The sequence below is a fragment of the Gambusia affinis genome, linkage group LG07 (assembly GCF_019740435.1).
Source record: "Gambusia affinis linkage group LG07, SWU_Gaff_1.0, whole genome shotgun sequence".
NCBI lineage: Eukaryota > Metazoa > Chordata > Actinopteri > Cyprinodontiformes > Poeciliidae > Gambusia > Gambusia affinis.
Genome location: NC_057874.1, coordinates 3,818,730 through 4,103,796, shown reverse-complemented (window position 1 = coordinate 4,103,796; position 285,067 = coordinate 3,818,730). Strand labels below are relative to the sequence as shown.

Here is a 285,067-nt window from a genome sequence, read left to right as displayed (position 1 = left end):
CCATCAAACACCCTATAGCTTCTTTGATGGGCGGCGGTAAGGGAGCCAGATGGGCGCTTGCCCAAAAATGGTTGAGAAACTCGGTTCTAGGGGAAATAAAATGAAGTTATTAGTAAAGGAGAACAGCTGGTGCATCAGGACGGCTGACTGATGAACTGATCATTGGACTTAAATCTAATTGAAGTTCTTTAATGTCTCAGTTTGGTTCCAGACAAGCCCAACAGGCTTTACAGTCTACTCATCCATGTTCAGATTTTTTTTTTTTATTTCTTTTTGTTTTTAGGCTAATTGCCACTGGTCACGGTTGTATAATGCCTGATTATAGCTGTCAATCCTCTCTACTCTTTTACAAGGCAGCCATAAAATTACTTCCAGTTCATGTGCCAGAAGTTTCTGATTGTTTTCACCGAGCTCCACGTCAGACTCGGGGAGGAAACGTCTCACTTAATTCCACAGTCACGTGAAGCACATCTGGGAGATTACTGTAGCTGTGTGTTCCAGTCAACAACCTCCCAGGGGCCCATGCTATTTTAATCCACATTGCATTATTCCAAATGACTGCAAACAATGGCAGCGGATTGGACCTACAACACAGGACTGGGCCCCCCTCTCCGCCCCAAACATTTGCAGAGAATTGGGGAAATGTGAGTTGTCATGTTTAGATTGTAGAGTTCGAGAATGCTTCTAATGTTCAGCAATGAGTTCTTCTGACATCTTGTACTGACGCGGTCTGAAACCTTTTAAAAAATGATTACAGCCACATCAGATCTTTGTTTTCTTCCTAAAGTTTTGTCTTTTCTAACAAACAGTTGAGAGATTGTTTGATGTAAGTAACTGAACACAGCTGGCGTCCAGTTTTCACGTTAGAAATAGTAAAAATGTTCTCTGTTTTTGATTGGAGAGCTCAGCAGAGGCAAAATGTTCTTCAGTTATTCCCCCACTTACCACCAAGCAAAACTGTATAACAGATTAAAAAAAGTTACATCGATTGTATCCTGGGCAGGACGTCACAGTCTCTCCGGTCATTAGAAGCGTTACATCACACCATTTCAAGTCCCCATCAGGGTTTTTGAACATTTACCTGCAAATACAAATAAAACTTGGATAATCTAATCCTCCACCAACGATCCAATATCCACAATGCTCCACAAAGAGATCACGGACAGTAAAGACACCTCTGGCAGAATCCTGTCTCTGCTTGTTGCTTGTGGTTTGATGCCATAACTTCCCCTTGAGGCTACTAGAGAAACCTCTTGTGCTTGTTCTAAACGCCACTGTTTGTGTCTGGACTCGAAGCCAGAGTCAGTCTGCATTGGATGAAGCATCTTCAACTCCTGCATGCAGGCCTCTGGCGCCCCTCAAGGTCGTGTGCTCAGTCCACTGCTGTTCACGCTCATAACACACAGCCGTGCCTCGCAACACAAGGAAAACCTCATCAGTAAACTTGCGGATGTCGCCGAGGTTGTGGGAACTTTTCAAAGAAAAGTTGAGTCAATGTACAGGAAAAAAGTCAAACAGTTAAAGAGCCGATGAGGAGATAACAACCTGGCGTTCAATGTGGACAAGACAATTAGACGATCTTTGACCCCGGTTGAAGAACACCAGGGTCCAGCGGAGACGGCCATTTCTGAGGAAAAGAAATCAAACATTTTCCTCAAAACATTGTTGAGCTGAGAACATGTTGACCACCTCAGTGTGGGACTGTGGTATGGCAGTCCAGACCCAGAGAAGGTAGTGTAGGGAGCTACAAGAATAATCGAGGCGTCCCCCAAAAACTTAGATACACAAGTGCACTCATGCACACACCCACACCCACACCCACACGCCCACCCATGCACACACACACATATTAGTATTAATTAGTACAATGCACTTTTCAGTGAATTTGTTTTTGAAATGCATGTTGTTTGTCGTTGTGGTTTCGCTGTTTTCCTCTTTTTCTGCATGTGTAAAAGCAGACTACAGGGTGTTTTCTTGTATTCTTTTTATCTTTCTTTCTTTCCTCCATCTCCTTTTTTACTATTTAACTTTTTGCCCCACCGCAGTCGTTGTGGGTAAAGTATCCAGCAATTTTACTGGATGCCGGCAAGTAAAAGTAGCGATGCATCATAATAATTGCTCAAGGAAAAGTAAAATGTATGGCGTAGTAAAAGTACTCAAAATTAATTTTTTCCCCAAAAAAAAAGTTATTTAAGAAAACTGAGTAAATGTAGTAATTTCAAGTTTTGGCTGCAGTAGTCAATCTTTTCAGTATTTGGGAACATTGGTTCCAAAAATGTGGGAACTAATGTGAAGGAAAGGCAGCCAGCTCCCTCGACTTTAGTATTTTCATTGGAGAAGAATATTACAGAAAAAGGTTCAGCAAGAAACTCTTCGACACTTAAGCTATTAAACATTTACTGAAGTAACATAATAAATGGCAAGCATAGCTGAAAGGAAGAGAGGTTAAACATTTGGTTGTGGAAACTCTGAAAAGGAGGTTTTAAAATAACAATCAAAATGTCTCAGTACTCTGCTGTGGCCATCTTGTAAGTCCAAATCTTTACCTAAAGTTTAATGGCCGACATGTCATGTCTTGATTGTATAAAGATTTCCGAAGTGGGATTGCCTTTCAAGAGGAAAGGCCGAGTTTGTGCTGTAATCGCTATATAATGAACATTTCGCTGACCTCCATCCACATCTTGGCCCTGTTTTTTTATTTACTCATCTTGCTAAAGGCAATAACTCATTTAAACAGATGGAAAAAGGAGAAGGTCTTTCCAGCTCCTGCAGGGTTTTTGATTTCTCCCAGCAGCTGTCTCGTTTTATAGAAGCATGAAGTCAAGGAATTGGCCATTTGAAATCAATCACACCGGCTGACATTTCCTGCAAACCGCTCTCGGAGCCGGGCGGGGGAGATGGACGGGTACTGTACTCTACAGTGAGACGTTGGTGGTGGACGAGCCGACAGGCTGATGTGCTCTTGTTTATGTCCTCTAATGCCTTCTCCCATTAGTTCCATTCGGACAGTTGTAAGGGGAGCCACAGGAAATTACCTGCAGAAGGAAACTTACTTTAGCAGAGCTCCATTACCTCTGAAATCTACCGTGACTGCATGTGTTCACGTGGCACTTTAGACCATGCTGGGTTTTTAGCATTGGGAATCCTTTAGTAACTTAACTATTAGGTTGAGTTTTCTGATGCATTTGTAAATCAACTGTCTCTCCTCTCTCCACTTAGAGGAGAGAGGATGACCATATCTTTTAGTCTGGTAAAAAAAAAAAAAAAAAAGCGTCTATCAATTATCTAACATGTTTATCCTTAGTGGAGTAGAGAGGGGTGCTGGTGCCTATCTCCAGTGGTCAGTTAGGGCAACCTCAAGTCAGACAGGACAAACAATCATGCATGCACACACACCCTCACACACACACACACACACACACACACGCACACACACATCCTCACACCTAAGAAGAAACCAGTCAACCTGACAGTCATGTTTTTGGACTGTGGGAGGAAGCCGGAGAACCCGGACAGAACCCACTCATGCACAGGGAGAACATGCAAAGACGAACCGGGTCAGGATTCAAACCCACAACCTTCTTGCTGCAAGGCAACAGTGCTACTAACACAATTAATTCAGTTTAATTCAGTTTACAGCCAGCCCATCACGTTGTGTTAAACAGAGGCTGTTTTTAAACGGTGTAAACATACATTTATGATGGCATTATAAACAACAGCAAGAGTTTGCTAAACATTGTAGTCTGAAAATGTTGAATAACTTACATTTATTGATAAATTCTTTCAATAACTTAAATTCTCCCCATAGTGCACTTTTAAACTGACAAAAAAACAACAAAAAAACAATCATTTTGCATATGTAACAGTAAACTCTGTTTAAAAGAAAAGACATGCGTCACTCACCTTGTCCTTGCTTCCCCGTCAGGTCTGTTCTTCTGTAACACAGGAAACACATATGAAAAAATCAGCATAAGCCTTGACACAAACAAAAACAACAACAACAACAAAAAAAGATGTAAAAATAACTTACCTGAACTACCGTCCATCCTCACTGTTTTCGTTTGGATCTGTCTCTGTGCTTCCAAATGTTCCTCCCACAGAGTGATTGTTAAAACCCTCCAACTTCTCCTTGCTTGGAACAAAAATCCTTGAAGCCCAAACTTTCCCTCTTCCGTCCATATTTTATGAGGAGTGTGTTGGTGAGTGTGTCCTTCCCCATTCCGTTCCTCGGTTTGGATTTGACCAGGTTCATTTGTTAGTACAACTACATCAGCGTTGCTTAAAGGCATTGCAAGCAGAGACAGGGTCAATAGGGCAAGTTCACCTAAAGCTTGCCATCTTTGCAATCGAGCACTTCAACCTCTGCCTGGGTGTTCTCCTTGTTTGTTTGTAGATGGTACGCCGCAGCCTGATACTTTGTGTGGAAATTGCCAGAAAAGATTTTCAGAAGTGACAGTAATCAGAGCTGTTGTTCTGCTTGTGACATAATGACAGTTGGACTGAACCCAGTCATAGATTTCCATATCTGGAGTGTTAGCTGGAAGCTTCTATTGGATTTGTCTCCATGCTTCCACCGAGAAGTCTCTGCGCCTGCTTTCCATCTTTCTCTCCGATGGACTTTCCATTTTTGCCTCCTCCGGTGCAATTGTGAAGGTGAGTCCATGACAAAATCACACTGACCGGTGATAAAACACTTTGGTCTGTTAAACTGGCTGCCAGCAGTTGTTCATCTGACGTGGGGATTTCATCAGGCCTCAACAAGCTGGAGATGAGGGAAAGAGAAGACGGCAACATTCCAGCGTGTTCAATGGATTTCTCTTGTTCTGCTGAAACAACATATTGATAATGTTGAATTCTGGCAGAAATGGCATTAGAAACATGAGCTGCACCTTGTTCATTGGATCACAGTACATCTGGTGTAGGATTTCAGCATCATAACATCTATTTTGATCTTTGCTTATTATTTACTTGTTAGACTTCTAGATCTGGGACCTGTTTTCAAATTTTGTACCAGAAGTAAGCAATAGGGAAATGGCATAACAATAAAAGTCCTTGAATCCTTGGAGAAAGTGAAGCTTGGATACGTCGTATACCTGACATATGTGTGAGCGTTTCAGGAACTTCCCTGGAACTGATCTGGCTTTTCCTGGAGCAGGTGTGTACACAGAATTTATTTTCCCCACCAAATGACACTGCGGCCATCTGTGCAAAATCCGAAACCTTTTCTTTGGTATCAGTCCAATGCTCTGTAGAAAACTGGTCAAGGTGGAGGCAACCGGCCTGGGCTGTTTCCCCGTCCAGAAAGGTCGACATGGTCTACAGAATAGCAAACACAGCTGCTTGACAGATGTGATATCTGCTTTCATCGATCACGAGAGAATACTGAGCATCTCCGATATCACTCATAAGGTTTTTGAGCACCAAGGAGCGATTGCAGGATTTATTAATGCAGCCCATTTTATTCGGTGTATGTTTATCTCACTGTCAGTCGATGTGGATCCAATGAGGTGCATATGTTTAGCTCTTTTCTTAGTTTTGTCTCATTTAGTTTTTGATGAATTGAAACCCAGGTTCAATAGCCTCATAGAAGAGAAGGGTGCTCTTGCTCGTTGAGCGCGTATTTCACACTTACAAAATCTGCAGAATGCCTGTGGTGCATCTCCGGTCTGAGAGCGGATCCCTTCCTTAAGTGCGCTCTCATTCTTCCACTCTACTACATTTTATATTTCCATATTTTACCCACTTACTGGAGTTCATTCTACTGCGGTCTTGTCACTTTGGGCTCTGACCGACTACTACGAGTGCTTGTTTGGGTGTGCGCCTGTTTGGGCGGGAACGACAAACAAGAAACGAGGACACTTCCTGTCAATCATCTCTTACTGTACGGAGCTGGGAGATAATCGATAAGTTTAACTCGGAAAGAAAGTCAAAACCGAATAAGCAACTTTAAGTTCAAAAGCAATCCCCAAAAACAGCATGACTTACAAATTTGCAACTGACTTTTTTTTTTTTTTCTAACAGCCTTAAAGTCGCTTGAACTAAGCGGACTTGACAACATTGTCCGTGGTGCTGCTGTTACATCTGTTACAAGTTGGACTAAACCATTGTTCCAATGACAGCGGGGGTGAAACTGAAGAGTTCACTCCTATTTTTCTCTTAGCTGAATGGCATATTCATTTCGGTCTTTGTTTCTTCTGACTTTTCATATCCATATTGCTTAAATACAAAGGTCCCTATTGGGATTTATCTGAGGGGGTCAAATCTATACTTTTCCAAAATCTATGCCCCACCTACTACATAGATTAAAAAAAGTTAGAGGAAACTGAAATGTTGAGAGATAAAAAAAAAAAAAAAAAAAAAAAAAACTCCAGGAATCTGATCTGTTTGGTGTGCATGTCTTCCCCGCTCTCATTACTCACTTCCCTGTCCAACAACTCTCAAATAAGAGCCGCTAGAGCTAATAAAACATGTAAACAACAAACAAAAAGACATGACAGTGAGAAGGATAAAACATCCAAAGGGGTATAAACTTTTTAATATGTACTGAGTTTTGGAATAATCCTGCTCCAAATATCGATGTTGTTGATATTCTTCTGTCAGATGCCTTCACAGTCCCTCGGCCACAAAGGGGCTGGGAAATGAAAACTGCTCCTTTTAAAACGTAAACAGCATCATTTCCTCTGGGAAAAAAAATCTGACCCCACTGGAGGAACATTAACTGGACAAGGTCGCCAGCACAAGCAGTTCGAGAGGGAAAAAAATAAAAATAAATCAAATCTTCATATAGTTTAAGAGTCTTTTAATTCTAACGAGCAGAGAGAGAGAAAAAAACCTGACAGCTTCTCAGATGGTGGATTAGAGGCAAACCAATTAAAGTCCCCATAAGTCACAGTAACGTTCAATTTAATACCACTTTGCTCAGCGACATGACCGAGTCTGATTCATCAGTCATGGAGTAACTGTCTTTAAGCTGCATGTGCTGTAAATAAGAAACAAATAGAAAAACCCTGATCCGTTTCCTCTGTAATTCTAAGCAGCTATTTTGGCAACGAGCTCTAGGTCACACATGATGTGTTCGCTGACATGCGGCTCTACAGAAAAGTCCAGTGCGACTCCCATTCATTAGAAGGCTGAGCTGTCAGCACTCGGAGGAAGGTGGGGCGGGGAGAGGGTTCTGAAGCAGACCACATGGCAGCGTTAGCAGTTTGGAGTGATGGGGAGAATAAAGTCCTCACTGTTCCAGTCTCAACAGTCAGAGAGGACAGAGCCATAAATCCTGCTTCTTGTGTCCACTCGGTTGCCAGAGTCACGTTTTCTGATCAACAATCCACCGACGGGTACTTTTCTGCTCGGCCCAGGAGATCAAATACCTTCTCCTGTGGATGTTCTTCGCAGAGTAACACTCAACACTCCTTTGTCGATCGTTATTTGTGGAGCTTGAGCAAATTTTCAGTTCTTTTAATCTTATGTTTCAAAAAAAGGGGCTTTCAGAAGGCTTTTAAAAGGTTTTGTTTAAAAACCTTGATCTGTTTAGTCCTTATGCCTGATAATGATAAGATGTACCGCTATGGCTTGAGCAGAAACTGCAAAAGACATATCAGATATAACTGAAAAAGCATTATTTTGAGTACAGAAGCACTTTTAGGCTTAATGACTCCCAGGTAAAAGAGTCTAGATGTATAGACTGACTGCAAAGCTACTTGAGTGTCTGAAGGTAAATTCCTAAAGTGTTTCAAGGATTTATATTCAGTTCCATTAGACATCCAAGTGGTAGAGGACAAAGTGCTCAACTCTAGTACTTACCGTAAGTAAAACTATTGATACTAAAGGTTGTTCACTCTGAAGTTTACAAAAATTAAAGTTCTTAAGTACTTGCTTTTGTAAACACTTACAAGCGGCTATACAGAAAGCTGGAGTCGCACAGTATTTTTCTTTACCATAAGAAAAGTAAAGGTACTCGGTCTACTGGGGAAAGTCTCTAAGAGTCGGGGTGATCAAAAGTTATAGGAAGTAAGCTAATGCTAGCTTAGCACCTGAGCAGACATCTCCCAGTAACAAGATACTCAGCAAAAACAGGTGTGCATTTACTGAAGATATGTTGTAACTATATGTGTCTGTAGATATAAACACATAGATGTTACCTTGACTTCTGCTGTTCATGAAAGAGACGCAACAACGCAGCTGCCATCTTCCCTCCTCAAACATGGCCGCCTTTAGCTGAGGGCTATCTGAAATACATTCATTCACACAGATTTCAGTCTACTTTTAAGCAGTTTAATTTGTTGTGAAGTTAGACATATTTCACATATATTACCAATAAGAACTGAGGGTAGAAAAAAAATATGTAGCCGCGTGTCCCCTGCCTATTTGAAATTACCTGAATTTCCAGAATGTCCCTATGTCAACAACAGTAAAAATTATTACTGTGTTCAATATTCTTCACAAGAATTAACAATTTTCTTTCCATATAATGTGGTTTACAGAAACAGCTTTTCACCTAGAAGGTTGCTCAGAAACAGTTTTTTTTTCTTTTCTTTCACTGTAGTCAACAGTACTAGCATGCACTTTGGGAGAGCAATGAACAGCTATCTCTATATTTCTATGACACATGCTGAGTTGGGTTGTTGTAAATTTGTTGTTTCAGTGCATTGTTTTCTTTTTTGGTGCTGTTTTTGTTTTCTAATTGAAACCACAGTAAAACTCACTTAGAGACTTTGTGTGCAGTCAAATCACTTCCACTTTGCATCAGGTTCTGAGTGAAAAATCTCTGCTCACCTTTCTACAGCAGAACTCTGCAAGCAGGGAACAGAAATCGGTTTTTCTGACATGCAAAATAGGATGTCTAACGTGAATCGCAGCAAATTGCTTTTTACTGTTTTCAAACAGAAAATATATTGCAGTTAATGTTTACCTGCAGATCTACAACAACACAACGCCATGTTGCTTGTCTTTAAAATGTTTGCCCTGTGTTGTTTGTTTGCCCACACCGGTCCATCAATGTCACCCTGAACACTGACATGTCATCTGATCATTATCAGTATCAGTCATGTATGAATATGTGTGCGGGCCTCGTGTGCAGCAGGTCTGTTGTCACTGAGCACACTGTGGGAAGAATGGCAGGCCTAATGTGGAGCTGGGCCTGCATAGAGTTGGATTTCAGGCTAATTGGGATCATGCGCCGCATGTGCAGTTTTGGCACATGTGCTAAATTAATCAGGGGCTCTTTAATGGTGGAAAAAAAATCCTCCTGTGTGCAGTTGGAGAAGTGGCTTGACACCCCGCACCCCCACCCCTCACTCTCCCCCCCAATTCCCTGACCGCCCAGGCCTGGGCTGTGTCTAAGCATGGACCTTTTGACTCAATAAACACCCGCTATTTAAAAATTAGGGTCAGAGTCCCAATGCTCACACCGACGCGCTATCAAGACCACCATAAAGGCTCCACCTAATGATTAAATTGTATGATTGTTCTAAATCTGCAGATTCCTGGCAGCTGACGCTTCCTCCTGATTGTAATTTATGTCGGAAGCCATTGCTGTCCGACTGTCTGCCAGGTCCAAAGCCCAGGAGAGGGGACTGCCTCGTGGATCGGACTTGTATCATCCCGCCTGCCGCGGCTCCCGAGCTCACCATGCAGCACGTCTTAAATCTGCTCCTGTTTTTCTTTTTGTTCAGCCTGCCTGAGCTCTGTTGTTTAGCTTAGCCTGTCATCTAGGTGAATATCATTAAGCCTTGACAGAAATTTGACATCCTTTAGGCAAGGACTGATTAGGCACTCTCTCTGATAAAGATGCTGGTGGAGGAGTGTGTACCATTTTGTGTGTGTGGGTGTGTGAGTGTGTTTGTTTCTAATACCTCGTGAGGACCATTTTCCTGACATATACTATTTTGTGGGGACCCGCTGCCCCTTGGACCGAAGCCTGGTCCCCACAAGGGGAAATGCTGTTTTTAGGTCAGGGGTCAGATTTAGGACTAAGGTGTGAATTGAGATTTGGTTAGGGTTAGGGTAAGGTTAAGGCTGTAGAAATGAATCTGGGTTTTTTCCTGACTATTGAGATGGCTGTGAAAATAAGTAAGTTAATAATAATATTAATAATAATAATGAATTTTATTAATAATGTGCTTTACATTTAATCGTTAATCCAAAAGTGATGTAATCAATAAAACAAAAATAAAAACATGAACCCTAAAATGCCGATTAATAATGAAAACAAGACAAATTGCTTACCAGGAAATGTTAAGGGTTTATTTTGTTGTTTTTTTTTTAAAGTTCTTTCCCCGTTCCACTGGTAATGATGAGCTCAACAGCGTGAATTATGATCCTCCTTTCCGCCCCCCCCCCCATTTATTCAGCATTTTAATGCTAATCTGTCATTAATGCAGGCCTGGGGTTAACTTTTTATTAAATACATGATAGATTATATCAGGTCAATATGAGAAAACTCTGGTTTGGACTGGTTATCACTTTTAACACTTTTGACAGTAAATCATCTCCTTTTGATTTACTGTTGGTGCTTCAATATATAATCTAACAGTATTAAATTACATAATTTACAAAGTAAATTGTTTCATTTTTAAAAAATTGAAATAAAAAATAGAATATATTACAGATGTTTTTATTGGACTTATGTAAATAATAAGGATGGAACTGGAATGTAAGAACCATAATTAATTTCAAATCTGTCTGTGTGATTGGACTGAATGGACTATGTATTTGTAAATTGTATGCATTTTCCATTTGATTGAGACATTTCTTAAGAAACAGTTTGGAAATAAAAAGACATTTCTTAAGTGTAACCCTGCAGAAAAAAAATTGGTCTTAATTGAAACATTACAGTTTTTGTGGAGACATGTGGCTGATGCTGTATGACTGAACTGATCCATCATGATGTCTTTTTACTCAGCTTACAGCTTCAAAACCTCTCACTACGGCGCCTCATGACCCTGACGTGTCTGAGAGATGGTAGATGTTGAGAGGTTTTTTCTGTGCGATTAAATGGCAAACAAGAAGAAAACCACAATAAATAAAATGTCATTTGTTTTTTTGTTTTATTTAGTTATTTCTTGGAGTCACAGGGAGATATTCTGACAATTCAAGTCGTGGTCAGGCCTATATGGTAATCCGCAGAATTATTATTATTATTATTATTATTATTATTATTATTATTATTATTATTATTATTATTATTATTATTATTATTATTATATTTTGAACCTGCTGCCATCAGGCAGTCTTTCTACAATAAGGGGCAAGTTCAACATTTTATTGGAAAAGACACCCATGATGGAATATATATATATATATATATATATATATATATATATATATATATATATATATATATATATATATATATATATATATATATATATATATATATATATATATATATATATATATATATATATATATATATATATATATATATATATATATATATATATATATATATATATATATATATATATATATATATAATTTTATTTATTTTTTAACAATTTTTCACAATGCACATTTTCATGTGTATCGGTTTCCTTTAAGGTACGTGATGACGTTCTGGCACTTTTCTATTGTTTACAGGACCCGGCGCTGGTGTTTGCCCCACCGTGACCCGGACCCCGTTTCAGAAAGCAGGGTTAACAAGTCCTGAGTAGAAGGCAGATACTCTGAGTTAACTTACCCAGCCCTGTGGTACTCACGGTTTTCCGTTTCAGAACGGGAGATATCAACTATTGGTAACTCAAGATACCCTCGAGTTAAGCGGGAGCCAAAGAAATGAGGAACTTATAATGATGTCATAAGGAGAATGACGTCAAAACATATAAAAAAGCAAGCAAGCAAATAAACAAAACAGCTATAGTATTGTTGCTACAAAATAGCCAGAGATAGCTTAGTGTGAGGGTGATTTATCAGAGAATTAGTAATATTCTTGACTCTACACTTATTTAACGTTCAAAAAGGAGGATAATTATACTGGTCTGTACAAAATATCAATATCTACTGTACTTTGGACACCCAAAAATATATTATGTTTGAATTGTCAAAATATGATACTACGTTTTTGCTGTGGAGTTGTTTTTATTTATTTTATTTAGCTAAACTGTACAACAGGGAGAGCGAGCTACTTCTAAATGTTAAAGTTACAACGATACAGTCCGACAGTGGGAGGGCTCTCTAAAAAGTTCCGTTCTAAAATAAAATGTGTCTAAAGCTAAGCTATTTGTGCTTGATACCGATAGCATAGAAGAGAAAAAGATTATATTTGATCGACTGGACCTGCCGGGGACTGAACCCAGAGTGTGTCTGACAGGTGGAAACACACACCACTCTGCTCACTGGGAGATTCACACACATTTCTTAAATTAAACATCTCTCAGAGGTGACCTTTGCTGTGAACAGTTTGGTTGCTATTGTAACATTTCTGACAGGAACCCAGTTAGCTCGCATTAAAACGAAGTTCATCACAAAGAATTGTCCTCCTTGTCATGTGAGTGATGTGCGGCCTGAAATTTCATTGAGAGAAATTGACTGTGACGAAAACACATCAATACAGAAATAAAACTGAATATTTGCTCTGCGACATCTACAGGCTCCCGCCACAAAAGGACATGCAATGTCTGTCTCATATTTGTGCCAGGTCTCAGCTAAAACAATAGGACAAACAATCCTACCGAGCAGGGCTGGTGCACGGAGTGGGTTGGCGGTAGAAAGTTGATTCAGGATAACAGCTATCTGGCTTTCTGAAATCGAAAACCGAGGATATGCGCAGTTATCCCCAGAATTTACCCAGGATTGTTGACTTATCCTGCTTTCTGAAACGGGGCCTCGGCGTCCCGCTAATCCAACACTCAACCCACTTCCACCCAGCCGCCACAGAGACAGAGAGAGAGAGAGAGAGAGAGAGAGAGAGCTTTGGACAGATTTAAGGGATTCTAAACGTGACGCAGTTACAGAAAGAAAAAAGTACAACTTCTTCTTCCTTTTTATTTTACAAAAACAGTGTAGCGTTCAACAGTTATGAATTTATTATAATCCCATACCAGTTTCGTGTAACTCTTCAGTTACCAGCCGGTTCAACATGTACTGCCATATGTTCAGCATCCCAATATTATTTGTTATTCTGTGTTTTACGTTTATCACTGCAGCGCCGCTCATATTTCTTATTGTTATAATGTTTGACAACCGCAGTATAAATAAAGCTGAGCCGAGTGGTGTTGAAAATTGGGACCGAGCCAGATCTTCATCATCTAATCCAGTGGTCCCCAACCTTTTTATTACAGCGGACCGGCCAAAGCCTTCGTAAATTTCCGCGGACCGGGGTGTGCATGCGCTTTGTGAGGATCGTCGAACGGGGTGCGCGCTGTGAGCTGGCGCAAGACTCAACCCTCGGCATCCGGTTGAGCTCCTCCAGACTCAATACATAGAACGGACATATTTTATTAGTTCTTGCGCGGCCCGGTACCAATTGGTCCACGGCCCGGTACCGGTCCGCGGCCCGGTGGTTGGGGACCACTGATCTAATCCACCGATTTCATCATCAGTTCAAACAAACAGTCATATTTATTCTTCATCTTGTGCGCTAAATGCTTATTAAAATAAACCGACCGGCTGATGACAAGCAATTCGCTGCATGCGCTTCAATGCTGTCAGGACAGGTCCGCTGACGGAAACCTAAGTGCGCATTTCTCCCAGTGAGACTGACTTCATTCTTAGCGCCCATTAAATGCCACATAATAAAAAGTGCTGAGGCTGCAAGTCTGTGTGTACAGAGGCGACGGAGGCCCAGTCGGTCCAACCTGAGAGCCGAGTTCCCAGTGGGTTTTTGTTTTGATGTGGTATAAAAATCCACAGCAGGCTGTTCTCTCTCAAAATATAGGCTCAGAAAATTCATAATATAAACTGACGCAACCATTTTAAAAGTAGACGACAAACTGTTTTTGTTTTGTTTTGTTTGTTTTTTAATTAATTTATTTATTTTTTTAGAATATCATATATAGCCTAATATAATTCAACACATTGCTCGTTTGGGGTGTTAAAAGAATTCCCAGGCTAATAAATTATAACGAATAAACTTATTCGTCCTGAAACATTGCCAATGAAACAAAATGAAGCGTTGAAGCGGTCACTCCACAAAATCATTAACTTTAGAAAGTAGTGGCCGCTGCTTCCAGGACTTTAAGATTTTTCAGACATGATGTTCAGATTGAACTATAATTTTATGCTTTTTGACTCCGCGAGGTATTGACGGAGCGGTTTAACGCATGATTTACACCAAGCTAATATTTGTTGATGCCAATAAGTTACGGAATGAGACATTACGCGTGTGCGCGCGAGTAGGAATAACTGATTTCACGTAAAGCGTCTTTGAGTGCCGTGAAAATTACTTTTCGTTCGTAGGTATTCTGAGGAAAAACAAATCTTGCAGCTGAAAAAATATTCAATAATAGCCTATCTTATTTAATCTTTCATTCAGTTGTGTGGATGATTCAGAGCAGCCCGCTTTGTTGATAAGACAGCTGCGTTTGAAATTTGTTTTTAGCGACTCTTTAGAAAGCGCCGGATCAGTCAGTTTTAATCTTGTTGAAGCTGATATCAGCCTATTTCTGTTTTTTATTTATTTTTTTATTTTATCTTTTTTTGGCGCATTTACATATATATTATTATGCTGCCGCGTCGGTTTTTGGTTGTAAAATATTATTGTCAAATAATATCCGTGTTCTTAGTTGGGTAACAGTTGGGCTCCGCCCTGCGGAGTGGGGGCCCACTTTCAGCCATATGTTCCAGTTTCAGCCGTAAACTGGGCGCAGTGGGATTATGACGACGTTTTCCTTCTTCAGCACACAATTAGAGTTAGAATGAAGCTCATCTAGATCCAGCAGATTCTGTAGAGCTGTCAGTATAAGAGCGTGCAGAGTTAGAGTTTAACATCACGTTAAGTAAACCGATTGGATTCAATTTCAGATATGTTGAATATTTGGGTTTTTTGCCTTCCATAGAGGCTTGTTTGTCTGATTAAAATAAGCTTTAACGCATAACTTTTATTTAACATATCTGTCATTTCTGTAGTAATTGTTTTCTTCCCATCTGCCTGGTGTATAATCTTGTATGACTTTGTGTATTTGATCAAATTGTGTGTTTCACTTTTTGGCAGAAATAAATAAATAATAATAAAAAAAACCTCTGTACTTTACAATTTACGGTAAAATACCGGCAGCTGTGGTTGGGAATTTTACTTTACAAATACGGTAAAAAACCGTATGCGGTATTTTACCATAAATTAGAGACATTTTTTACAGTGTGGAAAACATTAAATGTGTGAAATTATGTTTTATTTTTGTTTTTTGCTAAAAAAAAAATAAAAAAAAATAAAAAAAATTCAAATGACTTCTTAAATATATTTCTAATATCCAACATATAACATAAATTATCAGTTCTAACCTACTGAGACATGTAAAAACAATTATTATTATTATTATTATTATTATTATTATTATTATTATTATTATTATTATTATTATTATTATTATTATTATTTTAATTAAAACAAGTGACAGCTTCAGTTTTGAGTCTTACTTTTTTCCCCCCAATTTCTTAGGCTAATAAAGAAAAAATATTTCAGAAAAGTTTGAAAAAATCCAGTAACATAAAAACTCATTATAGGTTCCAACTAAAAAACAACAACAACATTTAAATGACCTGTTAGTCTAACTGAACTCTATTTGTTTCCTGACCCTTTATCACAATCACTCCTTTGAACAGCTAATTTAAATATATCCAGCATAACTTTAAAGCAAATATTTAACATAACTAAACATATTTACTAAATACCAAATATTTAACATAAGCAATATTTAATATTTAACATGAAGAGTGCTCGTTCAGTTGCCGGCCTGCTTTTTTGGCTGAGGGATTTAGGAATCTGCGGGGATTGGTCGGCTATTATCAACATTTTCCTGTCAAAGTAAAGCGGCGCGTGTTTTTCATTTCTGCGTCTGAGGACATCTGACATTTCCTGGTCCACATAAACCCGACTGCTGGCTGGACTCCGGTCACACGATCTTCTGGTAACCAGCACGTTGTTTGGAATGACAGGAGGAAAGCGTTACAGAAAATATATTTAATAATTAAACATAGCACAGGTACATAAAAAGGAATGCAAAACAGATGAGTAAAAGTGGGTCCTTAGAAGGTGAAAACAGACCTACTGCAAAGGTTTGAGTTCCTTCCTGAACAGCAGCAAGTTCATCATGAGGGAATGCGGAAAAAAAACAAAAACAAAAAAACACACACACGGCTCCTTCCTGGAGCATATCAGGTCTCTTGGAAGGGTTCTCCTAAAGGAGCGCTGAGCGTCCCAGCGGTTCCACGAGTCCAGCTGAATTTCTTCACTCTTCCTGTGTGTTCTCCAAGTGAGAGCTTGACCCCTCGGACTGATGGTCGGCGTCGGCAGCAGATCGTTCCTGCTCAGAGAACTGCTCACTGCTGGGGATGGAGTTCTTCTTCGGTCGGCCTTTTGGCTTGGTGGGGGACTCCAGCCCTCCTCCCTGTAGAACCTGCAGACGGGAAGAAGGAGAAGAAACTCAGGTTTGTGTCGATGGAAATGATCACCCACACCGCAAAAGCACAAACTTACCAAGCATTTCTGGTGTTGTTTTTAGTGCAAATATCTTAGAGCACATGAAATAAGAACTAACATGTAAGTACATTTTCAGCAAGATATAGAAGCTTGTTTTAAGTAAATAATTCCTTAATATTAATTTTTAAAAAGTATTAGCTCCATAACCAGATTATTTCACTTATAACAAGACATTTTTTCCTTGTTGTAAGTGAAATAATCAGCCAGTGGAACTAGAACTTTTACGTCAATATTACAGAATTATTGACTTTAATCAAGCCTCTAAATCTTGCTGAAACGTTACTTACAAGTTAGTTTTGTCTTATTTCAAGGGTACTAAGATATTTGCACTAGAAACTAGAACAAAAACATTTGGTTAGATTTTGTGTTTTTTTGCAGCGATAGATAGTTGCCAGAATGAGACAAGTCCTCTTTTATTTTCAATTTCCTCCCCAAAATCCTCAGTTGTCTGGTATTTCACCAAAAAACACACAGCTGCTGCTACCACTGATATGAGAATGGGAAATTTCAGCAATACAGAGCACCAATATCATCATCATCATCATCATCATCATCACCATCATCATCATCATTATCATCATCATCATCATCATCATCATCATCATCATCATCATCATCAGGGCACAACTTACAATTTTCTTCCATTTCATCCTCCTGTTCTGGTACCAGGTTTTCACTTGCAGCTGACTGAGGCCCAAAGACTCGGCCAAATCTATTCTGCAAGGAGCAAAACACACACGGACACTTTTCAGTACTCAATATTTAACATATTAATACAACATGTGCTTTAGAAGTCAAGTAATGACATGAATATTCTAAGAGTTTTTCTGTATTTCTAAACCCTGCAGAGTCCGTGTAAACAGGCAGCAGCAGCAGCAGCAGCTCAAACGTCAAGGCCTTCGTGTTTTCTTTTGCCCAGTTTGCTTTAAGAGTTTACGTTTGGCAATTAAAAACTGTACATAAAGTCAAACAATGCTCATATGTTACAAAACAAGCCTAACTAACTGCTAGAGGACATTTTGGACGTCAAGACCTAAATATCCCAAGGCAACACAGTTCAGTTGAATCGATCTAACATAGGAGCAACTACAACGTTCCCCCTTTGGATTGTTTGTCTGTGTTTCGAAATGTTACAGGGGAATAACATAAAACGGTAACAAATGCAGATTTAATCAAACTAAAGAGTGCAAATAGAAACGAGAACACAAGACGTTATGTTACAAACACCCTGTGTCCGGGTAAAAACTGGCCTGTTTGGTTCAAATCCGCCAAAAATAAATTCGATTTCAGCAGAGAGCCTTCGTTTACAAGAACATAACATCTAGGAAAAATCTGTTATTTTACAAAGTTCTGGATATTTTTTATTACATGTCCATAAGAAGAACTTGTCTTTAACTCTTTTTAAGACGATGTTTGCCTATTTTATGATTAAGGTGGCTGTCTGTGTGCCCGTCTTGACACGAACCGAACGGTGGGTATGAATAAAGGAACCGGATCCCGAGCCCGAACCTCACATTTCATTTTTCTAATGAGTTACTGATGAAAACATGTGACACCCTGAATAATATCAATTTACGCAAGGCGAAGTCTAAACATTAGGCTACACGTAAGTCATTTGTCCTATTCAAATTGCTTTATTAAAAAACAATTGCACTTCATCTTTGACGCTTATTTTTTCTCTCTCTTTTTTATTTTTACTGCTGACTGCAGCAAAAAAAAATATTTGGACGAGTTGAAAAACAGACGAAAGGTAAAACAACAGTCGCGCTGTTTATAGCTATGTCCAATTTAAATTTAAGAATTATTGGACTGGAAGGGAATGCTCTCTCTCTCCCTCCCTCTCTCCCTCTCTCTCTCTCTCTCTCTCTCTCTCTTTCTCTCTCTCTCTGGGGAACTAGAGGGCCAAAATGTCTGAGCGGAAGCCTACCGGCTTTGGGTGAAAGCCCAGGAATGGACGCACCTGTCCGGGGTGGAGAGGTATTTCTGCTTCTCGAAGCGCTTCTCCAGGCCCATGAGCTGCAGCTCGGTGAACACTGTGCGACTCCGGCGGCCCTTCTTGCTCTTCCCGCCGCCGTCGGCTCCGTGCTCCAGCTTCCCGCGCAGGTGCAGGTCAAGCGGCAGGTGGTGGCCGGCGGGTCCGACCTGCAGGCCCGGAGCGGCGGACAGAAGCGGGGAGCCGAGCGTGCAGGACAGAGGGGACAAGGGGAACTTGAGGAGGTTCGCCTGGTCGGCTTTTAGCACTGCGGCGGCGTGGGAGAGGAAACATTGAGGTCGAGTTTAAACAGCAGCTTCTTGAAGGTAAACTTTAGATTAACAGACGAGTTTTACACTGAACTGGAACTCAACAAACGGTCGTCCCTTCATAATGTATTGCTAGCACATAGTGCCGCTAACGTTCAAACGGCATCTTTGGACTTTTATGTTTTACTGACAGAGAAATGACAATTTAACCTTATTAATCTGTTTTGAATTGAGCTTATCAGAGACGTCAAGGAATCGCAGAACCTCAGAAACAAGGCAGATATCAAAACCTGCTTTTATTTTCCATCGCTTTGGTGTTTTTCAGAAAATAAAAGCACAGATTAACAAAGTCAGATCACAACAGCAGCGAGCCCCAATTTATCCTGCCTGTGCACGCGCTCACAGCTGGAACGGAAACTTTAGCTGAAAAATAAAAGATAAATACAAAGCTAAAAAATTCAAGCCGTCGTCACGTTGCTCGGACTAAATATTGGAGTAATTAATAAGCATAAACACCGAGGAGTTTAATATTATTTCTTTGAAAAAGCTAAACTGTTTACACAATGATAACCAAAATACGGGACCGTCGTAACTAAATAAGCCGCTCCTTTGAAAGCTGTTTAAGATAATCACAATTTTACAAAACTGAAAAAATAATAATTAGCAACATTTGCATTTTACTAATTAAAACCTTCTGAATTTCTGCATTTTATTTTAAAAAAACATCTAATTAGTTTTTGGAAATCTCGACTTTTTTTTTTTTTTTTTACACAATTTTGCGTATTGATTTGACAGATAAAGAAGCTGCATTAAAGACAACAATCCAAATTTCTATCCGAGTAACATCACACGCGATTAAGCTAAAACAATATAGGGAACAACATCTCTTGTAGTTGCTGATAAATGATAAAATTTGGAACATTGATTAAAAATCTACAAGTGAGTTATTCTTTTTTTTTTTTTTTTTTTTTTTTTAACCAGTCTACTGGGTGTAAGGCCGAGCTTATCTGTTCTCCATCTCACCCAGCTGACTGTGAAACGGCCGGGCGGACAGAAGAGCCTGCACCCCGAACTTGAGCAGCTCTCCGGCCGGCGCTGACGTTTTGTGCTCCGGGTGATCCGTCAGAATTTCCTCTATCATGAAACTCCTGTAGCGGTGAGTCCTGTGGTCCGGCTGGACGTCGGGCGGGTAGTAGTGGGCACCCATGTCCAGCGGGTGCTGCATGCTTCGGCCCGTGCCGGTCGACACTTAAAAAAAAAAAAAAAAAAAAAAAAGCTCGGACACGGATGATTGCTCCCTCAGAGGCCCGAGTCACAAGTCATTTTTCCTCCGCAGCATCGAGTCTGCAGCTCGCAGATGCCAAACACAGGCGGCCTAATAATCTCCAAAGTCCTCTGATGGAGATTTAATCTTCTTTTTTTTCCTCCCCCAGATGTTTTTTTTTTTTTTTTTTTTTTTTTTCCTTTTGCGGAGGAATCTTACAGCCGATGGCGATCACTTGGCCTGAGTCCGGAACCTGTGCATGGCCTGCTGGGGGTTGTTCCTGCGGACCGCGGAGCCCGGCACCTTGGTAGTGAGAGCGGGAATAAGCCTTTTGGAGTTAAGAGCTCCAGCGTGGCTCCGCCCTCCTTCCCTCTCTCCCGCCCGAGATTTGCCCTTGTAGCTTTCTGCCTGTGTCGCAGCTAAACCTCTATGCAAAGGCACACTTGTCCTGCGTGGACTTATTCAAAACAGAGGTAAATGAGGACTAGGAGCAAGGACACTTGAAGCAACTTCAACTAGGACCTCTTAGCCTGATGATTATAATGGTGGTGAGCAGACTGAGAATAGAGAAGCTGGTCCTAAATGATATATATATAAAATGTTTTTGAGTTGCAGTGCAACAGTCAGAATTAGTTGTGCGGTGTTAAAAATAAGCTCCTGTTTTGCTTTATTTATTTATTTACTTTTACCTCATAGGCCGAATACCTCAGTGGGTTTTGGAATCCATCTTGAATCCCTAAAATTTCAGTAAGACTTGTAGCTTGCTTGAAGTTGACAATCAGATTAGCTGCTTTAGATTTAGAAAACTCCCTCCATACGTGTAAAGTTGTTTCAAGGTTTCTATAAGCAGAATAAAACACAGACTACACTAAGTTAGAAGTCTAGAACATAGAAGAATGAAGGACAAAGGCCACATAAGAAATTGAGGATGAAATAAGAAATCTCATAGAAGTTGACGATTTTTTTTGCGGATTTCGTTTAAAAGATTTTGGTCGGTCACATATCAAAAAGTATTGTCGTGAAATCAGATTGAAGCACAAATGTGATCGGAAACGTATTTGGAAATTGAAGCAATGCTAAAATTGTAAGAGTAAAAATGTTTTTTGCTTCGTAGTCCTCTGAAATATGTCTCCCCCTGGTGGTTCTTCCAAGGATTACAAAAATAATCCCTCGGGATGTCTGCGAACATCAGCAAAGATATTCTCACTAATCTGGATGTTTGGTTAAAACACGACTCAAAAAAATATTTTGGTTGTTTCTCTGTTTGTTTTTTGTACACCGCAAATGCAAAAATTGATGGAAAAATTATTAGTCACTCAATCAAAACTTATTCTTTGTATTCAATTAGTAATGGTCACAATAAACTGCTATTTAAGTTATAAATGGAGCCACACATTGATACACATTCTCTAAGCTGAATTGATCAACTTACATTGCACAACAGATGGATGATACATTTTAAAAGGTGAGACATTAGACTAACAGAGATTATTCAGATAACATAATCATCGGAATAAAAGCAATTCATCAGAGAATTGGGTGTTAAAAAAGCTTACAGTTCCTGAAAACATGTCCTGAACATATCAATAAATTATTAGGCATTTTAACATTTAATATTATTAATATTAGTCCATGCTGGGACTCACATTGCCTCACAGGGGAAATAGACCATTTTCACAATTACATCACATAAATTCCCTATTCTTTCCTGTCTATCACTTAGCAAAATGACAGCAGGTGTAGACGATGCTGTTTGTACATTTCAGCTGCAGAAAAGATTTTTAGATGCTGACATTTGGTAGAGTTGGAATATAAACAGTGCATCATTAAAATAATTGCCAAGACGTTTAAAATTCCTTTATAAAATATTACTACGACCACATCCTGTTTTCTGGACGTTAATGACTGGTAGTGGGGGAACTGTCCACAAGGGGGCAGTAAAGAATCTGCTACTGGCTGGGTCATGATCCCAGCGGACTATGATTGATGCTGTGGATCTAGTCTAAAACAGATGAGGCACTACAGGTCATGGCAGCCATGTGTAATGACTAAATGTAACTGGCATAATTGTCAGACACCTAAAGCAACAATAGAAGATACCAAATAACTTAAATCTAAAAAAACTCGTCTTCTTTTGTCAAAAATACTTGGACGTATCTGGTTTTGAAGTGATCTTGCACTGAAAAAATGAACTTAGGGGGTTAACACATTAACAAAAGAATATTATGTACTTTTAACTAAATAATTTCACAAAAACATGATAGAATTATGTTGGATAAACAACAAATTCAACAACTTAACGTTTATAAATTTAATCATGTTGAGATAACAAGATTCATTATAGTCAGACTGATCTTGTGCTGAAGAAAACGAGTGAGATCACGGGATATCACGCGAGTTCACGTGAGACAATCGCTTTGTCTCAACTTGAATAACATATTCAAGTTGACACAACATGATTCAATTTAATCAGATTCATTTCCCTCCGAAGAGGGTCTAGTGGGATCAGGGGATCACGAGAGGTTATGCGACAACTGTTTTGCGCCTGGGAAAACTTCAAAGCGGTTTTAGTTACACATTAAACTATAGATATTTGTTTTTCTCTGCAGGGCAGGTGGAAATCCTTTCCATGATTTTTTTATGTTCATCCAAAGAGTTATTTTTTTCAGTGTAGTGAGCAGAGTGGTGTGTGTTTCCACCTGTCACACACACTCTGGGGTTCACACACAGGTCCACTCGATCAAATATAATCTTTTTCTCTTTTATGCTATTGGTATCAAGCACAAATAGCTTAGCTTTAGACACATTTTATTTTAGAACGGAACTTTTTAGACTAGAGCCCTCCCACTGTCGGACTGTATCGTTGTAACTTTAACATTTAGAAGTAGCTCGCTCTCCCTGTTGTACAGTTTAGCTAAATAAAATAAATAAAAACAACTCCACAGCAAAAACGTAGTATCATATTTTGACAATTCAAGCATAATATATTTTTGGGTGTCCAAAGTACAGTAGATATTGATATTTTGTACAGACCAGTATAATTATCCTCCTTTTTTGAACGTTAAATAAGTGTAGAGTCAAGAATATTACTGATTCTCTGCTAAATCACCCTCACACTGGCTAGCATAGAGTGAGGGCGATTTTGTTTTGTTTTTCCACACATTTTATGAAACGAAACCTGAGATTGCCTGTGTGTTTTGAAGGAAACCGTCAAACAGACGAAGGTACCCTGTGAATAAACTGCTGAGTTGAGACCGAGATCACGTGGTGTCTCTGGACCGTTATCCCCGTCAGGTTGCTAGGTAGGCTAGTTAGCTAGCTGACCAAATGATGTGGCCGCTAGGACGGAGCGCTTTGCAACCCGCCAGCGTTAACATAACGGCGGCTTCGGGGAGATGACGAGACTATGTCAGACACTGTGAAAACTTCCCCACTCAAGGACGACAGGCAAACGGTAATTCCGTCCCTTTTTTTCCTGGTATCCTCTTGGTTAGCCCGAGTCTGGGCTTCTAAAGTACAGTAAGCTAATTAGCTAACGCTAAGTCTTCAGCTTGCAGCATCAGCACCAGGACACAAACGGAGCTGCTGCTGCAGCACTGTCATGAAGATGTGCTCAAAAAGGGCCACCGAGTAAAGACTGGGCGTCGGTTATCTGCAGGGTTATTACACGGTGTTGTTAGAAACTGGTAAAAACAGCACTGGGGGTCCGGACAAGTTTACTGCCCGTTCCACACAGTGTTGAGTCGGTGACAGCTCAGGACGCTCATCAGTGGTTTCCTCTGAGGCGTACTGCATATCTTGCTGATTCCGATTTAATTTATTTCAGTAGTTGAGTTCAAAAAGCGAAACTCGTATTCTAAGTATTGTTTACAAACTGAGTCACGTATTTCAAAGGTTAATTTCTGTTGCTTTTGGGGATTCTAGCTAATGAAAACCCAAAAGATATAGTATCTGCTCTCAGTCCGGGCTTCTTTTCTTTAAATTACTGCATCAATGCAGCGTGGCTCAGAAGGAGATCTATCTGTGGTTCTGCTGAGGTGTTCCAGAAGTTCAGGTTGTATATTATTGGCCCTCATCAGGTATTAGAACCTGGAAACAAATACCGTATCACTATGAAGGTTGTCAGTAAAGAGAACCTGAAGGAGCCGTAATATGTCCTAGTAACAGTTGCTCTGACTTTGAAATAGGGTTGCACCAATTGCAGTTTTCTGGCCAATTACCAATTTTTAAAAAGCCTGACCTGCTGATTCCAATTTTGTTTTTGTTTGAAATGTCACTAAATATATCATGAAAATCACTGGATTGGCTATAGTGGGGTGAAATTGCGAACGTACAAACTTGATCTGGTGGGCCTGTTTGTCAGTCAAACCCCTCTCACGAGAGAGTAGAAGAGGACAGTGGTTAATTTGTAGGCTTTGCCAAAGTAGATGAGCTCAGGGGATGAAATCGGCTTCACATGTAGGTATCGGCTGATCACCAATCTCTCAAAATTAAGGCTAAATCGTCTGGTCAATAAATCAGAGGCAAGGTCATCACTCGCCGGGTGGAGAGCGGATCCAGCAAGGTGACCACATATCTGTTCCTTGTGTCATCAGAGGAAATCCCACGAAGAGCAAATTCAGTGGACAAACCATGAAGGTGCATTATGCAGCCACATATCTGGGATCTTAGCCCCAGAAAAAGAAACCAGGGGCGCCAGCAGAGGTTCCCCAGTAGCAGGCGTGCCCTGAGAGGAGCTGGCTTCACGATTAAACCTCGACCTGTTTGCCTTCAGAGGTCACCAAATGTGGAGGAGTGAAAAGGACGACACAGGAGGTAGGTTTGATCATCTCGCTTACTGGACCCCAACTGACCGTCACAGAATAATACTACGCAGAATAACGTACAGGAAAGGTGGTTCGCCCAGGGCGCCAAAGAGGCTAGCACCGTCTCTGGCCATTGAGACTCAAATCTATTGGTGAAGCTGTTGTCGAAACAAGAAAACTTACCCCGAGAGGATACGAGGGTCAACGCAATTAAAAATCTCATAATGGAAATGACGGGACTTGACGACCAGCTCTCCATCCTTCTCAAAGACGGGAGCATTTGATACCCTAGTATGATACCCCACTGGTATCATACTGACCTCTGTCCTAAGGTCAGAGGTTGTGATTCAATAATAAGAAAGAGAGACTGGGTAAAAATGCTCTCCATGGGAAACATGTCTGCCAGCAGCAGCTCAGTATGACACCCCACTGGGTATCATACTGAGCCAATGCTCCTTTTCTATCCTATGTGTGTCTTCCAGATAAGTAAGATTCAAACGCCAAATGCATTCATGTGTTCTTCTTCTTAATTTTATTAAATTTTTTATTGGCGGTTGGCAGGAGGCTGGTAACCACCCGCACAGTAGGTTGTTGCTCAGATGATGAACTGTTCCACGTCATTGTGCAGACTCTTTTCTCTGCCCAAGTCCTTTGTTGTCTGATCAGGTGCCCCTCCAGACACATTGGCATAAATTAAACATGGTGAGAGAAACATCATCTTGTTGGGCATATTTCTTTTGTAGCACTCACAGGAAATGACTCTCACATGCCGCGCTCATTAGGAGCGAGGCAGGAAACTCTCAGCTTTCGCACCGTCTCTCCTAAGTCCTCCCGGTGGACGTGAGGGTGTGGAGAAACAATGAATGTGAGCAGCATGTTCCCTACTAACAGTGCTGTAGAAAGTAATTGTTGCTGCATTGACTAAGTTCAGCGTTTTTAATCTGCTGTACGTGCGTCACATTTGTGAGGAAGAACGGCTTAATTGTCATCAGGAGCTGCACGTGAACAATGCCAGGTGATGTCAGGTCCTTCTGACCCATTGGAAACAGCTCAACCAGTCTTAGTCTTAGATCAGCCCTCAGTGCCATATCAGTTCTTAAGGGGAAGTGTGGATTACATCTTGAAAGAGAAAAAAAAGTGGAAAAACCCACCCCCACAGGCTCTAACTTTACATGGTCTATTATTTATAGAGTTCAGGAGCGTAACTCCAGGTACAGGTAGTGATGTAACACCAGCTGGATCTGAGGTTGGTAAAGATAGCTTTCAGTAGGAGTCCATCACCTCTTCACAATATAAAATGGTTAAAGCGGCAAACAAAATGTTCTGTTCATTTTGCTAACATCTATATAAGTTTCTGTAGCAATATTTAGTCCTCTTTATAGAACTTGTTAGAACTGGACAGAACTGGGTTTGATTATGTTTATTCTAGCTTTTATTCTGATTTCTGCACTTAAATACATTATTCAACCTCAGTTGTCAGTAGAGCCACTCAGATTATTAGTCACATAGCTGGTTGCGGAATCGGTCAAGCCCTAACTAGATCAAAAATATTTGGTAAGATTTCGTGTTTTTGCAGGGCTGTTAGTCATTTCCCAGGACAGGAGTCTTCAAATCCAGGCCTTGAGGGCCTGTACTGCAGGTACTGCCTCGTGGTTCAACAGACCCCAACCAAATGACTGAACGACCTCCTCAGTTTGGAGTGAAGTTCTCCAGAGTCTTGCTAATGATCTCATTACACGACTGCCTTATTCCGAGGCACAGAGGCTTCTGAAACATGCAGAACAGCGGCCCTCGAGAACTGGATTTAATGATCCCTGATCTCGGCAGATCTTCAGTTGGTTCATCCTCCAATTACAGGTGGCCTTTATTCAATAATCAGGTGAAAGTAATTGGCTGTACTAGATATCATTCATCATGTGCACTCAACAATTTTAGAATGAAAACATACTGGGGTCTTTTTGAGGTTGTTTTGTGCATTGTTCAAGGGGTGTGAATACGCTGCACATCTATCCTGCCACCGTGCTGCTTGACTAAATTCGTTTCATCGACTAAATCAAAGAGGAAAGAGGTGGCAGAGGTCAAGGAAATGTTTGTTATTTCCAACAGTCCAGCTCCATCCTTAACAGATCACTGGATCTGACAGGTGCTGAATTTCACTCATGCATCACTGAACATGCAGAGCCCTAATTGGAGTTTCACAGCATCATATGAAACATCTGTTCCCTCAAGCCAAACTGACGTCTAGAAACCTTGTGGTGACCAAACCTTTCCTACTGGAGTCGATGAATCTGTAGTGTGAGCGCAAAAGTCCTGCTTGCTTGCAACGCTGCTACAGCAAGTGGATGTGCTCAACTGAATAATTGATTAGAGCGCCATCAGCCTTGTATAGGAGAATCGATTCCCGTCATCACGCTGGAGCTGTAAATCAGTGAAGGGGAGGTTAAAACCAAGAGAGATCTCATGTCTGTGCTGTGCTGCAGGTGCAAACATCTGCCCAAAGTGGAGCTGAGGACATGAGATCTCAGAGCAAACATGGAGGCAGGTAGATGGTGCATTCCATGGCAACACTTGTTGGTACTACAGCTGCTCCCAGTGGTGCTGACTCCACTCCCAGCTGCTCCCTGTGCTTCTGTGGTCCGACTGACATGCGTCTCTCACTCTCTCCCCTGAGGTGTCCTGCCAGGCAACGCTGTTTACGGCGATCACAGCTCCGACGTGCGAGCGCCCAGTAACCGTCTGCGTAATTGGCACAGCCGGAGCTCCTGCCTGTTAGCTGCTTGGCTGTTCCGTTTTGTGTTTTTCCACCTTCTGACACAACATTTGTTCTCGTGTTTCAGCCCTGGCCATGGCAGCAGGTGTCAGCATACTAAGCGACCTGCCCCACTCCGTCAGGACTCCCCGTACAGAGGAGGTCGGCGCAGAGATGGAGGCAGGTAGGGAAAACTCTGCAGCACAATCGACCACACATGTATACTCTGCTGCTTTTGCTCTAGGCAGGACCATAGACCTACAGTCACGCCTCTGTATCCTGTTAAATTAGAGATTCTTCACAGGTTTGCTCTCACTTTGAGGCGGGATCTCTGTGTAACTCAGAAATGTGACGCATCCTGTTTCCTTTTGCAGATAATACACCTGATTGGATGTCACATGTGAGAAACTGATTGATTTATTTTAGATTTGGTGGGTTTCAGGTGTTTGTTTTTAGGTGACGTGATGTGAATTAGCACTGCATGAATAAAGTGAACTGAATGAAACCAAATTCTTAAATAGTTATTTATACTTATTCTGGTAATTGAAAAAAATAATAAAGTGTGTTCTTGGTAAGAATGTTTTAAAATAACAACAGTTAAAATTTTTACTGGGCAGTGATCTCAACAACAGCACAGAGTTAAGTGTAAAATAATTGCAAAGAAAAAAATAAATACTATTGTATGCTAAAGCCGGACAATATTATACATAAGCCCTTGTTTATCACGGGGGTTGAGTTCCAAAAATAACCTGCGATAATTTACATTTTTTACAATTATTATACAGTTCTATAGAACGAAACCAAAGACCAAAATCTGTTTTTAGGCCCAAGCATTTGTCTAAGAAATAAAAATAGAAAAGTTTTCTTACAAATAACTGACAGTTTTTAGAAATACTGTAAAATAATAATTTTAATAATCAACCAACGAGGTTGGACACATTGTGACTCGCGTATTTTACAGTTCCTCTGACTGGGCTTCTTGGTGCTGATTCCATCTGCTGTGGCGTCTTCTTCTGCTGAAGGCCAGGGTGTAGGTGTCTTGTTCCGAGACAAAAACATAGTTATGGGTAGTTGTTGGCGCTCTCTTTTTTTCTTCTGAGCAAGAAGATTCTTCTAAACAGACATGCGACCTTCGATTATATTAGAGTACTGTGATGAACGACAGAGCAGAGGGTCCCGTTCTTGTGCTGCTCGCTGACGTTTTTGCAAACATGTAAATTTGCCAAGTCAAACACATTCTGCACCAGACAGTGAGGAGATTGATTGACAGCCAAATCAGGACGCAGATCACAATGCGTGTTAATACAGTGTAAGACCAGAAACATCAGTGAAACCACGAGGCTGTGAAAGGTGAAGTGCATTATAGTGAGGGTTCATTGTATTGCTGATCTCATGCATTTTTTCCCCAGCTAATGCAAGAGTCCCCACAGCGAAGTACACCAAGATGGGGGAAAGACTGAGACACGTGATCCCTGGTCACATGCAGTGCTCCATGGCCTGTGGAGGGAAAGCCTGTAAATACGAGAACCCGTCTCGCTGGAGCGATGAGGAGCAAGCTATTAAAGGACTCTACTCATCTTGGTGTGTCTGCAGGTCTTTCTAAGCTCATAGCTGATTTGTCCATTCTGTTTTTTCCTCCTCATACATCATCTAATTTCCCGTTTGCAGGATCACTGACAACTTGCTAGCTATGGCGAGGCCTTCCTCTGAAGCTATAGAGAAATATAATATAATCCAGCAGTTTCAAAGGTACTGTATTATTCTGGAGCTTGCTATTTTTTTTTCTTTTTTAGCTTTGGTTATGTTTCCATTCCTTTACCCTGTTGACATGTGTAATGCTGTCCTCAGGTGTGGTGTGAAGACTGTTATTAACCTGCAGAGACCCGGAGAGCACGCCAGCTGCGGCTTCCCGCTGGAGCCGGAGAGCGGCTTCACCTATCGGCCCGAAACTTTCATGGAGGCAGGAAGTGAGTTCCACATCAAGCAGCACCGTACTGGTGAAAGCAAAGGCTGTATTGTCTGTAAAACAAATTGCTCATCATACACGTTCAGACCTGTTAGTACTGTTGAAGCTGGATCATGGTGAGGGCATTGACCATTTAGCCAACTATTTGAGGTTTTTTCATTTCGTTACCTGACTTTTTAGGGTCCATCACAGGACATTTCATTCCAATGGTGTGTCAGTTTGTACCTTCCAGCTAGGCGCTTCCTGTCTGCTTCAACAATCAAGCATGTAAAATAATGTTCAAAGGAGTATGTTATATATGGATGGATGTTGATGTTTCATTGTTTGTCTTTTGGTTGGTTGAGCTTGAAATTGCCAAAATCCCATAAAGGCTATTCTTGAGCTAATCTAAAGGCCACATGAAGTTTGTACCTCTGTAGCTCTTGACTCTGCCAATTCCAGCCGTCTGCTATCTTGGTGGCCAAACATTTGCACCAAGGACGGAACAACACCTATCGGTCAAACCCTTTTGTATGTTCTGCAGTGTTGGAACACTGGTCTATTTTTTGTAATTATCTCAATAACATAGCTGTACAGGGTGGGGACGATGTCGCTAGGTAACATGCTAACTTTTATTGAAGCATTGTCTGTTCATCTCTTCCTGGGTGAAAAAAAACATTTAAACAATAGATGTCCACAATAAGAGGAACAGAAGTGGATTATGTGTGAAGTATCAAAATGATCAGATCACATGAGGCGCACAATCAGCCAGTTGTTATTTGTTGTTTGACTTTCTTTCAGTCTACTACTACAACTTTGGATGGAAAGACTACGGTGTAGCGTCATTGACAACAGTGCTTGATATGGTGAAAGTTATGTCGTTTGCTGTTCAAGAAGGAAAAATAGCCGTCCACTGCCACGCTGGACTCGGAAGAACAGGTTTGTATGCCAACGCCGTCTTCAGAATGCCAGAGATTCTCACTTTTTCTTCTAAAAGTTTGAATTTCCTTTCACTCAGGTGTGTTATTGGCATGCTATTTGGTTTTCACCACCCGGATGAACGGTGATCAAGCCATCCTGTTTGTTCGAGCCAAAAGGCCCAACTCCATCCAGACCAGAGGCCAGCTGCTGTGTGTCAGGGAGTTTGCCCAGTTCCTGGTTCCTCTGCAAAGTGTGTTCTCATGCGCGGAACCCAAAGCAAGTGCCGTCACCCTGTCCCAGTACCTTACCCGGCAGCGTCACCTACTGCATGGCTACGAGGCCCGGGAGATGAAGAACGTGCCAAAGATTGTTCAGCTGGTGTGCAGGCTACTGGTGGACATTTCGGCCAACAGACAGGTGGTGATTGAAGAGGAGTGGCTGGAGATGCCCGACCTCACTGCCGAGGTGGAGAAGACCGTGTCCCAGCAGGCCCTTCAGCAGTTGGGGAAGGAAATGATGGGGAAAGGGATTCCGCTCCTGCCTTGTTCGTCAGACATGCTCAGCCCACCACCACAGCAGAGCAGAGCCTCAGGTGATCAACCACTCGCCAGTGACAATGAGTTGGACCCACTGTGGCGACAACAGAACCTAGGAAGTCCTCACAGATTTCTGTCTAACAACCGGAGTCTCAGCGACACTTTGCTCCACAAGCATGGACTGTACCAGGACCGCGTAGAAAATCTTAGTAAACCAATCAGCTGCCAGACGAGACTTTGCTCGTCTCACGGCAACCTAAAGACCTGCAACCAGTCCGGCTGCTGTTACCCCTGTACGCAAGACACGAACTCTCACACAAGAGCCAAACAAGACCTGGGCACGTGTGTTTTACATAAGAGGCACCGCAGTTTAAGCTCTCATTTGTCAGAGCTTGGAAAGAAATCCTGCTTTGACACCACGCTGCCTCCTTTTCCACTCCAGAGCAGCTCAGTCTCCAGTGTGGAGTGTGTGGATGGAGGAGCTGATCCAGGCGATTCCCCAGAAGTCCCTCACATCAGCCTCCAGTCTGAACTCTCCCCAGATAGCAGACGTCTGGTGGTGGCCAAAGCTCTGGCCACAGACCTGGTCGACGAGGAGGTTTCCTCCAGAGTTTTAATGTGGCAGGTAAAATCTTGTCTTGTTCTGCCCAATGCAAATGGCAGTCCAGGCTCAGTGAAGCCTTATTAACAGATAAATCCAGATTTGTCTTAGTGGACTGTCTGACGGACTGTACCTGCAGCAGTTCTTTCATAGATCAGTCAGTCAGCCTCTTCCTGTGTTTCAGTAAATTGATCCTCAGCGTTTCTTGATGCGAACAGACAGAGCTGAACTCCAGAGAGGGAACTTGGGAGAGGCTGTGTAATGAAAGAGACCCGGTGGTCCTCTCCAGCCTGATGTGGTCATGGCTGGAGCAACTCAAGGATCCAGTCATCAGCCATGACGATGTGCTGTCCCTCAGTGAGAAGAATGTGAACCCTCTGACTGCCATCAACTCTCTGGAAAAGGTAGCCGCGTCAGCACGTCTGTCTGATGCTCACAAAATCATTTAAACTGCTTAATTTAAACATCTTCAGGGTCCTCAAACATGTTTTCTCACAAACTTTGCAGTAAAAACCCCCCACTTTTTTTAAAACAATTTTTAGCAGTAAAAAAACTGGTTAAAAACAGTTTTTTACTGAATTTTACAGTAAAAAATACCAGAAAACCAGGTGTTGATGCAACTATTTTACATACTGCGCAGTCATGTGGAGGACTTTAGTTACACAGTAGAGTATTTCAGGGTGTTATCTTCTCACCTTTAAGAACCCCATACACCAGATAGTTGTTATTTTTAAAGATATCCTCAAACATAAATATTTTGAGGACAAAAGTATCTTTCAAGTATGCGTCTTCAGAGTATGTGAGAATGCATGCTTCCTTCTAAGTTACCAAGTCTGACTGACTTGCTGTAATCCAACCTCCAGGGTCACAGGCTCACGTTGCTGTGCATCCTGGAGTGTGCTGCTCATCTCCTGCCGGTGCCTGAAGATGTTCTGACGCGTTTCCTCAACAAGACAATCAAAGTGTTCACCAGGGTAAGTGTTGACACTGGGCGCTTTTCCACTGGCCTGCCTCTAACCGCTTCGGTCCCGGTCCACCTCTGTCGAGACCCATTAGCAGATCCGCCCGGCTGTTGTCAGATTTTCGTACCTACTTTATGGGTAGAACTAGCCGGGCCGAGCCAGATACGGCACCATAACGATTTGCTTACCAGCTGCACTGCAAAAAACACAAAAACGTGCCAAATAACTTTGGTCGAGTTTCTAGTGCAAATATCTTAGTACACTTGAAATAAGACAAAAGTAACTTATAAGTAACTTTTCAGCAAGATGAAGAAGCTTGTTTCGGGTCAGTAGTTCATATTGATAATATAACAAGACATTTTCCCCATGTTATAAGTGAAATTTGAAGCTGCAGTTAGCTTTTTGTCTAATCTGCAGTTTTGCGCCGACAACGTGAAACACTAGAACTACGTAACATTTTGGATTAAAAAAAAAAAGGTTTATGTTTGGCTATTGGGTTACATCTTTTGACTTCATTGCCTAAATCCAAAAGGTTGCACTTTTAAAAAATTAAATAAAGCACCAGAATGTAGTTTTATTTATATGTATCGTGGAATAATCAGCTGATCTGAGTCTTCATCATTGTGTTTGGGCAAGCAATGAAGTTCTGTAAGACTAAATGAAATATCTGGGTTCATTTGAGTCCATTCGAATGAGAACCAGAAGGTTCACCATTACTGAGCATCACTGCAAACATCAGGGAGAGTTGACCACCGCCGCTGCTCGCTCACCGCCCAAAGCGTACAATGGAGAAGCTCAATACCCGGTGTAGAATTGAATCGAACCGAACCGAACCACACATTAACCGGTCAGCGTGAGACCTGCTAGTGGAAAAGCGCCTGCTGTGTAGCACAACATTTGAAGATGTGAACTCTTAAGGGATGTGTTTTGCTCTCACCAGACTGATCCAGCCTCTGACAAGAATGAGTCACTGTACAAAACACTGAAAGCAATCCTGACTCCCATTCTTTACGAGCTGCATTCCAAAGCTGTGGATGTGACCGAAGACTCCTGATCAGCTTCATGTCTCCTGACAGGGTTCCATGCTTGTGTCATTAGCCAGCGCCGTGCACCACATCCTTTGGACTTTACCAGCCTGTAAAGTTTGAAGCGTTTTCAGAGGAGTGTATCGATATGTAGAGGATAACTACTGCCATTGTTGATGTTAACGTGCCACTGTGCTCAGCTTGAAACATTTGTCTGCGACTTCTTTTACTCCGTTTATGACAGACTACGTTCTGGTAGTGTCTGACTTTTATCTGCCTGTAAGAAGACTAAGAAAAAACGTTTCTTTTTTCTGCTAACAAATTCAAGAATACTTTATTGATCTCAAAGGGAAATTAAATGAATAAGTAATGACATTTAAGTGCAACACAAATCCAAAGATGTTTTACGCTATACAGATGGTGTACTATTACTTATTTATTCCCATTTTTTATTTTTATTTTAAACAACTGAACTAGAGTTCAGCTAGAGCTCAGTGAGTAATAAGATTACTTTACTTGATATAGAATATCAGGCCAGATAAGAAACTTTGACTGTGTCAGCAATTCATGTTCAACTGACCACTGTGCTTTTTGTTAATCTGTGCAACTTTGATGTCCTTAATATTATTTACAACATAAAACCTCTCATTGTGATGTTCTGCTGATGCAGAACTGCCTCTCTCGGCTGGACCCTTTACCATGGTTTGTGTGTGTGTGTGTGTTAGAAAGTGGGCGAGCTGTGATAAGTCTGAATACTGCCTCTCACCTTATGTGTCTCACATGTGGATGTATTGTTGCTTTGACCTGCTAACATGCTGAACGTGGAGCACTGATGGAAGACCTGACACGTTTCACTGTGGGGTTTGTTTTCAGTGTCCAATACTTTTAGTATACTTTCTAAAGGTTGCTTCATACAGAAATAAATGCCTGACTAATTGCACGTTGTGTGGACTAATTATTCCTAAGATTATTTCAGCTGAAAGGTGAAAAGAAAACAGTTACATAATGACCTGCCCATGTCCTGTAGCGGCCAGAGGTCCTTTTATTGAGGCGTTGGTGTCCTTCAACTTTGACATGAGTCCCTGGTCCAGCAGACCTGAATCAGCTCCTCAGTAGGCAGTCAGGCTCCCCAGAGTCACAGTGCTTTCTGCTAGTTACCTGATTATTTGACTCTTGAAGCTGAGGGGCAGGACACCGGCTCTTTCCTGCCGTCTTATGTATTAGTAAATTCCCGTAAATTTGCTAGTATTGCAATATTATATAGCAGCGGGAACAAACCAGGTGTTGAACCAAAAGGTCATAGCGTGAAAAAAGCTGAGTGAAGCACCCCATCTTTACTCAGGTGGTGAAGGTGGGGTGTGTGTATGTATATGTGTGTGTGTTGACATTTGATGTAACCGATTAAATGTCAAAAGCGTAACATTTAAACATTACAGAAACCGATGGGCCAAAATATGAAGTTGTGTGGAATTTTGGTATTTTAAAGCAACTCCTTTCTTTATTTTTCACTTGCTCAACAGTATTATCCATCCATCCATTTTCTGTTCACTCTTGTCCCTAATGGGGTCAGGAGGGTTGCTGGTTTCTATCCCCAGCTACGTTCCAGGCAAGAGGTGGGGTCACCCTGGACAGGTCACCAGTCTGTCCAGGGCAACACAGAGACATACAGAACACACAACCATGCACACACACACACCTAGGGAGAATTTAAAGTGACCAATTAACCTGACAGTCATGTTTTTGGACTGCGGGAGGAAGCCGGAGAACCCGGAGAGAACCCACCATGCACAGGGAGAACATGCAAACTCCATGCAGAAAGACCCCGGGCCGGGAATCGAACCCAGGACCGTCTTCCGGCAAGGCAACTGTGCTACCAACTGCAGTATTATCTTTTCTATTATTCTGTATGAATACTTGCATACGTCGACCAGAAGGTGGCAGCACTACGGCTGCGAGGGGACGAGGTGAGCAGAAGTAGGGACTCAAAGCAGTTGGACAGTGGAGGAGCATTTTTTCATGACAGTCAGCCAGGTGGGTGGACATAATCGTTTATACATGCAGTATTTAGGTCCGTATGGGCTTCTAGTTGGATTTTTAGCTTTGATATTCACCTTCATAGAAAACCAGGGGAGTGAAGGGGGCGTTCTGGCCGGACGAGTGGCTCCGGTTCTTTAATGCGAGCTTTGCTGTTCTGGACACCCATGCTGGACCGGGATGCTAGCTGTCAGGGATTGTTAGCTAGCTGGCTACCAGGGTGGCTAACGGAACTCGGCTGAGAATGTGGCGCTGCTGTAACTGCGGGTTACATCTCTTGGCCTTATGCTTTATGTTGAAGGTTAGCTAAACCAGAAATGAGACTCTCCCAGGTAAAATTCCGGCTCATCTTGTCTGTCACCGTGGCTGGTGGTGGGGATTAGCTTGCTAGCTTCATTCGCTGATCAAGGAGGAAGACAAGAGCTGCTCGGGTTCTGAAGAACTTATCAGTTAGGGGAACCGCCTTCCTCCTAATGGACACCAGCTACACGAGTTAAAGGAGAAAAACATCGAAATACAGTAAAAATTTTCCGGTATTGTTACCACAGTGGGAACATTCAGGTTAAAGTTTTTAGTTTTTGTTTTTTTTGTAAGAAATGTGTACAAGCAAAAAACAATCTTTTTCTCTCCACTTAAACTTTTAATTAAAAAAATAACATTGAAGGATACTGACATTCAGCAAGTTCCTGTTCATCATCAATCTAAATGTTTTTCTGTCCCGTGATAAGGCTTTCAAATTATTTCAAATATTTTTCTGGAGCTTTAATATTCCAGGCAGGGCTGCATAATACCAGGAAATGATGATGTTTTAGATGGGCAAATCCACATTTCTCACTGCTTCTTCTCTTAACTGTTGTGATGAACACCTGTGACCTCCAGCATCCGCTGCATTGAGACTCCATCCAACAGGCTGATTGGCATTATTATCTAGGGGACGACTCCAACCTGGAAACTCTTCGGTGGCATTAATTTTGCACATTGACAATATATTTATTTCGACTGACAATGTTGGAATAAAAACTCTAGCCATAATTATTTTATTTTTTTACCCATCAATTTTTCAAGTGATGACATATTTAAATCCACTATATTTTCATTCCATTTAGTCAACATTCAGTCCTAACAAGAGAATCCACATCCAACAAATGAAGGCATCTAACTTTTTTTTTTGTCCACAATGGCAAAAACCACTGACTGTCTCACAACGTCTTGCTGGACCACACAGTCCTGAATTCTGCAGCTGCTTATAGGAAATCAAATGTCTGAATTAAGGGTACCCCGATTTATCGACCAGCCAATTTTCTTAGTTTTGGGAGATCAATGATTGGCCGATACTTATTCTCCGATCTTATCTACATCAGTAATGGTCTAAAGAAAATCAGCCACTGTAAGGTTTGACTGGCCCACCAGGGCAGTTAACAGTATTCACCCCACTGTTACCAACTCGGTGACTTTCTTGCTATATTTAGTGACATTTTAGAACATAGAAATCTCTGCCAAAATAGGAATAGCAGGTCAGACAGAGATCAGAATCACAAAGGATATTTCTTTTCTTTTTTGATTGATTTTTATAAAAAAAAAAAAGACTCCATGCACTCGGAGGGTAAAGTAGAAAGTGTCTATGTGTCTGTACCAAGTCATAGAAAAACAGTGTCTTAAGTCGGAGGCTTGTTCAAATTGGTTGTAATACAGACTGCTACAGGAGCTCTTTCCTGCCCATAGCCATCACTAGCTACACTAACTCTTTACGTAAATGAGTTTCAACAACATTTCATTTCCCTTTGGAATCAATAAGGTTTTGGTTTTTTTTTAAGTGAATTTGGTCAGGAGTGTGAATTATAATCTGCCTAAAAGCCTTCTGATTTTTCCATCACTGTTTTGAAAATGTAACTAAAACGAAGGAATTTATGCTAATAACCTAAGAGAATTAGAAAAGCTTTGGATAGAGGGACAGATGAAGGGAATAAGGGCTAAATGAAGGGATGAATGGGGGGAGCTCATGCTGGCCCTGCCACATGATGCAGCCCTGGGCGGTTGCCCATATCAGAAACCGCCACTTCATGAAAATGCTTTTACTTTCACAGTTTTTTCATAAGAGTTGAAGAAATATACATTTATAACAGCTTACATCATTATTGTGATATTTTGTGATAATTTTACATTTGGATTTCATGAGGATTTTAAATAAGCAATCTTTAACGGTTCTCTAACGTCTCACTTGTGTAAATTGGGCGTATTTGCGTTGTGACATCTGACACGCCCCGTTCTGACTCCACTTCTCTGCTTTCCGTCTTTTTCTTTTCTTTTTTTTTTTCCACAGGAAGGCTCCTCTCCCAGATGTGATTTATTTATATTTTTTCACACTTTCAAGACGGAAAGCGAAGCGACATCCTTGTCGGCACGGTGGGATGAGGTAGTAGGTTGTATAGTTTTAGGGTCACACCCGCACTGGGAGATAACTATTCAACCTGCTGTCTTTCTCAAAGTGCTTCCCTCGTCAGTCTGAGCTGTGGACGAGTTCCTGCCGCTCTCCACCAGATGCTGCCGTCGCCATCAGCTGGTTCTTCAGCTGCTCACTCAGTGTGAGGTAGTTGATTGTATAGTTTTAGGGTTGTGATTGTTTGTCCTGCCTAGGAGATAACTATACAACCCATTGCCTCCTCCGGAGAGTGGGAAAACCCCAAAGAAAACCTGGTGACGTTTTAATTGGCACCGTGTGCATTACACTGACTTGACACTGTCATAAACATGACATAACACCTGTTATGAACATGAAGGAGTCTCCATGAATGTTTAGTACTGTCGTCATGAAGTGTCATTTGGTAAATAATGACACTTTTACTGCAAAGTTGCATTAAAAGTGAATTAAAAGCATCAACTTTGCAATAAAAGTGTGATTATTTACCAAATGAAACTTCAAGACAACAGTACTAAACATTCGTGTTCGTAACAGAGTCGTGTCAGTCGTATGCACACCTCTTCAAATAAAGTGTTACCAAAAGGTCCGACACCATATTTTAGGATATGTTCTGATGCCATCAGCGGTACCAGCTGGAAAACAGAACTACTGTCTGGTTTGTACTGAACCAGACAGTCGCTGCACCGACACCAAAACCAATACCTCTGCGGCTCTGAATTATTTATGAGGATTCTCTTTTTCTTTTTTTTTTTTCTAAACCTAAATTCATCTTTAAAGTCTCCATAAACATCAGAAGAGGACATCTGATGCAAATCTGTTCTCCAGTTTGGTGTAAACTGACCTATAAGTCACTGATGAGCAGCCGGTTGGAAAACATCAGTAGGAAGCACTTTACTTCCTCTTCCTACTTAATTATCAATGCACTCCCTAAACAATTTGATTTAAAGGAGCAGTATCATCTAAAATTTGCATGTTTTGAGCTTTTACATGATGTTATAATCTAGTTCCCTCATCAAAAACATACCTTTGCTGGTGTTTTGCACAATTGATTGGTTAGCATGGGAAATTAAAGTATTTCTTAAGCGTGCATGAAAGAATCAAAGCAACACTCCAGGCATGATTTTGATGAGGAAATTACATTATAATAGGATATAAAGCTCAAAAATGTTGATTTAACATAATACTGACCCTTTCAAAAAAAAAAAATATGCATGTTTTTACCACCGTAGTTCTAAGAGTGACCATTAGGTGGCGGCATTTATCTTTTACCGTTTTATCGGATGGGAGAGAATCTGTAAACCCCGTTCATTGGTTTATTTAACTGTTCTCTAAAAAGTAATGAAGTGTGAAGTGACTACTTTAAAGAGCAGTCCTGTGACTCTGCACCTGTAAATGAAGCGTTCCATCAGTAGAGCAGATGCTGCCTCTGAATTATTCTGTGCAAATAACTCAGATCAGTAAGAAGTGCATGTGTTATCAAAGGCAGGGAAATGGTGGGAGATTTATCCACAGCTGGTTAAATATGTTGCTGTTAGTCATTGTTGATGAACTGAAGGCTGACACGGGCCATCAGAGCAAGCATCATATTTTAAATGTGTTACCTGAACACAAGGTGTTGTTAATCAATATCCTGGTAGACCTTCCTCAGCTGGTGTTGTTGGGAACCAGTCCACTAATCGGAGCACTCCCATTACAACTCCAGACTTTTAATGTGTTTCAAAGGGAGTTTATGTCACAGACCTACACAAAGTGCTGATAAATGTTTCTGAACATTGTGTGTAATACTGACATCTGGAAAGTGTGGTGTGCACTTGCTTTCAGTCCCCTCTACTTCCCCAAATTAAAATTCTTCTGCAAATGACAAATGACTTTGTATTTTTGTTCTTTGAAAGTTTGGCCCATTCACTTTTGCGAGGAAAGTCAAGCTCAGTCGTATCGGATGGAAAGTGCATCAGATTCCTATTTGGATTTTATAAAGTGATGGGGAAAAAAATTTAAATCTTGGCCATAATTTGATATTTGGAGGGCCCAGCTCGGACCACACCCCCACACACACACTATTACCACAATGGGCATGGTGTCCTAGCAACATGGAGGCAGAGGCATGTCGGATGAAAATCGGTTCAGACATTTTTTGAAAAAAATTGGGGCATCGAGGATGAAACAGGCAGATGCTCCCTTCGCACCCCACTCTGCACGTGCCTATATATTGTATTATATTTATTATATGTGAGTTAAACTGATGACATTTTAATGGCTTGGTGTGCGACATTATTAGTGGCCTCGCGGCCGTCTTTTGTCAAACTTTCTGTTTTCTCCCTGTTGGGACGCTTTAAATAAAAGGCGTTACCAGCCTGGCCGCGCGACTCTACTGCTCCTCGGGTTAGAAGCGCGCGCGGCTCGGAGGCAGATCCTCGGCAGAACACGCCCTGATAGAAAAAGGTATCCCCACGCTGAGTGAAACCCAGACGGACGCGATTGTTGAGCCGGATCACACAGCGCAGCGGCCGGGATCAGCCGCTCCAATAATGCCCCCTCCGCAGGCTCCCACAACCGGACTCCCACGGAATCAGACCGGGACGGGTTCGCTGCCACTCACCGTGGACTCACTGTGGACCGACGGCTCGGAACACCTGGAGACCCTGAAGGAGTTTTCTGCTGCGGCAGAGGATTAAATCCCACCATGAGCAGGAAGACCCGGCGCTGGATTTTCCATTTTTTCATCTGCCTCGGAGTTGTTTACCTGAAAATCGGGTGAGTTGTGGATTTCCTGAAGCTTGGCTGTAATGATCCGACAGCGGGGGTTATGAGGTCAGGACCAGCCGGCAGGTGAGTTTTCCCATCAGCTCCGCAGAGAGAGAGAGGAGTTGGTGAACGCAGAAAGTCAGCTGTTGGCGTTTTTTTTTTCTTGCACACCTGTGGCTGTTGTTCTGCTGCTGCTGCTGCTGCTGGACGCATGTTCACCTGCATGTCCCTCTTCCTCCTCCTCTTCCTCCTCGTCGCAGGGGGCTGTCGTCGGTTGTCGCGCTGGGAGCCAGCATCATCTGCAACAAGATCCCGGGCTTGGCCCCCCGGCAGCGGACGATCTGTCAGAGCCGACCCGACGCCATCATCGTGGTGGGAGAGGGAGTCCAGGCGGGCATCAACGAGTGCCAGTTCCAGTTCAGGCACGGCCGCTGGAACTGCTCGGCCCTGGGGGAGAGGACCGTGTTTGGGAAGGAGCTCAAAGTGGGTAGGTAACCGGGAACCGTCCGTCCGTCTGTCTGCCCGCATTGCAGAAACAAAAAATATTATCAAGAATTTTTGGTTCAAATTTCTGGAGCAAATATATTGGTGAACTTGAAATGAGACAAAACGAATTGACAGGTAACACTTTAGCAAGATACAGGAGCTTGTTTTGAGTCGTCAATTTATTTAATGTTGATGAAGAAGTTCTAGTTCCATTGGTTGATCATTTCACTTAGAAGAAGACATTTTCCTCTAATTAGTGAAATAATTTGCCAATGGAACTAGTCCTTTTTCCATCAATATTAAATAATTCTTTACTTAAAACAAGCTCCTATATCTTGCTGAAAAGTTATTTGTGTCTGCACTAAGACATCTGCACTAGAAACTAGACAATACTTGGTCAGATTTTGTGTTTTTGCAATGCAGGCTGTTTGTTTTGTTTGACTCTGATGGCAAAACGACGTCTAAAAATATTTCTGATATGAATAAGACATGATGCAACAACAACCCCCACCAAAAAAATTCCAGAAAAGACCGAATTAGGAAACATGCTCATGTACATGAATCAAAACCATCTCTGTGATTGCACTGGCATGTTTTATTCTACATTAATAAGCCGGCAGCGCCTCCCTTAGCAGAAAGAGGAAAGGTGCCACCGCAGAGACGGATTGTTGAAACTTGCTATAATTTTTCAAAAAAAAAAAAAAAATTGGTCCAGAGGAAACATTCCTCTGAGGTACTTGACCCTCCGACCTTTGGACAGATGTCTGCGGGTCTGAAGCAGAGGCCGGTTTTGCATCTGCTCTGTGGGAAAGCGAGCCTCATGTCTGATGGTGTCTGTGGAACAAAGCCGCAGGCGATGCTTAGCTGCAGACGGCAGAGCACAAATATTTCCCAACAAGCCCGCACTCTGCCGTCTACGTCCCCCAACGTCCTGCCTGTCGTCTGGAGGGACGGACGGATGGACAGACTCAGGCTTCGGGTGTCTTTTTGCTCCCTAAGGATGTTCAATCCTTCATCGCAGCATATCTGTGTCTTGCTGCATCAGCCCCGGGGTTTTAACGCAGCTCCAACACTGCAAAAACACAAAATCTTACCAAGTAATTTTAAGTATCTTAGTACACTGAAGTAAGATGAAAATAACTTCTAAGTAACCTTTCCAGAAGATGTAGGAGCTTGTTTTAAATAAATAATAATTTAAAATTGATGAAAAAGTTCGGCTTCCATGGGCAGATTATTTTACTTATAACATGATAAAAATGTCTTGTTATACGTAAAATAATCTGCCAATGGAAGCCACACTTTTTCCATCAATGTTATTTTCTTAAAACAAACTCCTTTATCTTGCTGAAAAGTTACTTGTAAGTTAGTTTTGTCTTATTTCAAGTGTAATAAGACATTTGCACTAGAAACTTGAGAAAACTACTTGGTAAGAGTTTATGTTTTTGCAGTGCATATTTTTGGATGCAGTAGTATTAAAACGTAATTTGATGCACTAAAAAAACCCCACATACACAGAGATCTAAATGCTTTTCATCGTTGCTCAGCCAAGCCATGTATGTTCATTAGGACCCCCCCTCAACCCCCCACAATAAAACAACACTTCCCCTCTCCAAAAACTTCGAGTTCAGGCAGGCGCTTTGCTATAAGTTAACAAATTTCCCTCCAGGTTCTGCAGCTTTTTACCATCAAACGATTCCCGGTGCTTCGCTTCAGGAAGACTCTCCGTTACCGTGTGTGTTCACATCGCATCGAAGGGAGATGGGAGTCTCAGCGTTTCTGTGCTGCAGAGAACAGATTTTAGTCAGGAGTTCAGCTGAGCGCTGCTCAGGTCCAGCTGCCCTGCAGAGTGCGAATCCATTGTTTTGTGTTACTGGACTGGAACGCTGACGCCTGACAAGAATATATAAATTTGGGATTGTTGTTGGCGGTCACGCAGCAGTGGGTAGTGTTTTGGCATTAGGGTGAGGGATCTGTCCCACTGACAACTTAACTTCTTAAACCGACTTCTCCGTTTTTGAACCTGAAGCCAACTGGAGTACTGGAGTGTCTGCGGAGCGGGACAGCGCTGCGTCTGGGCCTGTGATTCGTCCGAGGACCAGATCTGTGTCAAGAAGTGCCTCCGCAGAAGTTTAGCTGTTAAAATCCAGCAACTTCATTGAGTGTTCCTGGACACGGTCCAAGTGCGCTCCACCAGGAGTTATCTCCAATTTAATTAATAAAAACTGCAGTTGGCCTGAAGTGGTCAGATTTATAGGGCTGGAAATCTCTCCGTGCTGGGAGGTTTGTGCATGCCTCTCAGATTCACCTCCGCAGGGTGGAGACCGGCATGGCGGCTGGCAGGGAACCGGGCCAAAAGTCATGCAAAAATATTTCTTTTGTCGTGTGTTAAACATTCATACAGGGTTTCCTCCAGTGTATTATGAGCCTGGTGGGCCACCAGGCTGTACTTGTGCCCCCACCAGGCTAAGCGTTGCTTATTTATTTGTACTTTTAAGACTCTATAGTTGAGGCTCAGGTGTTAATCATCCAAACTTCTGTGTGTGTGTGTGTGTGTGTGTGTGTGCGTGTGTATATATATTATAAAATCACTCAAGGACAGAGTGGCATGTTTGATTGGACATTTGATTAAGGACAATGTTTCTCCAAACTCCTTCTAGCTCATAAATTATGGAGTTATAAAAAGGAATTAGAGCAAACTTAGAATCTAGAGAAACTACTTCCAGAACAGGAACCTTTAGTTTAAATACTTCTGGAATTAGAACAAACTCAGAATCCAAAGAAACCCATCTAGAGAAACTACTCATTACCCTGGATCAACATTTAGGATCGTCTACTTTATAGAATCAAACATGGAGAACCAACACTTAGTTTTATCAAGTCATGAATCCAGAGAAACCCTTACTAGTTTATAAATTCTTACTCTTACTAAACCCGAGGAACCAATATGTAGATTTATACTGTTATTTTCTCTCGTTTTTCTTTTATTGTTTGTATTTCCTCTAATTCTTGTAAAGCCCTTCGAATGACCTGGTTGCTGAAAATGTGCTATATAAATAAAATGTGTTTCTTTCATCTGCGCTTTTCTCCCATCCGAAATATCGCATTTTACACTTTTCGTTTTAGATCTTCATCCTGACGTTTATCTGCTTTAAAGAGAGCCTGATTAATGAATTGCACTTGGCTTGCTTCGTGCATTTCATAATCATCTCTGAAGCAGTTATGCCAGGTATGTAAGGAGGCTTGACAGGGCCTGAAAGAGTGGATCCTGTTGTGTGCAATTGTCGTCCAAACTGCTTTTTTTCCCCTCTTCATCTTTCTGTCTCCGCAGGCAGTAAGGAGGCCGCATTCACCTACGCCATCATAGCGGCCGGCGTGGCCCACGCGGTCACCGCGGCCTGCACCCAGGGCACTCTGAGCGGCTGCGGCTGCGACAAGGAGAAGCAGGGCTTCTACAACCAGGAGGAGGGCTGGAAGTGGGGGGGCTGCTCTGCGGACGTCCACTACGGCCTGGGGTTCTCCAAAGTGTTCGTGGACGCACGCGAGATCAAGCAGAACGCCAGGACGCTCATGAATCTGCACAACAACGAAGTGGGCCGAAAGGTATGTTTGGGTTAAGGATTTCCATGACCCTAATGTCAAATCAGGGAACCTGTGCTGCTGTCGCTCTGCTTCACAGATGAGAGTGAGGTTCAGGTTGTGTCTGTGTGTGTCTGTGTGTGTGTTTGTTTGTGATGCCTTGTGGGGATGATTTTCCTGACACATAGTACATTGTGGGGACCCGCTGCTCCTTGAGGGGACCGAAGTCTGGTCCCCTCAAGGGGAAACGCTGTTTATGGGTCAGATTTGGGACTAAGGTGTGAAATGAGTTTCGGTTAGGATTAGGATTAGGATTAGGATTAGAGGATTAGGATAAGGGTAAGGTTTAGGCTGTAGAAATGAATGGAAGTCAATGGAAAGTCCCCACAAAGATAACCATGAAAACGTGTGCGTGTGTGTGTGTGTGTGTGTTTGCTTGTTGGGGAAAAAAAGAATTTTACTCACTTTTCAGGTTTCTGCTATTAGCACAAACCTGTGCTAATGATTTGTTCCAGTTTTGCATGTTTTGCTAATATGTTCATGAATACAGATTAGGGGTGCACCAATTTATCGGCCAGTTGATTTATTGGCACCAATTATCAGAATTTTAGGAGATCGACGATCGGCCAGTGCTTTTTATCTGGAGTTGGTCTTATCTACCTCAGCAAAGGTCTAAAGAAAATGTCCTCTTCTGCTCTCCCATCTGACAATAGTCAGTAACTTTCTTGATATATTTAGCGACATTTCAGATGAAACAATACATAATAAAATTAGCATTGGCCAAAATGGGAATCGGCAGGTCAGGCTTTGTAAAGATTGGTAATCGGCAGTCAACTAGAAAACTACAGTAGGTGCAGCCCTAACATGGGACCCTTTGAATAAATTAGAATATTGTTACAAAAGTTCATTTATTTGAGGAACTCTTATCACCAAGTGAAACACATTATATAGATTAGGGAAAAGCTTACGTTTCACAACTTAATTTCTGTTCATTAGATGATTTTCCACTTACAGTCAATGAAACCACAACATTTAAAATTAGAATAAAACATCAGACCAATAAAATAAAACTATTTTTAAAAACAGAAATTTGGGCTCAGTGAAAACCTGGTGTAAGATCTGCTTAGAAGTTATTTTACAAAAGGCTATCTGACTCTAATTTATTGAACATGACTTTAGGTTAACAGTGTCTCTATGTACAGATTTTCAACAAACCTCTGATATAACATTCAGAAAAATATGGACCATGACTTGGTGAGCCATGTCCAGATTAGAACATCTCAGAGCTTTGCTTTATTGTCAAAAGGTATTTAATAAAGAGCACAAATTCAACCATTGAGATTATTACTGTTACACACAAATGAATTTGTAGGCTATTTCTCATTTCGATACTGTATCAATGTTACATTTGTTGCATTTATTCATATTCTCATTTACCCAGTTGGGCCCCATCAAGACTCAAGGCTTCTTTTTAAACAAGCTATTTTTAGGCCATCGCAAAGTGTTAAAACAAGTTTTCTGTCAACTGTTGCCCAATGTTATACTAGATGTTTGAAATTCTACCCCGAACCTTCGGTGCAGTAACATCTGCAACAAATGTTCCTAACGGGATGTTTTACAATGTTTTAAACGGATACAAATGTCTCAGGCGGTGTCAAAGGTCAGAGTTTTAGGAAGGGATTTAAAAACTTGTCTGATTTGCAGAGGCGGGTTATTACTGCAGCCACAGAACCGAGGAGAAGCTGATCAGCTGGTCTGTGTGAACGAGAGAAAGGGTGTGAGAGGGTTGGGCAGCCGATGGATGGGACTTTAGAAACAGACAAAATGATTTTAAAATGAATTCTAACCTGCACCAGCCGCCAGTGGCGCTAGCGCTGATACTACAGGGAGTTTTGAATTAGCTGGTTACATTTACTCGGTTACATTAACTTGGTTAACTTTTTTTTGAAAAACTGTACTTTTAGGAGTATTTTTACTATGCTGTACTTTTTACTTTCACTTGAGTTACTTTATTGTGACGTATCGTTACTCTTGGTTGAGTAACGTTTCTGGATTCTTTACCCACTGAATGAAGACAAAACATCTTTTGAACAAAAAATCACCAGACACAGACACACCGCTGCAGTTTTTGTTAAAGTTTCAGAGGTTTTATATCAAAAGAAACAGATTTGGGGGAAAAAAAAATTTATTTTGTCTGATTTTGTTATTTTTTGTTTTATTTGAATTATTGTCATTTTCATCCTACTGATTTTCTAATCTGTTCATGTCACATTTGAGGATACGTTGGCTAATTTCTTTGAAGCAGGGTTGTTTGGGAACAGTAAATACCTGCGATAATTTTTTCTTTCTCTCTGACATCAGCAGATATTCAGTTGGGCCAAGATTTGTCTCATGATTAAAAAAAAAGCCTCCAGTTTCAGAAATGTTGGGGGAGTTCACTCAATGTTTTAAAAACATCAGTTTTCATGAGACCGACATAGAAAACTCTGGATCTTCGACTGAATCTGCTTTAGACCGAGGGCCAAAACAGTGACCTTCCATCTGGATCATGTTATAAAACAGAACATGTGAAGCATAACAGGACAGAGTATCTATGTGATGTAAAAGTCATCTAAATAATGCAATTTGTTTTTATGCACCAATATGAAAATTTGGGCCGATATCAGAATTATTTTTGTGATGGGCGATGAACGACACAGTATTGTACTACAAACTCACATGGGCCTGTCAGAGGTTGTCACAGTCTGGTGTAGACTGTAGCAGAGTGGATTGGGATTCAGCACTGATGGATGGTTGATGTTTACCACATCCCAGGAAAGGAAACTCTCTCTCCCCTTTGGACACATATCCATGGACAAAGGGGAGAGAGAGAAGGAGACCAGAGCGAATGTCAAAGCACAGTCAGGACACAGTAGCATCCAGTGTCCAGTGGTGAAGACCGGTGGTCTGGTGTGGCTATGGATGGCCTTTGGCCAAGCATTAAACCTGAGATGTTTTCCTGCACACTCCATAGGAATGGGGAAAGGGAATAGTCTCATGTCTTCTCTGGTTGGTGTCTTGTATCAGGTTTCTGCAGCATAGGTAAGAAGTCTGTGTGTTAAGGCTTATATCTGCATCACCAAGTGTAACTATTAGCTTCATAGGTAAACAAAATGACTTGGTAAGTCTTTCTTCTACCTGAATCTTATTATAAAATTACCTTATTTGTTGACATTCCTTAAATTTTAGTCTTTAAAATACCAGAATTTTTACGTAAAATTACATTTTTGTCTTCCCGATGTCATTGTTAAATATTAAATCTGATGCTCTGGTGATCAGTTATTCAGTGCTTGACTAGGCTTTTTATGAAATACCTTTTTACTCATTCTTGAGTAATTTCTCACAGGGTGACTTCATGCTCACATGCTTTGTACAGTCATGACAGATTTTGTTTTACTGAGGACAATTAATTAGGAGGAGAAAAGGCTGCAGGACTCTCACATCAAGTTAAATAATTAGTTTAGATGCTGAGACTGTAACAGCAAATCATTTTTGACAGATGCAACAGCCTGAACATGAGGTCGTAGTTTTTTCAGCTCTTTGTTGCTTTAACCTTGACCATTTTTCAAGCTTTTCATTTGTCAAAGCAATGTCTTTGCATGCTTTGTACATGCTAATTGCATGTGAAATTGTGCTCTTTTTTTTCTGTCTACAACAGTAAAACAATTTCAACCAATCATCCTGCTTCTCTCTCTCTTTGGTAGGGAAATTTAAACAGCGTCAGACAAACTTCAGAGTAATGTTTCACATGTTTTCAGTTAAATATATTGTCATTATGCTTGATTCCTTTGGTGGCCCCGACCCTGGCTGCTTTGTGCCTTATGTTCAGACGGTTGTTTGCGTGGGCGGAGCTACGGCCCAGGTTCAGTTTTTGCCACAGTTGCTTGAGGCCGGTTGTCATCGGGCCTCTTACCTCCAAGCCGGTGAACACAAATGGAAAGATCTCCCCAAGTCAGGGATGAGCTCTGTAATTTGCCGACTAACTTTCAGACTGAAGTCAAGATTATTTAAAGCAAAACCGCTGCAGCACAACAGAAACTGCAGCCTGGCCCAGTTTTTATTACTATGTTTTTGTTTAAATCAAAAGGAAATTGTAAATTAGATGAATGTCAGAAAGGAAGGACAGATCTGTGAGGAGTAGAACTGCAGTTTCTTGCTGTGGTATTGCACCATATGTGACTGCCCTGTGGATCTTATTTGATTGATTAATACGTGTTTCCTTGTTTCATCAACCACAGCTTATGTACTTTTGAGCTGTTGCGGTGCATTATGGGGGATATGTGGTATGATTGCTATGGGCATTATTCTGGTAGGCCATGAATTATAAATACTGCGTATGAAAATACAGCTCTGGAAAAAAATAATAGAACACTTAAAATGATCAGTTTCTCTGACTTAACTTTTAATAGGTAGATGTTTCAGTAAAATGAACATTATTCTTTAATTCTATGAATTACTGACATGTCTCTGAAAATCCAAGCAGCAATTTAGTATTAATTTGCATAAAATGAGAAATGGTCAAAATAACAAAAAAGATGCCATGCTTCTAGACCTCAAATAAAGCAAAGAAAACAAGTTCATATTCATTTAGAAACAACAATATTAATGCTTTAACTCAGGAATGGTGGTGATGACTGGCTTCCTTTCGAGTGTCTGAAATGACCTGCAGGTCTTGAGCTGGTCCAAACTGTCCTCGGCCAAAAGCACAGTCCTGCCGTCAGCATGTTCACAGTAGTAGCTAACTGTCAGTGAACTGTTAATTACTTGTTAATGTGAGTCTTTTGTATTACAGAAAATAAAAAAAACAAAACAACCCGATGTGCAATTCCTCCTGCTTCGGATTAGCTCAGCTTCCCAACTTTACATACAACCTCTGTTGTTTCTGTTTATCCCAGCTTCTCTAAACTGTGTGTTTAAATGAGGCTCCATGCTTCAGGTCTGACATTAATCACAGCATAATACTCTGTCAGGCGCATAGTATGTAGATACTATACTTATACCACTGTAATTATTGTAGAAAACCTTTCATATTTAACGGGAGATGATGTAAGCGTGTTTCAAGTGTTTCTCCCCGTCTTGAGAAGAATAAACAGCGGCGTAAAAGGTGCCACAGAAGGCTTACACGGGTTCTGTTAGGCAAACAGTGGCAGCTTCGACGGGATTTCACTTCAGTGAGCTCCATTATTTCAGTGTTTGCCAGGTCTGCAGGGGGTGGGGGGCACGACCACACTAAGCTTTGCGCGTCTCAGGCTTTTGACAATTACCCCAAGAGACTCCAGAAAGTCTGAGGCCACATCAGAGTGGAATAATTAAAAAGTAGGGAGAGGCTTTTCTATTGCCAGCCAGGGATCCCGCTCAGTGAGAAGGAAACACGCTAAGCTCATGTCATTCAGAGCAAGGAACACAGAGAATGTTCCCGCTGCTCTGCCTGACGTTTTGAAAGGTTCTTCGCCAACGCCATGAAAAGGCCTTTCTTTCCTTTCTATAAAGGTCCTCGTGTGTTGAGAAACCAAACTGTCTTCCGTCGCCATGGGAGCCTTTGAATTCATTTTGGAAGAGACATTTTGGGGTCTTGGGTTAGTTCTTGTTATTGATGGGAAGATTATGAGATTATGAAGTCAGCTGGTCTCAAACCAGCAACCCATCAATTACCGGACAATCTCCTACCACCTTTACCACCATCGCCCCATGGGCATGAACTATAATATCACAGAAAAACAAAAATGCATGTTTATCTTAAAAATTGTTCCAAATTGTTAAAAAACTGTTTTTATCTTCTCCTCTGTCTTGCCCATCTCATTCTAGAGATGTTCGCAAGTCATTTACTCCCCAAAGTCAGTCAGTTTCCTAGCATGTACAGGTTGTAGAAAATACTCCAAAGAAATCATACTGCAGTTTGTTACCATGACATTCAATCGTTGGCATAATGTCCTCAGAAGTAGGACTCAAACCAACTATAGCAAGTTACTTTCAACTCTTATTCTATGAGAAAAAGTTCATTTACAAGACTAAAGTAGAGTCCGAGGAGAGGCGCTGAGTTTCAAGGTTTGAGTGCAAGTCAAGTGCAAACTTCTTCTTTTGGTGACTCTGGAACATCTGATGTTCAAATCGCAGACTTCAAGCATTATTGCTTCCTCACTGGCACGCGTGAGGAAGAGCAAAAGTCTGTTTTAGAAATGCTGGGCAAAGTGGATATGTTTAACCCTCCCATAAGTTTACTTACGGACATCCCTGAAACGATCCAGAGGACTGCGGCAGATGTCACGGACCCCCTCGACAGGGCTGTCCTGTCAGTCTGTCAGTTCCCAAAAGCACAAAGAAGATAATAAATTGTAAAATCATACGCAGGGTCAATGCGACCCCACCGGTACTTCACACAGGGTAAAGAGCTCATGGTCTGGTCCCCGTCTTAGGACTGTGGGGTTGTTAAAAACATGATAATGCATGTGTGTACATTCGGCAGCATGGCTTCAGAATGACATCACAATATTTATTTAAAATGTCTACCGATATCAATCTGCAGGTTGGAGCAGCTGCTACCACCGTTGCCTTGAAGCATGAATGGACGGATGGATAGTTTTCTTTCCAAAATTATGAATCCCATCTGTGTGATTTATGTTAGACAAATGATCATTTGCAATCAAGCTCGTCAAGACACTAACGTTTCAAACTTGACAACAATATGGAGAAAAATCCTGAATGATGTTTTTGTGACTATGAAACAATATATTTTTGAAGACTAAGCTTTCTCTTAAGGGGATACTATCATTTACAACATAAAAGCATTTTTCATTGAATTAATACAAGCAAATCCGTTAAGTCTAAGGCAGGTTAGTAATTATTTAGACAAAACATAAAATGTAAGTATCAGTAAGGATCAGTTTATATTGATTTTTATGCAAATGAGTATGTTTGAATAGACCTCGGAGACAGGGCCAAGTCTCTAAGAACAAGCAGACCTTAAGGGCCTCCTGAGGTTGCTGACTAAAATCCCAAAGACAAAAATAACTACTTTCTTTAGTTTGTTTTTTAAATGTCCAACACCAGATTGGAAAGATGAAAAAACCCAAAGGAGTCTGAAAATCCTATTGATCATTCTAAGGCCTTTCACATCCACACAAATTCAGTGTGTGTGTCTGTGATTGGATGAATGACTGAATGTAGAGTAAAGCCCTTTGGAGTCCTGTAGAAGGTGCTGTACAAGTACAGGTCATGTACCTTTTTTTATTTAAGCAGTTCACATGTTGCTCTTTGAGTTAAAGAACAGCCCAGACTGAGTTATTAGCCATAGCAGCTCTGAGATCTCTGAATGCCAACATTCACTCTAAACGCCTGAAAACATTTGTCTGACCTTGTTGGATGATTGTTTCAAAATGTCTGTCTGGGATTTCTCCAGGACAACTTTGGAACACAAGTAAAATCCAGTGAAAAGCCAGGGAAATTATTGCCTGCTAGTTCTCTTTAAACTCATTTACTTTCTTTCGGCCCTTTCCTTTGCGTTGCAGGTCCTCGAGAAGGGGATTCGCCTGGAGTGCAAGTGCCACGGCGTTTCCGGATCCTGCACTACCAAGACGTGCTGGATGACGCTGCCTAAGTTCAGGCAGCTGGGATACATCCTGAAAGACAAGTACAACCAAGCGGTGCATGTGGAGCCCGTCCGCGCCAGCCGCAACAAGCGCCCCACCTTCCTCAAGGTCAAGAAACCCCACTCCTACCACAAGCCGAAAGACACGGAGCTGGTCTACATCGAAAGGTCGCCCAACTACTGCGAGGCCGACCAGCTCACCGGCAGCATGGGAACGCAGGGGCGCCTGTGCAATAAAACCGCTCTGCAGCCCAACAGCTGTGACCTGATGTGCTGTGGCCGTGGATACGACACTCACCAGTACTCTCACGTTTGGCAGTGCAACTGCAAGTTCCTGTGGTGCTGCTACGTCAAGTGCAACACCTGCAGCGAGAGGACAGAGGTGTACACCTGTAAATAGGAATATTTATTAGGGCACACACCTGGACTGTGCTGTGTGTGAATGCGTGCGTGCGCGTGCGTGTGTGTGTGTGTTTGGGTATGTGTGGCTTTTCTTTACAAAATCACATTACAACAGTTTTACCTGCCCTGTTCTGCTTCTGTTGATTATGATGACGCCAGTGGTCGTTGGATTCAGCTTGTAGGTCTATAATTGCTCCATTAATGTTTCAAGGTCAGAGCTTTTTCATATTGCAGACTACTTTTTAAAAAATGTTTTTTTGGCAGTCCATACATATCCATAGATGCAGTGGGACGAATGTCAAACGTTGTTTGCTTTTCATTTTGTAGAATAGTAATTTATTGACTTAGAAAACTACTGATCACATTGAAAACACAGCAAAAACATAAATCCTACAAGGTCATTTTTGTCCAGTTTATACTGCAATTATCTTAGTAAACTAACTTTCAAGTAATTTTTCAGCCACATGTAGGAGCTTGATTTAAGTCAATAATTTCTTAAAAGTTATAAAAAAATTACTACTTCCATTGGCAGATTATTTAACTAAGAGATTTTTCCCATAAGTGAAATAATGTACCAGTGAAACTTACACATTTTCATCAATTCTAAAGAATTATTTACTTAAAAAAAGCTCCTATGTCTTTCCAAAAACTTACTCAAGAGTTATTTTTGTCTTATTTTAAATATACTAAGACATTTGCACTAGAAGCTGGACAAAAATATTTGGTAAGATTTTGTGTTTTTGCTCTTAATACTCTCGCCACTACATCTCAAAGCAGATGGCGTGGATGTCTAAAAATAATATCTGCACTTCAAAGCAAAATGTTTTGCAACTGTTTCATTTTATTTGTGGTAACTTAAACACTGGGGCTAAAAAGTGAAATGATTCCCATGTAGGTTAACTTGACCCATCCTGTAGCCTACAATAAGAACTACTGACCATGTGTTTATGACAGTGTTGTTTTCTGCTTTCTGACCTTACTGGACTAACACTTAGCAGAAAACTGGCAGCAGCGATGTTTTATCTACATGCCCACATCTTCACAGTCAATTATTAAACCCATGAGAAGGAAACATTTCCCCAAGGTACTTGATTTATCTCAGGATAAGAACCACCAATGTGCAATTTTCCAAAATACATATACAGCTCCTGAAATAATTAAGAGTCCACTGCATTGAATCCGACTGAAAACCTCCTGGTTATTCCACCAAATATTGATTTCTGAACTCTTCCTGAGTTAAAGCATTAGTGTTGTTGTTTCTAAATGAATACAAACTTGTTTTCTTTGCATTATTTGAGGTCTGGAAGCGCTGCATCTTTTTTGCTATTTTGACCATTTCTCATTTTGTGCAAAAAAAAACAAACAAACAAAATCTTTGCTTGGAATTTCAGAGACATATTGCCAGTAGTTCATAGAATAAAAGAACAATGTTCATTTTACTCAGACATATACCTATAAAAATCAAATCAGTGAAACTGATCATTTTAAGTGGTCTCTTAATTTTTTCTAGAGCTGAATCTGCTCCTAAATTGGGTCAAAATTTAAGGAAATGCAAATGATGTAGAGGGTGGCAAAGCGTCATGTCTGTGGAAAATAGTCAAATATGACGTAAGTCACATTCATGAATTGCCAACTGAAAATCTGCTGTCTTATTGGACTTTCAGACTCTTTACACACGGGAATGTTTTTTTCTCAAAACAGGTTGTTGGTATCAAAAACGTCCATGTTCACACAACTCCGTTAGAAACGTTTTCATCCACATAGAAACACGGAGGACCGCCCAAAACGCTCTCCTGCTATCATACTCTCCCAGACCTGTAAGTGGTGCTAAACATGGAGTAGTGTGTGAAGCGTCCGGTGTGGTAATGCAGCATACAGAGAACTACCTGAAGTTGACTAATGGGGTTCTGTAGCAGCTGCAACACAACCACAGATGTGTAGTCCGCCATTGTCTTCGTTACGTCTGACATGTTGGGAGTTATGAGTCGGGTTAATGGTTGGGCTGATATGTCAGCGTTACCCAAGGGCAAGACTTCTGAAAACCTCTACGGTCCCCAAATACAGCAAAAAACGTATCAGTTTTAGAAAATAATATTTTTCTGTGCAATTGGTCCAAAACTGCCACTAGTTGTTTTTAGAGCCTGTTGAACTGTCTGCTGAGATCAATAGGAAAAAGTTGCTGAACTCGTCCAACCTGCTGAAATGTTTCAGGTCAATCCAGTCATAATTAATTTCTCTCCTCCCTGCCACCCACCTACTAAACCAGTTAATGGGATCAAGATATACAGAGAGGCATTTTTAAGTCATGAGGTCAAATCTGCTAAAAATATCTGCAAAATTGTAGTTTGGAATGGTTCAGAGTCCTTTTAGTGAGATGCAAGAGGACGTGACTGCAGTATTACACAGTTTAATGGAGCAAAAGTAACCGCTACTGGGTAGAAATTAAAGGAGCAACACGCATTACTGATAAGGCAACACCGATTTCAAACTAGAGCTATCAGCTTATAGCGTGACTACATAACTAGTTAATTAGCTTTTTTGTTCTGCTCTTTGTAGAGCAATCCTGGAAAGATAACCAGCTGATATTAGCTAGTTAAATAGTCATGCTATGAGCTGACGGCTCTAGTTTGAAATCTAGAGCTAATTAGCACAAGATTAGCACCTGTAGTACTACACCTTTGTGTTTGTGCTGCAACTGTTAGCTTTGCTACTGGCTCTAGTTTAGCTAGCTAAAAGTTAGACTAGAGCTAGACTAAACTAGAGCTATCAGCATATAGCATAACTATTTAACTCACTGATATCAGCTGGTTATACTTCCAGTATTGGCCTACAAAGAAGCATCAGGATTCTGTGCCTTAAGCAACACTATATATCAACTCAAGATTATGATTCGGTGAGAATCTCGCATCACTCCAGGTCTGCCCTTTTTCACCAACATGTATTAAAATCATTACTTGCTAGAACCCCAGTTGCACCATGATTGTGAAAATGATGTGCTACGAGCTGTGGATCAATGTGTGTAGCTACTGCAAAGTCTTTCTTGAGATTGTTTTTTTTTTTTTTTTTTTCCTGTAAATGTGCTGCTAGGTGTGTTGTTCTGTTTTAAGTTATGGTGTTTGTGACTGAGCAGCCATGTTGACTCTTCAAGCTAGCAGTGTGTAGGAAGTGTAAGACAAACATTCTATAAATTGGGTTGACATAATATATTTTTTAAGAAATTATATTTATATAGACTGTCTTTATTTGTATTTTTTTTGTATGTCTGTGTAATAGCTGTTCGCTAATGCACTCAAACAGCTAAGAGCGTAGCTTCAAACGGCTGCCATTAAAAATGCTAGTGCAGTGTGTGAGTGGTATTTCATCAGAAGTGGACAAAGAAACACTGGTGTTCACTTATGATGTTTTCCTTTTACCTCTAAAGTTTGAAATTAGATGCGAAATAAATGCAAACCTTTTTTATGCTAGCTTTAGCTAGTTTATCAATTACAGCCTAGCCTATTTGAAACCAGAATAAAACGACACAAACACGTTTTTTTTCTCACTGTGTGCGTTTAAATATGACCACACATCTCTTGTTTTAGGTCAGTTAAAGCAAATTGAAAAATTGTTTCTATAATCTACATGGCAGAAAACTGAACATATTTAGAGACGTTTTTGTAACTCTCCTTGAATTCAAAAGTTTACATACATTTGATCTTTTATATGACTTGAGTGAAACCTTTTGGGTTTTGGACCAAAAGATGTTTATCTCTGGAACACAGAACCTGTCTCCTTCCTGAGCATTATGATGGCTGGACATTCCCATGATGTTTAAATAATTGCATATAACTTTTTTGAACAGATGAATGTGGCACCTTCAAGCATCTTTAGAAACCACTCTGGTGTCTAAGAAAGTAGGGCAGTAACAATAACTCAAATGATTAGAGTACCTCGATTATTAAGATTCCTCAGGGGAAATTATCATTAAATTATATTTTGCTATTTAGTACCATATGTTCCGGCCGGAAAAGTATTTGTGTCGTGCAACACTCTCACCTCCACCAATGAGTTGTTGACAAATGCTAAGTGCTATTAGCACAAAATAGGATGATCAAACATCCTCTTTTCCCTGGACATCTGCAGGTTTTAATTGCTTTTTTGGGGGACTGATAGGCATCCTTAAATTGACTGGAATACAACAATCTTTCTCCCAGAACTTCTGCCTACTGGCTGATTTGGTACAAATGGCAGTGAAGAGCGTGGCGGGTGTATGCATGCAGGTGGAGCGGAGACTCATGCAGATAGATGGACCACAGCAGCTTTGAAGATGATACTTAGCTTTATGCAGTCGGACAAACCGGAAAATACGTTTCCTGCCCCCCCAAAAGCCATAAATGGCCATATTCATCCAGTAGATTAAAATGACTGAAAATGAATAAGTAAAATACAGACTGGAGAAAACATCTTTTTAAAAGTGTCTTTGTCAACCTGCTGCTTTACTATTTATACTATTAAATTTTATACAATTTCAGATCTCTGTCCAGGTTGACTAGAGAAGTCAACCTTTATTGTTACAGGTACATTTTCTAAGTTACATTAAAGTGCACATAAAATGCATGGGCCAGCATTATACTGTTGCTATGGCAGTGTTTCACCATATTTTATTCGATCAAGTATTTTAGTTGTTTAATCGTCAGAATAATCGATCAATTACTCCATTAGTAAAATAATGGAGTAACAACAGCAAAACATCAATGTGTTTCAGACGTGGCCCTAAAATACTTCCACATGTTCCTCCAGGTAACTCCAATCTGTCAGCTATCCTATCCGAGGCTATTAGAAGGAGACCCAAACGGTTTGACCCAAGTCGTACATTTTAAAAGACAGTTAACCCTGAAACTGACCAAGCTTTTGAATTCAAGGAAAGTTACAAAAACACGTAAAGTTTTCTGGGATTTGGAAAGTAGAAATAATTTGGGTTATTTTAACTGAACACAAGCAAGGAAGGTTTGGTCAGTGAGAAAAAAAAAAAAAAAGAAGAGTGTCTCTTTATCCAGCGTATGCAAATATCTGGTTTCAACTGGATTTCAAATCCGGAGAGACTCACACAGAGGAAAGGCAGCAGTTATTAAGTTTTATTTGACTATGACTCTTTTGGTGCTCGGAACCCGGCAGAAGACGTTTATGCTGAGAATCGAACCAAGTTTGGATGAACAGCTCGGGGGAGAGGATTAGGGTCGTCTTCCCCCACCCCAGGATCCGTACACTGGTGGTGGAAGCTCGAACGGGAAGCAGGTGAATCCTTGGCTGATGAGCCATGTAAAAGGATTATTGAGTGGCGATTGGCTGCGCCGGAGACGCAGCGATTTGAGATGATGCAGGTGAGGCTACAGAGAGTCCAGGCTTCATGTCCCATCTTACTAGATGCCTCTTCTGTCAGTGTTGTTGAAAAAATGTCTGTGAGGTTTGCACAGTCGGAAGCACCCTCTTCATTTTCTTAAGCTAGCCATTTCATTCCTTGCTGGTTTCTCCTAAACCTTTGGTATAGGAGGGCATTCAGTGAGCTTTTTAGGGATTATTTCAAGAGCCAAATGGCATCTCCCAACCTGCTGGTGCCGTCTCTTGAAGGGGAGCGTGCACTGCAAAAAAACACAAAACCTTACCGGGTAACTTTGTTCTAGTTTCTAGTTCTAGTTTTTAGTACTATTGAAAGAAGACAAAACTAACTCAGAAGTAATTTTGTAGCAAGATATAAAAGCGTGTTTTAAGTCAATAATTCCTTAATATTGATGAGAAAGTGCTAGTTCCATTGGCAGATTATTTGTCTTGTAACATGGGGGAAATGGTCTTATAAGTGAAGTAATCTGCCAATGGAATTAGAACTTTTTCCATTCTTTTCTGTGTTTAATAAATGTCCCTAAGTTAATACCAACTGCTTAGTTCCCATATTTCAAGCTCCATTTTTTTATTTTTTTATTTTTTTAATATGAGGACAGACGGCGTTCGGTTCAGAGTGGTGGTGCAGGATCGAGGCCGTCAAAGCGGCCTTCAGCAAACAGTGGGAGTGTGTAGCTGCCAGCTGATGGATTACCCTGACATCTGCTCCATTCACTCCTCGGCAGCGTTGCTACAACAACCACAGTCCGCCCCTCAAAAAATGCTCCTCGTTTCACCAAGAGGCCGGGCAGCCTTTTTGTAAAACAGTAACCCCCCCCAAAAGCCAGATACAATTCGGATGCTGTGAGTCTTTGGAAGTAACAAAAAAACGGGAAGGTGGGGAGAGGGCTTTTTACCACTGCTAAGAGATGACGACGTCCAAGAGGATTTCAATCAGAGTGATAGAATAGGACTTAGCACACAGAATATTTGACCCAAAGCATTCCTTCGCTAAACTTTGACTCAGTAGAATGACATTTTGAAAAAGCAGCCGGCCGGAAAGCTTTGGTTGGACTAATACAAAGCTTCGTTGCCAGAGCCGCAGGATTGTCTGACGGCCTCCTGCAGCGCTGGGTTGTTACAGTCAGAACAGAAAGAATACAAACCGTGTTTGTTTTCTTTTCTCTTTCACCCCGCATCAGACAAACGCCATGTTGGTCTTAAACAGTACTACTTGGTATGTAGGCCAAAAAGTTGTATTTTTTGTGAGATTAGAGCACCTGTCTGTCAGGTCGCTGCTGTGGGAGGCTGCAAACAGGACTTCTTCTGCATTTCTTTAAATACCAGCTCTCTGTCAGGGATCCTGGGTGAGTTCTAGCCGGGCGGTCGCCTTCCCGCGCTATTCTGTTTGAATCAAAGCTCACTTTACAGCTCAGTCTGGGCTTTCTCCCTTTTCCCTTGGATTCACTTGAATTTCTACTGGGTCAATCAGCAAGCAGAAGGAGACGTTGTGAACGATGATGTTGATTTTCTGCTGTTTGAGAATTATAGTCTGCTTGTAGTTTTTGCAACGGCAGCAGAAGAAGCAAGCAAAGCCGTTCAATCCTTGTTGGTAACACTTCTAAATATTTAATGCAGCATGTTGGAACTTTTCCATTTGCAGAGAAGGATGGTTGTTTACAGCGCAGGCAGTTTCCGGTAAGCTTCATAGCGCCGAACTGGCTCGTTACACACATCGCACACATCCAGGAAGCAATCAGTAAAATGCCTTCGGTTCCTGAAGCTAGGAAGGAAATTGTTCTTTATCCTACATACTGACAGATGCCCTAAAGTATTAAGCTTGACTTGCTAAAATAAACATGTTTTTCTCATATTATGCTTTATTAATCACCACTCATAAACCTATTCCATTAACACTCCAGTTCATACGCAGATCACTCACCGATAACCTTGTCTCCTCCCAAACGGCCAATGAACTCTTCACGAATTCTTCGTGGACTGGCACTAATCTGAAGATGCAACACAACAGTGAATACCAAGCAGTTAAAATGGGTTCACTGTGCCAACTTTGCAAAGATGTGCTGAAGCTATTAGTTGACTGTTTGTCATGTCATTTCAGCTTCAATTGAAGGGTAAAGCCAGTGGGCCAGGTCTACAAAGACTCCACCTAAGGAGTACTAATAAACATGGGAAAAAAATAAAGATCGCATGAACAGTAAGCAGGCGTCTTGCAAGCGATCGACAATGATTTTGCAAGTTGTCAACAGAAGGCTGTGATTGGACGGACTCCTCTATTGCTTTGAATTTTAAATGTTGCTGCGAAAGCGACTCTCAATCGATCGCACATTGAGCGCCGTGCAAATGTGTAACTTTACAGCATTAGTGTTAGCTACAAGACTGGCCCGCTGATCATGGTCCTTATCAATCAGAAACAACAGGAGGAGGAGATGACTCGTAATGCTCGAGGATCAGCTACTGCAGAGCAACAACACCTTGCTTGACGTGCGCCTGGGAAAACCTGGAACAGGTCGGTCCAACAGAGCAGGGACATCAAACTGAGCTTCATTTGGGGCCACATCAAGATTAGGAATCATAACTTAACTTCCTCAACATGTATCATGCTATGAACAACCCAACAACATCTCAGTCAGCTGGTCCTTCACTACTAAGAAAACTGATCGTTTATCCAATAGCAGCAAGACTGGAGAAACTGGAGTGTCCTGAACATCATGATGGCGAGTACTGGAGAAGACTGCGCGTTACTGATGACTGCAGTGAGTTGTTTTGCTGTTTAAACACGATCTTGATCTAAATAAAGTAGCAGAATGGTATTTGGCATCAGCACACTGGCTAAGATGAGACACCACCAGAAATCTTCTAATCATAGATTTTTGCCTTTAGGTTGAAAAGTTTTGTTCCATGAAACTTTCCACTGAATGGAAAGTTAGAAAAACTTTCCATTACATGCCTAATGATACATTTGTTTAATTTCACCACCATTTTTTTTAAAAGAATTAGATATTAAATTTCTTCGTTCCAGAGTGGCACTTCATTTGGTTCAGTAGAAGCAGAGATCCCGACTTATTCCCAACATGTCAAGTTATTGGAAATCGAATTGATCTGTTTCATGTTGTCGTGAAGGTCTGCCAGAGGTCTGGGGTGTTTGTCGGTGCCAGTGCACCTGTGAACACCTGCGTTACGGTGAAAAAGTTTGCCATGTGCCATTCTGAGCCAGCTCTTATCGCTGCAGCTGTCTATTTCCGTGACTCACACACACCATCAAATGCCCGAAGCAGCAATCACACTAAAATAGCTTTCTAAGGAATTTGGTTTGAAGTTTTATGTTCGATCATTTAGATAAGGAACTTCCAGCGTTGTGAGGCGGAGTCCAAATGGCACAGCGGCTCTGGAAACTGTGACGGCCGACTTTCTACAGAGAACAGTATTTGTCAGCAGGCTGAATATTTATTACTGAAGCCGCTTGATAAATGTTATTATTATATCTACTTTGACAGCAACATTCAGATTGTAATCTTATTTGCCAGCAATGATGTTGACTGAAGAACGAAGATGAAAGGGGCTTGGGGGAAGGAAGGTGTTTATGAAGACTGTCATTAAGGCGTGCATAAATCACACGTATCACAGTGTGCACCTGAAACGTCGCCTCCGATAAATCAGAACCCGGCTAATTAGTGATGACTGGAAAAAAAAGAAGAAAGAAAGATTTGTTATTGGTTGGTTAGAATAAGTCGTGGTTGCAACACGTTGGATAATGATAATGATAAATCTATAGAGCCAAACTGAAAAAAAAAATTATGTTTGCTCTCTGGAAAAAGGTTTTCTGTGGGTCAATTGGCCTCTTTGTTTGTGAGGTGCTGTGATCTTTTTTCAGGTTCGCAGTTCTGGCGCGTTGCAGTAAGAAGATCCTGGGATCAAATCTGGTCTTTGCAGAGGAGCAGCTCTTATCTTTGCTCCCTGCTTTCGGACATTTCTGCCTTTCACTACCCGTTGATCGTTGTTTTATGATCATTGCAAAATCTTGCCATGTAATTTTGGTCTAGCTTCTAGTGCGAATGTCTTATTACACTTGAAATAAGACAAGTGAAACAAAAGACAACCTGTCATACAAATCAAAGCTTTTATGTTTATTATTAATTATGGCAGTGATGGTTGTCAAGATTTTTTTTGACCTGACTATTTGACAACCTTTTAGATCATTGAAAACAGTAAAAACATCGACAAAAGCACAACAAAGGCAACAGAATGCTGATGTAAATGAGGCTCAACCAACCTGCAGACCTCGAAGAGCAAAGATCTGGGGAACTGCTAACACAGATAATGATGCTCTTAGATGAAACAACCCGACCAACATTGTGGAGAAATGTCTCAAGAAGAAAGCAAGAAGCAGACTGAACACAGAAACACAGAAAAGAGAGGCTTTTCAGTCAAAACAGGTAGCTGGTTAAATCTGCGTTAACATTTTCAGATTAGAAGCACGCTTTAACGTTGGCAACCCTAGTTTAGATATTAACTAAAATTTCTAATTCTACTGGTACTAGGCTTCAATTTCCTCCTGTTGCCATGGTGAACCATGTTGTCTGCCTTCACGTATGCTTTTACATTCTGATAATAGAGGACATAAAATTCAAACGTTTAGCAAAACCTTCAAATCTCATTGTTATTCCATTAAAGAAGATTGTGGGGTTTTCTTTTTGCGTCTGCTGGCCTCGTGTCGTCCTTAAGTGTTGACGCGTGAAGCCGACCGCCACAGTGTGTCCGTTTCCGTTCCAGGGATGGTTTATGGTTTTGTTTCCACACCAGTTGGATCACATGAATGAGCAAATGAAGGTAAATCATCCAGAACGGGAGTTCTTGAACTTGGCACATGAAAATTAAGGCAAACAAAAACAATTGAGATTGAATTTCATGTTCGTGTTTCTGAGATAGAAAATGAAAAGCCTTTCTTCCTGACATAATGCATCCTGCTTTCCCATGACTGCCTCATGTTGCTTTTTGCTGCCTCCCTCCTCCCCTCAATCACTGTTTAGACAGCTTGAGGCTCCTCAAGAACGGAAAGTTTATATTTATTCTGAGGCTTTGGAACTCATTCCAAGAGAAGCTAAGAGATCTGTTTCCTGCAGAAACAAACTTTCATCTTTGGTGCAGAAAGTCGTCTAATTGAGACAGCAACGTGTTCTTGTTACAGGTATCGATTTTTGATTCGAGTCTGTCACGGATAATGTAACCGGTATTGTTTACTGGTGTTCAAACTGATCAAAAGTGTCCAGAAATATGCATTGTCTTGTCTCCATTTCCACCTTGGACATATTCCAGCGGCATTTATCTGGAGCGATGATTGTCTGGGAGTTTAGTTTTTACTGAGCAGAAAAATACAGCTGGCCTGACCAGCGGTGGCAGATTTCAGTCTGCAGAAACAGGTGGTGAGCCACCAGAAGAGCCATCATCATCTGCTAGCATTACATTTTTTGGGCTCCCCTTTAGAGGGTTTTACCTTTCAAAGGGAAGCATGTATCTCTTTTTTTTTTTACTCTTACTTGAGTAATTTCTTGGACAGCTACTTTTTACTTCAAGATGGTTTTGGCGGGGCGTGCTCCGGTGGCGTAGAGGGTAGCGCGACCCACGTTTGGAGGCCTTCAGTCCTCGACGCGGCCATCGCGGGTTCGGATCCCGGACCCGACGACATTTGCCGCATGTCTTCCCCCCTCTCCTTCCCCCTTTCCTGTCAGCCTTCTGTGGTATAAGGGACACTAGAGCCCACAAAAAGACCCCCTGGTGGGGAAGAAAAAAAAAAAAAAGATGGTTTTGGCTTTAGAGGCCTTTATTTCAAAGTGTTAGGACAGGAAAGTAGGATAACGAAAGATTGGAGACATGCAGCAAATGTCACCAGGCAGGGATTTGAACCTGCGACGGCTGCTTCGAGGACTAGGGTCTCCTTATGTGGGCTGTGCATAACCTCTCCGCCACCACAGCACACCTACTCTTTACTTTTACCCGAGTAAAAATATGCTGACGTGGTGTCACTCTTAGTTGAGTACAATTTTTGGGTCCCCTGCCCACCTCTGAATGTAAACGTCAGGATTTGCTCGTCCCTAGTTGATCTGGTAATTCAACTTTTACCTGGGAGTCGGGTCTGGAGATCCGAACACAAAGTTCGAGAAACGCTGGTCTGTAAAAAAAAAAAGAGAGTAAGATTTGCAGGTTTGCCGTACTGCACACAGTTAAAAGTCACGGCATGTCATGTCATGAGGACAGGACTGAGCAAGAATTCCTGAGTTGTTCTCCGTCGGTAGTAAAAACACTCCATCCAGCCAGAACTCCCACACACAGTCAGGCCAGTGTAAAGTGGTCATGCATCCCAGCAAATCTGTCACCAGACGCTTAGCGTGTCCCCCCCGGCCGCTGACGGCCGCAGTCTGAGCCCTTTGTCCGCCTGGCTGTTGCACAACAGACGGGGATTCACATTCCCCTCAACCTAAAGGCTGCCAGGGAATACTTTTATGACACACATTTGATCTTCTCAGCTTGTCATCCAGTATAAAAATGCTCGTTAGCTGTGGACGGGGCGCTGTGCTCAGCTTGGTGATCAGAACCGGTTCGAACACACCACCACCTGCCCTGGGAGCGAGGAGCATGTAAATCACCGAGGGGCTTCCTGCTCTGATTCGCCGTTGTGTCAGACGATATCAGGACACGCCAACCCCTGACGAACGGAGAGCAAAACTGCCTGCTGACAAATATTTAAAGTAAATCGAATACTGAAAAAGCAAGCTCAATGGGCAAGCTCTGCGTCATGAAGAGACTCTGTGCATTACTAGGCTTTGAGAAATTTATTAGCCTAAAATTCCTTTGCAAAAGACATTCACATTCCTGAGCTGACTTGTTATTTACAGCATCAAGAGCTCACAGAGCCATGCAGACTGACCAAGGAACCCGGCGCTGTGGCGTAACGCGGCGAGTAATATTAAGAATTTGGAAACATCTTTCCAGAATTTGCAGCAAGTTGAAGGGACGGTTATTTTAAAGTTCAGTGACAATACATTGGAACGTATTGTCACCAAAAACATAAAAGAAACACATTCCATGTCTAGTTTTTTTTAATTAAAAAAATAAAAAAAAAAATAAAAAAATATTTTTCTTCCACTTTAAAGTGTGTGAATGTTGTAAAGTATCTTGAAATTTTTAGCTTGTGATGTGACCAAATCTTGAAGTGTTAAAGGGACACAAACACATGAGCACATAGAGTCTTAATTTCAATGTATTGTCATCAAACTTTAACAATAACTGTCCCTTCAACTTACTGCAAATTCTGAAAAGAAGCTGTGAAAATGAGCCATGTTTTTTTTAAAATGTTTCCTGATTGATTTATTGTGATACCCCTGTGTGTAATTTATGCTCAGTCAAAAATGTAGTTTTTAAAAATGTTTATTTTTCCTTTTTTAGTAAACATTAGAGAACAGCCAGCATCATGAAGATACTAAAAACAACAACAAATTATGGAGAAAAGTAACTGACAAAAAGATTTTCTAACTTCTGAAATTCTATTAGTATTTCAATACAGGAGTTTTGCACCAAACAAATTGTGCGGGTTGGGATTTTAGTAAATGTACCTAATAGCTGCGAGTGCAAAGTCTTATGAATACAAATCTAATTTCTACAGTTACAAAGTTATCCCTGCAGGAGATAAATTCACTTGAGTAAAGAAGCGTTGAAATGACGTCACAGGGGAAAGTAATCAAACCCGATCATACGAAACACGACCTTCTCCAAATTCAAAGATGGCTGACGACAGTGGACCGGTCGGGTGGAGCTGCCAGCTCAGCTGAAGGGACCACTTGGGGAAATAAGTTTGTTTTTTTTCTTTCTGTGTATGTGAGAGATAATTTCCTAATCACCATCTAAATCAGCATTTTGATAATCGGAAATAATTTCATACATTCACATGCAAACAGGTCTCTCCAGTGATGCCACAATAAAACTATTCCTGAATCTGCCAACAACGGGAAAACAGCAGAATATGATGGAATCAAGTAAAAACATAAAATATGACCACTTTTCTTTCAAATGAAATGCTGACATTATTAATAAAACATTTAAACTGTAATTACAGTTACATTAAAACATGTGGTTTTAATGAAAGTCAATACAATAGCTTTGTAATAGCTTCAATAGCTTCAATACAATGAAGGTCAGCAGGGGGAGTATTTGATACAACATAAAAACATATAGATGATATCAAATAAATTTTGGTGGTAATGGGTAACAACCCAGTTAGTATTTATTTTACAAAAATATTGAATGAAATAATAACGAAACTAGTCAAGTCAAATTACAAAACAACATCAGGTCCTAGCAAGTTCAAATGATTATCATGTATTCTGACTATGTCACACATGTGGGTAAAAAAGAAGAGAAAAGAAACTTGAACAAACCCGATCTCAGTAAGGTACTACCGACTTCTGACACGTCCCACTTCTGCTCTTTAACAAAGTGACAAGTTTACGATGCGTGACTTTCTACTGGTTCTACTGGTTTTAAATACGTTGTGCAAAAGACACCAGAAATAACCGACGTAAGACAAAAAGTGGAAGCTGTTGTCACCACAGCAAACCCATCCTCTGCTGTAAAACCAGCAGTCTGGAAAGATAAGCAGAGAGAAAATCCCAGCGCCTCAGGGCCGAGACAGAGCTGATAATAGCTCCACTGCACCCACTGTGGTATGCAGAGAGTAATTACTGAACGACCTGTACTTTCTTGCTGCCGTACAAAAATGTTTCAGCACCTCTGAAGATTAAGACGGAAAGACTTTTTAAAAAAAATTTTATTTATTTGCACTTTTGTTGTTTTTTATTCACACAACACCCACTTCATTACAACAAGTTTATTAATCATTCAAAGTTGAGCTCAGAAGTATTTATAACTCCGTCACATTTAGGTATAAATTAATAATTTAATCTGACCAGCTTGTAGCCCTGGTGGCCTTGATTCACAGGTAGCTTGAACAAAGACACCTGTGTTTCAAGCCAAAGACAAATGCGTTGACGACTCTTACCTCTGTTTATGTGGCGCCTCCTTTCATTCAGAAACAGTCAAATGAAAATAACTTTATCTTGAACAGTTCCAGGGGAATAACGTATAGGTTTGAGCTCAACTGTGAGAACTTCAGTGGTGGCAATAAAAACTGACACTTTGTTAAAAAGGACAAACCTTCAAAAGGGTCAAACATAAAGGCACAGATGTGGAGTTCCAAATAAAATATTAGCTTGTAAAATGTTATTTAAAGGGGCAGAATAATCTAAAATCACCTTTTTTGAACTTTATATCATGTTATAAAGTTACTCCCTTATCATAAACCTACCTGGAGTGTTGACTCCCCCACTCAGATCCTTCAAACTAGCTAGCAATAATTAGCAAACATCTGGCAAACAGCTTCTGCTGAGTTGATTATAAGAGCTGCATCTCAATGCAACGCAGGTAAAAATGTTCTTTAAGGGTTAATAGAGGCGTGACGTTGTGACGACTTCCTGAAGACGAAGTTTTAGAAAGAGCAGGAGCTTTTAAAGTGGAACTAGACCCCTGGGAAAAATCACAACTCCATCTCTTAACTCGCCCCCGGGAACGCGGGGCTGTGACGAAGTTCTACGAAACTGTACCGCTACAACCAATAACAGAATACAACTGCCTAAAGCACTGTCTGACCGGAGGAGATGGTTCTAGGGTAAGTTAAAGAATCGCACGAAAATGTCAAAATTTGCACAGAAACAAAGATAGAACCATAAATATCTTTTTTTTAAATGTTGATTTGGGGGTGAGTTTAATTTTAAAGAGACAGAGGCCCAGTTTCAAGGTACTAAACTACAAAGTCAAATTTCTTTTCAGTCATATTTAATATACATATAATTTTTTTGAAATTACTTGATCCTGCCATTAAATGGGACTATATGTGACTTCATCAGAGCGTCCAAGCCGTCACTTAGACCCCCTCCCCACACAACCTCTTACAGTTTCGGCTATCATCTACTTTTCTCTCACCACAGGAACTCTCTCTTCATCCCTCCAAACTGCTGCCATTACACCAACCCTGAAATTTGTTTTTACTGCAGACCCCTCTTACTTCATTAACTACCGTCATATATATCTACATTTCTTCTCCAAAATAAAATAGTTACCTTCCAATTCACTCCCATCCATTCTGCAATAATCATTGTGAACATTTTCAGTCTGGTTTTCGCTCTGAAACAGCGCTCACTGAAATCCCAAGCGGTCTCCTCGTGGCAGCTGATTCCGGACTTCTCGCCATCCTCATCCTCCTTGACTTGTGTGTTGTGTTTTCTTTTAATTGATTTTATGTATTTTTTGTTCCATGTCCTTGAGTGTCAAGAAGTGTCAAGAGGGAGGATGCTTTAGATACAAAAAGAGATTTTAAAAGGAGATAAAATGAATGAAGTATCTAATTCTATAATTCAATTATATTTCTTCAAGTTTTCAATTTGAAAAAGCTAAGAAAAGCTCAAGGGGTTTGACAATTTCTTATATAATGCCTGTTAAATGATGGTAAGTGCCTCCATCTAAATAGCTACTGATAACGATATATAGCAAAACAGATAACCCTGTGTATGTGTAGTCTTCAGGTGGAAATTTGTGACCTTGTCTTTCTTTGTAGAGATATAGACGCTTTGAGCTTCATAATCGTTGCCCTTCTCTGACTTTTGGGTGATGCAGCTGACCGGAGGATCAAAGGCGGCCATTGTACCTGTGCGAGCATCAATTGTTGAGTACAAAGGCCTCTACAGTCCGCAGACCTTTAGCGTGGTTGACCTGTGGCATCTGAGCCGGCTCTGAGGCAAACCCACCCAGCCTCGACAAACACACTGCTGGATGACTTCAAACGCCGCACTCATTTCTGAACTTCATTAGCTCACATGAAAGACGAGCAGTTTTCCTTTGAGGCAGACCGTTTTGTTTGATCCAATGCGGTGACTTATATGGAAACGGCGCAGATTTAGGCTTTTTCTCGTCTCACCGCTGTGCATGTCGGCCTCGGTGGATACACAATTCCTAGTAATTCAGGTTAAGCTTTCCGTGGAGATGTTGTTCGCTGAAACTATCATTTGACTAGCTGAAAAACAAATATGCCACATCACTCGCTTTAAACTTCTCCACAACTTGCTTCCCGACCTCTCTGCTGTGTTCAGAAAGACTTGTAATTAGGATTCCTTCAAGGAAAACCACGAGTAATATTATCTACTGCCATGCCCTGTATGTGTAAACGCAGTTTTAAATGGTTCAGGTTAAATCCTGCACAAATGCACCATCTGCTGGTCAAACGTTATACTGCAGGGGCGTAGGGAACAGCGCAACCTACATTTGGAGGCCTCTAGTCCTCGATGCGGCCGTCGCGGGTTCGATTCCCGGACCCTGCCGACATTTGCCGCTTTTCTTCCCCGCTCTCCTTCCCCCTTCCTGTCAGCCTACTGTCATATAAGGGACAGCAGAGCCCACAAAAGACCCCCTGGTGGGAAAAAAAAAAAAAGTTATACTGCAGTCACCCTTAGGAAACAAGGTATTATGGGTAATCCTCAGAGCCACGAGGATCACTGACAAGGTACGGTAGTATGTTTCTGTTATGTCTGACAAGGATGATTACAAAGTATGTTTATGGTTCTCATTTATGCATATTATTAAACTATGTTCATTGTAGGTCACGATGGTTCTCCTGTCGTGTTTAGGTCATGAAAGTATGTCAAAATATGTGAAAATACCACGTAATACCAGTCTGTTTCTATCAGACTGACCTTACCTTCGTTCTTATTGTGTGAAAAAGCAGGTATGTTTTACCTAGTAGGACTTTGTTATTGTAACAGATGGTTAGAGTGAGTTGTATGTAAATATATATATATATATATATATTGTTTTATTACGACAGTAGAATGACTGAGTTTTAGAAAAGACTTTGAAACTGTTCAATTGTTCAGGAATGTATGTACAAGTTCTGCGTTAAAGCAGTTTTTTTTTCTCTCTCCTCTTGTATGTCAGGTACAGCTGAAATCTACCTTTGTTGAAATGATAGCTCTACATACGAAAATGTTTTATTCTTTCAACATTTTCTCTAAATGTTAATTGGATTTCAAGCTTTGTTAGGCGGTGGAAAATTGTGGTTAAACCAAAAAGGGACAGCATTGGTTTACAGGAGACATTTTGGTGGGTTTAGAACGTGAGAAACTGAGGAGAGAAGGTTTCAACCATGTCTTCACCTCTTCAAATGGAGTAACACAGCTGAAGTCACACTGGCTGGTTTTTGATGATTCTCTGTCAAAATGGTTGAATTATGTCCAAAATGTCAGACTTGATTCTTTTGCAATAATTCAAAAAAATATTTTCACCTATAGGAGAGTAGACTGATGTTGCAGTCTGTTTACTCAAGTTTATCTGTGATGTATAAACTTGAGTTTATTCAACTTATCTTATCCTTATTAACAATAAGATTAAGATATCCTTATTGTTCTGATGTTTGGTGAATAAAAATAACTAAATTCTTGCTGAGCTAGAACAGAAAATAAGTTTGAGTGTTTAGATGTGGAAGCAGTGGAAGGGTTAGTAAATAAAAACATCACCAAAAGTTCAGTTCTTTAGTGACTTGAAGTAATTTTAGTAACCAATGTCTAGTCTGACATGTTGAGGACCACCGAGCCGCAGGACAGGTTGGCCCTTGAAATAACAGCGTTACCCACACCGGTATCAGTCCGGCTGTTTATTTAGTGACGTGTGAGAAAACTCCCCTCCCTAGTTTCCAGTTGATACACCATCTATTGGGATACATTATTAGGCTGGGTAGCGCAGGACAAACCAACACTTTCCGGGTGGTGACACCAAAAGGGTGGAGCACACACCCCTCACTGATAACAACAGGGAGAAAAACAGGCCAGTGTGTGAAGCATTTTATTCCATTAATAGGGTCAAAGACTGGCATCACGTCAAGAACATAAGAATTCGTAACGTTTGTTCCAACCATGCATCGGCGGTGAAGGACAAGTCTGCAGTGGAGATGTTGGCCCGTTCTGAATTAAGTCAAATTGCTTTATTGAATATAATAGAAACAGCCTTTATTGTTCCGCAGAGATGAAATTAATTATTTTAGGTGTTATGTGGAAAATCTAGTCTGCATACGATAGAAGGAATTGATTGTTTAGACTCTTCTATTCACACGGGAAACTTTCTTCTTCAAAAAGGGGAGGACACGGAGATGATCAGAAATGTCGAGGCAAAAATAAGACGGAACATCATCGTCATCAGAGGGAATATTTTGGGAACCTGGATGACAAAATTTGATCCAATTACACTTGGGGAGTGTACAGAACAAAACCTCTTCAACCACAGCTGGCAGGATTTAATCTCACAGGAAGAGCAGGTGATTACATATAGAATCAGAACCAGTACTAAAATTACAAACATATACAGCACTAGAAATAGCTGATTTTAATACATAAAAATTACTAAATGTATGAATAACCTGGTGAAAGTATGACTGAAAAATTTACTCTAATTTTTCCCCTTTATGACTAACTAAATAAACCAGAAATATTGCTGTTAACTTAAGTCTGTATGTGAACAGCACCACAAAAAGTCTATTTTATATCAGTCAAGTTTATTTGTATAGCACATTCCAGGACATTCCATAAAAACACAAAAACAGTAAAAACAAACACAAACCAGGAACAAACGTTACATTTTGATGAGCGCCATCATCAAAATCATCGGCAATATTTCATTTATTACGTTTCAGAAGCAACTCTTAAGCCGGTGTTTTTTTAGCCCTGATTTGAAGGAACTCAGTGTTTCAGCTGTTTTGCAGTTTTCTGGACGTTTGTTCCAGATTTGTGGCAGATAGAAGCTGAATGCTGAGTCTCCATGTTTGGTTCTATTAGCTCTCTAATCCTAACCCAGAAGACGGTTGATACAACAACAGCAAATCTTTAATGTACTTTAGTTCCTTCACAACATATCACACTAAATTTTCATTTTGGTCCAATTGTTCTTCCGTCCATCGCATCTACAAATATAGTATGTTTGAAATATTCAAGGATTACCATGCGCTGCTATGTGACCAGCCATAGATCAGTCAAATTGAACTACCGTATTGCAGTTTAATTGAGATTTCTTAGAAAATACGACTAACCGCCCTGGTGAGTCTTCAGGGACGTCCTGCCACATCCTGGTGCCACTCTTGAAAAGCCAGATATTTTTTAAGTCTCAAAAAGATAAGTATTTAGCACCTTATGAGTTATTTATTCTTCTGTCTTTGGTGTCACATCTTATTGGATGTAATGAAAACGTAAAGTCGGGACAGGAAAGACGTAAACGTTCCCTTCCTCAACAACTTCATCTCCACATCTATCAGGAAGTCCTTGGGGTCGCCAACTTTCCTCTGCAAATAAACGGCACCTGTGAAACTGTTCAGCTTGCGGGCGCTGAAGTAGCCCCCTTCGTTGCCTTTGACGATGCTGATGACAATGTTGTCACCAGGGTAGACAGGTGACGGTCCAATGCGGAAGATCTGAGCCGGAGTGATGGCGTTGGTCTTGAAGGTCAGCTGATGGTACGTGATCCGCAAGGGAGAGTTCTGACAGTCTATGGAGTTGGGAGGACAACCGATCCGCTCGCAGTGTCTAAAAATAATACAATATGAGAAAAGAAATGTAGAAGCAACTGTTGTAGTGTATGTGTGTTTTATTCAGAATGGCCTTTGTTGGAGTAAGCAAAACAAGAAATGATCAAATTTAATGTTCACTCAATTCATGCCTTAAAATGTTGTTATAAATCAACCTAAGAAAAAAAAAAGATCCAGTTTGGAGATAAACATTTTCAGAAAGGATTTGAAGAAAAGCTTGGATGATGAGACTCACGTGTCCGACACCTTCTTGTAGTTTTGAGGACAATCAAAGGAGAGACACTTAAAGCTGCCCTGCAGGTTATAGCAGGTCTGAGAGAAGGAACAGTTGTGAGATCCAGTCATGCATTCATCAATATCTGTAAACAGAACCAGCAGATGTCAGAAAAAAAGAATAAAAAAACCTGACAATTAGAGGTTCATTAAATAACTTTGTAAGTAGTTTATATCATGGGAGAAAGGATACTGATTTTATGGGTTTATACATTCTTATGGGCAAATTGTCGTACTTTTCCAAACGTATCCTTCCAGAGCTCTTTTTTCTTTTAACCCTTTATATTTAATACAGTAAAAAAAAAAAAAAAGGTCTACTTTCCTCTGACTTTATGGCAGACATTTCCACAGTAGTCCAATTTTAAATTTGAAACTAACAAATGGATCAATGAACTCGCCATACATGCATTTACTTTTTCCTTATTTGCAAAAATAAATAAATCAAATTGTAGACTTTGGATTAAATATTAAAACTGAATTATGATCCCAGATGTTTGCTCAGTGTACTAAGTATGAGAACTGAAGAACGTAGTTTCTGTTCTGCTCAGCTCCGAAACATCTTAAAACTCTGAGGTTTGGATAACATTCCTCTAGCAACTATAAACCTTGACTCAAGGTTTTCAGTTAAGTCGCATGAAAACTAATCTCTTAATTTAACTACAATGTACCAAACAAATACTTTAGATCAGCTTGATTACTTCTGCTGACGCTACTTTACAAAGAAGAACAATAAATTTATTTCTGTTGATGCAAGCAGTGCTTCCTCTGCTGTTGACCTGGGTCTTCCACTGCCTCAGAACAAAAACACTCGTGCACCGTCCGTCACATCAGCCTCCCAGACAGGAGGCCGCAGTGAGACTAACCTTTACAGGAGCGTCCATTGGCTGCTGTAACATACCCATGAGGAGGACAGGCACATCGATAGCTGCCTACAACATTAACGCACTGGAAGACGCAGAGGTTCCCGATGGTCTGGGAACACTCGTCAATATCTGTGGAAACACACAAGTCGGTTTTTGTTCAAGTTTAAGACGCCTGGAGCAACCTGAAAAATATTTAAGGTGTCGGGCTTTTGTACTTCTTCTTAACTATGTTGACATTTAATGTTGTTATTAGCAGATATGTCAGTCTTCACACATAAAGTATAGAAAAAGAATGGCCTTCATTTGGTATTCTGACACCAAAGGAACTGCAGTGATCTGTTTGTCACCAGCATGTACAATTAAAGCACATTGAATAGAAAGGAAGGGGAACAGGAAGCTGTGTTTTGATGCAATTCAGGTTTAGTCATCTTTACTAGAGTCACTGCACCTTAAAACACAAAATCTTACAAAAGTATTTTTGGTCTCGCTTGTAGTGTAATTATCTTAGTGCACTTGAAGCAGGACAAAACTAACTTACAAGTACTTTTTCAGCAAGACATACGAGCTTGTTTTGAGTAAATTATCCCTCAACACTGATGAAAACGTTCTAGTTCCATTGGCAGATCATTTCTTGTTATAAGTGAAAAAATCTGCCAATGGAACTAGAACTTTTTCATCAATATTAAAAGGTATTATTGACTTAAAGCAAGCTCATATATCTTGCTGAAAAATTACTTTGAAGTTGGTACACATGAAATAACACAAAACTAAGATATTTGAAACTAGAAACAGGACCGAAAATTACTTTGTAAGAGTTTGTGTTTTTACAGTGTGGCCCTTCTTCCAGACATTGGTGCTTGGGATAAAGAGATGTTTAATGCTACAGTATTTCATAGTAAAATTGGAGCATTTTATGCACAATGTCACTACTCAATGCCAAGAACAGGATCAGCTAGCGCCCGTGATGCAAGCCCACCATTGACAGGGTCATTACTGCCGTTGGATGAGTGGCAGCTGAGGGCCGGCATTTCAGACAAAGACTCACCTGACCAGCAGAAATCAATCTTGATCTGGTGTATGAGGATGAGCAGCAGCAACTGGATTTAGTTGGAGTGTCTTCTACAAACCCAGCATGGTGGAAACGTTACCTTCACAGGTATGCCGGTCCTCTTTCAGGAAATAGCCTTCACGGCAGTAGCACTGGTAGGAGCCGTATATGTTGACGCACTCCTGGCTGCAGGGGTTGCTGTCGCACTCATTAACATCTGGAGAAACACAGTGAAGTTTATTTACATTTCTACACTTGTCGAGACGTCAGATTAACTAGAATCCAAAATGCGTCACAGATGCTTCCAGCATCTATTTCCTGTTGGAAGAAGGAAGCCAGTGGCACAGAATTCCTGTTTACTGTTTGTATGTATATTTGTTCAAATAAATAAACTTTTTCCTGTCAGTTTTCTGTTCAGTAAAGGCCACCAGTGCCAAAAAGCCATTTAAAAAAGGAAAAAAAATATTTCAATGGTAAAACATCAAGCATGGCGATAGTCCACAATGAACAAAACCAACAAGCACCAAATGCTTTCAGAGTGTCTTGTGCTCATTCAGGAAGCTTTTAATAGAACCCCGCTAATCATTAATGAACCCAAGCATCCAGTTTGCTTCACCTCCTTCAGTAGCTGCTGTAATAGCCAAGATTTTTCGCTCTGTGAAGCGCATCCCTGTAAAAACACACAAAACCTCAGCAGGAACACGTCATGTAAGCATATTGTCTGACGCTCCTGGAAGATTTCCAAATTAAATCCGACTCGAGCGAAAAAAGCAACTTACAGAAGACATGATAAAAACCATCAAAGCTCGTACAGAGCATTTGGCTTTTCATGCAACCAATTTACGAGTTACTTCTGTGCCTTGCACACACTCATTCAGACTCATTCTCCATACACGATGTGGTGAAATAAAAGCATGGAGCATGTCTTGCCTTCACAGTTGTTTCCATCCAAAGCGAGAGAGAATCCAGTTGTGCATGAGCAGCGATACGAGCCTTTGGTGTTTTCACAGGTCTGGGCGCACAGCCTCCCAGGAAACCGCCAGCATTCGTTTATATCTGCAGGTACGTGAGAAGGAGTTCAGACGGCCATTCACATCAGTTTGCAGATTGGTGATTCTTTTTATTTTATTTTATTTTTTTCACAATTTTAACTTCAGCAGGAATTATCACAGGTTCCCCGGTTGGTTATCCGCGAGTTTAGCTTGTGGTGCTACTATTTTACAGAACTACTAGTTTGTTTTGAACATGTTGGAGGAAACATTTTAAAACATATTTGGTTTTTATTCAGTGGGTGAAGAATCTAGAAATTTTACTCAAGTAAAAGTAGCGATACTTCATAGTAAAATTACTCTAGTAAAAGTAAACAGTGCAGTAAAAATACTCTTAAACGTACATTTAAAAAAAGAAATAAATTTACTCAATGTAAATGTGACTAGTTACTGCCTGACTCTGTCAACATCCCCACCAAACATCCACATGTGCTGCCCCTGCAGTCTCCACTCAGTGGCTCCTACCTGTGCAGACTTTGCGGAAGGCATCGTACTGGTAACCAGTCTGGCAGTCACAGCGGTAGCTGCCGGGAAGGTTCTGACAGATCTGTCCCGCTCCACAACGATGGGTCCCCATCTGACATTCATCCGTGTCTAAACGCGCACAGAGAAACGGAAAGCAGCTCATCTGTAGGCCACCTTAACAATACCACAATAATCTATCAATAACCTGTCGACGCCTTAACTGTCACCCACAAAACATTTACGAATAAACATCTGGGTGTGTGACAGTTAAGGTGTCTGGTAGGAAATTGATGAATCTTTTCAGCGAGAGTGAATTTCAGAGACATGTTGCCAGCAGTTCATAGAATAAAAGAACAATGTTCATTTTACTCAAACATACACCTGCAAAAAGTCAAATCAGAGAACCTGGTCATCTTAAGTGGGTTTCTTAATTTTGTCCAGCGCTGTACAGAGCTGTATTTAACCAGCAGAACTCACCGACACACTTGGTTCCGTCGGAGCTGGAGTGGTAGCCCTGGTTGCACATCAGTATCTTCTGCCGACACGTGTAGGAGCCCACTGTGTTGATGCAGGCAGAACCGGCGGAGCACGGCTCCCTGAGGCTGCTGCACTCATTGATGTCTGCAGAAACACAAGGACAGAGGGAAACGCAGAGCAGTGACTGAGAAGAATCAGTCAGGGATTATTTCTGACTGTCACACACACCCTCCCACCATTGAGACGTCACAAACTAATAAGGTTGAATTTAGTTCCCTTATACAACTAACAGCTAAATTATTATTTTTGAATTTAGTTATAGGAAGACTTTGATGGACATATGATATAGATCAGTTCCCACTCTCAATTTTCCGTCTGTTTTGGACATAATCATTTATTTCCTTTCGCCAAGGCTGGTCTAGTTCTCCATCTATGACACAAAGGCAGCAGAATAAAAATAAAACACAATATAAGGCTGCAAACTTAACCACCATATTGCAACTGTGCTAACAAAATGCAAGTGCATCAGTTAAGTCCAGCAGGTCATGATCCCTCTTGGACAGAAGAGCTGACGGTTTCTTACCGATACAGTTACCATGAGAGTCCAGTGTAAATCCACGGACACACTTCAGTTTGGAGTTACATCTGAAGGAGCCAGCCGTGTTCACACACACCGAGCTCTCACCGCAGCTGTGGGTGTTCCCAATGCACTCATCAATGTCTGTGACAAAAAAAAGAACAAATGGATATAAGTTCAACCTGGTGATGGAAAAAGACTTGGTCTTCAGTTAGTCTGAGTTGTCATAATGCCCTTCCATCAGCAGGGGGCACTGTGGTTCAAGCACAGAACTAGCATGGACCGTTCTGTCTATAGTTTATCATCTTACCTTAGCTAAAAGTTGACAAACATAATTGGCATCAAAACAGCATTTGTAATTTTTTTATTTTTATTTAAATGTATTATTTATTTAAATCAGAACTTAATCAAAACCAGTGACTCTACCTCGGCAAACTCCGCTCTTCATCTGGTATCCTGCAGGACAGCGGACTTGCAGCTCACATAGAAACGAGCCCGGTGTGTTCACACAGCGCTGGTCGGGCCGGCAGCTGTGTGTGTTGCTCTGGCACTCGTCCACATCTGTGGAAGAAATTATTTATTTATTTAGAACATGACAAGAGGTATAAAATCACACAGATGAACAAGGAATGAAAAAGGACATAGTTTTGCACCACAAAAATCTTAACATGCTCAAAAAGGAGAAGGAAGTAGTAAGAAACTTATGAACTCCTACCAAATAAACTCAGAATATTTTCAGATGGACCCTCATTACTAAATCAAATGAAATATACAAAATCTAGAAGGAAAAAAAAGCATAAAAATAAGAGTGTTAGATGACGAGGGTGAGCTGATCAAACAGCAGATAAATCAAACCAGCTCATCATATCCAGTCATGCATTGTGTGAAGTGTAACAACAAATGACATTATTAAAATCCTACTTTTCTTATGATGAGGATTCATAAACAGAAGTTCCTTAAAGTTGTACAAATGAACTGCAGATTTTTATTGATAAGATATTCAGTAAAAAGGAAGGAATAATGATGAAGTTGTCTTAACGATTTGGGTGTTTCGATGTTTGTTGACGTCACCGACTGACTGGAGCCACTATCAGGCACCAGTCAGTCGCCTGATAGTGGCTCCATTTCAAAAACTTTCATTAAATCAGTGCTTCTCAATTCTAGTCCTCAGGACTCCCTGCTCTGCATGTTTTAGATGTGCGTCTTTACCAGAACAGCTGATTCAAATGATTGAATGACCATCAAGTGCTGCAGAAACCTGTTAATCACCCACAGATTCAACCCAGGTGTGTGGCAGAAGGGAAACACCTAAAACATGCAGGGAGGACCGGAATTGAGAAACACGGCATTAAATGAACTCTGGTCCAGGTGGGTCCTGGGTTGCATGTTGTTTATTTTATTTTTCCTCATCAAATTTTTTTTTTCAACCTCAAACAAGTCAACGTTCTATTATTCCTACATCGATGTGACACAGTACAGCCCCCCTCCTTTTTTTCAGCCATTCCAACAGCTTAATCCATTGTTTACATGTTGGATTGTGTTTTTTCTGAGCTGCTTTTGAACGCAACATGAGTTTGCGTACGAGAGAGCGCCACTTTCACACCAGTGGATCAGTGGCGGCAGACACACGTCTCTGGATACGACCGACCAGATGTGTATGGAAATTATGTTAGAAAAGAAACAAACATGCTGCGAAATGAGAAAACAAGAAAGGACATGAACTTTACCGCCCGTCTGTTCAATCGCACAAGGAACAAATACGCTTTTCAGTGTGTGTGTCAACTGCAAACAGATGCGCATTAAGATTCTAAGAGTCCATTTAAGTTCAAATCCAGATGAATCCCTAAGAAGCAGCGAGATCCATCACTTCGTAGTGGGACGCTTGTGAGAAGTAAATTACAGTTGCTTGCAGATGCTGCAGGTGTCATTATTTAAGCAGCCTGTGCATGACAGAACCTCAGTGACAAGTTTCCCACAGCTGACTTTACAGTCGACCTAAATGTGTGTGGAAACCCTCAGACGTCCACTTCCAAACCAGACTCCATCCCACCATTTGATTTGTTTCATTCCAGTCTAAACTCAATCCTGCCCACACACAGTTACACATGGAAACACTTAGGCAAAGAAAGCGCTCCCTCTGTTTGCTAAATAAGTTGATATGGGAGTTGGTGGTGGTGGAGGGGATTCCTGAATAAACTCCTCCAGGACTGCATTTCCCGCATGCACACTGGATCACGCTGGGGCCACACCTGCACACAACGTGATCAAATAAAGGAAACATTCCCGACTCCACCATCTATCCTTCTCCTGGCTCCATCGGCGACTGGAAGTACAGCACACTGGATTTTTAGTACAGTCAGGAATTCCTGCTATGTAGCCGAATTCCAGACGAGCATAATTTAGCTCTTTTCTCCTTTCTCACTAACATCAGGGCCAAGTTCTGCAAATTCACAAATCAGCTTTCTAGCTCGTGTAGCAAATGTATTTATGTGGGTTCTTCCATAGGGAATTAAAAAAAACAAACATACAATAGTATGGTAAAGTTCTTCTTTGTTCCAACATTCAGGTTCAAAGTGTATTATGTAGCTGCTTCTCTTGCTACATTGATTTTACCCTCTTATGTGCCTTTTTACCTGGTTAGTAATTATCTGTCAAAAATATATATTTTTTTTTAATTGAAATGAGCTTCTTTAGCTTTAGTCCACTGTTCTTTAACTATCATGGATAAGACCTGGTTGCGTATAATTTAGCAAATATTAAAAAAATTATAGCAATGATGCAGTAAGACGATGCTACAAAAGGAATTGAGGGAAAGCAACATTGTCCTCTTAGACAAATGAGACAATTCTAGTTTAAAGAAGAGCTTAAACAACCATTACGTCAAACTACTGCTCACCTACTGGCCTCACGTGTATCATGACTTTAATGTTACTTTGATTTAAGTATGAGCTCGGTATTCAGAAACATGAAAAAACAAGAATAGCGTGCTATTTTGGAATAGTATATAAGTGACAATGGAAAGAAAAACACTGCCGATCAGTTTTCCTCCGATGCCTGGTTATCACCAAGGTAACCGACTCATTGTAAGCTTTCAATCAATCAATTGAGTTGATTTGTCTAGGACATTTCAACAACAAGGCAGTTAAAAGTGCTTTACACCATAAAAACACAGATCATAGAAAACACAGTCGACAATCCAAACATAACGTCTCGTCTTGTGGCTGTATTACACGTCAGAATGTTTTATCAATGTTCCATTTATAATGTTTCAAAAACATTAAAAATGCTTTTGATATAAAAGGTCAAAGCTTCCAGACCAGCTCTTCATCTCGCTAAATTCAAAGACGTCTTATTACATCTGAAGCTGCCACCGACTCTCTTCAGTTAATAGAAGATCTCTGGTCACTGCTTTATTGCTCATCTGTTAATACAATATTAACTCAGTGACATTAAGGTTTCGGTGATGACAGGACGTTCTCTGAGTTTCTCGCCTGGCAGGATTTTGGACCCCTTACCTTCACATGTCCTGCTGTCGGTCATCAGTGAGAACCCAGGGAAGCAGGAGCAGCGAGCCTGGCCTGCTGCTGCAGCACAACGCTGGCTGCAGCCACTCTCACCTCAAAGAGAACAGCAGCAGAATCAGTCGTCTCTGGATTCAATACAACTACACTGTTAGCCCAGATGTTTACTCTAATCATTGCAATGTCTGTTTATGGTTTTTCTAGGATGCAACGTGCCCTACCTCCCTTTTTAATTCGTCTCTGAGGCGTCGCAGTCGCACATCTGTCTGGATATTCAGTTGACATGAATATCTGAACAACTGAACCTTTACGCATTTTTTTTAATTGTAGTGTTGTACATTTACAATTGTTAATGAATTTCATTACAATTTTATGAGTCAAACCATCATGACATAACTCAACTCATTTGTTTGTTTAAAGTCTGAAAATGCGCTGTGTCAGCGCCGCGCGAGCAGGCAGCCTTACAGCAGCTCTCAGAGATTTTGTTTTAAAACCTTTTTTTTTTATACATTCGGTGGATTTCTGTTACTGTTTTTTTTATATAGGTTGTTGCTTTTTTTTTTTTTTTTTGTCTGATTTAAAAAAAATTCTGATGATCTGAAACCATAAAGTGTTTTCAAATAGTGCAAGGACCAAAATCAGTTAGGAGAGAATGCCTGCACAATCCTAATTCCACTCATATTTTTGGATTACCTGCACATGGATGAAGGTGGGCGGGGCTTGTGGAGGTCACAGTGGTGTGAGCGTTGGTGGTGGTAGTCGTATCGGTAGAACTGATCAGATCTTCCACATGGCTGTCTGTCGCTGGACTCACTGCACAACAACAACAGCAGAAGAGATAAAGATACTTTAACTAGACTCAAACTTAATTTGGGGCAACATTGTGTTGTGCAACAACATGGTTTGGTTTTAGTCATTTTTGATAGGCAGTTATCGACTATTTTAGGAACTTGGATCAAAATTGGGGGTGCATCGATTGCACTTGTCTGGCCGATCACCGATTACCGATCTTTAAAATGCCGGAGCAACCAATTCAGATTTTGACCAATACCAATTGTTTTTGTCAGAAAGTCGCTGAGTTGGCAAAAGTGGGGTGACTATTAACTGTGAACGTGCAGACATGACCTGGTGGGACCTCTCTGACTGCAGAGCAGAAGAGGACAGTGGTTGACCTGTAGACGTTTGCTGAGGTAGATAAGATCGGCTTCACATGCAATCTTGGCCAGTGACTTCTGGTGATGGAGGCACGGCTCTGAGAAGACCAGTGGGTGTAGACAACAAATGGATTCTTTTACGTTTCCTGTTTGGCAGACTAATTGTCAGCTTTGCTGATGTGATGTTACCATCTCATTTCTTATTTTTAAAAGACTCAGTTGACTGCTGAGAATGACATTTGAGGGCCTATTAGCGCCCCCAAGTGGCCATATAACTGTTAAACAAACAGGCCACTGTACAATTTCCTATTAAGGTGAGTGAAATGTCTACATAGTGTGAATATACAAGAGTATGGTATGACGTTTTCAACACCACTGAAACTAAAGGCAAATACCCAACAGTGTGAGGAGGACAGAAGGTCTTCTACAGGTTGTAAAAACTACCTGGCCTGGGTAGGACTGCAGGTCTGGATTTGTCCCGAGTCCACAGTGGCGACTGGCTTTGACCTTCCTCTTCCTCACAGCAGGAAAGGAAGATGTGGCCACATGGATAGCTCAAGTGCTTGTGGGCATTGCAACCTTGTCCTTCACTGCGCATCAACAAGCCAATAGCACAGCAGCTGCAGCACACCTGTCCATGGACAAAAGAGCAAGGAAGCTACAAATCACCAGGACTGGTTCAAATCATCGCTATAAAGAGTTGTGACAAGAAGGTTTAGCAGTGAAGTAAACGTTGTTTTCCCCCCTCAATCTTAGCAGCTTCAGTTTTTATAGTGACGGTTACAAGCAAAAATCCCTGCACCACAAAAAGTGGTTCCATAAACTATGTGCCTCCCAGCTTTGCACATCTCCAGGTAAATGTCTGGCCGTTCTTCTTACTGCAAAGTTCAATCTCTGTCTGATTGGATGAAGAGAATCCTTGAAGATTAATTTTTTAGGTTTTGCCACAGATTTCTAATTGAATTTAGGTCTGGACTTTAACTTGGCCAAGTTTTTAAAAAACGAATATTTTGAATATAGACTGAAAGCAGATGTGAATCGACAGTCTGCTGTTTGGTTTTACAGGGACACTTAACTCACAATCACATCAATCAGTAGCTGATACTTTCTGGGAACAGCCATTTCTACAGCAGCAGCAGATTATACAGCCTAGCATTTCCCTCAGTGGTGCAGTTTGTCAAGGATTTGTCAACCATTCATTTTTTCTAATTACAACGCGGGACGTGTTTACGTTTTTAAATTTGCGGCGTGTCGCTCTGAGCAGGCTTTCATCCAGCAGAACCCTGCATTTTGCTTCGCCAATCTTCAAATACACAGAGCCGTTTCCATGTCGCTGCTTAAGATGGTTTTCAGGAACACGGGGTTCACGGGAGGACCAAAACCTGGGTCAAGTTCCTGTTGTTGAGCAGCCACAGTCTGCTCCATGATTTTCTAAAACAAGGCTCCAACAAAACAGGGGGAAGTGTGTGTCTGGCTCTGTGTTTTTGGTCTGGAAGAGATAACCAAGTTAAACCTAGAAAAGAAGAGAGACCATCTGGACTACTGTGGGTTGAGTCCTTTAGCTTCCTGCAGGTAAGCCATGTTTTTACGATCTGTAATGGCACCAATCAGTCATGTGTTTGATGAGACAAACCAAAATTAGAAGATGGCGTGTCTTAAATAAATATTTAAGTAAGTCTGGAATAGCACAGATATTCTGTAAGTTTTTCATCATGCCTGTAACATTCTCTTTATAGCTCTATACTTATAGTTCTATATGCATGCAGAAAACTAACACAAACAGCTACAACGGTTTGGGTGGCTTGTTCTGCATACAGGGGCAAAGGATTTCAGCTGCAGTTCCATGCTGGACAACATATTGTGCCATAGAAAAATATTACAAAAAATAAATAAATAAAAACTCCTCTGACTTTCATATTTCCTGAAACTTTCCTCTGAAACCTGGTGAGTGGATTACTTGGCTCGCTGGTTTGGCTCTGCTGCCTTAACAAATGAACATCTGGCTCAGGGGCCAAACCACCAGGTTTCTCCTTAAAGAAACAGAGACGTGCAGTCAGAGCAGACTAAACATTTCCATATGGAAGTATCTACAGTCCAAGCGGATACAAGCAGAAATGAGAAACTTATTACGTTTTCTTGTTGTTGTTGTTGTTGTTGTTTTTAACAGATTGACCTGTTTACACAAACAGACATCTGCTAGCACTGAGATCTGAAGGTTGAAGTAAATCTCAGTGGGGTTAAAATGAGCATCTTTGTTGTGTGATCGCTTGGAACAAACCGTTCCTACAATTTCCTCTCTTCATTTTTGTCAATTGCACCATCAGAAATATTGACTCGTTTCCAAGTCCGACTCGTAAAATAAAAGAAAGAGCCCCCATTTCCCTTCTTGAATGACTTCACCGTTTGTTCTCCATACAACCAGGTGGATGGATGTTTGTCCGACCTACTCATGACTTGTCTTTAGGCAGCGGCCATCTTCCTCCTCGCTTTGCGTCTGTTTTCTGTACCTGGTATTCGTCTGAGCACGAGTCGTTCCCGTCGGCTTCACAAGCGCGTCCCGCTCTGGCAGCCACCACTCCTGAGTCACACCGGCTCTCCTTCACATGGCTGAGGCAGCACTGCTGCTCCACTACACTGAGACACAGAGACCACGCATAGTTACAACATGCTGAAAGAAGGAATATTGTAACATTAACACGAAGAGAAATAAATAAATAATAATTTTAAAAAAAAAAGGTCTAATCAGCCAAAAAAATCTAAACCAAGGGTGGGTGCGGTATAATCTGCAGATATCTGCAGTTTTTTTGGCTGCATGAATTCTTGATTAGACTGAAGCATAGCGAGTTTCAACTCAACATCTAATAACTCAATAACGCATCCTTTCACTTGCCTTAAGGCTAAACCGAAGTGCATTTGCTCTGCATGCTCTGAGGCTGGTTCTGTCTTTTGTTTCCATGTTTTTCTGCCGCCAAACGTTCTGATGTTTTAAACTTATTTCCCACCTCTTAAAGGTCTGCTAATGCGCTGCTGAGTTAAGAAGTCCTGTTTGTTAAATCAGGAAAAGTAGTAGAAAACCGTAGAAAAAAAATTTTAAAAAAAAATCAGGCTTTAAGAGAACAGAGATGATTCCCCCTGCTCTGTTTGCTTTCTCCTTCCTCCACATTAGCCCCCCCCCACCCCCGGAGTTCAATGATAATAAAAGAAAAGAACAATAATCACACAAAAGTTGAAGTGCTGCTTACCTGCAAACAGAGTGCTTGTCCCTGAGCGCAGGAATGTTTTTGCAGTGGTTTTTTTCCCTGGCCCGTGTCTGACCGGCAGCACAGCAGCTCTGCAGCATGTCCTCAAAAGATTCCCCTGGATCTGCACCCCAAAGACACGCAGTTGTCACATTCAACCCATAAGAGATTGATGGATAAAAAAACCCAGCGCGGCCATAATTGGTCTGCTCCTGCAAAGAGCGGACCACAAAGAACAGACGTGCAGTAAAAACAGAGAATCCAATGGAAGACCTCCCTGAGAGCAAGTGACCTTCTTGGCAGCCCCGAGTTAGAAACGTAGCATCAGAGACTGATGTCAACAACGGTCAACTGTTTGCCACAGGCCAGAACGGGTGAGATCCAACCCTACCTGAAACTCCTGGCTGTAATGTTTATTGCTTGGTTCATAGTTACGTTTTTAGGGTGGAAAGTATTTTGATCCACCCTGTTTCTTAAATGTACTACAAAAAAACAAACAAAAAAAATCTAAAAACTTAATTAAAGCTGCCCTCGCAGCTCAGCGCCACTTCCGTCTCACGATGACCACCGGGGCTCCAGCACCAGCACTCCGTTGCCGTCGTCAACGCTCTCACACAGTTCCAGCACCATCCACAAAGCGACGCATTTGGCACATCTTCAGTCCAGTTCAGTAAGATTCCAGCGTCCAAAATCCGACCTTCCACACAGGATTTATTGTCACTTCCTGTTTTGTGGTGAGGGATTGGCCAGGACTTCTTGTAGAGTTTGATGCACGTCATGTCTGGTTATCAACACATAGAGGATATTGTTTTCAATCTTATATCATACACAGGATGAAGCAGTAGGAGTGACCCAATAATCTTCAGTGTCTTCTCTGAGTGGGCGGGGCTTTAGTAAAGTTATTGTCGCACCACAGCGACATGTGCAGCAATGCTCCTTGATGCATGAAAAATCTAAAGGGATGATTTATCAAGGAGATATAAACGTTGGAGTAATCTACGGGGCGGACTAGAGTTGAATTCCAATACAATCCTATTGGCTTCTGTAGAGGTCAACAAAAGTCAATCTTATCCAGTTTGGTGCAAATCGGATGATGCGTGTGTGATTTAGAGCCAATCGTATGCATAAGGTGAAGGATTGAAATGTCCCATTCTGCCACACCGACATACTGCAGCCACCAGAGCCAGCGTTGAAAAGATTTCACCATCATGCAGTTTGATGTCTTCCGACACCTGTGTGAAACAAAGAGTAAAAGAAGAAGACAACCGGCAGCAAAAACTCGCCACTTCCTTTTTTGAATTCACGCCCACCTTGCCAAATATTCTGTCTGGGCTGGCAGCTTTCTTGGGGTTCCCTGCCAGGAGCACCAGTCTGACATCATGCTGCTGTACAGTGAGTGGAGTGGTGGAGGACCCAGGTGGGGGCGCAGTCGGGGCTGGAGCAGAGGAATGCTGCTGATGGGTTTCACAGTGGGCAAAGGAGCAGCTTAGCTCCTCTGCCCTGGGTGCACTCAGGTCGCCTGGTGAAGTTTGTAACATCTTACATGTCCGGCCTCGCCTGCTTTGCATTGTTGCTGGACAGGTGGGACTCTATGCACACCCTGTGGACCATCTTGGATCGTTTCATTTCTTTTTTCTGGTCAGCTTGAGCAGCGTTGTAAAACCTCTGTTTCCTGAGCAGGAGGCGGCGTGGCGGGCCCTGAGGAGTGTCCAGACCTGGCTGCTCAGCCACGGTTTCTGATTAGGAAAAAGTTCAGCTGTATTTTTGCCCTCACAGTCACATTCTTGATGGAGTACTGGATATAGTCCTCTGAATGTCTCCAGCTCTTGGTGTTCAAAGAAGTCCCACTATGTCTGACTGAAGCAGTCCTACAGTTTACAGAGTGTATTCTCAGCGTCTGCAACAATCTTTTTGGCAGGCCTGGCTCTGCGTCTGAGGGGGTGGGGGGTGGCGGAGGGAGTTTGAGGGTAAGAAGGTCTGACTCGCGAAAGTGTGGCTCTACATGCGTGCTTGATGTTGGTGTAAACTTGACTGAAAATGTTCTTTCCCCTTGTAGAACATTTCAGACGCTGGTAGAACTTTACGAGTAAAGTTTTCAAGCTGGCCTTGTTAAAGTCCCCCTGCAATCATGTCATCACCATTGTGGTGGGCCCCCTGCTGTTTGTTAATGGTGTTCAGCAGGAGAGATAGTGCTGTGCTTATGTTGGCGTTAAGGGGGAACATGCACAGCCGTTACGACCACAACACGCAAATCCCGCCGTGTCCTGTTGGTATTTTCAAAGGAGTCCCTCCTAAACTAATCTGAGCAAACTACAACTTTAATATCGCAGAGACGCTGCAAGCAACAATAAAATGAAGACACGACAGTCGTGGCTCAGTATTGCAGTCGATAACAAAACGTTTTCCTTTTCCGGCAGCCATTGTACAGCATAAATCCAACAGATAAAAAAAAACAACAACAAAAAAACAAACTAAAAACTTAGTGCCATCTTGCAATGAAGTGGCTGGAGCTCTGCTTGAGTTGCCAGGTGACGGGCCGGGCTTGGCTTGGTGCTGGTGGGTAAAAAATTGTGACACAATATTTTCGGAGTCCGACATGATTTCACAAAAACTGCAAACAGGAAATGTTTTTGAAATGAGCTGTTTTGCAGACACCACTAGAACATTTAGTTGTTCCTAAAAAAAAAACAACTGCCGGGTGTTTTCTTTTCGTGTTTTGCTCTTGGACCGTTTCTAGCAGGTGGAGAAACCCACATGGAAGGGCAGAAACATGCAAAAAGTGAATTTTGCATAATAGTGGGCTGCTGCTCAACAGGTGTGGGGGAAACTGTAAGCTCTTTTCTCTGAATTTTGGATTGCAGTGTGCGAGTGTTCAAACGGCCACGTCCTCTTCATTTCATTTCATTTCATTTCATTTTTATGTGTTTGGCACCATTGGAAAGCTTAGAATCCACACCTAAGCAATTAAATAAATAACTGGTTCATGGTTTTGCCATGGTCAGTTACATAGTCATTGCAAATTTTCTGTTTTCCACATTGTTTTTAACCCCATGAAGCTTATTTTCTTCCTGTCTTTGAAACTATTTATCCTGCTTAAATTTTTTCATCTATGAGTGAAATGAAAAAAACAAAAACTTGATGTGTACAGCAAACAAATAATAATCAAAAACCATCTTTTGTATTTCAAAAGTCTTGCAGGTGATTCAAAATGACCTGCATTTGGGATTTGTTTCCCAATGTTAATGTAGAGTTAGCCAGTTTGTCAGCATGTCAGCGGTGGAAGAAGCTTTGTGGGTTAAAAGCAGCAATGAGGTCAGTGCCAAGAACAGACTGGGTTGCTTGGTGAGAAACTGTCATTTTTTCCATTTCTGCAAAAAGGTACAAGCTCTCATTTGCAAGTATTTAGGAGATGACCTCAGAGTAATAATAGGAATGTCACCTAATTAGTGGTGAAACAAGTGGTTTGGCTGTGCTGGGACCAACTGGAGTTTCAAACATGACGGATTTTCTTGATGACAAAAAGCTGAAAAACAAACAAAACAAAAACGAGCCACTTCTCACCATGACTGATAACAGCAGCAAAAGCTGCGGTGGCGCAGGGATTAAGCTCAACCCACATATGGAGGCCTTGGTCCTCGACGCGGCTGTCGCAGGTTCGATTCCCGGCCTGGTGGCCTTTGCCACATGTCTTCCCCCTTCTTTCATTACCCGCTTTACTGTCAATTCACTATCAAATAAAACCTTTGACCCTTTAACTGTCATCCCAAATACTGTCACATGCAGGTCAATGGGTCAATGGGGACACCCAGCTGATGTACCAAATACCATGACTCTTTTTTTAAGCCCAGTTAGCAGGCATTTTCGCTTTCATAGATTAGGGAAGGGTGTCAAGAGATAAAGCTGATGGTTTCTTGTTACGTTTCATGAACAGAAGATGATGACTTAAGCAAATGTAACTCACCTCCTTCTGGTCTGTGGCCTTCGTTTCCTTCTCCGTTCCCCTCAGCCTTCAGGTCCACGCTGTTGGGACTACGAGGAACATCTCCACCGAGCTGAGACTCCAGAGGTCTGATAACTGAAGGTGGCTGGGACGCAGCAGGGATTAAATAAGCCGTGGTTGTTTGCTGATACTCAGGAGTACCCTGCGACGGACTGCTAGACTCGAAACTGTTGTGGCTTTTCTCGTTTTGCGTCATCCTAACCAAGTCTATAGATCCTGGAAGAGATTCTCGTCCTTCTTGATTAAACCAATCCTCGCCATTTGGTTCATGGAGTTCTTCAGAAAAATGTGCTCTTGAGTTTGCGTCGTCTGGAGTATCCATGTTTTTCAGTGTGTAGAGAGGAAACTCTACCACTTTCTGGTCAGGAATATTCTCCGTACCCCTGATTAGATGACTTCTGCTTATCTGACTGGCTGAACTCTTGGGGGTTACACCGCCTGATGCATTATGGGAATGAACCTCCATCTTGGTGCTCCTCTGATGATGATGAAGGTCTTCTGAATTCTCCTCAACATTATTTATATAGTTCTCTGGAAGTGCAACACTTCCCAGACTTGGGTGTGCATAAAGTGGGTATTCCAGTTCTGTGTGAGAATCTACATCTCTGCCTGATGGAGTTTGTGTGTATTGGAGATCCTGCCAAGACGCAGTTGCATTTACGGATGGGCTGGCAGTACTCTGCTCAGCAGCAGAGGGAACTTGTGTCACTATTTTTTCTGCCAGATGGGGATGAACTCTATATTGCTCTCTCAGTTCCATCTTTTTGGGAACCTCTGAACCCAGGAGGGAAGAAGTTCTTTCAGATCTCTCAGAGCCTAACGAAGCAACTTTGTTGGAAAAGATGGCCGGCTGGGTGGGTAGAGCAAATAAATCCACATACGCCTCCGAGAAGTCTGCATGGTTGTAATCATATTCCTCTGGCTCGTCATCGTCACTTGGCAACTGTATAAAATGAGGAAGATTCCTACTGGACGGACGGTTATTCGACGCAGAGAGCTGATCAAACCTGGTGAAGAAGCCATCTCGTCCATTGGACGCATTGTCATCTGTAATCAATGTCAATTGGGGGTCGCAATCGGGATCAGGGTAGCACATGAGCTTCCCTCCTTTATCGGGACAGTGGCAGACCCTACACGCTTCAACATGGAATGAATGTCCTGCCTCATACTTCTCCCCTCTGTGAACACATCCAATGCGTTCACACTGCTGGCAACCGTCCTCAGGCTCCAAAGTCTCAATGCAATTCGGTGGCAAATCCGGACAACCGATGTAGCGGCAGGTGATGGGGCCGCCTCCGACAGGGCAGGAGCACTCGGTGCTGCCGTAATCCACAAAGTAGGACTGTCCTTCAGGGACAATGCCGTTCTCGAATCCGGCACGGGTGCAGTCATATCTCTGGTAACCCTCACACCTACATCCTTTCTGCAAGCACGAAGCGCAACACCCATTGCTCTCCGGCGCTTCTTTGATGCAGTTTTCCAACGGGGGACAGTCCACACTGGAGCAGTCATGCTGGCTTAAGCTGACGGGCGGGAAGAGAAGCAGCAAGGCGCACCTTAACAATGCTACTTCTGCCTTAGCCATGACAGCTGGGAAACGCTGGACGGTCAGCGGAAAGAGGGCGATCCTTTTCTGACTCTCAAGATTCCTTCAAAGATGCCGGAGCATTTTGGTGACGTGAATCTCCCTTTCTCTGTAGGAAACGGTAAAGGAAAGAAAGTTATTTCCTAATTTAAAGTGGACTATCAGTCAGAAATCCAAAATGGAGAAGATGTGTAAACAAGTCCACTCTTGTTAGTACTTATGCCATAACGATACCACATAATCTGATGATGTAATTTTTAAATATTAAATGATTGGTATTTTTATTTTATTGTCATTCAACTTTTTTTTCTTTTTCTTTTTTTTTTTACCAAATACTTTTTTTCACTCTTCCTTGAGTAATTTCTTGAATGGCTGATTTTTAGTTTTACGTGAGTAAAAACATTATGCTAAAGTAGTTCTACTCTTACTTGCGTACAACTTTTGGGTACTCTCTGCCTACCTCTGCTGGTCGGGCTTATTTTAAAACTTCAATTTCTGCATCCAGCTAGGCTGCCTTAGATTATCCTCAGCTTTCTCTGTAGTTGTGCTGCTGGAGGATACTCTGACCACTTTTTCCTCTACACCTGCTGTGAAGCTTGTTGGAGAACAGTTGGACAGATTAAAAAGTTTTAAAGGTAGCGTATTGTTCACCTGTAAAGTCCATTTCAGGCTCATCCTTAAATGTCACGTGAAAACCGAATATTCCTATACTTTTGTGAGCGGGGTCAAACGAAGGGTCGTCCCTCTATCCACAAACGCACAGCCAGCTGATCTCTAAGCAGTCAGCAACATTATTTAGATAATAAATAGCGGCAACAAACGCGGATAAATTGCTCACTCACTCTGCGCGCATTGCATTGCAACCTGTTGCTTTTTTTCGCCCCAAAGCTAATGAGTTTCCAACTTACCCTTTGCTGCACAGAAAGATCCAACATGTAGAATGACCAAAGGCACCATAAAACACAAGACACGGATATCCTTGGATTCTAGTTACTCGGATGTGTGTGTGTGTTTTTTTGTTGTTGTTGGTTTTTTTTAGCGGGCGAAGAACAGAGGAACCAGAAAACCCAGAGGACCAGGGGACGCCGCTGGTCGTTACCTTGTGATGAGCCGTTTCCGCACCGTCGCCGCCGCGTCCTCTCCCAGCCTCTGGAAACCCGAGGAGGCTCGCAGACCAGGGGGAGGGACGGAAAGTTCGTCCCGGTGGAGACCCGTAATGAGGAGCAGGCTCCGCCGGGCTGCACTGCAGTTACACCCAGGCTCCTGCCAAAGTTATTGAACGTTTTCACGTTTTGCCTCTTTCCAATGACAGAAACCAGATATTTACATTCAACAAATAAAAAGGACTTGCACACCCCGCCCCTCCCCCTCACTGAAATTAAATCTGACCAATATACCTCTCATTTCCTAAATGCCAGAAAACATTTTATAGAGATTTTTTTTTTTTTAACTTTCCTTGAATTCAAAAGTTTATTTGGTCATTATCAGGGACAAGTGTCTCTTAAAATGTATGAGTTGGGTCAAATCTTTTGGGTTCCCGTCCACAAACCTCTGATACGTTAGGTCAGTGGTTCCCAAAGATTTTCTGGGTCCCCCTATGGATTACAATAAAATCCCCCCCAAAAAGGAAAAATAAAAAATAAACTGGGCACACACATCGTTCAACCAGACATGAACCGATACACATATTTTGTTTTCAAACTCCACTGAAGTTTATTTCACACTTCAGATTTCAACAAAACAAACTACAAACCATCTTTACTGTGAAACACTTTTGTGTAACTGTTTTCATTTATTTTTTCATTCATCCATACCGCTTCCCGCTCGCCCTCCTGCACAGTTTGGGAACCACTTGGTTATCTGACACATCTGAGGTAACTGGAGGAACATTGTGGATGTATTTTATTGCCGTCTTGTTTGATATGATGGGAAGTTCTAAAGAAATCAGCCAAGACTCCAGGAAGAGAATTGTGCAGCTGCACCACTCAGGTTCATCCTTGGGAACAATTTCTAGATGCTTGAAAGTGTGGTGTTCATCTGTTCAGACAATTAAATACAAGTATAGACATAATGGGAATGTCCAGCCATCCATATGAGGAAGGACACAGTTCCTGTATCCCAGAGATGAATGTCATTTGGTCCAAAATGTGCAGATTGATTCCACAACTGAAGCCAGAGACCTGCTGATAATGCTGGCTGGTCATGCCTTCATTTTTGTTTAATCATCACAAGTTGGAAATTACAGTGTGATTTTGCTCACTTGAGGTTAGAGTGAAATAATTTTAGAATCTGTTAAGAAACTACTTTTTGTTTTCATTTAAACCCCAAATTGAGCAGGTGGGGTTTTGTTTTTACTGGGATTGTACTATTTGCAGTGCCATCCCAGTCAGACTTCCTGCTGAATGTCAGCTGTGCTCTGCTGTTGTAGGAAGCTGTGTGTGTGTGTGTGTGTGTGTGTGTGTGGGTGTGTGTGTGTGTGTGATGGAACGACTCAATGAACAGCTCAAGTGATTTCTCCCCATCTGGACAGCAGATCCCCTCAATGTGTCCCTCTTCACGCTGTGGGAAAGAATCCAGCAGGAAGTGGGAGAAGCAAAAACTTTTCTCTCAGCAAAAGTGTCCTACAATGATCATCCCTGGCTCTGGAGAAGATTTTGACGTTCGGAAATCCCGGTTCAGTGGCATGTTGCAAAGCGTAATGTCTAGTGCCACCTGGGCTGGGTGAGGGACGGGGGAATTACTGTATTAGTTCCACACATATAAACCCACAACCCTGAATAGAGTAGTGAGGAGTCCAGTCAGTGATTGCACTCCAAACTGCTGGCCTTGTTTACAGAAGGTGCAACAGGCAGCTGATTAATCAGAATCTGTTCCCACTGCTTTGATTTTAAGATGACTTTTACATTGAGGACTCTATTCAGTCCTATTAAAGGTACTTTTGTTTTTCCAGGCATCTCTGATCCAAAGGGGACAGTAATGGTCTTGAATTTTTTAATGTTGTAGGATCGATTCCGGCATCCTTGACACTGACGTTCACCTTAGCAAGGCACTTAATCAAAGGGTTGCCTACCAATCTGTGTAAGAACAGGTTCGCATTTGTACGTTTGTGCAGGTGTGACGGTATTTGACTGTGGCTAAAGCCGTTTTCAACTGGCCGCAGACTCTACTACCTCAGGCATCCAACGGCGGGGCAAACATCTTAATTATCAAAAAACAGACGGAACCAAAACTGGGAGCTGGTTCTACTGGAGAGGAGCTTGTTTACTAGAATAACTGCCTCTTATTCATCAAAGCTCTAAATGGTCTGGCGCCTTCATACCTGTTGGATCTTCTGTGCTCATATTGTGTTTTCTGCTCTCAGGGCACTGGCCTTCTAAAAATTCCTAAAGCCAATAGAAAACCCATTGGAGTCTTTTCCATTCACACCTCGTCACCGTGGAACAATTTGCCTCAGGACATCAGGCAGGCATGTTCTGGCAGAAAATTTTAAAGACCCACTTTGTCATATGTGCCTTAATTTTATACCTATTGTTTTCACTGATTTGTTTTCTCGTACTTTATCTGCTTTTAAACTGTACTTCGTTTGAAAGTGCTTTATAAATAAAATAATTCTAATTATTATTACAAATGCACCAATCAGATCTCTGATATATGCCGAAAGCGAGTTGGATATTTATTCTAAATAAATAAAGGATATATAAAATTTTCAACTGTTCATTACTTTATTATAAATATTAGCATAAAATCATATTTTGTGAACCCATTCAACATTATGTTCAAATAATAAAGTGATTATTAGACATTATTTGAAAAAATTAATCACAATAGATAACAATTTGAATGCAGAAAATGATTACATTTGCTTTTCAAACACACAAAGAATTAAAATGGGAAAGAAAACAACGGCAAGCACTTGTAAATTGTATCCATGCGAAGGAACAACATCTAGAGACCAATAGTGACACAAGGAAAAATAAGTAGAAGAGCCTTGATTTCTAACTTATATCAATCTTTGGGCAGAAGTGCAAAAAGACACAGTAATCCTACTACAACACTGTTTAACCTTCACAAGTAGGCTTTTAAATTAAGGCACAAACTCAGGCCTTGTCCACACACAGCCAGGTCTTCTAAATAATCTCGTCCACACTTGATTGATATAAGAATAGTGTTCATTCATCCACACGAACCCGCGGAATTAAACTGCCGAACGGTGTTTTTAACCTGTCAAACCAATAGGGGCAGTGCAGGGCAAAGCTAAAACCTTTGTAAGCCAATCACAATCCTTCAAAGCAACCAGGACTTCCTGTTAGGAATTAAACATGGCGTCAGGAAGTGAATTTGTGTGGGCCGACTGAGGCTGGACAACTTTTGAATACCGTGTTAGAATGTAAAGTTAATGACGACGTCGATTAGGAAATAAGCTAATCGCATGTGGAGATTGTGTTTCCGTATTGGGAGCGATAGCTGATGTAAAACAGCTGACCAATCGCTCTTTCTGCTTTCAGACTCCACATATTGTAGTAGTTGGACTTGTATAAACAAGCAAAACGTGTATGAAACAACGTAAAAATCAACACCTCTCTGATTGCAGTCATCTTTCCCCCACTGCATGGGTAAACAATAAGTTACATGTGTGAAGTCGGCGCCGCATTATTTGTTGCAGACTGTCTTGTACCGACCTCTAAATCTACGGTTTCGGATGGCCAAACAAACGCAAGAAAGATAGAAAACCCCGCAAATCTTTATTGGCCGAAGATTTTATTATCAATCATTTTTAAAATAAAGGATTTGTACATTACGATAATTAGCAGTTTAATTCCAATAGGTAGTTTTGCTTGCGTAATTAGCCGTTTTCTATTGCATTTTGTGGTGTACAACAAAACAATGTCCTGAAATATTTATCTAAGTCCTAAACATTCACCTTCTAATACCAAGGTCAAGGCCAAATGTACAGTTATAATAATTATTGTAGTGTCAGTGTGAGAAACCTTTTTAACCCTCATAACGAACAAGATGCCTCCATTATTGTTTTTAACTAAGTCCAACAAACATTATTATATGTTGTTTGTTTTTTTAATTTCCTGAGATGACAGATTCCCTCTCAATGATTTCCCACCAAACGCACAACAAACACATTTTATGGCACATCCTTATGAAATCTATTGAATGTTATTGATTTACTATTTTTCCTTTAGACCTTCATAAAACGACACACAAAATGTACCAGTTTATCAAACTTTTACACCATTGTGTATGTGCAAAAACTCATTGTTGAGCTTTCATAGATTCTGAACATACAGAATATCATAATTAATCTCTGAAGAAAAAAAAAAATACACCCCATAAAGTTAAATCAGTGCATTTTCAAGAGTGTTAGCTTATAGGCCACCCGTCCTCACACAGCAGTGTGTGCTGATGCTGCAGAACCAGAGCTTTGGGTCAAGTCGGTCACCAGTTGTGTCAATCCCTCCCTCTCCGTAGCTTTGGCTCCAATCAGACCCTGCTGACGTAAATTAAGAATGGAGTCAGCGATAATCCGCGCCGTTTTCTTCTGGTACCCTCCTGACGTCACCATCAGGATGGGAATACCTCGTTGCTTTGCGGCCCTGAACACAATCTCGTCCCTTTTAACAATGCCCTGGCAAGAAGAAAGCAGAAGAAGCCGTCAGTCTCTGTAAGACTTCATGGCCCTGGGGACAGAGAGGAAGCATAGAGATAGCCTGGCTGACCCCGACAGGAAGCCGCTGATTGGAAACGCATCTGTCTGTGCCAGGGGATTCTGGGAGGGAACGGCTAGACTAAACCTAATTTATTGAGAGCAAATGTTGCCTCACAGCGAGGGATTTCAAACATCAGAATGTGTGGCAGAAACATTTGCCTGACTAGAACTTCTGACAATATTGTTAGAGCTGCACTTCTTCGTTGATGCCATTTACCAGCCTATTTGACAAATTACTCGTGTATTTAGAGCAGTGCTAAAACTGCTAAGATATTCTGCACTATTATCATATTATTATCATTTATGGAAGTCTGCTCATAGGATCCAATAAATCTAAAATGAACTGTGGATCAGCGCTCATTAACAAATCAATTTTATTTAAATTGATTTGGTGAAGTACTTTCGTCTTGCAAGGTTAGTGGAACCACATAATGGAATATAATGGCAGTGATTTTTTTATGGTTTAAGCACTGTGTAACTGAAACAAGTAAATCTAGTGACTACAATAAGCGAGCATTCAGATTTCAGACACTAGAAGACATAATGACTCCTAATAGGACACAGGTTGAGATATGACTTTTGTCCCTTATCTACTCTACTGTTGTTATTCTCATCTGACTGCAGGGCGGCGCCCTCCCAAGGATGCAGCCTCCGGCACCTTCCACCCACATAGACAGGCGTCCGTCCTCTATGTTTGTTTTCTGTTCTTTGAACAAACTTGAGGATTCTTAAAGTATATTCATAAACCACATTTATGTTTTAACTTCTCTGGAGTGTAAAAACAAAAATCCCTTTTTCACACAGGGTCATAGAGGTTTGGATTTTTTAAAATCTTCCTTAATAATAAACAACTTCATTTAAAAACCACTTTTTATGTTTCCTTGTGTTATCTTTGAGGAATATTCAAATTAGTTTGATGTTCTGGGACACTTAAGTTTGACAAATAGGAGATGAACCTTCTTCACCCCACAGCACTAAAAACAAGATGGGAGACAGGATTGGTTGTCCAGTGCAGTGGAAAGAAGAAGATGCTCCCAAAACCTTCTGTACGAGTCAGAAAATACCTTAACCAGTCAAAGGTCTGAGCTCCTCTCAGTAATAAGTTGGAAAATGGACCTTCATCAGTGCAAACAGAGCGTCTGCATAACCAAGAGTAAGATTAAGAGGTGATATTATCTGATGCTACTGCTGCGACAACTGAGTTGCATTTGGATCAAATCTATGTGTATGGTATATATGGGATATCTGATGTACAATGTTCATCCTGCAAAATCTTCCAACATTGTAAACAAACCCTAGAGCCTACAATACCAAACATCAGTAGAAAGGCAATTGTGGAATCTTTTTTTTTTTTTTTTTTTAACCAAAAGCAGCTCATCCAACTGTACAATTGCAAAGCAAACATTGAGTAGTGCTATAGGTCCATAAGGCAAGTCAAATATATATCTCTATTTTTTTTTTGAGTAAGAAGCTCAAAATCGTTCTTCTCCCTGAGCTTTGAACATTTGACTGTTTTAACTTGGTCAGACAAAGAGGCAGACATTTTTTCCAGCCTAAAGGAAACTTTGGACGTATAGAGAAGGTCATAAAACCACAGAGAATAAACTCATGTAATGACTGCAGGAGCCCAACCTGAAACTACAGACCCTTCTGTAAACGTTAAGAGAAAGCTGTCAGAGAAGGCAGCGTACCTGTGGAGATATGGAGAGGCCTCCGAGGGGATCCCCGTCCAAGATGTCTGTCCCTGCATTATAGACGATGATATCAGGACGAACCTCGTTCAGCGCCCCCTCAGAGTGAAGCTCCACCTTCTGGAGGTACTCTGAGTCTTCAGTGCCCCAGTCTAGCTCCACCTTTCTCTTTATGGCTCCTGAAGATAAACAATAGTAAGTGGCCTACACTTGCATAGAGCTTTATCAAGTCCTGAGGACCCCAAAGTGCTTCACACTACATTCAGTCATTCGCCCACAGCTGACCTGTGGCTGCTAGAACAGTGAGGAAATGATTTGAAATAATTGGGATAGTTAAAGAGACAGTTAAGCAACCATCTTCTCTTTTACTGCCCATTTAATGCTGGAAGACTACTCCAAGGGTCAGGTAGATTACTCTCATTGATACATAGAAAAAAGTCAGCCAACTAATGGATGTCTTCACTACTTTAAACTAAAGTTAGAATAACCAAAAGCACTACAAGGCTTAGTTGTTTTAATGTTCAAATAAATGCAACTGCAAACGCATCAAAGAACAGTAATAAATACAATTCCTCTTTGTTTTTAGAAAGCTTTAAATCAGATTTGTCTTTGACGAAAATAAACAGAATCCTGCCCTGCAGCTTATCTTAAACAACTCAGGACGCATTGATGTTTTACCTCACTGAAGGCAGAAAAGAGCCTTTGATTAGATTAGTTTCAGAGAAGATAACTACACGTCAAAGGAATTGAATGTGGACAGAAACAAACATTCATGTGTATCTTTAGTTATCTGCAAAAAGATGGGATTCTTGTGTTGTAGAGAGTCCTTGGCTGGAAGTGCTAACATGTTGAGGAGTTACTGCGACTTCAGTCAGAATAACGACGACACATGGTGATGTCAAGAGAGACAAAAGCCCTCCAGCCCGACCTCTACCCAAAGCAGTGCAGGAGATGCAGAACGATGTGTTTAATGCCCAGGAGTGAGTTAAGGCTATATGTGAGACTTAGATTATGAAAAAGAAAAATCTAATTTGAGAAGAAAGTTATTCACGCCTTAACTTACGTTTGGCAAATCCGTCCCCGGGATAGATGTTGTGATTGTACATGTCCATTATGAACACTCTGGTGTCGCCCAAAAAGTCTCGCTCGTGTCCATTTCCCTGTAGGACCATTTCCAAAACCAGTTCATTCAACACATTAAATCTTCAATTATTGTTTTGCTTTTTGACAACTACATCCCTGACTTCTGTCCCACCCTGTCGAACTCACCTCGACAGTCTCTTCAGGAAGTTGTGAATCTAACTATAGGCCTAACAAATTCTGCTGGACAATAAATTGTCCCAGAAGTTATTGCGATAAACAATAATATTGCTGTTATGAGACAATTTTCAAGAAATATAATGGTAATAATGGCATAATAATAATGCCAGGACACATTCTGGAAGATCGATAAACTTTAAATTCTAATGAACATTTAACAACCGCAACTGGAAAACATTTGAAATATCCAGAATAAACAAACAAATCAAATAAAATGAATTATCGAGTCTCTGTAAACAAAATTGTTCTTCAAAAACAGAATCAGACGGAAGACTTATCATCCAATTTTGGGTAAAAAGAGAGAGATTATTGAGCTTGTTTTAATTTATCATGCAATTAATTGATGTAGTGCTTATTGTAACAGTCCTAAATCCAACTACTATTAAAAATTCAGTCATAAGTTGCAAATTTTACGCAGGCTTGCAATCTTCACCAATTATCGTAACTTTTACTCAGATGAGGAGGAGTTTGGTTTCATATGCGTTTATGGAAGCTAATTCTGAATAATGTCCCTGGTGGCATCCCGTACCACTGTTTTTTACCCGGTGACCCAAACATACTTCTTATGCTCAAGAGAACAGATTTTGAAAGAAATTAACCAGTTAATAATTTGGAAAATATCCATAATGAGAGGGTGAGAGAAATGCATTGGCTTACTTGATGAGCGTCAAGGTCAATGATGGTGGCTCTGGAGACGCCTTCCACTCTCTCAAAGAGAAACTGAGCAAATAAAAGTAAAAAATTGTTTATTTTCTTTTCAAACTTGCTCATAGTTTCATACAAGCATTTCAGCCATTCATCTTCCACTCACCTACAGGAACGACAAACAATCTACGGATTTTGTTGGAGACTTCGAAGTTTTTAGTGTAAAAATAGAATTTTTGGCTGTATGTATCTCAAACCAACATTTGACAAGTATTTTCTAATTTTACCTGGTAAATACAATACATTCACAGTTGTGACAATTAATGCTCATTTAAAGGCACAATTTCTGTGAAAACTGGTATCCAGAACTCGATCTTGTTTCATTTATTAGTATTTAACTGATTGATTAGCGATTGACAAAACACCTTATTGTTGGCAAATGACATCAGTTTTCAATAACCACAAGTAATTATTAATTCGGTTATTAATATTTTGTATGCATGGACGTATAAATGTATGGATGGACTACGAGTAAGTCTCAAAAAATTACAATATTACATGCATATATATTATAATATGTAATGTCCAATATTTCTTGCCAGTCATCTCAGAGAGTGAAATGCATTTGTTATATAGAATCATCATAGCAACCAGAGCAACAAATATTCAAAATAAGGAGTAGAAACTGTTGTGTACACAGTAAGTGGGCGTGTTGCACACAATCTACAAAAATTGTCTGCACATCTCATTACAGGAGCAAAAAAAATTTTTTGGGGGGGGGATTTTGCTTGTTCACTGGCTGTCGTAAAAGATCTTAAGAGAAAAAATTAAGCAGAAAGTAAATATGCTGGAGGCCAATGACTCAATGTTCAAATGACTTTATCAGATGAAATGGTTTACAGCTGGATGTGACAAAGAATCACTGATATCGTTGTGATAAAACAAGCAGTGTTGGTTTGAGCCTTGCCTTGATGGCCAGTGTGATGTCAGCGTAGGCACAGAAGCCGCCTCCCTTGTCACCGGAGCAGTGATGGAAGCCTCCCCCTGATAAAACAGAGCCGGGCTGAGAACTCAGTTCAGAGTTAGAATGCAACTTCACTGGTGACACAAAAGACTTTGTTGAAATAATAGTCAATTAATACAAATAAAACATTAAATGGAGATAAAATGTGCCATTTTCTGAAATAATAACACTGTGCAAACGTAATATACATTTTGCATTTAAAATGAAAAACTTGCTTTGTCTGGAAATATCTTCTGCCTATCCAATTATTAAGTGGTTCATCAAAAAATAGCCACCCCATCAGTCCTACATTGTACTAATGTCAAGTCAAGCAGGAAGGACTGAGCCTTTCACATGTTGATGTTAGAAGTATTATTAGCTGAAGATGCATCTATTGCAACAAACAAAAAAAGGAGAGCGTTCTGCTCCACTGTTGCACAGCCAGAAAGCAAATTGTTCCTCCTGAAACCAAACTTTGGCAATCGGTGGGATACATACACAGTGTTAACTTAAACGAGACTTAGTATTACATAAAACATGCTTTATTACTGTGCACTCAATACAAATAGTATTTAAGTTTTTATTTTCAACAAGTTGAAATACAAAAGTGATGGCTTAAGAATGCCAAAGCTATGAACAAACGGTTACTTTGCATAAAATTCAGAACTCAACATATTGGACGGCGCTTGCATCTCTGTATGTGTGCATTTGTGACTGAAATACGTGATTTTATCCCTCCTTTCATCCATTCGTTATATGTTGGATTCAGTGACATCAGTAACGCGTTACATCACTGACTTAAACGCTAATAGTCTTAAAATGGCACCCAGAATGTCAGAAACCTCTGTAGTAGTAAATTCACTTTTAAATTTTAGGCCCAGAGTACAATTCTCTAAACAAATAAAATAAATAATGTAATTAAGTTTATTATAATTTTGTTCTTTACACAAATGCGTACGTCAAAGGTAATGTTTCGCAGTGATCTTGTGAAAAAAAAAATCACAAATGACATAACTGCTTAATGCATAAACCACAGTGGCTGAAAGGTTGGTACAATGCCATTGTAAGTACAAATGGCTGAAAACTCACCTACATTTATGGCCCATCCTCGCTCTACAGCCAGCTTCCCAGCCTGCGGAAGAAGATTCGATCAGTATACATAACATATCCATCTGTCCCTTGCATTTTCTATATACCTACTTATCCTGGCAGGATCATGAGGGACTATTGCTCATGTCCATTAGCTGGGATTCCACATACACCCTAAATAGGACCAATACATGGCAACACAGAGACAGACAACATTCTCCGTACACTCATACAGAGACACAGAAAGTCCCCAGGTTGGGATTTGAACCCAGGACTTGCTAGCAGCAAAGCAATAGTCTACTAACTGCACCATCTGGATATCAGCTCTCTGTTCGTGAAAACACGTTTGCCAAGTGCTTCTGTTGCTGGTCCAGTTTTTTGGAACTGTCACCCACCTCTGTGTGAGAATGACTGTTTTCTTGATAACTCCTTCACAGAAACCACAAAAGCGAAACAAAGAGGTTCGCCTCAGGCCTCATAATGACCAAGTCCGACACCGCCTACTGCACCCAACTACGTCCAGCTGTGGCTACGGGTTTCAGAAATGTCCTGCCTGAGACACTCCCATGTCTGCCAATTTGACAGGCGTATCTGATGTATTTTTGCAAAACACACTCTTAGAATCTCACCAGCAGTTCATAATTAATGTGATAGGTTTCAGATAGCAGTCACAACGCACTCCAATAAAATGATGGAGCTTACAGTGAGCACACTGTCAAAATCAACCAAATGTTTGAAGAAATGGATAAAGAGCTTCCTGACAGCTGGGAGGAGATTTTTGCTCATATGGTTGTGTTTTTATGGTGAGGTGAAGTTTTCTTGCGGAGCAAAAAATACATAAATAAATAAATACCACAATAAGATATTGACTTGCAATCAATTTCTCAACAGATTGGCTTTTCTGCTGAGAAATCTAAGTGAAGAAATAGAAAGGGAGAGCTAAGCTAATAGTTTGATATTATCTAAAAGTTGTACAAAGTGACCATTTTGTGGCACAGATATGGTGTAGTTGATAATTAATCTTTTCTTGAGATAAACCATGCCACCTGCTGGTATAAATGAATGACTGCACTGGGCCAAAAATCAAAGGATATAGGCTACATTTATAAATGCGGCACATGCTACAAAACGGTGTGGGAAAATGGCATATATATATAAACTTAACAGGAGAGCACTTGGTCCCCCACACAGCCTCTAACCCATATTCATGCTGGTTGTTGAAACGGGGTGGGGGGGAGGGGGGGTCTGGTGACGCAGAGGGTGAGATGGGGAATTGAAGCCACTCAGGATTCAGGAGTCAGGATTCCACTCAGACATTTCATTTCACTCCATATCAGTCTTTAGTTACAGATCACCTTTATCATAAGCATTCAGAACATCAGTGTTATTTATGTGTTTGCGGTTGAGCTGTAGCATAAGCACATTTCAAATTAAAAAAGGCGTATAAGCTGTGGTGAGAAATGTTCTTCTGAGGTTTTACATTATGATTAATAATGTAATGTCTTCATAGTGAATACTCAACAAAATGAACCTCTAGGTTACACACCCAAGTGAACATATATAGGCTATATATATGTAGCCACTGTGGCTTCATAAAAATGTGTTGTTTGGGTTTTTTTTGGACTCTCCGCCTCTCTTACATCTGTTTCTGAGCAAAACACAAAGAGTTGCAGGCTGTCAGTCAGTTCACAGTTTCTTTCCTAAACATGAAAGAGTGCTTTCCTTCCATGTACAAAACAAGATAAGGCTGCAATAGATCTGATGACAAGAGATTGTCTTTAGTGGATGAGTACGAACACTCATTAACATGTACGCTCACACCCAGGCTATTGCTCAGGCACTTCACTTTGACTGAGGGGAAACAAGAACATGTTACAATAGCCATCTGATTAATCTCCACCACTCCTCACACTCAGAGCGCAGAGGTCCAGGAGAGACAAGCCCCGCATCTGATCTCACTTTTATTGGCTCTTGCATCTAGTATAAGCACAACAACAACAAAAATTAACTAAATCTTCTCAACAGCCATTTTTCTCTAACCAGACAGGATGGGAGCCAACAGTAATTAGTCATGTTTGTGGTGATTAAGGTCTGCTTGACTGGTGCATTTTATTTTGGGTTGACATCCAAGAATGGGAAAAGCTAAATGAAACAAATTAAAATAAATAAAAAAAATTGCACAAGACTGTGAGAAACATGACAAGTAATGCATTCCAGATCTAGTTTACTTTCACTAATGGGGAAGCTACATTAGCATACATAGAATACAACAGAATATACTTTATTGTTCCCCAAAGGGAAACTGCTTATTAGTTGACAAGACACTCCATTCAAGATGCTAAATATTAATAATACAAATATTATTAATTCACTGCGACAGACTGGCGACCTGTCCAGGGTGACCCCGCCTCTCGCCCAGAACATTAGCTGGAGATAAACACCATCACCTCCCGACCCCACTAGGGACGAGGGTGTTAGAAAATGGATGGATGGATGGATGGATGGATGGATGGATGGATGGATGGATGGATGGATGGATATTGTTAATTCATGAAGCAGTTCCCCACTGGTGTCCGACTGGATCTTGTTAAGGCTCCACGTTAACAAGAGTCAGTCGGCAATTTATCTTCAGGAGAGTCAGAGTTTAGATTCAGGAATGACATCGCTTCTGAGTTTTGCACATTAAAACCAGCTAGTTTTACTCAGAGTTGAGTAAAACTAGCATGTCTAAATCTTATCCAACTAGCTTAATGAGACTTAATCTGAGAGTCCATGTGGTGAAATAACTAATAGCTGAATTATAGGAAAGAGAGTCAGACTGACATTAGTAGAAGCATTCAGAGGCGAGTAAATCTTCTCACCTCCTGGTTTTATTCTGGCATATCAGTTCACAAAATGTCCACTTAGTGAATATGAGGACGATGTCTGAACTGTTAATCAGGCTGTTGCTAGACAGTCCAGGGAAAAAGCCAGAAGCAACAGGGTGTCTTCAGACTTGTTTCCTGTACCATGCTGCAAACAAACAAAAATCTGGAGAAGGAGAGAACACACACACACACACACACTTTTGGTTTTCATAGCTGATTCCTGGTCCTATTTTTATAGTCATGCATGTTTTTCACTATACTGTTACTTGATCAATTCCAGCAACAAATAAGAGTGAGAAGGAGAAAAAAAAGTGAGAAATTGTATTACTAAGTCAAAAACATGATACGGTAAACGAGGCTGATGTATACCAACCATTATTGTTCCTCCTGTTTGGGTCCGTAAAGGTCTCAGCACCTTCTGCTGAACCAGACAGTTGGGTAAAATCACCAGGGGTGGGATTTCAGTGATAGTTGCCACCACAAAAGACCACTACAGAGAACAAAGGAAAACACTGAGAAGCATGTAACAGCATGAAGAAAACAAACTTTTCAGAATATTAGCTGGAGTATTTCAATCTGCAAAAGAAAACAACAGTGTGCCAGTAAGCTCAGTCTCAGTTCACATGGGGAGCAGGGGCCTCGTGTGTAAAAGAGTGTGCATCTTTCACGCTAAAAGTTGACGCAGGGACAAATTATCAAAAGTAAAAAAATAATAAATAAATCTGTCAGCAGCTTCTAGTTTCTCTCTTTAACGTTCTGCACAGAGCTCCAGGATTATCACTCTGGGCAATCTAAACGTTGATAAACCGCTCACCAGCATGTGGCAGCAGATCAATACGATCTCTGAACACGTTCCCTCCATCAGCAGCGTTCTCCAGCTGGAGCTGCCGTCGTTCCACACTCCCTCCATTTATGGAAATGTGTGACTGACTACACCCTGTCCATCATAGGAATCATGAAGCCTGACCCGTTTTCCGAAAAAGTTATTTTTTAATTGAGAACAAAAGTTTCCAGTAACATTTACGTGTGTGACATCATCACCTGAGCCGTCCCTTGTTGTTTTCAGACACCAATTCTTCTGATTTTAAAGGCTATAAACACATGGTCATTATTGTAACACTTAGCACATAAAAATAATTTTGATAATTCTAACTGACCTAAAGCGCAAAAAATAAAAAATAAAAATGTTTGGGTGTAATTTAACTTCAAACAGTGAGAGAAAAAATATTCACAAGTCTTTTTATTCTGTGTGTATATATTTCTGGTTTCAACTGTAAATGCCAGCAAGGGGAGGAGTCATTAAATACAACTTTTAAGACGTTTTGTCCCACTGGCTTTAAGTTACCAGCTGCCATAAAGGGTTAGGAAAGCTAACCCAACACAGATCAAAATCAACATTAATAAACAGTGGAAATATGATTCTATACTTCAGTCTGCTCTTATTTAACTTCATAACTGGATTAACCAAACTTTTTAGGGACTTTACAATTTGTTAAGATGCAGCTGACAGTGATGTGGGACAGAAGAAAAATAAACACATCACCATGCAGGAGAGACAGAAGCTACCTTTAAACTACAGAGGTAACGCTTCGTGTGGACCACCAGCAGATCCTCCTCTGAAGCTTCACGGGCTTCCACAATGTTCCCATCGGTGACGAACTGCTCCTCTGCAGCACATTCAGAGGATACATGAGGACGTTGGTTGAGAAAAACATTTGTCCAGTTGCTTTCAGCAGTATGAGTAGAATATGAATATGTAGGTATTGTTGTTAACTGTCCAAACTGACAAATTAATTAATTTATACCAAATCTATATTTAAAACTATATCATACTCTTTTATTCATGTTGCAGTGTTGGTAGGTGGACTCCAAAGAAAGGCAAAGGCAGCTTGTAGGTGAAGAAAGTTTTAATGAAAAAAAAAAACAAAAAAAAACAACTTGCAAAATAAACCACAGGGAACACAGGGAGCCAGAGCCAAACTAAAAACAGGAATCCACAGAAAAATAATGGCAGGGAACACAGTGACTTGCAAAACTATTTATACCCTCAGGTTGGAAAAACAAGACGATATAATGGGAGTAGATGAGAGGAACCAGTAAGGAGGAACTGGGAATAAGTTGCATATAGACTGTGGAGGTTGAAAACTGAACATGAAACAAATGGATGATTAGAAACAGGTTGCAGGTGGGAGGGGGGGAGAGAAAATGGTACAGGGGGTGAGGGAGAGCACATGAAGGACTAGGAAATAAATAAACATCAAATAAGAACTAGACCTAAGAAAGATAATACATCTAGAGTAACAAAGAATAAATAGACAAGAAATAAAAAACTAGAATCATTAAAGGACTGAACTAAAGTAAAACAGAAACCAGACTGATCCAATAAATAATAGAAAAAAAGAATAAAACACAACTCAAAACCATCCAAGACACACTTCTTTCTTAAAAAAAAAGAGAAAACCCTGAAAAACGTAGCAGACATTTGTATTTAGCCCTTTACCTAAATAAAATCCAGTGCAGCCGACTGCCTTCAGAAGTAACCTAATAAGTAAACAGAGTCCAGCTATGTGCAATTTTATTCTTAGTATGAATTCAGGTCAGGAAGAAAGTTGAGGAGAGTATGGAACCACAAACCTACCCAGAAATGAACAGAAAAGCAGCCAAGAGGCCCAAGACAATCCAGGTAGAAAACCGGCTGGAGGTTCAGACCTAAACACACAACCACCTGCGTCTGATCCTTTTTTTTATTCCCGCCATGTTTTCTTTCTCCATTTCCCACAAAGACCAGCTTCAAGCAGTTTAGCACCCTGCGGCTCAGGGAGATGTCCCATCACAAATAACCTGTCCAGAACTCTCCTACCTTTCAGGAAGCGGATGACTTTCCCCCACTTTCCTGAGTCAAATGGGTGGAGCTTTTCCAGGCCCATGAACGTGATGTTATAGTCAGGGTGGTACACGATGGGCAGACATGTTGGAGGGATGCTGCCGTACAAATCGGTGTGGTGAAAGCTGAAAGATCAACATCAAATGTAATACAAGCAGCACAAACACGGGGAGCCGTTTGTAAGGTGACACAGTCAACAATTAACAGCAATAATTTGGGTTTATTTAGCCTGACAGATGGAAAACAATGTTCAATTGTCAAAGTCCTATTTTCACCAGGTTTTTCAAATATTTACCAGAGTTCCAAACTAAATATTCAATTAACAAGCTAAATAATTAGTTTGTAAATTGGGCTAAATATTTAGTTTTTAAACTCAATTTTAGCTCACAGTTAAATATTTATCTCACTGACTAAGTATTTAGTTCCAAACTAAACATTTATTTTCCAAACTAAATATTTAGCTTGCTAACAGCATATTTAGGTTGGTAGCTAAATATTTAGCAAGCATGCTAAACATTTACGTCCAAGCTAAATAGTTAGCTAATAGTGCGGATTGATTTGTTGATAAGCGAAAGTGGAATTTCAAAATAAAAGCCGGGTTTTGTGGACCACTATATAAACTCCACTGCTGGAGGAGCAATTCGTCCCTCCATGTTTTTGTTTTCGTCAAAACCAAAAACATTTTTCTGTCGTTTTCGGTTTTTTTTTTAAATCATCGATTCTTTTCCTCTTGACATGTCCATCGCGTTATGACGTGGCATTTTAACAGCTACAGACGTTCACTCAGTTGAATTGTGTTTCAAAGGTTCCTGATTATTTACATGAAAAAAAAAAAATCTGCAATATATTTTTGGCGTATGAATGTTGAAAACAACTAAAGAGTGAAAGAACATGAAACGCAGAAATGTGCTCTGGCTTGATCACAGTGGTGGCCGCTGATGCAGAAACTGTTGCTGTAGATTATGTACATTTTCAACTATCATAGTGGACAAGATGATCAGTCAATTATTAATTATCATCGACCAAAACAATCAATGATTTTTTTTAAATTGTGGCGTTTTTATAGAGGTCTGCAAAACCCAGCTTTTATTTTGATATTCCTCTTCCACTAGTCTGAAAACAAATATGCATATTAGCTAAATATTTAGCTTGAATCTAGACATTTAACTTATAGCTAATTATTTAGCTTGGTTGTTAAATATTTAGATCTGAGCTAAATATTTAGTTAGAAAAATAAATATTTATTTTTGAAATTATGAAAATATGACTGAAAAAATGGGCACCCACCTTTTTCTCTTAGCGACCGGCTAAATAAGCCAAATTATTGCTTTTAATTTTTTAATGCGTAACCTTACAAAGGGCACCCCATACACAAATGCAATGTGAGATTAAAGTTATTTCACATCATCATCATTACTGGGAACGCTGCAGCTTCTTACCTCGATTTCCCTTCATTGTCTTCTTTAACGGACATGTTTCTTAGTCATAGTTAATCTGACCTGGAAGGAAACACAAATAGCATAAAGCATAAAACACCTGACGCCTATGGAAGCATGCGCATCGAAGTATGCAGTCTGTAAAGACGCAACAACAGCCAGAAATGTCAGGGTCACACGCAGCTATGCGGTAAGTACGTGCAGACTCTCTGAGCTGTGAATTCCAGCTGTGGATTTTTTTTTATTATTTTTATTGAAAATGTGCTCACTTTGAAATAGTAATGTGATATATTTCTTTTTTTTTATGCTGAAGTGAAAATAAAAATGAAATTTCAGCCATGTAGAAATAATGATTATAAAAATGTATCCTGGATATATTTGAACAGTGAAAAAGTAAGCACAAACATACAACATTAAAATTTCAGTGGCATTTTTAATTCAAATCCTACTGACATACATTTACTTCCATACAGGTGGGTGGTTGAAAGAGAAAACGTCGTCATAGTCGCTTTATTATCATTTATCTCACTGCGCACGAGCCGGACAGACTCACCTGCTTCTCCTACGACGTCAAAGAGACACTAAAAGTGCAGCTGAGCAGAGCTCTCAAGGAACTAAACTGAGGCTGTTTCACAGCATCACGCCGGACCCAATATTGTCTTTAAACCAGGGTTCTCGTGGCCAAGTAAATAAAACGCCCCCATGTACTACTCCTTGCTTCGTACAGAGGGCCTGGGATATCTGCTTCCTGGAGGCGTGAACTGTGTTGAGGTTTTAACGTTTGTCCGTGACGTATTTAAGAATGCGCCAGTTTGACGCTGAGAAGCTTACCGTAAGTTGCCTGCGCTGTAAACAACCATCCTCCACTGTGAGGAGAGAAGAACCGATCCGAACGAGGTGGTTGTTTAATGCTAATTCAACATTTGGAAGCGTGGCTAACGACGGACTGAACGGCTTCTTTCACTTGCGCCACTGCCATCGTTAAAACTACAGGCAGACTACAGCGCAGAAAATAAACGTCATCATGCACAATTTCTTTTTCTGTTCGCTGATTGGCCCGGTTACATGGCGAAAGCCCACACAGTATGGCAGGCCTTTTTAACATAACATCGGTTTCGTTTGACTGTCCCTCTTACGTTCTAAATTTTGATCTAAATTTGCTTTTTGACTATACAGAATTGTAATTTAAGATACCTGTATTGACATTCTGACTAGTAAGAACAATAATTCAGCTTTTCCAAACTTTAAAAACCTTTGGTTTGAGACAGTGAGATTTTGGAGTATTGAGTATTTCCAACAGTTATGGAGAATTCTTAATGCTACAATATATTTCTTGCTAACTTTAAGTTTTATCCAATATACTAGTAATAGATGAGTAAAACTAACTAGCAGTGGAGTATCACCAGTCTCTTTTCGTAAACATTGCTGGGTGTAGTTTTCACTGCTTCTGTACATGCCTTGTACTGCAACGTATCTGACTTTTGTAACATTTTACACAGTTTAAACCTTGACTTATAATATCATCAGATTAACTGAAGTAGAGGCAGGATTTCACTACACTTTGCAGATGCTTTTTGACTTGTACAGTACCTTTATATTGAGCACTGCAGGTCATCTGCTTCACTGGATACTGAACTATGTAACCAGTCACCCACAGTATGTGAGGACACAAGGCTGCGTGTGTCTGACACACAGCCTCCTCCCCTACAGTCGAGGAGGGGGAAGACACCAACTCCATTTCTGGTCACCCTCTGCACCACAGATTTTTCTGTCAATACCTCACATTGTGTGATCCTCACATGTTTTTGGATGAATTTAACATAAAGTCAGTGAATGGACTCAGAGGTTTGTCGACTGGTGTGAGATCAAGGCAACAAAAACAAAGGGTAGATGTTGGATTTTCATAGCAACCACAATGACACTACTGGAAATCCACAAAACTGACGTTGAGATTGTAGACTGTTATAAGCACTAATCACAGTTATATGTTTTTTTTATGTTTTGCAAGCTCTGGTGGCCTACATTTGACAGTTGTTGTCAGACAATAAATCGGGTTGTGAGAGAAGGGGAAGACATCGGGCTCTGACTCGAACCTGTGATGGCCACATTGGCGCCCATACATGGTGAATGACCAAAGCATGTCAATACCTGGTAACAAACTGGAACACATTTGGTCCAACAACCTGACGAAGAGTGGAGAAACTAAGAGCTGAGAGTCAGTGAAATTTTTCAAAACGTTTTGAAGGAATGCATATCTGTAATTGTACAACGTTATCTATGTTTTGATTGCTTCTTTGGCAGTGAATTAAAATATTGTTTTTCATTACACTGATGTTTCTACTCTATCCGTAACGCTTTCTGCATGGTGAGCAGCAGCTGGACAGAAAGTGGAATATCAAACCACACCACCACATTAGTGCTTCACCTAAAACTGCTGTTTGGCTTGCAGAGTGGTGCAGGCTATGCAGCGGCATCCAGAATAGCAATTACTCACTAAATGTCAGGTGTGTGTGCACCAGGGAAAAAAGTGCCCGGGTAGCTGCATGTGACCAGATATGAGCTGTGTAGCCTGAAACAAAGATTTGAGGGTTTTCAGAAGTGATCAGGGCTTTTGCAATTTGTGCTCTTTAACTTTGAAACGATTTTACCTTTTCAAGACTTTTGCATTTTTGCTCAAGACTCGTTTTCATTGCTTGGCATTTGAATCAGAGTTTGGGTTTCTTTTATAATGACAGTAAAAGGAGTAAATTTGTATATATATATATATATATATATTTTTTAATTCTTACTTTTAAAACAAATTCTTGTTATCCTGCTGTATTTAATTTACTTGTACAGTACTTTGGTCAATCTCTGTTGTTTTTATCTGTTACATAAATAAATTGACATCGACATGCGTAACAAGGACCAGACGTGCCTTTGTTTTTCGCAATTCTCCGGTTTCCTCATCAATAACTAGCTGTGTGACCAAATATGTTTGCCCATGTTGTGTGAGAGATGGTGGTGATGGCAACTGGAGTTTGTCCTGCAATTTGTAGGTCACCACAGTTCAAGTCCTGATCTAAGTCTAACGCAGCATTATCTACAGTGTTTCATGCACAGATGTTTTATAAGAGTTAAATGTTTTACAAACATGGATATACACACATCTCAATCCCACCTCGGAAACCATTTCTCCCTTTACGAGTATGAAACAGAATTAAGCCTTAATATCACAGGAAAGGTAACATATTTAGAAAAATAGAAAAATATGCAAGCAGAGTTTACAGTTCACTGGCATGCCATATTCAGTCAAACAATAAATAAATGTAAGAATGCTCCTTCCAAAAAATATCTGGAGTTATGTGCATTCCCTTATACTATGGAGGAGAGAGAGCCCTTTTTGATGGGATGCTGTTTATAAAGTTGCACAGTGAAATTTTATCTTAACAGCCATATTTTGGTTTATTGTGGTTGTCATATGAGAACCCCCCCTGCCCCGAAAAAAAAACAACAACAAAAAAAAACGGGTATTCATTTTTCAAAGTTATGTTTATGTTATTTATACTGTTTTAAATGTCACAGTACAAAAACTAAATATTTAATTCACAAGCTAAATATTTGGTTTACTATTTAGCTTACAAAAAATGGGAAGCTTAATATTTCTTTTGGAAACGAAATATTAAGGTACAATGTAAATATTTCAAATTGTTAACCAAATAGTGTTGTTTATTGTCAAATAATTAGCAAGCTAAATATTTAGAATAGCAATTACTCACTAATATTCAGCTCGCTAGCTAAATATTCAACACATGCAATTTAGTTTGTCAATAGAAGTGGACTATCAAAAACGTTGGGTCTTGTGGACCTCTGTATAAACTCCTGCTGCGGGTGAGACTGAATTGCCTCTTTCATTGCTCAAATAATGTTGTTTTTTTTTTATTAGTTCCTTTCCTCCAACATGCCCGCCATGTTAGCTGAAAGGACGGTCTGTTTCAACATGTATACAGACATTTACTCATGGATCCAGCTGTAGCACCAACATCTGCCTCTGCAGTCAATCCAGAACACTTCCGGTCTCTGTTGGATTCACTTTAAAGTTGTTTTAGTGAGTGGCTATCAAAATTTCAAATTCATTCTGTAAGAGAAAATTATTTATATGAAAATGAATCATACTGTTTGAGTTAAAAAACAAACAAACAAACCATGCAATAATTTCAAGTCAATTTCAGCAAAGAGTAAAATAGCCAATGCCGGTTTTCATGAAGAATTTGGTGTGCACCAATTAACTTGAACTTATTCGGATTCATTTACACCAAAATATCAAAATGAAGCCCTGGATACATTGGTGTGGTTCAATCAATAAATCAGTCAAGTTTATTTGAGTCACACATTTCAGCAGCAAGGCGGTTCAAGGTGCTTTACATAATAAAAACACTAAATCATGAATTTACAAAGAAACCACCATACGGTCAACAATTGAACAAACATTACATTTTGTCGAGTGCCATCACCAAAACCGTACACATCAATTATATTGATCAATGTTTCATTTATTATGATTCAGAACCGACTCTAAACAGGAGGGGGCTTAGTCTAGATGTAAAGAACTCAGTGTTCCAGCTGTTTTGCAGTTTCCTGGAAGTTCAATCCAGATTTGTGGCGCATAGAAGCTGAATGCTGTCCTACAGTATAGAACTGATCAATTCGCCTCTGCTTGTAGCCTGGCGTAGCCAGAACCACCGCTATCTACGGGAGTGCTGCTGAATCGGACTGTTTAGACGGAAACTTTGTCCACCTGTTGAACAGGTGCACGTGCAGTAACCTACAGCTGGCTCGGCGTGCGCGCGTGCTTCCCTGTGAGCATCGAGGGTTGAGCCACTGAACGTGTCGGCGGCGCAGCGCTAAGCCGGCGGACCCGCAAGGGTTAAACGGCTCTCTGGTGCGCGGGGCGGCGGGGTTGGAGGATGGTTGCGGCACCTAGCTCGCCATACACCTGCGCACCAAAACCGCTCAAGTTCCTCCAGAACCGCTGCTGCCTGCCACCGCAGCACAGCAGACAATGTCGGAGCGGAGCGGGATGAGCGGACTGGACCTCGCTCTGACTCACTCCCGCTGAGCCCGAGAGGAAGCTGGAGAGGTGGGGATAGGGTAGGTGGGTGTGTTTCTGCTCGCGTGGAAGCCGCCTTCATGGACGGACAGCGGATCTTGGCCGAGATGGAGAATCCGACGGAGAACCCAAGCAAGGCGGCGGAGTACCTACAGGAGCTGAATAACATCATCGAGACCCAGCAGGGTCTGCTGGAGAAGCAGAGGATCCGGATCGAGGAGCTGGAGCTCCAGGTTACAGATCTGTGCAAGGAAAACGCCTGTCTGAAGGATCAGCACCGGAGGCACCTGGCCACCTGCGGACTCGCTCAGGGGAACCACTGCTCGCTGGGGGGCATCGAGGAGAACATCGTGCAGGAAAAGTAAGTTGTGTGCCGTGCGGTCCTGGCGAGCAGGGCGCTGTCAAAGTACTAACTCCATCTTTTATGTCGTGTGGCTGTAGAGCACTAATTGTGTGCAGCATTTAGGTACTTTTTTTTCTTTTTTTTGTTTTGCTCAGCTGCTCATTTCTGCCTTTCGCGCACTGTGAGGGATTATTCCAGCCGATGGAAGCTGGAGCCATGGATTGCGTAATGGGCGCAGAGCACAGCGTTAAACGGTGGGAGCGCAAAGTGCACCAGATCACTGTTCCCCTCACCATGACCTTGTTTCTTTCATGGAAGCGGGGAGAGAGAACTCGGCAAGTTTCTATTGCTGCCATGTCACAAAAAAAAAAAAAAAAAAAAAAAATCCAGCTACTTTAGTTGTGTCATGAGGTGAGGTGTTGGGTCAGTCAGAGCATCAGAAAATGATCTGCTGACTCTGATCACTCTGATACAGGGATGCTAACTTTCCTCACCTGCAGTCATTTAGCTCCACAGAGAGAGGCCTGGCAAGAAGTAGTTCATTTGATTCAGAAGTGTCGGAGAAAGGATGCATCTAAAAGTTGCAGGACAGCTGCTCTGGAGAACTGGGCTTTGGCATCCAGTCAGACATTCTAGACTTCTCTTTGAAGAAGATGTTCAAAGCAAAACATTTTCTGAAAGTGGTTAATTTTTAGATCAGTGCATCCCCCTCCTCCCCCTGCTGAATAGTTAGGAAATGGTAAGAAGCAGTCTGCTTACGAAGCTACACTGTAAGGTCATATGTTGAGGAATTTGAACAGTAGGAGTAGTGAGCAGCAAAAGTGTTTTTAAATAATATGCTAATAGGTGTGTGTCACTTTATAACACACACTGTACTTTTGGATTAAGATCCAAAAGTACTTAAAAACATAATAACTTTAAAGTACTCTGTCTAGATAAGGATAAGGTAAAATTAGCTTAAAAGCTAATGGAAGCTAAAATGCTACCAATAGAACATGGGGTTTCACAAGCTGGTTGATTCACATTGACTACTTCTCCTTTCAGTGTGTTAAATTTAGCTTTATATCACATTTTATTAAAATCTAAGAATACATTTAAAAACTTTAAAGTGCTGGGTGTAGTGCGGTAACAGCAATAGATAAGGGAAAATTAAACTCATGCTTGCTAAAATGCTGTCAGAACAGAGGGTTTTCACAAGCTAGTTGATTAACATTGAGTATTCCGTTCACTGTGTTAAATTTAGCATCATCATATTTTATTAAAATCCCAAAATACATAATAACTAACAGGAATTGATAGGGTAAAATTAGCTTTAAAGCTAATGCTAGATAAATAGAATGTGGATTTTCTCATTAGTTGATTAACATTGACTATTCCAATCAGAGTGTTAAATTTAGCTTTATATCAAAGTTAGCTACAATGATTATTTTAGTCACTAGCATGTTGACAGCAAGGTCATCCAGGGTTTTTGATAAAAAAAAAAAAAATCCTAATTATTTTTATTTATTTTTCATTCCTGATGCAGAACTGGGGTATAATGTTCCTATGAAAGTCTGCAAGGGGGAAATCATCAATGTTGGTCAGAAACAACAAAAAATATCTATGCTCCTGAAAAACATTACAGGATAACTACAAACCTGACTACAGCCACATACTATGATGGTGATGTTATGAAATGAACAATATGACAACATTTTTGACATTTTCCAAGTTGATATTATCTGCTGTTTGCTCATGCCTGTCCTATCAGCACTTTCCATCCTCTCCTGCCTCTCTGAAGGTAAAAGTGTAGCAAATGAGTTGCAGTTCACCAATTCCAGCGCTACCTCTGACATTACCAGCAGCGATGCAGCTGCTGCTTAAGATTCATCCCTCCAAAAACGTTGCTTTCTTCAAGAAAGTGAATGCGCAGCAGTAAGCTGTTTGTGCTCAGTTTTTACCAGGCTATTTTAGAGTGTGACATCATTATCATATGTGCCGGCTCATCGTTTGTCGGCTCTAAAAATAAATGGAGGCAACAGAAGGATGGGAACTTGTGACCCTGAGCACCTGCGGGGTAAAAATTGTGTCCGAACCCTCCTGGATTGTTGAAGAAAGTCCATCTCTATGGGACTTTCTGTATGGTGTCATGGGTTGTGCTTGTGACTGTGTTGGTCGTCCAATGAGACAGTTCAATCAAATGGTTTTCAGAGTTTATTTTCTGCAGAAGAGATTAAGACACACTCATCGACTCCTAGCCAGCGTTTCTGTGCTCTCTGCTCCCTCGGCAGAATCACGTTCTCAGGGTTGGCAGCACGTTGGAGTAACTCTGTACTTTCATTGAGAATTTCTTTTTCAAACTTTCATTTTCGCCTTTCTGGAGGAAAATTTGCTTTATTTTGCGGTTCCCTCTTGTTTTGGATACTGTTGGACAGATTATTAATTTTTTAGGTTTTTTGGGGGGCGGGGTATATTTTTCATGATTTGCTTTTGCTTTTTATTTTGATGCGTAACCATAGTAACAGGGTGGTATGAGGGAGCAGCTGACTAACATTTGAAAAGCTTGAAATAAGACCACAACGGAAGCCAGAAATCATAAAGAAGTTGAAAAGGAGGCGTCATGGATGCAGAGCCGGAGCAAAAAGGAGAGAGAGGAGGAGGAAGTTCAAAGCATCTCTTCCATCCACCGTAATGGGCAACGTGAAGGCGTTGGCTAACAAGATGGATGAACTTGAAGCGCAGACAGGAACTCGCTGGAATACATTGTAATGTGTTTTACCGAGACAGGATTACATCCCCGACTCCAATGTCTCAATTTCAGGCTCCCTGACTAATAAACCCTTTGCCCTTCAGACCTCTGCCCGCTCCGCCATGACGGACGTCAAAACAACCAATGTGCGCCTTTGAAGAATGTCAAAAAGCAGACATTTGTAACCTAATATCGCTTCTGTTTAGTTGATTTCACTTTAAAAATAGTCATATGATCCTGTGCAGGAGGCTGCACAAACAAATGAGGATAGAAACCAAACTTGTCATTTTTGTCTAACTTTCAGTGAGGAAAGATACAATGGAGATGGATATCAGCCGTCAATCACACAGACCGTCAGATATTGTTGTAATCGTGACTATGCAGTGACAGTTTTTACAAGTTAAGAAGATTAACGTTCATATACTTGACAAATAAGTATGATTAGAAATATGTCAAACTTTGCTTTATGGTGCAAAGTACGCGTCAAACCATCAGTAACCATGGAAAAAATGCTCCATCATCATGTAGCTTAGCATGTATGGAAAAAACTGGTTAGTATCTCGTTTTTTGTACGTTTTTAAGGCTGCTGTGCTGTAAGGGGAAACGTCGTTTATGAAATGTTGACATAAATAATGTGGTGTGAGTTCGGGCAAAGTTGGTAATTTGATCAACACATCAAGAAGTTGGTGGTATGGGTCGGTTTCTAAGTTAGCTATTCCCAATTTTTGTAAATACTGCTGTCTCTGAGGCCAAACCAAGTGTGTTACGTTCACAGACAAACTACTTTCACTCAAACAATTAGAAGCCAAAAATAAAATAACTTGGAAAAACAATTTCAGTCCCTCCGTTCAATTCTCCTGTCCCTCTCGTCCACCATCAATCATATCAACTCAAGTGATCAAGTGTCGTACAGTTGCAAAGGGTCAATATGAGCAGCAGACAATGTGGTTTTGTAATCAAAATCACAGGTTTTGTGGAGCTAATTTAGAAATATTTGTAAGGAGTTTGTATTATATTTGAGCCAATGTATGAAGTTAAATGTGACTTTTAGTTAATTGCTGTATCAGTCACGGACTATAACTTGACATCAAAGAAGGCTGAGGCAGACCCAATGCTTTTGACCAAAACAAAAAGTCAGAGAATCAGAAAGAAATATGAGGATTTGTTGGATTTTGTGTGAATTTTGCAGATTTGTGAAAACCTGGAGGGACTTATTGACGTGATTTGGAGTCTAAAGGGCCACGTAAAAACTTACGGCGGGCCAGATTTGGCCCCCGAGCCTGGAGTTTGACACATAACGCAAGAGATGTCAGCAGTTCCATTGTTGCTGGGATACAGACACCACACACCCCAATGCCTTTGTGGGAATGTCTGGTGATTTTAAACGCAGTGTCGATGTTTCACCAGTTTGTCAGCTGCTCCTCCAGAGAAAACAAGACTTTGGATTTGTTTTATGCTAATGTCAAGGATGTGTATGCCTCCAAACCAAAACCTCCTCTGGGGAAATCACATCACAATCCTGTTTTTCTCTGCTCTGAATATAAACCCCATGTGGAGGCAGGAGCTTCAAAAAATGATCCTGGAGATGCTGGCCTTTGCTTCTGACTGCTTGATAAGTAAAGCAAGGAAGGTAGCAGCTGAATCAGACACTGTGGAAGAGATACCATAAGAACAACAGAGAAGAACAGAAAAATGAGAAATAAACTACAGAAACAAACTGATGCTTAAAACGAAACATCTCAGTTCCGTTTCCTGTATCAAATAAAACTCTTAGTTCAAGTCAATAAATTCTGAATAGAAATAGCTCAGTTAACTGATTTTCCTAACTTAGTTTTGTAATCTGTGTGAACTAATAAATCATTTATTTCCCATGAAATGTGTTACTGTTCTGAAATTGAAACATTTTATGATACCCCTTCCCCGTCCATGAACAACTGTTCATTACTAAAAAACATTTCTAATCAATTTCTAGAGCACACATAATCAGAGATTTTATATGTGTAATCTGATAAAGAACTGTAGGGAAGCCTATCATATTCCCATCAATATTTAAAAATATTCTCAAAAAGATATAACACTGAATTGTCTGTTTAGAAATGCATCTCTAGCGTGTTTGTATTTTTGCCATTTTTGATTTAGCTCACCACTGATTTCTCCTCTGCTTGTGATGGCAGCATTTAGCCTCCGCTGTACAGAACTGTATGCGTTGATATGCTCTTTCTCTTTTTGGCTCTGCTAGTTTTTCGAGTTTTCCCTCTGAAATTTTATCAGGTGCATAAATAAAGTCGATCTATCGGCGAGCAGAATCCATTCCTCTGCCAGCTCCGGGATTTGTGCACAGACCTGACTGCTGCTCGTCTGTTATCGTGGTAGATCATAATGGGATGCCTCGGAGGTGTAATTTGCTCCCGCTTGCCTCGTCGATTTGGGCAGAAGTTGTGTGCCGATTTACATATGGGTTACAACAGTATGATAGATGGACTCAAAATGTGCCTGCTGGATTTTCTGAAATCTCTGTTTTCCCTCCAGCCCTTTTTCCCCATTAAATGCACATTCAGAACTCAGCCATTTTTCACACACACACACGCACGCACACGGTGATAGAGAATAAATCCCACGTTTCATTGGTTCAACTCCTAGCTAAGACATTAAGCTGCTGTTGAACTGGTCATCTTATCTGTTATGTTGGTATATCCTTAACATCGCCTTTTAGACTGCTATTATGCTCTCCTGCTGTTTCGAATAGTGTGTGTGTAAGGAGGATGAAATGCGTAAGATATGTTGCATCTCTATTTTGCCTAAGTTTTTGTTTCACAATTTGAGAATGAGAGTTCAATGCCAGACACAGTCCCAACAGTAAACTAGTCAAATAATTTTTATCTGAACTTCACAGAAAGTAAGTTGAGCTGCCATCAGTTGAAGCTACTTTGAGCATTCGGCATGCTGAGTTCAGTGATTCGTTAAGAGTCCACATATTGTAATAAAAATGGATTAATGTTATTGGATCTTTGCAAGTAAATTTAAGAGGGGGGTATTACGTAAAATGTATTTTTTTTTTAGTTTTTAGATTTACTTCATGTTATAATGTTATTTCCTCATCAAAACCATGCAGTGTTGCTTAGATTATTTCATGCATGTTTGTGATTATCTGGATTTTGTCTCTTACAGTTGAGCTGTACATAATATTGTGACACATAATTGCCAAGGAGAAAGTAGCTGGAGAATATAATGAATTCCAGGCAGTGCATTATAGGCAGGAGGTGACAACTGGTACTGCATGTTTCATTATCGCTGGTTTATATTGTCAGAGGTTAATGACGTAACAAATCAATTTGCTTTGACAACTTGTTTCCCCACCAGCAATAAAAGGCTTTGCCCTCCACTTAACAGGAAAACATCTTCACTGCTTTTCCATCACTCCAACCAATCAGTAGCTGTTTGGTCCAGTCAGACACATTTTAGCAACAACAACAACAACAACAACAACGTCCTCCTGACTGGGAATTAAAACGGGATCCTTCTATATTGGAAACGTTTTGTTATCTATCACCTTAAAGTGTTAAGATGAGCCTTTCATAAATGTTGGTTAGGGTTATAATCAAGAATTTTTATCTTAAATCCTGAAGATATAAAATAAAACAACAACAACAAAAAACTGCTTTATGAAAATATTACCGATTTCAAATATTCCAAATGTTGGGGTTATTTACACAGCTTTGCTTGAGGCCAAAAGTATCCTTGTGTCTTCAGTGGTAGTTCGACGTATTGACAGCAAAGCCAGGCACGCTCCGTTTCATTTCCCACCACATAAAAACCAGCACAGCTTTAAGATTTTCCACTGAGCTTAAAGCAAGTTCCTTTGGGCTGTCTAAAGGCTCTACTGTACGTTCTTCATACTCAGTTTAAAAATATCTTCTTTCAGTCTCTGCACTCTAGAATGTTTACATTCAGTAAACTGAACTGCATTAGTTGTCAAGTTCTCCTTAAATTTGCTCCCCTGTTTGAAAAGGGATGGACAACAAGCAGTTATCTTTATTTATCTCCCATTTGTTCATCTTTGTGTCAGAAATTTTTTTCTTAGTCTGTTTTGAAGCAGGTAAACCTTTAAAAAGCCTCATAAGAAGAAAAATAAACAGATATTACAAACTTGTATTATTTGAGTTTACAATCATTATTCATTATTTTTACTCAAAAAATGAATACTAAGCAAACCACTGTGAATCAACCCACAAAAGTTCTCAAACAAAGTCAAATGAACAAAATAATTAACTTAAGTCCTTTAACTTTAACATTTTAAATGAATTAATATGTACATTTTAAATGTTTACTTATTGATACTGATTATGAATAATGTTTATTTTACAAATATAAATACTTTAAAGTTACTATTATCATGTTGCGTGGTGGTTGAGTTGTGGACCCAAACTGAGAGAGGGCATCTTGTAGATGGAGAAAGTTTTGATGAAAAAGAAAAAGGCAAAAACCACAGAGAACACAGGGAGCCAGAGTCGAACAAAAACCGAACAAATGTAACAGAATATCTGAATCTGAGAATCTAAACTAGAGTTACAAGAAATAACTAGACACAAGAAATAAACATAGTAAACTAGAATCACTAATGAGGGACTGAACTAAAGTAAAACAGATATGACTGATCTTGTTTATTCCCTAATACAGAGTAAACAAACGCAAAAACAACCCAGGGCAAAGCAATTATTTTACCTAGTTTAGATTATTTAGAGTTTAACCAATAAATAGTTTAACTGTTAACTTTGTCAAATCTATCAGTTAAAAATTACAATGCCAAATAAAAAATAAATGTTACAACCATCAAATAGCAGAAAGGCTAATAAGCTTTAATTTGCATGAGTGTAAGGTCGTGTAGCTGCTGTTTATCCTGCTGTTTGGGAGGAACTCTGAGTCACTGCTAGTTTGCATCACGAAAGCCTCGTTGAACATGATCCTCTGCAAACTAATTAGGCAGAATGTTGACCTGAACAATATGAAAATGCGTTCAAGATCCTTCTTATCTCTGAATCTGCTCAAAGTTTACCCGCCGCTGTCAGTCCATGTTCTGGTATGATCAACGAAGCGTCGCCTGGGGAAAGGCATTTATAGACTTTCTAAAAATTCCTCCGTCAGATGCTAAGAAGCAACTGTCAGAAGAACGCTTGTTTTCATCATTTAAGGATTTGTAATTTGCGCTTTCTAAAATAGCCAGCGACAAAAGCCTCGATTTTATCAAACATCTGCAGCTTCATCTGCTCCTGTTTGTCACTTCCGTCATGCTGTCTTTACCCAGCTGCGCCTTTATCTCCCCCAAAAACCTGGAGTGCAGAGCTCTTTCCCAGCTCCTTTGTAGGTGAAGAGATTCTCATTATCCGGATAATGAGAGCTGTGTACCGGCGACAAGCTCCTGACAAATAAAACGTTACTTTAAAAAAATAAAAAAATTATGGCTACCAAATCGCTATGACTCATCTCCATCGCTGTTGCACAGCTGCAACCATGCTGGGTTTGGGTTGGGCGGGATACGATGGGTCAATACTTTTCCTGCTGTGTAAAGGGTGACATTTACTTTCTGTTGATTCATTCTTAGCTGAAACTGATGCATAACTCAATGGTGAAACTTAACAACAACTGTATGTAGACACACGTCAGAAGGACGCAGTTGTCCTAAATTAGGCAGGACTCAGGATGGGATTCTCAGGATGAGGAGAAAAAACCTACCATACAACCAAATATTAAATATGATCTTTTTTTTCCCCAAACAGAAAAACAGCTATTATAGACAATAAGAGTACATTAACAAGAATGTCCTTCCAGTTATTATTTCTGATCACCTTATATTCTGTCTGCGTACTAATGAAGTTATATAAATTTACAAACACACATTTTACTTTATTTCTGTTAATTTTGATGATTCTGTTTTGCAGCTACAAAGTCCGTTCTTTATTTGTAATTTGTACTTTATAGTGATGCGATTCTTGGCACCACCTGAATTTCCAGAATTTTTCCTGAAAAATTGTTCCTGAATTTTTTCAGAAACACAAAATTTGCTCCTGAAGTGTGAGAAATTTGAAAGAGTTGAGCACCTTTAAAAAAAAAAAATTTTTTAAACGAACATTAAAAAAAACGGTTGTAATATAACAAATCCTGCGCTTCTCTTAAAATGCCCAGAGCAGCTCCAAAGCTTTCCCTTTTTGCCACGCTTAGTGGTTCTTAGGATTATAAATTGCAGCAGGATTGTGCAACAGGAGTGTTTTCGGTTTCATTTTCTTGGCCTGCTGCCACTGCAGACCTGCCTGTGTTCATAATCCATCATCAGCCGGATTGAGGAAGGATTTGAAGGACCACCGAGGCACGTCACCGGAACCTGTGCTAACGTCAGGACGAAGAGCCGGGACATCGACTTCCTGGAATCTTTGACATCTGCTCACAGATGTGCTGCCCAGGCTGTTGAAGCGTTCGTTATTCTGTGTTGTGCTTTTAATCCGCCCAGGACGGAGCGGCTGCTGTGACCAGCCTGAACCGTCATGAACTTATAAGCACAGGACACTGGTTCTAGATTTAGGCCCTCGCTGTCTAAGGGAGGGGATTATGGTGGCACCAAGGTTATGGTTATATAACGCTTCAGCTGGGTGAATTTCAAACCAAATCCTGCTAAAAAAAATTACGTTTACTATTGAATGCTACAATGATTTCTAGCCAGTTAAGAAGGCAAGTACTTAAACGTACTTTTAGGAGTATTTTTACTGCTCTGTACATTTTACTCACTTGAGTCATTTTATTATGAATAAAATGGCTCAGAAAATATTTGGAAAGCAAATGGTTTCGGTGTCCAAAAGGATGTTTTTTTTCCTTCTACTTTTTTATGCCTTTATCATGACCAGACTTTAATACCTGTGGTCAAATTGTTTAAGTTGTCATCAGCAGTACTGCTGCAGGAGGATGTCCTGATTTGAGCCCAATCCAATACTTGATAAAACCCCGTCACCAGCAGCTGTTGGCTACATCTGGCTTTCCTGAAGAAAATCAGTAAACGGAGGATGAAGAACACCATGAGTCCTTGTTGCTGCGGCCTTAAGAGACGTGGCAGCTACATTTGATGCAAGATATTCCACTGAAAAGGATAAATTACTGTTCATTTAATTGTAGATCTTTGGTATGCAGTTGTGTTTGGATCTTAGTTTGTTTTGCAGTTTTGGTTTTGTTGTCATTTTGTGTGTGTTTCTTATTTTGGTTAGATCACATTGTTCCTGTTTTTCATTAGTTCAGTCCTTTCTTAGTGATTCTAGTTTATTACGTTTATTTCTTGCGTCTAGTTATTTTTAGTTACTTTACTTTTATAATGTTAGCTTTACTGTTAGATTCATCTGCTCACCCCCTGTGCCACTTGCTTTCTGTCCCATCACACCTGCAACCAATTAGCTAATCAGCCCAGTTCCTTTGTTCCACCATTCAACATCCCATTACTTGAGCACCTCTTTCTCAGTCACTCCTTGCTGGTTCCTTCTGTCACTTCCCTGTCTTCTCCTCATGTCTCCCTGCTGGTTTCTTCCCCATAAATTTTCTTATTTTTATTTTTTGTTTTTTGGTTTGTGTTTCTACCTTGGCTCCCTGTGATTTTTGTACACTTGTTCTGTAAAACTCAAGTCATCTTTGGTGTCCGGGAGTTTCCTTTCTTTGCCCGTCATTTCGCGTGACACACAAACTAAAGCTGAGATCATGCTGGCATGTTAGAAAGGTTTGTGTGCCTTATCTTTGTTGATCTGCCTCTGGAGGATAAGCAGTGGTGCACAGCAGAGTGGCTGAGCTGATCCCAAAGCCTTTCTGCAACACCAGTTCCACGAGACTGTGCTCTAAGATGCGATTAGATTCAAGAATCTTTGACTTTATCTCACTGATGAGCAGCTTTTCCTCCATAAATAATTACATCTTATTCTAAACAACTGACGCAAATGAAAGATTTTCCACTCTTCCAGCCGATAACAGACAGAAATGGATGGTTTCGTATAAAGCACCATTGGTTAGTTGTATCCTGTCAGCATAACAGTGTAAACCACTGCTTTAATGTAGATTGATATCTGATCAAAACCCTTTTAAAAAAATTCATCTTTGAAAAGAAACTTGCTTATCCAGCACAAGACTCAGATCTGGAACTCCTCAGTCTGCCTGTGGTTCACACGACACCAGGTCTATGACCAGTGTCTCCCTCAGCCTCGCATTATATTCAACATTACCGAGACGAAAGAACTTTTCATGGCTTTCTGTGTTAAATTTAGTCAATTAAAGACTTTGAAATTATCATAAGGTCCATTTTAATTCAAAAATACTGTATTGATCCCAAAGCAAAATTAAATGTTGTAACTAATTTATTCAAATTTTTCAGTTAATGTACAAAGCGATGACTGTTGGTCAGGAAAGATCTCCATATCACAGTGATACATTCTGACGGTTTCTCATCTCCCTGCTCCACTTCCCTCTCTCTCTGCTTGCTAGTTCCTCATTGGATTGACCATCCTGGCTGACTCAATATAATAATGCACATATGAAAGCTCCCACTCATGATTTGAAGCTGTTAAAATGCTGCAGGCAGCAGATTGAAGTAATCTTTCTCTGGTGAGTGGGAATCAGCACACTGCCCTCCTCAGGATTGACCTCGTAGTGTTACATTCTGACATATGTTGCAGTTTTCTTGGCCTTATTAAAATATGCACTAAAGTGTTTGCTCTTTTTCTGTTGTAGACGACACGCCTCGTTGCCTTCACGGGTCTTTGAGATCCACCAGAACGTCTTTGACCCCCTGTGTAGAACAAGTTACCCCTGCCTGAAATGGAAGTCTGCATCCTTTGGGTAAATTCAAGATTTAAAAAATTTTTTTTCTCACTTACTCGACCAGAGGCATGAAACTCATTTTCACTTTAGGCCTCATCTAAAATCTGAATGTTCTTAAAGGGCCGGTTGTGCCAGAATATATTGATAAAACCAATTAAGCTGTTAAAATACCAATAAATAGCTGTTCCTACAGGATTATTTATTTTTTTTAGTGTATTTTTTTTTTTTTTTTTTTACATTTTGATAAATTATGAATATTTAGAAATGTTTACAATATTGGTGCTAATGCATGATATTAAATGTGACTCTTTAACACTCGCCATATCAGTTACGTATTCAATGTTTTTGACCAATTTTTGAGAAAATTTGCAGAAAAAGAAGTGGAAATTTGTTTTCGTGTGTATTTAACAGATTTATGAAAATCTGGAAAGACTTATTGATGTAATCTGGAGTCTAGAGGGCCACATAAAAAGCTACGGCGGGCCAGATTTGGCCGCCGGACTTCGATTTTGACACCTGCATTCTAGACTATTTCAGTTTTCTGCAAGTGTCACTAGTCAAGTTTTTATGTTTTAGTTCCTGTTTGCAACCATTTCATGGGATTTTTAAAGCCATTCCTACAATAAAACTGTCTTTTAAAGTATTCCTACTATTCTATTTTGTCGCATTAAAGCCACAAACTTCAAAGTATTCAGTTGGGATGTGATAGATAAACAAAACAATGCATAAAGTGGAAGGTTAATGAACAACGGTTGTCAAAGTTACCTTCAAAGATAAACCAACAAACAGCAGCATGCTTGTTTTATTAAGCCCTCTTACTCAACTCTTTTCAGAGCTTATCTGGTTCCTAAATAGTATCCATCTGTGTGTAATAAAATCTAAGCATAAATGCAGCTGTTCTGTTTCTGGCCTCAGAGGTTTATTGGAGAACAAACAGCATCATGAAAACCAAAGAACACAGCAGATAGGCCAAGGAGAAAGTTGCGGAGAAGATTAGAGCAGCTGGCTCTCTTTATTAAGAAGCTAATTTGGTTTACAATAGTGTAGCTGTGAGAGTCTCGTCAAGACTGGTGAGCAGAGTTACATCCAGGACGTTTTTTAAGGGTGTCACATAGTTTCTGTTGTTTTAAAAATGCTGCAGGTATCAAACATGACTTAAAAGTGACTTGACTTTGCAATTAGACTAGTTGAAAATGGCCCCTGTCTCTTTAAGAAGCTCCTGCTCTTTCCAACGCTCCGCCTCTAGCACGTCGTCACAACAACGCTTCTCATTATGCCGTTAGCAGTCGTTCTTAGGAGAGCAGTTCGGCTCCTGTCAGACGTGCAGCTCCACCAGGTGTTTGCTAATTGCTGCTGCCGCTAGTCTGGTGGAGCAGAGTGGGGATGAGGAGACTGAAGGTCCAATGCAGGTGCTTGGTGGAAATAGACTGCACTTTGGGAGAGCTGCCCCGAATGGTTGCCATGGGAGATTAAAGGATTCCTGAAACTTGCATGAAAGAAGGAAAGCAGGCCCCCAGGTGTGTTTTTGATGAAGGAATAACATTATTATATGACCCATATCTCAAAAGGGTTGATTTTACATAATACACTCTACACCCCATTACTTTAAAGTTAATATTTCACTTTAAGGGGCCACATCATGAAGGTCAAAATTAATAAAACAAAACAAAAAAAATTCTGCTTTTGTCTGAGTAGAGTGACAGTCCCAACCTCATGGTAAAAATGTTTTGCATTAGAAAAGTTTTTGTTTTTTTTAATAGCGATTATTCCAACAGATTATTTTGGCAGCACTTGTCTCGCAAATCACTGTCCTCTTCTTAATCATAACAGGACCAGCTGTAATTGATTGTATGTGTAAAATTATTATTCGCCATGTTGATAAAATATTCAAATGTTAGAGGCCACCATATTATCTGCAGTTAAACAGACACAAATTTGAGGCACGCAAGTAAATAGTTTTATACGTCTCAAAAATTTCCTGCCTGAGGCACATCTGCTAGCTTAACGGTTTTTGTGAACTCTGATGATGTTGCGTCTAATTAGCATATCAGGGACCTTCAGAAATATACATATGGATGCTGTTGAAGCAGGTACATCCCTCCATAAACGACTCCAAACAGGATTTTAGAGGATTACCGCGTCGCCAAATATTCTAACCCCAAATCAAAGCAACAACTGGGCTCTGTCGGTTTTGACCTTCGGCGGTTCTTTTATTGTGCAAACTCTCTGATTCGTGCCATTGGCGTAGCATGAAGTCAGATATGAAATCAGAGGTTATGTGTTCAATAATTAATGCCTCTCGCTACTGTTTGCCATCTGAGGGGGTAAAAAAGGTCAGGCTTTTACACACTCAGCTTGTGCTTGACTGGCTGCGGGGTTGCACAGGCTTCACTGAACTTCGGTCAGAGGTTTACAGAAAACCTGCACTCTGTTTTGGGCTTTGATGTCCATGCTCACGTGAGTGTTGTTGAGGATGTCTGCTCTGTGTCCAAAGTGATCAGTGATTGGTTTTTAGAAGGGGGGTTGAGGGGTGAGAGGTGTTTCTGAAACGGCTCCACTCCTGCCCTTCAGCACACGCCTCCCTCCCACTGCTGCTGGCGCCCAATCATCAGGGCGAGTGTCGCACTGTGAGACGCTGTTAGTTCCTGACACGGGAGCAATTTAACACATCACAGCACAATCTGAATTAAAGTAAAATTCAATTTCTAGCTATGAACAGGACTCTGAGTAAAAAATGTGACATTATGCTGATCCTTATAAAATAACCTTTCCCACGTTATTCTTATATATATATATATATATATATATATATATATATATATATATATATATATATATATATATATATACATATATATATATATATATTTTTTTTTTTTTTTTTGGTGCTTTCAGTACCTGTGTGTTCACGGCTGTTTGCTCTACTCCGTCCTTTATAAGGAGTTGTGTTGAATTCAAATCCTTTCCTATTAAACTCAGGAATCACAACAAAACAGATTCTCCTTGCAATAGCAATACCTAAGTAATGTCCACCAAGACTCTCCTGGCTTGTTTGCTTGGAGCCCTAATGAATCCATCGCTGTGGTGATGGGCGGATAGTTTATGAATAATCTAATCATCAGTAATTGATGTAATTCTGCACTCTACAGATTAAACTGATTTGATTTATCAGGATCTGACCAGATGTTGGCAGAGTACCTCAAAACTGTACTCAAGGAAGGGTAGTGATACTTCAACATACTTTTACTCAAGTAAAAAGTAGCCGTACGAGAAATTACTCTGGTAAGAGTGAAAAAGTATTTGGTAAAAAGACTACTCAAGTACAGAGTAAGTGATCAAATGATCAATAATTTAATATGCGAAAAATTGCATCATCAGACGGACAAAAAAGTGAAATCATGAGGAAATATTTAATATAATTAACAAAAAATAACAAAATCAGGCAAAAGAGGGTTTTTTTTTCAATAAAAAACTTATTGTTTAACAAAAACATCAGCTGTGTGTCTGTCTGGTGAAGTTTTGGTTACAACATGTTTGTTCTTCATTCAGTGGGTCGAGAATCCAGAAATGTTACTGATGTTGTATGCTTCATGATGGGTCTTTTATAATGTTTTTAATCATAGTAGTGCTATATTGTGAATAATTGGGGAACAGGCCCAATATAATATAATATAATATAATATAATATAATATAATATAATATAATATAATATAATGGTCTACTTTGTTATAGGTACTATGTGAATTTGCATTGTTGCCATTCAATCAATGGTCTCGATTCGCCCTGGTCTCTGTGGAGAAGAATCTTGTCAAAACCGTTCCTAACTTCAGTCACAGTCTTTCAGAAAGTTGCTTCTCACAAAGATAGATGGGCAAAATTTATGTTAAAAAAATAGAACACCACATGACATTATAATGTTACTTTAGCTGTTTTCAGTCATGTAAGCACACTGATGTATTTACATGTATTTTGGAGTTATAGCGCCCCCTGGAGAAAACTACACCCACCGCCACTTTTTTTGTCCTACATACATAAAGTATACTCTAGAAATGATTACTTATTAATGTGTAATTTTGAGAGACACAGATTAAAAGAATGTGAAATAGACCATAAAGATTTTGGACAATTCCATTCTTCATTTCAAACTGCTTTTGGATATTAGCCATACAAAAACATTATGGATCCTTTCTTCATTATGGATTAAGTATGCTAAATAATCCTGTCTTCAAACAAGAAGCTGAAAAGATATTTGAATAGTTATGATGTAGTGTCACCCCAGCAATATTGTGCGATGCGGCCAAGGCATTCCTACGGGGCTTTATTATAGCTGACGCAGGTTTTGCTAATAAGATAAAAGCTCAGGGACTCTTTGACCTGCTGAACAAACCTTTGAATTTACAACATAGCAAAACATGGAAACTCACAATTACTTTTACAAATGAGACAATTAAAAACAGGAAATTGATCCAAACTGGAACAAAACCAGTCTCACTAAAACCAGGAAGATAGAGCACATAACACCAGTTTTAAAGTCTCTCCACTGGCTCCCTGTCGCTCAAAGAATAGACTTTAAAATACTGTTGTTAGTTTATAAATCACTGAATGGTTTAGCACCACAATACATTAAAGATCTGCTGCTGTTGTATCAACCTTCCAGAACTCTCAGGTCTTCTGGTTCTGCTCTGCGTCCCCAGAACCAGAACCAAATGAGGAGAAGCTGCATTTAGCATCTATGCACCAAAAATCTGGAACAAACTTCCAGAAAACTGTAAAACAGCTGAAACACTGACTTCCTTTAAATCTCAACTAAAAACCCACTTGTTTAGAGTTGTATTTGAAACGTAATCAATTGCAAATTTATTGACGGAATCTGACTTGATGTTGTGTTTTTATTGTTGATTCTATGTTGCATTGTGTTTTTGTGTTTGATTTGGTGTAAAGCACTTTGAAATGCCTTGCTGCTGAAATGTGCTATACAAATAAAATTTGATTGATTGATTGAAAACTTTGGTTTACAAGACAGAAGTTGTACGAGGCGGGTTCTAAGGCTTCCAGGATCCTGGTTTGGAGACTGGAGGCGAAAACAACAGTCAGATGCCACTGTTTATACGATAAAGGACCCCATTGCCAAAAGAGTCACATTTGATTTAAAATTAATAAAAGAAAATTTAAAATTGTGTCAATACTTATGAGAGCTACACCACAATGTTTGATGGAGATAATAACTTCTTAAACCTGCTGGATCTCCTATCTCTGGGTAGACTACATTATGAGAAACTGATTAAACCAATCTCCTCCTGGAAATAGACTCCTCTTTAAAACCAAATAAAACCCCAGGTCTTACAGGACAAATTGTGTTTTGAACCAGGATTATAAAATATGTGCTGCTGTTTTGGCTGAAAGGATGGAGGAAATATTGCCTCTTTTTGACCAATGAAGATTAACCTGGGTGTATTTCAGGTGGGCAAACCCAAGATAATATCCTTACAATAGAACAAGGAGAAAACAAACAGCTATATTGCTAGTCAGGATGCGGCGAAAGCCTTTGATTCTGTGAGCTGGGAAAGAAACTGATAGATATAGCCTAAAAATCATGATGATGGCAAGTAAGAAAGCTGTAACTAAGGTAACTAAGCGATGGCTTAGTTACTATCAAACAGTAGATGGGAATTGTTAATAATATTCAGAGCATGGAGCATTTGACCTTTAAATTCTTTAACAAGAAGAAAAGGGGATGGCTTTCTGGGAAAAATGGGACGTAAGAGGTGACATGTCATTACTTTGACACTCTTCTTCTTCTGCCTGGTCTTGCTATTGTTGGTTTTTAAGATCTCTTGCTTAATTCCAACATGTTCTACTATATTTGTATGTACTCCCTTTTTAATTATTGTCTTTTACTTTTGTGTTGTTTTATAATGTGAAATGTTCTAATGAGGAAAAAAATAATGACAAAGTAAACCCCTTAATTTAGAAATATTACCTACAACATGGGATGATGGTTGCAAGAGTTCATCCCTCATTTGGTGGGTGGCCGGTTCGATTCCCGCTCCGTCTGCCTTTGTCGTTGTGTCCTTGGGCAAGACTTTTCACCCACCTTGCTGTTGTGAAGCACTTTGGGGTCCTCTGAACTTCATAAAGCGCTACCCCAAGTACAAGCCATTAACCATAAACTGTTGTGATGTGAAGGCAGCAGGGTTGAGATGTCACGAAGAATAAAGAATAGAATATGGAAGATGAAGAGCAAAAGACTTGCAGAAATCACAAGAAGACAAGAAATCCAAAGAAGAAGTCAAACCATAAATTCAGGAGGAATCGGACGGCATGGAACGGACTGGAAAATAACTGGAGTAGACGAGAGAAACCGGCAAGGAGTGACTGAGAATAAAGGGTTTAAGTACTGGGAGGTTGAATGCTGGAAAAAAGACCTGGGCAGATTAGCTAACTGATTGTAGGTGTGAAAGAAGAGAGAGGAGGTGGCACAGGGAATAAGGGAGAGCATAGAGGGGACTAAAGAATAATAAACGCAAAAAATAAACCAGAATCAGTAAGAAAGGATTGAACTGAAGAACAGGAATAAGATTGACTCTAATCAAAATAAGAAACAAAATAACAACGAACCTAGAATGAAATCAAACTCCACCACAACTCAGCACACCGGGGATGCCAACATAAACTGGTTGTGCTTTGATGGAAAGATAATTTGTCATCATAATTTGTACATACTACTGTGGTTTTATCCAAACTTCCAGAACTGTTTTAAAATGTGAAAGTTGCCTGCTGAGCACTCCAGTTTAACCCTTGCTCGTCTGTTCACTCGCGTTTGTGACTCTGCCTTGTTGACCTCTAGGGGTTGCATTCAAATATACCCCACATATGCATTTAGCAGCAGCAGAATTAAAGCTCTTGTAACATTTCTGAGCATCACAAAGATGGGCACATTCACGGACATTTCAGCTTGTTGCTGTGCCATAGGGTGTGGAGAACGGGCTGGATCAGCTAGATTATCTAGTGCAGCTGTAATCAGCTAATCATTCCTCCCCACTACGCAGCATCACGTTTGCTGCTCTCACGCTCCACTGCACTCTGATTAGTCATGCATGCCTAATTCAGTTTGCTGGGTTCAGAAATTAATATACAAAAAAAAATACCTAAGCGTAAAGAAAATACACAAATATAAACTTTTTTCCGTTTACTATCAGCAATTGAAATGTCTTGTTCTATTTAACTGTTTATTTTTAAAACCTCATCCATGTTGCTGGGTCTTCAAAATGTTTTACAGAACTTCCTAAAGTGTGACTGACACAATAAAACCGCTGACATGGTTTAAGAAGGCGAGTTATTGTGCTTTCATTCTGTGTACACAAAAGCTTTTAATAACTTTTTTTTTTGACAGAGTGCCATAAAGGCCGCTGTTTTAATCTGCAGCAACTGTCAAACGCTAGTACCATCTTGTGATGTCATGAGGGTAAGTCAAAACGTAAACAGCTAAGGCTGAGTAAACGGAAGCGGAGGAAGCTGTGAGCGATTTCAGCAGCGTGGGAGGAGGAAGCTGTAGATGGAGTGATGAGGAAGAGGAAGCTGTAGATGGAGTGATGAGGAAGAGGAAGCTGTAGATGGAGTGATGAGGAAGAGGAAGCTGTAGATGGAGTGATGAGGAGGAGGAAGCTGGTTTAACAGAAAGACTGCATTTTTTGAGCCAAATACCTCAGGAAGCAACAATGATGGGATGAAGGGTTGGAGCTGGACAAAAGTTGCCTCCAAATCATGGCAATGAAGGAATCTATGGATGTAATATTTATTCATTTTTAATTCTGGTTTAAATCCAGTTAGGAGAATTCCAACTTGCTCACACTCAAACATACATTTTTCTAACTATTTACAGTCACGCAAATAAAATGTATTTACAACTGGCAGCGAGCGCAGATCATTTCTCTTTCAACTCTCGCACCACACTTACTTAGAACTCTATACTTGAACCAAGCAGCAAGAAGAAACCAAGACCCAGTGATGCATGGAGTCTGCCTCACTGTCACTGATATAGGCCACACACACCATTAAACACATCTGTCACAATAAAACCTGATGAAAACAAACAGTGAGCCTGTATTGTATTTATTCACCTATCTAATAAATGTCATTTTAAGCGAGTTGGCAGAGTTAGATACAGCTGTTCAGAGCTGCAGCTCTATTTTTCAAAAACCTCTTTTATATTGCACTACTTCGAGATCCTTATTTCAGTGAAATTTATTAATATTATTGTTAGAAAACCTCCAACTCCATGGCTTTCAACTTTGTCTTTCTTTCATGGCCTCTCTGCTACCTCTCTGCTCCCCACGGTGACGGCCAATCCTCATTTAAATAAGCCGCTCTGCACCACTTTTATATCTGTAATCAGCTGCCACAACACAACTACTTCGATAATAGAGTGATTGCAGCCAATAGAAACTTTGGAGCAACATAACTGGTCAGTTCCTGTACGTCTCCAGTCACTTCATAGTGAAGAGCTTATTACTCTGAATGAGAAACGGAGAATGACTCATTTCCTTGGAGCCTTCCTTCATCACCCGGTAGTTTCCATAGAGACCGGTGAACCAATCTCTTCTTCCTCTCTTACTACAGTGATCTGCTGTGGAGGGTGACATGTACAGTACTTTACAAGGAACTCATTTTTGACCCCAAAAAATACTTACGAATGTTTGAAGCATCACATATGGAGATTGATAAAAACTTGCGCAGCAGTTTTTCCCGTCCAAAGGTCCCCAAAGCGTTTCACGTTACATACAGTCATCCACACACTCACACTCATACGCTGATAATGACAAGCTACTGGACGGTAGCTGCAGCCATCCTGGGGCAGCCAGACAGAGGCCAGGCTGCCATGCACCAGCGCCACCTGCTGGGCCCTCTGACCACCACCAGCAGGCAAGGCGGCTGAGGTGTCATGCCCAAGGACACAACGGCAGAGAGACAACGGATCGAACCACACTTTAAGAAGTTCTGTTAAACATTTTGAAGACCCAGCATTATGGATAAGGCTTTAAAATTAAATAGAGTTAAATAGAACAAGACATTTCAATTGTTGATATATATTTTCCTTAAACTTAGGTATTTTTTTGTATATTTATTGTTATATATTGGCAATGGCAGTTCGTGTATACTCACAAACTACCATCGTCTCAATCTCTTATTGACATTAACAGACATGTAGCAGTACAGTTGAATTCAGATTATCACAGCGAGATTTCACTCGTGGCTAAATTGTAACAGTTTTTGCTTCAAAGCAGCTGTATACAGCATTGATTTACTATTGATTTATACAGCATTGATTTACTATAGATTTATACAGCATTGATTTACTATAGATTTATACAGCATTGATTTACTATAGATTTATACAGCATTGATTTACTATTGATTTATACAGCATTGATTTACTATTGATTTATACAGCATTGATTTACTATGTCACCTTGCAGTTGTATTGAAATGACAAAACCATTTTCACGTCTTGTCACAGGTAATATCACCAGCTTCACTTTGTTTTATTAGCATTGCATTAGCATTGTACAGTAAGTACTACACAAATGTAACGTGTAGGGCAGTTAAGATCCAGGTTTTTACTTGGTATGAAGTAAGTGGAGGGGGCAATAATAACAATAATGCATATGAGTAGAAAGAAATAAAATAAAAGAAAATTTTTCACAAATCAGTTTCTTTCACTAAATAACGTATGAAATTTTCTTAAAAACTGCAGTTGTGTGTTTTTGTCTGGTGAATTTTTGGTTAAGATGTTTGTTCTTCATTCAGTGTGTAGAGAATCCAGAACATCTTACTCAAGTAACTGAGTAAATGTAACTAGTTACTATCCAACCCTGGTCACAATGGAAGCTAACGCTAACCTGGCTGGGCTAAACCTTTCACTGTCATTACAGGTTGCTGCATTCTGCATACTGACAAATAGAGGTGAAATGCAAAAAGACACAACTGTTCATTTGCTATTTCATTAATAATTTGAGATTAGGCCAAGTGGAGACTTTGATAGACTTTTGATAGACTGTCGTATTCTGTGTGTTATGGATATACATAATACACCATACATAATATGGTTATTACTCTAATTCTTGTTACACTGTTTGCGATTGCTCTTTGGTTGCCGCAAAACAAATTACCCGTAAGAGACCATAAAATTGATCTTATGTGGTCAGATTGTGTGTAAGCTCTCTGCTCCCCTGTTTCTCCAGGCCAGACTCGGAGGACCCCTCTGCCATGTCTCACAGACGCCACCGCCACTCGTGAGTACCTGTCACAAGGTTGCATTTTGACAGATTCTGGGTCGACTTTGAGAAAATGCACGGAGAAAATCCGAGACCCCGAAGTTATGAACGAAAAGCTTGAAAGGATTTAGAACAGGAGTGTTGAACAGATTTTTACCTTGGACCAAAATGTAATGATAAAACACATCAAACATGTTAAAATGTCGACATATAACTGTTTGTTTCAGCATTCAGAGATTCTTAAAATTAAATTATTTATATTAACACTGCTCCGTCCACCCAGGATTTTGTGATTGTTTTTGTGGTTTTTTCAAATCCAAACCACAGATTTTGTGGCACCAATTTAGAAATATTTGTAAGAAATTTTTGCTGTATTTGCACCAATGCAAGACGTTAAAATGTGACTTTTTATCAACCGCTGTATCGGTCATGGACTATAACATGACATCAACTGAGGCTGAGGCAGCTGTCGCTTAGACTCAAAGTTTTGAGGAAAATGTTGCAGTAAAAATCAGAAAAAGAATGTGTGGACTTGCTGCTTTTCTGGGAAGTTTGCATGTTTGTGGAAAAACTGGAGAGACTTATTGATGTAATTTGGACTCTGGAGGGCCACATAAAAAGCCGGTGCTGGTCAGATTTGGCCCCCGGGCCTCGAGTTTGACACGTGATTTATAAAAAAGATGTGTTTGTTTTCAATGACTGGTAGTGTGAGACATTACAAATGTGTTTTTATCACCTCCGTGTTCTCAGAGAGAGGTCCCGTGTGTCCAGGACAGTGGTTCTCTCTGCATGTGACGCTTCGTGGGGGAAACTGCTCTCCACGGAGAAACCACAGAGTTAATGATCAACTTTGTTTGTGCAGGGCTGGTGATGTCACACCATCCAGCAAAGCTATTTTTAGAGCTGGGCATGATCATCACATGATCTTTTTATTTGTTTGGGTTTTTTTTTTAGCCTCCCTTCCTAAAATGCTGCTCAAAGGCTTTAAACACAAGTCTGCTGTTTTCTCATACCAAGATGTTTTTTGGGTTGTTTTTTTTTTTGTTTTGTTTTTTTTGAAAAATGTGGTTACATTTTATTTGAATAACCACATGACAATTGTCATAAGCACAGCGTAACACCTGTCAGGAACATGATGTCACGACATGCCAATAATGACACTTTTAATGCAAATTAGCATTAAATGTTGCGCTAAAAGTGTCGCCTTCACATTATATGGTAAATAATGACATTTTAAAGCAAACTTGCATTAAAGGTCCATTAATAGTGTCATTATTTACCGGATGACACTTCATGACAACAGTCACAGACAGTCATGAAGACTCCTTCATGTTTCCGACAGGTTTCCTGTCAGTCTCATGCACACAACTTCAATTAAAGCGTTACCAGAAGTTTCAGGCTACTTGAATAACTTTTTTGAAAAAGTGTACTTTTTGCTTTTACTTAAGTAATTTTGTTATGAAGTGTCTCTTCTATTATTGGAGTAAAATCATTGGATTCTTTACCCACTGAACGAGTAACAAACACGTTTTAACCAAAGGTTCACAGACTGCAGTTTTTGTAAAAATTTCATCAGTTTTTTACGGAAAGAAACTGATTTGGGAAAAATAAATGGCCTGATTTTGTTATTTTTTTCTTACTTATATGAATTATTGTCATTTATGTCCTTAAGATAAAAAATTTGCACGTAATTTTACATTTTGGTCCGTCTGATGATGTAATTTTTAAATATAAAATCACCGATAATTTGATCAGTTAGTTCAAATAGCTGCTCATTACTTTGGAACAAAGACAGACAGTGATTGGTTGTGAAGAGCCGTGTCCAGACTGCACATTCACGTACCGTAGCCTGAGGAAACACATCACTGGTCCTGACAGCGGCCCAGCAGTTTACTGTGCACCACTGGGTTCCAGATTGATTGAAATTGGGGAGAAAAAAAATAACATAAAAAAAATGTTTGTGCTGAGCCGTCTCAGGCAGCACCCACCTCAAACACACAGCACATGCATACTCTTCAGCATAGCTTTCTATCAAGTGCTATCATTAAACTAAACCTACTGCTTGTGTCAGGCCTCATGCCTATGATGAACAGACCTCTTAAATATTTAGCGAGTCTGCCCGGTTAAAGTTTAATGCCTGGCTCAGTGTGCACCTTCACATCTTGAGGAATGGCTGTGCTTGTGTCAACAGCCTCTGTGTCAGGGTTTAAAAAGTGACTCGATAATGAGCCAAATGTTAATGTAATCCTCAACCCCGCTGCTCTCCCCGTCCCAGCTTTGCTCCTGTGTTTGAGGCGCTACCAACGCCTCAGATTATCCTCCTGGTTTAAACGTCGATGTGTCGTCGATCTGGATAAACTCCACAGTCTGACAGGACGCCGCTGCTTTTTGTCACACTTGCCAGTTATTCCAAATTGTACGCAACAAAGAGAATGTTGAATTAATTTACGGCGCATCGCCTCAGTGTGGATCAGGCCTTTTAGTTGCTCCACTGCATGTTTATATTGAACTGATCTAATTGCAGAGTTTCTTCAAGGGGAGCACAGATCAGTGGATGAGACATCAAAGTTTCCTCACGTTCTGTCAGAGTTGAGTACTAAGCTACGTTTGCTTGATTAACTCCTTTTTGAAAAAAAACTTACTTTTGTGAGAATTTTTACGACGCAGTGTTTTTACTTTAACTTGAGCAATTTCACTTGCTTGAGTGAAATCTCTTGATTCTCTTCCCACTGAATGAAGAACAAACATGTTTTAACCAATAATTCACCAGACAGACACACAGCTGCAGTTTTTGTTAAAGTTTCACAAGTTTGTTTTCTTTATTGAAAGAAACTGATTTGGAGAAAAATGTATTTTGCCTGGTTATGTTATTTTTTTGTCACTTAAATTATTATTGAATTATTGTCATTTTTGTTCATAAAATATGAACATTTCCACTTCACTTTATATTTTAAATATTTTTTTAATGTAATTTTTAAGCATTGAATGATTGCTAATTAGATCAGTTACTCAGTACTTCAGTCGACTTTTTACCAAATACTTTTTTACTCTTACTCTGGTAATTTCTTGGACAGATACTTTTTATTTTTACTTGAGTAAAAATATGCTGAAGTGGTGCTGCTCTTACATGAGTGCAGCGTTTTGGTACTATGTCCACCTCTGCATGCCGTTATTGCTGCATTGAGGTGCATTTAGTCAAACACATACTGTATGTAGTGGAGGTTTCCTAGAGTTTACAACTGCAGTCCGAACCCGACGTGGCCTAAAATCATCTGGTTGATGTTTGGGGTTCAGTCCAGACTTCTGTGACGTGTTCTTAATAAGCTTAAAACAAGCACAATATAAATTTGCGTTAATCTGCTTATTGTAGTCTAAGAAGGGGAGGAGGTGAGTTGACCCTAGTGAGAAAAGAAAGGTGAAGAAATTAATTTCACTGTAACAAACGCGGCCACTGCTTGTGCACCCGACTCCTCGCTTATCATCACACATCCCAGGAGATTTGCACTTGACTCGCCCTGCAGTTACAACAAGCAATAAAATGGAGCTGGAAGATGTCAGACAAAAAGCTAAAAATGGGGGAAAGTTTCACTTCGAAGCCAGCAGAGGCCAAAGTCAGAGGTTTGGAAGTATTTTAGCGCGGTAGGAGTTGGAAGTAATGTGTTAGGTCCCTCGGAAAGGAGAGCGCTGCGCAGCAGACATTGTGCCCCAACCGGAAAAAAATAGTTTAACAAAGCCTCAAGGCCGATCATTTACCTCGAGGAATTTTCATAATCAAGTATCCAAATCAGTAAATGAATTGTTACAGCCCAAATTGATGTATTTTAAATTTAATCAGAAATTGCTTTTTGGGTATGTTTGAAATTAATGGACGTGGAGAGGGAGAGGAAACAGTGGATCACTGATGTATTGCATCAAAATATTCTCACTGGATTTTACATTTTTCTGGCTTTGCTGTATCTTTGTGCTGGAGGTAAATGGCAAATATAGTACTGGCATAAAAAATATGATTGCACTGAATCAGACTCTGCCCCGTATTACACTGGTAGTTTCATATTGCATGTTTTGGATCAACTCGGTCTCGTGAAATGTAAAGCTACTGCATCTTATACGTGGGTCTGTTTTGTATTGTCATTTTTTCTTTTTATGTTTTTGTTTGTGTTTTTTCTTCACTTTTTCATTCCATCATTTTTTTTGTTTGTTTGTAATAAATAATAAAAGCGGTCGGGTTTCATGCCACCTGCTTTTCACAAAGAATGATTAAATCTGAACTCTCTAACCTCATCATGGCCATTTTTCTCATTTTCACCTATGTGCAGAAACAACTTTCTGAAAACACTTTGGACAAACGACATTTTCAACCTGTCTCTGTGAAATGGTTTTTCATTATGTATAAGATCACACCTCCTCTCAGCAGCTGATGTAAGAACATTGACCTAGTTCCTGTCTCCTTTCCGTATTTCAGCTTCCCCCTAAATATTATTACTAGGGACGGTTCCGCTGTTAGCAGATTCTCATCTGCTGAAAAGTGGCTTGGCTGACATTTTGCTTCACCTTTCATCTTGTTTGTAGCGTCATCAGTCCCTGCCTCTCAGTGATTCTTCAAAGACGGCACGGGGGCTCAACCTGCCGGAGGTTCGAAAGAGAGAGGCAGCGGCTCATTTGAGAACCACTTCTTATCTCTAGAACTAACACTCCAGTATCGTGTTGAGAGAATTAAAGATTATACACAGATTTTTTTTCTAAACAAACCGAATTGAGCAATGCAGCTGGACACACATAATGTTAGCTGACCAGCCAATCCATGCCAATATGTCACTGTAAGTTCAACATGAATAACAAGGCTACTAATTAGTTGTTATCTAGAGGCGGAAAATTATGGTTACGTTTCTTTGAGTAACATTTGGGGGAAGGAAATGTACTTATGAGAGTAGTTTTACTGCACTGCACTTTTTACTTGTACAGGAATGTTATGAACTAACCGTGCTCTTACTTACAACAGGATATCAGGGTCATTGTTGATCGAAAAAAAGTGTAAATTGCCACCAAAACTCAGGAATTCTCTAGAAAACAACACATGGAAATATCTAGAAAATGTCTGAGATTCAGCTCAAAATTCCTGAGTTTTCCTTACAAATTCCAAACTTTTGGAGCTCAGAAATGTCCTTGTTTTTTTCTTGAAAATGTCTGAGCTTTCTTTGGCGGGAATGCGTTCCTTTTTTTCTATCTACAAATCTTAATTTTGTAAACAGGTTTAACATGTCTTATTACAAATACGACGTCATACTTATTTGATTGGATTGATTTTTGCATTAACAGAAATAGTCTTCAGAGATTGGAAACATTGTATTCTTAGATTTCTGCATAATGTGAGATGTTTATGCTAATCTGAATGTATTTACTCAGCATTTTCTACATGTCACTGTTTACATAATTTGTATTTATTTTATACTAACAACACAGTTATATCATTTAAAAGGTTACATAAATGTCTGTTTATATATTTATATTAGATTAAAAGCAGATTTATGATGCCCACCCAAAGAAGGCCAGCTAAATTCCTCTGGAGCCGGTTCTGATTACAGAGACAAAACATGCTTTGACTGACTGATTATCTTAATCCATTATAATATCATGAGATAGATCAATTGTTTCAATATTCAAACTAACATTAAAAGCATATATAGTAGTTTGATTCTGTCAGACTGTACGTTATACGCACAGCAAATTTGTATGAGAAATAAGAAGACTGTCTGTTAGTTTGCAGCCATATTTCAGCTAGCTGAGAAATAAGAAGACTGTCTGTTAGTTTGCAGCCATATTTCAGCTAGCTGAGATGAAGCTAGTGGAGCTTCCACCATTGTTTGGTTTGGTTGGGCAGCGGTGTTGGCGCTTTTTGGCCACACAGCCGCCAGGGGGAGCACTGTTCTACTGAACAGCCGCCAGGGGGAGCACTGTTCCACTGAACAGCCGCCAAGGGAGCACTGTTCCACTGAACAGCCGCCAGGGGGAGCACTGTTCCACTGAACAGCCGCCAGGGGGAGCACTGTTCCACTGAACAGCCGCCAGGGGGAGCACTGTTCCACTGAACAGCCGCCAGGGGGAGCACTGTTCCACTGAACAGCCGCCAAGGGAGCACTGTTCCACTGAACAGCCGCCAGGGGGAGCACTGTTCCACTGAACAGCCGCGAGGGGGAGCACTGTTCCACTGAACAGCCGCCAGGGGGAGCACTGTTCCAAGGCTGCTGCTGTACTGAACTGCAGTCTGAGAAGAGAGACGGTTAAACTGGCTAAATTGAGTTGTGACGGTGTTAAAGTTGTTCTAGTTTTGTTTGTGAGTTTGTTTGCTTTTTTTATTAGAGGTGCCAGACAGGTATCCCGCCTGACATATTATTAATATATATTAATTAATATCCACGGTGTACAACTGACTAGCCATTAGCTTCCACCACCCTAAGAAGATATTTTCGAACAAACTCAGTGAGATGAGATCTTTCTCCTAATGCTAAAGGTACCGTTAAGATTACTGAAAATCCAAAGTAACCATTTAACTATCAGTCAAAAAGGAAGAACTGCCTGTCAGACTGTGTGCATACTGAGTGAGACATTAAACAAGCTGACGTTTGCAGCAAGAGCCATTTCCATGGATTGAATAGTTAATCTTTTCTCAAGTTAAAACAATAATTTGTATAAAAAAATAAAAATCAAGAGAGAAGGTGATTTTTTTTATAGGGTTGGTCTTTAGTTCAGTTATTTGAGACTGAAGTAGAGTTAATCCATAATATTTAGTGAACATATGGAAATGTGAAGTATAGAATCTCCTCTTAGAGAACATTAATATTATGCTATAGGCTCAGCTGGCTCCACTCAGACTCACAATAGCGACAATTATATGGGTCGGGGTCCCTTGAGGGTCTGGGAGACTCAGGGGTCTTTTAGATCCGAGCACAGACATCCAATGCTGTTTTGTCTGATTTACTGACCTCAGCAAGTGGACATATTGATAATACAAGTGCTGATTGGTTATGAACCTACAGCAAAATAAATGAGAAAAAAATCCTTGGCTTTTGTCTGTCAGGAAATATAAGCAAAGCATGTATCTGACACTGTTGAGAGAAATTAGTGAGGTCTTTGATGAACTCCTGGAAGGGTGGAGATGTCCCAGCTTATGGATAATGAATGAGTTTCCATCTTAGGTTTTCTCTGAACTGCTTTTAAAGCTTTTCTTTTTCAAAACCTTTGCCAGATTTTGATATAACATTGACCAACTTGTTCCACATGTTGGCTGAAATGTTAAGCTTGCTGTCAGGAAGGAAAAACAGAATATCAAATGTTGATCATGTTTGAAAAACAAAAATAATGACAAAAAAAAATCCCATGTCATTATGGAACTTCTGATGTGATATGTAAAAATCCTAATACTGAAAGAATTCATTTCAATTGCAAAAGCTGTAAAGGTGGCTAGTCTGAATTTCTATTTAAAGAATATATATATTTATATAAGTCAAGTTTATGTTGTATTACCTTTCACAGATTAAAAAACAAACATTGGATTGCTTTGCAGAGTGAGTGTTGGCCACAGCAAATTCAAAAACTCACAATATAAATAAGAGAGTATGTGCTAATTAGCATTCCAGCTATATTCACCAGGCTCTTAATGAACAAATGCACCGGGCAGCCACTGTTGTAAGCGTTGTAGTGTGTGTTTCCACTGTGGAGCTGCTGGTGGCATTGTTAGCCAAGCAGAATCAAGAAGGTAAACGGATCAACTTGTCCTGTCTTCATGGAGTTTCCTGTTCTCCCTTGTGCATTCCTGTGTTCTACGATGGTGCTCCGACTTTCTCCTTTAGTCCAGAAACAAATCTCTTAGGGTAAATTACCTGCCATTAGGTGTGATTGTCTCCATGCGCCGTTCTCTGTTCTGTGTTGAATTATGCCTCTCGCCCATTAACTGCCTCAGCGAGACACACCAGCAATCCTGCATGGACAAGCAGGTAAAGATGGTACATAGAAGAATGGATGGACATTTTATATATATGTGTATATATATAAATCTTCCACATGTGAACGTGGGAATGCTGGTCAGGCACAAGCCAGTTAAAAAGCCTTTGAATTAAACCGTAGCTCAGCCGGAGCAAAGCGCTCATCCTCCCCCAGGTGCCAAATGGGAGTCTGCAGTCATTAGCAAAATGTTTTTCTTTCTTTTTTTTTCTCCAGCTCATTCCATTCACCTCACAGCTGGGTGCTGGAGTAGCATAATCAATAAACCTAGCTGGGATCCATGTGCTGCTGGAGCTTCCTTAATAGTAATGCATTCTAAAGGCCAACACACGCCACCTGCGTCTGACGTTTTTCACGCTCCGCTACGTTCTTTTTTTTTTGTTGTTTTTTATTTCTTGACCTGCAATCTCCGATTAGACGGTCTCACCGTGGACCACCGGATTCATGAGGTCGAATATTCACAGGAGAGAATGTACCAGAAATCCCGCCAGGATAAACACAAGCCGGTCTGGCAGTAAAGCTGCACAAACAAAATCATTGCACTGCAAAAACACAAAGTCTTACCCAGTGATTTTATTCTAGATTTTAGTGCAAAATGTCTTAGTACACTTGAAATAAGACAAAACTAACTTATTGTGCCTTCCCACCGAATGCTTTAACTCGTCAAAAACGTGTTCAATGCTTCATGTTTGCCCTTTGAATGCAGAAGCTTGACAATTTTGCTCTACACCTAGCTTTTCACACGTCTTACGTCTGGCTTACGTTCAAAGTCAATGTGGAGGCGCGTCAGACGCGTCAGTTCCAGCCGTAGATTTTCGTTGGACGCTCTTGACGCATCAAACACTCCAAACGGTTCGAATCACGCTGCACTAGATGCTCGAAATGCGCCGCAACGGCCCTCGACGCGCCTCAATATAGAGTTTGAATGTAAACCAGACGCACCACGTTCAGTGTGAACGCACCATTTACAAGTAATTTTTCAGCAAGATAGAAGCTTCTTTTACGTAAATAATTCCTTAACATTGATGAAAACATCTTAGTTCCACTGGCAGGTTACTTCACTTGTGACAAGGAAAAACTCTTATTTGTTTTCGTGGACCAAAAATGAACTCTGTTGAAAAGTGTTTGTTTGACACATTTCCCAAAGGTGGACGAGTCTTGAGTCTAGTTACTTTAGGTGCTCTAGTTTCATTAGATCTAGTTTAGTTTTACTTTACTGTTAGATCCATTTCCTAGTCCTCTGTCTGCTCTCTCTCACCCCCGGTGTCACTTCCTCTCACTCTCCCTTCACACCTGAAATTAGTTAATCAGCCCAGATCCTTTCTTCCTTCTGTTTAATCCCCTGACTTCCCTGTTGTTCCTGGTTCCTTTTACGTTTTTTGTTCTCCTCTGGCTCCCTGTGCTCCTGCATTTTTTGTTGTTTTTTTTTTGTCCTTTTTTCCCCATCAAATCTTCATTATCTCCTCTGCTGCTCTGCATTTGGCTCCTCTTTAATCAACACCTCATGACAAAAGGAGCACTCTCCCTTTCTCCAGCCAGTCAGCAAATGCTACAGAAACAGCCAGTGCCTCCTGCAGCTTTTTATGTTGTGTTTTCGGTTCTTCTGTCAGCCTGCCAAAGCCTTGTGCATGCCAGCTAGTCCCCAGTGCACAAGCGCACAAGGCGCCGCGGCCGATTACCTCGACTCAGAGTGGGTCGGCCCGGCAGAGGTCTGCGCAGCATCTGATATCGTCTAATTGATACAGCCACCCGGGGGGCGGAGGGGGAGGCCTTTGTGTCTTTGTTGGCCCGGGTAGGCGCAGCGCAGGCAGATCTGGTCAGTGCCTGGACAATGGGAGCAGCTGTAAGTGGCTGCCGGTGGAGACAGCCACCTCCTCTGCTCCTGCCTCAGAGGTGTTGAGCCACATGTTCCCTCAGCAGCAGCAGAGAGAGAAACACGCAGTGTTCGACCGGATTCTGAAAACTGCTCCCCATCAACAAAGGCAGCGGAGAGATGCGGGTTCAACTCCCCCACAACCCCCACTCACCCGCCTCCACGTGACTCAGATAGACAGGATGGTGCTGAGGAGGGGCCACATCATGTGGACGGTCTGACCAGGGATTGTTTTTGTGGCTATGCTGTATTTGTAGAAGGAGGATGGAGCTTTTGAAGATCGGCGTTTCTTAACGTCAGAGACCATGTGGAAGTTCAAAGCTTTTTGTTTGGATTACTGGCAGTTCCTCTGTCTTCATCCTCTGCATGCTTTCTATAAAAGGTAAGGCGCTACGTAAACTGGGTTTTTGTTGTTGTTGTTTTTCAGAAAATCCCACAGTTGTTATGGTTATGAGTTTGTTCAGTTTGCTCTATGTAAGCATGAATACAAGTGATCACTCTAGAATAATGATGAACGGTAACCCAGGTCTAGCCCCCTGTGAGGGGCTGAAGTGAGGACAAAGGTCCATGTGTCAGGGAGGTCAGCTGAATGGGACATTTATTGTTGTGGTTGGTCCACGACAGACACTGCATTCAGTCTGTGATTAGTGTGTGTTTCCGATCAATTGGTTCACAAACACAAGGCAACGCATGCTGCTCGGTGCTGACGGCCCATTTACATCTGGATCTGTCTGCGCTCCGCCTCATCAGATCAGATCAGAGATCACGTTGCTGCTTTTGAGGTTTACATGTTCAATGAGTCGTAATTTCCTCTCTGATATACATATTTCAATTAAACAACACATGTGGTTGCAAATAATAATATGAAACAATCCAAGTGAAATGGTTTGCAAAAATATTCATACCACTTTACTTTTTTAAGATTTACATCAGGTTCCAACCAAAATTTGATGGACCAAAGCGACACAAAGTGGTGCCAAATTGCGAGATGGAAGTCAAATGATTAATGGAGTCAATATTGAAAACTAATCTGAGATGTGTGGTGTCCATGAGTATTGATCTTTTTTTGAGTCAGCACTTTGTAACAGAATCTTTGTCGCTACCAAGATTGTACATCTGCATTTTGGCCTTTGTTCTTTGCAAAACGACTCAAGCTCAATCAGATTGGATAGAGAACATCTTTCAACACGAGTTTTCAGGTCCACAGTTTCTCAACTGAAACTAGATCTGGTCTTTGTCGTACTTTGATCATTCCATTGTATATCTGGTTGTATGTTTATGTGTCTCTGTAGAACCTGTAGTTCGAAAGTAAACAGTTAAAAATCGACCTCTGTTTACTTCCTCACCGAAGCCTTACTGCTGTCCACTAGGCAAAATCAGCAATTGCGATCGACCATTTGATCTCGGGAAGGTTTTGAGTCGATCCCAGCATTTGTTACACCATAACAAATGAAACATTCAGACCATGTTTTAATTCTTTGATTATTTGATGATTTAAGGATGAGAAGTCTATAGATTGAATCAAATGTACCTGTACCAAGCGTGGTGATGTGTGTTTTTGCTGGTGGTGCTCACTATCTGCTGTAGTGTCCCACGTCAACATTGCACTCAGTCAGGAATATCCGTGTCACACCAACACTCTAAAAAAGGGACGCATTGCTTTACTATTAATTGTCAGCAATGTGTTAAGAAGATAATACGGTCCAATGGGATCTCATTTCACAATTTAGTATAAAGTTTTCATTTAAAAAAAAGTGTCAGTTGCCATGGCAGCAGGTCTGAGTGGAGTACAGCTGACACACAAAGCAAAAGAAAAGAACATGAGTGATCTTTTTTTCCCTTTGCTGTGGTTCCCTGCAGCTGCTTTGATTTCTGAAAGTTCAACAAACGACAAAAACTGGACTAAATGACTCTTTTGTTTGTAGAAGGTCGAGATATAATAGTTGTCAAATAGGATAAGTTGTATCATAAAGTATTTAACAAACTGTCTCCTACAGTGGCAATTGCCAGTATAAAAACTTAAATTTTCCAGTATAAAAATGACATTTTAGTCCTCATCGTTATCTTGACAGAAACCAAACTGTCTATAGATTTACATAGAGGGAGAACACACATTTTACATATCAGAGTATTGCCAATTTACCTCAACTTTAAATTAAGCCATATTTTATAGAAATCAGATTAAGAAATAAGCTCACTATGACCATTTTTGTGACAGAGTCATGCTCATCCTGTACGGTTTTGTGGACATAAATCAATGCAATGTTGCCTGAAGGTGCACAGCACTAGCCATAGCGGCTAACAGTCACTGTCCAATTCAGTAATATCCATCGATGGCGCTCACCATGCTTGTAAGACTTGTTGGTCATTAATCAATCAATGAGAAGTGTAGGTTGTCTGGCACACGTGGGTGCTCTGGAATCACCAAAGCACCCACAGAACAAATGACCTGTATGGTACAAACACAAAGTTTTAAAAAAATAAAGTAATAAACTAGAAATGGTTGAGTGCTGGTTTTATGTAAATTTATAGCTAGTTATCATAGCTAGTTTCTCCTAACAAAAGACCACTGCCGGCGGGTAAATAGAAATATTTCCACCATAAGAAACAAAATGTATGTTTAACATAACAGTGGGTTTGGTAACATATAGGTTTTGTTCAATGTATGGATTCATTTAGGTTTATTTTTATTGCAGTAGGAGTAAATAGAAATGGTGGTATGTTGTTTTTTAAGAGTTTGTGCTAGTCTCTTGTTTTGTATTGTGACCAGAAAGACAGTTACTGTTGAGAGTAGATAAAGAGAGCACACTCTTTGTTCTTGCCAGACATTTATAATCAAACAAGGGCAATATGGAGTTATGCAAATGGTGACTGGAGCATCTGAAAGGATGGATAATCTGTAAAACCTGCCCATCCCCCCACCATTCTCATGTGTTAGGGAGGATTACTTACACAGAACAATATTTCACTGTTTCCACTAAAAGGCCATTTCCTCTTTACTCCTGCACTGTGTCTTGGATGGATGAGGCCAGTTTCTTTATGCATTATAGTGACAAAACCTATTATTACTCGCATGTGCTGTTTTGAGATGTCACAGAATTCGAGAACATTAGACTTGGCTGTGTCCTACAATGGTAATACAATGTGAGTTTTTAAAGTCAGGTTTGTTAACACATTTGGAGTTTTGCACATTTGGAGAAAAGTGACAAAGAAATCGGTAGATAGTAACTGCGTGCACATGGGAGCATGACTCTGCTCTGGACTCCAGATCTGGACTTCTAGGAAACAGAGAGGAGAGACTTTGAGACATGGTATAGTGAACAACATCTCATCCACAAGCTAACCCATTTCATAATATGTAAAGATTATTTGATTACAACTGAATAAAAAACTCATCAAAATGAGACTGCAGAATACAGCAGTTCACTAGAGGCTGTAGTGTACATACTCTTCCCAAAGTCAAACAAACTCAACCAACTCAAGGTTTCCCACAAAAAACCTGCTAAGCCTTGTGGTTGGGTGCTACGGCAGTCATTCATCCAGCGGCCCGTCGTGTTTTTGAGTTAAAATAGTGTTTAAAGTTGGCAGGAAATTAGAAAATATCACTTGATAATTGTGTGTTAGTGGAAGATTAATATAAAGTGTTAAAAAATGCATTAAAAACTTGGAACTGCTACTGTAGGGGAAGGATTATATTAAAAAATGTCTGGCTTGTTCTAAATGACCTCAGGTGGGACAAAAAGATTACTCTAACTCTTAAATCCAAATTATTGATGTTCCAGTCTCCGGGTAGCTCATCATCGGGCGATTATGGCGCTCAGTGACTCATCTGTAAACCTGGGACGTAAAACGATGCTCTTGCCCATTCTCTTGACATTGACAAAAAATATAAAAGAACCCTGGACTTTATTTTTTAACAACAGAGTGACAGATATTCATGGAGAAGGATAGGTGCATGGACCTCATGTTCAAATGAAGGGAGATTCATACACAATTGTCAGTTTTAACCAGAAACGAGGGAGTGCAGCCGAAGAAGAAAATCAAATGTGGCCTTATACTGCATATTTATTTTGCCATCAAATTGCTGAGGGCTCACGAGAGGGATTGCAACAAGATCCACAAACACAATAGTTTTTGTTGAAATGAAAATTTCCTGATAACAGTTCGAACAAGACTGAAGACTCAGTAAGTTGAATGAGTGATTTTGCTGCCACTGATTAACTCTCGCAGGACCAAGCATCGGAAGTGATTAAAAACCAGGAGCAGCTGCCTACAAGCGTGTTTTATGAGCAGAAGGATAACGATATTACTGAGGGGCAGGTGGTGGACCACTCGTTAATTAGTGGGAAGTACTGCTGCTGTCAGCGGTCTCCACACACCGCTCTGTGTTTTCTGGCCCTAATAAAAAGCCTTTTAATGTCTGATTAACTTCTAATGTCAATGTATGGAAATGACTGTGCTTTGGGTATATGAGGCCTGGAAAAAGCAAGCCAGGGGCGACTGGCTTTGAATAAATGATTGTTTTATTATACTTTTACTTAGCTTGGCAAAACAAACATAAAACTTAAGAATGAAAGGTAAGGCCTTTTTAGGGAGAATAAGGCAGAAAGAGAGAGAAATAATAGATTGATGACAATGGAGTTGATGGCAGTGAGTCCAGAGGTTCCATGTTGTGTAGATTGCTCAAGCTTAACTTGTAGACGTGTCTGTCTGATAGACTGTTCAGCTGGAGTAATAATGCCACTAGAGACAGGTGCCCTTTTAGAAATTCATATCAAATTATCTGAACAACTCAGATCATAAGCAGGCACATCATGGCTGCCGGTGGGACTCTGCGGCAGCTCGTCTCCTGTGCTGTGTTGAAAACCAGCTATATTTCAGCCACTCACCGTCGGTGACAGCTTTCTGCAACGTCACAGCAACAGGAGCAACTTTGGAGGAGCGAGCTCTGTTTCCTTTAGAAGAAAGTGTTCTGTAAGTGTATATTTTCCCTCAAAATATTTTACACAAATGAAAACACAACAAAAAGGGGGACGTTTTGCAAATTTGCTACGAATGGAAAACCAAACAAATCAATTTTATGTAAGCATTTACAACCTTTTCTGAATATTTTGTTGGTCCACCTTTGACAGCAACTGCAGCTTCAAGTTTTATTCGAATCTGATGACTCCTATCTTACAGGGATCCACAATTAGTTGCAACAAAAGACTTTGAGGAATATTTATTCTAGATGTGAAAAAAAAATACCGTAGGCTGTTTGGTTTTCATAAATTTAAATAAAACATTGCCACATTGACGTCGCCATGTTGTTTATGCTGCAGTGCGGTCTGGGTAAATGACATATGCCAGGTGTGATTGCACTAGCTCTAAATCCAGCCAAAAAGCAATGAATAACGTCGTTAAGCTTTATTAATTTGAACTGGAGCGCTCTGGTAGAGTTAGCCTTCCTGCACACTCACCAGTCCAGAGCGGACCTAACCGCGTCATCAACCCAGCATGCACTGTGCAGGTGAAAGGATGGCGGCTTTCAAGGGGGAAAAATATAATGAAAGATGTAAAATTTTGAAGTAAACGTGACTTTTTCATATCACAAACAGCAATTTTTGAGTTAATAGGCTAACAGCTGGTGGTGGATCCCTTTAAGGCAGCTTCACCCATTGTTCACTGCAGTTCTTCTCAAGCGCCATCAGGTTGTATGAAACATCTCTTTTCAGATCTCTCCAGCGAGGTTCAGTTAGAAGAGCATCGAATTCGTAAGGCCTTACATTTGATATTAATTTTGAAAAAAATCTAAATCAATTTAGAAAGTCAAATAAGGAAAGAAAAAAGCATGAAAGAGAAATAATCCGAATTCCAACAAGAAGGATCCAGAAGAAATTGTCCGCCTCCCTCCGTCCCACTTTCCCAAACAGTGAGAATGAAAACCTCGCATAATGAGGTAGCCGGGTCACACGGGCCTTAGAATCTCCAAACCAGCTTTGCACAAGAGCTACTCTACCCACTAACATTCAGCAAACATGAATGGTAAAATACACCAACGGTCATAAACAAAAAGCACTCAACACTGTCACTGACTTCCAGATGTTCTATGTCCAGTTAAAGTTTTTTGACAAAACCCTTTGCAGTCCACAAGAGGAGAACGTCTCGTCAGTGGAGCTGTGGGTGGCATGCAGACATATTGGACATAAGAAGTCACACCTCACTCCAGCAACTCACAGCTGGTTCTCAATACCATCAAAAGCCGGCTGCTGCTTTATCATTTCTGTCGGGGTATCTGGGAAAATGGAGACCGGCTTATCTTCAGGGAAGAGGGGAAACTGCTGGCAGGCTGATCAAGTTCAATTCAAATTTAATAATACTTTATTGGTCCCAGAGGGAAATTAAATTACATTGTATATCGATCATTTTCACTCCAAGTGCCTCATCCTCTGCCTGAATCCTGGCTTTGGGGGAGGCGCCTCCATCTTCCACATCCTTAATTCGGTCAATAAGACTTGATAAAAGTTCTGCTTCTAAGTCATTAAATCTATCAATCGTTGTGTTCTGTCCGTCTCCACTGGAGCTGCAAGTGGCGACTTTTTGTTATCGGCCTTCGGTTTTGTCATTCTAGACATTAAAACAATTTGTCAGAGAGAGACCTGGGATGCATGTGAAATAACAATATAACACAGAATTGCTCTTTAAGTATTAAGGAAGCTGAAAAAACACATCTAATCCACATTGTTGTCGCTAGCAGCTGCAGCTTTAGATGTCTGATTGACCTTTTAGGCAGAACTGTGGAGACACTATTCCAGTTATAGAGGGCCAACTTTGTAACTGTCTTTATGTGTCTCTGAAGATTCAGGTCTGAGGTCATCACTGCGTCCAGATTTGGGTCCTGGTCAGTAGAACCAGAAGCGACCGTCCAAAATTAACAGCTTCAGTTTTGTTTCTGGTCACCTGAAGAACGTTATGGCAACTCAGCATTTGGATGGATAGTCACCTAGAGACATTCTAACAGTGTCACTGCTACGTTTCATTTGTGTAACTATGGTAACAAATCTCATGGCTTGTTATAACCTGAGCTAACGGGAGTAGTTCTGAATCAGAGAACGATGATTCTCATGATGTACCACACTATTCCCCTCCACTTCACTATTATGCGCTTTGCGTTTGTCTATCACAGAAAATCGGAATAAAATCCAGAAGTTTGTTGTTGAAATGTGACAAAAACGTGAAAGAGTTTAAAGAGGATATGAATACTTTCGCGAGGCACGATCCATAAAAAGGAATCTGGTGCATGCCGATATTTAAAACAGCTCAGTCTGTTTCTGCTTGTAGCCGGTTTCATCCCTCAAGCTGTACACACTGTCTGCTCCCAGCCGCCTAACAGCGGCGTGGAGTCAACATTTCTTTGCGCAGGACGGCAAACACTCATTAAATCCGCCTTTGCTTGTGTACACAAAACATCTGCTGCTTGTTGCCGTGATGATGCTCTGAACACGTCGATGATGCTACATCCTTCAGAGTAACGCGTCTTTCACACACGCTGCCTCTCCGCCGCTCGGTTTGCTGTTTAGCCCGCGAGGCTCCAGTCCAGATGTTCCTCTTAAGAACAGCTGGATTTCTTTGACTGATGATATCAGCGTGTCTGCTGCCTCTGTCGTCATTCGGGCTTTTTGTTCTTTGAATTCAAAACCTCGGTTTGTTCAGTGAATCTATGCAGCCACTCTGAGAACCGTCTGCTAAGAGCAGTAGGCCTATTCATTTTTTTCCATCTGGACACCTTGTTGTTGTGACAGGCTGTCAGGATGCTTTCTCTCTCTCTGGCTTAAATGCTGATGGTACTGATTTGGTGTCAGAAGTGGTGCCAGCTCAACATCGAGCCTTTGGGCTGCAGGCAGCTTTAATGAGCTCCCCTGAGTGGCTGATGGAGATGCACACCTCCCCACCCACCATCCACCATCTACATCTTTGACTGTGCCCAACTTTAACTGGAGGGAGAAGAAAAGCGGGAGAAAAGAAATTACAGGAGGAATTGATTTAGATGAAAGTGACCAAGAATTAAAAGGCATCTTTTGCTCCCTCGGCAGAGAACAAGCCTAGTTGATACCTCTATCACAGGCGGAGCATGTGGGACATGTGGAAGGAGAGGTGTGCTGCTTTCAGGAGATGGACGAGTGCATAATGTCTGCCGCTCTTCCTGTGCCGTTTTAATCAGGCAGCTGGAGTTCATTGGGCCTGTTCACTGGAACAAGGACGCCCTCTAGTGGCCAGTTAGCAACACAGCAGGAACAGCTAAGTTTATGATGTCGTCCATATCATTTTTGGTGTGTGATTAACAAAGTTAGGTAGTACATTTACTTGAAAATGTACTTTTAGGAGTATTTTTACTACTCTGTACGTTTTACTTTTATTTGAGCTGTTTTATTATTAAGTATCTCTGCTCTTAGTTGGGTAAATTTTCTGGATTTTCTATCCACTGAAAGAAGAACAGACATGTTTTAACCAAAAATACACCACACAGACACACAGCTGCAGTTTTTGTTAAAGTTTCATAAGTTTTTTTATGGAAAGAAACTGATTTGGAATACTTTTGCCTGATTTTGTTACTCATATAAACTATCTGATGTTTGTCATTAAAATACCAACATTTCCACTTAACTATATATCTTGATCCATTTAATTAAGTAACTTTTAAATCTTAACTTATAGATAATGTGATCAGTTGCTCAGTACTTGAGAAGACTTTTTACAAAATCCGTTTTTTTAATCTTGAGTAATTCCTTAGACGGCTAGTTTTTACTTTTACTTGAGTAAAAACAAATTGAAGTAGTGCTAATTTTACCTGGTTACAGTTTTTGGGTACCCTGCCCACCTCTGGATGCCATATAGTGACTTCTAGTGACGCTTAGGACAGCCAGCAGCTCCCTTCCTTGCTGAGGAGCTGGCTGCAGCGCCGGCGCACACACTGAGGGGAAATGCAGCAGCTCTTTCAGTGTGAAATATCCAAAGTTTGCCCTTAACAATAAATCAGAGCGCCACTAAAGTACGTCAAGAGGAGTTGAATTCATTTGTTGTTGCACACTTAAAAAAACGGCATTATTCAGATCAAAGTGAGCTCAACTAATGAACACATGCATGCACAACACTGGTACTGAAGATGTTACCACTGACGCTTTTCGATGCTACTGATAACACACTTAATCACACCTATCTTGTTGGCATCTGGCTAAAAAAAAAACCTGCGTCCATATTGGGCCATCCTATTGAGTGTATGATGAAAATCCCTAGCTTGCATTTCACCTGTTAAATTTTTACTGGTATGTAGAGGTGATTATCTACCTGACTAAAGTCATTTCTGGTGCAAACAGATAGCTTCAGTCTTAAGGAAATTGTGCTGACAGCACATGAAGTTTATGTTTTCATGCAGCTTTCGCAAATAAAGCCTCAGCGGACAGAAACTTCAGCTCTCCGGTGAGGTCTGTTTGTGTAGTAAGCAGCGTTACCGTCTTCCTCCTCCATTGTGTGGTGCAGCAGCTGATCCTGTGCAGTGATGTCACAAGCTGCCCCGCTTTCAGAGGCTTACGGAGAAAAGGTTACAAGCTGCTTTATCCTCATTAGCTTCATCGCGTTGACGTGTCTGGTGTTGTCTTACTCTGCGTCCACGCCTCTCTGTTTTCACTTCTCCAGATTTAACACCAGCAGCGGCGTCAGAACAATTGGTGACGTCGTGACGCCTGGAATGAAACCTTTTTCTGATTAAATGACATGGCAGCCACCTGGACCAGTACTATTTCCTTTTTTACACCTGGAGATCAGTGAACTGCTTACAGGATGCAGCATTGTTTCCTGTACTTTCATGAGCTGATAAAGCTATATTACTTTTATTATGATGTCATGTTGTTTTTTTAGATCAGCAGCAATCACAGATTTTGGAGCTGATTTTAGCTTTGGCGAGAACACACCAATTTTGGCCGATTCTGATGTCTCTTTATTAACTCTAAAATAACAGCAAAGCTAATTTTATATCCTTCAAACATTTTTGTAACGTTGAGGTTTTGAAGTAGAGGTGATGTCACACGAAAGAGAAATACAATGGTTTTACTAAGATAAAATACAGAGTTCTTATATATTAGCCTTTAGCATGGTAGGACAGCTTGTGTTACAGAATGAACCACCAGTGGGTGTGAAATAATCATAGAAAGTCAGTCATGTTTAAGGAGCCTCTTTCATCTCTATGCTTCCTCTGACTGGAGTTTGCAAAAAAAACCCTCACTGAACCTAAAAATAGCTAAATTAGCATTTTTCTCCAGCAGTAAAAGCTTACACACCAAAGGGTGTTGTCAGTACGACCTGGTAGTTCTTAGAATGGAAAAAAGAAAGTACTTTGTGAGTTACTGACCAGACGTTCACAAGTCAGGGCTAAGCTAATCAACCGAGTGTGTGGACCAACAGCTGATTTCTCTGTTAATCTCTGTTCACGCTTACCTGCGCATCTTTCGAAGAAGGCGGAGTCGGCAAAAAACTCCTTCTTCTAAAAAACAAAACAAAAAAAAAAAAGGTATGCCAAAAAATCTTTTCAAGGCTGAGTTTACGTTGTCAAAAGAGACGGTGGAACAGGCGGTAAGAGTTAGCTGTTTGTCTTTGGCGTTTAGCTCTGTGCTGTCTACGAGCTTGAATGCTAACACGGCATCTGGTAGTGATGGCTGAACGAAGCTTCGTGAAGCAATGACGCTTCCCGGCCCATTGCTTCGCCCAAAGGTTCGTTACTCGGTGGTTCATTCATTTCTCACTAGTGACATCTGCTGTTGAAACTGTGGCAGCCTTTCCACTCAGATAGACATGCAAGAAGGTCCTGGGTTCGATTCCCGGGGTCTTTCTGCATGGAGTTTGCATGTTCTCCCTGTGCATGCTGGGTTCTCTCCGGGTTCTCCGGTTTCCTCCCACAGTCCAAAAACATGACTGTCAGGTTAATTGGTCTCTCTAAATTCTCCTAGGTGTGAGTGTGTGTGTGAATGGTTGTGTGTCTTGTATGTCTCTGTGTTGCCCTGCAACAGACTGGTGACCTGTCCAGGGTGAACCCCGCCTCTCGCCTGGAACGTTAGCTGGAGATAAACACCAACAACCTCCGACCCCATTAGGGACAAGAGTGAACAGAATGGATGGACATTTCAGCATCTAAGTAGCTTCAAAGTGCTTTACATAATAAAAAACACGAATATAAAGTGATATACCATAATCACCAATTGAGAGAACCGGTAACAAGCATTACATTTCGATCAGTGCCATCATCAAAATCGTTAATATACTTGAACTATAAAAGGTTCCTTCTATTTCGGCCAATGATGAAGACAAACACTCATCTGATGAGCGATTGCATAGCCTACAATAACCCATGAAGCTGGCTCATCACGCTTTTATTTTGAAAACCGACATGCAAACTGAAGCAGTCACGTGACCCTTGCAATGTGAGGCATCGTTTATTGCCGGTCACGTGGTTTTCAGCAAGACGACACAAGCGGGGCTTCATCAATCAATCAATCAATCAATCAATCAATCAATCAAACTTTATTTGTATAGCACATTTCAGCAGCAAGGCATTTCAAAGTGCTTTACATCAAATCAAACACAAAAACACAATGCAACATAGAATCAACATTAAAAACAACATCAAGTCAGATTCCGTCAATAAATTTGCAATTGATTACGTTTCAAATACAACTCTAAACAAGTGGGTTTTTAGTTGAGATTTATAGGAAGTCAGTGTTTCAGCTGTTTTACAGTTTTCTGGAAGTTTGTTCCAGATTTTTGGTGCATAGCTGCTAAATGCTGCTTCTCCTCGTTTGGTTCTGGTTCTGGGGATGCAGAGCAGAACCAGAACCAGAACCAGAAGACCTAAGAGGTCTGGAAGGTTGATACAACAGCAGCAGATCTTTAATGTATTGTGATGCTAAACCATTCAGTGATTTATAAACTAACAACAGTATTTTAAAGTCTATTCTTTGAGCGACAGGGAGCCAGTGGAGGGACTTTAAAACTGGTGTTATGTGCTCTATCTTCCTGGTTTTAGTGAGAACACGAGCAGCAGCATTCTGGATCAGCTGCAGCTGTTTGATTGATTTGTTGGACAGACCTGTGAAGACGCCAATAATCAATACGACTGAAGATAAACGCATGGATGAGTTTTTCTAGATCTGGCTGAGACATTTGTCCTTTAATCCTGGAAATGTTTTTCAGGTAATAGAAGGCCAACTTTGTAACTGTCTTTATGTGGCTCTGAAGGTTCAGGTCAGAATCCATCACTACTCCCAGGTTTCAGACCTGATCACTGTTTTTTAGTTGTAATAACTGAAGATGTGCACTGACCCTAGATTGTTCCTCTGTAGGTCCAAAAATAATAACCTCAGTTTTGTTTCTGTTCAGCTGGAGAAAGTTTTTTCATCTGACACGCCCCCTTTTTACCTCGAAGCCTAGCTTCAGATGGCCCATCGCTACCATCTGGCAGTTCCGTTTTGGACTTCCCTAACTTCTTGTATAGTCGTTCAAATTCGGTAATATAATCCATCATGGACGTATACTTACAGTAGGGTGTCAGTGTTGTAATGTTGAATCTTTTCCTTCTTCTAAACACACTGATTCTCGGTCAGAAGAACAGTCATTCCTATATCGGCGTTGAGATGTTCCACTGTGACTTCCAACACTTCCTGATAGCGACAGGGCAGCCAGTCGGGCCTGCCTCTGTTCTTCTGAAATAATCAACATGGAAACATTTTAACATTATTATTTTAGATTTCCTACAGCTTTACACAGACTACCTCAAAGCCCTTGAGCCTTGAAGAATCTATCTCCCTTTCCTGAACTCCCTAATTTCAATACTGATTGGCATCATGATGCAGATCTATGATATTCTTAGCTCTAAGAAAAGCAGATTTCTACGACATGAAGCTGTCAGATCATCACGTCATTGTGACGACCTGACAATGATCATCACGTTGTGGTCTGTAACCGAGGCGTCTTGTTTTGCAGTCACGCGAGGCAGAAAGTCTGCACTTCCCAGAAAGCTTAAATCCCAGAGTCAGAGTGACGATGAGCCAACAAAGCCATGCAGTCGGGTTACATCACTAACTTTCAGCTCTGTTGTTCTCAAATGAAAAGAGGTTGAGCTTCTAAAACAATCGTTTTAAAAGTGTGTATGTATGTTAGCCTCTATTACTATACCAAAAAAAAGCAGTTTTCAGAAATATGACATGTTCATTTCTAGTAAGAGGATGCATGAGGAGGTTGATTTGATCTCCAAAACTTGGTCATTTTGTCCAAAATGTTTGTTTTTTTATCTTCAGAATAAATGAAAAACTAGCATCACAAAGACCAGCTGTCTTTATAAAAACAGTGCATTCCTGTAGTTTGCTGAATCATCTGAGACATTCAAGTTCAACTGAGAAGATGGACGTATTTTCCAGCAGGCAGAAAAGAAAAACTCACTAAAGCTCAGCTGTGTGTTACGTTTTTTTTTAAGCCAACACACAACTTAAGTTAAACAGGGACACCACCTGTCAGAGGGAGCCATTAAAGGAAATCCCATTATCAGTAATCCTGCAGGCTCAGTGGCAGGAGCCCAACAAGTGGGATCCACTCTCTCTCTCTCTCTCTCTGTTTATTTCTCTCTTTCCTCTCTCTCTCTTGCTCTCTCTCTACTGTACATCTGCAGTGTTACAGACAAACTTGCTGCTGTTACAGTTGCCGTGGTGACAGACCTCTTAGTGCCAGTGCTAGAGGGGGCGCGACCCCTGGCAGACTTCCTCCCCTGTTGGATACAGGCTCTCACTCAGGACATTAATGCTACTCCATGCCAGCCAGGGTACACAGTAAGTCTTCGTCTGACATGCGTGCTACTCTGGGTTTCACTCTGCTGTCTCTTGAGTTTGATCATCTCTTGCTTGTCAGCTCGCTTTGGTTTCTAAGCTTCCAGAAAAGAGAGAAAGAGAGAAAAAAAAACGGCCTTTCTGCTGTTTGCCGAAAGATAATTTGGGTTGGAGGGCAGATTTGTAACGAGCTGCTTCTAAGACGATTAGCAGGACCAGATAAGATAGATTTTTTAATTTTTTTGGGGGGGGAAGAATTTCCATCAGTTTTTTTTTTTTTTTGTTTGTTTTGTTTTCACAAGTCACAATCTGTGTTTTCAAAGAATCCGCTGTCAGTGGAAAATATTCCAGCCTAGGTCTAGGTTTTAAGATCGTTTTATCCACGAATGCTGCTGGTGCCTAAAAGAATAGTAAATAGTCCCTCTTTCTGTTTTCACCATAAAATAAGAGTTTCATGAATCTCAGACTGTCTTAAAGAGTCTCTGAGTGTCAGTTCTCAGTTCAGGTTTGATTTGTCCAAGTGTTTTTAGACTGGGACATGTAGTCCAAAGTCATCAAAAAATGTTGACAGAGCCCTTTAGCTTTAGCTTGAGGAAGCCATGAAGACGATGCTAACTTTAGCATCATTAGCAGCTGGTAAATGTTTTGGATCTTGTGTGTCACTGACTGTCAACATTACTTTTATGATACTGTATTTGTCCCTACATCGTCTCTAGATATTTATAGTGACATTTGTCAAACTGCTGTGTCCTGTTATTAGATGCTGACTTTAGCATCATTAGCACTTGATGCTAACCCCAATATTTCAGTGAAAGTGCATTACCCAACGTTCCATGTTGGAGGGTTTGTGCACCTGCTTAACCTGAAGGTGGTTCACATAAAGCACAGCAGGAATGTTAGCTAAAAGCTAACGAGCTCTGTTCTATTTATCTGAGGCTGACGTCACACCAAACCAAAACCTCTTCTAATTATAAGTCAGAAAACCTTTGAATCTGCATTTTATGTTTTCAAACACTGCATTCATTTGTAATTTAATTGAAATTATTTCTTTGTCTTTAATGTTTGGCAGCCATGTTAGATTTTGAAGTTGGGGGCCGGTGAGCCCATTTCATCTGATTTGATTTAAAGATAAATACCACAGATTGCGTAATAGTTCATCTACTCAACGCAAAAACTAGTTTTTAAATTCTAATTTCTTTAGAAGAAACTTTGTTAAATTGTATTAATGGTTTCATGTGTGATCGGTCACACTGATAATTTATACTCTCTGCTGCTCCCCAGAAACTCAAACTCAATACTTCTATGCTGTTATTTACACTTTTCTAATTTTAAATAACATCCCAGCTTATATTTGTGTGATGTGTTTTTTTTAATTACTGTGAATAGTCTGTTGCACATATTGTATTTTTTCAAATGACACCACTCAGTTGTACATATCTTGGAATCGGAATAACCTATTTTTAAGAACTGCGTAGGATTATTTATCCTGTGTTGTAATTTCTATTTTCCTATTTTTTCTGCTTACTGTCCCGGTGGTCAAGTATTTCTTATTTATAATGTTGATCTTCTGCCTACAAACTTACAAAGTTGTAAAGCTGCACAGCCAACAAAGCTGGTTCATTGATTTTTCAGGCAGCTTTCAAAATGGGGTCCCTTCCATCAGTCCTTGTTTACATGTTCAACAGTCCGCAAAAAGAAAACAGGAGCTGACGTCAACATAAATAATGTAAACAATTATTTATCAATTATGAAATTCCAAGCAAACATTTCATGAAAGCCAATGCACGATTGACAAGTGTTTTTATTCTTTTAAGTAGCTTAATTTTCTTCTGACTCTCAACCAATCAAACTCCCTAAGGCCTCACTTCCTACTAAAGAGCTGGGCTTCAGGTGGGCCGACACAAGATGGCTGCCACAGGAGACGCTCACATGATAAAAAAAAACATGTCAGCAGTCCATTGACACACATTCACATTTACACACTCTGGAGCTGAAATGGAAAGGTTAGAGAGGAACTCTGTGGTGGTGCAGGGGTTAAGCACAACCCACATAAGGAGGCCTTAGTCATCGACGTGGCCGTCGCAAGTTCGATTCCTGGCCTGGCGACTGTTGCCGCATGTCTTCCCCTTCTCTCATTACCCACTTTCCTGTCAATTAACTATCAAATAAAGGTCACTAGAGCCAATGAAACTTTTAAAAAGAGAGCGAGAGGAACTCCGTGCTTCTCAACTAAAGGTTGGAAAATCGATGTGGTGTGAAGTTTAATGTCCTTTTCTACGTTCTGGAGCAAAAACAATTCAATGGTTCAATATTTTTAGATCCTTTTACTCATAATGTTGAGCAAATTGTGCGTTTCGGTCTTTGGTTTTTAAAATTTGGACTGGCGAGTGATCATATTTTGAAGATTTGGACGAGTAGTGTCTATAAAGTTAAGGATAAAGTATAAAGGTCATAAAAGTTCTGTGTACCAAAGTGTTTCACTGACGAGCTTTTAGCAGACCTGCTTGGTTTCCTCAGTGGGATCCACTGATTCTTGTTCAGACACCTTGAACAAGAATCAAGGTGTCTGATTCTTGTTCATCCATCCCGACCAGAACCAGCCTTACTGAAAGAGAGGTGTGCAAAGAATTTCCTACAACCAAATTTCACACAGCTCGTCTCCTTAATTACAGCAGATTCAACCGCCAGTCAGGGAGAAAAGGACTGAATCATAAATGCTGCATTCAGGCCCGTTTCGGTGCTGTGTCACTCTCTGGGTGCAGAGACAGAATCGTGACCTTGCAGCGCTGCCAGCAAGCAGCAAGGACTCTCCAGTCTGCATCTGGCTGGACACACACACACACACACACACACACACACACACACACACACACACACACACACACACACACACACACACACACACACACACACACACACACATGTCCTATGGGAGGGAGAGAGAGAGAGTTAGGGGTGGGTATTAAGCTGAGAGAGAGAGACAGAGTGAGAGAGACCTGGTGTGGAGAGTTGAGTTGCTGATGGGGGTAGAGGAGCTGCCTCCCTCTCTGTCCCTCCTGGAATCTCTTCCTCTGAAGGTAGGGCTGCTCCTTCCACCCTTCGCGCTTCTTCTTCCATCCCGTTTCAGTCGTGTCATTCCTGCACATCTCCAGAGAACTTTGCACGCGAACACGTAGGAAGTGGAGAGCGAGTGCGGCTTGTTTAATGCTGCCGGGTGTCTGGCAGCCCAACCCCCCCCCTCCTGTCCTGCAGGCGGTGTCATGGCAGCTGCCATTTGTGCCCTCAGCTTAGGATGAAGGGACCATAACAAGACTGTTGTTGTTGTTGTTGTTTTTGTCTCCACCCCATGCATAGGCTGTTACTCAGCCAACATGAGGCTGGCTGCATGCGGCCGTCGGTACACGTTGTTGTATTTGCTGCATCCTGACTCGACTTTTGCTGATGTCAGTACAGCTGGGTGATGGCTCCGTATTGATCCACGATTGGTCGAACGTGTTGGCCTAGAAATGTTGTCATTTGTTTATAAATTGCTGTTTGTGATGCACAGACATTCATAATTACTTCAAAAATTGTCCATCTTTTGCTATGTTTTTCACCCATGAAGGTCGGCCTTCTTTTTTTTTCTTTTTTTTTTCTTCTTGATGACGCGGTTTGGTCTGCTGTGTACCGGAATCTACGGAGTAATCACAGGAAGGCTAACATTTAACATTACTGTAGTGTTGTTGTTTGTTTTCATCGTGTTGCATTTGGTGTAAATTTAGACAATGCCATCCTGCATTGCTCTAGGCTGTAATAAAAAAAAAGATAGGAAAATAAGAAATGTAATAAAAAAGGTGAGCTAACTTTGTGAGCTTGAACTATAAATATGCAGCTGTGTTTTTTTTCAGCAAACCACAGGCCCCTCCTTCTGTCTTATGCCAACCCATTAAATGCAAGCAATTATCAGATTCTTTTTTTGTTGTTGTAGCAAAAAGGAAGTGATATTGTCTCCCAGTACTAAACAGGAACTAAGGAAAACTTACTGCACTGATGTACTGAGTCACTCTTCCACTATAAACTGTAGGGAACAATGACACCTCATTCACACCCCGTCAGGTTAGGAGACGCTGCTCACAGCCATGCTTGCTAAACCCTGGCCTCTTCATGCCAATATTGTGTTCCTTTCATTTTTTTATGCCACTTATTGTGGCTACCAAAAATGACATTTTTCAGCTTTTCTTCAGTACGGTTAGTGTTGGAGCGATTTTAAAGAAACAGACTTCAAAGATTGGAAACATTCGTTTCCTCGATTTCTGCCATATACCGGCTAAACTTGACATCATTATTGTTTATTTTGTAATAACAGACATGATGATTTCATTATAACGTTTGGATAAATGTTTATGTACATACAGCTCTGGATAAAATGAAGAGCCCGCTGCACTGAGCCCCATTGAAAACCTCCTGGTGATCCCACCAAATATTGATTCCTGAGTTAAAACATTCGTATTGTTTCCAAATGAATGTGAACTTGTTTTCTTTGCATTACTGGAGGTTTGAGAGCATGGCATCTCTTTTGGTATTTTGACCGTTTCTCATTTTATGTAAATACATACCTAATTTTACTGACATGTTGTCAGTAGTTCATATAATGAAAGAATAATGTTCATTTTACAGAAACATCTACCTAGAAAAAGTTAAGTCAGAGAAACTGATCATTTTAAGTGTTCTATTATTTTTTTTTCCAGAGCTTACATTAAGTTATAAGTCCCTCTCCAATGCAAGTTAAGATCCTCAGGAGCCACGTTTGCTCACCTGACCCTCTTATGCATCTAAGAGTAAATAAATGAAACCTCTGGAGGTTTTGTGTCTACAAAATAATCGTTTTACCGACTTCCCCTTACATGTGACTGCCCTGTAATGGACTGTTCTTTTAGGTCAGGCTTCTGTCTGTCTGCCATGTAGAATATATGCCTTGAGTGTGCCCAGCTTTGGCTTTCTGTGATCCTGGGAATAGTGTCAACAAGTGCTGCCAAGGCCCTCTAACGAGGCAGTGAAAATCCCAGAGGGATTGTTTTATTAGTACTCTACAGCAACTAACAAGAAGACTTGAGATGCAGTTCAACACGAGCGAAAATGCATGACAGTGTTTTAGTGCCTTTTTAGATAGAAGAAAGGAGTACATTTCTGCCAAAAAACTCAAAAAACCAGGAAATTCTTGAGCTACAAAAGTCAAAAATTAGTTAGGATAAAAAAATCAGAAACTGAAACTAATCTCTTTTTTTTAAAATAAATGTTTGACTTTACAAACTCATAAATTTCAAAATTTCTTTTTCTAGGAAATCTCTGAGATTGATCTCAAAGTTTCACTTTTTTCTAGCAAATTTTCCACTTATCCAACTTTCCTTGTTTGTCTAGAAAATCGGAGATTCATCTCAAAATTTTGGGCAGAAAGTTAGTGTTCTACCTAATATGCCATGGTAAAAATGCTTTAGTTTAACTTTTTTAAAAGGTTTTATTGGCTCTAGTGGCCTTTATTTGATAGTTAATTGACAGAAAGTGGGTAATGAGAGAAGGGGGAAGACATGCGGCAAAGGTCACCAGGCTGGGAATCGAACCTGCGACGGCTGCGTCGAGGACCAAGGCCTCCTTATGTGGGCTGTGCTTAACCCCTGCGCCTCCACAGCACCTTTAGTTTCAGTTTTACATCACAGTAGAAATGAGTCACTCTATGGCTGCTGCAGGTTAGAGGAGCCAGTGCAGGTGGAAATCCTCCACATGTTGTTACAGGTGTAGCTAGAGCATGAAGCCTTAACAACCCGCTGGTTTACCTCAGGAAAAAAAAAAAACAGGCTTCACACTAAATAAGGGAATTAGAAAGAGAAATGAAAAGCAGTTCAGTTTCATATGTGAGGGAGAGAAGTATCATATCTCCATGGAAAGCAAATTTTTTTTAAAACCTAAAGATCACTAAAGACATTTTTTCCGTTCCAGTATTAAACTATCGGATTTTATTGGTATTTTAACGATGTGGTTAGACCTAGGCAGTGTAGCTCAAAAGGACCGACTAGAAGGAAAATTATGTACGAGTTAAATTTTTTTAAAGAAAAATCAACATAAGATATTTGTGTATATTTATCCAGCGCTCTTTCTCAAAAAGCCCAAAATAAAATCTACTGCATTCAGTAGCCTTCAGAAGTCACTAAGTCATGTTCATGTTTAGTCGTGGTTCAGATCACAGACGTTCAGAAAGATGCCAACAGTTCTCCATCCAGTATGAGGTTGAAAACTCAATAACAAAAAACAGATCAACAAGAATATTATCTTAGATCTCTGTTCTTCTGTTTTGTTGTTTTAAACACCCGACTGATGCTGAAAATAAATAGATTTGTGTCTCTCTCCTGCAGCAACAACCTCTACACTGAAGAGAGTGTAGAGAGGGATGACCTGGCATGATGCGTTCAGAGATCAGAAAAAGGTCGCATTGCTTCCTTTTTCTATTAGTCACTTCAGACAGTGGCCAATTATTGATAATGAACTTTATTTATTAAGGGACAATGTGCAACTCAAACATAAATGTCACAATTTTATGCGCTGCATCAGATCCTAGCAAAAGCTAATTTGCATCTGCAGTCCCTTGACGCTGTTCAGCACATCTCTGGCAACCTCACCCTGTTCTTAGTCAAACTGTTGTTTATGTGCATGCTAAGTTTTATTAGTCCCATCAGTCTGTTAGCATGAAAATAAGATGCCATGTTATTTTATTTATTTTCTTGTTTTATTTTATTTTTGTATGTATCACAGAAGGAAAACAAACACTGTAAAACATCACATTCACATTCCTTCCCACCCGAACTCCCCTCGCCGTGTTCTTCTATGTGGACAGGTGAACTGGGGGAAGGCAGACACTGCAGGAGGCGCTGTTCCCACCTGACGCTTAAGTTCACATCAGCAGTTCCAGTCAAGCCGTTCCGATGGCTTGCTGCGCTCATCGCCTCCAGAGACGTGGCTATTTTTATAGATCCCTCTAGTTAAAAACAGCCTGGCACACCAGTTGTCGTCTTTGGAGGAAAGGAAACGGCGTGTTAGCAGAGATATCAGTGCTTCTGTACTGCTTGTGATCTTAAAGAACAACTTTCAAGGATCGTAGGATATAAGTTTTCTCCTTTTGAACCCTTGCTCATCTTATTTTCCTTAGAAAAATCTAATATCCATATCTGTTGTATAACAGGACGATAAGGTTTGTCTGACTGAATCATTTTTCGTTGGTATGGAAAGTTGCATAAACATCACATCACAGTTCATCCCAGGGATACACACGACTAATCCTTTCAATCATGCTGAGTCTTGGCACACTGAAACATGGCGGAGGTGGGCTAAAACCTTTTTATTTATAGAGTTTAATTACATACAGAAAATCCTTTGTCACCAGTTCTGTCACCATTAACTTAACTATCAAACAGATGAAGTGAAAGCTTTTATCTTCAGCGTTCTCTGCCTTACGCCCTGGGGATGCTTATGCTGTTCTAAGGTTGTGTGACTTACATGGTTGAACATTGGTCTGGACGCCTTTTCAAATTGGTCTTCTTTTAAAGACTTGTGAGAAGCCACGTGTACATGAGACACATGTATCCCATGCAGTGAAAGGTTCAGACACGACAGAAAAGCCTACCAGAGGTCAAATCTGAAAGAAAAGTATTTACAGTGAGAAAATAATGCCTGCCAGTGATCAAGAAAAGGTCATCTTTCCCAGTTGTAAGTCTGGTTGTTTTCACAGGACATTAGCTTGATGACTAGAGGATTCCATCCCCAGCATGGCTCTCTCTCTTTCTGCATTATTTGTTTCTATACTTACGGCCTCCAATGTATTTGAAACCCTTCAAATTTGTGGGACAACAGAACTCCAGCAGCCGCAAGACCCAGTTTCCTCAGGAGGAAGTTGCCTCCCTTTCTCTGTGAACGTCCCTCCTCAAAGGTCTGTGGAGGGAAGCCTTAGAACCCAGCAGGCCCAGCCTAGCAAATGTCCTTTTAGATTAATGATGGACTAAAACACACAGGGGTCTGTGGATACTTAGTTTGAGCTCCGAGGGCAGGATGGTGGCTGCACCCTGCCTCGAACAGGACCCGGATAACTGGTGAGTGGCTGTGTTCTCGCTCTTTGATTTGACTCTGCTGTCATCTGATGTAGCAATGAATAAGTTACTTCATCTGTCGGTTCTCTCGGTCCAGTACGGAGACAATGCTTCTGGATTTTCCAGCGGTCCAGGTCCCTACTCAGCCCCTAATCCCATTGTTGTTCCTTCATCTCCTTCTGATTTTTTCACATTCTTTGAAGACGATGAAATAAAATGTACATTCTGTTCCATCTGCTCTCCCACCACTGTGCCATCATAACAACAACCTTCTAACTTGTTCAAATTAAATTCAAATTCAAAAATACCTTACTGATCCCAGAGAGAAATTAAACTTTGATGTAACTCCTTTTAACTCAAATTCTTAAGAGTTATTGTAGATGGCGATGACTATTGGCAGGAAAGATCTCCTGTAGTTCTTGAAATGTCATGTACCGGGGGTACCGGGGCTTTGCGCTGCGTTGCGACTTGCGGTGGACCGATTCAAGCTGCCTGTAGTGAACCGGGCTTTTAGCAGAATGATTAAGTTAAAGTCAGACGTTTTCTCTGCAGCTGAAGCATTTCTGTGTTTAGGGGCGAGGCGGGTTTTGTCCCGCTATTGGAAGGAGATTATAAAAATATAAAAAATTTTTAACGTCAACATCAGACCTACATTTTTATTCACAAACCAATGTATAAAAAATATTCATTCCCATAATTTGATAGTTAGAGGACACAGATCCGCCCCCCTCCTCCTCAACATGGACCCGGTGTGTGAACAACATGGAGGCTCTGAGAGTCATTATTAGACTGAGGGCAGCCAGACTAGTTTATTTTTAGCTAACTTATATTTAGATAAATATTATTTCTGAGGTGCACAAGCAGGCCTTCTGACATACAGATTGAAAATTAAAAATTAAAAAAATATATATTTTTTTGAAAAATTTTTTTTAAAAGGGCACTAGGGGTATCACGGATAAAAAGGGCAGGGGCTCAAGCCCCCTTGGGCCCCCCCTCCCCCTCTGCACGTGCCTGTTAGGAGGTGCTGGTGCCTATCAACAGTGAACGGTCTGGGCGAGAGGCGAGGTGATGTGGTTAATATTTAGCTTTTTACATTCTGCTCTAGATTGCTGCTGCTTACCTAATCATCTGCTGTGGGAATCCAGGATGTGTGTGGATGTTAGGATTCAGGATGTGACTACACACATTTGAGTCACGTTGGTTTTGATTGATGATAACACTGCAATAATTTGAGTGTTTGTTCACATTTCTTTGGCTCTTGAGAACCTATGGTTTTGTTTTAATGAAGACTAAAACTTCTGCTGCATGGTCGTTTAAGACCGCCTGGAAGGAGAGAGTAAGATGATTATGAATTCATACACTTACATGAATTTATAGTGCCAAAAGTTCACTTCTCCATCAGTCATGTGTTCCTCATTGGCACACTGAGCAGTCTTGGCCAGGGACCCGTCTGATCTGATTGTGCTTGTGTGTCGCAGTGTGGAAGGTGACGCCCCTGGCAGTGATGTGAGTGTATCTGTGGATCCCTGCGTCATCTATGGTTGCAAGCCGGTGACCCACGGCGGCAGACCTGGCCTGGACTACCTGGACAGCCAGCTCTACGGACACATCTTTCTGCCGAGTCACGTGCGACCCCGCCGCCCCAAGCTCCAGCACTCCCAGTCCATCCTCCGCAAGCATGTAGAGGAAGAGGCCATCAAGCGCTCCCGCTCAATGTCAGAGAGCTATGAGCTCTCGTCGGATCTTCAGGACAAACAGGTGGGAGGGAGGGAACCACCTGTTCATAACCTACCTTGGCTCAGGATGTACTGAGAAAGGTGCCTGTCTAAAAAGCAGTCTAGAGGTGGAAGACATGCTTGGTTTTTCTTGTTCACTTGTCATGTTTGCTTAAAAGTTAGTTCTTCTTGTGTGAAAATAAAGACCCTGAGCTCCACTTTAAACATCCATCATCCAATCCTTTATTCTTAAATCTCTCTGTTTGCTAACAAGTCATCAATGTGGGCCCTGTTGACTTGCTCAGCAATGCCTTCAATCAGGAAAGATAGAAGGAGCTGAGCAAGACTCTGCAGACCTCCTGTGACTTCAGTTATTTCATTTTCTGCTGGCTCTCATATTTGATTTTCTTCTTGTGTGCAGCCTCAAGTTATTGATTTAAATGTTCAGTTTTTCTAGTAAGAACTATTACGCCATGGACTCTTCATTGTGCCATTTGGTTTTGTATTTAACATGTAAATAGGTCAAACTTTACTAGACATTTTAAAATCACCAGCATTGTTAGACTGACTGAGTGAAACTATTGACTTCCGCCAAACTTTTCCCCATTTTGTCTCGTTGAAACCACAGTCTTTATTGTATTTTATTGGCATTATATGTGATATACAAGCAGAATGTAGCATATAATTTTGAACTGGAAGCAAAATGATACATAGGTTCCTCGTCCAGTAGTCTTCCTAAATAAAGTCCAAAGCAACAACCAGCCACCAGAAGACGCCTGTAAATGCATGTTTTTGAGATGAAGGCTACTTTTACAGCTTAATGCTTTCAGCCAGTTTGACGAGAAGTTTGTATTTACTTACTCTGTCAACACAACGGGCAACTCAAGAGCTACTTCCTTTCTTACTCTTAATAAACATGGACACATCTGTCTACGTCCCGACACAAAAATCCTGATGCCATAACTTTTAAAAACACTGGGCTCTTGACTTGACTCAACTTTGCACTTTTATGCCTTTACTTGGGACTTTACTTGAGGTTTTGGTGGAAATGTTTGAAGACCTACTTGTGACTTTCAATACAATTACTCAGTCCCACCTTTGCTGCTTACTCACAATTGACTAAAATTGCCAGTGGAGTGAGACTACAGCTGACTGACCATCCTTCTTTTTCTGTTTGCAGGTGGAAATGCTAGAACGCAAATATGGCGGACGTTTCATAACCCGGCATGCCGCACGTACCATCCAAACAGCCTTCCGCCAGTACCAAATGAATAAGAACTTTGAGCGTCTCCGAAGTTCTATGTCTGAAAACCGTATGTCCAGACGGATTGTTCTGTCCAACATGAGAATGCAGCTTTCCTTTGAAGGACCTGAAAAAGTCCACAGCTCCTACTTCGAGGGAAAGCATGTCTCTTTATCTGATGAAGGCGCCAAAATCGGTGGGCTGGTGCAGTCGGAACACGGCAGGGAGAGAGGTGTACAAATGAAGATACCAAGCACACAGAGTGACCTCACATATGCCGTCACAGAACTGGAAGATGCCTTCTCCAGGCAGGTCAAATCTCTGGCCGAGTCCATTGATGACGCGCTGAACTGTCGCAGCCTACACGGGGAAGACAGCACTTCAGAGCAAGGAAGGGGCCACCCGGATATGGACAGAGAGCTCAGCCGCCAGTTGGAATCCTCCCACAGCGCTTCAGATCACCGCAAGCTAGACGAGATGACTGCATCTTATAGTGATGTGACCCTTTACATTGATGAAGAAGAACTATCGCCCCCCTTGCCTCTCTCTCAGTCTGTAGATCGGCCCTCCTGCACAGAGTCAGACCTGCGCCAGCGTTCCCTGAACTCCTCTCACGACTACTGGTCGCTTGCTCACAAAGATGAAAAGGGGGACACGGATACCAGCTGTCGCAGCACGCCTTCCTTAGAATGCCAGGAGCAGCGTCTGCGAGTGGACCACCTACCCCTACTGACTATAGAGCCCCCCAGCGACAGCTCGGTGGAACTGAGCGACCGGTCTGACCGCAGCTCCTTAAAGAGACAGAGTGCATATGACAGGAGCCCCAGTAACCAACAGAGCAGCCCCAAACACATAGGCCACAGCCTGCCACCTCGGGGACCTTCCCGGGAGGAAGACCCTTCCCGTCACTGTGCCCGGCAGCTGGAAGCCCACCTGGCTATCAACGGTGCACCCAACCGCCAGAGCAAATCAGAGTCTGATTTCTCCGATGGGGACAACGACAGCATCAACAGCACATCCAACTCCAACGACACCATTAACTGCAGCTCTGAGTCCTCATCCAGAGACAGCCTGAGGGAGCAGACGCTCAGCAAACAGACGTACCACAAGGAGACTCGGAATAGCTGGGACTCACCAGCGTTCAGTAATGACATCATTCGCAAGAGACACTACCGCATTGGCCTAAATCTCTTCAACAAGTAAGTGCACCCCACTAAAACCATTAAGCATAACAGAACTTTAAAAAATGAGACTTTAGAGCCACTCAGTGCACACAACTACAGTAAAACAAAAAAAGATACATTGATTTTTAAAGGTATTCTAAATAAGAAAACAAATTTAAAAAACTATCCTGATTCCTCATTGTCAATGTGACTCACTTTAATCACAACCCTTGCCTCTTCGTGGTGTCCTTCACAACTTGAAAGGACCTCCATTATCTTCAGTACCATTTGTGAGTGCTGGAAAGTAAGAAGGTTCTGCATAGGTAATGCACCAAGATACCTTCGGTTAAACCTACCAGGGCCAAACGTACTGTGAACAAAACCTTTCCAGCTCAGAAATTTCCAAGATTTTTCTAGAAAATGTTTTTCAGCAAATTGTTGAATTTTAGAGTTGAGAAATTTCTATGTGTCTTCTGGACAATTTCAAAATATCTGAGCTTTTTGGAAGAAATGTACTCCTTTTCTACCTACCTACCTACCTACCTACCCACCCACCTACCCTCGTCTTTTTCCTCAAAACACCTGCCACTAACGTACTTGTCCCCTCTCCAACATCTTCATGTGGACTTTTGTTTGCTTCTTCAAATTTCTGATCTTCACTATGTCATATCTGTTTTCTGTTTGATTATTAATTGCTCCATTTTGCGTCTGAATATATTCAACTAGCTAGCTTGTAGAATCCCTGTTGCTGTATCGCCCTCTGCTGTTTCGGTGTGGCAGTGTGACGTTGTGATCAGTGACTGTGTTGCCAGTTTTCACACTATGCCCCATTTGGAACCAACTTTAATTGAAGCAAATTGAGAAGTAGAATGCAAGAGTTTGGAATATAAAGCGCATTATATGATTCGGTATAATGTTTTTAAAACTTTATTGGATGTGCTAGCATATCGCTATAACCTGTCACGAGAGCCAAAAATTAAGCATGGCGAGCCATGTCTGTGTTTGATTAGTGTTTCTTATAGTTAAATAATATTGAACATCTTTTCACATTAATGTAACTCGGCAGCATACAGATAAAAACTGCTTTGATTTGATTGATAAAATAATATTTATCAGAATTGTTTTCTCAAAGGCTCTATTTAAGAGTCTCTAGACTCTAGAGGGCTCTCTCTAGACTGACTGGATTTGTTCCTTTTTGCTACATTTGTGGTAAAAAGACCATTGAATATGCAATGAGGCTGAATAAGCTGCATTTATATCCGTGCTCGGTTTGTGCTGAGTTCTCATTCTGCTCCACTTCATGTCCAGCGGTTCACTCAGGCCTGGGTGATTTTGCTTAATCACAGATGATTGCGGATTTGGTGTCTTTCGAGCCAGTTTTTTAAGTTCCTTGTAATCATGTGGGAGCAGCACCACAATCAGAAAATCACTCCTCATCCCATTCCGTAGCTCTCCAAATCCTGTTCCTCTGTTGACACTTTTCTTTGAGTGCACTGGGATAATCACAGATTTGAACTGTATTCTCACTCTTTCTGTGAGTGTGTGTCCGTGTGTTTGTGGGCGTGCGTGCGTGTGTGTATGTCTCTCTTGATATTTATTTCTCTTTCCGGTGTCTCTAGGAAGCCAGAAAAGGGGATCCAGTATCTGATTGAACGAAGCTACGTCCCGGACACTCCGGTGGGTGTTGCCCACTTCCTCCTGCAGAGGAAAGGCTTGAGTCGGCAGATGATTGGCGAATTCCTTGGCAACCGACAGAAACAATTCAACCGAGATGTTCTTGAGTGAGCGATTCATTTTTGCCCGCTTCTGTTGGTCTGGATGCTTTTGACTGGACTCAAAAGAACTGTGTTTTCTTCCATGAGCATGAATGCAGATCATCATTCTAATGCCAGATGTGGTTGGGACTTAAGTGAAATAACCAGGAATAGAACGTACTCAAGAAAGTGGTGTGATGCTCTGATAAATACGCAGCTTCTTTTTAGGCAGAAGCAAAAGATCTTCAGTTGGAGATCTTTTGCATTAAAGTGCTACTTGGACAGGATGCTTCAGACAGCTTTCTGTAAATCCTTCTTGACACACAGCACTTCTACCACAGCTAAATCAATGGAGGACAGAAAACTCTCATGGTGACAGCTTGACACATATAGACGTCATTCAGAGAATATTGTCTCATCTTTACTTGTGAGGTCTGAGTTAGAGAGTCACAGTCGTCAACTCAGAGTGGAATTGAATATAATTCATTTGCCATTTGCACAGATACGTTGTGGCAAATTGGAAGTATTCTGTGTTTAAAAAAAGAGCATAGACTTTGACGTTCACTTTGCACTTTGAAGTGATCAACTGCAGGTATCTGCTGCACATATTGAGGTTTAAGTAATAAGTGGTTCCTTGCTGCACAACGAATGTGATAGAAAAATTTGATATTTAGTTTGTGATCACTAATCATTATGTGCAAAAGTATCTGAATCTGGTCACCAGTCAATTATTTGGTTCATTAAAAAAAAACCAAAAACTTTAAGATAATTCTATTATTGAGATCTTGTTATTGATTCTTTCATCTGTGTGTCGTTTTTCCAGTTGTGTGGTGGATGAAATGGACTTTTCAGGCCTGGAGTTGGATGAAGGGCTCCGGAAATTCCAGGCACACATCAGAGTTCAGGGAGAAGCTCAGAAGGTCGAGCGGCTGATCGAGGCGTACAGGTGAGAAACGACTGTGAGACACGGATTCATTTCTATGATCAGCTCAGCAAGACCACGGTAAGGAACTCAACGATGTTTAAAAACTCACAACGATATTCCAATAGAGTTATTATGATATATGAACATAGCAAACCAGCTGTCAGCCCCATTTCTGTGGTGCAGAAAACACACTTGAAGGTTAGTTTTGTATTTTAACTCAAATTCTGGCTAACGTACATCAGACTTCAGATTTTTTTTGCAATTGTGGCAAGTGATTGTTAAAGAAAAATATTCCTAAGAGCTGCTTTTGGGTGTTGGGTACCTGTCATTTGCTAGTACAGCTCAAAAAATTTAAATCTTGCATAAAAGTTGTATATTTCTTGCCAGACATCTTAAAAAAAAAGTGAAACAATGATTTTATAGAGGTTCATTGAAATAATTCAATTTTTATGCAAATTTTAATGGCTTACAGGCAAAAAAATAATACTAAAAATTTGTCTGAGAAAATTAAAATATTCCATTAGAGCAACCAACAAAAAAAGATGTTTTAATCACAAATGTCACAAATATTAGAAGAATCATAATAAGGCTAGTAGTTTTGACCTTGGTACTTTTGGAACGTTGTTGTGAGTTTAGCACATAAAATGAACTAATCAAACTTTGTGACATTTTGTTTTTGGTCTTTTGGAAGCAACAGGACTATCGGCTTTTATTATGGTGATTTCCATAGAAATATTAGAAGCTTTTGTGTGATTTAATCAAAGTTTAAAGTCATGATGGCTTGCATCATGACATATCATCAGTATCCATGTGCAACATGGATACACATGGTAGCTTCACATTCCTCATGGTTATGGTATTGCACCACTAGCATCCATCCATTATTTATGTACATTTAATCCAGCGTTTGGGTTGCAGGGGAAGCAGCCCATGCAGAGAGGTCCAGAGCTTGAGGCCATAGGTCATGATGGGAAACCAGACGGACCAATAAATTTTCACCAAGACAGGCCAGCATAGCACCCATATTCCTGCAGATGCCACACCAATCTGCCCATTAATCTCCCGGTTCCTACTTTTCTAGTTCGTGACGTCTGTTTCACTAGTTTTATGCTTTAAAATGATTCTGCTGAGCCACATTTCAAAAGCAATGTCTTATTTTCAGTAGGTTTATTTGTTACTTTTGCCAGTTTCGAGTTATTTGACCGTTGTGGGTTTTTCTGTCATTAACAATTTTGTCTGTGTGCGCATAACAGAAATGGGCTCCAATTCAAATGGGATCCTTGGCAAAGCAGCTGAAAAACTGTTAAATGTGAATAAAAGCGGAATGACATGATACAAAGTGTTTTTTAGAATCCCAACATCATCAGATTTTGTCTGACAGTAGAACAACTCAACATTGTTGGGACTTCAAGTTTGACTGTGTCTCGCTCTTTCAAACAGCCTATTTTTCATTCATGCATACATATGTTGGGATGCATGTGACGTGTCTGTGGTTTCTTGATAACAGAACAACAATTGATGCCATCTAAATACCTTTTGGCTTTCTGTGTGTGTCTGTTTGTGTCTCTGATATCTAGCCAGCGCTATTGCATTTGCAACCCCGGTGTGGTGAGACAGTTCAGGAATCCGGACACCATCTTCATCCTCGCGTTCGCCATCATCCTCCTCAACACCGACATGTACAGCCCCAATGTGAAGCCTGAGAGGAAGATGAAACTGGAAGACTTTGTTAAAAACCTCAGAGGTGCTTTGTTTTCCTTCCACTCACAGCTTCCAGCTCACTGTCACAACTCTGCTTCAACATTCAACTCACCATAAACTTAACTCCTAACTTGTCAGGGGCCTTTTGTCACATTAAAGCCCAAAACTAGAAGTCCCCACTTCACTCTTACGCACTAATTTGTGTTGTCTTACCTCATAAAATCCCATGAAAATGAGGGTATTTTTCAAAATTTGCTAAACCTAGAAGATGAAGATGGTTGGTTAGTTTAGTTTATTTTACACCTTTGCACTCTTTCTGCAAGCTAAATGTGACTGTGCAGTGAAGCTAGTTAAAAATGAATAAGCTAGCTAAAAACAAATAACTTAGCTAAAAATGAACAAACCAGCTAAGAATAAATATACTAGCTAAAAATAAATATGCTAGCTAAAAACAAATAAGCTAGCTAAGAATAAATATGCTAGCTAAAAACAAATAAGCTATCTAAGAATAAATATGCTAGCTAAAAACAAATAAGCTATCTAAGAATAAATAAGCTAGCTAAAAACAAATAAGCTATCTAAGAATAAATAAGCTAGCTAAAAACAAATAAGCTAGCTAAGAATAAATAAGCTAGCTAAAAATGCAAAAAGCAAGATTAATCTAAAATCAGCAGTTCATCTGGATTCATAAATCCATAAAAATGAAACTAACTCTTCCTCTCTCAATCTCTCTTCCTCATCTTCTGACAGGTGTTGACGACGGGGAGGACATTCCCCGAGAGATGCTGGTGGGGATATATGAGCGGATTCGAAAGCGAGAGCTCAGGACTAATGAAGATCATGTGTCCCAGGTTCAGAAAGTGGAAAAACTGATTGTTGGCAAAAAACCGGTAATGTTGCTTTCATTCTTTATGTGAAGCTATTGTCTTCATAATGTTAGACATAATTTCTGAAGAGCCCTTCATGTTTACATACTGAAATATGCATTTAAACTTGACTGCAAAGTGGAAATAGGAACAGTGACAAATGTCCTGGCCCAATTTGGTTGTTTTTTGTTGTTTTTTTTTTAGAATTTGTCAGGGGCAGAACTGCAAAAAAGCCATAGCAATGTGTTCAATAATCTTAAAATGTGTTTTCATTGTAATTGCAGATCGGGTCTTTACACCAAGGTCTTGGCTGTGTAAGTATTATTGCTATGTGTAGATATGTAGCATTCTCATGTTAGCATTCATGCCCCTTGAACTTTGACTCATCCTGCCCCTGCTATACAAAGATTTTACTAGAATTTTATCTAAAAGACCAAAAACACAGTTTTGCAACACTGAGTGGGAATGAGTGAAATGAAAAATATGAAAAACATTTCAATATCCAAAATGTCTGGCTCAATGATTTTTACAACCGCTTTTTTTGTAGATGTCTCCACCATCTTTGAAGTTTTGCAGGCTGAATGTTTTTGCCCATTGTTCTTTGTAAATGTATTTAAAGCTTTTGACTTCAGATTTGATGGAGATCATCTCGTCTTCAAGTCTTTTGACAGCTTCTCAAATGAACTTAGGTCTGAAATTTGACTAGGTCATTCCAGTGTATGGATATGCTTTGATCAAAGCCATTTCCTTGTGGCTCTGGCTGCATGTCTTAGGTTGGGTGACCAACCGTCCTCTTCTCCCCGTACATGTCCACTTTTCACATTCTGTCTGGGACGGCGCTGTCTTTGTTTGGTGAAAGGGTCTGGGTTACCATCTGGACCGATGGGCATCCTACTTAAACTGACTGCTGCGATGCATGGAACACAACAACATTTTATTTATGCAATGACGTCCTCTCTGCCTTGAGATGCTGCCAAGTCGGTCGTTTTCATCTGTTCATAGATGGAACAGGCGCCTCCGGCTGCAATGCAGCTGATACTCACAAGATGTTTTACGGGCCAAACGGAAAATAAATGTCCTTCGTAAAGAATCTGTCTCTATAAATGTGCGCAGTGCTGCGCGGACATAGCTGGTGTGTGTTTCTGTGTCACAATGGTGCCAAATATCCTGTAGGTCACACACACACACACAAACAACAAAAAGGCTGTGCAAAGTGGGAGCTCATCTATTAAAATGACTGAAGATGAATATGTAAACTAAAGACTGAAGTATGAGCAATTTTTAAGAAGCAACTTTTATTATTATATTGAATGTAATTTCATATTTTTGTGTAACTTTTGCCCAAGTTGACTTTGTCTAAGTTGCAGAGTAAGTTTTAGGGGTACAATAAAGTCATATTTAGGGCTAATATTGATATCCAATAGTAATACTTCTGTTATGGCAGTAGTTACTAACAGGGTTGCACCGATTTCAGTTTTCTGGTTTACCGAAATATCACTAAATCTATAGCGAGAAAGTTGCTGAATTGGCAGCAGGGGGGCGGCTTTTGCTAATTATTCTTCTCAAATTATCTATGTGTATCTGCTGGAGAGATATGGTGTTGCCTCTTTGACTATGAGATGATTACGGATCATGTGCAGGTGCTGTCACTACCCCACCGAAGGCTGGTGTGTTACTGCAGGTTGTTTGAAGTACCTGATCCCAACAAGCTACAGAAGCTGGGCCTGCACCAGAGGGAGATCTTCCTCTTTAATGACTTGCTTGTGGTACGTCCACTGGTGGCAAACCACTCTTCCACAAACACTAAGACTGGAGGTTTTACCCCTTATCAATGAGTCTCAGCAAGACGCATCTGCTTATTTTTCTTAGGTTACCAAAATATTTCAAAAGAAAAAGAACTCCGTGACATACAGTTTTCGTCAGTCCTTCTCGCTCTACAGCATGCAAGTTCTGCTATTTGAGAATCAGTGTAAGTATGTTTTCTTTCTTTATTTGAATAAGTTTCATGTATAGTTGCAGTTCTGCTCTAGTTTCACTTAAGCCACAATGTAAACACTGAAAATAAAAACACATTTAGGCTTCTGAGTTTTCAGGGTGGGTTCTCCCACCAAAGTGTTTCCGGTACCAGACCAGGACCTCATCTGCTTTATTCTGACTTTCTTCAAAGAAGACAGTCAACAGAATATTTTATTGTACTTTTTATTTTCTTAAACTGGGTGAAGCTGAAACTGTGCCTCTTGAGAAGTTACATAGACCATATTTGCAGAAAGAGAAGGCTTTTCATGCATAGTTTTGGCTTAATATCTATTCTGAGGATGATTAGCTGACGATTATTTCAATCACCATTAATCAGATAAATTGTCCTGGCATATTATGTTGTACATATTTGGTTAAACCTTTAAGCTTCCTTTCACTAACCTCTAATAGGGTCACTGAAATATCTGAGTGAATTGGAGTTACACCTGTGGGTGTATTTCATGGCCACACCTAAAACACACTGCTTTCTAATATTTTCTCGTTTGAAGAAATATGATGAGAATAACACTTGAGACCAGTTCAAGAATATTGGAAAAGTCTCGATCAAAGAGCTTATTCCCTTATAACGTTTAATAGCAAGACGCCTTTGCTATTTCGTTTCAACAACTGGTTCATATGTGGCACTTGGGATCGGCCAGCGAGGCATCCCACAATGCCTTGGGCCACCAGGAGCAACTAACAAAAACTAGTTTTAAGATGAAATAGCCAAACATTAGAAAAAATTATAGGATTCAAACCTAAGATCAGAGGCCTGATCTTGGCTGACACCCAGGGCGCCCGTCTGCTTCCAGGCTCCACATGGTGGACATTCAAAGATGGCACTCAGCTGTTATTTGAGCTATAGTCACATCTCTGTCTTCATGAATCAGTTTATATATATATAATTTAATACTTAGGAGTTCTCCAGATAGGAAGCACTCCTAGATATGAAGATATTTTGTTTCTTTTTTTTTTTTAGATTATCCCAACGGACTGCGCCTGACCTCGGCCATTCCCGGCGCGGACATCAAGGTCCTCATCAATTTCAATGCTCCCAATCCTCAGGACCGCAAGAAGTTTACCGATGATTTGCGAGAATCTATTGCTGAAGTCCAAGAGATGGAGAAGTATCGGATAGAATGTAAGCAGTGCCTTTCTACTGTCCTTTCTCTTCATTTTCTCATTCCTTTTAAGTATGCGGTGCCCAAGCGGCAGACACTCAGATGTTGTGTGTTTGTTTGGTGAGTAGCTGAGCTGGAGAAGCAGAAGGGTTTGGTGAGGCCCAGCATGTCCCAGTGCTCTGGGTTAAAGAAGGAAAGTGGGAACGGAAACCTGAGCCGAGCCAGCCTGGACGACAGTTATGCCATCGGCGAGGGCCTAAAGAGGAGCGCGCTCAGCAGCTCCCTGCGGGATCTCTCAGATGCAGGTAAGCTCCGAATGTCACATCAGTTCCCTGACTTCCATCTTGTTCTACTTTTTGGTTGGAGAAAACACGACACTTTTCACTCTGGTTTCATTGGACGTTTGGGAAAAGGAAGAATTGGATATTCAGACTACCAGTACAGAAGCAGGGAAGGAAATCAACACCATTGGCGAGACACCCTAGTGTTCTTTACTTGAAGAAACCCACTAATAGGCTTGCGTCGCTAGCAGGAGGGAGGAACACCGCTTTGTAGGTCACTGTGATCAATCCAAGCTTCTTAGCGAGAAGGAGGGATTAACGTTCTCCAGTTGTTCATGCAAAGCGAGCAGCAGCAGAAGATGCTTTACTTCAGAAAAGCAGCGGCACAAAAACTCGTGGATGCCAGTGAAATGACACGACTGGTTTGGGCTTCATCTTAGCTGCTTTTGAAAATAAAAAATAAGGTATGTTGCCTGTTCCCCATACAATTTTTGAAAAACAAGTCATAATCCTCACTTGTTTTTACTTATTTTTTTAATCACAACCTTCAGTGCACTTTATTACGACATGAACCAGTGGATAACTGAACTGGCAGGACATTATTCCTTTTCTCTTTCATTCAAGACAAAATTCAGGTCAACCAATCACCAAGACAACCACCTGGTCGACAAAAATTTAACTTACAACTTTATCACCACCTGTGGCCGACAACAAGAGTCACACCTCACCTTGAACACAACATCTCCTCGTCTCCCACTACAACATGGGTCATTTTGGTTTAGTAAATGTGGGGGCTGGTTGACCTTTAAACCTTCATTAACATCTTCAAAGCCAAAGCAGCACAAACAAAACATTTTGCTGAACAAGCGTAATCGAGTTGATTGACACCAATTTTATCCAAATTGGAGAATTTAGGAGCGGCTGGTTGACCTTTTATGACCCCTGGAAACATTTCTTAATATCTTTAAAATGAAAGCAGCACAAAACAAAAATGCTGCTACACAAATGCAGCACAAACATTTGACACCAATTTTGACTGATTTGAAGAATTTGGGGGGAGGGACGGGACTTCTGACAGGTGGGACAGAGGTTATCCTTCTAGCAGGACAACAGCTCTGTGAACTCTGCCGGAGATGCAGTCGGATGGTTTAGGTCAAAAGATACTTGTGAGTTAGAATGGCCAAGTCAAAGTCTCAACCTAGTTTCAACTAGGCTCTGTCCTCCAAACTGTCTGACAGAGCCTGAGCTGTTTCATAAAGAACAGCTGGTGAAATGTTCAGTCTGTAGCTGAAGGCGGAGGTGGTTATGTAGCGTACTAACTCAGGAAGGTGAATACACACTCACCACACACTTTCTAGTTTTGCCATTTATAAGTTGAAATAAAGATGAAAAGTTAAATAAATAGTGCTAGTTCCATTCCGAGAAAGCTATAATTAACAATATCTTAACCTGGGGTGTTTTATTTTTCTGTCTCATTTGTCAATTATATTGAAAATGAATAAACTCTTCCTTCATTTCTCTCTGAGTGGAGCTTTTCTGTTGCTACAAGAGTCTCCTGCTAGTACAACCTTACCTCGCCATGTAGCCGCTCAAACAAACCCTCACTTTCCTCACGCAGACTCCATGTTCTCGCGTTAGTTTGAATAAGTTTCCCCCCCGACCCTTAGCTTCCCAAACACCTGGACTAAAGTCAGCTGCTTAGCTAGTCGCTTGGCTGTCAGAATGTGTCCGCATCGCCGCCCTGTGGACAGACAGGGTGTGTGCACCTCCATGTTTTAACCAGGCATGTCTTATCTGTCGTGTGCCGTGTCCTGGGCAGGAAAGCGCGGGAGACGCAGCAGTGCAGGATCACTAGACAGCAACCTGGAAGTAAGTAGTCAGCGGCTGCTGCCAAGCTGCCTCTGGCCGCCTTTTGCGTTGCTCGCTCTCAGTGTGCAGATTCTATGAGATTTATTGTTTCTGTGTGCTGTGCTGTTCGGTTTTGCAGCTGCTGTTGTTTGCTTGCAGCACTGTGCATGCATTCTGCTGTGGATGTTGAATTAGGCTTGGTTGTTCACTGCATGACTAGACTAACTGTAGTTCAGACTCATGTTGTCATGCTCTGCTGACCTTAGACTCACCTTGAAACCCACACGTGGAAGCTGACTGTTGTAGTTCTACTCTTCCATTTATGCAATAATAGACAGTGCACAGTTGCGTTAGGGAAGTTGTCCTTTCAACATGTTTCCTGCATCTCTGTGGTTATGAAGACGTTTTTGCCCTATGTTTCCATGACGTTTTGTTTTCTCCGTCGCAGGGCTCCATCATTAGCAGTCCTCACATGCGGCGGAGAACCCCTTCGGGTCGAGACTGTGCGTCCCGTCACAGCGGACACTCCCTGCCCAGCTCCTCCTCCCTGCTCGGGTCTCTGTTTGGCACCAGGCGGGTGAAGTCGCCCGGCCTCTGCCCCGGCACCGTCCCTCAGAGCCCTCACCCCACCTTCGTCTCCCACGCCCCACATCCGGCTAACCTGCACCCCGCGGCCCGAGCGGAGTCGGACTCGTCCGTTCCCGTCCATCCTCACCCCGTCCTGTTCTGCCACGTGACCCAGAATCCCCCGCCTTACCACCACCACCATCACTACCACCCACCGCCCCATCTGCAGCACGTGCCACACCAGTGCCACGCGCCTCCGTCTCATAGCCAGCAGCCGCCATACCCACAGCACAGCCACGGCAGCCACTCTGCCCACCTCCACGGCCCGCCGCCGACGCCAACGCCAACGTCTCAGGTTCCCAGCAGCAGCACCAAGCCCAAACACAGCGGCATCAGCACAGTGGTGTGAGTGGATCACGGCGAACCTTACCTTCTAAAGACTTTTACCGGATGAGATCGTCACACTGTGCGTCTCTGGTCTGCAGATGAATCCAGACTCGAGCATGGACTTTGTTTGGCGTTATGTTTCTGCAAACCTTCCCTCCTTCATCCCCTGCATTTCATTTCAAGTTCTGTCTGCCTACTTCAGGAGTGACAGACTCATGCAAAGACCACAAGCACGGCAAAAGAACAAAATATCTTACCATGTATTTTTGGTCTAGTTTCTAGAACAAATGTCTTGGTACAAGAGGTGTACCGATTGCATTTTTCTGACCAATCGCCGATTACCCATCTTTTAAAAAGCTTAATCTGCCAATTCCAATTTTGGCTGATACCAATTTGTTTGTCTGAAATGTTGTTAAATATAGCAAGAAAGTTGTTGAGTTGGCAACAGTGGGGTGACTATTCATTGTAAATAACAGACATGACTTGGTGGGCTGGTCGGTCAGTAAAACCTTCCTCACCGGAGAGCAAAAGAGGACAGTGGTTGATTCTCAGACCTTTGCCAAACTAGATAAGATCGGCTTTACGTGTAAAAATTGGTCGATCACCGAACTCCCAAAATGAAGGAAATCGGCACCGATAAATCCCTACTTAGTACATTTGAAATAAGACAAAACTAACTGATACATAACTTTTCAGCAAGATAAAGTAGCTTTGCTCTAAGCCAGTGTTTCTCAATTCCAGTCTTCACGCCCCCCTGCCCTGCATGTTGTAGGTGTTTCCCTTCTGCCACACACCTGGATGGAATATTTTGGTGATTAACAGGTTTCTGCAGTACTTGATGGTCATGCAATCATTTGAATCAGCTGTTCTGGAATAGAGCAACATCTAAAACATGCAGAGGAGAGGGGCCCGAGGACGTGAATTGATAAGCACTGCTCTAAGTCAATAATTGGTAATATTGATGGAAAAGTTCTAGTTCCATTGGCAGCTTATGTCACTTATAACATGGGAAAATATCTTATTATAAGTGACATACTCTGCCAGTGGAATTAGTACTTTTTAATATCAATATTAGGTAATTATTGACTTAGTTAGCTACTTTATATAGCTAAAAAGTTACTTGCAATTTAGTTTTGCCTTATTTCAAGTGCACTAAGATATTTGCACAAGAAACTAGATGGAAATGACTTGGTGGGATTTTGTGTTTTTGCAGTGTAGCACTGTGTGTCTCAAATTCATATTAAAAATAACAACGAGATTTAACCTCCATGTATTTAACAGAAAATGCTAAACGGTGACGCCGTCGCAGAGACAGTGGTTATATAATGTAGCTGTAGCTCACAGTGAACTGTGATATATCTCTGGTAGCAGTTCTAAATGTGCCAATTACCGACCGGATTTATCGAGGTAGTAACTAAAATTTACTCAATGTCTGTTGTGCATTATATTTTGTAATAATAATAATAATATTGGCAATTACTATTCGAATTAATGCCAAGCAAATGGCTCCAGCTAAACACACATGAGCTACTGCTCCCGGCTGTAAACCGCTTTTCTTCTTTTTAAGTCAAACGAGTTGGTTTTTTTTTTTTATTTAAAGTAAAAATCTGAGTTCCGTGTTGCTCCGCTCCCTCGAAGGGTTCTACAAGTTTGTGTTTTTGAAGACGTCAGTGTCACGGCGTGACTCTCCTCGCTTCAGAAAACAATTTTATATCAGCGACCCAGCAGACAAATTATGGGACAGCTGGATGCCTCTGTAGCATTTTCAGTGGCTAAAGTGACAAATATCAGCACAGGAAGTCTGTCATTTTTTTATGCAAGAGTTTGTTTGTTTTTGTTGTTGCTGTTTTTGTTTTACTTGTTTTGTCTGATTATATTTGTTCGGTGGATCCTAACGGTTTTGTTTGTCCCGCGGTGTTCTCCGTCGTGTCCTCCGGTGTTTTTAGCGCAGTTAGCATCCACGTGGATTTGGATGTGGTGAACCCCTTCCACACTGAGACGGGCAAAAGAAACACTCAGCGTGGGGCACTGTGTTCCCAAAACTATCGGTTAATTAAAAACATAAAAGAGCACTAGAACAGAATTACAGAAGAAGCGTGTTTTATTTGGATTTTATAAAAGTAGAGTATCACCAAAGTGGAGAATAAATGTCGCCACCATTCACTGCTGGTCCAGCGGCTGGTTTTTCTGGATGTTTCTACCATCTTTGAACATACAAACTGAATTTTTTTTTTTGTGTGCCCTTTTTCTACTTCAAGCTCAGCCAGATTGGAAGGAGAGAGTCTAAACATTAGTTTTCAGGTCTTCTGCTTCACTGCAAAAACACTAAATCTTCTTTGTCCATAATGCAAATATCTTTGCTCAGCTGAAATAAGACTAAACTAACAAGTAACTTTTCAGCAAGATATAGGAGACAGTTTCAAGTAAATATTTCCTTAATATTGATGAAAACATTCTAGTTCCATTGGCAGATTGTTTCACTTATGACAAGAAATTTTCCAAATAATCTGCCAATGAAACTAGGAACTTTAAAAAAAAAAATCAATATTAAGAAATTGTTGACTTAAGCTCGTAGATCTTGCTGAGGAATTACTTCTAATTTAGCTTTGTCTTATTTAAAGTGATCTAAGATATTTGTTCTAGAAACTAGACCAAAATTACATGGAAAGTTTTAGTGTTTTTGAAGTGTGTATAAAGGTACACCTCCATTCATGGTCTAGATTGTAAAACCTTTACAAGAACATTCCCACCTGTAAATCACACCACTGATTTAGCTTTTCAGAGGAACTCTCTTATATTTTCACTATTTTTATCTTTGTTATAAGTGGCATAATCTTGAGACTACTCCATTTCTATTTCTTTTTTTTCTTCCATTCCTCCAACTAATTTGCTCTAAACCTTTCAGTAAACATATTTTAGACCAATCACCTTATTGAAAAGCACATGTCTGAAAATTGACTTTCCAGCACGTCTATGGTCTTCGTTCCACTTCAAGTAAACAAACAAACAAAAAAAAAAAATCAAAGCTTCAAGTTTTCCTCATTGGCCCAATAATTCACATTCAGTGGTTTACAAGAAATACTACATAAAAAAATAATAAAGTAATTGATAGAAAGTATATGAGTCTGTGCAATAAAGAGTTTAATGCTGTGGCAAAGATGGCGCCTCGCACCACAAATAAACGATGTAATTTAAAAAGCCCGGTGAAAGTATCGTATGTCTGCTTTACAGGAGAAAACACTGAAACACAAACTTTATGATGCTCATGTTCTGTGGAATCTGTAAGACGCCGTCATTGTTCTGAGTATAAAAATAATGAAACGGATTCACAAAGCACAAAGCCGACCTCCCACAGAGCGACTTGGTCCAGCGTCAGTCATGCTAGCTCTAGCTAAGCTAATGAAGGTGTTTCAAACCGAATCTCAGCAGCCCATCCAAATTCAGAGTGAGATGCTTTGCTGCATGCCTTTGATGCCTACGTTTTCTTTGATCTGTCCATTTAAAAAAAAAATTGTTTAATTTTTTTTTACTGTTTTCTATCATCAGCATGTGTGACTAAAACAATCTGGTTCATCTCTGTTGCTTGTTTACATGTAGACGATTTCTGCCGCGTCATCCGGTCTTGTCACTCCTGTTCACTTTGCACACGTGGCTGAGTGTGAAAACCTACTGTAATTTAAACGTATGGTGCGGAGCAGTTTAGAAATGGATGGTATGTTTGTGTGGGTTTTTTCTTTTTGTTGTTTTTTTTTGTGGTAGCAAAGAATGATAAATGCTTGTACATACTCTGTAAATTATACTTTTAACTAGGTATAATTATTATCAATGTCTACAGGTGAATTGAAAGTACATCCCTGCTCCCCCTGACCTCCACATAATCACACAGCTGCTGCTGTTTGCCTCTGATGGGACTGAATTATCACGAGAACCAGGAACGTCACACGGTCTTCGTGCTCCTGACCTTTACTTCCATTCTCCGTCTCTCGCGGCCGAGCGTGGAAGTCGAAGGGAAGGCGCTCGGTTTGGAAGTAGACAAATTCCCTGTTAATGTAAAACGAGTCCTGTGACAATTATTGAGAACATAATAAAATGATGCAATATAAGAGCTGAAGGGCCTCTTTATTTTACTTATGGTTGATGTGAATGACTGTATGAGCTCTTCCTATAGGCCAGTGGCAGCTAAGCATGGGCTGGTTACCAGAGTCATGATATATAGTGGGTTTTCTGCATCCATATAAAATCAAAATGTATCCAATTAATAGATTTTTTTAGCTGAATTGGGTGTTCCTAGTGTGCGTCGGATTTTAATCTGTTAGCAAAAATGTGGGACAGGAGTTTGTAATCATTATTTAATAGTATTACAGGTCTTAAATTATCAAGAAGAGTTGGATCTTTCCCACATTTAGGCATGACTGTAACAATACCTTGTTTCATAGTGTGTTATGCAGTCATTATCTAATATTTCTTAAAGCATTCCACACCGGGGTTCTGATATAAACAAGTTACTTCCAGTTCTAAAGTAAAAAGTGGTGTCCTTCAATCAGCAATGTTTCTCACTGTTTTGTTAATGTAATTGTGTTTACTTAATTTGCAATTGTGCTTAGGCATTACGATTTTGCTTTACAGCGTCACTGTAAGTTAGGTTCATAAAACAAGGAGGTTGGGGTTGCTGTGCTTAGCAAATTCACATTTTTTGTTAAAGAAAAAAGGGGGAAATAATCTGTTTGTTTAGACGCTCCTCAAACTCAGTAACTTTCGTGACGAGCAATCTAGTCATTGAGCTCCAGTGCAGAACATAAAAAGAAAACGAACAATAAAACTTTATAAGTGTCTTTAGAAATAGTTTTACGTTAAAAAAGAAAAAAGGTTTTAGAAAAAAGCTTTACCAAAAAAAAAAAAGAACAAATGAGGAAGAAGAAACCTGGCTAACAGGACGAAGATGGTCTATTATTTTTAACTTAGAGATATATTTTACGAGTGACACTGAAAGCATCTCCAGTGAAAATACCAACGTCATCAACATGCGTCAGAAACGGGTAAAAGGGTACACCTCCAGTGTTTGATAAAGCAAGTACACGGAGGTTGGTTCAAGATTTACGTGCTTCAAAGTATAATGAACGTGAACAGCTTCCTCGCGTTATCCAGAGCGTTTCCACGCGAAAAGAGCAGACTCGTCTGCCACGCGTGGTACCTGGGGAAACAGGCACTGCGTGTTCAGCAGCGGAGGACGATCAGAACTCATTCAAGGAGCCTGGCCTACGCCAAGGATCTTTTCCTGGGTCAGATCAACAAGGTAACGGAGGGAGTTGTCTTTAGATGTGTGACAGCTGACACTCATCACTGTTACTTGTGATAAGGCGAAACGGTACAAAGGTATTCACGTGTCCTGACGTTTGTCGGTTCTAACTCCACTGGTATCAATTTGACTTTATTGGAGAGACCAACAAAAAGCAAGAAATACATGACGTTTACTTGCTCTGTACCTTTTACCCGTTTCACCCTATGTGTGAGGCCTTTCCCAGTTGTGTCCTTCACAGCAGTGAAACCCACAAAAGACTCTGCAATGGTGACTTTTTTCTTCTCATCTGTATCAATATATCGAATGATGACTGAGGCCTGCTCTTGCTTTGAAATATCACTGTGTGCAGTCCAGTTCCACTGCAAAGTACTTAGAAGCTTTGATCTGGGCAGATGTTTTACCTAAAACACATTCTGATGTTGAATCTAAAAATTCATTCTGAGTGCACCATGTCAGATATCCAGTGGTTTGTTTGGAGGCAGCCTTTCTAAGATGTTCTGCCAGTGTAACATCATATTGTGCTATGAGCTCAAGGATTCCCAGAAAATTTCCATTTTGAGGATTTCCTAAGTGAGAATTTTCCCCCCTTAGTGGCAGGTTTCTCTCTGCAAGGAAGAGTATGCAGTCAATAACTCGAGTCAACACACTTCTCCAGTGTGCTTTTTCAGCTGCCATGGTTCTCTGCAGTTCACCATCAATAGTCTTACCTAGGCGTAAGCGAGAGGCCATTTCATTCCACATCAGATAAGCGTTTATGTGAGAACTACTGGTTTCATGGTGCTTCAGTGTTTTTGAAAGACATCGCCAGTTATTATACCCCGCCACAAGGCATGTGTCAAGAGCTTCACCAAAAAGCTTTCATGCAAAACAATAGACTTTGTTAGTATTTTTGGAATACAGGAACCAGTCTCGTTCAACTTTCTCTCCATTAGACAGTAAACGAAAACAGTATGCTTTGGAAAAACACCTCCTGTGCTTTGAATTTGGTAGCTTGCTCAGTGTAACATTTGAGCTGCTCCTCATATTTAAGTCTCACTCTGTATTCCTCAACCATTACTTCTATCAGTCCTTTGTTGCGGGAGGTGTATTTTTCAGCCTCCTTCTTGAAGTAATCCAGCTGTTGCAGAATACTCTTGTCGGCTGTAACTTTGGACGAGCAGGAAACCTTTGATAGATCCTTAACCTCTGCCACGTTTCTTCATGTTCACATTTGACTCTCAGGTGTCGTTCTTTCTCCAACATTCTTTGTAGTTTCCGAATCTCCTCCTGCTGTGATTTGACTTCAGCCTCATAGTCAAACCTTCGGTCTCTTTCCACCTCGAGATCAATTATCGTTCTCTGCAATTCTTTTTTAAGATATTTTACCTGTGTTGTAAAATCAATGAGTTGTTGGCTTTTCTTTTCCACGACTTTCACTGAGGGGGTAATCTTGAAGCCAGCAGAGGGAGTTGTTTCCTGCTGGACTTCCAATGATGTTTGACTCTCAGAGTCGCCGGAAGGACCGGATTCCCCCTGGATCTCTCCTGATTCATCTTCCAGTTTAATGGGGCTGTCTGTGTCTTCTTCAAAAGAAATGACAGCGTCGTAGTCGACTTGGATGTTGAGGTCCATAATGTCGACCCATAAAAGCTCAGCAGGAAAAGCTTCATGTTCACATGCAATCTGTTGATGCTTCATGTCGATGTTCTAGTAATTTCTTGCTTCTCTGAAAGGCGTGCAATATCTGGAATCGATATCTCGCTTCTTTCAAGTAATTTTGAAAGTGCTCTGAAGTGTGATCTGCCGCGATAGAACTGAGGAACAGGTCTGAGAAAACTCTGTCTGTGAGCTGCATTCAAGAGAGAGATTCCTTTGTGGTATCAAAGAGTGAACTTCCATCATATCGGGACCAAAGTCCAGTCCTAATATGATGGACTCATTGCTTTGATTCTGGGGTAACGTTTAGAGGTAAGATGTGAATTAAGTTTTAGTTAAGGTTAGGGTTTATGGTGCATGTTTATGTCTGTTAATTCTAAGATGGAACGGCACTGAAAGCAGCCCTATAAACCAGTGGTCCCCAACCACCGGGCCGCGGACCGGTACTGGGCCGCGCAAGAAATAATTAAATATGGCCGTTTATGTATTGAGTCTGGAGGAGCTTTTATTTTGAAAATCCTAAACCGGATGCTGTCTGTTACGTTTTGCACACCAACATGCAGCAGAATGAGTAAGAAATAACTGCATTGGTGTCGATCTTCACAACGCGTGCATCCCTCCTACCCCCTGCCCCCGTCATAAGAAACAACGGCATTTGTCTCTCGATCCTTACAACACGCCCCTCGGTCCGCAGGAAATTTACGAAGGGTTGACCGGCCCGCTGTACTAAAAAGGTTGGGGACCACTGCTTTAAACCACTCAGTCAACAAACCCAACAGAGACACAATCAAAACTGTCAGATGACTTATTACCCCGCGATAATAACTCAGAAATAATCCAAATTAGGATGTATTATTATTTCTTTCCTACTTACAGAAAGTTTCTGTTAATATTACAGGTTTGTGGTGCCTTCCTATCCTAAAGAAAAACATGTAAGACATCAGATATTTCACTAGGAGATATTAACATACATGGAAAACCTTATATAACCTTGTATTAAGGCAGAAAATACAGTGGTCACTGTAAGAAGGGCTTACAGTATTCAATTATGCCACATAACTGATCAGTAGATTATTGCGAGGGAACGCAAAGGAAAATTTTTCCCCATTCCCCTAAATATCTTCCAACCACATTGAAAGGCTTTTTTTCATCCCGCCAACATTTTTATCCTTCTCCCTTTTCCTTTTTCTGTTTTGTGCCCCGGAGAGCTTTTTTTTTTTCTGCCGCTCCATCTTGTTGTCAAGTGCACAGCGAGTGGTAGTCTAAGTTTTCAGCAACAACAACAACAAAAACGTGCGCGCGTTCTCTTAGGGGCGCGTGGCCAAGCCACCTGTGTGGGACGGGAGAGCGATAGGAGCCGGGGAGGTGAAGGAGCAGAGGGGCGCATAATCAGTGCCGTCACTCTGTTATTGATCATTTTATGCTATTAAATATAGAAAATGGCAACTAGAAAAACATTTTTTCTAGAGGGGTTTTGACGCCCTCTAGTGCAGCGCCCCTATGCGTTGCATAGGCTGCATAGCCACCGTTTGCACCACTGGCTGTGATGGTAAATTATTACTGATAACTATTGTCAGTAGTCCCTAACATTAATATGATGAGGCAGCATGTAATCATACATATATATATATATATATGTGTGTAAAGGCTGAGCCAAGAATATTTATGTCTGTATCAAAGTAGCCCTTCGTGTTACTCTGGACCCGTGAAGTACCTCCCAGTTTCAAAAAGGTTGTTGACCCCTGCTCTGTACTCTGACATGCCGAAAAAATAAAATAAAATGCTTTCAGAAGCCACCTAAACACCAAGTAGTCTTTCTGTGAAGCTTAGAAAGTTGACCTGTAACAGTAATAGCTCACTTTTTGAGTCAACCAGGTCAAGAAAACTCACCAAAAACCTGAAATTATATTCAATTAAAGAATAAAAATAAGCAGCAGGCTCACAAAAGCGCATTAAAAATGTCTATAGTCCTGTTTTTAGTCCATGTATTCATCTTCAGTTGAGTAAAAATACGTTGACGTAGTGCTACTCCTACATGAGTACAATCTTTGGGTTCTGCACCCACCTCTTTAAACCAGTATTAAAAGAATGACAACAAAACAACTGAGATTCACAAGTTTTGTTTACGAGAAATCATTCAGAGTCGACGTATTTGTCTCCTGCAGGCTGAGGTCTTCCCTTATCCAGAGATTGGAAACGATGAGCTGGAGGAGGTCAAGCAGTTTGTTGCACCAGTGGAGAAGTTCTTCAACGAGGAAGGTGAGAGAGGAGGATCTGAAGTGTTGGAGTCAATTGGTCATCAAATTATTTTCTTAAATGTCGTCTCTCCCCCCACAATTCCAGTTGATTCAGCCAAAATAGATCGAGAAGCCAAAATCCCAGCAGAGACTCTGAATGGCCTGAAGGAGCTGGGCTTGTTTGGAATCATGATCCCTGAGGAATATGGTGAGATGGTGGGATTTCCCCCCTCATTCTTCAACTAGTTTAAAAGAAAGAATTTACTTTTAGAAGTATTTTTCTTACGCTGTACTTTTTACTTTTACTTGAATAATTTTATCGTAAAGTATCTCTACTCTTACTTGAGTAAAATTTCAGGATTCTTGAATGAAAAACAAACATGTTTTAACCAAAACTTCACCAGACAGACACACAGCTGCAGTTTTTGTTACAATGTCATAAGTTCTGTATTGTTAACACCAAAAAAAAAAAGATTTTGAAAAATGTTTCTTTTGTGCGATTTTGGTTATTTTGTAATCATGGTATTTATATAAATTATTGTGATTTTGGCCTTTAAAATACCAATATTCCAAGAAAGTGATCTGGAATTTTTTATTTTTTTTTTAGTTGTTTTTGTCATTTAAATACCAAAATTTCCACTTATCTTCATATTTTGGTCGGTCAAATGGTGTAATTTTTAAACATTATATAGTTCAGATTTTTCACTAGTCACTCAGTACTTGAGTCGTTTTTTGTTTTTTTTGTTGTTGTTTTTTTAACCAAATACTTTTTTTACTTTCACTCAGGCAATTTTAGGACGGCTACTTTTTACTGTCACTTGAGTAAAAATATGTTAAAGTAGGGCTGCTCTTACTTGAGTACAACTTTAGGGTCCTTCCCTAAAGTGAAGATGTGCAGAAAAGTAAGCAGATGATCCTCAACGTCGCCAGATGTGTTCTTATGCATTCATAAAAAAAATCTCTGTCTTCCTAATCGCAGGAGGTCTGGGACTCTCCAACACCATGTACGCCCGGCTGAACGAGATCATCGCGCTGGACGGCTCCATTGCCGTCACTCTGGCTGCACATCAAGCCATCGGTCTGAAGGTAGCCGTCGCCCGCCGCTTCATTTGTGTCGAGTCTCGGTCTGCCATCTTAGTCGGATTTATGGGATGTGTGCGCGCTAAGAGTCGTGTGGTTTCAGGGGATCCTGATTGCTGGGAACGAAGCCCAGAAGAAGAAATATCTGCCCAAGCTGGCGTCAGGAGAACACATCGCCGCTTTCTGCCTTACAGAACCTGGCAGGTACAGATCCTGACGACTCCTTCAAGGCCCGGTCCACAGTTTCCTCTGGAGCTTTTTTTTTTTTTTTTTGTTTTATACTTATAAACATGAAGAGCCTGCTGCTCTGAGCCCGACTGAAAACCTCCTGGTTATTCCAACAAATATCGATTTCTGAACTCTTCCCGAGTTAAAACATTCGTATTGCTGGTTCTAAATGAATGTGAACTTGTTTCCTTTGCATCATTTGAGATTTGGAAGCTCTGCATCTTTTTTGTTATTTTTACCGTCTTTCATTTTATGCAAATAAATACAAAAGTTTCGCTTTGGAATTTCAGAGACATGTTGTGAGTTGTTCGTAGAATAAAAGAACAATGTTCGTTTTACTCTATCGTGAACCTAGAACAAGTCAAATCAGAGAAACTGATCATTCCAAGTATCGGCTGATAACCGATCTCCCACAATTAAGGAAATCGGCAACAATAAATCAGCTGGTTGATAAATCTGTTCACTCATAATGTCTACAAAAGTCTTTGACTTTAAGGTGACCAGTCAGACGATTTTAGCTAAAAAAACAACTTCCAAATATTCAGACATGAGCTCTTTTGTTTGCAGCTTCACACTGCCAACCAGTTTCATGTTTGTTTTCTTTTCTCTTCAGTGGAAGTGATGCAGCTTCCATTCAGACTCGGGCGACTCTGTCTGAAGACGGAAAACATTACCTGATCAACGGTTCCAAGGTGACGCATATTCATTTTGCAAAAAGGACTAAAAAAAATCTCTCCCAGCATGTCCCTACTCCTGTGGAACAACTCTTTGAGTTCCTCGTTCGTTCTCTCGATTTCAGTTTTGGATTTCAAACGGAGGCTTCGCAGACATCATGACGGTGTTTGCTCGGACCGAAGTGGAAGTAGACGGTGCGAAGAAAGACAAGATTACTGCTTTCATCGTGGAGAAGGCTTTTGGGGGCGTCAGCAGCGGCAAACCTGAAGACAAAATGGGCATCAGGGGTTCCTACAGTAAGCCATTCATTCATACCTGCAATGTGGCATTTAGGCTGCATTACCTCCGTTATGCAAAAGTATTCATTCCCACGGAAAAGTTGCACGTTTTGTGGCGCCACAACCACAAACATCATGGTTGCACCTTGATGTAATCCAGGTAAAGAATTTGAAAAGAGATTTTGCTCAAAGTAAACAGAGGTTGTGCATCCAATCAAAGTAAGTTCGACTGATTTTCAAAGAAGAACGAGCAAAACTCGTCTGTCGATGCTTAAAGCTGAAACACTCTTCAAGGTATTTACTTCCATGCATGCTATGCTTTCATATAAACATGTTTTATTTGCTAAAAACGTCAAACCACATATTGGTTTCTTTTTGTCTTCACGATGCTTCTGATTTCAGAGAAAACGATGGGATCCGTCTCCTGGAGTCTCCTTCGTAAAAACTTGCATTTGCACAAAACGGGTCCTGAAAACGTGTGAGCCGCTTTCCACGCAAAAGATTGGGATTCATAAAAAACAAACTTGACACAAAACTAGTATTACCGAGGTGTTTTGCATCGGAAATTTATGGCTTCCTGTGGGTTTGTTGAGTGCAGAACCTGAGGTGGAACCTGGTGTGAAAACATTTTAGGTCCAGCTGTGGTTTATCAGGAAAATTGCGTGCTGGTGTGTGTTTGTACGGTTTAGTAAATACGATTTTTTAAATTTTGTGTGTGTGTGTACGTCGTTTCTACCTTTTGGCCAAACATACACTTTTAATATGAGTCCTGCAGTTCTCTATAAATGAGAACCCTGACACTAGGCGATGATGACGGCATCATTGTTCTTTGTTTTGAAGCGTGTGAAGTGTCCTTTGACAACGTTCCTGTTCCTGTGGAAAACGTGATCGGAGAAGTAGGAGGCGGATTCAAGGTAAACTCTGCTCTGTTTTCTGTTTCTGTTTTGTTTTTCTTTCAGTTTTCATGAAGTCCTGTCTGTGTTCAACAGGTCGCCATGAACATCCTGAACTCTGGGAGGTTCAGTATGGGCAGTTCTTGTGCTGGAATGATCAAAAAGCTGATGGGTAAAAATAAAAATATAAAATATATATATATATATAAGTGGTGAATGGTTTTATGTTTTTTGTAAGACTCTTTCTTTTTTTTTTCTTCAGTGTTGACCTCAGAGTACGCCGTCAGCAGGAAGCAGTTTAACAGAAGCCTAAGTGAATTTGGGATGATCCAGGTACGGCGCATGCAGGTTTCCCTTCACTGCTCCTGGTGCAGAGTTCTGCAGTAACTAGTTACATTCACTCAGTTACATTTACTTGTGTAAGTTTTTTTTAAATGGACTTTTAGGAGTATTTGTGCTGTACTTTTTACTTGAGTAATTTTATTACAAAGTATCTCTGCTCTTACTTGAGTGGAATTTCTGGATTCTCTACTCACTGAATAAAGAACAAACATGTTTTAACCAGAAATTGACCAAATAAAGACACACTTGTTGTCTTTGTAAAAATGTCATAATTTAGTTTTTTGTTATTGTGGTTTTGGTCTTTAAAATTCCAAACTTTCCACTGAACTTCATATCTTGGTCCATCTGATTATGTAAATTTTACCTATTAAATGATTGATAATTTCATCAGTTACTCAGTGCTTATTGCGAAATACATTTTTACTCTTATTTGAGTAACTTCTTGGATGGATACTTTTAATCGAGTACAATCTTTGGCCACTCTGCTCACCTCTGCATAGCGACATGCTTTGACTCGTTTGTTTTTTGCAGGAGAAGTTTGCTCTGATGGCCATCAATGCCTTTGTGATGGAGAGCATGGCGTACCTGACTGCGGGGATGATGGACCGACCAGGACTCCCAGATTGTTCGTTGGAGGCTGCCATGGTTAAGGTTGGACAGCCAGACGCCGTTCATGTCCAACCCAATAATAACCAAACACGTCAGTCACAGTGTGAACGTTGCGCGCAGGTCTTCAGCTCAGAGGGAGGCTGGATTTGTTGCAGTGAGGCTCTGCAGGTCCTCGGCGGTCTGGGCTACACCAAGAACTACCCGTTTGAGCGCTACGTCAGGGACTGTCGCATCCTGCCCATCTTTGAGGTGTGTTGGCTAACAGGATGGTGATTTCTTTTCCTCCTCTTCTTCTTCTTTTTTTTTTTTTTCTTTAATGACCGGCAGACAAGTAGCTAACCTCTTGCCAAAAATGAAAAGATTGTCCATCTTGACTTTATAACATTTGGTTTAGATGAACAAAAGGGAACAAAATGTTCGTCACACGTTTACGTCGATGAGAAGTGAATCCGGCAGTTTGGACGAAGTTTGTCGGGTCTTTAGTCCACAGTTAGCTGATTACCAGGTCTAGCAGAGAGACAAAGTAGTGCCAAGTGTATTATCTACAGGAGGACAGCATGTTATTGCTGTAAGTGACCAGCAGGTGGCAAGTGACTTTGTTACTTGAAGCTCTTACGTTTCTTTCTTGATGCGGTTCTTTCTTCACCAAACTTGAATTCAATTTTAGAAATGTGATCAGAAATGAGTGGCAGAAAAACCTGAATCTTGCTCTGCCACAGTGAACAAGCTCCCACACGCTGCTGCTTTTCTAGTTTTGAGTGTTTTCAGTAGTAAACGACGTCCGAACAGTGAGCCTGCCGTTTGTGTCCAGGGGACAAACGAAATCCTGAGGATGTACGTGGCGCTCACCGGGATGCAGTACGCCGGCAACGTGCTCACGGGAAAAATCAAGTACGTATAAAACGCCACAGCGTGGGTCAAAATTATTCACACCCCTGATATGATTAAAGTCTCTTTTTTTATGTTGGTGGAGTTTTCCACTTGTTATTGACAGGAATATAATTTTTTTTGTCTTAAGATGTAATTTGAATTTTTCAAATTACGCTGAAATGAGACAAAAATCTGTTAATAAATATATTTATTTAGACAAAAAGTAAAAACCAGGAAAAATTAAAAATGATCATGCCCAATTCATATACATTTATATATATATATATATATATCATTTCTTGTCACGAACAAAACTTTTGATTGAATAAAAATACATTTTCATCCACCTCTACCAGTGATATTGTTAATTTTGGGTCAACTTGTAAAGTAAGGATGCTTAAATTTGTTTAAACGACATATTAAAATCATAAAAAACCATCTGCTTCGATTCTCCTTGTGTTTCTAATTACTAAATGAACTTGTACATCAGAGGAAATGGGTGAGTTTTGGTGGTTTGTAGTTTACTGTCCTCTGAAAACGTTTTTCTGCCGCACAATTTTGCAGAAAGTAAAAAGTCTGCATATATTTGCGCAAACTCTCACGCCATATTTATTCCCACACATGCTGATTTGTGTGTAAAATCTAGCGCCACACGTTTTCTTTAAGCAGGATTTTACATGAGGCTGAATTTGTCATCGTTCAGTTGAAACCTGTTTTCACTCGACTCTTCTCGCCGCTCTCTTGTTGTCAATTTGTTTCTCAAACGAGCCGAAATTTGAGAGCAACAAAAGGAGTTAAACATGCAAGTCGGTGAACACTTTTCCTAGGCGCTGTGACTTAAAGGTGTTGTTTTTTTTTTTTCCCCCTCTCAGGGAGATGAAGAAAGGAAATGTGTTGATGGCCCTGAACATGGCTGGGAAGAAGCTGAGGACGTCACTGGGAGGATCGGTGGACCTGGGCCTGACGGGGAATGACGGGGTGGTTCATCCCAGCCTGGAGGTGAGGAGCTGCTTCAACCTCAGCAGGATCTCTTTTCTTTTCCCGTCTTCGTCCGGCTGGTTTTCCGGCACCTCTGTGACTTTCTGTTTCTGTCTGGAAGGAAAGCGCTAAGAAACTGGAGCAGAATGTGAGCCTTTTCGGGACGACGGTGGAGAGCCTTCTGTACAGATACGGAAAGGTATTTTGGTTTTCTGATTTCTTGAAATGGGTGAACAGACGGACGCTTGGTATTTGGTCCTGTTGTTCCCTTAGAGAAAATCCAATCAGTCTTTTGTAGCAGACACATATAACTGAGCCATGCATTGTATTTTCTTTGGGGTTTTATTTTATTTTATTCAAAAACAGTTTTGTTTTAGTTACTTCTTCTTTTGGATTCTGCGCAGTCGCACTGATTTCTGGCAATATTTTTCTGTTTAATTTATTTCTCTTTGGGACCAATAAAGTATTTTTGAATTCTCAATATCAATAAGTAAGTGCTCAAATTTGGTAAACAAAGTATTTTTGGGCTACAGAACCCAGTGTGAGAAGATCCGGTTCTAACACAACGTCCTTTGAATCGAGGTCGTTTTATCTTTTTACAAAACTGTTTTATCTTTATAATTTTATCTCTGCAAAACCTTTTAATTCCTCTTTCTCCTGAAGATTTTGGCTCTGTTATGTCAGCATTACACATTTGTGATGCAGTAATGACATCACTAAAGCCCCGCCCGCTCAGAGAAAAGGCTAAAATGTATTTTATTGCTCCAGCTTCTCCCTGTGAACGACAGAAGATTGAAACCGGACCCACTGCCCGTTCACAGCCACACAAGACGTGTTTGAAAACCGACAGGAAGTCCTCGCCACAAAACAGGAAGTGACTAAAAAGTCCTTTGTCTGCTCAGGCCGATTGTAATCACACTGTTTGCTTTTAGTTTTTTTCTTCTGTCAAATGAATTTGCTCTATGGAGATATAAACATTTACAAAAACTCACCAAGCTCTGCATTTGTGCATAGCAGAATGATAAATTACAAATACTCGTCATTTGCACACAGTTGGCTCTAAATCACACATCCGTCTTACATCAAACCGGATACAAATAACATTTCTTAAGAATCCAATTGGATGATAATGGAATGTGACTCCAGTGCGCCCCCTGGATTATTCCTACAGGGACGCAGCTGGAGAACAACCCATGATACTACCAGTCCATGCTGGTGACCCACAATGACCCACTGGCACATTGTCCATCGTCAGGGAGATGGACAATGTGCCGTCTCCCTGACACATCGTCCAGTCTGCACTTATTTCATTTTATTTTATTTTATTTATTTTTTTTTGCTCCCTCTGTACTCGTCAGTTTAAAAGAGTCAAAGCTTCATATTGTTCCGTTTCTTTTAAACCCGATTTCAGAGCATCGTGGACGAACAGCTGGTCCTGAAGAGGGTGGCGGACGTCCTGATCAACCTCTACGCCATGACGGCCGTCCTGTCCAGAGCCAGCCGCTCCATCAGCATCGGCCTCAGGAATCACGACCACGAGGTGTGTTGGTCCGCGCAGACCGTATGAGCAGTTAACGTCTCACCATCCAATCTGACGACTGACTTTAAAAAAAACAAAAACAATCCCAGCTACTCTCATCCCACAGAAAAAGTTCACCTTTAATTTAAGTCCATTTCATGTCATTTCATGTCATTTGCCAAAAGAATCAAAAATTGATTCTCCTGGTTCTCATTGAAAACTAGGATCTGAGCTGCTGCATTCCCAGCAGAGAAGAGTTCATTTTTTTCTCCTTCCAAAGATCAGTGGGACATTTTACCACTGCGGTGTAACGTTGATGTGTCTACAGTATTTCCCACATTTTACTCCGTCCTGGAGAGTCGCCTCCCATCCAGTTTGATTCAGCTGGAGAAGAACTGCCAACAGATGCATGTGCTGAGCTTGACGCGTCATATTCAGGCTTTCATTGGATGAACAGAGTGTGAAGCAAAATCTGTGAATTCTTGTGCAAACATACTATTATTAATTTTATTTTACTTTTTTCATTTTTAATAAATTTGCAAAACCCTGAAAAACCTTCTGGATGCACTGCAGAGCTGATTGGTGCTTTTTTTTTTTTATTTCTTTGGTTTTATTTCTCTAAATCCTGCTGTGATCTCGTCGCTCTTTCCAGGTGCTGCTCGCCAACACATTCTGCACCGACGCCTTCTTCAAGAATAATTACTCGATGGTTCAGCTGCAGAAACGTAAGTAGAAGCTGCTGTACAGTGGCAACGGGAAGTTCGGCTCTCATACTTTTTGCTCAACTTTGCAAATCCGAATGTTTTATGTTAATAAATTCTTGTCCAGTGAGGGATTTTTTTTCTCCTTCTTTTTTTCTAGAAAGTCTGATAGACACATAAAATTAGGAAGGTCTTCTGTTTGGGGAAAAAAAAGCAGGCAGTTTTACTTTTGTGTAATATTTTATTCAAACTTCTTTTTATTCAACACAAAAACAATTCATTCCTGTGTCTGGTGTAGAACGGAGCGCAGACTCTTCCTGCAGATCGACATCAAAACCCTGAGACAGTCGATCAGCACCCAGCCAGTGCAGAGCAGGAAATTGTGAGATTTTATTTTGCGTTCAGCTTACCGAATCGATAGAGCTCACTAGTTTAGTGTAATCGTTTAATTCTAGTTCAAATGTGTTTAGTGGCTGAGGACAGACGGGAAAACGAGCCGCAGAGCGTTGCCGCCATGAAAGTCTCCAACAACACCAAAAAGGAATCATAGGGGTCTAAAAAACGGATAAAAAATGGATAACATGAGAGTGCTTCTTTCAGAACAACAGCATCAGCGTTCGGATTGATGGAAGACGTCCAAAACGAACAAAATATTCATCTAGCAACAATTCCCATCAAAAAAGTCCTTATGATTCAATCAGACTCCCAGTGATGCCAGTTGTCCATTTAGTTCAGTTCGTTATTTAAATGAAAATATTGGCTGTCTAAAGAACCAGCAGATTGCATTGACTCGTTTGACTTGCAGCATTCACTTCTCCAGTGTATTATGAAAAAAATCAAAATTAAAAATAGACCGATTTTAGAGTTTAGATCAAAAATCTTTTCATCAATCTCAATCGTAAACTGAACTTCACTGCATTCCTTAATCTCTAGGATGTTTCCCAAAAAGCTTAGTTACAGTACAAACAGTTTTTTTTTTTTTTTCTGAACTTCTTTCAACAAGGGCTTTCTGTTAGCCAAAGGTTAGCTTTGCACGGTGAGCTAATATTTGTCCTGGGAACTTGGCACGGTCCTCTTGGTTCCTTCCCCGGTGGGTTTCCTCGAAAACCATTCATTTCACTTTGCAGAGACGCTCTGCTTTGTGTCTTTTTACACAAATGAACGTGACAAAATGTCAAAATGTTCAAAGGATTAGAGGTATTTTTTACAAGGCTTGTTAATCTGCGCCACAGTCCAGACAGATGATAAGTAAACAGATGTATTTCTCCTCCCCAGATTCTCCAGAAAACAACGACGCCAGCATCAAGAAGATCGCCCAGGCGGTTTTGGAGAACAGATCCTATATTTGCTCACACCCTCTTGAAAGAACATTCTGATTTCTCTCCTGTGACGTTTCTGTGGCCGGAGGAGAAACGCAGCATGGTTACTGTGTTTTATCAGGGGTGGTCGTTGAGCTAACAAAGCCGTCCTACCGGGAGAAAACTACCCCAAGTGCTCTTTAACGAACTGTCAGTTAGAAAAATGTTCAAAATAAGCCAGTTTTTTAACAGAAAGTCCAGATTTCTTGTAAATTGCCGTGTGTAACATGTTTTAGGAGAAGGATCATATGTGCTTCTCCCAGTCGTACTTGTTCTCAGAGAAAGTTAGAGCTAAGGAGTCTGCTGCTTCAAGAATGACTTGTGCTGCTTATTTATGGTTTTAGTGAGCGGTAAACTCGTTTTAATATTTTTGTTGCACCTGTCAGGCTTTGAACCTTTCACAATAAAATGAGTAACTTTAAACAGAAAGCTGTACCTGGGAACTGCGTTGTTTCTGCTGCGTGCTGGTGGCTCCTCTCCTTTAGCCTTCCACAGCTTCACCACTGACTGAGGAAAAGGCTGGAAGACGGGATGAAAACAACCTTTGGTCTGAAATCTGACCTTTCTCTGGCACCGACAAGAAATACTGTAACTGTTGTAGTTTGAAAATACGCCAAAACGTCCCAACTTCACTGCAGAGCATCGTCTTCCTTACCATTATCCAGAGGGGGGCGCCCAAACGCACCAACGAGAAGATCACAATATATGAGTCCGTGTTCACAATTAATGTTACTGATTTTTTTTTTTTTATTTAATAAAATTTTTTAGGGTTGGGGGTCAGATCACATAGTGGGCGATTTATGTCCCTATAGTAACTGAACTGCGCACAGACAGTTACAGAACCCATAAATTGTACTCAAGTGAGAGCAGCACCACTTCAACAGATTTTTACTCGAGTAAAAATAAAAAATTAAAAAAGTATACTGAAGTACTGAGTAACTGATGAAATTATCAATCATTTAGTATTTAAAGATTATATCATCAGAGGTAAGTGTAGAAATAACAAAAGGCAAAAGAAAAAGGTTCCACCCTTTGCACAAGCTCATCCCAAATTTTCTAAAAGTGCCAGCTATTGTTAACCAAAGTTAGTAGCTGGACGCTGGTGAACAGGCGCTCCCACCAACAGAACAACAGTTGCCAAAACTTGCTAAGGCAGGCGAGCAGCGGTCTTACTGCAATGCTCAGGAAGAATGCGGCAGATGTCACGGTCAGATAGCGGGACGCAAAAAAAAGTAAAAATGCATCGAACTGTGCGCAGAGAAAAAAAAGGCATGGGGTGTAAATGACGCCGTCTCTTAAGACTGAGAGGGTTAAACTGCCAAACTTTGTTTTAATGGCGGCAGCTTGATCTCCTGCAAGTATCAATCATGCACCAATTGCAGTTTTCACCAATATTTCAAAAGGCCACACCAATTTGCTTCTGTACTTAGTCAGACTAGCAGTCTGACTAATGTGAAACGCAGCCTTCTCTCAGAGAGTTGTGGCGATAGAAAAGATCTGTGGAGAAGATCTGCTTCATACTTAATTATGGACCGATTGTCAATCACCCAAAATGAAAGAAAATTGGCAGATCAATTTGCGCAAACAGATTACTGCCGCTCATCCAAAATGATCGTGTCAATCTTCATCAAACAGGCCTTACGTCAAACACACTGTTCTGAGGTAAAGGTGGGGAAAGCAAACAATCACCTGTTCACAGGTGGCGAGTCGGTCGTCTCCACGCAATACAATGCGACTTGCTTTTATAACCAAACGACAGACAGATCCAGTGTCTGGACTGAGCTCTGGCTTTTCGGAGTGGTAGCCTGGGAATCAAGAGCGCACACACCGTTGGCTTCAAGCGTTTAGCTCTTCCTGTTTACAGAAGAGATCATAATGAACACGGAGTAAAAACTTACAGGAGTAAAAATAACAAATGGAACGAGGGAATTTCTCATTTTGATCAATTTCTTCTGCGAGAAACATTCTTTTCCAGTGTTGTGTGGGAATACTGGGCTGTTTTTGTACAAACTGGCTGAAATTCCACCATCTGGAGCTTCCATCAAAAACATGTCAATAAGGGCCGGGAGCTCCCTCCTACACACACCCATGGGGAAATATTCTTGGACAGATAGCTCTGAACTCAGTCTACTGCAAGGAGCCAGAACTTGATGTCTTTTAGCTTTTAAAGATCATTTTTATCTTGTGTTTAAGAACCAGTTGAACTAAAAGAAAGCAAATCCAGAGCAGAAGAACCACCACAGAGTTCTCGGTTCAGCTGCTTGAGATGAACTATAACAATCTGTTGATGTGGTAAAGGTGCAGGATCTTTTTTTAAAGGGTTTTCTATCAGAACTCTGTCATGATGAATGCTTGGCTTTGATATTATTACGTTGTTGTTCCTGTGGGGATTTAATAATGAGACCTTAATAAGACACTTTACAAGCAACCCCCTTTAATGAAAAGTCTAAATTAAGTTTTAGGGCTTGCTATCTGAAGCATATGTGCTTTTTTTTTTCTCCCCTGGCAGAGTAACAAGGGAATCTGAAATTGCAATAAAGTGCTTGTCATGTGTGTAAAACCTTATTGAAATGCTTCTCAGTCTGTGGAGAGCTTCGTCTAGTTTATGTCAGGCCCAAATGCAAATGAAAACCAACCAATTAGTTGCATTAAATAAAAATAATAACAATCTATATGCTTTGAACTTTTTATGTATTTTTTTTTTAATTGGATTTTTTTTTTTTTTTTACTATTTTGTAACCACAAACTGCAGAGTTCTTTGTTGGGATTTAATGCTACGAATCAACTCGGAGCTGAGGATGCGTGTTTTGTGGTTATCGCATTTCTTTTGTGTATAAAATCTGAAAAGTGTGGCGTGCATTTTCATTTGAGCCACCTTTCTCTGCAGGTGCAACTCCAGGGCATATTCTGAAAAATAAAATAAAATAAAATTAAATTAAATAGATAGATAGACAAATAGATAAATAATAGAATGGAAATCATTTTATTATTTTACTAAATTATTATTAAATTATTTATAATTCATTATTATTATTTACAGTTACTTAATTCTAAATATAGAATTAAAATGCATTAATTATAAATTATTTTTATGTATGTATTATATATCTTTTTTTTCATCAAAATAGTTGCTCAAGTAACAGTAATTGAATAGTTGAATGTATCTACCCAACTCTGTTGGAGACTGCAGATGACGTCTATTATTTTTAATATCATTATTTAGCTATTGTGAATTCAGATAAAATACATTGGTAACAGGTTGACTTTGCGTCCGGAGTGGATTACATTCTGTCAAGCATGCATTTGAAATCTATAAACCTTTGTTCCATTTTCTTCCAAGCTTTTCTCTTTTCTTGTCTTTTTTTTAACTAAAGGTTGCTCTCCTTTTTTTTCAGTGTACTTGTTGATGTTGGGGGCAGAGCTTCAGTCAGATCTTGGCCTCCCTCGCAGAGCAGGGGGACACATTCAGCAGAGGGAGTCAGAGGAGAGGCGAGCGGCTCGCGTTTCGTGGAAATGTTGTCCGGTCCAAATGATGGATGCCACCGACTCCCCTGACCCGTACAGCCGCCCGGCGCGCAGGACGCAGTGGATCGTGAGCACCCTGGCTTACCATTACGGACTGGACCGGGGAGTGGAAAACGAAATCATCGTCCTGGCCACCGGCCTGGATCAGTATCTGCAGGAGATATTCCACCACCTGGACCATCGAGGACTCGGCAAAATCCCCGAGGAGGACTTCAACGTCCTGTGTGAAGTTCTGGGGCTGAGCGAGGACTCGGAATCGGAAGAGTCTGCCGGAGTGCTGGACAACCTACCCAGCGCGCTCACCTTCAGGCACTTCCACGCCAAGCTGTGCGGTTACTTCACCACGAAGGCGGGATGCCAGTACGAGAACGACCGGCTGCTGGTCGGGACCGACAGCGAACACATAGAAACTCAGATCCGTCTGCGGAGCCCCCTGAAGCGGCGGGAGACGCTGCTTTCGGTCGGTGCGAGCGGCGGCTGCTCTCCCTCCCCCTCCCCGGCGCAGCGGCGCGCTTTCGGCTGCAGGCTCGGTTCCCCGGGCTCCTGCAGCAGGGAGTGCTACGAGGAGATCGTGGCTCTGGAGGAGGCGGAGGACAGGATAGGGAAGCTGGAGGATGAGAATGCGAGTCTCAGGGAGCTGGTTGAGGACATGAGAGCCGCGCTGCAGAGCAGCGACGCTCGGTGTTTGGCTCTGCAGGTGAGAAAGGCTTGAACGTAACTTTACTTATTTAACTCCATCGGAAACAACCAATTAGAGACAGGAGGAGGGTCTTAGCGCTGTCAATCACTCTCATGTACTCTGCTCAGATTTTCTTCCTTCCTCTCAACAGAACCTGCCATGAATGCTCAGTTAGCATAGCCACTGATGACACCGGATAAACAGCTTACCAGAACAGTCCGCACACTAAGCGTTGCATACACAAGGTTGATTGGACCTCCATCCCGGATCGGCTTGGTCGTTTTTGACCGAGATGCATCATCAGGCGGAACAACATTTAAAGTTAACTGGAAATGTTTTGGTATTTTAAGGACAAAAAAATGACAATAATGTAACAAAAGTGAACAAAATCAGTTAAAAGAACGTTTTTCTAAATCCCCTGAACGACTTAGAAAAAACTTATGAAACTTTAACAAAAACGGCAGGTGTGTGTGTGTGTGTGTGTGCGTGTGCGCGCGCGCGCGTGTCTGTGTGTGTCTGTCTGTCTGTCTGGTGAATTTTTGGTTTAAACCCACTTGTTCTTCATTCAGTGGGTAGAGAATCCAAACAATCACTCAAGTAAGAGCAGCGATGCTTCACTATAAAACTACTCAAGTAAAAGCAAAAAGTGTGTTGGAAAAATGCTCCTAGAAGCATTTTTTTTTTTTTTCAAAAAAAGAAAATGTTATTGTTGTAATGTAATTGTACTACCCAACTCTTGAGTTGGCCTCCTTATGCCGCACCGTCCCTCATTACACGTCACCTGCTCTTGCTTAAATCCATCAAACTCTCAAGTTAACCCAGTTTGGAGTCGGACAGCATGCCTCTAATTATGACGTGGTCAAAATACTCACTTGGCTGATAATTGTGCACACAGTGTAGTTTCATTGAGAGCAGAATCTCACACTTGAAGACTGCTGGTGAGTGTTGAAAAGATTTGACTGGTGAGCAGCTGGCATGTTCACAACACACACTGGAGGTCCTGAATGGTGATGCGACACTAGGTGTTGCATGAATACTCTGTGCCGGCAAATCTTTGCAGCCAGTCAGCAAAAGACCCTTAAACTGAATAGTCGTGTTTGTGTATTTTGTTATGCTGTCACAGGTTCCAAAGACACTACGGTCTGGATGGAAACATCAGACGGTGGTTGAATCGCAGGCAGTTCCTGCTCACACTATTGCAGTCACCATTATTATTATTATTATTATTATTATTATTATTATTATTATTATTATTATCAAGTACAGCTTTATGTCAAACCACACATTTTTTTTAAAGTGTATTTCTGAGACTGTTGCTTTTTATTTTTAAGATTACATTGAAAATACAACACTTTTTTTTCAGAATATACTTTTAGATTTTTTTCTGTAATTTTTTTGCTGTGTGACTTCTGAAGTGAGCTGCCATTGTTACAGGTTATGCTCTAATGCAGAAGAGTAATTATTTCTTAACGTTATTTCCATCCAATGAAAGATGTTAAAGTGGATGTAGTGATTGACTTGAAAGCATATTTGAAGTTAATGTAAATATGTATTTTTTTAGAGGAGATTAAAAGTCTTGAAGTAAACAGCGTATGATTGAGGTATTGTGGAGATGAAAGAAGAAAAAAAAGATCGCCATCACTCCACTTGTCAACACCATTTGAGCTCTTTAAAGCTCATGATGTTCCAGTCCCTTGCATTTACAAACTCAAGGACTGTTTCAATCTGAAATATTCCTTAAATGAACTTTGTCAAACAACACAAAGTTTAGTCAGTTTGTGGGATTATCTTCATCTCCTCTCTTTACATCGCAGGTCGGCCTCTGGAAAAGCCACGCCAAGCATAAACCAAGAGAAGGACGTTTGGTTTCCCCGCGTACGCTGGCCTCCCACAACAACATGGCCAACAGCTCCAACAGCAACTTCAAGAGCCTGCAGAACCTCATCCAAGAGATTGAGTACCTGCACAGCTCCAGAGAATGGCAGGTGGAGGAGACAGTGTCGCGCAACCAGAGACTGGAACAGGAACTGTGGAGCTGTAAGGAGGCCGTCGCTGCATTGGAAGACAGCAACAGGCTTCTGAAGACGGAGCAGGCGAGCATGAGGAGGAAGGTGGAGGAGGCCCGGCAGGCTCTGCTGAGCGGACTGGAGAAGGTGAAGGACCTGGAAGCGAAGGCCAGTCGTGTTCCGGCGCTGCAGAGGCATGTGGTCCAGATGGAGTCTGAGCTGCTTTACTACAGGTACAGACGCTTCACTTTACATAACACTGAGCTGTTTATCAGAGCAACTCCACGTGTTTTAGACGACCTCAGAAGCAGTGTCTGTGTGTTACATAATAAAACAAAATTACAAATTTATAAAGAGAACACCATACAGAAAACAATTCAACAAACGTCACATTTTGTCGAGTGCCATCACCAAAATTGTTAAACATCAAATATGTTGGTCAATGTTTCGTTTATTACGGTTCAAAGGCAGCTAACTCTAAAACAGCTGGGTGTTTAGTCTGGATTTAAAGGAACTCTGTGTTTCGGCTGTTTTGCAGTTTTCTGGACGTTTGTTCCAGATTTGTGACACATAGAAGCTGAAATCTGCTTCTCCCAAGTTTGGTTCTGGTTCTGGGGAAGCAGAGCAGAACCAGAACCAGAAGACTTGAGTGGTGTGGAAGGTTGATACAACAACAACAAATCTGTAATATATGAAAATGGATGAACAGAAATAGAGGTGAGGACGTGTTTTGTTTTGTTTTGTTTCAGGTTTTTTTTTTTTTTTGTTTTTTGAAAATTGTACATTATGATTCAGCAGAAACACAGCTAGTGAAAAGTCCGGCTAGGTGTGTGGGCTGTTGGGCCGTTCTGCCTCTGGGAGCAGAGGGAACAGATGTTCAGTCTGTTATACCGTGTATGAGCTGTTTAGCGTCGCCTCCCGTGTATTGAGCCCATTTTTAGACAGGGCTTGAAAAATGCTCATTTGTCAGTCTTGTTGAAATAAAGGGGCCGGTTTTTGGCAGGTTGTTGCACGAGAAGAACCTTAATGATGAAAAGTCCAGCGCTGATGAATTGTAGATCCTCCTACAGCAGAACAAAATGACTGTTTACCTTGGGCTTAATGCCTGAGATGCTCGTGCTTTGCTGTTCGAAGGGCTGACGTGGGTAACTTTTTCCATTTTCGGCCCCGATCTGTTGAACTTTGCTGAGCGAGCTTCGTGTGCAGCTGGTCGGCCGGCCGGTCTGGCTCAAACTCTTGTTTTGGAACTGTTGGCTTTGGTGGGAGTCAAGGTGTAATTGAACTTTTGAAGTACAAAGCGCTTCGGTCGAATGTTTATCTCTCATTCGGTTCCTCCTGCTTCAACCGTATTATCATTGTCCGCAACTGTGGCTCTTTGGCTTGCGGATGTCTCTAAATACTTGCAATGTTCACTTTATGCTGCTGCGACACAGTCTGGCATGAGCAGACATGTGATTAAAGCTCATGCTACAGCCTGCTTTTGGGTTATTTCAAATAACAAATGTGTGAAGTCTAGGTGTTTTCCTGTGACCCACATTCTGCTAATCTACGCAAACAGGGTTCCAAAGTCTTCTGACCGCTCTTCCATAGACGCCGTGATGGCAAATAATTCAACACCACAAAAGCAACTGAGAGGCCTATAGAGTGGGAACCTGAACAGCTGACGGTCCTCATCAATCTCTGCTCACTTCTTTCTTTCTGCCTCCGAATGAACAATAGCTCAGAGTCTCCCCTACAGAAAGATCTTAGCAACTGATTCCCCATGACCGTTTGAACCGAAGGCCTGACACTTCCTTGGTCTCAGCTCACCCAAATACTACTTTAGATGGTACAACGTCAAGTGGTGTAATTAGGAATTTGAAGTAGATTATTGATCATGTTGTTTTATTAATTATTACTGGTAATGTACAGAAGTTTGTCTCTGACTATCAGCATTCTTCTGATTCACATTTCAAAAGCTAACACACTCATGCTCATCAATTCAAAATTTTAACCAAATTCAAAGTACAGAAATCCATTTATTTATTTATTTTCCCCCCCAGCATTTATAACAGGTGTTTCATTTCTATTTAGGCTTTTGCAGCCATTTTGCAACTAGTCTTGGACTCGACACTTTGCAGTCATTGTGTGGGTAAATTCTGTAGAATATGACTCCTTGATTATGGAAAAAAATAAAATAATGGTTGAGCTCTTGGACCTGTAGTGAATCCAGCTGCCAAAGGTCGGTTTGAAGAAGACTTTAGGAGGTTGAGTCTTAAAAAAAAGTCTTAAAAGCCCAGTTAATTTAAGCCTAATAATTGCCCTCAGCAATTATTAATCAAATTTAAGGAACTCCTCTTAGGGATTTTGAGCTATTGGCTTCAGTTAAGGGACGGGTGGATTAAAAGTTATCAAAACCACCATGGTTACCAAGCGGTAACCATGGTGTTCTTGCCAAAGCAAGTAAATCCCTATAACTTTAACACAGAAGGGCTAAAATGCATAAAACTTATCATGAGTCATCTATGCGTGGTCATATATTCACATCATCAAAGCCCCGCCCAATCAGAACAGGTAGTCACTTTTTCTTTCTTTCTTGGAACACAGCATTCTCTAGACCCTTTTCACCTAATCAACATAATCTTGTGTCCTATCACAGCTAACAGCTCGGTCTCACTTGCTTTAAAGGCAAAAGGAGTTTCTGCTGGTGGCGAAGTCGGACGTCACGCCGTTGCCATACGTTTGCTTCCGAATCGGAATCATTGTTTGCTTTCTCAGCTGGACTCCCCGGTTCCCAGAACTTCCACCAAAGCAGTTCAGTGGATGATCCAGGTGTAAGTGTTTCTAAAGGGAAAAACAGAGAGTTTTCACGTGACAGTTAAAATGTCATCGTTATCATCAGGAATGCTTAAGACGTAAGGTCTTGGAGCGGCAGCCTTGCTCTGACCGATGTCAATTACAGAGCATTCAGTCGCTGGTTAGCCTGCATGTGACAACCTTTCAGCGGGGTTAGCTCTTGAATGTGAGTGTAACCAGAGCAACCAGGAAGCCTTGTGTTTGTTTCACTACAGCTGCCGGCCTCCTCCCCCACAGCGACTTAAACACAACTCTCCGACTGATTGCCTGTAAGTCCCTTATACTTCCTACTGAACAAAGGGAGTCCAAAAGAAATGTCTTACGGTATCGACCGACTTGTGATAGCGGGACGTAAGTGCCCGGTGATTTTCTAGGCAGGCTGCTGAAAATCTGCTCTCTTCCCCCCCTCCTCCTCCCTCCCTCCTACCTTTTAGCTTTCCTCCCCCAAGATATCATCATCTGGAAACACTTACACGGTGATTTATGAAGGCCCCTTATTGGACCCCCCCACCCCCACCCCAACAAAAAGGGCAGCCAGCAAAAGAAAGTTAGAACATTTTGAAGCATTACAGAAGCACTGATCCACCCAAACTGCATCATCAGGTTTTTTTCCCCAATATATATGTATATATATCAGGGCAAAAGATATTAAACTGATTACGACACCAAGAAAGTTGTTAAATATGCACGGGAACAGCTGAATATTTTTACATCTACCTGCATGTACGAAGCCGGGTTTTCTGAAGGTTTCTTCCAGCGCTGCACACTAACAGCGCTGTTCTACCACTGACCCACTTTGCTGTAAAAATGTCTCAAAGACCCGGAGTCTGGCTTCAATTACCCCACCCAGATCTGGCGTACGGCATCACACGGCCTCTATAAAATTATCGTGGCAGCGCAGTAAGGCGCACTACGTTTTGTTGTATGTTCTCTTTCATGTTTGCAAATCGGCTCCAACCGAACTGTCGACCGTGTGCACATGGAAAGTGCGGTTTCAGCGCAGTGTAACTCTGGGAACGTGGAGAGACGGCCTCTCATCGTATATCCTCAGGATTCAAACCACGCAAACCTACACATAGATTCACATTTCTCCACGATTTATTTGAGCAATCAGTTGACATCAATAGTCATTACAAATGTGTCAAATATAACCGCGCACCGTTAGCAGAACATCGGTCTACACAGGTTGATGGTTAATTCCTGTTAATCAAAATGCAACATTTAAGATTGGAATAATGCATCAGACCAATAAAAAAATACAGAAATATAGGCTTAATAAAAGAAAAGTATGCTTACTACCTGCTTAAAGCTTAAGCTCAAAAGCTCTATTAGAATGCATACACGGAATTTTATATTAAATCCCATGATTTCTGCCATTGTGTTATTTAGTACTCATCATCGTCATCATCATCATCATCGCAATAAATACTGCGAATGAAAATCTCAGGTCCTGATGGCCATCTGTAGAAGAATGAACGACTCCATGCCTGTTCTGAACCCGATGTCTTTCAGGTCTGAGATGTCCAGACTCCAGCCAGTGAGCAGCGCCGGGGCAGAGCAGCAGCCGTGCTGCCAGGACCTCCAACATGACCGCCGTTCACCAACAGGCCGAGCTGTGACCACCCCTGACAAGAGTGAGGAATCTTTGCCTTCTAGGCCCCGTCATGACAACAGCGTCTGCTGGACGATAAATTGTCCCAGATGTTATTGTGATAAACAATAATATCGTTGTTTTGAGACCATTTTCAAGTAATATAATGGGGGAACACGTTCTCAGAGAGCAATAAACTTTGAATTCTAATGAACATTTAGCAACTGCAACTGGAAGACATTTTAAATATCCAAAATAAATAATAATAATAATAATAATAATAATAATAATAATAATAATAATAATAATAATAATAAAAACTACATAATTAATTATGAAGCTTTTGTAAACAAATTGTCCTAGTAGAGTCCAAAGCACCAGACTGAAGACTTTTGTCATCCAGTTTTTGACAGAGAGAAAAGAGAGAAACGATAAATCATGCAAATGGAAATTATTGAGCTCGTTTTAATTTATCATACTTAATAATTGATCTACTGCTTATTCTAACAGGCCTACCCAGTAGCTACACATTTTACTTTTATCTAAATACTTACAGCGTCTCAAAAAGTATTCAGACCCTTTGAATGTCCCATGACACCTCCAGACCATCACAGTATTTTTTATTTTTTATTTTTTTGATAGAACAGAACAAAGTAGCCCAAAATCACAATGTGACAGGGAAAAATTTAGGTCAGAACTTTGACTAGGCAATGATTTAAACAATTTTATTGTAGCATGTAGGTTGATTGTCCTTCTGAAATGGGACTTGTCTAAAGTCTTCTGCAGGTTTTCTTTTAGGATTCTCCTGGACTTAAGTTCATCCATCCTCACCCTTTATTCTGGCCATCTCCCCTGTTACTAGGTAGATTTTAAACCCACTGGTAAGCTGTGGTCAGTCCTCCAAAAGTAGGTGGATCGACTAAAACCAACAGACCGACAGAAGACAGAAGAGGGAGAATTAGAGGCGCTTTAAAGAAGATGCTGCAAATAAAGACATTATATAAACTTGCCACTATTGAAAATCAAAGCCTTTGGTCTGATGAAATGTTTCTTAGTATTCTCACAAAAACATATAAAGAGAAAACTAAAAATCTTAAAAGATTTTTGTCATTACTAAATGACAAAAACGCTGAATGACTGTCGAGCTCTTAGTCCTTCGGTTCAGAATAAAATACACGCAGCTTTTAGGTGTTCTCAGTAACGTTGTCGATGTGCTGCAGTGCCAGTGGAGGAGCAGCTGTTCCGCTCGGTGGAAGGCCAGGCTGCCTCGGACGAAGAAGAGGACAAACGGGCCGGAGACCAACAGAGGCAGGTGGAGGAGGTGAAGAGGATCCTAACCAGGCTGTCCTGCTGCGGCGGAAGGTAAACTGACCTGGGATTGAGACATGTCCGATCGGACGTGTCCACTGGGAGGTCACTAGGAGGAAACTTACAATCACATAGAAAATGTCTGTGGGGTGGAAAGTTCCTTTGAAATGTGCTACTGTGTTACCTGGGTGTTGTATTATAAAAGTAGAAGTGAAGTGAAAAGGCCGGACAGAGGGGGAGTCGGTTCAGGCATTGTTTTGGATCAGACCGACTCCGTTAATTTTCCATCTGCCTTAGAGTACAACTCAATGACGACTCCCAAACAGCCCAACTTTTTGGTCAGTTGTAACGTCTCCAAGGTGTGTTCCTCCTGGAACTGCAGCTGACCCGCGTCCAGTTTGCAGTTCTGCTCGCCCAGCGTCTGAGTCTGAGTGTTCACCGTCCCTCGTACGAGCCGGGCAGCTTCTCAAAGGCCTGAACAGCTGCCCGCTTTTTACAAATTTCACGGTGTGCCTGGTAACCGCCAAATCCAAAAAGCAGAAATCCCGTTATCAAAGATATAATCTGTGCACATCTTCAACATGATGACAATATGGACAGGCACACAGGGTCTTCCACTTCCCCTTGCACTGTAAAAAAACAAACAAACCAAAAAACGTCTCTAATTTATGGTAAAATACTGGTAGCTGTGGTTTCATTTGGTAAAATCCATGTAAATATGGTAAAAAACCAGAGAAGTTTGTGTTTGTAAAAGCAGAAGGGGACTGAATACTTTAGGACTGTGGGGCTGCTACCAGACGCTGACAGAACGACCGACTGTCCGTCTGTGTTCTTCTCCAGATGTGGTGACGAGGCACTGGAGAAGCTGATGTTTCGTTTTGGAAGCTCAAGGAGCGAAGAGTGTCACAGTGCTGTGGTGGAGCTCCTGGAGAGAGTCACCAGGCTGCACAAAGAGCTGAAGCTGAAGGAAAGCCGAGCAGAGATGAACATGGACCAGGTACCAGGCCATGACCTCTGACCCAACCAGATTTACCTCCTCTGCCTTACCCTGGTGCCAATTAGAAACAGCCAATCAGAGACAGGAAAAGGGTCTTAGCGCTCGCTGTCAATCAGCCTCCATGTGGCGCTGCATGTCCGTCCCCAGCCCCCTGTACTCTCTGTTACATTGCAACTTCTTTCTGACATCAGAGCCTGTTGTGAACGCTCAGGCTAATCAGAATGTCCACCGATGATGAAATAAAACAAGAACCCAGTTTTCAGGCAGATTTGCAGTGTTTGGTCACCTTTGTCACCCAATGAAATTCACATGTCATCACCTTTCTAATAGAAATGACTGATTTTTATCAGCACAGATTTCCGTAACTTTGGGAGTTCTTTTATCGGCCGATCTTTACACATAAAGCCAATCTTATCCTCCGATTGCATCTACCTCAGCAAAGATCTAAAAATCAACCGCTGTCCTCTTCTGCCCTGCAGTGATACAGGTTTGGCTGTTAGCCCCGCCCACCAGGTCATGTCTGGTGGGCGGGATACAGCAGCTAAATACAGCAAGAAAGTTGCAGAGTTAACAACAGTCACCCCACTGTTGCCAACTCTGCAACTTTCTTTCTGTATTTAGCAACATTTCAGACAAAAAGAATTGGTATCGGCAAAAATCAGAATCGGCAGGTCAGGCTTTGTAAAGATCGGTAATTGGAGATCGGCCAGAAAACTGCAGTTGGTGCACCCCTACTTCCTACTCTGGCTTATGTCTTTTTTTTTTTCTAAAGTGCAAAAAAAAAAAAACATCAATCACCCCATTGTCACGTTGTTAGTGATCAACCCAGAGGTTGTGGTGTTTATCCAGGGGGTGAAAATAGAGTCATATAGGATGAATGCAGCTGCGTTGCACATGATAGATGTTTGTTTCACCCCGAAGGCCAAGGGCTGCAGGGCTCTTCTGGTAACACACACACAGCTGCAGAAGCATCAACAACACACACACAGAGCGCAGTGACTTTATCAGGATGTGATTGTCGCTTTCCCCTTTTACACACTTTGCCTGCATGGTGGGTTGGAACCTGGAGTCCTAATTCAATTCTGATTGGTTAGTAATTTTGTGATCTGTTTTCACACAAACAAACCCACAAATTACGTCTTCAATGTTTGATTGTTGTAGAGGGTTTTTTTTGTCGTTTTGTTTCTGCGATTGTTGAGAAAGATTTTTTATTTTTTATTTTTTGTATAAAATGTAACATAAACACAAAACCTCCTCCAAAGAGCCAACCGACAGACGGATCTTGACTCAGTTATTTTTAGGTGACACTTTTCCAACAGTTTTAAAACACTGCTTTGATGTATGTTTTTCTAATTAGTTCACATAAAAGGCTGTTTTTAAAACGAAGTAAGGATCCTGGTGATGCAGTGTGTGAGTTGCCAAGGTGCAAGCTCTGATCTCCTTCCAGATGAAGGACTCTCTGGTGCAGGAGCTGCAGCAGAGGGCCGAGGACACGGAGCTGCTTACTGCGGAGCTGCAGTCGCTGGAAAGAGAGAAGGCCCGTCTCTCGCTGGTGGAGGAGAAGCTTGTGGACATCCTGCAGCTTCTGCAGCGGCTCAGAGACTTGGTGAGTTTCAGTGTTGCTGTTCTGTGATTCTGCAGGTCAATTCTGATCAAGTCCTCAAGCAAACATTGCTGCTACTCTGTGTTTTGCATAAACATATTCACACATATAAACCCATCAATAAGTTGCTTTAAAAACATAAAATCATGATTCACTCTGAGAATGTAATTCTAATTCTAGTATTAAACAGGTAAAACACTGAAATAGTAAAGTTAGGACATTTTAGACCTTTTACTGTGGCAAATTAATACATTTTTTTGTTATTTGTATGTCAAACTTGCACTGATAGACCTTTTAAAGACGGAGTACGTTTTAATCAAGAAAGCCAGATAAACCTAAAAAATGTATATAATATGAAAAGTGCACATACGACTCTAATCTAATCAATTTCCATCTAAGAAATGACTCAAGTAAGTTTAAAAACGTATTTGGTAAAAAGTCTGCTCAAGTATTGAGTAACTGATCAAAACATAAATCGTTTAATATTTAAAAATTACATTGTCAGATAGACCAGTAAAATATAAATTTAGGTATTTTTAAGGGCCAAAATGACAATAGTTTATACAAATAACAAAAAATAACAAGAACAATTTTCCAAATCAGTTTCTTTCAATAAAAAAAATTAAACTTAAAACCTGCAGGTGTGTGTCAAACATTACAGTCAAAATGAAAGAGAACTTTAAACACAAAAAAAGTGCTGTTCATAGCTGTTTTTAAAGTGCTTTATGAATAAATCAACATTGACGTTAAATTTGCCAGGGGTGTGAATACTTTTAGACTTTACCCAGGATAATGGAATCCACTGAAACTGTTTAGTTTTATCCAAAGGTAAGGTGTCAAGCTGACAGCAGCCTTTCTGTCTGCCTCACTAATGAAAACTGACAGCATAAAATAGGATTATTGATCAATAATCAAAAACAGCTTCCAAAAATATCTGCCAGATGAGACTAATAGTAAATAATTACATGTTTAACGACATGAATGTCAAAATTGCTGGGGTTTTTTCCTCTTTGCTTGTAATTTCTTGTTTTCTGATCTTCTCCAACGTTTCTGATTAGACTTACATCTTGTAATCCCAACAGTGTGAGAATGAGAACATTTATAGCACTTGTTGCACATGTGTGAAAGTGTCTGTGTGTGGTCACGTTTCTCTTTTAAAGTGCCTTTTAATGACCCAACATCCAGCTGAAACTAGTCGCCGTCTTGTTTCAGAACGTCTCCCGAAGGTCCCTGGGGAAAATGTTGCTCAGTACTTTGGAGTCTGGCAGCAACCCACAACACGGTTAGTGGAACCCGCACGGCCAAAACGAGTTCTACGAAACGAGACAGCGGCATTTACTGTTAGACAGAACCGCGTGAAGTTTCTGTTGGTTTGCTTGTGCATGTGCTCCGACTCAGCTCGCGTCTGCTCCCGTCATCCTCACAGGCAAAGCGCACGTCCTGGAGGTGCTCGGTGCTCTTTACCATGAACTGGCTGCGTGCAAGATCCTTTCATCTCATGGACGTCTGCAGAGAGCGCAGAGTCAGCAATCACTCCATAACCTCATCATCTCCTGCTGAACAAGACCGCCACCCTCTGGGCCCACCGCCCAAGGAGACCTTAATGTAATTGGTCTCCAGTGTATGTATGTATGTGTATATATATATATATATATATATATATATATATATATATATATATATATATATATATATATATATATATATATATATATATATATATATATATATATATATATATATATATATATATATATAGTAAACCAACCTTATTAACGATCCTCTAGCTTTAAAAGCTGAAATTATCCGATTTATTGGGTAAATTGTTGATTAAATGTTGATGTTTCTACGCACTTCGTCATTGTTTGCTCATTTTTTTCCTTATGGAAAAGATTTTAAAGTTGACTAAAGTTCATAGTGGTCCTTAAAGACGTCTCTCTCTTTTAGTCTAGGATGTGCATGCCCAGCAAATTTGGGAAATTTTGTTTGATCAACGAAACATGGGGGTTCATTTTTATTTACAGAACCTTGTGAGTGTTTCATTTCAAATTATTCCCAAGTGGTTTTTTTCTTTCTTCTTCTCTTTTTTTTGTTGGCTTCATTTCATCTACTGCTGATGAAAAACGCTCCCCTCAGATGCTGTTATTTCTTCTGATGCGTGACCAAACTACCCACAAAAGCTCACCGCACATCGCGCTTTTATTTTGAAATCCGACACGCAAAATGAAGCAGTGACGTGTCCAATGTAACGCGAGCCGTCTTCGTCATCCATGTAGTCAGATCCTGCTGTTTTCCTTCTTCACTTTTGTTATGCTTCTCAACTTCTCTTCCAATTCTGTTTTTCCCGTTTTTGTTTCCATACATTGGATTTTCTTTTCCTTTGGTTTGTTTGGGGTTTTATTCAGTGTAGCCTCATGACTCGCTCCTATTAGAGTTTTATGTTCTTTATTTGGAGTCTTGATGTATGTGTTTGAGGTTGAACTTACTTTGATTTAGTACAGTTTTGTTATTAGTAAATCTTTAATTTTGTAAATTGTAGTTTCTTTTGTTGTTGATTTTTTTTCTTTTGTATTTGTGTCCTCTTTCCAGTGTTTTTTGGGGGTTTTAAATGTCTTTTAAAGAAAACTACAAATATGAAATTGACACTGTGCAGCACAAGCACCCCCTACTGGCTTTCCCATGACATTGATGCCACAAAAAAACGTGTCAAAACGCCTAACAAATTATACAAACCCTCAAGAATCTCCAGCACCTCTTGCAGAGATTTCCCAGTTAGTCAAAGCTATTCAAAAATAGCAGAGCCTTTAACAGAATCCCAGGACCAATGCCAACCGTTTTCAGCAGAGACCCAAATACCCATAATGAATGGAGGACATCTTTCACCTCACTTGTGGACTGTGAAGGCACATCTGCTGACAAGCTTCACCTAATGAAAAGGTATGCCGCAGGTCCACCAAAACATTGTCTTGAGCATTTTGTAGCAGTGACGAAGAATGGCGAAGACTCGACCAGCATTAAGGTCTAGCCTTTATTGTCTAGAGAGCTGTCAGAGGCAAATTGTGTAAAAAGTTTAAGGATGAGAGGATGCTGAGGGTTTACAGACATTTTTAGGTGTTTTGAACACACGTCTTCAAGCCATGTCACGTGTTAAAGGAAAATCAAAAGTTGGAATCACCAGGCCGTACTTATACTCATAGAATCAAGGATTTGCCTTCTTTCAGACTCTGCACAGTTTGTGGACATTGTGGCAGAGATTATATTCATTCATCCATGGGGTCGGGAGGGTTGCTGGTGTTTATCTCCAGCTACGTTCCGGGCAAGAGGCGGGGTCACCCTGTTCACCAGTCTGTCACAGGGCAACACAGAGACATACAGGACACACAACCATTCACACACACACTCACACCTAGGAAGAATTTAGAGAGACCAATTAACCTGACAGTCATGTTTTTGGACTGTGGGAGGAAGCCGGAGAACCCGGAGAGAACCCACCATGCACAGGGAGAACATGCAAACTCCATGCAGAAAGACCCCGGGCCGGGAATCGAACCCAGGACCTTCTTGGTGCAAGGCAACAGCTCTACCAACTGCGCTACTGTGCAGCCCACAGAGATAACATATTATTTTCCTTATGTAAAAGGCTGAACCACAAAGTGCTGTTCAGCCTTGCGCCTAAAGAGTCACAACAGGCTTTAAAACAAACAGATCCATGTCAGTTTTTACAATCCAAACCATGATGCACAACATGGCAAGAGCAGACATCACAACATTAAAGACAGCCTTTCTGAAACAAGGAGGGTGAAAAATACCCAAACTTCTCAGATAAGCCTTTGGCAGAGAACCACATAGATATTAAGGATAATATGTCTCATTTTCAAGCTTCCATAAGTGTCAATTTACACGTCAGATTTGGTAAAGGGCCTGTACTTTATCAAGACCAGAATGCTTCACACTACATTCAGCCATTCACACACTGACGGTGGAAAGCTACTCGATAGTACCCACAGCTTCCCTGGGGAATATTGACAGCCGTCACTGCAGCCTCTGACCACCATCAGCAGACAAGGACACATCGACAGTGCGGGAATTGAACCAACAACGATTGAGGTGGACGAACTCCTACCTCCGTTGCCACCACCGTTGCCATTTGGAAAGGCATCCAACTTGTCTACTTGATAATTATAAAGCAAAGGAAAGGTTTCTTGGCCTTATCAAAACAGCTTCAGGTGAAGCCACGGCAACTGCAGCTCTCAGTGTTACAAACGTTGACCAGTCAAGCAGCACATCAACGATTGTACCTGTGTGGGTATTCGCAACCCATCTAAAGAGCCACTATTAGAAACACAAAGTGACTGCACATTTGTCAGTGAATGAGTAATCAACAGCAGATGGTCAAGCTAAAGCTAGTTACCATTCTTAGTGTCCATTCTACTGTTAAGGGCCACAGAGTATCAGGACCATGAGTGAGAGGTCATGACTTATTCACATTATCCTTCCCTCCTCATGCACTAAAGGCTTCATACCAGTTAATTATGACAACATGCCCACCAATGAGCCCATTTACTGATAAGATACGACCACGTCTCCTGAGCCGTGTGGTTGGAGTTTGCTTTGCCTTGGGTCAGCTTTACCATCGTCTCATTCCTCCAACATTATAACCAACATTAAATATGCCCAAATTAGCAGTGAAGGTGGAGCAGCGAAAGCAAACTACAAAATCAAAAAGTGGCACTGAAAAGTCAAGCCTGCCATTAAAATGCAGTGGGAACTGTAAAAAAAACAAAACAACAACAAAAAAAAAAAACTTCTGACCTGCTTGATGGTCCTTCTTCTGGTTCTGGGTCTCATCTCTCCACCGGACAGACCATGGACGGTCCATTGATACTGCGTATAGCAGCCACAGCCAGTTCAGCAATGCTTTATTTGTCTAAGTTCAAAATATTTTTGTTGTTATGGTTGTCACATGTTATTTGCACAGTACTTTAAATATTAACAATTGAGAATTCTTGCATGGACTATGGCAGGAATTCCACAGTCTATGCCCCATGAGAGGCAATAGACAGATGCAGAGCCCAAAGCTCAGATAATAGTTTAATATTTATATTCTTAAATTATATTGGCCACCTGAGAATAGACTGGTCCTTGTGTGGCTACTGGTTGCCTTGTTCACCAGTTTGTTTTTTGTTCTTCATAGAGTGACCTTGAGATTGTACAAAGGTTCCTATAAATAAAATAAAAAAATATTATTTGATGTAAAATGTTCTCCTATCAAAACAGAGAGAGAGAAAAAAAACCCCTAATATCATTAATTCAACTTCCTCCGTACAATTTGAGGACAGTTTGATGAGGACCTGCGTATTTTCCAGCATCATCTTCAAAACAAAGCGAAACTGATAATGAAGAGGTTCAGAATGAGGAAGTGAAAGTTTGGCCATGTTGACCACACGTCCAAAGCTTCAGTGTCAGGAAGATCTTCAGAGCTTTTAATCAGTTTAGCAAAAACACAAATTGTTGTCAGCTCCATTTAAGCGACGAAGCCTCTCAAAGTTAAATTAAAACAACTATCAAAGAACAACATTGTAAACATATTGAGTCTTTACAAAACCTTTAAACTTTTAAAACATTTGAAATGTTTGACTTTACATGTCATTTTTAAAAATTCAGAGGGATTAATAATAATAAAAAAAGAAATAGCTGCATCCCAGAGTTGTGACACATCTGAGCATAAGCCTAACTAATAAATACAGACGACGAGAATTAGAACCGTGGAGACACTTTTGTTTTCAGGTTATTGCGGGATCTGACACGTCGCCTGGCAACAATGACTCAAACTGCACGAGGAAACCAGCAGGTTGTAGGTTGTGCTCTTTCACCTCCCCGCCTGCTGTCTAAAGTTTGCCCGCAGCTTTCAACACGATGTCGACCGTGTTATCTCAGCCCCATTTTATTTTCGGCCTCCGGAAAGGCGTGAAGAACAATTTGTGTTTTGTTGACGAGCAAACGGTGGTGTTCCCCAGCGGGAACAGCTGTGTGATCCATAACACCGTCAAAAAATGGCAGCGCTTCATTCCAGGTACGCTATGACCGAGGGGGGATTTTTCTTCATGTTTATTCCTCTGCATTTTAATATGTAGAGCATCATTTCACCAGGCTGCCAGCAGACATATTTGATCGAACCCAATGACATTTCTATTTATTCAAAAATGGCTTGAGTAAATACAAGATTCTGAATTTTAATGTGGGGAAAAAGACAATCCAGGCCAATCTGATCAAATGGAAAAATAATCAGTCCTCAAAAATAAATAATTCACTTAATCTCCGCCGTTGGATCGCCACAAAATCTGTACTTTCTTCATTTTCACAGCACATTTATGGCAGAGAAAAATGAAAGCCTAATAGTATGTTTATGAAGTAGATTAAATGTTACCTCTACACATGGCTGTTGGCAAATATGCAGAGTTAGGAAGTGACTATAGTTACTTATATTTGCTAGGGTAACTTTTTTGAAAGAAAAAAGTACTTTTAGGAGTATTTTTACTATGCTGTACGTCTTGCTTTTACTAGAGTAATTTTATTATGACGTATAGCTACGCTTGAGTAAACCTTTTGGATTCTGTACTCACTAAATGAAGAACAAACAAAAATTTGCCAGACACAGAAACACACCTGCAGTTTTTGCAAAAGTTTCAAAGTTTTTTTTATATAAATAAATAGCTCTTTTTTTTGGGGGATCTTCTGCCTTCTTTTTTGTTACCTGTGTGAATTATTGTCATTTTGGGCATTAAAATACCCAAATTTCCATGTAAGTTTATATTTTGGTCCGTCTGATTATGTAATTTTTAAATATTAAATGATTGACATTCGGATCAGTGGTTCAGTACTTGAGTAGACTTTTTACAAAACGCTTTTTTACTCTTACTTGAGTAATTTGTTGGACGGCTACATGTGTAAAAATATCTTAAAGTATTGCTACTCTTACTAGAGTGTAATTCTTTGGTCCTCTGCCCTCTGGTAAGATGTTAGCAATGTAAATAGAGACAGCTGTCGGCTCTAACCTGTGTGTGTGTGTGCGCGTGTGTGCGTGTGCGTGTGTGTGTGTGAGGCCACAGGTTTCTTTTTCTGGCTTGTAAGCAAGTGGATATACATTAGGTGGATATGTGTGTGTAGTTATACACACATGACATAAAATCTGTGAACTCTATGCTTCACCTGCAATAAATGTTATTTACTGGTTTCTGTTTTATGTGTGACCCTTCAGGTTTAGAGGGAAGTCTTGGCCTACGTGCTTTGGCTCTAAGTCCAAACCAGCGCTACTTGGCAGTATCGGAGAAGGCTGAGAAGGCCTCCATCATCGTGTTTGACCTTCATCAGGAACATGGCATGAAGAGAAAGGTTCTAACTGCAGGAGATTTTCTAGTTCAAGAATTCTTGTGCATGGCTTTCTCTCCTGATTCCAAGTACCTTATCGGTCAAAGCGGAGCCCCAGAGTGGTTGTTGATCTTCTGGAATTGGGAGAAAAATAAAATCTTGGCAACAGAGAAGACTACCAACTCTAATAATCCCATTTCACAGGTGAGCCAGTCACACCCTCATTCATACATGGAATGCTGGGATGCTACGTGCAGCAACTTTCTTTTTTTTTTTTTGTCTCGCCAGATCAGCTTCAGTCCTCATAACAACATGCAGGTCTGTGTGAGTGGCAAGAGCATATTCAAGCTGTTTCGGTACTCAGAAGGCAACCTGAAACAGAACAGCATCGCAAAGGTGGAGTCAATCAACATCCTGTGTCACACCTGGGTGTCAGAAGACCGAGTCATAGCAGGGACAGACACAGGAAGGCTGCTGGTGTCTCAGTCTGGAGACGTGAGGAGGGAGATCAAGATGTCCTCTGACGCTGCACAGGGCCAGAATGAGAGGTCAGATTGGAAAATTGAATTATACTTTTTACTTTGTGATGTGGAATTTTGGCCTAAGTGTGATCAATAAAGGTTAGGTTGTAAACATTTTCAGGAAAAAAAATTATCCTTTTTTTGACCATTTATGTTTCTTCTTTTATTCCCTCTTCGATCTCTGTGGTAGCTAGCGCTCGCTAGCACTGAAGTTATCTGGGCCTATTTTCCCAAGTTCCCCGCTCGGTAAAAATATCGATTCATCAATGCTTCACCGTTCATTTTTCCAATGAAATATCAATTCAGAAAAGCCCGTGAACACTGTGGCATATAAAACAGTTCTTCATCTTGAGTTTTTTTCGTGGCTGGCAAACAACTATGGGTGGGCATTAATCTGTACATATTAATGACCTAAATTAGCCGATCGCAAACAAAATCAGTCTGGAGACTGATATTGAGACACAGACGTTTTCCCCAAAAACAGACAAAGCAATAAGACCATGAAAAGGCTCATGCAGAAATCCGTACAACAACAGCGTCTCTGAAATAAAACCCTCTGTGATCTGACTTTGTCATGTTTTTATCGCTTTGGAGAAAATGATTTAACTTGTGCTCTTTCACTACACAGGATTATGGTGCTCTGTTCCTGACTTAGTAGTTTGGCATCATTTGCGATCAGCGCCATATTCTAACTTGTTTTTTCCCCCCAAAACTTTTTTTTTAGTTTGTTTCTTTTTAAGGAATTTTTTGGTGCTAATGAACTTTATTTGACAGTCGAGAGAAGGTGGGAAAGACGTGTGGCACCAGAACCGAGGACGATATTGTTTTATTGACATTCAAGATCAGATGATCATGCCTTCAGCAATGTAATGACAAACATAACTGATATGACAGTTTTCAGTCTTTTCAGATTCGTTGGCATATAATTTTGTTTGGATTACACGAATGGTTTCCAAGGTATCCTTAAAGAAACCAACATTGTTTATTCCCAACTATTTGGAAGATGCCATTCCTCCTCAACATTAGTAGCAATCGGTTCATTGTGTTTTTATTTAGATATTTTAAGATATTGAAACAAACTGCATATTTTTCTGGTTTTAGCCAGAAACTCTTGCCATTGAATCTGTTATTTAAAAAAAAAAGTATTCTTGGAGACAGCACACAACTTGCCCGTAATGCTCTCGCTTCACTGCACAGGAACCTGGAAGTGAGACGAATCAAAGCGGGGAATGTGACGGAAGGCGTGGCCAAGTGTTGCATCACCGCCATACTGTCCTACTCCAAGGGTTTTGTGTGCTCCACCGGTCCGGGCACAGTCGCTCTGTTTGAAAATATAGACGACAACGTCTATAGGAAAAGCAGAGAGATCCAGGTAAATGTTCCAGTTGTGAATTTTAATGTAACTGACAGCCAGAGGTGGGCAGAGTACCCAAAAAATTATACTCAGCTTAGAGTCACACTACATCAACATATTAGTAAAACGTAGCCATCCAATAAATTATTCAAGTAAGAGTAAAAAATGTATTTGGTAAAAAAAAAAAAAAAAAAAGTCTACTCAAATACTCAGTAACTGATCAAACTGTCAATCATTTTATATTTAAAAATTGCATCAACAGATGAACTAAAATATGAAGTTATGTGGAAATTTTGGTGTTTTAAGGTCCAAAATGGCAACAATTCATATCAGTAACAAAAATAACAATCAGGCAAAGGAAAATGTTCCCAAATCAGTTTCTTTCAATAAAAAAACGTATGAAACTTTAACAGAAAGCTGTGTGTCTGTCTGGTGAATCCTTGGCTAAAACATGTTTGCTCTACATTCAGTGGGTCGAGAATTAAGAAATTTTACTCAAGTTAGAGCAGAGATACTTCATAATAAGACTACTTCAGCAAAAGTGAAAAATACAGAGTAGTAAAAGTGTAATTTTTTTCAAAAAAGTTACTCGAGTATCTGAGTAACAGAGTGAATGTATCTAGGACTATATACAGTACAGACCAAAAGTTTGGACCCAACTGTGTGTCCAAACGTTTGGTCTGTTCTGTACATAGGGTAATATTCACTAGGTCTATGCATATTGCATTTTTATGAGTTTTTTTGTTTTGTGCCAGATTCTCCCAGCTCCAGCCAGCAGTGACTCGGCTCCAGCCAAGTGTCAGGAGATAGACACCATGTGCATGAGTCCTGCAGAGGAGACGCTGGCTGTCAGCACAGACCGAGGCCAACTGTACAGCATTAATCTTTCATCTGCTGAAATGAAGCGGGTGCTGCTATTAGCACAGCCTAACAGATTAACAGTTTATATTTTGCAGCTTCATAATTTCGACCTGCTTTTGTGTGGAGCAAGTCCTCCAGTTCAAAAGTCCACTCTTGAAAAAGCTTAGATGTCTTACTATTTTTTTTTTTTTTTTACTTATTCAAGGTGTCGATTTAAACCTTTTTGAAGTTGATGTAAGCTGTGCTCTGTCCACCAGGAGGAACAACTACATTTTGACTTTCTGTCCCAGCCCTTCCACTCTGACTCCATCACTGGTTTGTCCATCTGCATCCGTAAGCCCTTCATGGCCACCTGCTCTTTAGATTGCTCCGTACGGATCTGGAATTACGAGACGAAGTAGGACTTCCTGCATGTTCCTTGTTTCCTTTTCTTCTTGGGACCTCATTGTTTCAGGCAGGTTCAGAATGGCAGCTAAATCCTGCAGTTCATGGTTAAAAAAAAAAAGAAAAAAAAAAAGGAAAAGAAAAGCAAATAAACCTAGTGGGGGTTTATAAAACTGTTCACATTCTTTAAGCTTTTCTACATTTTGGTTTTTTTCAATCACAAATTTAATGTATTTTACTGTATTATTACTATGCAACAGTAAAAAAAAATCACAGTTTCTTCTGTTGATCAACTGATATAATATGAAATGCATGGTGAAGTGGATAAAAGGATAAGTTGGTTTATTATTTATATATCTACAATATTTAATACAATTGTTCTATAATAACAATATTTTTTAGTTGAATATTAAAGTGGCATTAAAGAATAATAGTTGAATGAGACGCCAATGTTCCCAAACACCGAGCACAGAATATATGCATAAACGATTTATCTCAAAATCATTTATTTACATTTTCTTACAATTTAACATGAACTTGCAGTCAGAATACTGAGCCTCTAAGATAAACAATGTGCAAATAAAAAACTGGAAAAAAGAGGAAAAAGGAATAAGGAATCAACCAACTTAATGAATGACGATAAAGCAAAAGGAATACTGATGAATACTGGGGGGAAAAATGGAACTGCAAATAAAAAATTTATATTGAAAAGAAAGTTAAAAACAGCTTTTCAAATAAAAATTTCGGGGTCAATAGTTAGAATCTGAAAATCAGTTTTGAAATTTGTTTTCAGTTTCTAACTTTTTGTCTTGAGTTTCAATTTTTTTTTCCTTTGAACAAACATGGCCCCAATGTAGCTCCATACATGTAATTTGAATCAGTGATGTTAGCTAAATCCCCAGCGCTACAACACACTTGGAGATGTAATCTTCTTTTTCCAGGTAGCTGTGACCATCGTCACATTATATTACTTCAGACCACAAGCCACACTTATTAATGTTCAGCAACATAGATTTATTTGTTCATGTGCTTGTTTGCAAATGCATGATCTGACAGACACACACAAAGGTTTGTGGTTATGAAAAAGTGACAAAGTAAAAGCAAGTAAGCAGTCTTTCCTATGAAAACACACCACAGGTGTGACTTTTTATTCAATAGAGATGAAGCTGACAGGGAAATGTTTGGAAAAAATAAAAACAAAAAAAAAAGTAAGTTCACCCTAAACTTTAGTTTTTTAGATGACGGTCGACATACTGTCTTTTTTTTCTCCTAAAGAGAGTTGGAGTTGTACAAGGAGTTCCAGGAGGAGGCGTTCAGCGTGGCTCTTCACCCCACGGGCCTCTTTGTGCTGGTGGGCTTTTCAGACAAACTCCGGCTGATGAACCTGTTTATCAACGACATCCGTACCTTTAAAGAGTTCGCGCTGTCCGGCTGCAGAGAGGTGACTGGTCTCGCTCTGAAACCTGTGGCTTCCCGCGCACATCCTGTTTCAACCTGCTTCCTCCTCTCCCTTCCAGTGTGTCTTCAGCCACGGTGGCCACATGTTTGCGGCCGTCGACGGAACCGTTATTCGCATCTACTCTTTCGCCTCGTTTGAGAACATCCTCAATCTCAACGGCCACTTTGGGAAGGTGAGTTGATCCCGCTGAACAGACGGCTGGCCGCCGGATCTAAAGCCAAAAGGTGGGATTGATCCAGTCGTCGGTTTCTCTGGCTGGTCAGGTGCGGACCGTTGAGTGGAGCTTCGACGACAGCCAGTTGGTGTCTTGTGGGGCAGATGGCGCCGTGTACGAGTGGAACACCCACACCGGCAAGCTGGAGTGTGAGACCGTGCTCAAGGCCTGCAGCTACTCCGCCGCGGCTTTCTCCTGGGACTACAAGACCGTCCTGGCTGTAGGAACGGACCTCATCCTGAGGGAGATACAGGACTGCCAGGCCAGGAGGAGAACGGCTGCAGCAACATTTCTTTTACGCAAACTTTGGAGAGTGTGAAACAAAAGTGATTTGAAATTGGAAATTGGCTCCACAGGTGCTGAGGGAGGTTCCCCCTGATGTGGTGGCTCACACCGCTCTTGCCGTGTCTCAGTCCGGCAGGGTCGTCTTCACCGGTACCGCCGGCGGAACCGTTAGAGCCGTTACATACCCCTTACCCGATCAGAAGGAGTGGATCACACAGCAGGCTCACTGCGGCCCCGTCACCAAGGTGAGTCCAAACACACCCTGAGAGAAGTTGCCCTCCCCTCTCTGCTTTCTTTGAATCAGACACAATTGGTGTCAAATGTTTGTGCAGCAAAAATGTTCATTTGTGCCGCTGTAGTTTTAAAGATATTAAGAGATGTTTCAGAGGTCGTGAAAGGTCAACCAGACCTCCACCTTCTTCAAATCAGACAAAATGTGTGTCAATCAACTCGACTACGTTTGTGCAGAAAATCTTTTGATTTGTCCTGCTTTAAGAAATTAATGAAAATTTAAAGGTCAGCCACCGTCCCCACTTTTATTAAATCAAAATTACCTTTAAACTTTCATTAATATCTTCAAAGCCAAAGCAGCAAACAAATTTTTTTTTTTTTGCTGAGACCAGTTTTGTCTATTTTCAAGGAGGTGTGGGGTTTGATTGACTTTTAATGACCTCTGGAAAACATTTCTTAATATATTTAAAATGATAGAGGCATAAACAACGTTTGGCACCAATTGTGTCTGATTTGAAGGAGGTGGAGGGAGGGAGTTGTAAATGATATTCACCCCCTTTTTCATCCTCTTCAGGGCTTTTATAAGTAGAATCACAATCAATATAATTCAGCTTTTGGAGCAAAAACTATTATAATTAAAATTTTTATGTAAAAAAAAAAAAGATTTTGATGTCAGTTAGTTAAAAGAGTAAATTTTAAAAAGGAAATAATTGACCATTTCATCTGTCATGTAATGTGTTACAAATGCTGCCGACTAATGTCCGCAGATGGTGATAACCTACGACGATCAGTTCCTGCTGACGGCGTCCGAAGATGGCTGCCTGTTGATATCCAAAATCGTTGACGAAAATGGTCGAGGTCTGAGGAGCAACAGGCAGATTGTCCACACCGAAGAGATTCTTGTTACAAAGGCAGACCTGGAGGAGAGGGTCTGTTGGACCTTTAATACTTCTTGCAACCGTGAACTAGCGTCTAGCATTATTCTAACTGGACATGGCCGTTTTTGGCCAAATATTTGTGGAGTTTACTTTAATTGGTTGATTTCTTGGCCCCGCCTGGCTTTTAAATCTAGTACTTGTGCTAAAAGTCGGATCCATGTTCAAGTACTGCCAAACATCCAAAACCCTAAAAGCCTAATATCTCTAGATGGAAAACAAAACATCCTGAGTCTTAGGAGAGCAGAAGATAATAAACATTTTGATTGAGATGCAGCTGAAATATTTTGTGAAATATCGTGTGTGTTTCAGGCTCACAACATGTTGGAGCTGAAGATGCAACTGGAGGAGCTGCACATGGAGAACGACTACCAACTCCGTCTGAAAGAGATGAACTACAAAGAGGAGCTCCAACAAATGTCAAACAAGTTCACAGAGGAAATCAAGTCCCTGAAAACAACACAGCAGGTCTGCTGCTGTCGGTCACACATTTGCATCTATATCCATCTACCTATATATATATATATATATATATATATATATATATATATATATCTACCTATATATATATATATATATATATATATGTATGTATGTATGTATGTATGTATAAGACTCTTGCTCATAGCAAGGAAGCTTAATTTCAGACTGTTTTGCTTACAGCAGCACAAAATGTCAAGCAACTAAATGTCACAGATCTCCCAAAATTAAGGAAATGTATTCTGATAAATCGGTGAATACTTGTTAGACAGACGGATAATCTATCATAGATTGTCTATTATAGTCAGATGAAGCTCAGATTAAATGAAGTCCTCCCACAAAATGCCAACTGTATTTATGTCTGCACCTTGACTAAATCATTGGAGGAGCTGCACTTTGCCACTCTAGCAGATCTTAATCAAAGTCTCAAGTCTTAAGATTTCTCCCAGGGTTGCTCTGAATTCAGCCCTCTCAAACTTCCTGTAGACCGAGTCCCTTCTGAACAAAAATGTGACTTTAGAAAATCGAAAGCGATACCCAGTCTGTCTACAATTATGTTGTATTTGGTGTTGCTTTGCGTTTTCTGGTTGTAATATGACAAAAGTGTGAAAACGCTCAAGAGGTATCAGCACTTTTGCAAATATATTCAGTGAATTCAATGAAAAGCATCCAACATCATCTCTGATTGTGGTTAAAAAAAATAAAATAAATACTAAGATACTGCGATAAGTAGGTCTCAAAAATCCTTGTGATTCAAAAGAATACTTCTTTGAAACTCTTACATTCGTAGATCCTGAGCACGGAAATAGAGCGGTGTGAACAAGAGACCCAGCTGACCTCTGCAGAAGTTGAAGTGAAACACTGCAAAGAGTTGAAGGATCTAGGTAGGACAAAAGGTCGCGTCATCACTTCCTGTCCGATGCATTCTTTACGAGCTCAAAGGGAAGTTTATGAATATTTTTAACCCCACACAGACCATCTCTACACCTCTAAGCTGACTGTGGAGCATGAAAAGTACAAAGACCTTCTCCAGCAGCACAAAGAAATGCAGGAGGAGTACGAGACGCGGCTGACTCATGCAGAGGAGGACCGGACCCAGAGTCTGGCCGAGGTCACGCAGATGTACGAGGCCGAGCTGCAAGTGAAGACTCAACACATGAATAAGGTCCGAAAGAATGAGGAGGAAAGCAGCAGTAGTCCGGGACCGCTCGCCTCGTCGAGACACCTCTGAATTCTCGCCGATTTCATGTCATTTACAGTGTCAGGAGGAGGCTAAGCGAAGGATCCGAGAATATGAAACAACCATAAGGCAGGCGGCAGAGAAAGAGCGGCAGAAGATCCAGACCATGAAAGACAAGTACGAGAAGAAACTGCAGTCAGAGAAGGAGGCCTTCACCAAGCTGAAGGGAAACAGTGGCACTATGACACAAAAGGTGACCAAAGATTTTCCAGCTGTCTTTAAATTTTGTTCACTTTTGTTGGTGTCAGTTACCCGGAAAGATTACAGCGTCTTTTTAATGGTTGTCACGCAGATCCACAATCTCCAGAAGCAGATGGATGACCAGTTCAATGAGTTAACCGCCATAAAGAAGGAGCGCCACACCCTGATGGGGTACATCCGCACTCTGGAGACCGATATTTGTGTTCTGAAGAAACGGGTTTCCAAATACAAAAGGACCTGCCAGGATAAGGTGACCGAGGAGCCGCGTCCCGCCGTGCTTTTCGTTTCACATTAGAAGTTTAGTTTTGTACACCAAAAAAGAAAAAAAGGCTGAATTAAATGGGGAAGTGACTGTAGTGGGAACACAGAGTAAACATTTAGTCCACCTCTGCCTGTTCTCACACAGGACAAAGTCATATCCAGCCTGGATGCCATGAACCAGGAGCTGCAGAAGTTGAAGGTCATCTTGGAATTCAAGCTGAAGGACTTGAGGAAGCAGATCAAGCCACTGCTGGATGACATAAACGAGAAAGCAGAAAGGATACAAAAGGTACGCGAGAGGGCTCGGAAATTTCTAGATTGTCTCCAGGCAGGGGGAGTTGGAGTTCCATCCTGAATATTTTGTTTTTATTTGTTAGAACTGAGTCTTCTTTCTGGTAAAGCCATTTGACTCTTTTGTATGTCAGTGGGATGGAAGTAGTTAACACCAACATGATTAAAGTAACCCTCAGCATGTTCTGCCATTTTGTTTTGCCTGCATGTATTTACTAAAGACACGCTGCTGTTTTAACTCATTGAATTTAGCTCACTTGATTTAAGGATTGAGTTTTTGGTCTTTATTTATCTATTTCAAGTTTTTCTTGTGTGTTTTAGTTTTGCAAAAAAAAAAAAAAAAAAATAGAAAACGGGGGCAGGGGGAGCTACTCATTTCTAACTAACTGAACACTTTGCAATCCTGGGTTTTGTTGTTTGGTGTTACAGACATGTATTAATAACATCGACACCTCCAGTCTTTGTAGAGTGACCATAATAGCCGTGTGTTATTGCAGCCCAAAGGTTTGCCTGATGTCATTTATTGAGAGATGTTGTCCATAAAATGATGTGATCAAAATCAGGTGTGCAGGCTTCTCTCTATCTTGTATGAACAAAACATGTTGCGTCAAAGACGATTGATAATCCCTGTTCGACAGCTTGAGGAGGAGCTCGTAAGGATGACCAACAGCAGCAGTCGTCTGAAAGTCACCATATCTGACCTGAAGCTCAGACTGAGGACCAAAGACAAAGAAATCCAAAAGGAGATGCAAAAGGTCAGAGTGCGCTCACACACACACACACACACACACACACACACACAGTCATGATTTCATGTCTTGAGGGGACTTTGTTTACTTCAATTCATTTTTTACAGCTTAACTCTTATCCTACCCCTAAGCATCACAAACCACCCGTAGCCCAGAAGCAGCATATCCCCCCTATGGGGACCAAGAAAATGTCCCCACAAAAAGCAGTGGTCCCCACCTTGTAGACAGAAAGAACCCCATGAGGATCTAAAAACCTGGTTCACACACACACACACAGAGCTCATTTTGTTTTTACTTAAAATCCAAAATAGTTTGTTTTAAAAAGGAAAGGCATCCAATCCAGAAGGTAGCTAATGTTCGACAGCAGTCTGAGTTCAAGATATTAATATGAAAGTGGAAGATGGCTCCATGTTTTTTTTGGGGGAAGTTTCTACGACTGACGACTTCCTGTGTACAGGTGCAGGATTTGACTACACTTCTTGAGCGGGTCAGGTCAGACCTCCAGGTTTGTGTCTCCCTCATCCAGGATCCCAGGAAACTGAAAGACAACATTTTGATGATCTACAGCCGATACGCCTTAGGCACAGAGAGCGTAAGAGCCGACTGTCGAGTGCTAGTTCGATGCGTGTTGAGATTGGACGACCCTGCGCGAGACAATCTGATGTTATTTTGCTTTGTTTTTCTAGGCAAAGAGGAGCATTGCAGTTGATGATGCTCAGAAGAGTGTGTGCTCCCAATGTGCTCAACTGCAGTCAACCGTTAACAGTCTTCAGAAAAAGCTGGTCAAATCTGCCAGAGAGCACGAAGATGTCTACACCAAGATGATGAAGGTAAAGATTACAACTGTAGATCGGCGTTTCCCCCATGTTTATTGCACTGGGTGTTATCAGAAGGTCTGATCTCACTTTGTCACTTTTTCTTTTATCCGTCACTCATATATTTAAGATTTAGCGCATTATGATTCAACAGCTAAAATCATTGATAATTGTTGTCAGCCAGCAGGTAATTCAGTAATTTAACCTTCAAACTGATTAAATTAGATTTTCTGATAGCGTTTTGTTTTTGTTTAAAAAGTATATATATATTATCAATTTGATTAACAGATTAGATTGTAAGTTGTACTAAAGTTAAGCAATGTTTACTTTTAGCAATACACTTAACAAAGGGCTAAAATCACATCGCAAACACTTTTAAGTCCCAACATATCTGAATAAATATACAAAGCGGATGATACTGACCTTCAACATATTAATCAGCTGCTAATGATGTCTTTGTTCTCTGCAGGACAATGTGGCTCTTGTTACCGAAATCAACGATCTACGCAAGGCACTGCATACCGAGCGGAGCAAGGAGAAAGAGAGCAAAGTTCAGCAAAGCCTCCTACAATAGTCCAGGTCACATCCCACTTCAACAGGAAGGAGCTGAAGAGGAACCTTCACATGCTGGAGTCAACTGAGCTCCTCCTTGTTTAGAGGATATCGACGTTTACGTAGAAAAATAAAAAAAAAAAAAACAAGAGAGGATTTTTATAGGTAAAATCTACGTTGTTTACCGTGCACTACAACTTCGAAACATTTGGGAAACACTTTATATGAAGGGTTGTGCAAAAGACTGAAACGATATTGTCAGGAAAATTAAGGACTCTTCATGACACTTTTAATACAAGTTTTAATGCAACTTTCTATTTACCGTATAACACTTCATGACAAGTCAAACATTTATGAAGACTTCATTATGTTCTGACAGATGTTATGTCATGTCAGTCTTACCAAAATGTGTAAAAAAAAAAAAAAACAACACAACAAAAAACATACAGAGTTTATGTACAAACTATAACAAGCAAATGAGATTTTTTAAATCTCAATTAGCAGGGCCGTGCAGAGACCTATGGAGGGGCAGGGGCTCAAATTTAAAAAAGGGGCACGTTGAACAAAAACTCAGTACAACAACATAGCAACAACCCATATTAATCAATAATGTAATTGGATCCTACTATATTATTGCCATCATGCGGGGAAATGCAAAGCAAATCTAGTCTATATTTTCCCCAACAGGTATAAAGTTTCTGTTTCTGCTACTGACAGTCCTGGAGGGCTGAGTTGATCTGAGACTGAAGCTGTTAAACAGACCAGAGGAGAGAAGATATCTGGTTATAAAGTTATGAAATAAGCAAAATTGCTGCCATTTTACTAATTAAGCCCTAATAATATCTATTTAACCTCTAGAACAACCTGACTGCAAACTGATTTATAGATCCAAGAAGCTCAAAGGGGTTAACTCTATATAATAGTTTGATGTTAAACCTCTAGATCTAGAATTATAAGACTGGAATATCAAGATAAAGAAAACTCAGTAGCTGCTGGTAGGGGCCATTCAGGGGCCTCCAGACACTCAGGGGCCCCTAGAAATTGTAACACAGGCCATAGATCTAAACCTGTAGCATCATTTATAGAGAATAACATTGTTATTGCATTTTATTTAATGCATTCAGCTGAGAAAAGAAAGTACATTTAGGATTTAATTAGGACATTTACTTTGTAAAAGTTTAAAGAATCATCTTGATAGTTTGATTGTTGTGTTACCATGGCTACAATATGGTGTAACCTTTGTGTTTTAATTGGTTTTGTTCACAAATAACCAATAATCAGTGATTGATTTTAAACTCGGTCAATAAACCTGGTCTCTCTCTCACAGATTCACCTTATTAATATTTAAACATGTTTGGGTTCCGGAGGGAGGGGGGTTCTGTCTAAGGCCCCATATTACCTTGGACCGGCCCTGCATGAACAGCCGCTGCGATGCGCATCTCTAGAATCGACCTGGAATCTACCTGGAATCCACCTGGAATCCACCTGGAATCCCCCGGTGGCCCCTGTCAGTCCGCCGATGCTTTGGAGACATTTTGATTCATTTCATTGTGGCATGTTTGGCTTTTTGCTGCGGTTCTACAGTATTTTCTCTGATGTTTATTTTATGAACTCTAAATGCTCTAATTGGGCCGAATCTTCCTTTAACACTTGAGGTTCTGCAATAACTTCTATTTACAGCCGCGAACCTCCAACCCAGATCCCGTCAGCAGCGGCTTCAACCCGCCTGGTAGAAACATTAAGGAGAAACAGATCGAACAGAGACCGAGTGGTACCGGGTGGTACCGGGTGGTGGTACCGGGGCTTTGAGCCGCGTTTCGACTCGCGGTGACAGTCACAGTACCGTGTCTTATATCAGGATGTCTGATATAAAGACAGATATTCTTTATATCTGTCGGTGGGACCGACTCAGACTGCCTGTAGCGAACCGAACCGGGCTTTTAGCAGAATGATGAAGTTAAAGTCAGAAGTTTTCTCTGCAGCTGAAGCATTTCTGTGTTTAGGAGTGAGGCGGGTTTTGTCCCGCTATTGCAAAGACGATTATAAAAATATTAATAGAAACAGTTTTTCTAACATCAGACCTACGTTTTTATTCACAAAACAAGGTAAAATAAAAAATAAATAAATAGAATAAAATAAATATAGGCTAGCTATATGTTGTTTTTCTTGCCCATAATTTGATAGAAGCGATTATATAAGCTCGTCACATCGGTCTACTTTCATCACAGCCCTTTAGCAGCTCTTGAGAATTTATTCAGCAGTTCAAAGTAAGATTTTCCAACTTTGTTTGTTTACAATGCAATCCAACCAACCAAAAATCGAAGAGGTTGCATCCGACAACATTGTCAAAAGAGAAGTACAGCCACCCAAGACAACCAAATGCAAGAAGAAGGTGTCATTTGCAGTCTGGTGGGAGCTGTACGCAACTGAGGAGCAAAAAAAGTCTGCTGAAAATATCGAACAGCAGGACGCTTCATCAGTGACTGAAACTGAATCGCTCGCCGAAGCAGGACTCAGTGGATCAGAAAGGGGACAGACCGACACCTGAGAATGAGTCCAAAGAGATGAACAAGGAACCATTTAAGACCTGGTCTGAGGAACACGTCCCTGTCAACCAAAAGATTTCTGCAGAAAATATTAAAAAGCAGGACAATTCTCTGGTCAGGGAAGAAGAGTCAACCGCTGGAGAGCAGGAGACTATTAATATTTCAGAGAAGAAACAGCCGTCAAAGTCTAAGAAACAGCCACCAATAACGAGGGGCAAAAAGATAAAAATGATCCCATATCATATCTGGTTGGAGAAACACGCCCCTGCTGATCCAAAGATTTCAGCTGAAAGTCCTGAAATGGAAGAGGTTTCACCAGATACCAGACAGGAATCGATCTCTGTACCGAAGGAGACACCAGAGAAGGAACAGTCCTTCAACTCTGGCACAGAAAATATTGCAAAGCAGGACACTTCTCTGGTCAGGGAAGAAGAGTCCACCAATGAAGTTCAGGACACTATTGATATTTCAGAGACGAAACAGCCGTCAAAGTCTGGCACAGAAAATATGAAAAAGCAGGACACTTCTCTGCTTGAAGACGAAGGTGACCAGGAAGATTCCACAAAGAAGATCTGCAAAGAGGAACTTGTGATTTCAACCACACAACTGATCACCGAGACGACAAACATCTCCAAACCAGAGAAGGAAGAGGAACAAAAAGTGGACAAACAGTTATCAAAGACAAAGCGCGTCAAGAAGACGCCACTGCTTTGGAAAACTTTCCCTGAGTCAAATGCTCACGTAGATCTTGCATTTTTCACGGAAAACAGTGACATCAATAATGGTCTACTGCCGGAAAACCAAAGTAATCAGGCAGCTTTGCCCAGCAGCAGAAAGAGGACGTTTTGGAAAGTGTTCCCCAAATCAGAACCTCATATTGATGTCAGTTTTGTTGCTGAGAATATTGAATCTCAAACTGTTTCAATGCCGGCACACAAACTTGATGAGGCAGCTTCCTTGAAGAAGGAAAGTTATTCCCAGAACAGTTTGATTTCTACAACACCATCGACGGGAAAGCCAAAGAACAACATCCAAATACAGAAATTAATTGAGGTTCCTGAAAATCCAACAGCAGAAACTGTTCAAGGACAGTGTTTACCTGAAAGTCTGAATTTGCCCCACTCATCTGAAAAGGCAACAAGTCAAGCTGAGTGTACATGTCTTGCCAAATCTAAGGAGACTGAATTGGAATATATGGAAGTACAAAACTACCTAATGCAACAGCTTGATGAGATGTTCAGTATAAATCAGAAACTAAATGCAAAACTGAAACAGCAGAAGGATCTGATGAGGAAACGACTCTCAGAGAGCAGACAAAGCAAGAAATCAATGGTTTCAGTACAAAGTCAGACAGATTCACAGGACAAGACAAAGCAGAAAACAGTCCGTTATTCATCTGCTTCTACACAAACAGAGATGGATGTGGAGGAAACCAGATGTCAGGTAAAACCAGTCCTTAGAACAGTTTCAACGCAAACTGAGTTAGATGTGTTGGAAACCAGATGTGAATCTAAACCAGTTTATCAAACGGTTTCAACACAGACTGAGCTCTTTTTGTTGCTAAGAAAACAACCCTCAGAAACACAACTGAATGGGCAGCAGGATCAGCAGGTCAAGCTATTGAAGCGATCTACCAGTTGGTACAGTAGAAAGTCATTCATCAAAGCTGCTTGTGAACTGGAGACCCTCAGTAATAAAAATGTTTCTGGAGCAAATAGTGAACAAGATATTTCAGAACCAGAAATCGTTGTGGATCAGGCAGCTGCTGAGAATCATACAAATGAAACTGTCATCAGTAAACCACAGGAGGCAATCGCTGAAGAAACGGTCACTGAAACCCGACAAACTGGGGACCATCAAGATAAGAAAAAGCTATCAAAGAAATCCAAACGTCGGAACAAGAAAAAGTCAGCAAATAAAACCGTCTCTGAACAGTTGGAAAACCTCAACAATGATCATGTTTCTGGAGAAAGTAGTGAACTACAAGAAGTGTCTATTCCAGAAACATTTGGTGATCAGACAGCTTCCATCAAAAACAAGAACCATACAAATGAAACAGTCAGTGATCAACTTCAGCAGATCACTGAAAAGGAAACGGTCTCCACAACACATCAAAACGGAGACCAACCACATGAGAAAAAACCACAGAAGAAGTCAAAACGTAAGATCAGGAGAAAGGCAGAGATGAAAGCTGCCTGTGAACTGGAGACCCTGGATAATGATAATGCTTCTGGAGGAAACCGTGAACATCAACTAGTTTCTACAGTAGAAACAGTTGGGATTTGTACCAAAGAAACAGTGATCTCTAAAGTACAGAAGATCATTGAAGAGGAAACAATCTCTGAAGCCCAAGAAAATGGAGACCACCAAGATGATAAAAAACCATCGAAGAAGTCAAAACGTAAGATCAGGAGAAAGTTGGCAATAAAAGCTGCCTTTGAAGTAGAAAACCTCAACAATTATACAATTTCTGGAGGAAACACTGAACAAGTAGTTTCTATACTAGGAACAGTTGGGGATCAGAGAGTTTCAAATAAAAACAAGATTCATGCAAAAGAAACAGTGATCAGTAAACTTCAGCAGATCACTGAAAAGGAAACGATCTCCACGACACAACAAAACAGAGACCAACCACATGAGAAAAAGCCATCGAGGAAATCAAAACGTAAGATCAGGAAAAAGGCAGCGATGAAAGAGAATTGTACCAAAGAAACAGTGATCTCTAAAGTACAGCAGATCATTGAAGAGGAAACAATCTTGATAGAAAACACAAAGACACCAAAAGCTGATTTAGATTCAGAAGCGGCAACAAGGGAGGTTTCTGTAGATTCCACAGAAGAGGAGAGTGGTCTGATGGAAACACAGACAACAGAACAGATCCCCTTTAAGATGTCACTGTGGAAGCGAATCAAAAAGGCTCTAACTCCAACATGTCTCCAAGTTCAAAAAGAGATCTAAAGTCGATCCAGCGTAGACATCACTTAATGTCTCCATTATATTCGATTTAAAAGGAGGGTGGGTGTGGGTTGGGTGATTGGTGGTAATTGGAAAAAGAGCGACTGCTGTAGTTAATTGGACATTTCAATATTAAAAAGCCAGGACTGCGCGGTGGGAAACGTCTCCCCGTGTAGCTGTGGGTTCACTCCGGGTGCTCCGGCTTCCCCCATCATCAGTACTCATGTTTATCCATTGTAAGATTTTTTATTCTAATTCTAAACAGAAGATTAGACCACCACATTTATTACTTACAGGGATATTTGGAAAAAGAAAATATAAACAACATGGAACAAAAAGAGCCTTTCAGAAGTCTAAACCTGTACAAATTGGGAAAAATTTGGAAAACTATTTATCTTTCTGGGCAAGATATAAATATATCAAAATTTATCAATATATATATATATCTATATCTATATATATATCTATATAGTGAACCGGGCTTTTAGCAGAATGATGAAGTTAAAGTCAGACGTTTTCTCTGCAGCTGAAGCATTTCTGTGTTTAGGGGCGAGGCAGATTTTGTCCCGCTATTGCTAGGACAATTATAAAAATATACATTTTTTTTAACGTCAACATCAGACCTACATTTTTATTCACAAACCAATGTATAAAAATATTCATTCCCATAATTTCATAGTTAGAGGACACAGATTCCCCCTCCTCCTCACCATGGACCCTGTGTGTGAACAACATGGAGACTCAGAGTCTTTATTAGACTGAGGGCAGCCAGACTAGTTTATTTTGCTAACTTATATTTAGCTAAATATTATTGCTGAGGAGCACAAACAGGCCTTCTGACATACAGATTGAAAATAAAAAATTTTAAAAAAGTTTTTTTTTTTTTTTTGAAAAAAAAAAAAAAATTAAATAAATAAATAAAAATTCAAAAAGGGCACTAGGGGTATCACAGATAAAAAGGTCAGGGGCTCAAGCCCCCTTCGCCCCCCCCCTGCCCCTCCTCTGCACGTGCCTATCAATTAGTTTATCTCTTCTGGTTAAATGAAGGTTAGAAGCAAATCCAGTTGTAGGTCATTTTCCAAGCAGTGAGGATGTAGAAAAGTGATTTTACTGCCGGGGCAGAGGGCTCGTCTCAGACTGTTTCTTATGATACTGTATATACTTAATGAGTGTAAACAGATCCTAACTTAATCTGAACATTTGTCAAAAACTTTTTCTAATAGTTTATTCATTCAATTCTTGCGAAACACAATTGTAGCAAAGAGAGAGAATAAAGACAAGGAAAAGTGGGGAGAAAAAATGTTGACTAGAAGTTATTTCACTCATCAGCCAAGGAGACCGACAAGTTGATTCACAAAGATTATTAAATAAAAAACTAAACAGACAGAAGGAGAAATAAACAAGTTAGACATGGAAAAGTTAGACATCTTGGTGAAGTTTCAGGTCTGTAATGTGCATCTCGATCCTCTTGTGAAGACCATCCATTGACGTTGACAGAGTGTCATACAGCGCCTGGAAACAGGAACATGTTCCACCATGAAGCTGGGATCTAAGCCAAGTTCTCCAACTTCTGTTTTTTGACCAACATTTTTCTTTTTTAGGTTCAGTCAAGTAAGACATGCCTAAATGTTCAACTGCATCACATTTAACAAGATAACTTTACAAGTTTACTTTGAAAAAACAAACAAAAAAAAAATCACTGTCCAGCAAAAAGGAACATGACTTATAAATGATTAATCTGTCAAACTAAGTTGTGTTTGAAGCACAATTGTACAAGACAGGTATCTTACTGGAAAAGTGTTTAAAGTGCTTCAAATAGGTGAAATTTAAACATCTCAAGATAAAAGAATCTAAACTACCAGTGCAACTATAAGTGCTTTTCTAACCCAAAACTCAAATATTGCATGCTCAGTAAATTGTTAAGCAATTAACTAAAAGTTAATTTTTGTTTTTCACTTATAACTTTTCTTTTTTTTTTAAGTTTGGTTGGTTTTGCCTGGGAGTACTTTTGACTTGATTTTGGCCCACGTGATAAAAAGTTTAGACAGCCCTGATTTATCAATTTCACTCAGGTTTAGGAGTGCGTAACAAAACTCCAGAACTGGAACAGTTCTTCCTGGTTTGTTTGAGCCAATTTCTAGTTTTCACCGAAACTGCAGAAGCCATGAAATTCCAACGGAGGAGATTCAGCTTGACGTACTTCTGTCTGACTGCAGCACTCGCCCCCTAGTGGTCAGCCAGGTACTGGACATAACGACCCTTTATTTGCCGTGACTTGAGCTGAAAGTGCGACGCCACAGCAGGCTTAGCAAAGGATTGTGCTAAAAATGAACAATGGATAAATTGCTTAAAATCGGGTTACTCCAAAGAAAAACTGAAGATACAGATGAAATGCAAGGAATACTTATGTGATCGGAGGAAGTCAAGTCATACCTGCAGAGAGTACTGTGTGTCGTTCACGAACGACTCGATTCTTTTCAACGATTCTGTGCGTTGAACGGTAGGACTCAAGTCCCAGCTGGTGAGAACTGTTCTTTGTTGTTTACGACTTTGTCTGCTTATAATGCTCTGCTCGCACTTCAACAGCTATTGTTATTATTTAATTAAAAACCAAGTAATCAGCAAATAAATAGAATCGATAAATACAATTGGTAGAAATGTATATTTAATGGTGCGGAAGAGGATTTTTGTTTTTGGCAAAGCAACTCAAGTCTATTTTTATTCTGTTGTGTACTTTGTACTAAAAAACAACCTATTCTTTTTTAATTTTTATGTATTTTACATTATTAGAAAGATCCACACCTACAGAATCTGTAAATAACTCATAATGCTGGAAGGAGTCGTGTTCATGATAATTTTGTTGTGACCGGTTGTATTTACCAAATAGCATGAATGAACAAAGTGAGTTAAGAGACTCATTTTTATTTCAGATTATATATATTACACTGTATTTTAGTGGTGCAAATTTCAAGTCAGGTGGTCCGTGAGTTTTTGTTAAATGGGTTACGAGATCCTCAGCATGGAAATGTTTGAGAACCACTGGTTTAGAGGAATCATTAGGTGTGGGCCTAATGAGTGTCATTGGACTACTGGGAGACTTTCAGTGTTTTTTAGTTATTTCCTGGAATGACTGGTTGTACTGGTGCGATCTCAGATTTCTTTCTTTTCTTTTTTTTTTTTTAGTAGTACTACTAAGAAATTTGGTTGCGCTCTGGAGCCCCACAAATCATCACCGTACCTGGGCCTTCTCCGTCTCTTTGCTGCAGACGTCTCTCAGGCTCTTGATCTTGGCCTTCAGCTGACGGGTCTCTCCGGTGATCGCTTGGATCTTATCCGCCATCTCCTCGCGTTTCTGGTGGATTTGGTTGCACTGCCTGGAGAACAGCTGGTGTTAGGTTGTCAAACGAACGCATCGCTCAGGTTAACTCTACGGGTCGAGACGTTTGAGTCGGTACCCCAACACTTCCTGGACATGCTGTTCCTTCGTCTCCCTCTTCTTCTGCCTGCGGATGTTCTGTTTGCACTCCTTGTCCAGCTTCATGCCCAGAGCCCGCTTCAGCTGGACCTCCTCGCTGCACAGACTTTTCAGCTCCTTTTGCATCTTCTCACTTTGAATCAACAGCTCCTGGTACTGTCAACATGCAACATTAGACAAAAACAAAAACATTTTAATATTGTTTCCCCTTTACCAATTTCTACTGTGTGTGTTCTGTAGTGAACATTAGGTCACATTTCCACACTCTGACAGCTGTTCTGTTCATATTTTGTCATGCCACAACCACAAACTGTTTTGTTGGGGTTTCACCCAGCAGAGCAACACAAGTGACTGAATAACTGTTATTTGAATGGTAAAATGTCTTTACAAATAAAAATAGGAAACGTGTGGCGTTTATTTTGTAGAATCGTCTTCTGGCTGCAGGCGTGTCTCTTCTAGCTTCGAACAACTAAACACAGACCAATAGCTCAGTCAGATAGATCGACTCTGAAAAAGATGGACGCTAAGGGATTTGAAACCCGATACCCAGGTGGATGTAAGAGTTGAGCGTACCTCTTCCTGACGCAGCCTGGTGTTGTTCATGCTGCTCTCCAGGTCCTGCAGCAGGCCGTTCATCTGCTGCAGCTCAGCCTCAGTGTGGGCCACGCTCTGCACCCTGTTCTGCATCTCCACCACATACTCGTCTGTTTCTGCCTTAAAATTAAAAAAAAATCAAACAGGTGTGCAAGAAATTCCAACATATTGGCTCTGATTGTGTAGAGGTCAGGGTTGGATTTCTTTGATATTACAATTACACAAAATGTCTTCTGTTACTCCAATTGTTCTTATACTTGACTAAACACTTCAGAAACTGCTATGATGTGACATTAAGATCTGGGACCCCTCAGATTTATTTCTTCTTCTTCTGTGGTATTGTTTTGTCCAGTCATTTGCGCTCTTATGCCCTAACCTTATGCAATGTTGTCCTACAGAAGTTGGTTATTTTTCACCCAAATACATCCAGTTTATAGATTTATAGAGTTGACCTTAGATTGTTATATACTTTTATTTTGTGCAGGATTTGGTGTAGGCGACCAATGACTTGGTTTTCTGTTTGTCGTTTGTCAGAATAAACGGAGAGCTGTCCTCCAAGAAGGTTTAATCCTTCAACTAGTAACCACCGCAATGCAGGAAAGATCGATTTACATCTGCAGACCAAACATTTTCCTACTTACTATGGAGTTCTTGATTTTCTTCGCAGCTTCCTTCATCTTCTCCTTCTGGTTCTTCAGTTCCTCTGGAGACTCCACGATCTGAGACTTGAGTTTGGTGATGTCCTCTTTCAGGTTACTGACGTCCAACTTCAATTGGGACTGAAACACAAACAGACACACACGTACACGTTTAATGACACGGCAGAGACTCGACGAGCTCAGACAGACGAGTCCGGATCACATACCAGCTTCTGCGTCTTCTCTGCTATTTTGGTTTTCCACTCTGCAATGTTATCGTTTTTGCCGTTCTGAAAGGAAAACGACAGTGTCAGGCTTTAAATGAACACACAACTACACACCACAACTTCGACCGCGTGTGTCCGTGTCAGCGCCTACCACTTCCTGGTATTCATGCACGGTGGTGGCCTGCAGCTCAGAGAGCGCGGCAGCCAGCTCGTCTGCCTCGGCCTGCTGCTCTGGTGGGACGGTCCTGGGTCAGGAAGAGACAGATCAGAACGCGTCGCACTGATCCTGTTTGGTTTTTATGACAAATGTTTTTCAATACCATTTCAAACGCAACGACTAGCAGCTTGTGTTTATGTCGGAACGTTCTTGGCGCTTTACACTGAAGACAATGATTGGACGGCACCGGTTGTTATTTCTACTATATTAATACGGCTTGTTAACTATTCAAATGTACTTAAAAAGATACTTTCACTTAATACTTTAATACTTCTGATTAGTTGTTTTTTTAGCTGATACCAGAGTTTCCCCCACTGTATTGTAAGCCTGGCAGGCCACCAGGCTTTACTTGTGCCCCCACCAGGCTTAGCATTGCTTATTGAAGTTTATTTTAAATGTTTGCATTTATTAAGACATTTTAGTTGATGTTCAGGTATTAATCTCCCAATAGCACATAATTATCAAGTGATATTTTAAAGTGTCATGTAAACTTTAAACATTTTTAAAACACGACCACCAACCACCAGGCAAAACAAGTTTCATAGGGGAATCCTTGCGATAAAATATTTCTTTTGTTTAAATGCTGGTAAATATAGGAAGAAAGTCGCTCAGTTGGTAACAGCAAAACCCCCAAAAAGATCCGAACATGTTCAGGAGAAGACTTACGTTAGCTGCTCAATCTTCTTCTCTGCTTCCCGGTTGCCTCTGGTGTATGTCTGCAGTTTGTCCATGTCTGCCCTCTAACAACAGGGGAAACAAACAGAAACTTTCAACTTATTGCACTACTTGTGACTAAAGTTTTTCGGGTTGATTCAGTATTGTTAGAAATCTGAGTTAAACTGGCATAAGTTGCTATTAAAAGCCTGGATTGGACTGACAGAGTAACACAAAGTAGAATATAATGGTAAAATGACTGGAAAATGAACACAGCTTTTCAAACTTTTACACAAATTCCCTAACCACCAGTCAGTCACTCAGCTCTGCAGAGGGATGTTAACGAGACATTTGTGTCATTCTGCTGCATTTTAACATTTCTGGACAGTAACTCAAGGACTGGACTTCGTGACACTGTGAGAAGCAGGTGTGTATTTTTTTTTTTTTTTAAATATGACAAAATAAAGTAATTGTTTATTAGTTGGCAAGAGAATTTAGGTAACTTATGCAGCAGGTTTTCTGAAGTAGGCCATTTTTGTTTGGTGGCAGTGATGTGCCGTCCCACTCATACAATCTGTGGCCAAAGACCAAAAAATTATTTTCTATCATTACTATTACTGCCATAGTTACCACACAATATTGTGACATACTTCTCATGCTGCCCATCCCTAATACTCACTCTACAAATCTGAAACAAACAAAATAATGAAAGCCACACTTTTCAGATTAGCACTTCTACAATATCAAAAACAACCTGAAACCCATACATCTGCTTCGTAACATCACCGTTCTGCTCTACTTTATGTCCGTCTGTCACATCAAATATCAATACGGTGCATCACAGATTGTTTCTGTACAGATGAAGTGGATTATTTGTGTTGTTATGGATCAGGTGGAACATACAAATTTGGCCTGTTTCTCCAGCATCAACACCATCCTCTCCTTCCTGAAGTGGAGAAAGTTCATGATGGCACTCAGAATGACCAGAGTCTTCTGTTTTTCTGAAGAAAAAATAAATAAAAATCTTGATCACCTTAGGTCAAGGCTAACATTATCACCAGATTAATCATGAAAACTACACATCACCTTTTAGAAATTTTCCTCAATTTGTTGTTACAGTTGCAGTGAATCTCATTTTCATTTTATGTGAAGATTTATTTTTTTTGTTGTAAACTAGGGACGGAAACAATTAACTTGCCATTGTTAATGGTTAATCGTAAAATTGTTAACTAGATTAAAATTAGTTCCAGTAAATTAGTTAATAATGTCAGCTTAGGCCTTTTTCATTGTTGTAGCGGCATCCTCCATCAAAAAGAGGACGCTGCTCTCTTTGAAGGAAACAGAATTTTGTACCTCAAGAATATTTTTTTAAGCATAGAAGTATTTATCATTGTCAATAATAAGTAATATTTATTTTAATTAATTTTATACTTAAATGTGATCTTACTTTGGCTGATTACTTCATTAGAATGTAAAGTGCAAATAATTAATACGATTTTTTTTTATTATATATTTTTTCCCTTTTTTAAGACTACAGTTGGTGCCAAAGGCTGCATTCACATTGCAACCTGAAGTGACCCAAGTCAGGTTGTTTTTTTTTGCAGTGACCGTTCACACTTCCAAACATATGCGACCTGTATGTGATCTCCAGTGAGAACAGGGCACACTGCGGGACCTGGAAGTGTCCCACATGCGCAGTAGAGGGCGCAATAACATCAGTGTTTTCTTAACCGCCATAGGAAGAAGAAGAGCTCAGTGTTTGTGGAAGTAAACATGGACGCTAACGCTGGAGCATCTTACAATTTTGAAGTTGTTGTCCGACCAGAGCAGCACATTAACAACTAAACCCTCGTTACAGTCCGTCATGGTTGTTGTTTTTCTTCCTGTTTCCGTGTATCAGGGCGCAGAATAGTGACATTTGTCGAGTATCACTGACGTTCAGATCAGTGATACGGAACGTTTATTTTGACACAGGTCAAAATAAATTCGACCTGTGTTGTTCAGACTGTCATGAAGAGATCGGATACAAGTTGCATTACGTCAACAACAAAAAAAAAATTGGAATTGGGTCACTTCAGGCTGCAGTGTGAACGCAGCCTAAATTATTGAACAACATTATTGACAATACTTAATCATATTTTCATATTTCCTACCAACTTACAACATTTCTAACACAGAAACAAGATGGACAGCTGTACCACTTGGCAAGTTTTCTAGGGGAAGCCTTGAACTTATTTGGTCATTTATCACAAGTTACATCATTAACACAACGTTCATCAATATTAAAATATAATGCATGTTGTCCTAATTTGTAGTCATGGAAGAGAATAGGAATGTGCTGGCTGCAGCCTGCAGAAAGACGTCCTTACTTGGAGCCAGAAGGTCATTCAATGAAAAGTCGTACACCAGGCACATCGGCAGAAACTGCCTCCTAAGAAACAAAACAAACAAAAACAAAAACAAAACAAAAAAATCACATTTTAAGAATCATATGTATGAGATCTTACAGACAAGTGGAGCCAAACACTGTGTTCTGCTCAGCCGTTTTATAAATTTACACTTTAAGCATGCTAGCAACATTGTGCCTTAGTTTCTGCACTGACACATAGGTGTTTAAATTTATGACAAAATATTTAAAAAATAAATCCTACATGCGTGTGTAGACACTCATAATGGCAGTAGCACCCTCATGGTAGCCCGGATACTGGATGTTCTCCGAAAAGGGAACCTGTTGGAAAACAAAGCAAATACATAGTCATGATTCGTGGTGAAATATTTAAGTTTCCGCTATGTAGAAAGTGGAAGCAGCACGTAATAAAATGTTTACGGGTAAAATGGAGGTCTCACCATGGAGTGGCACTCAGGCCTGAAGCGGTACAGGAGATGCAGGATTCTCATGTACAGCGTCTGAACTGCTTCTGGCTGTAAAGAAGAAGAAGCAGAAAAACACTGGATTCTGAGGAGCTGAAACCTGAATTAGTAACATAATGGACCATGCCCACCCAGATCTATGCTGCAGTTTTGTCCTCTGCTCATCCTGATTTTAGGGAGCCGAATGAAACAGAATTCTGTTTCATTTGGACTCTGTCGTCCAGAATGAGACGGCAGACCTACACAACACAGATGTGTACTTCAATAAACTTAGCTTATAAGCAGGGTTGTACCGAGTAATGATCGTCGATTGCCGATCCTTAGAAAGCCTGATCTACCTATTCTGACTTTAGCCAATACCAATTTTTTATTGCCCGAGACGTCACTAAAAATATAGCAAGAAAGTCGTCGAGTTGGCAACAGTGGAGTGACTATTGTTAACTAACTCTATAAAACTGAGCCCACTAAAAGGTATTTTTAATGGGATTAAAAAGAGCCTTCTCTGCCAACCTCTGAATAGTAGTCACAGCTTATTAAAGAGAGATAGAGGTTCGAAGAAACTCCAACCAAATTTGAAATCGGTCAAATTTGTTTCTCCTCACCACAAATACATCATATACAAGCCAATTCAAAAATACTTTATTGATCCCAAAGGGGAAATTAAATGTCGTTGAAACTCTTTTACTCAGAAAGTTAATGTAGACGGTGAAGGCTGTGGGAAAGAAAGATCTGGTCTGTATTACAGCGTTGAAATTCTACCGGAGGAATCCAAGTGAATGGAAGAAAGTCCAGACTAAGCTGTAAATGGCCATTTGAATCGAGCGAAATTGTGCAAGAAGGCAACGGTCAAGCTAACGTTGTACCACTATTCGACTTTGTTTTGACTCTCGTGACCCAATGGACCCAAAAAGAAGCTACTGTTTTGTGTACATCTTTCAAACGAGTCGGAATGTGTTCAGTGGTCCCACAAAACCACAGTTTTCAGAGTCGGGGTAAACGCGTTGTTGCACAACAAGGTATGAAAGACGACCGTGAAATATTAAAATTCAAACTAACTTGTCCCCAGCTTATTAACTTTAGTTCACAGCTCCGTCTTCGCTCAGAGTCAGACACAGCAATGTTAATGATGAAGCGATCAGTTTACCTTGGGAACCGGGGTCAGGTCTCCTTTAGTGAACTGTTTGGCCTCCTGGCCGGTGAGAACCTCATTGCGGTAGAAATTAACAATAGCGTCCGCATTATGGAGGGGAAATGTGTTTTCAGTCATCGCTGAAAAATTCAAAATCAACTGTCACTCCGCTGGCAATACAATATTGGCGCCTTCTCTTTCATACGCTCCTCCTTCTTCTTCTTTATTATATTGGCGGTTGGCAAATAAGAGAATGACACATTACCGCCACCAACTGGTAAGGAGTGTGCACCACATGACGTAAAAAATTATACAAGTTACAATGTCTTAAGGATTTTATTGTACATCCCTATTGCTACTTTAGTTTTTTTTCCTTTGCGCTCTGCTTTCTGTATCACAATGACATAGTCTAAGTCCATAATTTCCCTGCGGTATGACAATTACAAAATAAATTACTGTTTCTAGGTGCTAATTTTTTTTTTAAAAAACGGTACAGAGTATGTTGGTTTAAAATATTTCATGACGTATTGATTGATTTGGTAACATTTATAAAATTTTCTATTTAAAAAAAAAACAACTTCCCTACTAAAATGTTCCTTATCCGAGACTGCAGGAGGCGCTGTGGATATTTAATAGGCACGTGACCCAACACGGGAGTAAGGGTAGGGCGTAAACTTAAGTGTTTTTCTTGGGGTTGTCTTTAATGCAAAGAAACAAACGGGTACGATGACTTTGAAGGGATTTTCTGGCGTAAACACACGCAGGCATTAGAGTCGTATTTTAACAAAAATGGCGACAAACTGGACGGAGAGAATTAATGCTTTCTGCTGCAGTCCAAGTGGCTTCCTGACAGAAACAAGCCCGGATACTTTCCTGTCAGAGCTGCTACGAGAGCTGCGGGATGACAGAGCCAGCTACGGAGTCAAGGTTAGAAACGTAAACATCACAGTCTGTATGGATGCATAATTTGGCTTCAAAACCGAAAAGGCCAATTACATGAAAGTGGGTTTTTGCGGTCAAGCCAGCCTCTTACCGAATACGAGAAGAACACTAGAAGGGCCCTTACAGGCGAAAAAACAGGAATGAAAAGAAAAGGAGAAGTATAAGCATCATAGAACATATGTGTGACAAAGCTATTTCTTTTATATACATATACTATTTGTGTCCAGAATAAATATTTCATATTTTACTTTGGATGTTTGGAGAAACACACGCAGTAACTCATAATACTTGTCCAAGATGTTTTTCTGTTATTTTCAGGAAATTATTTCTCCCAATTACTAAAAGGTGACAACAAACTAACATTTTTAAACGTTAACGTCAAAGGATCACCAATGCTATAACCACAATATATATGTCACAATTTTATTGTAGACTATTGGCGATGGGCTCAGCCAAATTACTTAATGCGTTTCCAGGATATCTCATTTTTACAAATGATAACAAATGTTATTTTTATTATGTTAAAGCAGAAGTCTCAAACTCCTTTTCATTTAATTTGAATAAGTCTAAAAGTTCAACTTATGAGCCATAAATGGGTCATGGCATGCTGGATTTGGTTTGTGTGTTAAAGAGTCACCTATACTGTAACCCGAATTAATATTTAATAATTTTACTGTAGATTTTTGGAGCAATAACAAAAGTTAATTGGGTACTTTGACTGTGTCTATCGCCAAAAATGTACAGTGGCTTAAGGACAACAAAGTCAGTGTGTATAAAATCAAACATCTGCTATAATTGATAACATGTAGTCATGTTGATGTTGATGTAAAAAGAATAGTGAGACTGCAGGTTGTGTCTGTGTTCGATTTATTTAGATGTTTAGTTTTTACATGGTCATTTAGAAGATTTCAAGATGACTGTTAATCCATATGCAGGGTTTAACAAGATTAAGCAAATAAATAAATATACCATGAAAGTGTGTAAATCTCCCAGTAATTAATTAATTCTAAAATTATTTTTAAAAACATAAATAATTAAATTTGCCACTAGATAATCAAACGTATCATCAAATAGTTAAGTACATCGAGTGACTCAATATGTCATGACATTATAAAATTTGCAATTAAATAATTAAATGTCAAACGAATTAAATGTATCTTTTCAAATAATAAAATGTTCTTTTAAAAAAAAACATGTATTAAAAATATATGTAATTATTTTACGGCATATTTATTTATTTATTCCATGGCTCATGTGCAAGTGTCATGAAATAATTTAACCAGTTGAACCCAGCAGGAAGTCAGTGGGCGGGACTAACATTGATCTCGTCTCCACTTATCCTGCACTTTCTCCTAATCATATATCCATGTTTCTCATAAGAGTTTCTGATCCCTTGTGTTCTTATTACCCACCCAGGTCCTCCTGTTGTCTCCCCTCTGTGAATATCCAACCCTGCTGTGCTCCTCAGAATCTGCCGGCGAGGAGACAGCCCTGGATCTTATGTCGGTGTTCACCCAGTGTCCGTCCAGGTTCAGCCACTTCCGCTGCCATCTCCTCGTGGCCCTCACCAGCGTCCTCGTCTGCTCCTCCTGTGTGAACGGCCGCTCCCGAGCGGCGCTGGACTTTCTCGACTTGCTCCTTCGGATGGCTCAGGACGCCAGCGACGCCCCTGCCGACGGCTCACGGCGCCTTCTCAGAGCGACGGCCTGCGACTGCCTGCGCGAGATGGAGGCCAGTTGTCCCGGACTTCTCTCCCAGCGCCTCGAGCTCTTGGCCGGGCTGCGGCAGCTGGAGACCTCCAGGCTCCATCAGGCTTTCGGAGTGCTGCAGATTCTGGTGCTGAGAAATGCTGTTTATCGGCTCACTAAGCAAGCAGGAGCCGGCGCTGCGCATCTTAAAGCTCTGTTAGGAGGAAATGGCTCCGTTGCGTGGGAGGCAGACCAGGAAGCTGTCCACATAGACGCCAAGGATGCAGCCATGCTGTTGTCCCTCATCCTAGGACCAATGGGCAGAGTGCCGACCCTTCACACCGGACCTGACTGTAAGGAGCTGCGGTCTGTCCTCTCTTCCCTGTTAGAAGAGTCCTACCTCCTCACGCCTTTGTGTCAGGCTGCACTTTTCCACAGACTAACCGAGGTGGTCGCCATGGTGCCGGGGATCCCTCCAGCCATATTTCGAGCTCAGCTCCTGCGACTGCTGGGAACCAACGAGGTTTGTGTACAGGGATTATTTTCAAACCAAAGTGGGATGCTACATTTTTCAGATTTTTCTTTTTTAATGTCAAAAAGAAAAATCTGCTGTGAGGAAATTATAAGCTTCCTCCCTGTTTATAATTTTACACTACTTTGTGTTGGCATGTCATATAAAATAGGCTGGGTTGTTGATATGTTTGCCAGGTACCGTAAATTAGTCAACGCTCTGTTAGAGCCCAGTGCTGGAATGGTTTTAGCTACTTGCATCATTTTTGGTTGTTTCTGACATGGCATGAATTTGAGTTAGCAGCACCAAGAGTTCCTAAAACTGCTGAACAGGTTTTCCCCCTCTGTTGTTGACACCGTCAGGTTTGCCTCCTCCATGTCACCCTGCTGATGAAGTGCGGCTTCACCGACAGCCTCTTCAGCGCTGAAGACGAAGCCTTCCTCCTGAAGCGGCTGGTAGTCCTCTCCCAGCACCCGCTCCTGAGCTCGCCCGAGAAGCTCTTCTACATGGACTGCATCCTGCACTTTCCAGAGAACCGTCCAATCAGCTGCGGTGACAGCGACGAGGCCCCTCCTGTGCTGCTGACCCCACAGCTGGCCTCGGTCCTGCTGCCTTCGGTGTTTAACGACAGCGCTACCCTGCTGAGCCGGCTCAACCTGCAGGCTCTGGTCTTCCTGGAAGAGGTGGACGAGGAGAGCCGGGGCCTGGCCTACATCTACGACCACCTCGTGGCGCTGCTGCACATCGTGGACAGGGGAGGCAGCAGAGATATTATTGTGACCTTTTTCAGAGCTGCCTTCCTCTTCCTGTTTTACTTCCACCATGTGGAGCGGTATGCAACTTGCCTTAGCGAGCAGCTATGTCAGCTCTACCTCCAACACACCCGGCTGGCCCCACACATCCTCAACCTAGTCAATCAGACTCAAGAGAGGTTACCGGAGTGTAAGTGGTTTGTGGGGCTCCTGCAGGGTCTCCAGAGAGTGATAACCAGGGTCCCGTTTGGCCAGCTCCCCATACATGACCTTAGCAGCCACCTTAAGGTGCTGGCTCGGGTGGCAGAGGAAGAAGAAATCTGTCAGCGCAGCTCTCTTAGCTTTCTGTCCACCGTTGTCACCCAAACTTCCTCCTCGCTGTGTACCAGCGGCAACTGGCGGTTGGGAAATGGTCTGCTGGGAGTTTGCCGCCGTGTGCTCCTCCATCCCAATCTGGACTCTATGCTTATTCCCTTGGCGGACATTCTGCAGCATCTTGCTTTCCACTATGGCGACACGGACATCAGGGACCACGCCCGCCTCTACTACACGTTCCTCACGATGTTATCCCAAGAAAAGCTGTCGGCAGTACTGGTGCAGAGTGCCGCAGAGGGCGGCGGTCAAGTCAAGAAGCGAACGCTGTCCTGCGTTATGGCAGAGAGCGAGGGGCTGACAAACACCCTGACCGTCCACCGGACCGAGACACCCATATTTCAGCTGACCGAGGCTTTACCTGGGCCACATCAAGAGGCAGAAAGCCTTCAGCTGAATCAGGAGGAGGAGCACAAAACACTGGAATGTTACAGGGCTCAGTTCAGCGAGTCTGGCTTTGCTTCACTGATCGTGTTAAAGTACCACCTGACCCACACGGAGCCCCATGACCCTCGCTTCCAGCAGCTTTTCAGCATCCAGCTCCACTTCAGCCTCACAGACGATCACTACGAAGAGCTGCAGGACATCGGCGTCCCCTGTCTCTTCAGACAGGGACCACCGCCCGTGGTGCAGCTGACACTGAAGCCCAGACGGCCGTACCCAACCACCATCCACGCGAGCGCCATCTTCACCTCTAAGGACGGGCTCACCTGGCACACCGCTATGCCGGACATCCACGTGGCATTCCAGCAGGTCTTCCTGCCTCTGCCCGCACCCCCAACCTGGAGCAGAGCTAGCATCAGTCTGTTCTGCTGCCAGCTGGGGGAGGCCGCTCTGAAAGCTCTGGTGGAGAAACACTTCCATTCCTTCCTTGTGCCAGACCCGTTGGAGGAGGCAGCCGAGTTCAGGGCGCTCTTGTTTCTTCCACCAAAGTCTCACATGCTGCTTAAGATCGGCTGTACGGAGGACGCCGCGCACTTCAACATGGCCACCGATGACTGTCGGCTGCTTCCTCACATGAACTCATACCTGCTGGAAGTCACTTCTTCACTAGAGAATTCTGTCTCATGATTTTAACATGGACATTTGTCAGTGTAGCGTAAAAAAGCGGATACTTGATTTGAAATTAGATTATTGCACTTTGATGATCTTTTAATAAATATATGAAGTTAAATGTATTGTCTTCTTTTGACTACGTTTGGAAAGTTCCATTACTTTACTGATTCAGACAGTAAAGATTCATTCTCCATAATAAAACACTCTGATCTGTTCAAACTAAAATAAATAAATAAATAAACTACATCGGGACGTCGCGAGTACGACTCCCGTCCTCGGTTCCTTTGCTGCATGTCTTCCCCTCCCTTCTCTCTGCCCCCTTCCTGTCATATTACTGTCAAACTCCACTGGTGCCAAATAAATTACATTAAATCAATCAAAGTATTTTTTAACGCAGAGATGGCCTAGATGACAGTCAAGCCACAACACATCACTGTTAAAAGAAGACGGAGAATGTGTTAATGACATCTATGAGATGGAAAGATGAACGTTCTCAGAAAAATTTAGAGACGAACAAGTTTACAATGCTATGGTCCAAACAGCGAACCTTATGTTAAACTCAACATCCAAGAATATTGGATGATTAATAAAAAAAATGGTAGTAAAGAGTTGGTTGATTTTGGAGGAAGTGTCAGTCGGCTCTCTAACTTGCTTTTGGTTTTGTGCGTACAAGTAATGTCTCTTCAGAGGACCTTTTTCTGGGTTTTTTTTGTTGTGTTGTTTTTTAGAAATGCAATTTCAAATATGGGGGTAATTTTAAATTTAGGTTCAGCTCAAAGTAGGTGCTTTGATTAATCTGCATTATGTAATGTGTTCAAATGTTCAGGTTGTGTTATAAACAGTTACATACTGCAGCTGAAAGGGAAATGCAAAGCAAAGACCATTGAACAAGGTGTAGACTGCAGCTGGAGTCACAAGATCAACACATGTTCGTTGTCTGGAACCAGTCCTGAACCAGAGACTAAAGTCAGAAGTGTCTTACCTGACCTGGAGAAAAAGAACTATACTTTGGTTTGGTAGTCCAAAGTTTTACTTTCAGATCAATTAAGTTAAATCAATCAGGTTTATTTGTACAGCGTATCTCAGCAACAGGGCAGTTCAAAGTGCTTTACATCCCAAAACAGATGAAAGTAAAGTTTGTATTTCACTTGGAAATCAAGATCCAGAGTCTGGAGGAAGAGTGGAGAGACACAAACTCCACCCTGCTTTTCTCCAGTGTTAACCTTTCACAGGTTGCCATGTTGGTATTGGTTCACTGGGTTTTCTGAAGTCAGTCATTTCCCTTTGCTGACAAGCCTTATGGAGATGCTGATTTTATTTTCTGGCAGGACTTGATACCTCCCCTCACTACTGGTAATGTTAATAAAATTAAACTTACCAGTAGTGTAAGTTTAATATGTTTTATTAAACTGGTTAGTTTAATATGTTTTATTAGAAGCTGGTTTAATGACCACTTTACCAATAAACTGGCCTGACTCGAACCCCACAGAAAATCAGTGGGTTTTAGGGATGAGTAAGTAAGACAAACCAGAACTAACAGAGATGAAGGTCACTGTTCCATTACACCTGAGCAGAACCACAGGTGTGCATCAATACGCCACAGCGCATTGATGCAGTATTTCCTCCAAAAGGAGTCTCGACCAAGTACTGAATGCAGACGCTGTACAGAACGTTTCTGTAAGAAAATCTGGTTTTATTAGCCTGATGCAACATTTCAATATTTTTGAAAAACTCCATTTGGGGTTTTTGTCAACTTGACACCAGAAATGAAATTAAGAAAAGTAAACACTCGAGATGCATTTCTCTGTGTAACGAATTTACAGGAGTTTTACTTTTCGAACAGAAAATGTAGACACTTTTCTATTCGATGACGTTTTTCTCTGTCTCCAAAGCGTGTTGACTCTCCGATGTGAACCATCGGCTTGTGTCAGCGATTGGTCAAAGACAAGCACAGTAAAAACATTCCAAAGAGTTTAAATTAAGCACACACACTCTCATGAGTCCCGGTTTGATATTTTCCAGAAAATGAAAAACGCACATTCTTTTTTCTTTTTTTAAAAAAAAAGCCATTATGCATTTATGGCAGCTTAAGACAAAACGGTGACTCACCGACGGGGGTTTTTTAGTCCCTGCGTGGGACATGTATCTGTTTATACCGATCATATTTTTGGTCCAGTTTAAACGGGACTTTATTCCTCTAGACCTCTGAAGTTGGGTCCCGTGTATGGAGGTAGGGCTGTCTGGCGGCTGAGCAGTTTGCCCATGACGGCGAGCTCTGCGTCCCTCTTTTCCACCTCATCCACGGGAGTCCAGGACATGTCAGGCTGAAGCTTGAATGCACCAAGAAACGGATGAGGGCAGCTTGGTCCCCACTCCTTCAAAGGAAAATGGAAAACAGGTAAGCCAGACAGAGATAAAACAAGATGATTCTATCGAAAAACACTGTCATGCTAACCTAATAAAAAATCGGCTGCCAATTGGACGTGAGGTTTTGTCCACTGGACAAATTTTACTCAAGGGTTGTCGCTCTGAGTGATGTATTTTATCCCACTTATTCCTTCACAATGTCTCTTAGCATTTACTAATTCCTTCTTAAGGAAACGCATTGGGGTGTCGCGTCTGTAGCTTAGCAACAACGGAGCCGATGACTTCACATCCTTTGTCGGCAACAGCTGGGGGTGAAATGTAAGCGGCTGCTTAAACAATACTGAACTCTCCTGGTAAATAACGAGGACAAAAACTCTCTGCCAAGAGTTCAAATTTTGAACTGCAACTGTTGCGACGTCACACATACAGAACTGCTGAGTCATGTTAGGTATTCACATGAGCTCCCTACAGAGACTCCTCCCCCTCCAGGTGTGTTAGATAATACATAAAATGAGCGGCGGTGACATAACTCGAAGCTCACGTTTCATGGAACCAACCTTAGGCGAGATGATGGAGAAGTATTTCTGTCCGGACGGCCGCTGGTACAAGTAGTACATGTTGCCTGGCTTTTTCACAATATTGCAGGCAGCATGGTGGAGGTCAGCGTCTCTCTTTGCTTCTTCTAAGACCTGCGATCGTCAATCAGCGATCAATGCCACGCGCCATCCGACGGGGGAATGTGACCCCTCTGAACATAAACACAACTGTTTGGTGAACCGATGGCCATACCTTTTTGGCCTGCTCCTGCAGGTACCTGATCTGGTCTGCGATTACTGTCAGCTTGTTGCAAGCGTTGGCTTTAACAAAGTCGTCCCCCTGAGAAACATCCACGTCACTTCAGGAGTAAAAACATTACTGTGAGCTAGACAACCTGACAAAAACGCCTCACCTTCTGCACTTGCTCTGCAAGAGCTACCAGGTCCATGGGGTCCCCCACTCTGTTGGTCTGATAGGAGCTGACCAGTTCCATTCCACTGGGGGCCGTGCTGGTCTCAACCAGGTTCACTGCAACACACATGGCAAGGCTACGTCATGACTGTCACAGAGTCCTGGTAATCCCTGATTTCATGATTTAGATTTTGCAAGTGCAATTAAACCACAATCGTACAGTTCACATAGAAAAAAAAAAAATAAAAAAAAAAAAATAAAATATATATATATATATATATATATATATATATATATATATATATATATATATATATATATATATATATGGTCTGGTCTGCGATTATATATATATATATATATATATATATATATATATATATATATATATATATATATATATATATATATATATATATATATATATATATATATATATATATATCTATATTATATATATATATATATATATATATATATATATATATATATAAATTATTATATATATATATATATATATATATATATATATATATATATATATATATATATATATATATATATATATAGCCTATTTGAATTTGACATAATGTAATGTGACTGAACGTCAAAGAAGAAGACCAAGCAACATAATGCAAAGATGACATCTACACAGATAATAATCGATCATTTCTTAACTCTGATTATCAAGAAACGTGCTCACTTCAGTGTTCTTATTCTTTAAATAACACTGTTTAATACTGGGTCAATTAGTTAAACAGGATTTAGCAATAAAAACATAAAAACATTTCTATAGTGTAGTATTTGATCAAATAAAATGTAATATTATTACTAAAGCTGCAAGCAATTCTCATGGGTTCTTTGCAGTGGCCACCCGTCAGCTTCCGCGGGCTCGGAACCCTAATAACTTCCTAATATTGGGGTTCCGAGTGGACATGCTGCGGAGTCAGAGCTCATAAAGCTCTTAACAGCTGGGAGTCAATGGTGACCCAGGCTTGTGTAAGCACTCTGTCACTGCCTTACGAAGAGACGCTCATGTAATAACTACTGACAGTTTTGCTACACCAAAAATAAGATCAGCAATTACCCCCGACAAAATGTAATACAGTAACAATATGACGACGCAGAGCAATATCTCTCTTTTTGTTGTTTTGTTTTTAGATTCGGCGCAGAATAAATGTTTTCTTCACGTTTCGCACTAAGTGAGTAAAGGTGTTACCTGTGGTGACCTTTTCTGGTTGACAGGGGAGACTGACTGCCCTGTCCATTTTCTCTTCTCTCGTTTTGAACCGAGCTTTTGTCAACTTGCCTCCCTTCCTCCAGCCAAACGCCGGTGATTCCCGGCTGCTGCCTCTGATCGCCTCGCAGAGAACTAAAGGTTTAGCTTCTGTCATTAGCAGCAAAAACATAGATATAGATACGTAGATGTTGCCTCGACTGCTGCCGTTTTTTTAATGTAAACTGCATAAATGCAGTACGGGAACAGTCAGCGGCAGAGAACTGTCCGACTCCAATCACTCCGTTTTCAACCAGTTTGATTTGTTGCGTTACAACCTCAGGCGTGTTTCATTTAATGTAAAGTTCTAAGAACTGAAAAAAAAAAGAAAAAAAATGTAGCCAGATCTATGTTTTATCTATATCTATGTTAAATTAACCTTCCAGAATCAGCTTGGTTGGCTGTGTGCTGCACAAAGAATTAAATTGGGTTGCACTCGCTCACAACATAGACATTTAACAGGACGTAAACCTCAAAATGATAGAAAACATTTTTTTATTAAAAAAAGGTAAACATATAGGTGCTTTTTAGTACCTTAGAATATTAATGAAAAATAAATTTATTTTGAAGTGTGAATATTATCTGTAATATTCATAGATTACACATAAACACATTTCACATATTATTTATGTAAATGTTGATCAATCTTACCTTAGGTGTAGCAAAATCCCAAAATACAATCATCAATTTTTTTTTCTTTTATTTGTTGTTCTATTTTACTCGTTAACTTAATCTGAATATGGATTCAGGAGTGTTGCTGTAACACATGATGGACCAGAAGACTGTTAAATTAAATATTTAAATCATAAGAGCAGAAGAAACAACGTTTCACCTGGAAGCTCGTACTGAAATTAAGAAAATTTCAATACGAAACTTTCAATAATAAAATTATTTTATTTTCTTGCAATATAACTCCAAGAAGCAGCTCAATAAAAGCTGGACATCAGGATTTTGTCGGTGTTCAGCTGCATTGGTCCGGTCCGCAGGGAGCTGCGTCCACCCGACACAAAGGGGGCGGTACTGACGTACGCTTTCAGGCTTAGAGGCGACATCTACGTCTTCATTTCTATGTCGGCAGTGTCGTCACTGCACGTTCTGTCCCGGTGTTACGTCGAGCCGCAGAGGGAACCATATCTGATGGTGAAACGCGGTTCGACGTAACACATGCTTGTGATGCTTGTGCCAGGCGCTAACATGCAGAGTTTTTGTCGTCAGTCAGTAACTTTTCAGCGCTACTGGTTAGGTGATTTTTTTTTCAGTGAAAATTTTATTATTATTAAGTAAAGCCATGTCCTGGTTTGTGTTGAGTTCATTCTTTATATCGATGTCATGCAATGTCTGAGTGAAGTGGCAGCAGTGGCGGTTCTTGATATGGGGAGAACAACTGCGACTCACCCAAGAACTAGAACAAGTTCTAGTATTTGTATCTTTTATGTGTTCGTTTGCCTTGAACAAGTTTGCAGTGAAGTAAGTTTCTGGTGAGTTCTGGGCTGACTGATTTCTGCTGAAAAAAAAAATAAAAAAAAAAAAAATCAGATAATTTCTTTCATTTTTAATTGGTTTGTATGAGGCAGATGTAAATGGAAACGGCGTCCACTGGCACTAACGCCATACAAACATGTATCTGTTCAAAAAAGAACTAGAAACTATCATTTTAAGCTTCGTGGTGTGCTCAGACAATGTCTGACAGTAAATCAATTTGAACATTCAAACCAGGCATCAGATTTTAACAAATTGCCATTTTAAGTTTCTCTCAACGACAAAACGTTTATTTTCCCCATTTTGTTGTAATTCCATTTCAACACTCCTTACAGACACGTAAATGATGAAAAACAACTAGAGACTTAGTTTTTAAGATTTCCTATGTGCTCAGACAGAACATAAACCTGAACACTGAAAGCATCAGGTTTTAAGAAATGACCATTTTCAGATTCTTTCAGGGATAGAATGTTTTTTTCCCCTCTACTTTGGGATCAACAAAGTATTTCTGAATTCAATTCAATTCAATTGAACAAGCAATGAATAACAGAGAGGGCCAGAGATACCGGCAGTGTACTGCAGCCCATCTACTACTACTATTACAATACCAACAGTCTGAATGATCCCAGTGCTCCGTGATCACCAGTAGAGGGAGCAATCACCATACATTTTAAAAGTATATAGCTACGAAGGGAATGGGTGGCCTATTTATAATTTTTAAGGTTTTCATATGATTGACACGCAATTTAGAGTGAGCAAAATCCAGCTCTTGTCATTTTGTTCCGTTTCACTACTGTATGTTAATTTTACTTCTTTAGTTGAACAATTCTCCAGGCTTTTGGATTTCTTTTCTTTGAGTGTTTCTGGATATTCTCTCATCCTCACTTCAGTCCTTTTGATAGAAACGCTTTAATGTCAAAACTCTGTTTTAGACGTCACACGTTCATGTGTGTCTTTAAAATTACCTGCAAGCGACCGGGCATAAAATCTACCCACAGTTTGGTGAAAATCATTCAAATATGACATTTTATTGTAATTTATCTTTCTTTCTTCAACTATTTTGACAAGGAGAAGTGTTATTTGTGGTTAAGACCAGTTGCTCTTGTCCTATAAACATCATGACTGTGTGTAAAATTAGGTTCCAGGGGTCACAATAACTCACGTGAGATTAGTTTTTTCTCATCTATTTGCCGCTCTGTGTGTGTACAGAGTTAAGACGTGAACCTCCACTAGGAAAGCTACAACATTTTTTGAATTTATGAATATGTATGGATGCAAAGTCCCTACATCTTCACTGGTGTGGTGGAAACCTACCCTGCCACAAGCCCCTTCACTTTTCTTAACCATACGTCCATACCCCTCCCTCACTGTATCCCTAATTGTCAAGATCAGATCTGCGACAGGCTGACTCAGAGTGGCGGCTTGACAAACGCAATCATCCGGACAGCCTGGGGTTGAGTGGCCAGTGGTTGGCAGCTGCCCTGCCATGGGCCTCTACTGACTGACTGGACCAGTCTGGGTGGATTTGAGCTGGGTGTTGGGGGTACTGTTCGGTGAAGGAGCTGGATGGAAAGATGGGGGAGGAGGAGGTGGAGGTGGTGGACTGCAGAGTGCTGCAAGGTCAAGGACAGGATTTAAAAGAAAGGAAGGGGAGGTATTAAGGGGGTCGATTCAATGGTGGCTGAAGGGATTAGGGAGAGCGTGGGTGAGATTGAGAAAGATAAATATGGATGAGAAGTGTATGACAATTTCTTAAGGGTTCTAAAGAGAACAATCTGGAGCCTTTCCAAGGAACCATCTCAGTATAATGTGTTCTAATGGCATGGGCCCAAAGGGTGCTGAGGTTGTAGTTGCCAATTTTCTCAACCATCAGACTGAGATTCATCCTGCCAGCTCCTAACGTCTAACCAGCAGCCTTGCTCTCCGTTTGCCCTCCATCCCTGGTGACGTGCCATGAATCCGAAGCTGTTAGATTATGCAACGTTGTTCAGCCGGTGAAAGCCTACTGGGAGCCTCAACAGACAATTAGCCGAACCACAGTCGTGCAAAATGGTTAAGTGTGGACTCCAGTCAATTGAATAATGGGCAATTGCAAGCTCCATTTCATTCGGTGATTTGCTCCTGGTGCAGGTGGGGGCAAGTGTGTGGGTGTGAGAGAGAACTGAAGGAAAAAAACATAATGGCACTGTACAGGTTTGCAGCCACTTTAAAGTTTTGGCACACAGTTGACTCCTGAACTTTGACTTTCTTTGTCAAATGTTACAAATCAAAATTTCTTTATTTTTTTGGGAAGATTTTTTTTATTTTAGCAACATTTTGATTGAGAATCTGACTGTGATTTGTGCCGCTTTGCATGGCGGCTGCAAGTAGAGTGTCCAGGTTCCCACTGATCCTGTGTTATAAAGCATTGGATGTCAATGCTTTGGGCCCTGACTGTTGTTCAGGGGCTCACCGATTTATTGGCCGGCCGATTTTCTTAATTTTGGCATAGCGATGATTGGTCAATATGTAAAGCCAATTTTAGGCTCCGATCTTATTTACCTCAGTAAAGGTCTAAAAATCAACCACTGTCCTTTTCTGCCCTCCTGTGCGAAGTTTGACTGTTAGCCCCGCCCACCAGGTCATGTCTGCACGTTTACAGTTAGCAACACTCACCCCACTGTTGCCAGCTCAGTGACTTTCTGGTTATATTTAGCAACATTTTAGACATTTTAAACCAAAGAAAATTAGCTTTGACCACAATTGGAATCGGTAGGTCAGGCTCCTTAAAGATCTGTAATCGGCCAGAAAACTGCAATCGGTGCATCCCTACCAATAACTGTTGTTAAATGTGGGGTCAAAAGAAGCACGCTGACTGTGCTGGTCCAAATTAAACTTTTCATGATAAACAGCAATAAAAAAGTGTCTTCATGTGTATGGGTAATTTAAAAAAAAAAAAAAACAACAACAACAACCTCACAGCTGCTGTGTAACTCCTTATAAATGCAAAACGTGTTTTGCATTTATAAGATTTCACACAAAAGTGGATTTTATTTGTTCCTGGTCTGATCTTTAACTTAGTGTAAGATCAGTTAGAGAAGGAGAGTCTGGGAGGGAGGTGAGGTTGCTAACTGTATTGATTGGTTCCTCCAGTAACGTCCTTCTGTCTGTGACTGGTTAAGTCTCAGTCTGTGGTGCTATTCATATCGACTGGTGTGGGCTGCCGAAAGGACGCAGCAACTTGATGTTTGTGTGCAAATGCCATTTGTTGATATTGATTTTTGCCCTGAGTAGATTCATGTGGCATTACTGTGTTGTGTTTCATTGCGAACAAAGCCCATTATCACGACTAAACTGTTTACTTTACTTGCTATTAGACTAACTGGTTTGAAGAAATAGTCCTTTTCCACATCATAACTGGTCACCTACTGGAAATCTAGATATCGTAGGTTAAATTAAGAAGTCAGGTTATCCTCTAATATAACTCATTGGTTAGCCCCTTCTCCACCAGTGTGACCTGAACTGGTTTTGCCTCAGTCCACCTGGCGACACTCGTGTCTTATCAGCAGATCCTCTGTGGTTCTTTCCTGTTTTTTGTAGCCTCTAAAACATCTCAACCACTGGCAGACATGACATCTGCCGCCAGAGAGCTGCTCGGTGTAGAGGAGCAAATGAAGCAATCTGGGTTTGTTCGAGTCAGTCGTGATAGCGTCCAGATGAGTCTTAATTTTAGGCCTCAATCTTAACTTGACACTTTTGGCTGTTTGTCTTGAACACCAAAATAGAATGTTTGGTTTTATTTGAGCACATCAAAACCACAACCTGGATGATGTTTGCCGTGTGACAGGAAGCTCGCCGCGCGCCCACATTCTCCCCACATTCACATCCAAAGAGTTTACTGAGAGTTTTAAAAAAAAATTCAGTAGAGCAAATCCATTTTATTAATAAGAACTTTTAAGAAAAAACAATGTCTAGCCGAGCTGCTGTACTAGAGCGCAGAACAGAACAGATGAAAACAAGACGTGAATGAAAACATATAAACGCTTGTTAAACTGTATGAAAGTAAAGAGAAACACAAGCAAAAACAAGCTAACTCGCAGTGTCAGAAGTCATTGAAAATATATTTGTGTTTGGATGTAATGATTAAAAAACTTGTACCAGCTGAAAGGAGGCCTGACTGATCCAGCCATAAAGTGAGTTATAATAATCTTACTCGCGGTGCAATAAAAACATTTGGATTATCACCCACTGGTTTTAGAAACGGCAAAAGTAAGATCGCATCTCCAACATTTCTGAAGCTTGTGAAGTTCAGTGCTGAAGTCTGTGGAGTTTTCATTTGGTTCCTGAGAAGATCGGCTGGTTTGTCTGAGGTAGCCGGGTGCTGTGTTGTCAACACGACCGCCCAAAGCCGAGGGCAAGCGAACGCTTCCCACTGGACACAGGTCAGGTCACAAGGATTAGCCGTGGCACCGGACATCCCCAAATCAACTGATCCGCCTCAACAATGACGGTCTCCCTACAAAGGGCCGAGTGCAGGCGGAGAAAATGACTGGATGGTTTGGAGCAACAGAAGATCAGAGTAATTTGCTCCAACAGCGATGTGAGATATTTGGACAGATTGTACTTTGTTTGTGTGTGTGTGTGTGTGTGTGTGTGTGTGTGTGTGTGTGCGTGTGTGTGTGTGTGTGTGTGCGTGTGTGTGTGTGTGTGTGTGTGAGTGTATAACGTCTTGCAAACAATTTCTTCTTTATTTTTGTTCCTTTTTAATGCCATTTCTAAATAAAACCATCCCACAAATGCTTGAACTGATTGTGATTGTCGAGCTGCACCATGAAATTTTAAGTGCTCTGACATTACAAATACAATCTAATAGCTGACATACCAGTTTCAAGAGTTTGGAGTTGTCATCGAAAAGATTTGAAAAAAATCACTTAATCTTCTGCTGTTAGAGTAAACTCATTTGCCTCTGCTAATGTCTTTTATTCAGCCGTGTTCAGCATTTGGCGATCACCTGGAAGACATGCAGCATATTTATTTACCTGTTTTCCTATAAGATAGAAAGAAAAAAATGAACATAAGAAGAGCGATAAACATTGTTACCTTGGCGATATTTGACAAACAGTTGCCAGACAATCCATTAAAACTGTTTGAACATGCGTGCTCCGGTGGCGTGGAGGTTGGCGCGCCCCGCGTTTGGAGGCCTTCGGTCCTCGACGCGGCCGTCGCGGGTTTGATTCCCGGACCCGACGGCATTTGCCGCGTGTCTTCCCCCCTCTTGTTCCCCCTTTTCTGTCAGCCTACTGTTGTACAAGGGGCACTAGAGCCCACAAAAAGGACCCCCTGGTGGGGTAAAAAAAAAAAAAAAACTGTTTGAACATGCATACAGTGGATTTAAATATGAGCTTTCTTGGCAAAAGTAAAGAAGTTGGTGAAAAAATTAAAAAGAAATGGTGTGTTCAATAATAAAATTCTGTTTATTTCTAATAATTAAAAAAGATGTAAAAGCAAAAATGGCCACAAATTCTCTACTTTAAAAGGAATCTTGTTCTTCTGTCTTTACATGCGGTCAAGCTGTTAAGTGTCTTTTGAAAAATTGCCAGATTTTCTGTGGCTTCTTCTTTTTTTTTTTTTTTTTGAGGAGCTAATGAGGGATCTCTTGTCACGGGTCCAAGAAAATGTTTCACACGGTGACTAATGAGCCTGTTTGGAACTAATTATCTTGTTTGTTATGTTTGTCTTGAATATTGACACATCACATCAACTAGAAAGTAAAACAACTGGGGATAAAATCACAGAGGCAGAAGGAAGTTGTCGTAGGTGAAGTGTGTGAATGTGTTTTTAGAAACCAGAGCTTCCAGCATAAAATAATATTTTAATAGTGGCGTTAAACATGGGGAAGGAGCTGCATGCAGCTTATTACTGGCTAAACAGCTGGCAACTTGAAGTCACCACCTTCAAGTTGCAGTGGTGACTGTTTATCAGTACAAATAGAGTCATATAATAGACAATATGAATTTAAAGACCAAAACAGCTTTAAGAAACACCATGTCACTTTCTGCTAAAGGATTGCAGTGCAGCAGGCCTTTAAATAAAACAAATACAATGTTATTATTATTTAAGGAAACTAAACTGTAACTTATTTTTGTTGTGCTGTATAAAATCTGAGTATTTTTCATGTTATGTCTAAGAACAAATATTCCAAAAAAGAAAGAAGAGATCCAATAAGCAACTGGACAAGGCATTTAGCCACGCTGATACTCTCTTCAAAATTACGGCAAGTTTTTTCTTCAACAGCATCAGGCTTTAGCTGCAACTTAAGCAACTGAATTGTGTCGACGCGGCACTTTTTGAGCTGGACCGCCCACTCGAAGCGTCTCACCATGCAGGACACAACCTGGCCTGTGAGCACATTGGTGTCTGCAGACTTCTGGAGGATTGTATGGACAGCAGCATGGAGGTCAGTGAGGATCGTCTGACAGCAGATCAGTGATGAGCGCCTCCTGCCTGGTTGAGTTCCCAACACTCCACTTTTCAAGCCAAGCGCCTCGTCCAGGTCATATCTTTGACGGATGTGTCCGCCGACCGACTCACCCTGGAGCGGGTTCCTTATCCCTAAAACTTTGACGGAGAAAAGTTCCCAAGAGACTTTTTAAAATAGCACAAGTAAGATGTGAGTCGAAGCTGAAGTGGCTTTATGTTTAGCGGGTTGATTGGCCTTAATTCCTGAAAGTCTCATTTGATATGCATTAATCCCCGGATTAGAAAAGCGCTCTCCCCAAGGCTTCCACAGTCTGGGTCTTCCCAGCAAACCAGGGTCAATAGGAGCATATTTCTTTGCAAACATGATGCCAAATTCAATAATTATGAGAAACTCGACATAAACGTGTTTTTTAAACACAGCACCTCGGCAGTTCCAAAACCCCATTGTGGCTAAATCCACTCTCTGTCTTTTCAACTACTTCTCCTTTAAAAGACGAATAAAAGCCGAGGAGTGAGGAGAAGGCCCTGCTCATTAACCCCTCCGTACCTTACAATGAGTCCCGGAGGCGCACTGTGCCAAAGAGCCAGCACTCCTCTAACTAGCTATCTGGGTGGGGGTGGTGTGTGTGTGTGTGTGTGTGTGTGTGTGTGCGTGTGTTTGTGTGTGTGTTTTGGGGGGGATTCAATGTTCCAGTACAATGGTAAATCCCAATATTTCTCTCAAAAGCCACAGAATGAAACTGGACAAGTTTTACTTTTGTGCCAAACACTTTAGCGATTGATTGAGCAATAAACCAACAAGCAACACAAACTAAAGTATATTTTGCCTGATTTTGTTATGTTTTTGTTGCTCACATAAATTATTGTCATTTTGGTCCTGAAAAATAGAAAATTTCCATTTAACTTTATAAATGGTCCGTCTGATGATGTTATGTTTAAATATGAAGTGATTGATAATTGGATCAGTTACTCTGTACTTGAGCAGACTTTTTACCAAATGCTTTTTTACTCTTACTTGAGTCATTGGTCGGCTTCTTTTTACTTTTATTTGAGTAAAATTAAGTTGACATATCACTTGTAGTGATACGTACTCTGCCCCCCTCTGAGTGTAAATGATTTTTCTCTTGGCCAGATCCTGTGCTGTTGCATTGCTATATGTTTTTCTGTAATTTGATTGCTAAGTTGATGGTGTTGCAGTTTTCCAAGTAATAAATCTCAAAGACCAAGGTAACTTGCTGTTCCATGTGCCGCAGGTGCTCTTTTTCCCACTTGAGCACCTGCCCCCCAAAATATCTCTGCATGCCACTGCTCTCTGCCATTTTGCAGATGTTGTGGGAACTTTGTCTACTGGCTGAGCGGACACAAACTGTCCCTCTCATCCTCTTAAGAAGGAAAAGTCCTCGCCGCTACCGCGGGGACGCTTTAATTGGAATTTCATGCGGGCTAAACAGAGGGGAAGCTCATGTAAGTTAACATTTGGTCGAATTAATTGGTCCTTTTCTCTCTTTTCATCTCAGTCAGGCTCTTGCGGGCCGCAGACGAAGCTTCCCGTTAATCTCCCATTTTAAAATCAATCCACCGAGACAGACAAAGAGTCCGCCTCGCGCTTTTCTTCTCTTCCTGTCCCAAACGAGCTCCTTTGTGGCCCGCAAATTGTCTAAATCCCCCTTCGGCGGACCCCCGTCGGAGTAAGTGGGAGGGCGGGGGCATTGGGGTGGGGGTGGAGGTGGGGGCAGTATGAAGACGTCCTCGTGTTGTTGACAGCTGATTAGCGCGCGCTCTCGCGACCCATAATCTCCGCCGTGTGGGCGCGCGCCTAAAGTAAAGCTCCCCCACTCTCGTGTTTGTGGATGTTGAGGCCACCGCTCAGATGTGAGGGAAATCCAGAGAAAGGGTGCGAAGAAAAGGCCAACTTGCCCGCTTCAGGTTGTTCACTGACGTTCACGTCCCGCGGCCTCTTCTGTGAGCGACGTGCGCGGTCGAACACGCGCACGTCGCTCGCTGCTCACTAGTCGATGTAAATCAAATAAAAATATTTGAGCGAAATGGGAATGAAATAGGAAACGGGCCAGTGAGAGAATTTTGCTTTTCGCGAGGGAACGTGCAAATAAATCAGGAACAAGATGCGCGTTCTCGCAGAACGTCCGCAAACGGAGCGCGTTGTCCCCCGGGGTTAATTCAGGACAGTTTAATCTGAGCAGTTTCATGGCAAGAATAGAGGAACGCAAACTCTCACCACAAATCCAAGTTTTCGGTGTAATAACCGACAGAGAGGAGACACAAGGACCTTTTATTTCACCAGACGGATGTTTTGGACTGACCACGAAATCTTACCAAATAAAAATGATGAGACAGATTCCTTAAAGAATATATTGTGTCCATCCGATTATATTTGATTTCCAATTGTTAGAGTAATACAACACTGGACAATTACCAATCTGGGTGTGAAATCTCTCAATCTGTCTTAAATGTTTGAAATCGTCATTTATTTTGCAGTAACTACTGCGTTTTGTGTTTCACAAATTTAATTTCACAGTTTAAAAGTAGGATGGACATATTTTATCATGATATAACATTAACCGAACTTCTGTAGCGTCACTCACAAACACATTCACGCACAAGCATCAGCATCATTCGTAATTTAGGGAATTGCCCTTCAGCGTGAGTCCGAGAAAGATGGCATGAAACTCGCAATCTTTTGATTGCCATAGAAATCTTCCAGTTGATCCATAGCCTTCTTTGTAAAGTACACAGAAAATGGAAATTGTAAAAAAAGAAGAAAAAAAAAAGTTCTTTCTATGGTCCCCTAAGTTTTTAACAGCTTGCGTCATTTGAGACATGGACCTACACATCAAGAAGAACTCTTGTTCAAACTGTATCATTGACAAATCATCTTTGTAGCATTTAAAGGGCCGGTTGTTTTTGTTTTTTGTTTTTTAATCGTGTTAGTGGCTGAGATCCATGCTACGTGAACACGATTTATCTCTGCGACAAAATTCACACTCATCCCGGAAGCTGACTTCATTAGCAACGCCGTCCGTTCACTGAGAGATGTGTTGAAAGCTCGGACATCAGCTTCACATAGTTTGGTTTCTGGTCAGAGGATGTCTAGGTATTTGCTCCTCCGGACCTGGGTTAAAGTTCAAGTTCCACCATCACCTTCTGCTATAGAGCAGTTTGGTGATTCCCTTCTCCACTTTCCTTTTTGTTTTTTTTTCTTTCATTACTAGATTTCTTGTGGATCCAAGCCGTCATAACTGCGTGAATATCCTTGTTGAGAATTATTTTTAACAATCCTTTCTATGTTCTCAGAAGACAAGATTTTATTTATTTTATTTTATTTTATTTTATTTTATTTTTTTGGGTGGTGGGGGGGTCAAATTTGCTACAGGTGCGAAGACTCATGTCGAGAGGCTCATATTGACTTGTGCAGGTATTTTTTTTGTGTGCTTGTTTAAAGTACTCATTCCTCTAGTTTCCCATTATTTTGATTTTAAAAATTTTGCTTCGTAAGCTTTATAAAGAGAGTCCTGCACCATTCCACATCCCATTTTCTACAGAGAAAACAGCTGAATGCGTGGCTGCGGTCTGACACAGAGAGATGATCCAAGAAAAGAAGACACAGTGTCACTTCGGATCCTCGTCCCTCCGAGTCCAACAAGTCGAACTTTTTTTTTTTTCTTTGATCACAACAGATATCTTCTCTAACTCGGTCTATAAGACCAGCTCCTACGTCACCGGCGCTGCGTGCGGTCTGTCTCTGGATGTTAAATACTCCGAGACATCTCTGCGAACTTCGTGCAGCTTGCAGAGGTGGCGCTGACGGGGGTGAAGGTGAGCGGGGCGTCATCTGCCAATATTGGCCTTGCCAGGTTATTCCAGGGCCGGCCGAGCGCGTTAATTAGCTGTTAACAGAAACGGAGCCATTTGGGAGCACGTTGCGACTCTCCGCAGAATGTGCGCCGGGATAATATTGTTCCAGGAGACGTGCGCAGAATGACCCAGACTTTATTAACACGGGGGCCCAGATGACGAGCTGCGGCCTGAGTGCTCCATTATCTCCAGTACTGATGAGTGGCTCCGGATGAGACGCGCACGCTCCATCCCCCTGCCCCCCTCCATGCTATCGGACCCCCGGGGCCGTTTAGCTGCTTAATGTAATTTGCTTTCAAGGGCTGTGTTATCTCCCATCATTTGCGCCATTATTCGCCGAGTCAAGTGTAAATGTGGCTTTATTAAAATCGTGTCTGTCAATAAATGTTGAAGTAAAGCGGACTCAGAGCGCCTCTTTCTCCCGACCAAATGGAAACGGCTCACCTGCACACAATAAAGTCGCCCCTCACCTGGCAGGCCTGTAAGCTCAGCGAGATTCTTCCTGCTGCCACAATAGAACTGGAATGATAAGACAGACAGGCAATAATGAGCAAATGACATAAAAGTGAAAGTGGCTGCACGTGATAAATCTGGAGGTTTGACTGTGAGCTGGTGGTTGTTTACTTTAGTGCAAATGATCAGAATGACTTCAGTTGTGAATCCTCAACATTTTCTGCCACCTGAAATATGTCAAATATGTCAAACCTTCAGGTGATATTGTTAACACACACACACGCTCGCGCGCGCGCGCGCGCACACACACACACACACACGCACACACACGCACACACACACACACACACACACACACACACACACACACTCCCCCCCATATATATATATATATATATGAATTGAAATAACATGGTTGAGACGTTGAGCTTTCATTATAAGTTATAAGTTATTTATTCACATTAACACTTTCCAGTAAAATACATAACATGGCAACTCATATTTAAATAGCAACTCTTTGACCTGTTGTGTTCATCGGTCGGGTGGTTCGGCCCTGTGTTCCACATCTATGAAGAAGAATGCTAAAGATGACAAAGAAAAGAAATCTCTAGATTGGGCTTTTTAGCTCGCTCTTCTCGGTTCTGCTCGGCTCATTCGTCCCCTCTGTGTCAGCGCACGTCCAGTCTCAGGGGGCTTTCTCACCTCAGGCCTGTATTTTATATATATTTTTTTTCATTCATTTTTTTCCCTCTTATTCCAAGAACGCCAGTCATGGTGACCCAGAGCGCCCGCCGTCAGCCAGCAGCCCTGTCCGCTCAGCAGATCTCAACTCTGCGGCTCTCTCAGGGCCTCCGAGACCGCAGGAAAGCCGCTCTCATGGAGCTTCCTGATGTGCTTCTTCAAGTCAAAGTTGCGGCAGAAGCCTTTGCCGCAGGTGGCGCAGGTGAACGGCTTCTTGTCGTTGTGCGTGTGCATGTGAAACGTCAAGTTGTAGATCTGATGGAAGGCCTTGTTGCAGATGGAGCATTTGTACTGCTTCTCCCCGCTGTGCGTCAACTTGTGGTTCTTGTAGTTCCCTAACAACAAACAAACAAACAAACAAAAAGAAAACCCAATGAACAGAGCAACTCTGAAGTTTCAAGAAAACAAAAAATGTCCAGTGCAACAGGGGGAAAAAAAATCATGTAGCAACCACCGATAAAATACACAATCTTTTCATTTTATTCATAAAAAAAAATAACAAAATAAAACAATTTTCTTTCAATATAAAACAAGGAGGTGGAATTAGTTTCTTTCTTTAAATCAGGTTTGTGCAACTGAGTGGACAAACTCCAGAATTTAGAAATCTTCAATCTGGTTTCATTTGGAAATGCCGAATGTAAGTATATTGTCTTTTCTCAGCAGAAACATAATTTGACTCTATATTGTCGTTTGTTCCAACAACATGCTTTCAATTATTACTTAAAAAAATCCAAATATGGGAGGTTAGTGACATTTTTATGCTACACAAACTCGTCAATAGATTAAACAATTTGTCAGTTAAACTTTTCATTTATTTAAGTGGCTTATTTTGGTTCAGTAGTAGAGTCATTTTAAGCACAGATTTTATCATTTCAAACGAAGTGAGCATTCAAAAGCTCTGCGCAGAGATCCACCGTGAAGCTGGGCCCTGCGCGGAGTCTCCTTCCCTTAATTACTTTTTTTTTTTTTTTTTTTTTTTGCGTGTTAAGGTCGAGAAGTTGTCAAACTTTGTCAGAATCAAACGCTGTGGCAAAAATTCAAAAAGAAAAGAAGAAAAAAGAGAGAGCGCGAGGAAAAAAAAGCCAACTTTGCTGGAGTTCAAGCAGCTGACCCAGAGCAAATGCTGCCGTCTTCAGGAAAGAATTAGTCCGTGGAAAGTGCCACGTCCTATTTGTGCTGATGGCTTTCGGTGAGCCTGCAGATATTTACCACAACGCGGCGGCTCCGCTTCCCGCATCCCGCATCCCGCACCCAACGACATGCGGGGAGCCTGTCGGAGTTCGCGACAGGAACAAAACAATAAATGAAGAAATCGGCCTGTACTGACATTGCGAAATGCGAGTAAGTTATCGCTCTTACTGAGCTTTTCTTTCTTTCTTCTGCGTAAACTACTGAGGTAAAAAAACAAAAAAATCAATTCAACCACGGAACTGAGTACAAAGCGCCAACTAACTTCAGACTTTTCTGCTTTATTTATTTATTTCAGCTTACCTAATTCAAGTGCCAGACCGAAATAAGACTACCACATGTATAATAATAATAATAATAATAATAATAATAATAATAATAATAATAATAATAATAATAATAATAATAATAATAATAATAATAATCGAGGACAATTGCCTCTTTTTGTTAAAGTTACTTTTAAACGTTAAGCGTCTTGGTTCAGATGCGCTTCACGTGTTTTTTTTTTTTTAATATACAGTTTAGCTAGATTACACGTATTAAAACTACTGCGTCAAAATAAATAAATAAATAAATAAAATAAAATAAATAAAATAAAAACCCGAATGAATACATTCCTTTCTTTAGTGACAGCTGTGAGGTTTCGTGGAACTGAAACACGCACCTTTCTGGTGGAAGCCTTTCCCGCAGAACTCGCACACAAACGGCTTGTATCCGGCGTGGATGCGCACGTGCGTGTTGAGCGTGGAGCTCCTGTTGAACGCCTTGCCGCACTGGTTGCATTTGTGCGGTTTTTCCTAGATGGAGGATATTTCAAGAAAACAGGTTTACGGAACAGTTGAAAGCAAATGAGGTGTGTGTTTCTCTCTCTCACTCTCTCTCTCTGTGTGTGTGTGTGTGAGAGAGAGAGAGAGACGGCCAGGCCGGCCTGCAGGTGTGCCCCCTGCGTCTCACCTGAGTGTGGATGATCTTGTGCCTGCAGAGCGTGCTGGCCTGTCGGAAGCCTTTGCCGCACACTTTGCACACAAACGGCCGGGCCCCGGTGTGCACCGGCATATGTCTGGTCAGGTTATAATGCGCGTTAAAAACCTGCGAGAGAAAAGAAAACACTCACACACACACTCGATCCTGTTAAAATGTGTGTTCTAGTCACAAGCTGTCTGGTTTGTCTTCGAACGGACAGCTGTCGTTCCTGAAAGTTTTACCTTCCCACAAACTTCACACGTGAAGTTTTTGTGCTTGCCGTCCGCGCCGCACCCGCCGGAGCCGAGCTTGCTGTGCGTCTTGACGCCGTTCTTCTCGCCAACCAGAGCGTGGTTCTCCTTCACTATCTGGTCCAGCTGGCCCGGCAGATGCTCCTTGTGTGGATACTGTGGAGTGGGGAGCTTCTCCGAGCCGGCGTTCTGCGCTAGCTTGGCGTTCTCCAGCAGCAAGAGTCTGTGGTGCGCCGACAGGGACGCCTGGACCTGGGGGGTGGAAAGCCAGTGGCCGGCCAGGAGCTCTGACTGCTGGTACGCAGAGTCAAGGTAATTCAGGTAGTAGAGCGAGCCCACGCTGGGCACGGCCACGGCTTGGTGGATGACCTGCGGCTTCACCACCCTGCTGCCGGTGGTCGGCACCGGTTGCTTCAAGGTGGAGTCCGCTCTGGCACACACGCCGCAGTTCCCTTTGCACGGCGCGGCTGCGGATCCACAGAACGTCCCCCTAAGGCTGGCTCTCCAGAGCTCCGAGTAGTTCATCAGCGCCTTGGCCTGCAGGTCGTAGCTGAACGGCTGCAGCGGGATCATGCAGGGGATGGGGGAGCAGACGCCGAGCAACTTCTTCCCCTCCGAGCGCTCCTCCGCGCCGCCTCTCGGCTCCGAGCTCTTGGACATGATCCGGTCGATGGAGAAGGCCAGGCTCTTCGGAGCCCCGGAGGGCCCGGTCCTACCACAGGACATCACCGTCTCCAGAGAGGCCGAACTTGCCATTTAAAAAAAAGAAAAAAAAAGGAAAAAAAAAAAAAAGAAAGTAAAAATTTTTTGCCGTTTGCCGCAGAACTTGTTGGAAAGTCCGAGCGTTCCTGTTTTGTCACTCCTCTGGGTTCCCAGCAGCAGCAGCAGCAACAGCAGCAGCAGCAGATACAGGAAGCATCAGTTTGATGCGCACCTCGCTGTCAGAGTGTCATCCTCCCCCCCCGACGCCTTCCCCAAAACCCCCATGCAAACAGCGGCGTCCAGGGGTGATTGGTTAATCCTCGTTAACTTTTGCGCGGAAAAATTAACGGGACATTTTCGAGTCAAGAACCTAAAACGAAAAAAGGAAAGAAAAAAACCAGAGGGAGGACAGCAGAATCTGAAGAAGAAGAAGAAAAAAATTGTGGGAGCTCCAGGAGGATGCAGGAGCGCGGAGTTAAGTGTGAGTTAGAGGTTACCTCTTTAATGCTCAGATGACTGGAGAGCCGCGCGCTGGCAGGGCCCCGCCCCCTCCTCGGCGCCGATCCTGACATCAGCGGGCAGCAGCGCAGCCTCCACCGGGGCGACCAGGAAACGCCCTCATCGACCTGCGCGCCATCAAATCAGGAAAGTTGAGGGGCTGGAGCCTGTAGACACAAACAACTCTCTTTCTTTTCTTTTCCTCTTTATTTCTCTGTTTTGTCTCCTACCTGAGGAGGAAAATGTGGAAGCACGTTCTGTCTACGCTCATTAAACAACCGGAGAGGAGCTGCTTTCATTTGGTTAACAACAGAGTAATCTCTGTTTTGGTGCTTCAGTTTGGGAATTTCTTTTATTTTTATTTTTATTTTTTTCAAGAGAAAGTTGCTAATCCTCTGAGATGGGATTCTTCTCTCTCTCTCTCTCTCCGGCTCACATCCTCTCTTAAACAAGCCGGTTTTCCACACTTTGGACCTCCAACTCCCACCTGTTTAAAGAGCGCAGACGCCCCCTTTGGATCCTGTAAACGCGGTTCCTCCACTCGATTGTAAGGAAGCAATTTTCCAGCGCGATTCACAGAGAAAGAGACAGAAAAAAAACAAAACAGAAGCTCATTTACTTTTCGCAACTAAAGCACTGCGTGAACGTGTTTTTTTTTTTAATCTCTCTCTCTCTCGTTGAAATAGGAGAGAGGGAATTAAAGAGGGAGAGAGAGGAGAAAAGAAAAGACTTAAGTTAGTGACATGTAAAAAGAGAAAATAATAAGAGAGGGTATTTTTCCCCCTTCTCTCGCTTTCTCTACATTGTTTAGAAGGAATTTGCTGGAATCCACTTCGTTGACGGAACAGCCTTGAGCCTGCAGGCCTTTTTTTTTTAACCTGAGGGCGTCTGAGTCTGAGAGACAGGAGAGGAACAATGCACATGCGAAGCACATGTGGAAAACATCTTAAGTAAAGAGATCCCCCCGTTTTTTCTCAGTTCATAAACATTTGTGGTAAAAAAAAAAAAAATAAAATAAATTTTTTTTAAAAAAATTAAAAGAAATCAAATACAGCTAGACAAGCAAGTTAAACAAGCACAAAGTCAGACAGGATAACACCATGACAAAAATATCATGTTTTATTTAATCAAAAACAAACCAAAATGTAGAATTTTTTTTTAATTACATCTTGACCTAAAGGATTCCTCAGTATCTATGAGTCTCTATAAAAACCTTTAGCTTAGCAGATGACTCCGGTGTCTTCATGGAGCCACTCACTCACATTTTGAGGTTGACAATTAAGAGATTAAGCAAATGTTTGGACAACTTTTTTCTTTTTTTGTTATTTTAATTGGACCATTCAGAAAATGCAGGAGAGAGAACCTAACTAATCATCCCCAAAGTTAGCTTGTATTCAATCTGTTTCAGTTTGCGACTCACCACTGAGAAATGTCAGGCCGTCATTCTCGGAGATTTTCTTACAAGAATTATGCGATGCTTTCACATGACCTATTGATTTCGGCAATCGTTAAGTTCACGATGGTGCGATTGATTTCCATGTGCCAGCGGGATGAGGGGTGGGGGTGAGTCGTTGTTTATGGGTATTTGCTGTTTGCAGGACCTTCTAAATACAAATGGGCTCCACTGGGTCAGATTAACGTCAATTCAAATGTCCCAATGCAGGAAGACGACAGCAGCAAAGAACATGGAGACCAGAGCGACATTTCCGCTGGGGAAGTTGTCACCGGGCGGGTCAGCCAGGATCAGCTCCCACAAAAAAACAAAAAACAAAACAAACAAAAAAAAAAAACAAGAGAGAGACTAGAGAGACTAGACTGGCTCATGTGGGCCCACTTCCTGTAGGGAGTGGCTTTGGAGAAAGAGTCAGAGGTTCTGTCATCCACCGTGGCTTGGAGCGGACTGGGTCCACAAGGCGTCCTCCCTTTTAACTCTTGCAGGAGACGTCAGGAGAGAATTAGAAAGAACTGAAAAGGCTGTTTGTCACTCCAGAGATAAATAGAACATGATGAAAAAGTTCAATAGGCCTAATATGAAAAACCCACACTGTAAAAATAAATAAATAAACAAAAAAAAAAAAAAAAGTCTCTAATTTACGGTAAAATACCGGCAGAACTTTACCGTATAAGTCCGGTAAAAAACTTAAATTGTTAAAGACGTTTTTTCTTTTCTTTTTTTTTCTTTTTTTTTGTTTTACAGCGCATGCTCAGGTAATCACCTAATTAGCTCACAACACCCGCAAACATTTCTGAGCCTCTAACTGGTCTCTCAGTCTGGGTCAGAAGGCTGACTGGACAGTTGTCCAGAAGACAGTTTCCTGCTTGTTGTTCACAGAGCGCTATATCCTCATAGAAGGTTAAGTGGAAGGAAAAAGTGCAGTAGTTGGATCACATTTTCTGGTCTCCAACCTGATTTAACTTGCAGTGTCAGGTTTAGTGACACGTTTTCATTCACCTTCTCACCAGCAACTAAACCAAAAAACTTCGGGCCTTGGAGATCTTTTTTTGTTTGTTTGTTTGTTTTTTTTCCCCTTTGTCGGGTCATTCAGCTTTGGACAGGGTCCACACTCAGTCTTGACACGGAGCAGCATCTGTTATTTTGGGTGCCACATAGGAAACAGTCTTGTAGATTATGTAGCAACCTGACATACAGTATCTCTGTCCCAACCCTGTAAGTGGGATAACCAATCTGTGCTCTCTGTGGACACGACTTCCAGCAGAACTTACACCTCCACATTGTGGATGCAGCTGCCGTGAGATAAACTTTAATTTCAAACATCGCTGTTCAGATTTAGACTGTATTTGTCTATCAAGCTCGAAGCGTAAAAAGCAATGAGGAGGAAGGAGGTTGACAGTGAAGGGGGGAAAGCGTGAGCAGCAGCTCTGGGTTTTTAAACACAGTTATGACTCACAGAGAACAATGTAAGGATTCAGGTTCTTGCTGTGATCAGGCTAAAGTACTCAGCGCAAAAACACAGTTACTGTAGATTTATAATTCATGATTCTTTCTGCCCGAACCTGCCAAGACGTGGATGCAAAGCGCAGCAGGGGGTTAAAATTCATTTGGACAATGCCATGCGTTTGTACAGAACCCTGCAACTTTTCATTTTGCTGATAAGCTGATGAAAACGTTGGGAGTGTTTCCCCGTGCGGAGAGAGGCTGAAAGAAGAGGCACAGACATATTTAATGCATAAAGGGAAATATTGCAGCTCGTTAGGAAAAATCTTTTTTTCTACATGTGCTCCTCATGGATATACCATTGAGACAAGATGGAGAAAAACAACAATGCTTGTCGCACTGGTAATCCTGAGAGTGAATCATGTCTGTGACACAGTGCAATGAAGTTCAAACGGTATTAAAAATAAATGAATAAAAAACCCTGGAAACAACATTTCGAGGCTCTTTTTGGAAACTTAAGAAATTCTATATTCTATATATATATAAATTGTGACACTTTCTGCTTGTGCATGACCCACGTTGAATGAACTGAAACAAAGTCGATAACGTCAAATGATAAAATAACTAGTTCTTTGGCTGAAGAAGTAGTTATAACCTATATTTAATACCTCCCTAATCAACATGATATATATGAACAACAGGTTTTTCCCCAGACAACTTGCTACGCCCGGTGGTAAGAGGTCCACCAGCAGCCCACCGGGTTTTTACGTTAAAAGTTACAACAATTCTGAGGTGTGTGTGAGTCGGCATAGTTATTTGGAAACTCACACCCAGTTCAATGTGTCAACTATGAACCTGGCCTAATCTATCTTCACTATTACTGGTGCATCAAAAAAAAGAACAATCAAATTAAATTGAAATTATCTATGCAAAAAGGAAAAGTGCTCATTATCATAGGTTTAGACAGTTTTGTGAACAATATTTGAGAGAAATTGATATTTTTGTATTTATTTTTCCTACCAGGCGTCTTTTGTGGGCTCTAGTGTCCCTTATATGACAGTAGGCTGACAAGAAAGGTGGAGAGAGAGGGGGGAAGACATGCGGCAAATGTCGCCGGGTCCGGGAATCGAACCTGCGACGGCCGCGTCGAGGACTCAAGGCCTCCAAGCATGGGTCGCACTATCCACTATGCCACCACAGCACGCCCCAGAAATTGATATTTTGTGTGCATAGAAAATGTTTAAGCTCATGTAAAAAGAAAGGAGCAACAACAAAAGTGTTTTATTTATATTGTTGTTCAGTGTAACTTAAAAACAATATTGAAATATACATGAAGAGGTGGTGCATAATGTGTGGCTCTTTCCCTAAGATGAACTAAAAGTGCTTTTTGCCAAACAGTAAACATCACAATATGTGAACATTGTTTATTTATTTGAAAATTCCTCGCCGCAACATTTGTATCGTAAAGTTCACATCCAAGTGTCAGTATACAAATTAGAGTGCTGGAGTGTTTAGGCACAATTTTATAAAACATCAGTCAGTTGTACTGTCATCACAGAAACATAGATCATAAAGATGACATCTATGGCAGAGCTCTTCATTTATATCACTGAAAATCACAAACATTGAGTCAAACTGTCACACAGTAAGACTCAATGCACTTCAAGGGCTCTTTAACTATAGGCGTCCTTCAACTGTTAGACCCGTCTCTGCTTCAACAGATAATCAGGTCATTAGCAGGAGAGCCTGACTGCATACCGATGAGGCGATTCAGCCATTTGATTCTGGTGTGTTGGACCAGGACACATGCAAAAGGACCTGGAGGCCTGGGAGTAAAGTTGTGCTGTGTGGCTCCTTCTCACCATTTGATGACTTTGGTATTCTTCACTTTTGGACTATTTCATAACTTCCTTATTTCCCATGATATTTCTTGAAGCACTCAATGTGCAATCAAACTTTGAATGCCTCTGAGGCATTTGTGGTGCATGACACAACGTCTCAGGAACCAGTGCCCTGTATTGTCGTGTCTTCAATAGAAGTGTCTCTGTCCATGGCCTTGTGCCAAACATTTGTAGAAGAAAACATACCACAACCCTTGACGTAAGCAGATGAGGACATCAGTCGTCGCTACCACACATTTATGAAATAATATCTAAGAGGTAAATGGTCTGTACTCGTACAGTGCTGTCCTGAAGGACAGTGTCTCTGACCAGGTGGTAGCAGGAGCACCACAGGGCTCTGTACTCTCTACACCCCTTTTCACAGGACTTTCACACACACACACACAATCACACACTAATGGTGATAAAGTATTACGTTCTATCAGTCTGTGGGCCTTTATAAACTTTGTCTATAAATAATAATTTATAGATAATAATAATTGGAAGAATAATACACAGTAAAGCACCTTCTCAACAAAAAGGAGCTAGATCAAGAAAAAATAACGCTGCTCTAACAAACTAGTGTTGTTAAAAATGTTCCCCATTAAGGCTTTATTTATTTATGCTCCACTTTAAGCTGACACCTTCAAAAAGATTTTGTTATTTTGTGTCGCTTTAGTAAAAATTTCTGATTAATCGATGATGAAACATTTGGCTGAATAGAATGATTGACATCTATGCCGCCCTTGTTCTCTCCATCTTCCTCTTTCAAGGGTTTTTCATGTTGAGCTTTCCCAAAACACTGCCGTGTTTTTTCTTTCTGCAGCTGTTCAGAATACAAGTAAATCAAAAATGTCATTAGGAAACGGCGATAAGAGCCTAAATTTCCGTACTTGGAGAAGAAGAGCGACACTCAGAAGAACACCTGATATGAGACGTCTGAGTCACATAATGCATAACACTCACGGTGGTTGGTGGTATTGGGCATTTTAAAAGCAAAATAATATTCCATAAAACTCATTGAAAACAAAACAGCATGTAATTATTATGTTTTAAGAAAAATATTTATTTGGTCAACCTCCCAGACACTCGGGATGTCTGAGTTGTTGTTTTTATTTTTTTTAATGTCTGTTTATTCTTGAGCTCACAGAACTGAAGGCCACTGCTTTTTAAAAAAATTATTATTATGTTTTTGTTTTTTTTAACCTCCATTCAATAGTTTTCCGTCGGTCTGTTATTCCAGAAACGAAATGCGAGTAAAACACATTTGCTTGTCTTCGCTTTACGAGTGTCTCATTTTCACTTTCAGTGTAATAGCACTTCTACTTTGCTGTTGTTTTCATTGCCATGTCTAATAACTTGTGGTGCAAACACCATTTTTACATGCAAATGAATAATTAAGGGAGCGTCTGCATTCATTCATGGGTTAAGGCGGTGAGGGAGTGAAAGACAAAGTTCCAGTGTGCCGTTTTCCCAGATTTAAGACTGTTGAGGTGAATCTAAGACCCTGTTTGTAAATCCACCAGAGAGATTTACCAGAGCAGCTTCACAATGACCTCAACACGGTTAGTTAACTTTAACTCTCATTTCTCCCTGAATAATGGGATAAAATTGTTAGTCAGCATTAGGAAGCGATATGTTGGTGCAGGATTTAAAAATAAAACTATGGCTTAAGGTTCAATGCCGGGTCTGATATGCCAGAGACTCCGTCTCATAATCCAAAGACAACAGATATGTTGTCTGAAACACAGAACGCTGCTCCTAATTTTCCCTAAACCAAAAGATAAAGCAATTTATGTTTTTTAATTTCAGTTATGAATTAACAAAGAATTTCAGACTGTATTTTCAGTTCAGGGTTTGGGATGCTTCTTAAATTAGGAAAGCAACATAAATGGGCAGAGAACCCAAAAATTGTGCTCAAGTAAAAGTAGTACTACTTCAACATATTGTTACTTAAGTAAGTAAAAGTATAAAAAATAGACATTCTAGACATTACTCAAGTAAGAGTAAAAATGTATTTGGTAAAAAAAAAATCTAGTATCTAATATCTTATTTTATTGTGGGGTTTATGGGTATAAACAAAATTATAACAGGAAAGGCCTGAAACAAATCCTATGGAAATAAAACAACAAGTCACCATCAAACACTGCCATTTCTGTTCAGTTTCACTCAATAACGCAGATTTAAAACAAATGTTGACACTAGAGAGAATGCACTGCGACCTTAAAGTCAGCTGATTGGTAATGAAATAACATGCTGACAACCGACCCGACTTCAGCATCACACATTTCCGTACAGGAAATCACAGACAGTTGTCGTCACACTTTCTGGCTGTGGTGACAACTTTCACCGACGTTAAACCTGAGAAAACGAGATGAGGCTGAGACGCTGGGGAGGGATTCTCCTGCAGACACAG

General features: G+C 40.8%; 13 protein-coding genes and 3 long non-coding RNA genes across 28 annotated transcripts; 7 read left to right on the top strand and 9 right to left on the bottom strand.

Moving 5' to 3' along the window:
- Window positions 1-2,843: 2,843 nt before the first annotated feature.
- LOC122834216 lies at window positions 2,844-4,426 on the bottom strand. Its single transcript, XR_006371155.1, has 3 exons — window positions 4,031-4,426; window positions 3,904-3,935; window positions 2,844-3,035 (listed from the first exon to the last, which is right to left on the bottom strand). It is a non-coding gene; the product is annotated as an uncharacterized LOC122834216 (long non-coding RNA).
- An 11,688-nt stretch (window positions 4,427-16,114) lies between these two features.
- barx1 (BARX homeobox 1) lies at window positions 16,115-21,434 on the bottom strand. Of its 2 annotated transcripts, none has more exons than XM_044122521.1 (4): window positions 19,901-21,434; window positions 18,564-18,876; window positions 17,269-17,353; window positions 16,115-16,553 (listed from the first exon to the last, which is right to left on the bottom strand). In XM_044122521.1, the coding sequence occupies exons 1-4, from the start codon at window positions 20,100-20,102 to the stop codon at window positions 16,386-16,388; spliced, it is 768 nt and encodes a 255-aa protein (XP_043978456.1). In that variant the 5' UTR covers window positions 20,103-21,434; the 3' UTR covers window positions 16,115-16,385. The 2 variants fall into 2 exon arrangements, with proteins under 2 accessions (XP_043978456.1, XP_043978457.1); XM_044122522.1 differs by having other exon boundaries at window positions 18,597-18,876; window positions 19,901-21,425.
- On the top strand, window positions 18,780-34,621 carry ptpdc1a (protein tyrosine phosphatase domain containing 1a). Of its 5 annotated transcripts, XM_044122518.1 has the most exons (11): window positions 18,780-18,934; window positions 19,905-20,033; window positions 27,784-27,879; window positions 29,105-29,276; window positions 29,364-29,444; window positions 29,544-29,662; window positions 30,442-30,579; window positions 30,659-31,722; window positions 31,917-32,102; window positions 32,562-32,672; window positions 33,601-34,621. In XM_044122518.1, exons 3-11 carry the CDS (start codon window positions 27,792-27,794, stop codon window positions 33,712-33,714), a joined length of 2,073 nt encoding a protein of 690 aa, XP_043978453.1. In that variant the 5' UTR covers window positions 18,780-18,934; window positions 19,905-20,033; window positions 27,784-27,791; the 3' UTR covers window positions 33,715-34,621. The 5 variants fall into 5 exon arrangements, with proteins under 5 accessions (XP_043978453.1, XP_043978454.1, XP_043978451.1 ...); XM_044122519.1 differs by lacking the exon at window positions 19,905-20,033; XM_044122516.1 differs by lacking the exons at window positions 18,780-18,934; window positions 19,905-20,033 and adding an exon at window positions 23,391-23,595.
- Window positions 34,622-40,411: 5,790 nt separating this feature from the next.
- Window positions 40,412-56,316, top strand: wnt7aa (wingless-type MMTV integration site family, member 7Aa). 2 transcript variants are annotated; one of them, XM_044122297.1, is made up of 4 exons: window positions 40,412-40,892; window positions 41,144-41,370; window positions 44,698-44,969; window positions 52,490-56,316. In XM_044122297.1, the coding sequence occupies exons 1-4, from the start codon at window positions 40,822-40,824 to the stop codon at window positions 52,967-52,969; spliced, it is 1,050 nt and encodes a 349-aa protein (XP_043978232.1). In that variant the 5' UTR covers window positions 40,412-40,821; the 3' UTR covers window positions 52,970-56,316. The 2 variants fall into 2 exon arrangements, with proteins under 2 accessions (XP_043978232.1, XP_043978233.1); XM_044122298.1 differs by having other exon boundaries at window positions 40,829-40,967.
- Window positions 56,317-57,693: 1,377 nt separating this feature from the next.
- Window positions 57,694-62,736, bottom strand: LOC122834001. The gene is made up of 3 exons (XR_006371103.1): window positions 62,618-62,736; window positions 60,269-60,335; window positions 57,694-58,589 (listed from the first exon to the last, which is right to left on the bottom strand). It is a non-coding gene; the product is annotated as an uncharacterized LOC122834001 (long non-coding RNA).
- Window positions 62,737-71,709: 8,973 nt separating this feature from the next.
- On the bottom strand, window positions 71,710-92,506 carry fbln2 (fibulin 2). 4 transcript variants are annotated; one of them, XM_044122934.1, is made up of 16 exons: window positions 92,363-92,506; window positions 89,640-91,372; window positions 85,682-85,802; window positions 84,947-85,073; window positions 82,884-83,070; window positions 81,979-82,098; window positions 81,280-81,381; window positions 78,191-78,325; window positions 77,771-77,908; window positions 77,188-77,331; window positions 76,711-76,839; window positions 76,127-76,252; window positions 75,297-75,413; window positions 74,149-74,277; window positions 73,248-73,371; window positions 71,710-73,010 (listed from the first exon to the last, which is right to left on the bottom strand). In XM_044122934.1, the coding sequence occupies exons 2-16, from the start codon at window positions 91,261-91,263 to the stop codon at window positions 72,650-72,652; spliced, it is 3,684 nt and encodes a 1,227-aa protein (XP_043978869.1). In that variant the 5' UTR covers window positions 91,264-91,372; window positions 92,363-92,506; the 3' UTR covers window positions 71,710-72,649. The 4 variants fall into 4 exon arrangements, with proteins under 4 accessions (XP_043978869.1, XP_043978868.1, XP_043978870.1 ...); XM_044122933.1 differs by lacking the exon at window positions 92,363-92,506 and adding an exon at window positions 92,172-92,356; XM_044122935.1 differs by lacking the exon at window positions 92,363-92,506 and adding an exon at window positions 91,915-92,127.
- Window positions 92,507-96,606: 4,100 nt separating this feature from the next.
- Window positions 96,607-111,031, bottom strand: hdac11 (histone deacetylase 11). 3 transcript variants are annotated; one of them, XM_044122414.1, is made up of 11 exons: window positions 110,749-111,031; window positions 109,921-109,980; window positions 108,458-108,606; window positions 107,164-107,264; window positions 105,971-106,087; window positions 102,731-102,773; window positions 101,606-101,682; window positions 100,651-100,713; window positions 99,737-99,833; window positions 98,674-98,852; window positions 96,607-96,901 (listed from the first exon to the last, which is right to left on the bottom strand). In XM_044122414.1, the coding sequence occupies exons 2-11, from the start codon at window positions 109,953-109,955 to the stop codon at window positions 96,659-96,661; spliced, it is 1,104 nt and encodes a 367-aa protein (XP_043978349.1). In that variant the 5' UTR covers window positions 109,956-109,980; window positions 110,749-111,031; the 3' UTR covers window positions 96,607-96,658. The 3 variants fall into 3 exon arrangements, with proteins under 3 accessions (XP_043978349.1, XP_043978348.1, XP_043978350.1); XM_044122413.1 differs by lacking the exon at window positions 110,749-111,031 and adding an exon at window positions 110,471-110,689; XM_044122415.1 differs by lacking the exon at window positions 110,749-111,031 and adding an exon at window positions 110,471-110,689 and having other exon boundaries at window positions 96,607-96,763.
- Window positions 111,032-114,506: 3,475 nt separating this feature from the next.
- On the top strand, window positions 114,507-188,695 carry iqsec1b (IQ motif and Sec7 domain ArfGEF 1b). The gene is made up of 18 exons (XM_044121365.1): window positions 114,507-115,367; window positions 115,505-115,603; window positions 126,826-126,933; window positions 137,158-137,208; window positions 170,495-170,774; window positions 171,912-173,173; window positions 174,757-174,918; window positions 175,715-175,837; window positions 177,394-177,560; window positions 178,268-178,407; window positions 178,668-178,697; window positions 180,024-180,149; window positions 180,253-180,352; window positions 181,379-181,540; window positions 181,649-181,825; window positions 183,621-183,670; window positions 184,098-184,621; window positions 188,439-188,695. Exons 1-18 carry the CDS (start codon window positions 115,087-115,089, stop codon window positions 188,440-188,442), a joined length of 3,846 nt encoding a protein of 1,281 aa, XP_043977300.1. The 5' UTR covers window positions 114,507-115,086; the 3' UTR covers window positions 188,443-188,695.
- A 911-nt stretch (window positions 188,696-189,606) lies between these two features.
- On the top strand, window positions 189,607-203,734 carry acad9 (acyl-CoA dehydrogenase family, member 9). Its single transcript, XM_044121367.1, has 18 exons — window positions 189,607-189,896; window positions 193,703-193,796; window positions 193,881-193,982; window positions 194,754-194,860; window positions 194,958-195,058; window positions 195,696-195,774; window positions 195,882-196,053; window positions 196,876-196,949; window positions 197,025-197,100; window positions 197,191-197,261; window positions 197,802-197,921; window positions 198,000-198,128; window positions 198,691-198,770; window positions 199,622-199,748; window positions 199,849-199,926; window positions 201,139-201,267; window positions 201,899-201,971; window positions 203,223-203,734. The coding sequence occupies exons 1-18, from the start codon at window positions 189,717-189,719 to the stop codon at window positions 203,321-203,323; spliced, it is 1,893 nt and encodes a 630-aa protein (XP_043977302.1). The 5' UTR covers window positions 189,607-189,716; the 3' UTR covers window positions 203,324-203,734.
- A 2,642-nt stretch (window positions 203,735-206,376) lies between these two features.
- On the top strand, window positions 206,377-219,466 carry efcc1 (EF-hand and coiled-coil domain containing 1). The gene is made up of 8 exons (XM_044121366.1): window positions 206,377-207,527; window positions 209,324-209,748; window positions 213,863-213,984; window positions 215,162-215,303; window positions 216,090-216,246; window positions 217,694-217,852; window positions 219,062-219,131; window positions 219,276-219,466. Exons 1-8 carry the CDS (start codon window positions 206,712-206,714, stop codon window positions 219,407-219,409), a joined length of 2,025 nt encoding a protein of 674 aa, XP_043977301.1. The 5' UTR covers window positions 206,377-206,711; the 3' UTR covers window positions 219,410-219,466.
- On the bottom strand, window positions 208,766-213,389 carry LOC122833642. Its single transcript, XR_006371005.1, has 3 exons — window positions 213,068-213,389; window positions 212,172-212,338; window positions 208,766-209,829 (listed from the first exon to the last, which is right to left on the bottom strand). It is a non-coding gene; the product is annotated as an uncharacterized LOC122833642 (long non-coding RNA).
- Window positions 219,467-223,655: 4,189 nt separating the features above from the next.
- On the top strand, window positions 223,656-236,806 carry cfap57 (cilia and flagella associated protein 57). Its single transcript, XM_044121153.1, has 21 exons — window positions 223,656-223,922; window positions 225,108-225,421; window positions 225,506-225,765; window positions 226,936-227,110; window positions 227,848-228,000; window positions 228,211-228,350; window positions 229,613-229,778; window positions 229,855-229,968; window positions 230,060-230,272; window positions 230,367-230,540; window positions 231,294-231,455; window positions 231,774-231,929; window positions 232,732-232,825; window positions 232,916-233,106; window positions 233,201-233,374; window positions 233,474-233,632; window positions 233,789-233,932; window positions 234,573-234,689; window positions 235,141-235,275; window positions 235,370-235,513; window positions 235,968-236,806. The coding sequence occupies exons 1-21, from the start codon at window positions 223,766-223,768 to the stop codon at window positions 236,070-236,072; spliced, it is 3,447 nt and encodes a 1,148-aa protein (XP_043977088.1). The 5' UTR covers window positions 223,656-223,765; the 3' UTR covers window positions 236,073-236,806.
- A 5,639-nt stretch (window positions 236,807-242,445) lies between these two features.
- nuf2 (UF2 component of NDC80 kinetochore complex) lies at window positions 242,446-251,592 on the bottom strand. The gene is made up of 13 exons (XM_044121151.1): window positions 251,372-251,592; window positions 250,204-250,278; window positions 250,008-250,084; window positions 249,726-249,787; window positions 248,260-248,357; window positions 247,369-247,442; window positions 246,637-246,730; window positions 246,486-246,548; window positions 246,262-246,399; window positions 245,600-245,740; window positions 245,007-245,182; window positions 244,790-244,925; window positions 242,446-243,063 (listed from the first exon to the last, which is right to left on the bottom strand). Exons 1-13 carry the CDS (start codon window positions 251,492-251,494, stop codon window positions 242,971-242,973), a joined length of 1,350 nt encoding a protein of 449 aa, XP_043977086.1. The 5' UTR covers window positions 251,495-251,592; the 3' UTR covers window positions 242,446-242,970.
- Window positions 251,593-251,972: 380 nt separating this feature from the next.
- Window positions 251,973-257,024, top strand: ap5b1 (adaptor related protein complex 5 subunit beta 1). Of its 2 annotated transcripts, none has more exons than XM_044121149.1 (3): window positions 251,973-252,283; window positions 253,715-254,509; window positions 254,860-257,023. In XM_044121149.1, exons 1-3 carry the CDS (start codon window positions 252,146-252,148, stop codon window positions 256,690-256,692), a joined length of 2,766 nt encoding a protein of 921 aa, XP_043977084.1. In that variant the 5' UTR covers window positions 251,973-252,145; the 3' UTR covers window positions 256,693-257,023. The 2 variants fall into 2 exon arrangements, with proteins under 2 accessions (XP_043977084.1, XP_043977085.1); XM_044121150.1 differs by having other exon boundaries at window positions 252,168-252,283; window positions 253,767-254,509; window positions 254,860-257,024.
- Window positions 257,025-258,349: 1,325 nt separating this feature from the next.
- lg07h1orf50 (linkage group 07 C1orf50 homolog) lies at window positions 258,350-261,531 on the bottom strand. Its single transcript, XM_044121148.1, has 5 exons — window positions 261,212-261,531; window positions 259,994-260,109; window positions 259,834-259,920; window positions 259,602-259,733; window positions 258,350-259,052 (listed from the first exon to the last, which is right to left on the bottom strand). Exons 1-5 carry the CDS (start codon window positions 261,399-261,401, stop codon window positions 258,867-258,869), a joined length of 711 nt encoding a protein of 236 aa, XP_043977083.1. The 5' UTR covers window positions 261,402-261,531; the 3' UTR covers window positions 258,350-258,866.
- Window positions 261,532-274,033: 12,502 nt separating this feature from the next.
- Window positions 274,034-277,834, bottom strand: fezf2 (FEZ family zinc finger 2). The gene is made up of 4 exons (XM_044121933.1): window positions 276,667-277,834; window positions 276,416-276,550; window positions 276,126-276,258; window positions 274,034-274,608 (listed from the first exon to the last, which is right to left on the bottom strand). Exons 1-4 carry the CDS (start codon window positions 277,429-277,431, stop codon window positions 274,358-274,360), a joined length of 1,284 nt encoding a protein of 427 aa, XP_043977868.1. The 5' UTR covers window positions 277,432-277,834; the 3' UTR covers window positions 274,034-274,357.
- Between the last annotated feature and the right edge of the window lie 7,233 nt (window positions 277,835-285,067).

What these genes read in the sequence shown, in the direction of transcription:
- acad9 (XM_044121367.1), top strand. Translation starts at nt 189,717, where the DNA reads ATGAACGTGAACAGCTTCCTCGCGTTATCCAGAGCGTTTCCACGCGAA. An exon ending in AAGTAGGAGGCGGATTCAAG is followed by an intron (nt 196,950 to 197,024) that starts GTAAACTCTGCT and finishes TGTGTTCAACAG; the next exon opens with GTCGCCATGAACATCCTGAA. An exon ending in TGGTTCATCCCAGCCTGGAG is followed by an intron (nt 199,749 to 199,848) that starts GTGAGGAGCTGC and finishes TCTGTCTGGAAG; the next exon opens with GAAAGCGCTAAGAAACTGGA.
- efcc1 (XM_044121366.1), top strand. Translation starts at nt 206,712, where the DNA reads ATGTTGGGGGCAGAGCTTCAGTCAGATCTTGGCCTCCCTCGCAGAGCA. An exon ending in CTGTCCTGCTGCGGCGGAAG is followed by an intron (nt 215,304 to 216,089) that starts GTAAACTGACCT and finishes GTTCTTCTCCAG; the next exon opens with ATGTGGTGACGAGGCACTGG. An exon ending in TGGCAGCAACCCACAACACG is followed by an intron (nt 219,132 to 219,275) that starts GTTAGTGGAACC and finishes TCATCCTCACAG; the next exon opens with GCAAAGCGCACGTCCTGGAG.
- fbln2 (XM_044122934.1), bottom strand. Translation starts at nt 91,263, where the DNA reads ATGGCTAAGGCAGAAGTAGCATTGTTAAGGTGCGCCTTGCTGCTTCTC. An exon ending in CCACCTTCATCCATGTGCAG is followed by an intron (nt 81,382 to 81,978) that starts GTAATCCAAAAA and finishes GTTCTCTTTGAG; the next exon opens with GTGAGAGTGGCTGCAGCCAG. An exon ending in GGATGGAAACAACTGTGAAG is followed by an intron (nt 75,414 to 76,126) that starts GCAAGACATGCT and finishes GTGTTTCTCCAG; the next exon opens with ATGTTAATGAGTGCGACAGC.
- wnt7aa (XM_044122297.1), top strand. Translation starts at nt 40,822, where the DNA reads ATGAGCAGGAAGACCCGGCGCTGGATTTTCCATTTTTTCATCTGCCTC. An exon ending in TGGGAAGGAGCTCAAAGTGG is followed by an intron (nt 41,371 to 44,697) that starts GTAGGTAACCGG and finishes CTGTCTCCGCAG; the next exon opens with GCAGTAAGGAGGCCGCATTC. An exon ending in ACAACGAAGTGGGCCGAAAG is followed by an intron (nt 44,970 to 52,489) that starts GTATGTTTGGGT and finishes TTTGCGTTGCAG; the next exon opens with GTCCTCGAGAAGGGGATTCG.
- fezf2 (XM_044121933.1), bottom strand. Translation starts at nt 277,431, where the DNA reads ATGGCAAGTTCGGCCTCTCTGGAGACGGTGATGTCCTGTGGTAGGACC. An exon ending in CGTGTGAAGTTTGTGGGAAG is followed by an intron (nt 276,551 to 276,666) that starts GTAAAACTTTCA and finishes TTTCTCTCGCAG; the next exon opens with GTTTTTAACGCGCATTATAA. An exon ending in ACAAGATCATCCACACTCAG is followed by an intron (nt 276,259 to 276,415) that starts GTGAGACGCAGG and finishes TCCTCCATCTAG; the next exon opens with GAAAAACCGCACAAATGCAA.
- cfap57 (XM_044121153.1), top strand. Translation starts at nt 223,766, where the DNA reads ATGTCGACCGTGTTATCTCAGCCCCATTTTATTTTCGGCCTCCGGAAA. An exon ending in TCAACGGCCACTTTGGGAAG is followed by an intron (nt 229,969 to 230,059) that starts GTGAGTTGATCC and finishes CTGGCTGGTCAG; the next exon opens with GTGCGGACCGTTGAGTGGAG. An exon ending in CCCTGAAAACAACACAGCAG is followed by an intron (nt 231,930 to 232,731) that starts GTCTGCTGCTGT and finishes TTACATTCGTAG; the next exon opens with ATCCTGAGCACGGAAATAGA.
- nuf2 (XM_044121151.1), bottom strand. Translation starts at nt 251,494, where the DNA reads ATGACTGAAAACACATTTCCCCTCCATAATGCGGACGCTATTGTTAAT. An exon ending in GAATGACCTTCTGGCTCCAA is followed by an intron (nt 248,358 to 249,725) that starts GTAAGGACGTCT and finishes TTTTTTCTTCAG; the next exon opens with AAAAACAGAAGACTCTGGTC. An exon ending in CATGTCCAGGAAGTGTTGGG is followed by an intron (nt 244,926 to 245,006) that starts GTACCGACTCAA and finishes GCTGTTCTCCAG; the next exon opens with GCAGTGCAACCAAATCCACC.
- hdac11 (XM_044122414.1), bottom strand. Translation starts at nt 109,955, where the DNA reads ATGTCCGTTAAAGAAGACAATGAAGGGAAATCGAG. An exon ending in GACAATGAAGGGAAATCGAG is followed by an intron (nt 108,607 to 109,920) that starts GTAAGAAGCTGC and finishes TTGATCTTTCAG; the next exon opens with CTTTCACCACACCGATTTGT. An exon ending in AGTCATCCGCTTCCTGAAAG is followed by an intron (nt 107,265 to 108,457) that starts GTAGGAGAGTTC and finishes AATGTGCTGCAG; the next exon opens with AGGAGCAGTTCGTCACCGAT.
- ap5b1 (XM_044121149.1), top strand. Translation starts at nt 252,146, where the DNA reads ATGGCGACAAACTGGACGGAGAGAATTAATGCTTTCTGCTGCAGTCCA. An exon ending in GAGCCAGCTACGGAGTCAAG is followed by an intron (nt 252,284 to 253,714) that starts GTTAGAAACGTA and finishes TTACCCACCCAG; the next exon opens with GTCCTCCTGTTGTCTCCCCT. An exon ending in GACTGCTGGGAACCAACGAG is followed by an intron (nt 254,510 to 254,859) that starts GTTTGTGTACAG and finishes TGACACCGTCAG; the next exon opens with GTTTGCCTCCTCCATGTCAC.
- lg07h1orf50 (XM_044121148.1), bottom strand. Translation starts at nt 261,401, where the DNA reads ATGTTTTTGCTGCTAATGACAGAAGCTAAACCTTTAGTTCTCTGCGAG. An exon ending in TTGCAGAGCAAGTGCAGAAG is followed by an intron (nt 259,921 to 259,993) that starts GTGAGGCGTTTT and finishes GATGTTTCTCAG; the next exon opens with GGGGACGACTTTGTTAAAGC. An exon ending in TCTCCATCATCTCGCCTAAG is followed by an intron (nt 259,053 to 259,601) that starts GTTGGTTCCATG and finishes TTTCCTTTGAAG; the next exon opens with GAGTGGGGACCAAGCTGCCC.
- barx1 (XM_044122521.1), bottom strand. Translation starts at nt 20,102, where the DNA reads ATGCAGCACCCGCTGGACATGGGTGCCCACTACTACCCGCCCGACGTC. An exon ending in GCCGTTTCACAGTCAGCTGG is followed by an intron (nt 18,877 to 19,900) that starts GTGAGATGGAGA and finishes ACGCCGCCGCAG; the next exon opens with TGCTAAAAGCCGACCAGGCG. An exon ending in GGATGAAATGGAAGAAAATT is followed by an intron (nt 16,554 to 17,268) that starts GTAAGTTGTGCC and finishes TCCCGTCTGCAG; the next exon opens with GTTCTACAGGGAGGAGGGCT.
- iqsec1b (XM_044121365.1), top strand. Translation starts at nt 115,087, where the DNA reads ATGGACGGACAGCGGATCTTGGCCGAGATGGAGAATCCGACGGAGAAC. An exon ending in GCAGAGCACAGCGTTAAACG is followed by an intron (nt 115,604 to 126,825) that starts GTGGGAGCGCAA and finishes TTTCTGTTGTAG; the next exon opens with ACGACACGCCTCGTTGCCTT. An exon ending in TGATTGTTGGCAAAAAACCG is followed by an intron (nt 178,408 to 178,667) that starts GTAATGTTGCTT and finishes TTGTAATTGCAG; the next exon opens with ATCGGGTCTTTACACCAAGG.
- ptpdc1a (XM_044122515.1), top strand. Translation starts at nt 24,926, where the DNA reads ATGTGGAGGAGTGAAAAGGACGACACAGGAG. An exon ending in CGCTGGACTCGGAAGAACAG is followed by an intron (nt 30,580 to 30,658) that starts GTTTGTATGCCA and finishes CCTTTCACTCAG; the next exon opens with GTGTGTTATTGGCATGCTAT. An exon ending in CCATCAACTCTCTGGAAAAG is followed by an intron (nt 32,103 to 32,561) that starts GTAGCCGCGTCA and finishes TCCAACCTCCAG; the next exon opens with GGTCACAGGCTCACGTTGCT.